This window comes from Neolamprologus brichardi, chromosome 17, assembly GCF_056152115.1.
Source record: "Neolamprologus brichardi isolate AB-2024 chromosome 17, ASM5615211v1, whole genome shotgun sequence".
Classification (NCBI taxonomy): domain Eukaryota; kingdom Metazoa; phylum Chordata; class Actinopteri; order Cichliformes; family Cichlidae; genus Neolamprologus; species Neolamprologus brichardi.
In genome coordinates this window covers 19,308,077-19,578,508 of record NC_142120.1, presented here as the reverse complement: position 1 = coordinate 19,578,508, position 270,432 = coordinate 19,308,077, and the positions used below count along the sequence as shown (strand labels likewise).

The following is a 270,432-nucleotide window of genomic DNA, read 5'->3' as shown; positions in this document are numbered from 1 at the left end:
TAACATTACAGCTAACAGTCTAAAGAACTCCCAAATTAGGGAATTATTTACTAATGTTTTTTTCCCTTATAGATCCAATCCAAATTCCATCTCACATCTGTTCTCCGGTGATCAAAAGAAAGAGGTAAATTAAGGTAAAGAGAACTTCCCATTCCTCCCAAAGCTAAGGAGGTCCACTACAAAATCCTTTCTGGTATTTACCCTTCCAAAGAATTTCTCAGACGTCGCTTTGCTATTGATAATAATTCTTGCTCTTTTTGTGATGGGGATATTGAATCAACAGAACATTTATTTTATGATTGTATATTCTGTAAAGCCCTGTGGAACAATGTGCACTACTGGCTCTTTCCAAAGATTCCAAACTTACTTGAATTTTCTAAAAATTATATTATCTTTGGTTCTCTAAGAAAAGAAAATAAGCTTGAAAATGTTCTAAATGTAATAATTATTATGGGGAAATTCTTCATTCACAAATGTTGTTTTCTGAAAACAAAGCCGTCCTTTTTTTACTTTTCACAAAGAACTCTGCCTCTTCCTCTCATCTGTTAAATTTATGGACAAAAAAAAAAGTTCTGATTCTGAATCATATGATTATTGAACTAGATCTGCTAGAAAACCCCTAAGGTATAACGTTTTTTTTTGTTTGTTTGTTTGTTTGTTTGCTTTGAATCTGTTTGGGGTTTGTTTTTATTTATTTGTTGGTTGTTGTTTGTACTTCCTGTTCATTATCTATCTTCTATATGTTGGAATTCAGCCTGTTCTGATACTATTTCATGTTGAGAAAATAGAATCTTTGTAGAGATTGCCATAATTGTTGTACATTTCTGTGCAAATGAAAAAAAAAACGGTTGGCAAAGAGAGGAAGTGACGTAAGATTTGCGGATGCGGGGTACCGATCGGGTTTCCGGTACGGATCGGGTAGTGACAGTAGCGTTAGCCTGTTATTGACCTTGTTGCGGATGGTTGTGTAGCCGATGAGTGTGGCAAATTGTTGCAGTAGCAATGTCTTCAGTTGGTGGGTGGAGGAGCGTCATTGGCGTGAGGCTGGATGGAGCATTTGAGGGAATCTTCACAGAGTTTGAAAGTAAAATGGAGCAGTGCGAGACAGAAGTGGAGCATCAGCGCAGACTGCTGGAAACCATCCGGAACCCCGAAATAAAGCTGCACAGAATAGGTGTGTAACACACAGCACGGCAGCAGGTGTGTTTCAGCAACATGTCACCTGGTTTAAGACAAGAAACGTTTCGTTTATGTCGGCATGTGGACACAGAGAGGGCTGACTGCAGAAAATTAAAAACACGTGTTTTTTGAATGGAGTTTGGTGTGAGTGCTGGAGTTAGGAAAACGTGAGCTTTTACAGGGGCTCATTCTTCTACTAGGAGTCAATAAAAAATTTTTTTAAAGAGAAATATAACTTTTATGAAATAAAACCACACAGCCAAAACGTCCAAAAGTTGATTCTGTTCATCTGGACGAACAACTTTAAAGCATAATATTAATATATTATAGTATAATGTTCTGTTCAACCCCCTCTCATTTACCTGAAAATTTTATGGTTTAAAATTGGGACAGTTTTATGGTGAGAGAGAACTTCAGGCTTTTATTTCGAAAAGTTGTTGACATATACATGTTCAAACATTTTCTCAGATTTCAGTGTGTGAGGGGGAAATTGTGGACCATCAGATTTTAAAAATTGGAGATGGGCAAAATTGAATGGCCCTTGTGCTTCCAGACTTCCGTTTAGCTTGAAATTGCATTTGTGCCCTGCCCAGCAACAAGTGACGAAAGAGGAGTTAAGAAAATTGTAAGTCAACAGGAAACACCTGGAAGATGTGAGGGTCGAAACAAACTACCATATATGGTAAAATGTTGATGAAAACGAGAACTTGTCTAACTGTTTTTAGCTTTATTAGATGATTGAGTTGCCTACCGTGAGGCTTTGGCCTTCCGTCAAACACAGACTGTGAGAACTAATCTTGTCAAGCCTATTTTGAATAATATAGGCTTACCCGCATTGCATTCTCTACAACGGTCATCATCGTTATGCTTAGTGTATTACTAAGAAGTGTTTTGCTTGTAATAGCATACGTGCTTGCACATTGACAGCTGTCACTAACTGTAACTGATGCATGTTATGTTATCTACTTACGCATGAAGGGGCGTGGACCCTGACCCTTTTTTAACCAGGAAGAACACCGTGTGTGGTTGAGAAGTCTACAATTTTTTGGCTAATTCCTGGAAAATCACTTGCTTAATGGAAATGTGTTAGGAAGAACAGAAAAAGTCTTAAGAAAGGAGAAGTGCAGCGCTCAGAGGATCAGATCGCACTTACACTAGACTCGTCAACAGTGTTCTTCAGTGTTGAAACTACAATGTCCGCAACATGGACTACAAAATGAGCATGTTTTCAAACAGAAACACAATATGACAAAAACATATAAACACGTGAATGTTAAAGAACATGGAACATGTGGCTCATAAAAGGCAGTAAATATATTTTTCTTTCCTTTCCACATTTTCAAAGTTGTTCTGTGACTGAAATATTCCCTTCATCCATCACTTAGCCAGTTCAGGGTGTCTGTGGTGGCATATGCTGGCAATACAGCTTCTATATTGTATTGCCAGCATAACTCTAAATGCTGCAGTGCAGCAGCAGATATTGCTAATGCAAACCTATAAAACTATAGCTTCCATCCACTTTGATTATTTTAATACAGCTCATTATCTGGATTTAGAGGTTATATAAATTTATGTGAAGGCGAGAAGAAGCAGGTGTTATTCTTTCAGTGGTGTCCAGTGTCTCCTCTGCTAAAGGAGGCAATAAAAGAAGCAGTGAAGCGCCTTTCCTTAATATTTAGAGAATGCAAACAGCTCTCATTATTAGCCAAGCAAGCTAAGCAAAACAAACTATTTGACAGCACCCCTGTTGTTAGCCTTGAGTAACACATTATCTTTACTTCACCTGAGGCTTTTCTCTAATATGTGCCTCCTCGTCTCCTCCGTCCCTCTGGCTGTGACCCGGAAGTTAATGGCAAGAAGTAATGTTGAAGGATTCCTCAAATCCTGAAATGTATCAGGAGGACAGAGGAGAAAAGAGACTGCTGGAGGAGCAATAAGCAAGGATGCACAGGTGCAACCTGCACAGGAGGAGGAGGACTCTTTGAACACCCTCACTGTGTCTATACCCCTCACACTGCACCATTTTAATTAAGGTGGCCCTAAATATAAAATTATATTATATCTTATTATATTACCCGTTGTTTCTCTTCTTTTATCCCCTCCTCACCACCTCCCGTGTTGGCATGTTTGTTAGAAGGAACTAAGATCTCTTCCACTGCCTCATAAGGGTTTGTAGATGGGTATAGTGTGATCCACAAGCACACAGTAAGATTTGCAAATGCGCACTCTAATCCACACACACATTTTGACAATGCCTAAAACTATTTTACAATGAATAACAATATTATATAAATAACAGTCTAACCTTTTAAGTTTATTGTGACAAATCGGATCATTTTGTCTTTCCAAACCTTCCTACAGAGAGTGTAAAACTACATGTAACATCCCCCTCGCTCACTTGCAAAACCTTAAGTACAGGTGCACCAGTGGATGCGCAAGGATCCACTGGTGCAAGCTGAGTTCAAGTCCTAGCGGAAAACTGGGACACCTGGGTTCTTCTCTATACCTGCATTTTTTGTGTGTTTGTTTGGGGAGGGGAGGGCAAATGTCTCTCCACACGTCACATCCCAACTAACGATCTGCTCACGTTTTGCCTCGTGTCCCTTTGTGCCTGTAGACCAACGCTGTATCTGTACAAAGAAGGAAGAGGAAATCTCTATCCAGGAGAAGAACGCCAGTCTGGATCCAGAGGATCAGAAACCTTCACTGATTAAAGAGGAGCTGGAGGAGCTGTGTATTAGTGAGGAAGGAGAGCAGCTTGTGCTAAAGCAGGAAAGTGATGCCTTCATGGTGACTCCTGTTTGTGAGGGCAGTGCCGAGCTTCTGTCCTGTTTTGTACCTGAGAGTCGAGAACAGGAAGGAGTCAAATGTGAAAACTCAGGAATGCCCTTAAAAACGGAGCCAAAACCAAAGAAGGTCTGTAACAACACAGATGAAAACACACAAGTCTGCAGGAATAGTTTACAAATAAAAGAACTGTGTGGTACTACTAATAATAATATAGATGGGAAGCTTTACTCCTGCAGCTCCTGCACGGAGACATTTGAACATGAATCAACGCTTAAAAATCACCTACAAATCCACGCAGACGATGAGCCGTATTCCTGCATGACATGTGGGAAGGTTTTCAACTACAGCGCTTCCTTCAAGCTCCACTTGAAAGTCCACACGGATGAGAGGCCATACTTCTGTGAGAAGTGCGGCAAAACGTTCAGAAGAAACGATAAGCTGCGGCTGCACATGAGAACGCACACGGGGGAAAAGCCGTACCTCTGCATCACCTGCGGAAAAAGGTTTAACGACCCGTCGGCGTTCAGGAGGCACACGGCCATACACACTGGCGAGAAGCGGCATTCTTGCAAAACCTGCGGCAAACGTTTTGCCCACAGCAACAGCTTCCTCTGCCACATGAGAACCCACACGGGTGAGAGGCCTTACCTCTGCACCACCTGCGGGAATAGATTTGTCAACGCCTCAAAGCTTAAAAGGCACACGAGGACACACACGGACGAGAAGCCTCACGTTTGTAACACCTGCGGGAAGAGGTTCATTCGCCTTTCCAGGTTGACGAGTCACACGAGGATTCACACGGGCGAGAAGCCGTACTCATGCCAAATATGCCAGAAGGACTTCGCTTACACCACTTCCTTGAAGGTCCACATGAGAGTTCACACAGGCGAGAAGCCATACGTTTGTGAGAAATGTGGGGAAAGTTTTAGTCAGGCGGGGAGCCTAACCTCCCACATGAGAGTCCACACAGGCGAGAAGCCGTACGTTTGTGAGAAATGTGGGGAAAGTTTCAGTCAGGTGGGGAGCCTAACCTCCCACATGAGAAGTCACGCAGGTGAAAAAAAGTCCTGAAACACCTGTGAGGAGAAAATATGAGAGAAAATGAGTTGATTAGGTTTAGGTTTAAAGAGGGTTGTGTAACTTTACTGTGCGTTATACTGTACATGATGAGCCTGCCATTAGATTCAAGTCTAATGTTGTGTTAATGTGGTGCGTCAGCGGTAATGCTCCAAGTGATCGAGTTGCACTGCGGGACGCAGCAGAGGACAACAAAAAAAATGGCTTCAAGGTCAGAAAATTGAAGCCTGCAGTCTTTTTAATGACCAGCAGGAGGCGAGTCCTCTGGGTTGTATGGAATTTATTGATTTATGATATCAATGAACGCTTTCCTGTTCGTTTCTGGACTCGAACGCTGGTTTTAGGTCATATTTCATAAAACAGATGAGGATTAATAGAGTATATGTACTGTCTGAAATCCTGGGCAGAAGCTACCCCACTTGTTTCAACACCAAGATGGTGAAAACCAGCTTGAGGCTTCGTGACATGATGTCATGGTGGATACATCCATCTTTTAGATGCAGTTTGTGGGGGCATCTTTTTATGATGAAATCCTTAAAATCTGAGAATTCACCAGCACTTCTGAAGCATTTCATCTCTAATTGTGATATATGTATGCGGGATTATGTGTTAGTCTCTCGTGTATATTAGAGGACTACAGATTTGTTATTAATAAATAATATAAGATGGGAAGGAGTGATGAAATGAGAGGCCAGCTGGCTTTTGTGGTTCATCTGAATCAGTTGAAATCTGAAAAATCGACCCTGCCAGTTTTTGTTTTTCTTCTATTTTTAAAGGATTTTTTTTTGTAAACAAAAAAAATAGTCTCAAAGAGTGTAAAAGACAATAAAAATTCTTTTCAATACAAATATCTTTTTTGTTTTCAATTATTCAAACATCACTTCCCAAATTACTGGATCAAATGATTATTGGACACCTACCTGTGACTGACATCAGATTACATACAATAATTAATAGGAGACGGCGTGCTTGGTAAATTTGTAATTGTTATATGAAGTAGTGTTTTGATTATTTTATGATCTTAACTTAATTGTTTCTGGTTTTCATTAATAGCTGGAGTTAACTAGCTAGCTTGCTATGGCGAGGTTCACCTGCCACTATTGATTAAACACAAACTTTTACTACCTTACAGTGCACATGATGGACATTCAGAGACAGATGTGACTGCTGTCTGAAGCCACTCTGTACAGCCAAGCCACCTGCAGCAACGGCTGCTGTGTCAGATTTTCATTGTCCCATCCCTCTTATCCATTTTTAAAGCTCCTTCTGACTTCATGGTCGTGGCAAGACAATGATTATTGGGACAGCTAGTAAAAACAATTTAAAAGTCAACTTCAACTTGACACTTTTGCTTATTAATTACACTTCCACACAAGGTATTGAGGTGATATTCAACTGAATCTCTTTTTATTCAAGCATTAAGGAAATGTACACAATTCATTGGAGATATTTAAGGGAAATAAACACTAGACTCATGTCTGGGATAATAATGCTGATTTCAAGCAAAAAAACTAAAAAGCCAATAAAAAACATACCTGAGGACAGAGGTGTGTACGGGTGAATACTGAGTGGAAGCAATACATGAAATGTACGTGATTGAGGAGCTGACCTAAAACAAAATCAATTGGTTGCATTAAATATACGCTCACCGGCCACTTTATTAGGTACACATGTTCAGCCACTTGTTGAAATAGATTTCTAATCAGCCAATCACATGACAGCACCTCAATGCATGACCTCCTGATCAAACAGCATCAGAATAAAGGAGGTGATTTAAGAGACTGTAAAAGCATCATTATTGTTGGTTCCAGACAGGATGGTCTGAGCATTTCAGAAACTGCTGATCTGCTTTTTATTATTATTTTATTCAAACCTTGAAGCAGATGGACTGCAGCAGCAGAAGACCACACCAGGTGCCACTCCTATCATCTAAGAACAGGAAGTGAGGCTAATTCCTTGGGTGAAGGTGGGTGGATTGTTCCCTGGCTCTTGCAGTCCACATGCTGAAGTATCTTTAACCAGGACTTTGAACCCCAAGTCGCCCTGACGGTTTCACCGGAGTGTGACTGTTAGTGGCCAACAAAGTGCGTGTGCATTGATAACAGTACTGTATAAACTTCGAGATTCCCCATCATATGAGCATGAACCAAATGTCTTCATGCTTAATCTATCCTATGAAGAATTACAGCAGTTCAATGAAGTGTCGACTCAGTGAAGTGTCCAGTGAATGTGTCTGCAACATACTCAAGTTATTTTCTTCACATTCTTCTTCTACTTAGAGTTTCAGATTATTTCGTTAATATGAAGGACAGAATCTGTGAGATGATAAAATATTTTATGAACACTTGGATATGTATTCACTAAATTGTGCCCGGGCTATAACTGTGCATATATTTGCCTGGCCTGGTCCTTGCCTGGCACTTATTTTCAGATGCAGCAACAGCCTCCCTCTCCTCCACCTTCCTTTTTCAGCAGGTGACTTGTCCACGGTGTAGACAAGCATGCAGATAATTGCCGACTCACTCCTGTTTACCTATAATATCAGTGCTCAAGCTGACAGTTCATCACAGGCCAAAACAGCCCTCTGGCCACCAGGACATGTCCTGGTGTTCCCCACAGGCCACCGATCCTTATACTTTCACTACACATCACTGGAGGATCAAGTCGAATCAAAGCCCCCCTCCACTTGTTGTTGTGCTGGAGAAATAAACATTCCTCTCTGCTTTTGTAATCCTTAAACCTGTTTTTATCCTCAAGAAAAAAACTGCTCAAAAACTGCTTACTGCCTGCCTGTGATTGCTTTACCGTCTGCTTTAACTGCCTGTTTGGTAAATCGTGGTCTGCTGAGCTATTAATGGTTTGTTGCTGTGCTCATATTCTCAGCTAATTTACCTGTGGATCCATTTGTGTTTCAACATTCGGGCATTTGCACTGCAGAGCTGTAGACGCACAAAAAATAAAGGCTGATAAATTTATTTCATGATAAAGTAAGAATAAAAGAAATGACGATGTTTGGAGACAATGAGGGGAAATGCTGGGCTTATAGACACACACCTTCTAACAGAGTGCCGATTTCCTGAATTAAAAATGTGCATTTCTTTGAAAGCACTTTCATCTCAAAATACCAGCAGTCAGCAGCTTAAGTCCACCCACATCAGTGTCAACCATCAAACACCGGTGTGGGTCCAACCCCGTGTCAGCTCCTGAAATCTTTCATTAAATAAATCGCCCATAATTTCAATGCTTCCGGCCTTTGCCAGATCAAAAGGCAGAGCGTGGATTTCATCGGGATAAATTATTCAGTGCATCCTGTGACAGGTGGAGCTGTGGGACAACAAAAAAAGGTACACACCTGTCATCCGTCTTGTTAAATATGAACAAATTGCCCTCTGTTTATGAACAGCGTATAGGACCTTGAGTCAGACTTGTGGGGATGTACCGCTTCCCTCGGCAGAATACTAAGCAAGGATTTTGGGTGTGTGAACATGGGCACAGTGGATTAGCATGGAAACAACACTGGCAACATCCACTAAAAACAATCCCTGCAGAGCAATTCAGAGTCATGAAGGGAAGCGTATCAGCAGCAACATACACAAACACACATGCACTGCACATACAGGCCCCAACAAAGGCTATATACAGGCCATCAGCCCCACCACACACACACACACACACACACACCAGTCTTGCTGGCAGTAATCAGAGTGCAGTGTGTTTTTCACAGCGGTGTAATTCATCAAAGTGACGGCTGCCAATGAGTCTCAGTCAGCCAGACAGCCACAGCTAATCAATCATCAATCTACCTGCTCTTTGTCTGCAGCCACCACTGCCATATTTCACGACACACACATACATTTATACACACAGTCTCCCTTTGTATGGTTGCCTTCTGCAGCTCCTTGTCCAGATCACTGTGTAGAGCAAGGCACTAACACGACCAGGGTTAGGAGTTTAATTCCCTCACTAAGCCGACTTGAGAGAGAAAGTAATTAAGCGCCCATCGTGTTTATTGAGGAAGACAGATGGGCGTTACATTAGTCTGATTTTATGAGCTCATATTTAATATCTTTAAAGGATTAGCCTCATGATGTTCTTCTTAGCTTATGTTAGCATAAAAATACAATTTGTCTGATTAACCTGTAAACAGACAGAGTGGGGCTGCAGGGGAACTCACAGGAAGTGAGTCTACAATGCAAGATTCAATAATCACACCACAGGAATTTCTGCTTAAAGGTGCTTACTAGAAATGTTTCCATAAGGTTGAGGTGTTTTGCCAAGAGTTTTTAGTAGAATAGAATATAATGGAAAAGAATAGAACTTTATTGTCTTTATACATGTACAGTAAAATTGTGGGTGCTATACACCAGCTGTGCCAGAATCAAATACAAATTGTAGACAGCAGGAATAAATAAGAAATATGGGAAATGTATGCAAAAATAAGAGAAAGACACACATTTAAGAACAAGTTCAAAGTGCTTGGAGAGCAAAGAAAAGACTTGGTCTATATAGAGTCTGTGTTAGAGTGAGTGGCCTGAGTGATGAGGGTTACTCGGGCCATGGATCAGATTGGTGAAGTAGGTGGGCAGGGGTGGGGTGTGGGGGCATAGTGTTTGTTAACAGTCCAAATGGCCCAGAAGGCAGTGATCAGGCAGGTGGTGGGTGAGGTGCAAGGGGTCATCCATCAGAGATGAGCCGAACACCGTGGTGTCATCAGCATACTTGACGATGATGCTGGTTGGGTGGGTTCGTGTGCAGTCATAGGTATACAGGGTGTAAAGTAAGGGACTGAGAATGCAGCCCTGCAGAGATCCGATGCTGAAGGACAGTGGGGTGGGAAAGGTGGAGGTCAGATCGGACTGATTGAGGCCGGTTTGTGAAGAAATCTCCAGGAGCAGGTGACAGTGCTGAACTGAAGGTTGTCCAGTTTGGTGTTGAGGATGTCTGGGATTACGGTGCTGAAAGCTGAGCTGAAGTCCACAAAGAGCATCCTCACATAGCTCCTGTTCTCCAGCTGGCTGAGCGCTCTGTGAAGGGTGATGGACCAATTTACTCTGTAGGGGGTGCAGGGGAGGGGTGGTATCAAACCAAGCAAAGACAGAGCCTGGATTTCACTAGTCAGCCAAGGTTTTCGGTTATGAAAAACCCAGATGGTTTTGGTTATCATCACACTTTCTACACAGCACTTAATGTAGAAAAGGACATACTGAGTGAAGGTCTCTGCTGTTCAAAGGACCCGTAAGGCTGACCACCTTGAAATTTAGAACTTTGTTGGAATTTTTCAACTGAATTCAATTCAGTTTTATTTATATGGCGCCAACAACAGTCGCCTCAAAGCGCGTTTACTTTGTAAGGTAAAGACTGTACAATAATACAAAGAAATTTTAAGATGATGTTGTGAACTTGTCGCTTACTGTGACTAAAAATGTAAAACTGTGTTTTTACTTGGGAAGCAACAAATTACAGATACTTTGTTTCTGTACTTAGGTAGAATTTTCTGTACTTTAATTAAATGCTTATTTTTCTAACTAGAGAAAAGAAAGCATGCTAACTTCACTCAGATGGAGAAAGATGTAAAAAAACAGGAGAGGAGGAGGAGAGGTTATATTTAATGATAAGGCCTGCTCAGTGGCATTTGATAAACTTCAGATTTAATGACATGTTATGTCGCCATTTTTTATCACATATTGGACCTTTATAGGATGCGTTTTGATAAATTATGTTGATTAAATTATAAATTATGAATTTTCATATTGTGAAATGCACAACAAACTAAGCTGTACTGACTTTGTGTTATTCAAATGTTGCGTACTGTTGCAGTACTGTGGTGATTTGCACTGTAAAGCTCTGTGTTGGACAGGTGCTCAGTGGCTGTGGTTTCATGGTCAGTATTTGGTTACATTAAGTGTAGCAAGTTAATTTGCATTTCAGCTGATGACACTCCACCTTTATACCAACTGTATGCAGTCTAGTCAAAACACAGTATACTGTTCCTTCTACTGATACCTCATGAAACATCCACTGACATCTTTGTTTAACTCAGTTTTTTAAAATCCACAAAGAGCAGCAGGTCAGCTGATCACAGCCTGAACTCAAAGAAAATTCCCTTCAGCTCACATTAGAGATTCTTTTCTCCATGGTGAGTCACTCCAACAGATCTTAGTGCTACTACATCTACTGAATCCCACTTTAACCCCAGACATAATAGAGTCAAGCTGAGTGCATTCATCAGAATTCAAATTTACATTCAAATAAGACTTGTTTTCTAATGCTAATATTATTTTATTGTCTTATTAATATAGCACAAGGTTCAGTTAGCTTTGCATAAAATATGATGCATGATGTTTTGAGTGTTTCATGGGGTCCCCCTGGATCATCCAGCTAATGCTTTCTTTGCATTAGCTGGGCTTGACAATAGCTAACACCCCAGTGTGAGATAACTGGTATCACAACGATGGTTATCAAATTTCTCTGGTAAGCCAGGCTCTCTGCTTCAGGCTCTGTGTGCACTCAAGTAAAACGGGCACAAAATGATCCTCATGAGTGCTGCAGACTCCATTCAGGGAGGCTATCAGATGATGATGATAAAGAACATACAGTGCATGTGGAAAACATCACTTGTTCCACATTTTGTCATGTTACAGAATTATTCCGAACTGGATTTAATTCATTTTTCACCTTTGAAATTCTTGCTTGGAATTCTAGTAAATTTATGAAAAAACACAAATATAATGTGTACATAATGGTGCGCTCCTGGATAAGTCAGAAGTCAGAATTTATGAGGTCCAGGTAACCTTAAACTCAGATTTCCCACTTGGAAGGCCCGACAACCCCGAGTTACCAAGATGGCGTCACTGAATATAAACGGAATTAAAACTGTAAGAGTTTTGTTCTGTACTGCTACTGTCGTGTGTTTGTGAGTCAGGTTTCAAGCGCAGGCTCCTTTGTTGTCTTGGCTGTCAGCTTTGGGTCATCGGCTTGTTGGAAGATAGACCTAGCTCCAGACCAAGATCCAGGAGACATCAAGGTTGACCCCCAAAAAGTCACAAAAGAGTTCATGTTCAATCAATTTGACACTGTTTGAAACATGAAAAGAGTACTTTTGAGTGTAAAAACTTGCAGTACCATTAATGTCCACTTGAGGCTGACTCCAAAAGTGAGTGAATCTCTAGACTCCTATGTTAAAATCTCAAAATTTACAGCATAAATAAACATGTTTGCAGCCTGATCCAAAAACCTGTTTTGGTTTCTATAGTTAATTTCCCCCTTCATAAAAACTGCAGTAGGGTTGAATTCTTAATATAGCTGAAGCTTTTAAAATGTAATTGGCTTTGAGGTTGGGCGTTAACAGGAGCGTGCCAATGAGTTCCGACTAAGCCAATCACACAGCTGGACCTTTTATCAGTGTTTGTGCTGTTGACGCATTTTGGATAATTTAATAACAAAGTCTTGAATGTGATTAATTGTACCGACACTGAACAAGATGTCTGCGCTTCAGAAAAGCTTTACAGGTGTTAATCGCCCCCAGAATTTCACCGAATCCTTAAACCATCCACTCAAGCCAGGTTACTGCAATCACTCCAATTAACCTCCTAAGACCCGAACTCTTTCATGGCATGCATTTTTAATTTCTCTTTGGTATTTGGGCTGATTGGGATATCTTTTCACCTGATGTAGAGGATATCAGGCCCTTGTAGAGCAAAGTTTAATACTGTGGTCTAGACAAGCCAAAATGTGATGTCCACATATGTGGACGCCAGGTCCTAGGATGTTAATTCTTCTACTACTACCACTATACACCTGTATACCCACTTAAATTTGTTGTATGATGTTAAATTCTCAGCTGAAATGTATGATTAGTGGGACTGCTCCTCTGAAACAGTTGGCAGCTTTGGAGGAATAAATTATGTGGTACAAGGCATTTAAAGTAGGGGGCAATTAATCTTACCCAGCGCATTGTCCAGGTTGTTAACAAGTCCTGTATTGATGTAAGTGAGATATGCCATTTGTACCTTAATGGACTTGAGGAATTGCTCAATTTGTTTCTTCCATAATTGAAGAGAAGATGAAACCAGTTCTGTATGATTCCCTCCGATCAATATTCACTTTCTACTCCTGTATCCTGTCAGAGAGGAACATAATTGGTGCGTCAGCGGATTTAGTTTGCAGAGGCTTTAACTAACCCTTCGTTCCATACATCTCACTCTGCTTATTTATTCTAATTTCAATTTCAAGGCAAATCTACTTTGAATACAGTTATTTTTAAATCTATTAGAGCAGTTACGGTTGAAAAATAAGACTGATTTTTTCTTCCTTCAGTAGCTGGTGTGCTGGATCATTGCCTCCCTCATTCTTTCTATGAAATACAAAACACTGTTATTCTGTCTCTTCAAAGGCTTCATTATGGAGACTACGAGAGAAAAGGTTTTTACACGGAGAGAAATGAAGTGTGGGGAGTGGGTGTGCTGCTGAAAAAAAATGGTTTCATTACACGGGGAGGGAGTGAATGAGGTTTTTAAATAACATCCTAAATGCACCTTGGTTCATTGTGCTGTCCCGCTCTCTCATGCTATTCAATTTACATCCCACTGCCTGATGTTATGCCTGTCCTTTTTTATTTCATGTCTCTGTGTGACACATGCTACAGTTAGATCGATGGGCTGATCTATGGGGACAATATTTGTCCTTAAAATTTAGTCAGCCTGTGTTATAATGGCCGGGTGTTTTTTTCTTGTGTTTTTTGTTCTTTTGTTTTATTTTCAAAAAAAACAATGTCTTCAAATTACAAAAGCATGATTATCTTTTGCTCCCAGTGTTGGAAGTGTTTTAAGGAGCACAGTGTGTTTCTTTTGAGAAACAAGTATGAAAATCTGATTTAATCAAGGGGTCGCAGTCAGTCCATGCTGGAAACAAGGCATTTACGGACCTCAATCAAACCATTATTTTATGCTTGTGTATTTCTTTCACTGGGAAACATGCTGATAAGAATGTCTGTGATCTGAAAGCAGCATGCGAAAAATGATATTAGCTTTTCTCTTCAACCAGTACAGACTCAAAAGTCTGCTAGCATGACTGTGGAAAATGTGTTTTGAGTGGAATGCTTCTTTGTTCACAATGTATTTGTGGAGTACCCGAGTCTCCAATAAGGGGCAAGTCAATGTAGAAGTGCCAAAAACTGCCATTTGCCAACAGATTCCGCCGTTAAAATACTTTAAAGACTCAAAAAGCATATTTAGAACCTGGTGCAGCAGATGGTTAGTTTTCACCTTAATGGGTTTTTTTGAGGTTTTTTTTTTTTAACTCATCTTGAAGGACAAGAGCCTCACCTCTGCTAAGAGGAGTCATTAAACTGGTTAATTTAACCATGTTAAGCCTTTATTTTATTTTTTTTTTCAATATATTTTTATTGATTTTATAATTGAGCAGTATACAACAATCACCTTCAAAAGAACACAACAGAAGGTGGACGGCAAGTCAACAAGGTGGTAATACAGCATACATACAGTGGGGCAAAAAAGTATTTAGTCAGCCACCGATTGTGCAAGTTCCCCCACTTAAAATGATGACAGAGGTCAGTAATTTGCACCAGAGGTACACTTCAACTGTGAGAGACAGAATGTGAAAAAAAAATCCATGAATTCACATGGTAGGATTTGTAAAGAATTTATTCGTAAATCAGGGTGGAAAATAAGTATTTGGTCACCTCAAACAAGGAAAATCCCTGGCTCTCACAGACCTGTAACGTCTTCTGTAAGAAGCTTTTCTGTCCCCCACTCGTTACCTGTATGAATGGCACCTGTTTGACCTCATCATCTGTATAAAAGACGCCTGTCCACAGCCTCAACCAGTCAGACTCCAAACTCCGCCATGGCCAAGACCAAAGAGCTTTCGAAGGACACCAGGAAAAGAATTGTAGACCTGCACCAGACTGGGAAGAGTGAATCTACAATAGGCAAGCAGCTTGGTGTGAAAAAATCATCTGTGGGAGCATGTGGTCAGATGAAACCAAAGTAGAACTTTTTGGTATAAACTCAACTCGTCGTGTTTGGAGGAAGAAGAATACTGAGTTGCATCCCAAGAACACCATACCTACTGTGAAGCATGGGGGTGGAAACATCATGCTATGGGGCTGTTTTTCTGCCAAGGGGACAGGACGACTGATCCGTGTTAAGGACAGAATGAATGGGGCCAAGTATCGTGAGATTTTGAGCCAAAACCTCCTTCCATCAGTGAGAACTTTGAAAATGAAACGAGGCTGGGTCTTCCAACATGACAATGATCCAAAACACACCGCCCGGGCAACAAAGGAGTGGCTCCATAAGAAGCATTTGAAAGTCCTGGAGTGGCCTAGCCAGTCTCCAGACCTCAACCCCATAGAAAATCTGTGGCGGGAGTTGAAAGTCCGTGTTGCTCGGCGACAGCCCCAAAACATCACTGCTCTTGAGAAGATCTGCATGGAGGAATGGGCCAAAATACCAGCTACTGTGTGTGCAAACCTGGTAAAGACCTATAGTAAACGTTTGACCTCTGTTATTGCCAACAAAGGTTATGTTACAAAGTATTGAATTGTATTTTTGTTATTGACCAAATACTTATTTTCCACCCTGATTTACGAATAAATTCTTTACAAATCCTACCATGTGAATTCATGGATTTTTTTTTTTTTTTTTTTTTTTTTTCACATTCTGTCTCTCACAGTTGAAGTGTACCTCTGGTGCAAATTACTGACCTGTCATCATTTTAAGTGGGGGAACTTGCACAATCGGTGGCTGACTAAATACTTTTTTGCCCCACTGTAAATGTTAAAACAGAGTACATTTCACTTAAGTTTATCCATCAGGCTAATGACTGGTTGCCAAATCTTATAAAACACTCTCTCTCCAGGTGGAGTACATTTCCAAATTCTCTCAACCACGTTTCGAAGACAGGAGGTTTATCAGACTTTCAACATAGAAGTATCAGCTTTCTAGCCACAATTGTAGTCATTGACACAACCTGCGTCTCTGTCTTGTCCCTTGCCCATCCCGGTTCAGCCACCCTGAACAATGCTGCAAAGGGGGTACATGGGACCTCCCTGCCAATGGCTTTCGTCAGAAAATCAAACAGATGATTCCAAAAAAGCTGTAGTTTTTGGCATTGAAAGAAAAGGTGAGATAAAGTTCCTCAATCACTTGAACACTTAAGGAGCAGTGGCAGGAAGAACAGGGGGTGGATGTTACTGATGATGTTTGGCAAGAGTGCATTAAAAATATATATTGTAGTTCTATAAATGCTAAACATAGTCTGATCCAATTTAAGGTTGTGTATAGGTTGCATTTTTCTCCCACTAAAGTGGAAAAAATACATAAGAATGTTTCAGCCTTCTGTGCTAAAAGTATCAGATGAAGGATTGTATAAAGGAAAAAGTCCTTCATCTGATAAGAAGAAAAAGAAAAAGAAAAAAAAAGAAGGGAAAATTCAGATAAATTAAAAACAGCCGTATAAACCCCTATATATGTGAGCTTTACTAGGCTCCCATACAGCAAATCAAAGAGTAAACAAAGACCCTGAGGGCTTATACTGTCCATATTGTAGGAAGTAATAACAGCAATAATACTGACCTAAGCTGTATGAGCCCACATCAACACGCCCATAAGAACAGTAAAAATAAGGCTTATGCAGAAAAAAAAACATATACCTGAGGAAGTAAACCGTTGTGTTAAAAAGACCTACTCATTTGTACCCACGGCCAGTTTTCTGGTCCAGGAATCTTTTGGCTGCCTCCGGTTTATCAAAAGTCTGTGTGACCCTGTCCAGCGTCACCCGTAATCGAGCTGGATGAATAAAGCCTTAGCGTAGATTGGCCGCCCTGCACCGTTTGCGGATTTCTTCAAACTTCTTGCGCCGTGCCAGCACCTCCGCGGTCAGATCCGGAAAGATGAAAACTTTCGCCCCGTCGTAGTGCAGCGGAGCTTTTTGTGCTGCCAGCCTCAGGATACGCTCGCGGGTTTGATAGTAGTGCAGCCTTACAATAAAAGGACGAGGCCGGTCCCCGTCAGCTGGCTTGGGGCCCAGGGCACGGTGTGCTCTATCCACCACGACCCTGCCCGTGAAGTTCTCACTCCCCAGAAGCTTAGGAATAAGCTCAGAAGCAAAGTCCAGTGGGTTTCCTTTCTCTGTCCCCTCCGCAACTCCAAGGATCCTGATATTCTGTCGTCTTGACCGCGACTCGAGGTCATCCAATTTTTTGTGATGTAAATCGCATCCTTTCTGGAGCGAGTCGCAGAGCGCCTCTAAAACGGTGTTCTGAGAAACCATTATACTCTAACAAAACGTCCTACCCGTATTATAATTTGACATTGACTTGCGACTACCCCTAACCCTACCCCTAACCATAACGCTAACCACGACCATAACCTTAAGAAGTATTCCGGATGGGTGAGAGAAAAATAAGTTAATTTGGCGTTGGTGTTGTGCGCATGCGCCGCGTCTGCGCAGAAACATTGGGTAGGATGTTTTTTCAGGTAGGATGGATTCCGGCAATCCTGTCGTCACGCCCATTTACAGCTTCCTCAGTATCATGTATCCTCCCAGTTACAGTAGAAAGAGTCATAGCGTTCATCGTGGTTGAAATAGCAGTTAATTTGCTATCAACCGAAGTCTCCAATCTAGCAATTGCACTCATTATGTCAGCTGACGTCGGGTTAGCTACTTGGGAAGTCACGGGGCTATTTGCACTTGGCTCCTCAGCTAGCGCGTGCTCGTTAGCCACACTCGCTGACTCACCTTCATCTTCTCCGATTTTCTCAGTCTTTTCACGGGCTTTTGAAGTTTTAGTTTTCGTCATTGTTATAAAATATATACAAATGTCAGGAATCAACAGAAAGGTGTCAAAAAACAGATGGATATGAGTAAAAAATTATAGGCTGGTGCAGAGCTCTTCCAAGAAACGTCTCTCACTGATGACGACTTAATGGCAAGTTCTTTTGTTGTTTTCAGTCTGACCCACCCTGCTCTCAGCAAGTCTGGTTTCAAAACTCAAAAAAGAAAAGAGAAGCCAACTGTAAAATCTCAGTTTGTGCCTCACAGTGAGGTGACATCTAGTTTTTATATCCGCTCTATGAGTCAAAAGAAACAATTTGGTCACCCTTCCCTTTTCACTGCAATGTTCTGCATTAAACATGTTTTTTTTTTCATAGCTCATAGAGCCTGTAGTACTTGTAGAGCTTATAGAAAATATATGTTAAAGGTTTAAGGTAAAAACTGCTCAGCCACATAAAAAGAAATGTCCTGGTTTACAAACTCCCCTGATTTTAATTCAGTTAAGCATCTACAAAACACACATAAGAATAAGAAAACTGTAGGAATAAAACAAAGAGAGAGGCCTGGATGCACTTGGTCGCATCCCTCTGTGCTTATGCATATGTCGAATGATGATTGGCTGAAAAGTTGGCTTCGGAAGGAAAATAAGCCACAGCTGAGTTCACCACAAAGAGGAAGAAGCTTAAAAAAAAATCAAAGATTTAAAAAAAGGGAAAAAAAAGTGTATAAGAGATGCACTCTTACACACTGAGGCTTCAGTGGAGAGATTAAACTGTTTTTGTTTCACTCGCCACAAAGCAGTCCTTTGTCTATTATGACTTCTGTCCGCTCCACAACAGGAACCAAGAACAGGACAAATATGAACAGGGTTATCCCACATTGTTGATTTTTTTGATGTATTTTTAAACTGATAGTATGCAAGGTTCTGAGTAGCACCTATAGTCTACCAATGTGCTAACACGCAGGACCTGAGAGACATAAGACTTACAGATGACCCCTTGGTGTAATTGGGGATATTCTTCTGGCATAGCAAACAACTTCTACTCCAGCCTGGATCCAAAGCATTTAAAAGCAGGAGCATTGAGCCTTTCATTTTTCCCTGCAAAAAAACTACTTCCCAGCATGTTAAGAAAATCTGCATTAGTTTGGACATGAGTGATCGTTTTCACACACGCTGAATATCTTTACATCAGTCTTTGAAATTCCTGTTGCAGTTTTCATCTCTGTTTTTGCAGTAATGTGTGTTGAATGTAGCCATAATACTGATGGTGCTGCTGCAAAGTCATTGTTTTCCCAGAAATGACTCCATTTACATGCAGCTTTGGTCTGGTTTGCCTCTGTAATGTAAACATTTCATTTAGATTATGAGAACTTTTATTGGCTGCGAAACAGAGCTAATGTTTATTGCAAATTTAAAACAGAGAATAAACAGAGGTTTAGATTGGCAGCTTTGACAGAGCACAATATTGTGTGTGTGTGTGTGTGTGTGTGTGTGTGTGTGTGTGTGTGTGTGTGCTGTCTCTCTCTTCACTGTCCTTCAGCAGTTCAACAATCTAATTTGCATACTCATAAATCATTCCCATCCGACATCTCTCTCGCTCTCGCACACACACATACACCTGTGGGCGTTGTAATAATGAGGTGTTTGAATACCTCTTTCAGCTCAAACAAAAATAGCCCACATGTCCATGGATGGGCTGAATTAATGGTTAATAAAATGTCGCACTGTGACGTCATGCAGCCCTGTTTGTTTTCTGTTTACTCCCAGTAGCCTGCATCAGTTTTCCTTAACCCTCACCTCGCTTGTTAGCTGAACTTTATTAAAGTTTCTGGCAGTTTAACTGTGACAGCAAACATGCGCTAACTTTAACGAGGGAGTCATTTTAACGTGTATCCTAAGGTTTCTCCAAACCAGGTTTGCCTTCAAAGCTGCTGTCGTTCCTCTTGGCTCGCTGGAAGTATTCCTCAGAGATTATGGTCAGTGTTGACATGACAGCATGATCCCAAACTTGCTCTACCGGATTGAGATCCGGTGACTGTGGAGGAAATTTGTGTACAGTAAACTCATTGTCATTTTCACCAAGCCAGTTTGATTGGAACTTTGTAACATGGACCGTTATCCTGCTTTGGTCATAAAGGGAAGGACATCTTACTCTGTACGCCACAGCTTCCTGAACTTAGCACTCAAGTCAGCTCACAGTAACTCTGGATTGCACTGTATTACAGCAAAATTCAACTTGAATGTGTTGTTGGATACTTTGGGAGTTTTGTTGCTTCGTTTTAAAATAAATGTCCATAAATTTGAATAATAGCCACCTGCCTAAAATAAATTTATCACGAAGCAGCAGCTGAGAGGTTCATGTAGCCGAAATACTCTAATTTAACCGTATTCTTCTGCAATTCTCAACTGCGGCAATTAAACCTATAATGATGTTTTTGGGGATATGGACTGTGCCTCACTTCAACTGAGTGCTCTCATCTAAAATAAATATAAAAGTTGTTGTTTAGATTGCAGAGATCTTGTGATCTTCTTTTCTCAAGAGGATTGTTAAAAGTCTTGCGGGGTTAACGTTTTTTGTGACCAATCACTGGAGTGTGATTAGATGCTTCAGGACTGATTTGAAATCAAAATAAAGTGCATGAAGTGTTTCCACTCAGCAGTCTCCAGCTGCCTTCGCAGTTCTGATTTCAGCACTTGAAATTTGTTCTCTGTTTTGTTGTTTGTTTGTGTTGTTTCAGCCCGCTTCCATTCAAACATAATGACAGTGACAAGCAGACAAACTGGCAGCTGGTAGAAATACACTATCCAAGGACAGCTGACCAGACACGTGGGTATCAGAGGTCATAGTTCACTGTCAGGTGTCTAACGCTGGGTTTGTGGGGGAGAGTAAAAAAGAAAATGTTGATGAGTCTTTGCTGTCTAAACCAAATGAGTAGTTGCCACTATTCATGACACACTTCATTAGAAATTGAATTACCAACTTGTGGGTGCATGCCCCTGCCAACCAGTCAAGGTACAGTTTGCACAATGAACACTCATATATGCAGTGAATGCTTGGAGGGAATTTATTAGTGCTCTTGTTTGAGTCAGTGAGTTGTGCTGTGTGGATGTCAGGATGTCCGAGTGGTCTAATGTGTTAGGCACTTTCTCAGTAAGGGGACATCTGGTCTATAAATGCAGGCGTGGGTTCAAATCCCACTCCTGACACATCTTTTCCCACACATTGCTCTCTTCTTGGCAGTGAATAGATCTGAAATCTACTTTCAACTGGACAGTTGGCCTCTTTAGATGACATCTGATTACAGAGTTGGAAGTAATTTATTAAGCCTCTGTGCAGTTATAGAGGCCTGGGTTCAAAGTCCAGTCCTGACAAGATTTGACTTTCATTTAACATGACTAGAAATCATTTCTGTAAATGAAATAGTGGTTAAATTAAAAGTTTCTCTGTCGAACATCACTGAAGCTTTTTTTTTTTTTTTTTACTGAAGGTCAGTTTATGGTCTCTCAGAATCCGTTAAGAGACTCACACTTAAACTTGCCTTCTTCCAACAGCCTTCAGGTTAAAAATTAACAGATTTCCAGACACTTTCTTTAACCAGCAGTTCTTCATTAACTCTTTATGCATGGTGGGAAAACTTTGAAGGAATTAAATTATTCAATTCTAAGGGTTCTGGATATAAAACATCAACTCCCTTAAGGCATTCACGAGATACTGCATTTGTGAACATTTGGTGGCAATTTCAGGCAGGGTTTAAAAAATGTGACAGAGTGAGGCTGTTAAACATCTGTGAAATGTCAAGAACTAATATGATCAGCCAAAGGAAGTGGGCCTATAGTCTGAAATCATATGAAACCACACGTTTGAAATACCTGCTTTATGTTTAAAACCTCCCTACTTCACAGAATGTGAAGTAACTGCTGCTATGACTCTATGTTCAAATCATCCGACCTACATTCAGCTGACCTACATTTGAGGCCTATGTTTTGAAAAGACGTTTTAACATCCTCACCTGTAAAATGCTGCCTTCTGTTTTTGAGAGTTTCTGTTAAAGTCTACAGAGGATAATTACAAAAAGTTCCTTTAATGCAACATAGCCTGAAATACTGGACTAAGGGCTAGATGAAGAACTAGACTTACCGCTCTGTGGCAGTATCCTTCAACCTAAAGCTCAAATTCTGGTGTATATACAGAACTTGAAAGGACTTTATTAGGTCAAAGAAAACATTTGTGGCAAAGCTGAATAAAATTACCCACAAGGTGTTCAAAAGTGAGCACTGCTCTCGACTGTCAGGATGGCTGAGTGGTTTAAGGTACCAAACTCAAGCATTGATTGTTTCCCAAGCCTGAGGGTCTTATGGTCTCCATATGGGGGTGTGGGTTCAAATCTTACTCTCGACAAAGCAGCTTTTTAAAGGAAGTGATTTTAATCCTGGAAAGCCTGAGAATTAACTTTTAACAGAACTAATTACCTGCTTTAAAGAAACATTGTATCAGGCACTAGCATTACCTCGAACAGGCAGTATGTTTAGTTGCAATTTACATTACCGTCAGTCCATACTTGTGGAAAATATATAGTGAAAACTACATGAATTAAACAGCTGGGTTCCTGATCTACTTTAGTTAAGTGATAACATATCAACTCTGTTTCCGATCTAAGCGCATACTGTGCTGATTGAGTCTGAGAGATGATAAGGCACTATGAGGTCTTTAACATATAACAAAGGCCTGATTATTTAAGATATTGAATGTGAGGTGAAGGGTTGTAAAGTGTGCAAGAGAATGAATAAATGTGGTCCTACATGTTTGCTTAACGTGCATGCTGAATCGCATAACCCTGGTAGAATTTGTGCTTTAGAGTTTGCTTGATTTTGCAGAAGCGTTTGGACCCAGAAATTAACAAGTAAATAGTCAAGTGATCAGATGTAAAATACATCTACAATCTCCAAGTTGTTCCTGACTTTAGTGTTGAAAAGTGGTCTTGAAGGAGATGTCACCTTCACAAGATTAGACATCTATCCCATTCTTTGTCTTTGGCACAGAGGCATAAAAACTTGGCCAGGCTGCTGGTGGTGCTTTGGAAAATACTCTGAAATTCTCCCAATACAGGCCATTGTTTGGATTGTCAATGCAATCCTCTTCTCCCACTCTTCACACACTGATAGCAACACCGCAGGAGAAATGCCAGCACAGGCATCCAGTGTCTGTAGTTTCAAATGCTGCACATCTCGTATCTTCACACCATAGACAATTGCCTTCAGATGACCCCAAAGATAAAAGTCTAAGGGGGTCAGATCAGGAGACCTTGGGGGCCATTCAACTGGCCCACGACGACCAAGCCACTTTCCAGGTAACTGTTCATCTAGGAATACTCGGACCTGGCACCCATAATGTGGTGGTGCACCATCTTGCTGGAAAAACTCTGGGAACGTGCCAGCTTCAGTGCACAAAGAGGGAAACACATCATCATGTAGCAATTTCAAATATCCAGTGGCCTTGAGGTTTCCATTGATGAAGAATGGACCCACTATCGTTGTACCCCATATACCACACCAAACCATCACTTTTGTTGTTCCAACAGTCTTGGAGGGATCCATCCAATGTGGGTTAGTGTCAGACCAATAGCGGTGGTTTTGTTTGCTAACTTCACCATTCACATAAAAGTTTGCCTCATCACTGAACAAAATCTTCTGCGTGAACTGAGGGTCCTGTTCCAATTTTTGTTTTGCCCATTTTGCAAATTCTGTGCGCCGATCTGGGCCATCCTCGCTGAGATGCTGCAGTAGCTGGAGTTTGTAAGGGTGCCATTTGTGAGTAGCTAATATCCGCCGAAGGGATGTTCGACTAATGCCACTCTCCAGTGACATGTGGCAAGTGCTACGCTGTGGGCTGAATGAAGCTAGGACAGCCACTGATGTTTTTTCATTAGTGACAGTTTTCTTGCGTCCACATTTTGGCAAATCCAACACTGAACCAGTTTCACAAAACTTAGCAAACAGTTTGCTAACTGTAGCATGGGAGATGGGTGGTCTCGTAGGGTGTCTTGCATTGAAATGACCCGGTTACTGCGTTCACCAGATATCAACACAATTTCGATCCACTCCTCATGTGTTAACCTCTTCGACATGTCGATGGCTGTGAACAAAGAGAAACTTGTAAATAAATCATGAAAGAATAAAGTTACGTTGAAACCAAGCACACCATTGCTTTTCTTGTGACATTACCAATATGTTTGATGTGTCACATGGCCCTCTTCCTATTGAAAAAACTAAAGTTGTATCCAAGATGGCCGACTTCTAAATGGCCACCATGGTCACCACCCATCTTGAGGAGTTTGCCCCCTCACATATACTAATGTGCCACAAACAGGACTTTAATATCACCAACCATTCCCATGTTATTACGGTGTATCCATATAAATGGCCCACCATGTATATTGTCAAATTGAATAAATATGTCCTGTGCAATCTTTAATGCTGTCTACATTAAAGGCCAAATGCCAGACTATATTTCCTACCATTATTTTACTCATGATTTATTTGCAGTGCAGAGATATACTTAGTGCTATCACTGACTGAAATACAGGGTTTTGCAGAGTTTTCTAATATGAAATGCTCTTGTCTGGTGACTGAGTGGATGAGTCGGAGCATGACCAGAGACAGCAAACAAGCCACAAGGAATAATGTGGCAGGCGGTGCGTATGATTGTGTTTATCTCTATGTGCTGACCCAAGTCTAAGTAAAGTGTATTGACAAGCTTTAGGGTGTCTGTGAAACACATGAAAGCATGTGTACGCAAGACTGTGTGTCCGTATTTACATGGGCTTTGTTTGAGGAGACAGTGTAAACACACACACAGAGCTTGGTTGTCATTCCAACACTACATTTAACAGCTCAGTTAGTCAACCAGTCAGCCCTGCAGCCCAGAAACACTGTTAGCGATGCGTATGATCAGATACTTCAAATGCCAAACTGATAATTGACCAGTCATCTCAATGGTTTGTCAGACAGCTAGTGATTTAGGCTGTTATTTATGTCAATGTCAGTGATTCCTGCTGAGGCATCAATCATAATTACATCTCAAATGATTCTGTAGGAGCGCTGCAAGAGCTCACTAAAGTTGTAATTCTTGAGTAATACCACAGATTATAAGAAAGAATGATAGCTTCCATAGATGCATTCTGATTCTGATAACTTTATTTATCCCCAAGGGGGCAGACAGTCTGTTAGGATGGACATACCCACTGTGAAGTTGCACGTTGGTTTTGAAGCCTCAATTTTGGCTCCCGCCTTGTTCATTTTTGGAGCCAGAAGTGACTGTTCAGAAGTGAGGACCCAAACGCAGGACTAGTAGACATGTTTAAGCAACAACAAAAAAACAAACCTTTATTGGCCAACTCAAAGTCTGTGACATATGCCCGAATACATAGGAGAAAATACAGCAAATACCTCATATAGGACGTCAGAGATGGATCTGGCCCTTCAGTGTCAAGTGCTTGGAGCTACAACTCTCTCCTGTAGTGAGTATCTGCAGCCATATGTAAATCATGGTGGAGGCTCTGTCGTGGTTTGGAACTGCACTAATGGAATTTTGAATGTAGAAAAATACCCGATTTTTTCATTCACCATGCAATACCATCTGGAAAAGATTTGTTTGGTAATGCTCCATTTTTCAGTACATCAGTGACCCCAAACACACTGCCAGTGCAATAAAATCATCCCCGGATAGACAAACACATCATGAAACACCATCAAACACTGTCAGTCCTGGACTGGCCTCCTCAGAGCCCTGTCCTTGAAGCAGTGGGGTGGTGGTGTCGGTGGTGATGGTGGTGGGTGACAGAAAAACTAACAGAAGAGCTCTGACTCTATCTTTGAGAATGCTGAAGAACTATTCCTGAAGATACTTAAAGAAATTACAGACAGCCAGCTCAGACAGTTCAGGATATGTTAAACTCTGGTTAAAGCGCTCATTCCAAATATTTCAAGCTTGTTAGAAATGCTCAAACTCTGTTTCTGCCTTATGTCCTAAATTTCCATGTATGTTTTCAGATGTAGTATGCAGTTTTGTTACACTACTGCTACACTGTTACACTGTTTATAAATATTTAGCTTGATGTCTTTCCAATTACATCATGCTGTTCATTTAAGAACTTACGGTCTAATTTATATTAAAAAAAACAACAAAACATGTTATGCCATAGAGGTTGGCTACCTAGTGATCAACAAGTCAGGGTCACATCATCAGCCCACATGTGACATCTGCACAAAGCCAGTATGGTGACAGTCAAAAAGTTAAACACAAAGCTTTGGAACTTCACAAACTAATAAGTGGCATTTTTGTCATTTTTATAGTTTTTTAAACCACGATAGTACCTGATATGTGTTCACTCTTAGAAAAACAAGATACGGTATCTAGCAAACAGACACAAGCTTTAAACTATAAGTTATAGCCCTAAACTATACGAGAACTCTACACCCATGACCCTTGACCTTTCCCACATACATACATTTTCACTGGCAGCTTATCACTGGCAGCTTATTCAACTCTACACAAAATAATTTCCACCACTCCAAGTTATCCTAAAGCACTGATGCCTACTGTAACATTCAGGAGACTTATGAAACAAAAGGTTAGGCCTCTGAATGGCCCAATGTCAAGGATTACTTCTTAGACAAATTCTCCAACAACAAAGCCTCCATTGTGGCCCACCAAGCTCTCAAATTAACAGCGGGAGCAACTGCACGCTTAACAGGGCTTGACAGGCAGCACCACCACACTCCCAGGCTTTGAAGCATCTGTAGAAAACAGGAAAAAGAAATCAAATCAGTGTCTCTGAGGAGGTTAATTAGATGATGATAAATATAAATTAACATGTTCATAATATGTTTAAAACTAAACTTTAATCTAAAGCACGGATAACATCCCCTTTGGGAGCTTCTGCTTGCTGCCTGTTGGCTTGTTTCTTGATTTCAATGAGTTTTCTGTGCTGTTCATTATTTCTCTTAAATCACGCTAAATTTATTTAAAGGAGGGGTTTTGGCTGTCTTTAATTCCCTTCTATTTGTTTTCTTTTTATCTATCTATTTATTTATTTGGGACTGAGTTTACTGCGAAGGCGGCAATTTGGTGACAATGAAGCACACCTTTTCCGGATGAGATTTTCAAAATAAAACCCTCCTTAGGGAGCTTGTTTTCTGGGTTAAAAGAATAAGTAGGTTCTTACCGTTTATTTTAAACTTGTATTTTCATTTAATTAACAGAAAATAATCTCTGTTGAAACACAAATCGTTGCTAAACATTAAGTAATTGCAAGGTGCCATTAATGTGCTAATTTGTACACTTTGTATACCTTCTGCACATTAACACATGCACTGAGCAGTTGCTGCAGGAAATGATGCATGCTGTTTAAATCATATACAAAGGCTCTCTGCTCCTTCTCTGCTGCTTTGTCTGAAGAAAGTTCAGTTAGACATGGAAAGGAAACAGTTGATGTTTTAAGTGTTTAGAGCTCAGAATTAGAATTTGAATAGCCTCAAATGCATGCAGAGATGTAGAAAAGACTCATAAGACTCATTCTTGTTTCTTTAGGGAGTTCTTCTTTCTTACTGTTGCCAAGTGATCAGCACAGGGGATCAGCACCATATAAAGCACCTGACTGTTCCCATATGGAAAAGATATATATAAACCTTATCAAGTTTGTATCTGTCTTGTGTGAAACTTGTATGAAAAGCATACAAGAGTGAAAACAGATATAAGATCCCTTGAAAAATTATATAAATGAAACTTGTATGTTTTGGATACTTCCTAAAGAAATACATGAAAGTAATGAGAAAGTGGCCACTTTTATGAGTAAATCATATAAACCTTATATGATTCACTATATGAAGCAAGCCAAATCTGATGCAAGTCTTTTATAAGTTTTTTCTATTTCTTTTCCATTTGGGTTGTAATGTAAAGCTGCTTCATAACTAAAATTTACAGTCTTACATGGAGCTTCAGCTTCCTGCTTTCAAATGTGCCGAGATATTTCCTCAAGCTTTCCAGAAATGTTACCATATTGGTCTTAAAACTTTTCTATTGTCTCCCTTGGTTTTCTTGTTTTCAGTGTTTTAGAATAAAGCCCTGCCTTTCCTTTGAGGCAAAAGAAGAAATTTGTTGTCTCCACTTACATGTCACTGTCATGGTAATGTTATTTATATGCACATGACTTTGCAGTGCTTACACACTCTAGACCAGGGGTGTCAAACTCAAATACACAGTGGGCCAAAATTCAAAACTGGAACAAGGTCACGGGCTAACATTAATATTTATTGAAAAAAAAATCTTCCTCCAGATTTAAGAATGAATCTCTTCTTATGGACTCAAACAAGTTTTGCTGAAAAACTGAATATGGAACAAGCAAAGCTTAATACTAAACAATATATATATTAGCTGTATGATACCAGTAGGCCAGCTCTAATAATAATTTGGTATGGCTTTTGGCCCGCGGGCCAGAGTTTGACACCTATGTTCTAGATGCTGTAATGTAGCACTGAAAGTAACCATAGGTCCTAATCAACCATCGCATGTCATTGCCTGCTCAGGTTGGATGATCTGCTATGTTGTTTCATAAACCCAGCAGCCTTTATTTATTATGTTTTTTCGGTCTTATCCCATTTTCTTTGGTTTACTTATAGGACTTATTCTTTCTATTGGTCCCTAAAGTCTTAACTGAATGTAGTCACTCTTATTTTTGTGCATTTGACTCATCTCCTATCTATCCTGAACAAGGAAATTCTTGCACATAAGATTTTTAGGGTTAAACCTTCTATAAGCTTTTATTTTGAAAGGAAGCTTGTGCATGCTTTTTGTGTTTGATGCTGCAAACCTGACGGAGCATATACGCCAACAGGCATCGGGGGTTAGTGTTAGGAGGAGGAGGAGAAAAAGCCTTCACCCTGATATTCCTCAGTTTTGTTGCATCTCGCGCCGTTTCCAGTGGAGCTCGTGGCAGTAGATCCTGCCGGATGTGTGCAGCTCGCGTCGGCTCTGGATACGGAAAGCACGCGCTCCTTCCTTTAAAAGCTGGAAGTATTCGCGTGTGAGCGGGCGCGCGTGTCTGAGTGCGTGTTGGCTTAGTCGTGAATCACACCTGAGCTGGGTGTGCAATTCCTGGGCGTGTAAAGCACATAGAAGGCAGCGTGTCCACTTGTTTGCCGTGGGAATGTTGTTAAACTAAACTTCCCCGCAGCGGCTCGGGCAGACGTGCGCTGCGCTCCGGTCCGGTCGGCACTCTTTTCCTCCCTCTTCCCAACACCAGGATGTAATTTGGGCAACTTTTTAAAGGACCGAGGACACGCAGGACTGGTTTTATCAGCTAACATTTGATTTAATTGGGGAATATTGTCGGCAGTCTGTAGCAGAGGGACGCCAGCGGCGGATCCAGAGGTACGTTGAGCGGCGTTTTGGCTGCCTGCTTGTTACTTTTTAACCGCACCTTTAATGAATACTTAACGCAGAAACAAAACTATTGTTCGTCCTCAAGCGCAGTCTCCCAAAGCCCTTCACAGCAGAAAAGCCTTTAAGGAGGATTTTAAAGATCTCCAGAGCACTCGTGATTCCTTATCAACGCGTGAATTCCCCTCGATGCCTTGTTTGGAGAACGCTACACCAAACTCCGCTTACAAAAGTTCAGGTTTAAAAACAAACATCGGTTATTAGCGATTTGAACGGTTACCATTGTAATTAAGTGGTGTTTTATACTTAGCATGGAAGGTAGTTGGTATTTGGCATTCAAGCCATATTCCAATCACTACGTTTTCTTTAGAAAAAAAACAACTTGTGGACTTGTGGACATGATTTCATCCGTGTAAATCAGCTGCCACTGAGGAACACTTTAAAACTTTAAGTTGCCAAAGTTTTAAAAGTGTCCAGCTGATACGGAGTCTCGGCTGTAATGATTGGCTGCAGGATGTAAGAGTCTTGGATATTGCTAATGGGTTAGAATACATTTAATTTAAAGGTTCCTAAACGAAGTCTGGCATATGGGAGACAGCGGAATGTGCTGGGACCCATCAATACTCAGAACATCTGGAGCCTCAGCCAGTGGGCTGATCCTGTTGAGTCGGTGACAATAATATATTCCAGACCGACTTCCTCCAGTGTCAACTCCACATATTGGAATTTACAACAGCTGTAGGAACCCATTATCTTTTATTGATTCTGCCCATTAATTCCATACCGATCTCAATGAGAGGGGCTTTTTTAAAAGACTCTGAGCTGTAACTCAACATCAGTTAGATATCCCTAACATTGTAGTTAATGTAATGTGGTTGAAGCAGATGTTTTTTGAAGGCATTATTGATCATAAGTGCCTAAACCATTACAACAGCAGCCAGATAATGGTTGTACTTAGTCAAATCTTTGGCTCCAAAGGTCATTAAAACACATTGGTCCCCATCTCATGCAAGGAACTATGAATCTTGGAAAGTGTGCTGCTGGCCATCTGCTTCAGAGAACTGCTGTACATGATGGGGAGGTAATTGCCCATGGTGTGAGTTAATGGATTAGAATAGCCTCCACACTGCACCTTGGGCTCTGGAGCCATAAAACTATTATAGCTGCAGCGACACAGCTCTGTTTAGATTCAGGTTGTTTGATGTTATTAGGACTAACAGGACACTCCAATCAGCCGAGCGTGCAGTTTCAAGGCTTCTTGAGCAGTTCATTGTCATGTTTGAGCTACTGCAGCCACTGGTGGGAAGTTTGAATGAGCGGGAGTCGATCAGATGTGTCCAGAAACTTTATAACTCGTACCTTTTTTTCCCCTTCTTTTTTTAACATGAAATTTGCAGCCAATTACCGGGTTGTGCTTACTGTGTCAGTATGAGTGATGGAAATGTCTCCTAACAGTCATTGCTGACACTTGTTCAAGCAATGTTCTCAATGAAATAGCATTTCCAATGTGTTCTTAAAGCAATCGATGGTTCAAAAGCACCGTGTTAGTCTGAATAAGCTCCTCAGTAAATCCCCTTTAAATGTTTTCCTAGAAGCCAAGCTATTTAATAGGCAGTTTTAACTCATCTGTACACAATGCTACGGACAGCACAACACAAACACTGTCTTCTGTTTAGTGAAGTGACTCGTCAGCTGAGCTTTACATTGAAAAAGCCTTAGATGCAGAAAGTGCAGGTAAAGGGAATTTCACTGGCTGCTCACTGGGTTGATTCAGCAGGACGGCTGACTTTCAGCTCGGTTACGTAGAAATGGAGAACTAAGAGAAAGGAAAATAAAAGGGCAATGCCTCCTTTTTTCACTTATTACTATGACATTTAACATTTTGGAAGGTCAGCATGTTAACTGTGTGTTTTTGGGTAACTTCTAGAGACATTTTGCATTTGGCGACAGAGCTTTTGGATCCTTGAGATTACCTTTCTCTTTTCTATTTGCTTAAATAGGCTTTACCCTGGTCTGAAGGCTGGGCCAAATCAGAACTGGCAGTAAGTAATATTCACTACTTGTACAGTTTAAAAAAACAAGACAAAACCCAGATGAAACAGGAAATGATGTGGGCTGAGCTGATAGTTTAAGTTGTTAAATTTGGCACCCTTTGCCTTTTGCTGGTTTAAAGAACAACACAATTTAAAGGAGTAGTTTAATGTGTTTGGGAAGTGCACTTATGCACCGTTTAGCCACATGCTTAGTTTGTAACTGTGATATTACTGCGCGGTTAGCTCAGAGTGGAAATGTGTGGGAGATGGCTACACTCTTGGTAAAAAAACAAAGTACACCCTCAGCCCTTGTATAGGAATTAATGAGGTAAATGGCAACCAGTTGCTGCTAATCATGATTAACTTAACATCAATTAGTCTCAGTTAGCATTTTAAATGTTGAAGTTCATGACAGTTAGAAAAAGACTGAACGAGTATGGCTTGTTTGGAAAGGATAAGGAACATGGCAGCACACCTTAGGTTTGCAAAATTGCATCTGAACCAACTACAAAATTTCTGGAACAAGGTTCTTCGGACAGATGAGACCACAGTGGCGATATTTGGACATAATGCACAACACCACATGCCAACTGTCAAGCATGGAGGTGGAGGGGTGATGATTTGGGTTCCCTGTAGTCACAGAGTCAACCATGTATTCCTCAGTATACAAAAGTATAGTGTGTACTAAGTATTCTGGAGTCAAATGTGAGGTCATCTGTCCAGAGCTAAAGCTTGGCCCAAACTGGGTCATGCAACAGGAAAATGATCCCCGAGCACAGCAATCAATCTAAAACGGTCCATCTGATTGAAATGCTGTGGATAATACTTCAGAGCTGTGTGTAACTGAATGCCTGCAAATCTCAATGAATTAAAGCAATTTTGTAAGATGGGATGAGCTACAATTCCCCGCAAAATAAAGCTATCGTGTTATTGTCAAATTAATCATGTGGTGTGTTTAGTTTTTCACAAGACAGTCTCTAGACTGTCTAAAATGAAACAAAATGTACCTCAAGCGCTCACTAATTCATAAACTGTTCATTTCAAATTATTTATTACATTGTAAATGTAATAAATAATTACATTAAATAGTGAATGATCTGTAACAAAAAAAGGGATATTGTCAAAGTTTCAAAGAGACAGCTATTCTAAAGGTGAGGAATCAAGTATAGCTAATTAACTGCTTTATACCATCCAGATTCATTTAACCTTGTTGTTTGGATTCAAACAAAAGAGTAAGGTTTCTACGCAATAAATTACGGTAGCAAGCTAGCTTGCTCGGGCAGTTTCCCAACTCCTCATTCAATTATTGGCTGATTTAACATCTAATGGAAAATGCCAGCGCTGCCTAAACAAGCTATGGAACAAAGGAAAAAGAGGAATTATCATTGATAACGGCTGGTATTTTTCCAGCGTGACAATATCTATTATGTAAGTTTGATGTCGTTAGCCATTTTCAGGCCCAAACACTTTTTCACTTAACAAACCAAACAAACACTGACGTGGTGCAGAAAAGTAAAGACTCCAAATTCTTTCAGTGACAGAAATGATTAATATGAATGTCCTATAAGATATTTAAATCAATACTCATGAAAAAGGGGATTTCTAAGGTTTAGAGGAGTTGGCAGTAAATATAGCTTGCTACTAGACATCTCAAAGTAATTTAAGAAAAAAATATAAAAATGTACCGCACTGCTTTAAGTTTGAATTTAAACTAGGTTGGAAAACTTTGAAGAAGTTGACAAGAGGATGTGTTACCTGGTTACTAAGTACAGGCTATGGCTATGGTTCGGCTACTAAAGATGAAGGATGGGAGTTAAACTGTTCTCCTGAAAAGCCCATGTTGTGGTCCGTGATGTTCAAAGAGACTCTGAAAACAAAAGCTCCACCAAAGCAATATCTGTGATGAACCCATCCACAGCAGTCACTGAAACCATGAACTGTAGTACATGCTCTGAGTTTTTAAAAACCTAAGGACATGCCGCGTATGAATGGTGCTAATAAAAAGCTGGCGATGCTGCGAATGGTGACTGAGTAGTTTTAAGGGGCTTCTTTTCAGTAAAGAGAGACAGAGTATTGCAGCGTGTTTTTGTTTTTTTTTTTTTTAAAAAAAAGACAAGAGGCTCATCTGCAGCAGCAGCAGCAGCAGCAGATGTTTGGGCCCAGAAACAGGATCGGTAGGTCTCCACTTAACAAGCAGATTGGCTATCCACTTTGAGATGTTACTGAGCCTGCATGCAGCGTCCTTCCAGCTCGGCTTCTTCTTTACTTTTTTTTTTTTTATATATCCTGAACCTGCTGTTGCTCTCACCTCTGCTAAGAGCTTGATTTTTTTTGTCTCTCATGTGTTTGTGTATTAAAAAGAGCAGCTCTGGCCCCACCCTGCACTGTGTAACCAACTGAACGGGTAGTGTGTTTTTATGTTGGTAAAGCTCTCATCCATCAGAAGCACAGTCAGTCTGAGGGCTTAGCTATACATTAGCGTCACCTTTGCACTTCCACCGCTTGACTGTAAGAAACCTGTTTAAGTGGAATGCAATTTGGTGGTTGAGTAACAGCACCACATTCAATACTCTGCTTAAACAGGAAGTTATGCTACTGCTTATATACAGTACACAATGATAGTAGGCTGTACTTGGATTTCTGTGCTAGATAGAAGCACAAGCAGATAGTGTTGGTGTGTTTAATTTCTACTTCTGCTTTCAAACCAAAACTAATGGTTATTAGCAAGCTGTGGTTTAAAAAAAAAAAAAAAAAAAATAGAAAAATCTGTTCTAAAAACATAAAAAATAATTATTTAATCCAGAGGAAGAATTTACAACAATACAGTGCTACAATGAAATACACAACTACTCTGTAAAAGTAATTATTATGTAAAATAATGCTTTTTGAAGCACTAAATTGTTAAGTCCCCAATTTCTTACGGTTTATGTGTGTGGTATGAAAAAGGAAAAAAAGGCAGTTTTGCAGGTGGTGTTGCAGCCTCATCATGCTATTAGCTCAGGGACTTTGCATGAATCCCAGGCTGTGTAGCATTTTGCACAAGCCTGTATAATTTAATTAGCAGTAGTGCATCGTACTCCATGGCTGTGACCGTGCCACTGTCTGCTAAGCTGTGATGCTGCTCTGCTGCATGTGCTGCACACAGTCCTGGGAGTATAGGGAATAATCATTGTTTGTGTTTGTGATGAATATTGGTCTGCCAGTTTGTTAATTAAGCTCTATGAAACGCCTTTAAATTGAACGCAAGTACTGTATATGAGCAATTCTAAGTAATTATTGAATACAGGACAATTTATTGCTTTTGAAAATGTGCATTGATTTATGTATCACCCATTAGTGTTCAACAGTGTGTAGCTTGGCCTCTTGTCTACTTTTAGTGGCCACCAAAAAGGTCAGTTTAATTACATCATGTACTGCTAGCTTAATCTTCAAGAACATATTCTTGTTGTAAATCTGTATAAGAAAAGATAATTGGTAAGTAAAGCTTTAAAATTAATAGTAAATCCTGTGCACCTCTGTAGACTCACCGCTGCAGGTATCACTGCTTGAAAGAGAGAGGTTGTTGTGGGCCTGCAGCAAGGTTTACAAGAAATCTGCCTAATGTGAACAACCAGCAGTTTAATCTGCATGCAAGCAGCTTTCATTCTTCTTAATGAGGTTGGTGGATGCGGCAGCTTAAAAGATAGTTTTGTTTTTTTTCATTTTTTTTTTTAAATCTTCAAAAAGGTGATTTATTGGTATTTTATTGTGAAAACACTGACTGAAGAAACAATGACTAATTAATAATTTCACACAGTTTGCTTCAGAGCTGAATTGATTGATGGAGACAAGCTGGTTAATCAATCCTTATATTGAACCCGGGATGTTTGTATAGATTTTTATTTATTTATTAATAAATGAATCAATAAATCTCCTGATTATTATAACTATACTGTCCAAGTACATGCTGATGTGATAATTTAAATGTAATTAATATGCAGTGAAAAGTTTCACTCTCTGTTTTTGGTGTTTAAGTATGTTAAAGTTTAGCTTTGCGAAGAGCGACTGTTACTACTAAAATACTTTTTAAATTCAGGCGAACATCCTGTTTCAGGTTTGCTTTGGGTTCTTACAGCTGTATGTGGAACAGACTGTTTCTGTAGTTGCAAAAAATGGCAGAGGCTGGTTTTAATCTGTATTTATAAGCTGTGAAATTGAACAAAATGTTGGAGATCAAACTGTCTCTAACAGATGGATGCAATGCTTCCTGTGCTGATTGTCTGCTGGGTGCTGCGCAGACGTTCTGCAGCGTGTGTTGAGTAATTCTGCGACTAGAAACTTCACTTTTTAAAAATCTCAGCAGCTTCATAGGAGAGCTCCTTGTAGTATTTGTTGGCTTCTTGTTCAACGTCTTTTTCATATTTGCGTAAAACCTTCTGAAAGCTTTCACGACATCTTCAGTTTTCATTTTTTTTTCTTTTTTAAATGCATTTTCTAGCCTGTCAGCCTGTCCGTGGTTGTTTTCAGCGCTGAGCAGCAGTAGCTGCTGTTGAAACACAAAAAAGTGTCTCCGCTCTCTTAAATTCAAAGCATGGACCAAAATTATGTTTCACAACTTGGCAGAGAGAGCAACGGAAGACTGAGACATGCTTTCTCTGTGCTGCAGTCATTTATCACAGGGAGAGAGTGGCAAAGGTCAGACAGCATTCACATACTTTTTAGGTGTGTGTGTGTGTGTGTGTGTGTGTGTGTGCGTGTGTGCGTGTGCGTGTGTGCGTGTGCGTGTGTGCGTGTGTGTGTGTACCCTTGGCAGAAGATATTGTTTTCCACTTCTTGATCAGTTGTTGTTGTTGTTGTTGTTGTTTAGCAGTTAATGGCTCCTAGATAAAGAAACATAGTTTATATAACAGCTTTCAGATGGCGAGATGAGTGCTGGGCACGGAGATGCTTTCAAAATATATTTGGAGAAATAAGCCAGGGCAGTATGGGCGCAAAGGCTGTACCAATATTTCACGCTGTTTTTATTCCATCATGTTGACATCTGCCTGTTACGATGTCATTGTGATGTCATAGGGTGTCATATTACAACAATAAATGTTTTTTGCAAAGCTCTCCTCACGCCCTTTCACATGATATGTTATTTGATATTGTTTCTTTAAAAAAAAAATTTTAACCTTTTTTTAAACTTTGACCTTGGGTGCTAACAATGGAGGTCACGGTCAAATTTGTAGCCAACCCAGGTGCCCATGAGCCCCAGAGCCTAGCAGATTGTTGCTGAGTTTGAATATTTGCCATAAAGATTTGTGGGGAATGTAAAGGTTTCACAATAACAGCATTACAAATGGGAATAAAGACAAAAAAGATGAAAAATCAGATAAAAAAATATAACCCAAAACATGGACAAACTAACACACCTCTCTCCCCCCCCCCCCCACTTCCGCTAACAGCAGGTCAAGTTGACATTCAGCCCTCCTCTGATTGGCTAGTCTAGGCTAAGCAAGTGTATGTGTGTGTGCATAACTTCACAGGAAGTAAACCTGTTGGATGACTCATGGTAATAGGTAATAGTTTCAACTTTGTTGTTCTTCTAGACTTTTCTTTGTTCACTTGTCTAGTATGTTGCTTTTGGCCTTTAATCACCTCACAACATCGTCCTTCCTGGTATGTCATGGGTTGAACTTGACTCATGCCATTCTATGAAATATTTTAAAAAGTTCCTTATTTTAAAACAATAAAAAGAAATGTAGCTGCAGATCTGTAACCAGTCCTGTTTCTGTGCAGTAATGTAGCCTTATGTCTCCAAGGTGTCTGCAGTGTTACTAAACACTTAGAAATGCTTGTGAGGTTTCAGACAGTGGAAGGTAATGCATTCAAAGCGCACGCTTTATTAGAGCAGTGAAAACTCAGAAGTGTTTTTCCCGTATTTATTTAGAGATGAACAGGAAGTGTTAGGGATTTAAAAACAATAAAATAAAAAAAGGAGGAGGAGGAAGGAGGAATGAGGGTCCAGGCTGTCAGCCAGTGGGTTGCTCAGCATTTAATTAGTTGCAGTTCTAGCAAGGATGTTTATTCCAATAATATTAACATGACAAAGGGTTTAGACTTGGAAAAAGGTGGAATATTTACTTGAGCTGAATAATTTTCAGTAGGCATAAAAATATACTAATAATATTCAGTTAGTCACTTTGTCTTCTGGAAAATGCTTTTTTTTCTCCACATATTTCTTCTGTCATTTAATAGTTATTATGAATCAAATGATTAGATAATCAATGAGCCAAATGCCACACATTGTATTGCCTCTAATGGCTACTTGAGGTGGCCTCCAAAAGTGAGTCTGTCCCCATAGCCTGCCATCTTTAAATGTCCAGCAGAAATAAACACGTTTGCAACCTGCTACAAAAAAAGTTTCGATCTCTTTAGCTAATTTAAGAGATGAGCGAGAGATGCACAGGCAATAAATCTTTTACAGCTCACACATTTAAACTCTAACATTTGGAGTTGTGAATGTTGACTATACATTATTGCCTGTATGCTGGGAGTTGAGCTGGGCCTGTCCTGTGTTTGTGGGATTCGGTGCCTTTTGAAGCATTTTTGATGCATTTATCTGATACGCCGCATGTATCTTGTTCATGAGGCTTGCTTGTGTCAGCTGATGAATAGAATTCCATCCAAATATGGCCTGTTTACACGAAACCAAGATAATGATGTTCATGTTGCTAAATTTGACGCTTGGGAACAGGAGGTCTCAAACTGGCGGGTGATGTCACAGTGACCATCTTTTGTTTTCAGTCTGTGCTTACTGGTGTAAAGTCTGTCTAGACTCAGTTTTTTCCGTGTTTCTGAGCCTCCACTCGGAGACTACACTTTATTTATAACGTATAGCTGTTTTCATGTGGAGCCTCTTAAAGCCATCATCCATGAGATTCCTCATCTTATTTCCAACCGCCTGCACCACCAGCACTATGCCGACACCTTTGATGTATGCTCATTGCTGCTCCGTTTGTCTCACACTTCCTTTACATTATAATGAGCGCGCTCAGTCATGCAGCCTGTTGGTAATAAACAACAGCAAACTGTAGCAGGCTTAAAGATAAAGAGCTGCGTGCTCTCTGTTCGTCTTTCCCTCTTTTCATCTCTGAATATTTTTTAGTCTTGTCAGTGTATTTAAGAAATCCTGCTTCCAGAAACATCAAAAAGTTGACTTTTTTTTTTTGCTCTGAGGAGGGTTTTCTATGAGGGATGCAGCCGTCTGTCGCTAGGTGTTCACAATAGAAAAAAGGTAGAGCCCCTCATCATAATTCAGCAGTTGTGAAACAGACATTTATTTATTATATTTATTTATGTGAATGTGAATTTATATCGTGCTTGGAGCATGTGCATCTCTGATAAAATAATGAGTCCATAAATGGATAACTTCCCGGTCTTCAGTTCCTTTCATGTCCTCTTATGGTTTTAGAAGCACTTTTAAGCAGACTCATTTTTGATTTCTGTAAACACCTCTACCAGGCAGGTGTGGGGGAAAGCAGGCCTAAATTGATTCGATCGCAGAAAACGATGCTAAATGATCAACTTTCTAACTGCGGAGCGGTTGTTCTGAGTGCATTTAAGCCCTGAAATGCTCTCGTGGAGGCTAAAACAAGCCTGCCTCTTGGATTGTGTGTCTGGAGCCACTGATTGAGGCTGGCGTGTACGCGGACGAGCTTTGCTGTGTTTTGTTTGTCCAGCTGTTAATGTGCCGGTCTCATTATGCCGCTGTTGTCAGGGAGCCTCCGAGTGGAGAGCGGTGATTTAAGAAGCCAGCCTGACTGATTACCGACCTGTGCTCTAGTCCTCTTGTTCTCTGTGGCCGTGCATGTGTAAGCGTTTACACATGCACGACTTGTACAGGTCAGCTTGTGCTGCAGTTTAAAGCCATTAGCAGTATAAGACTCATTTAAAAATAAATAAATAAAGCACCGCTTTGTGATGCCATTCTAGAAATGATAACCGCCACTAGCTGCCGTCTTTTGATTCCAGCGCGTGCAATGGCTGTTCAGCAAGGTTCATTGTTATTGGTTCGATGCTAGTGCGGTCTCTGAGTTCAGTTTGCAGCTCACTGAACTGTGCTCAAACATGCACTGTCAAAACTATCAGTATTAGTATCTGCAGTACTGTCCCTGTATTTACTTGGTACTGGATCGATACCAAAACTCGCAGTATTGCACAGCACTAGTATTTAGCCTGCTTAATCTTGATGCTTTTTGCGAGCCGGTTTGCTTATTGGCATTTGGTTTTCTTTATCTTGCTCTTCCATATCTTCTTTTAAAGTTTTGGTTTTCCATCATTGAAAATTCAACATTTTATTGATGACATTATGGGTTAGAAGCTGGAGACCACTGATGAGCTGGTCAGCTGTTTGATTTGAAATTATTCTTCCACGTCTTTGGTGTCAAAAAATAATACTGGTCTGCATTTCTGCAGATAATCAGACTGGACCGATATGGTTGCCTTTAGGTCATTTGCATTAACTTTCTTATGTACCACTATCATATTGTGCTGGTACTAACGGGTTAGCGGGTGCTGACTTCAGAACCACAGTAAGTGCTGACATCGTGTTTCTCAAGGTTCAGTTCACATTGAATGGCGTCTGCCTTTTAGAAGTGAAACATGACAGCTTCTCAAAAGAATACAAGAGAACTGAGCGTGTATTAATTGAATGTCTTGAACTGTACATGAACCCTTGCTGCCCCCCGTGCCAGCTCGTGCTACGAACGGGTGTGAACTGCAAAGTGGAGCTGCAGCAAACAATTACTGTGTCGCTCAATCATTTTGACAGTTCCTCCAGTGATAAATTCATTTGTGAGCTCAAGAGGAAACGTGTCAAACTAAGTTTCATCTGAAGCATTGTTGATCCTCAGCGGAAGACAAAAGTCTGTTTCTATGCTCGTCCTGCCAGGTGAGGAAAATAGATTTTATTGATGCTTGGCTTGACAAGTTTAAATTAGTGTTACATATGAGGATATATTTTTGTTGGTTTAGATGTCTGACAATTTTATGGTCATTAAAATTTTAACTCTACAAATGGCCCTGTAATAATCTGTGTGTTGAGTGGGTGAAGAGCTGTATACAGAAACAATGACAGAGTCTCTGTTGCGTTGAGTTGTATAGCACCAAATCCCAACAACAGTCGCTTCAAAGTGTTTTATAAAGTAAAAAAGAGATCCTACAATAACAGAGACAAACTCCAACAATTTGTTGATCCCCTGTGAATAAGCACTTGGCAACGGCGAGAAAGAAAAACTCCCTTTTAACAGGAAGAAAGGGAGGTGAGGGAAGGAAGATGGGACAAAGACACATTGTGGAAGAGAGGCAAAGAATAATAATAATAATAATTTATGATTAGATGCAGAGTGGTGTTCAAACAGGGTAGAAGAAACGCTCAGTGCACCAAGGGAATGCCCCAGCAGCCTAGACGTATTGCTGTGTAACCAAAGGAGGATTCAGCGTCACCAGATCCAGCCATAACTAAAGGCTTTATGAAAAAGGAAAGTTTTAAGTCTAAACTTAAAAGTAGAGAGGGTGACCTTATAATAATGAATGAACTCTTATGAGTAGTGAGTATATCTTTGTAGAAAGCTAGAAACGTGTGTTTTATTTCTATGTTCTGGTTATGATAGCATACATTCTCCTCGTTTTGTTCACTTAGAAGCCAAAAGATGTTCATCATCGATTGCTTTTGTTAGCTGAGTTTCTGCTCACCTATTCACAGGAAGTCTTATCAAAGCTTCCTTTTGCCCAGTGTTTATCTGAACTATCCCACTGTCTGACCATGTTACTGCTCTATAGCTATGCTTTAGTTGGACTGACAGTCGCCAGTAAAAGTATTTCAAAAGTCTGTGTTTGTGGACACTTAGTGATGATGAGACTTGATTTGTCTGAGTGTTTCTCAAGGAAATTTCAATACTGCAAAGCACGTACAGATTCCAGGCAATTTCTCGTGGAGAAGAAACCCAAATGGCACAAGGGGAGCTTTGTGTGTGACACACACATTTGGCAAATTGTTCCCGTTGTTTCTCCATTCTGTCCTCCACATCACAAAAACCCAGGAAGGGGGAGCCCCGAGAGAGCGAGGGAGGGAGATGGAGGGGGAAAATGGATCCAATCAAGTCAGATCGCATTGTCTCGTTGATTGAACAATTTGTAAGTCTGTTTTGTCAGCATCGTGCTTTTGCAGAACTCCCAGGAGTGCCGTGCACGAAGGCCGCTGCACCATCGGGCGCCATTTATTTCACCCCAGCTGCCCTTTAACTTCATCATCATGACTGCTTACACGTACACACATACTCTGTATCTCTCTCTCACACACGGCAGTTTATGATGATAGATATTTGCCTGCGGAATGAAGAGTGGGAAGCGTAGAGGGCCATTTAGCGACCTGGGTATTGCTGGCTGTCTATGTCTCTCTCTGTTAATTCAGGGTCACGTCAGTCAGCGTGCTCGGAGATGCGAGGCGTCACACTCAGAGCAGAGTAATGATTAAATGAATAAAGGGCTGCCGCCTGCTTGGTAAAGAATAGAAAACATGAAAAGACAAAAAAAAGGACTGAGGGAGGAGAGCTACAATGCCCCTCAGTCTAATGATTCCAGCCAGCATTTCTTTATCTCCATTTAATTTCATACAATGCCTTTAATTACTTGCTATTCTAGTTGCTAACGTCTATTGTGCGGGCCTATTACAGGAGGAGCAGGAGGTTCATTATACTAGAAAGATTGATGCACTTCAAAGTCTTTCTTTTTGGTGTTGAGTAGTTTTGCTTTTTTTCCTTCTTTCATGAGAAGTTGAACGAGATTTTTGATCTTCTGCGTTCAGTCTTGTGTCTTTAGCTCTTCTGTTTGGCAAAAGGTTTAAATTTTCAAACAGTGGAACATTAAAATTCAGTTCTTAACCCACCAAAACACACCTGTGTTTGTAACTCTTAGTAATTATAGTTTTGCTTGTAAAACAAGCCTCTATCCTCGGGCTAATATTCATGGAGGACACATGTGCCCGGCGACCACTTTATTGGGAGCACCTGCGCAGTCTAATGCAGTCCATTACAGCAGCTCCACCATAAAAATCTGCTTTTATAAAGCTTATTCTTGGGCCGCTTGACTGAGGCAGAAATCACATTTATTTTGGTCTTTGTAAACAATTTGAATCTTGGTTATTTAACACAATTATTTTTATTATTTTGGGGGGAGACGGGGTCATCCAGTAGTTGGCTGGGCCCTGATTGCCAGGCAGCCTGTAAGGTTCTTAGGTGATACTGAAAATGGTGACTTTTTCCTTTTCCTTTTTTTTTTTTTTTTTTGGCTTTGCATAGTGACTTAAAGAGAGACAGCTGTTGAACTGTGCACGCTGCACAGTGATCACTTAGATTAGGCAAACTGGACTTTGGAGTCAAATGTAAAAGTAAATCTTTAGAGCTTGCACAGCATCTGACGTCTGATTGCTTCATTTGCTGTATTTCTTGTTGTAGTTCTTGAATTTTTCCTCCATGGAGCTAAAAGCTTCCTTCTGACCATTGTGTGTCTGCACTTACACATCTGTTATAAATCTATAACTATTATTCAGTTTAGTCTGTTCCTATAGGGTTGCTTTGTCATTTAGTTTATATAGGGTTTCCGGGCCTTTACCTGGCATTATGGAGGAGGTTCAGCTGCTGCCAAGACTGCCTTTGCTGCCTTCAGATGTTGTGATGATCGCTGACCACTTTATTTACACCTGTTGAGAAGGTCTTCTTTACAGTAGGCTAACAAGTTGTCGCTTCAGCCTGTTTCTCCTCTGTGAGCGCCGCCTCCTCGCAGCTCGGCATCAGGCTGAACACATCCTGTGTAAACGCCGACGAAGCTGTGATGTTACTGGTGTGTTGCTCCTGCTTTTGCTTTTGCTTCTGCATCGAGACTGTGACGGTCATCCAACGCTGTTTCCATTCACGGCCTCTGCTTGATCCGATTATGAAGCAGCAGCGCTGTCTCCTCCTCTTCTTGCCCTTTCCTTGTCTCTCACTCGCTGCTCACCTCTGCCCCATTTCCTCCTCATTCACAAATCATTCGGAGACTTTAACACCATTAAGACTCAAATTAAGGCGCTTTAATGGAAACCAGCATGGGCATGTTCCGTTTTAATGCAGCACCCATGTTGAGCAACTGATTTTGATAGCGTATTGATGTTTGAACTACGTGGAGTTACTGGGTTTATTGTACAAATCCACCGAGAAGGTCTTATAAGGCCCAAAACGTGCTAAAAACTAATCTCCAAGGTTATCCGTATCAAAACAAGACCGGTGTCTATTTAGAAAAAAAATCTTTAGACCATGCTTCCCATTTAAAAGAGAATCAGATCTCTAAGCCACAGCAAAGTCCCTGCATCTAATGCAATCAGCTACCAAATTTAACAAAAACCTACAAGCCGCGGGCATCAGCCAGAGGACGGGAATTACCGCTGCTTACGTTGATGTTGCATCACTGCAGTGTGTCTGCTTTGTTTTGTCTCCAAAAGAAATGTAGATAAAAGGAGCATCCGGCATACAGGAAATAAGATAGGAGTTAATTTATCGATGACTGAGCCACATGTTCGTCCTCAGTTGAGATTCAGATAACCAGAACCTGATGAAATGGTAAGCAAAGATAATTTGGTGCCAAAACAAGTCTTTGATGAATTAATTGGATTCTGCTCTGCTTTTCCTTATTTTCTGTCATATGTTGTTATAATAATGGGCACTTAAATTAAACTTGACCAACATCCAAAGCAACGGACCGTGTACGAGAGATGAAGCGAGGGTTGGTGTGACAGAGGAGGACGCCAGGGGAGGGTGAGATGAAGGCAGATGATCCGCTGTGCCGACCCCTGAAGGGAGCAGCAGAAGAAAAAAGACATTAAACTTGACCAATGTTCCAAACAGCAAAGTAAGAATAATGTCTGCGAGCCAAAGCCCCATTTTCTAGATTTTAGATTTAGATGAAAAATAATGAAGATGTTTAAATATTTTCTTTTATTTTTTAGAAAAATAATAAATGAGAGTTAGTTGCAGGAATATCTGGCAGTAGTTTATGTCTGTGGTTTATGGTTGTTACTGCTGTCAGGTCAGGTCAGATCACATGGGACAGCATTTAGAGGGTGATTACGTGTGTGTATTTGTGTTGCCTTTGGGTTACAGTGCCTTTGTGTAACATGCTTTCAGGTTGAAGCTTGAAGGCTGAAGGTTGTGTTTGTTGTACAAAGAGTAGCAGGTATGTGTGTGTGTGTTGTCCTTGACTGCTTTCTGTTTGTTCAGATGGGTTAAGATGATAAAAGCAGAGCTCTGAAACTTTTTACAGTTCTCTTTACTCTCTCTTTACACCGGTTTACATCAGGTCTGTTACAGGTACACTGAGTTATTACCAAGTTAGGTCTGAGTTATTCTTTACCAGCGGTTTATGTGGGCATCCCTCAACTTGTTTCAGAGAAGCTGTGTCTCTGGCTGTAACCGTACTCCTGCAGTACAAACTAGATGTATGAGGTTACCGTAAAGTGAGCATTACGTGGCTGTTGCATTGCACTCTGGGAAATGTAGGATCCAGTTTTTTAGTTCAGTCCATGCCACTGATGTTTTTGTGAGTTCTCTAAAAGATTTAAATACTGTAATTTATCTATACATAAATTAAGTTTCTTTTCTATGAGGATTTTTAAATTTAGATTTTTGCTTGCTGATAGAATAAGTTACTACTTTTAAACATTTTCTGTGATGCAAAACAAAATATTTAAATTCCTTTTCTTGTCTCAACACTCTGAACTCTAGTCCCTGTATGATGTCACTGAGCGCGTCCTTAAACGCAGTCAGCACCCCAGTGCTGACTGGCAAGCCCCACCCATGTTTTATGCTAATGTCACCCAATCAGAAGGAAGTCTAAGGGTGGAGCTCAAATGGGCTAGACCAAATGCAAGATGACATGGAGTAAAGCATAAACTGACCTCAAGATTCTTCTTCCATTACTCATGCGCCACCTCTCCACCAAGCTTAATAAAAATGCCTAGGTACTTTTTTTTTTTTTTTTTTTTTTTTTTGACCAAAGAACAAATGATACCAGCAATTCAACCCACATCTTGTAGAAAGTAAAAAGAAATTCTCCTTATATGCATAAAAGTGATTAATCTATTCAACTGAGTTGTTAAAAGCAATTGCCATTTATCAAAATCCCAAGTAAATAGAGTTTGCATAAATCGGTCAAGACTGCCTCTCTGTGTGGCTTTAGTGTCAAATCTGCAGAGAGTAGAGCTTGTTCTGTCTGTGCACAGAAACGTGTGTGTATATAGGCAGGTATTTAAACAAATACTCTCAAAGGTGAAGCTTTTGTATTTTTCTTCATCTGCTGTGAAATTGAAGATGCTGCGCTGGGACCATTTCATAATCCAAACAACAAATTCGTCCAAGAAAAAGAATAAAATCAGTTAAAAATGGTTGATGAATAAAGCTCTACATAGATGTGTTTTAATCACTAATCCTGTTGGTATGTGTTGCACTTTCAGTTTTCATCACTCCACGGGGGATTTTTTTTAGTTGAGGCTGATGGTGTAATATGTGCTCTCTGGCTGTGGGACTTTACCATGTTTTACTTTAGTCTATCTCACTATCTAACTGAAACCATGTATCGGTGTTTAAATCTGTGACTCGTAATGAGAAACCCACAAACATCTGATGCCTGAGAATACAGCGCAGTTCTATTTTGTGTCAAATGTGCAAACATGTCTGAGAACTGTTCTTATAAATGCAAGTGAAGCAATTCAGGTCAACAGACTTCTGGTGCTCTGAGTATTTTAGAGGTGAGAGGGTCTTCCTGTGTGGGCTGTAATTAAAACCACGCGTCCTCTACTGAAAGCTGCTCCCACACAGGGAGTGTCGAGTTGAGTGTCAAGCAGTATGGAAGAAGGAAATGGCCCTGAAAGTAAGTGTGTGTGTGTGTGTGTGTGATAGGTAAGCGGTTGTAAAATTTGATAAGTTGACGTTACCTAAAGGTATCTTTGCGGATGAGTTACATTAACTTTCATACCAAAGTGTAAAAGAGCTCTACCTAGTCTGAAGTTTTCAGTGTGTTTAGCTTGAATGGTCAGTATGTGCCTGCAGCTGTTGGCAAGAGCAACACTGGCAAAGCTCAGATACTGAAATGTGGCGCTGACTGATTTTAGTGTGAATCGCTGCTTTTAAGTGCAGATGTAATTTGGTTGGAACTCTAAAAATCCCAAAATTGATACCCAGCCATACCTCATTGGTTGGTGAGGGGTTTGCTGGAGGTTGCTGGCTGTTAGGTCACACACAGAACGTGCTGCACTAAAAACGTCCCTATGATTGCCGGTTGCTCCGGCAGATTGCTGTAGTTTGCATGGAGACAAGTCTATGCAAATACTGCAAACTGGTTTTGAATGCTTTTTGTTGGTAATGACTGTCGTGTGGCAGGAAAAGTCTGACAACCACCGGCTTGAAGGGGATGGGTGGAGGAGCCAAAACAGTGTTTCAGACAGTGTGAAGTGAGAAGCTGCAAAAATTCCCGGTGTGAGATAAATAAGGATTATTTTGAAGTGGGGAAACTAACTGCACTGTTACACTCTGAAATCAAGCCAAATGGATCCACTTTAAGTCACTGTAGAATAAAGTGCTGTGGGATTGTGGTTGGAGAAAAGCGCTCAGAGTGGTCGATAAGAGCAGAAAAGGGGTTGTATAAAAGATGGAGCGTTTACTGTTTACAAAATAATGGACATTTGCCTATTTTGCTAAACACAGTGGACACATTTCCCTAAACTGTATTCTACTTTCTACTTGGCGCTCTTCTACAGACCTCAATTTGCATTTATGTACTATTGCTGCATGCAGTCAGCTCTGTTATCTCCTGTGTGGATGAATGATTCACCCTCACTTTACCTTTACCTAGTGCCCATAGAGTCCACAAACTCTTGGAAACAGTCAAAGTGAGGACGGAGCTGCATTTTCAGCTGAATGTGTGGCAGCATGCATGTTGATCTATCAGTGCGATCGCACCCCGAGCCCCTGTCTGCAGGCTCCTTTGACATCTCATTGATACTGCTGGCTGTTAGTTGAGGAGTGTGCGTGTGTGTGCGTGACAATCAGACATAAAACACGGTGTGAAAGACACAAGCGCTTACTCCTGCTTCAGGCCTGCATGGTGCCATGAGACTGTGGGTTAGGTGGGAGGCGGCCCACTCTCATGCGGTCTGAAGTGTTATGTTTTTTCACCTCTTCTAACACATGTGGAAAGGCAGGTGGTGGAGGTTGCACACACAGTTGTCTCCTGAATGCAGTGTGGCTGGAGCTGAAGGATGTGTGGATGTGTGTTCCCATGGCTGCAGTTTGACCTCTAGTCTCCACCAAAGGAAACCTCAAACCGCTGTCCTTTCCTCCACTATTTTGTCTTTTTCAACATCTGAGTGTCTAACTCCAGCACTTTCCCACACCCTCAGATTGCTTTGCTTTGACTTCATTTCGCTGCGTAAATCTTATCTTCATGTTTAGCTTCCAGCCTTCTGTGTGTGTGTTTTTTGCATGAATTAGTATGAAAAGCTGCGAGTCTCCTGCTTAGTAAGTGGAAGCACTATTTGTTGTCCTTATCATGCAATCACCATGCCACTGTTCATGCATTGATGGTAATCATGATGAACACACACACACTGCTGATTACAAATGAAGCATGCACATTTTAAATTGAATCAGCAAGTTCTTTATTGTTTTTGTTTTGTTTTTTTTCATTTTACTTTCACTGTTCATTTTTCTTCTGTCCTTTGGATTTGGCGACCTTTACTTGACTTTGTTAGGACTTTGTCAGGTAAAATTACGCCCGGTAGTGTGGAAAATAAAAATTATAGGCTTTTTTGTTTTTATTGCTGTTAACTTGTGGGTTGTTTTCTCATGTTTCCATCCTTCTCAGGTCCATGTGGTCACATAAACTACATGGAGTGAAAACCAAGTTAGTGAACTGACTGTAAGATTGGTGACCAAAAACCGCAGTTCCTCTAGTGCCCACTTGAGGCTGACTCTGAAAGCAAGTCAGTCCCCATACACTCCCATGTTAAAACGCTTTACTTTTCAGCAGAAATAAACCCAATTCCACACTAATGTGTTAATGCTAAGGCCATTTTTGTATCTATTGTGCAAATAGATTTTTCTGACTCTAATAACAAAGGTGGCGTCTGTAAACAAGAAGAGTGGGCACGCACTGGGCAGCATCCATCTTTTATATACAGTCTTTGCTTGAGTTCTGCCTATTTATTTAAATTGAGTTCAAACTTTTTTTGGCTAGCTGTTCCTCATCTGTTCCTCAAAAAAATGTCTGTATTCTAGTGAAATATCTCAACAACAGTTGGACTGATTAGCATGAGTTTTTGCACAGAACATTTATGGTTAGCAGAAGATGAGTCCTTGCTGACTTAGGTGCACCCTCTGTCTTTTTCTGAAGTGTTACATGGGGATCGCATTAAGATTGTGAATTATAACCGGCATGTTAGCATAGCAATACTGACATTCGCAGATTCACTTGCGTGGCTTTCAGCTGCTTTTTCCTTGAGCTGCGTTTCTCCTGCATTTCTTTATAACTTGATTTTTTTTTTCTTTAAATCTAGCCCTGAAGTACAGCCTGATTCTTCAAGTCTAACCAGGTTAAATCGATGTTAACAGGGTAACAGGACAGGCACTTTCTGAGCCAAATAAAGGTCAACAGCTCCTTCCCCCTAGAAGACTACAGTAATGTTTGTCGAATGATTCCCATTTAGCTGCAGGAGAGCTGGAAGTGGGGAGAAAACATACACACTAATCAGAGGCTGTCAGTACTTTCCAGTGGCTCTGACGCAGCGTTACCCTTGAATAAAGGTTTAATGCAGTTTAGTGGAGTTGCTGCAGCTGTAAGATGTGGCTTTGTGATTGTGTGTGTCTGTGTGGTCCTACGTTTAACCTGCTGGGTGAGCATCTGTTCAGCTCTCTTGAGTTTTCCTGGCTTTCTGGCCTCTTCTTAACCTTTCTCCTTTTCACTGTGGATCACCCACTTTGTTCAGACCAAACACTTCCAACACCCACCTTCCACATTTTGTTTGTCTGTCCTTTTCTCTGCCAGGTAGTCTGCTGCCGAGTTCATGACCTGTGTTGTGAATACAAAACGATTATGCAGCTGTGAGACTTCTCTCTGCTTTAAGCAAAAGGAGCCTGTTTACATCTGTCGCAGTGGTGGATACCTGAAAATCTGATTAGCCATGCTCCCCACTACCAGCTTCTAATCAAAGGCACCGGATTCATTTCCGAAACGGAGGCCAAAAGGCCTGAAAACCGGGACTGCTGTATAATTTTAAGACATGCTCTCTGCTGCCAAAGCCCCCTTTTCCAATATCCCGGTGCCTGTATGTGTTGGTTATTTAAAGTGAGCTCTTCCCAGTGTGGACAAAGCTCTGTGAAATTATGTGGGCTTTTTTTTTTTTTTTTTCTTTTTTTTTTTAAAGAATGAATCAAGTTCAGTATTATTATGAATTATCCAGTTTCTCCTGTATTTTCTTATGAAAACACAATTACTGCTAACTAGGTAATCCTACAGTTTCCTTTGATGTCATATTTTTCTCACATCCTATCACTGGATGCCAAGTAAACTCCATTAGTAGTTCGTTGGTGGTTCATTCAGCTCTCCAACATTATTGGATAAACTCATGGCTTAGTAAGACTACCCTCTCACCTTCATCCCCATCCTCTGACGACCACCAGGGCCGAGAAATGAAGCCACGTCAAGAATCAGCCTGAATCCGCCTCAGGCTGGCTCTAAAAGTAAGTCAGTCCCGTAGACTTGGATTGTTTAAAGTCTAACTACAGGTGGGATAATTGTGTTTACAGCCTGTTATAAAAATGCTTTGGCCCTCTGTCTCTTGGTGCCTTTTGGAGCATTTTAATGGGGTTACTGACAGATAATGGGACCTGTTGCATTTCCAAATATGTTAACTTCTGGCTACAAAACAATTTAGTGACTTCACTGTTGCTACATCCATCTTTTATATATAGTCTGTGTTATGTTGGCGCCTGCTGGGGGAGTTTGAGGTTGCATTGCTATGAAAAAGGCAAAAGAATACTGTTGTTATGTTTTTGAGTCCTAAAAATATTTCAGTGAAGACCAAAGCAGAGCTAAGTTACAGTGAATGTCTGACATCTGCCGCCTGTTGGCCAGGAGATCTGTTAATACCACTTTATTACACAAATTTGTGTTTTGACTTCATCTGATCAGAGAAATGTGAATATGTTTTCAGTTAGGAATCGGTGTTAAGGTAAAGCATCGTCTTTAACTTCAACTCTTTCCCTACATTGTTATGTAGGCTTGTCTGTTATCTAATGCTCTCATTATAAAGTTATTCTGGAGCTTCTTCCAAGCTTCTGGAGGGGGTGAGCTCAGAGCCTGATTACTTGCAGAAACCTTGTTCTCGGTTTCTGAGTCATGCTGAAGGCATCAGGGTCGCATAAAGTAAGTGTGTGTGTGTGTGTGTGTGTTTAATTTCCTGTGCTTTTGACCCTGCATGACTTGGCTGCGTGCCCTGCTCTTTTCCTTTTCGGTTCTTGGCATCAGTCTTACTTTCCTTTCCTTCTCTCCTTGGATTTATTTGCTTCCTGGAAACACTTGCATTAAAGCTCAAAAACTGTTTTTTTTTTTAAAAAGCCTCTTAAAAGTGTTTAAGTCAGAAATAAGTATATTAAAATACTTTTAAAAAACGCAAACAAAATTCTAAAATATATGTTCAATTTGCCAATATGTTTGTTAAACCATGAACAACATGGATGTAGCTTAAGAAGGGAAGCCATGGAAACACGTGTTCTTTCTAATGGCCAGCAGGGGAGACTCAGACGTCCAACCGTAGATATATGGTGTTAGTACGTAGTTGTAGTTACGTAGATATATAGATAGATAGATGTCCTGCTGAATTTGGATGTTACTATCTAACTTCACATCAACTGTCATTTATTATGAGCAGCAAAACAACTAAAACTGTGCACGATTAATAACAACTAAAGGCCATTTATTTGTTGTTTAGGTGTTTGTTATTCTATTAACAAGAAACTTAAAGTCCTTCATCGTTGTGTGAAAAAAGATCTTTTAGTTTGTTCCCTTGTAAGAGGAATTTTTGTGATTGGCTGGCCCTGACAAACTGTAAGCTTGAAGAGCTGGTGGGTTGTAGCAGTTAGGCGCATAACCTTTGCTTTGAGGGCAGACGGTCTCTGTTTTCGATTTGTCAAGACACACTTTTGAAGTTTGACTTTGAGTTTTAAGTTTGGCAAGTGTTTGCAGACAAGTTGGCGTCCTCCGTGCAACAAACTCTGGGCAATTTGGTGACGATCAAAGCTGTAGAGAGGAAGTCTTCATATGGAGGGAATGGCTTTTGACTCACAGAGATATATACTGCATATACTCTGAGCTCAATATTTAAAGCTTTTTAATATGAGCATACATTGTCGTAACAGAATAAATACAAGAGGAAATAAGGAGAAGCAGAACGGGTCAAATCCGAGTATTTTAGCAGCAGAAAAGTGCGACTAAAATAGAACTGGCTCTCAGGACAAAGCCCCATTTGTTGTGCACGTGTCTTTTTTGTTGTTGTTTTTCCATTTTTCATTTTGTCTCTTTTGTCCGTTTACATCTCTGTCTCGCACACAGCCATGGAAATAAAGGAGCTCTACCCATTTGCAGTCAGTCACATTGTTACGACTAAATGAAACCACATGTTAGATTTTTCTTCACTGAACACATGCACCACACTGAACACGACTGGCTCGGTCTGCATGTGAAACTCTCCAATAAATCTGCTTTCATGTGTAGAGCTCTGCAGATTGAGTTGGACAGTTTGTTTTATTTCTGGTTTTTTTTTGGGTTTTTTTTGGAGTGTTTTTGCACATTAGGTCATTTTAGCATCTCAGTGGTAATTAGTGTTGTTGGGGAAGGAGGCAGGAAGGTTGTGGGAAGGTCAGGACATTTGTCTCTCATCCATCTCTGTGTGCGTTTGTGTGTCTGTTTTCCTGTAATTGCTTCTTGTTTGTTACAGTGTTGCTGCCCCTTTGTATTAACCTCCATTTGAATGTCGTAAGCAGTAAATAGCCGCATGTCATGTGTGGGTTGAATAGTTGGTCGTGCATTTCATTTGGCAGTGTATCACCGAGTAAGATCTGAAACGGAGCATGTCTGCCTGGACAAACATCCGCTCCACATCTGTATCTGAAATTCCAGCAAACACACAAGGAACATGGAAGTGGCAGGAATCCAAAGATCTGAGGCAACACGTGACGGGAAACTTCAGCCACATCTATGGCTGGATATTACTCTGCTCCCTCCCATTTTTCTAAGAGCATCTCCGTTCATTACTGTGGCATTAAGATAAAATTTGGTTCTTAAAATAACCAGAATGATAAGTAAAACCTGATAAGGTGTAATACAAATGTTCACCTTTAAAGTAAAAGTGCTTCAAACGCTCCCACTTGTGCTGTGAAGGCACTTTTTCAAGTTTCACAACAGCTTAGCGAGTAGCTGGTGAGTGTTGACAAGCCGGGATCATACATGATAACCATGGACGTCCGCAGCAGTCTGCAGGAGATGGACGCGATCGTGAGGAGGATTTTCAGTGCACCACCGATATGCCCTCGCAACCAATTGTAGCTAATGACAGCATTCAACAAGTAGTGTGTTACAGGGGGTCACTGACCTGTAGCAGCCACTCACAACCCACAGAGTTGTTGTTTTATTTATTTTTATTTTTATTTATTTTTTTGAATAACCTTTCGATCATTAGTCTCCAGCTGGGTTTCAACACGTCTGTATCTGTAGGCCGGTATGAGGTCTCAATGATTCAGTTTTCAACATTCTTACTGACCTGGACTCTGAGGTAACAGACAAATCACTTAATTACTCTTGTTTTCTTATAGATAACCATTAAGTATCAGAAAACTCTTGTTGTCTGGTTTGTTTGTTTGTTTTTGTTTTTTAAAATTCAATATAATTTTTGTTTTACAGCAAGTAAAAAAACAAAACAAATAAGGTTTTCTGCGAATTAGCAGAAACTTATAGGACGACATTAGAGTAACGAGTTACCAGGATAACTTTGTGTAATTTTACAAATTTATTTCTTGGAGTGAAAGTCAAAGAAGCCATTCAGATGAATTCTCTTACAACAGCAGCATTTGCTTGTAATCACGAGTCTCACCGAATGTGGACAAATATCTCTGGATGTTCGTCAGTAACTGTGAACATTTTTGGAATTTACTTCGCACTAAAGAAAGAGAAACAGTTCAGGTATGCATGTTTTATTGGTTATTAGCTTTCTTAAGATCAAATTGGGCTGTGTGGGGCACACAGGCTGAAATGAGTGTGACACCCGTGATTTACAGTACGTCCTCTGTGCCATTTACCGACACTGCTGTTGATCCTGAAGCAGATTTACTGCGTATCAACTCTAAAGCAAGAAAATTCCTCTCATTTAGATGATATCGTCTGTATCATTCCCAGACACTTCCTTTCATTGTAAAACAGTCCTTTAAAATTTGATGAGTATTCTCATCATAAAATCTTGGAGCAGGAATTTCCATAAAATATCTGACATATTTCCAGTATTTGCACATTTCTTTATTTTTGTTTTATTTCTCTGGTGTTTCTGTCACACACTACAGTCACTGGTGCATTTTGGGTTAAATATGCATTTATTTTCTGCCACTCTGTAGCTTTACTAAACATAATATTGACTGGTATTGTTCTCCAGATTAACTTTATCTTGGATATTTGGCAGATTTCTCAGCCAGCTGATGGGTTTGGATAACTTTGAGGCACTTTGCAGTTTCTGATTCGAGAGCTGCTTTGGTTCAGAAATTTTGGAGCGGCTCCACCACATGTGATGGACTGGAGGGAGCAACTAGTTCCTTATTTATTTCAATTATTCAGTTGTGAAAACCGTTCATGATTAATCCTCTGCTGATTGGCATATTAGTTATAATCAGTGGATTGTTTCAGGTCTTCAGCTGATTGCAGATAAACCAGAAATGTGCACGCACGCGCGCACACACACACACACACACACACGTGCTGACCTTTTACGGCTGTAGTAAACACAATTAGCACAGAGTATATTTTTGCCAAAGCTAATTACAGATTTCTGCGTGCTCCTCTGGTTTGTTATCTGTGCAGTCTCCAGAAAAGCTGTTTTTATTGCTCTGTTTCAGTTGTTATTTCCTGTTGTGTGTTATTGTGATTCCTCACATCAGTTGGTATTTCCTGCAGGTCTGTTTGTCTGCCGCGAATGAGCCCACTCCTCCACCCTTTCCCCTCTTTCACTCTTGCTCCATCTCAACTTTCTGTTCTTTTTCTCCTCCTCCTCTTGTACTTCACCCCCCTCTGTTTCTGGCAATCTCAAATTTCGGTGTCTGTGTGTCTGTGTGTGTGTGTGTCTGTGTGTACTGTAGTAAAATCCTGCTCCAGTTATGAGGTGATTAGTCATATGGTATCACTTTATTTTGCCTGTAATGGAAAGTGCTCACTGCCAGCAACGCCCCTCTGTCAGCTCCCCACCTTGGTTCTCCTCCTCACTTTTCTCTGCGTTTATTCTCCGTCGTTCTCTTTATTTCATCCATTTGCTCTCATTTTATTCCCTTTCATCATCCCTTTAAATTCTTCTCATTCCTCGTTTAACCTCCCACCCGTTCTCCTCAGCACTTTTTCCTTTCCCCCCCTCTGTCATCTTCTATTTCCTCATCTCTCCAGCCTCTCTAATGCAGCCCACCCTCCTCTCTTCATAGTGGATGACGAACTAGGTCTACTCCACCCAGCTAATAAAGAAAGCATGCTTAGAACCAGAAAGGAAAGGAGCATTTCACCAAAAAATTTCAACCCCCCCCCAAAATCTGGCAGCATATATGCTGCATTTAATTAAGACTCCCATCAGTGACATTTTGAGTAATAGTTTACCAAAAAAAAATCCAAGTGGTTGTTGACTTTTGTTCCAGGTTGGCTGACTGTGTCCGCTCTGATAAATATTCTACATGCATCTTGCTCTTGAGCAAGCCTAATGTTGTGTCAATTAGAGAGGCGTTTGGTTGGGAAGAGCGATAAACACAGAGGGAGAGAGGCAGCGGGCGGCTGAGTGTTGACATTTTTCGGCTGCAGGTCTGATTGTGGAGGAATGCGAGGACGTCTCGGTCATGTCAGCACTGGATGACGGGTTTACGGGTCATTCACAGCAGAAACAGCCAGACTTACTAAAACACCGGCGCCATCCCAGCCTGCTCAGAGTAAACCAGCTAAAACAAAAAGCTTCACCTGCCTCCATGGGTGGCAGGTAAATGGTTTGTTTTGTTTAGTTTTTTTCCAGAGATGTTCTCAATATTCTTTATTAGCATAAATCACATATGTAAATCCAAAGTGTACAAGAGCTTAGAGAGCCTCTTTAAAAACACAAGACAAGCTCAACAGAATTACATCCAATATGATGAAAACTAAGCCGCTTCCTTCAAGTAAATATGATAAATGATGAACAATGTATGCAGCTCTTTTGTATTTAAATGAACATTTTAGCTGCATAAGTGGAACTGGAAAGGAAGATGAATATTTTTAGACTGTGTGGGATGTAAATGAGCGACTGAACTACTGTGGAAAAACCGCTGGGCGCTTATGAGCTGAACACACGCGTGTTGTTTGCTGTCAGAATAGAGATGAGATGTGAAATTTAGCATTTCCCACACAAAGTTTTTATGGCCACACGAGTACATTCAATAATTATTTCTTAAATCTATCTGAGAGATAAACACCAGCTGTGGTGGATGAACTGCTGGGCAATCGCGTACCTTTATTCTGAAAGTTCAGTTGCTGATAACCGGCTGGTCATGCCCTTCCTGCCTTGTGCATTTCTTGGAGGTTTTCTTGATGCCAAGGTTTCTAATTTGGCCTCGTTTCTGGTTCTGAACGACGGCGAAGTTGCAAAAGGCTCCATTGGGAGGCAGCTGAATGACATTGAGGCCTGCTGGAACGGTCATCCTGCCAGCATGAAGAAAAGGTGATGGAGAAAAAGATAAATGGAAAAATGACAAAGAAAGAAGGACCGTGGTCTTAAAAGTACACCGAGCATGTACTGGCGCAAGGAGGTGTGAGCTGATATGCCTTGGTGTATTTTTTATTTTTTTAATGTCTGGTTTTCAGAACTGAAGTCCTTTTGATTAATTGTCCAATCCCACCTTGAGTCCCTGCGTCTGTTCATTTTTCATTCTCTTCTTCTTTTTTTTTTTTTTTTTTTTTTTTTTTTTTTTAACCGTTACTCCCACAAGAAATCATAATTTTCTCAGTTTCTTGTTAAACCTTACGCTTAAATGACATTCACTGGTTTCATGTTGCAGTCTTGTGCTGGAAGATGTTCTGAAGACTGATTAAAAATGTGGAAAAAAGATTCTTGTGAATTGCTCAAACCCTGAGCTGCTGGTTCTGTGTGAAAGTTTGGAAAAGGTAACAAAATCCAAACAAGCACCCTCAGGAAAAAAATAAAGCGCGTTGTACCGCTCTCTCCACGCCCTTTCATATGACATAATACTCAATGTGGTTTCTTGAAATTTTTATTTTCAAGGTGAACTGTGACCTTGAGTGTTAACTATGAAGGTCAAGGCCTAGTCTATTATTCCGCTGTTTATTAGCTACAATTTTTTTGTGAATTGTCTTTAAAGTTTTTACAGATTTTTCATGTTTGGTGTGACCTCAACCTTGAACTGATTTTTTTTTTTTTTTTTTTTTTCTTTTCACTAAAATTAAATCCACTCGAACCATTATTGACATCTACCATCACACAACATTTTACAGTGCCATCTTGAAAACTGTAGACTCTTGCCTGTTAACAAACAGACGATTACATACTCGTTCCCTTCGCCAAGAGAACCATCAAATCTGTGCATCTGGAGAACAGTTACACCCCTAAAAACACACATGATGCCTGCCTCATAGTTGTATTTAGCAGATCTGATTAGCCACAACAATAAAACCAATTGCTTAAAATTTTGTAGATCATGCCGTCGAAACAGCTGTGACCTGTGGGCTCAAGGACAAAAGGACCTCTTAATGGCATCCTGTGGTTTCTGGCATCAGGATGTTTGGAGCGGGTCCATCCTGAGAATTGCTGTTTGAATAGAGAAGTAGGAGTTTTGAAGGCACGGTCAACACCTTGAGCTCTCTGTTGCTCCTCGAGGTGCTGCTGAGAGAGTTTGACAGGCTTGTGGTCCGACTTGGGAGGCCGCTGCCATTGGGGAGTGCTGCTACCAAGTTTAGTGGGCAGTGTGTGGAGTAAGGTCTACATAAATGCCAGGACTCGGTGTTTCCCAGCAATTTTATAGCTGATCTGGTCTATTACATTACTAACACTGAGGAAAAGCTGTCCTGTCCTGATACATGTTCTCAAACTGACTTCAGAGGAGGTGGAACCTGGGAAGCGTCGAGTTTTAGCTTAAAAATATCTCCATTACATATTCAGAAAATGAATTTGTATCCGAGGACATATAGCATAAAAAATGGGTTGAGTGATAAGTTACTCTAACAGCATATTGATGCATATGGTCCTCTCCCCTCCATCATCTGCTCCTCCTGTTAAATCAAAGTGTGGAGCAGCTGGAATCTCGCATTAATGCGGCAACAATATTTAGCTGAATTTGAAAGCTGATTGGCATAAAAATAATCAGAGGGAAGGAATTCAGGGTGGTGTGAATGGCTTGAGTTCAAGGTCGTGTCAATGTTACGGGGTTTGAAATGGAAATGTGTGAGTGATGTCGATGGGGAAATAGCATGTGTGTGACTCCACGGGAGGCAGATATGGCATACTAAAGCTGCATTTCATTAGTGTGTGTGAGTGAGTGTGAGGGATAGGGAGCTGCCAAACAGGAGGACATCAATGCCAGCAACTGATAAACACACAGATTTGCTTCAGGGTTATTTCTCAAGGACACAGACGTACACACCGCTGTCTGGGTGTGCTCGTGGGTGAATCTGTCTCATATCAGTGTGAGGTTTCCTGCATATTACCAAAACAAGCTCCACCTCTTAGGCAAATGTCTGTTTTCTATCCATTTCAGCTACAGAAACCTCCCAAACAAACGCCTCTGGGTTTAAATTAGATCACGGTTGAAGAATTAGGAGTAACGTAGCAGGATGAGTGAGGGTTTGAGCAGAACTGCATTAGATGCAGATGAAAACATATTTGTGATGGTATTCACGTTGGAAATTGTCATTTTGATATGTTTAAGTAGCCTTCTTGCCAAGACTTAAATGAATAAATGTGTGAAAGTTTGATCTCCCCCTTCAACTTTATTGCGTTATCGTGATGTGTGCTTGGCTTTCTTTCTACGCCCTCCAGGGAGGGTTGTCTGCTGGGGTGAGTGGCATAGCCTCAACATTGCATGACAATATTTAAAGAAATTTGCATTTAGTGCAATCACAGTGACATAGGCCAAGGAAAAAAAGTAGTCTAGGTGGCATTTTCATGGAACTTTTCAATAAAAGTATAGATTAACTGCTTACTTTAATCATTATTATTAAACTTAACTTAACCCTGTAACTCTTCAGGAGCTGCACAAATTCCCATCATACACTAAAATCTGTGATGTTGCACTAAATGGTGCTGACATGACTGGTTAGATTTGTGGGTGATTTATCTAGTTATTTAGTTGAGCTGTTTTCTATACTCGGGTGGAGTTAGTTTATTGGTGAAGCGCTAAAAATAAGACGTGCTGTTTTTTAGGCATTAAATATTGGTAGTAACCTGTGTCATGAATTAGCTAGGAGTTAGTAAATTAAATGCACAAGTATTCATCACCAGCACATCTACTCATCAGTTCCCCTAACCCCAACAATCAGACGATACCCCTTGTAACAGCAAGCACTTGGCAACAGTGGGAAGGAAAAACTTCCTTTTAATGGGAAGAAACCTCTTGCAGAGCCAGCTCAGTGAGGGACAGCCTTCTGCCGTGATCAGTTGGGGTTGATGGAGTTATATTTTTGCTTTAAGTGGTCAGCTGAGCTGGGAAAACTTTTCTCTGCATATTTTGCAAAACAGAAGTTTTGTTCTTTGGTGAACGTCCTCAAAGTAGCTTTTTAAAGTATTAAATTGTCATCACAGGCAGACACGCTGCTCTCTCTTTCTGGTCTTGTGTTGTTGCACAACCCAGAGAATGTCAACACAAGACGTTGCTATATCATTGACATCACAAAATGGCATCACGTCCTTTGATGGATGAGTTCCCTTTGAATCTGGAATATCAGAAGCTTTTCGTATTACAAGCTAGTTAGCATTCTGATTTTTGCATTACAATTGAAAGTGCACATAGCTGCATAGTTGTTATTTTGAATGGTGTTAATAAAAACAATTCTTATGATGATACTAAGAGTTTTCTGGAAATGACACAATTGTGTTAATCTTCTGTGCTCTACTTCTGAGCATGTTTCAGTTTTAAATTCTGTGTTTTGTACTTTTTTGGTGGAAAATGTTTTTTTTGGTAATGGATTAAAGTGGTTAAACTTCTCTAACAATGTATTTTCTGTGTGCTTCAACTGCAGAGATAAAACTATTGTTATCTGCCTCCAGAAGCCCATATGTGCTTGATTCTACTCTGATTTATCTTTCCAGACACAGACGCTGATAGATCTCCAGACGTTTCATGGATTTCCATCGAATATTTGATGTGCACTCAGCTGTTGTTAATGCCAAGCTTTGCAGCAAACAGATCAGAGCAGTCATGGAGGAAAGAGTTGTGTCAGGAGAAAGAAATGTTCAGGGTAGGGCGAAGGCATGACGAAAGTGAAACAGACAGGAGTGCGGAATCAGAGGAGGTTAGAGCGAGGAGTTTAAAAGTGGGATTCTTGATTGATAAAAGGCTTTCAAGGCCGACGCTGGCAGTTCTCCCATCATTTTCATGTCTTTACATTTTCACCATGTGTCAGGAGTTTTATCCTCTGCAGACCGCAAATGATTCTTCATCAGGATTTGGACCACAGTGGGACGTATGCAGGCTTTGCCCCACTTTTAATCCTTGGAAGGGACCTATTATGCCTATTAGTTTCAACTAATAGCTTTGTATGATCCACAGTTTTGAATAAACTCCATTCACCTTTTTCTCGGCCTTTTACATAGATGGTGTAAAAGATGGAAATGGCCACAATGATGTCACATGTTGGTGGAGCTGGAGCTGAGTGTTTTCACTGTCGCCATCTTGCTGTTTTGAAACAGGATGTGCTGAGTGAGGGGTGGAACCGGACTGTTTTTAAGAGTGATTTTAATATTTCTTGGAATGTTTGTAGCACCTGTGGAATATTTGCAGCCATTTACAAGGTAAATTCATCAGTATCTGTATATTTGGTCGACACAGTGGATTGGTCATTTTCCCATTTAGAAATACTAATAGGCTTTAGTTTCTTCTTATTTTTCACCTTTGTCTTGTTGCTGTTTGGGCAAACTTGCTCCTGCTTGCAGCTGTATGCATGTTTGAACCCCGAGTCACAGCGGTTGGTGGTGATACCTCCGACCCCAACCATCTGCTCTCAGAACATGCAAATTTTTCCAAATTTCCAAATGTATTCCCCAAAGTCTTGGCAGTAAGAGGGCAAAAAGGTCAATATATTTTTGACTGACACACATCAAAAACTATGTGCGTTTTTGCGTTTCTCTGAAAAACAGGGTTGGGGTTCATCATCTGAGACCTCACGGAGTTCAGTCTGTCCAGTGGTTGGCGGTGCAGAAGGCGGCAGTTGGATGTAAGGGATGTAAACAAGTATCAGCACGGCTATTAGAGCTAAAGCGCTGTGCGAATACCAACAAGTCTCAGAGCCAAATGGTGATATGATTGGTGTGTTTTACTTCAGTTCTGTAACCCATGTACATGGCGTTTCTCAGCGTGCCCCGTCTACCAGCAGACTGGATTTTCAATTTCACTGTTTAATTTCTTTTTCTCCCACTTTGGTCAGAGTTACATCAGTGTTGGAGATTAAACTTCTGCCAGTATGAGAAAGTCTGCTTTGATCTGAGCGATGTACATTTTTTTCATCAGAATGAGAACACAAGACTCTATGCCGACATCTGTGCGCCTGCCAGTTTGCCTGTTTCTTTGTTTTATTATTTTTGTTAGGAGCAGACAGGGCACTAAACTACAGTGCACCGACTAGGCAGACTCCAAGTGAAGGTTAAACAAAGTATAACAGGAGCAAATGCCTATCTGCTTGTTCATGTGCATTTCTACAAGGGGGCGTATTCCCAAGTGGTTGGCAACTTATTTTAGCAGGTTTTACGCAATCTGCAGTTGATTGTCTGCTAAAACTGTTCAGTCACTGCTAAACATCTAAACTTAGCACAGAAAGTTAAGAAATCTGTGTTTGGTAGATTATTTCTTTGTTGTGGGGAAATGCAGTTGTGGGTTGCGTCCATGAACAACTTGCCAAATCTTCGCTGCATATGGCAAACGGCTTATTCTGTAAACAACATAACCACACTGACTGGCTTGTGACAAATGCTGGTTGAAGAATGGGACCATCCCTCAGCAGTGTATGACCAAGGTGTTGACCAGCATGAGGAGGTGCCAGGCTGCAGGTTCTTCCACATCCTACCCAAGTCCCTGTCTGTTCAATGAATAAATAGTTTCTACAGACTTCAATCATCCAGTCCAATAAATAACAGAAGAAGCTGTTTGGCATTGGCAGAGAAGATTTGGCAAGTTTTATATTAGTGCAACCTACATGCTCAACTACAAAAAGGCATTTTTGGTGCCATTTAAGAGGAGATAAACTTTCCAACAGTATGAGATTTATAGTCAAGAAACATTGTTACCACAAAGAAATCAAAGAAACACAAACTTTCAGACTTTTTATCCTATGTTTAGTCCCACCCCTTCTCTGTCCTCTCCAGTGAGACTCATCCTTTGGTCGTATAAACTCAAACTTTACCGTTTTGGACTGCAGGTCTTGGTGTTAGAGATCTGAAGGACCGCTCTAATGAAATTATGGAGCATGTAGTGCTCTGCTGAGAAGAGACTGCTCTATTATTTACCTCTGAGTACTTTCCAGTTAAAATATTTGCAGAGGAGCACCTTAGACTGTACTGTAGCTTGTTATGTTGTGTATCATTCTGGTGCATGCCTCTGAGACAGTAGGGTTGCTTAACTTTAACTTCAGGTCAGAATAACTTTATTTCAGAGTAGAGCACTGGGAAGAATGTGTTGAAAATGCACAGCGAGTTCATTTTTCTTGTTTTTCAATGATGATTTTTGGATAACAAAAACAAGCCTGTGGCTGCTCGCCCATTATCGTACATTTAGAGTCTTTAGAGATGCTTTTCATGAGTCAGCATTAATTTGTTCTCATCTGTCACCTAAAAAAAGGAGCAAATTTACCAAACGAGGAAAAAGCGGAGACGAAAGCTTGTTCTGGGTCTTCACTTGGACTGCTGGCGTAATTCAGGGCAAGTTTAAGTGTGTACAAGCTTTCAAACACACGGGCGAATCAAAGTGCTTTTAATAATGCAGAGAAATGCATTAGAGCAGCATTTAAAAGCACATAATAAGCAACACAGCACTAACAAATAGCCCCGAGTTTAATAAAGCTAATGCAGAGAAGAGTAGTATTGACTAATCCACATGCGCAGCTTTTATATTAATCATATCAGCAGTAAATGACGCAGCCGCTGCCTGATTTGATAATTAGTTCTTGTGCAACAGAAGGACAGTACGAGCTGTGTGCACGAGTGCAGCTGTAGTTAAGAGGATGGCAGAAAAGAGCGTCTGTCGTGCAGATAAGAGAAGCTTCTGATGCTGGAGAAAAGCTGTCTGGCTGCTATTCAGCTCACTAAAACATGATTCAGCCACTGTGTGTGTGTGCGCAGTGATTGGTAGGTGTAGAGGCTCTGGTCTGTCACTCCCATTAAACACACTGTCCTCATTTTTTGCTCTTTAGTCACCTCAGCCTGCTCCCCATCTCTGCACTCTCCGCTGTCTCTTGCCTCTTCCTTCTCCTGCCTCCCTCGGCATCTCACTTTTTCTGCTTTTCTGTCTCCTCTTCCCAGCAATGCTCATCACTTGCTTGGTTGCTGCTGCTGAGGTTCGGACTCTGGCTTGCTGCGGCACACACACAGACACACACAGACACACATCCCAGATACAGCGCTCCGCTACACTGCTCAGGAAATTGGACCCTCAACAGACTGTGTATTGGAAATGAAATTCCTTTCAGAGACCTAGACACCAACACACACACACACACACACACACACACACACACACACACACACACACACACAGTTTTAAAGACATAGTTTGTCGCAGCTTGCTGGTTTTAACTATAGTCTTATCTACAGAACCACTATCAGTAGTTTAAGGATGGAGCTAATGGAGTCTTGTTTTCTCTTTATTTCTCTCTGTCTTTCTGTCTCTGTCTCTGTCTGTTGTCTTCCTGACAGTCAGTGTCTCATGCCCACGTGTGTCTCTGACAGATAAGCCATTGATGTTAATTACATGACGTGTAGCCTGTTGGAAAGACGTCGAGAGTCGGGCACAGAAAAGTAGAGCGTGGAAAGATTGTTACTGGATTTCCAGCATCAGTAAAAGTGCTGATGATTCTCAGAAACTAGAGTAGGTTCTGTGATGTATGCAAGTGATCCGTCTGAAGCAAAAAAGCCAGAGCAAGGAGTTGATACTGATTATTTGGTAAAGATGTGCCAGTTGGTGCATCATAGATGGTAATGATCATTATGTATTTGGCCGTTCACAATACTGTGTCACAGCTGCCCTAAGTCTTCATCAAGGTGCTGAAAACAGTCCTCAGAGATTTGATCCATGTTGACATGACGGCATCACACAGCTGCTGCAGATTTTTCGACTGCGCCTCTGTGATGTGAATCTCCCATTCCACCAAAATCCAAAGGTGCTTGTTGAACTGAGATTTTTGTCTGTGGAGGCCAAAGTCATCTGCATGTTAAAGGTAACTGTTTGAGATGATGTGAGCTTTGTGACATGGTGTGTTATCATCCACTTTTCCATTTTCCAATTTTGGGTAGTTGTGTTGTTTGGGTAGTTGTGTTGTGTGAATTGTAGCCTCAGTTTCCTGTTTTTAGCTGACACGAGTGGCACTTGGTGTGGTCTTCTGCTGCTGTCGCCCATCTGCTTCAAAGTTCAACCTATTGTGCATTCAGAGATGCTCTTCTGCATACTTGGGATGATTGGTTGTTCGAGTTACTGTTGCTTTCCAATCAGCTTCAAGAAGTCTGACACTTCTTCTCTGACCCCTGGCATCAGCAAAGCATTTTCATCCAGAGAACAGTAATTTCCTTTCTCTCCACACAACAGCCTGTGGTGTGAACCAGAGCCTGCTCCTTTACAGAAGAGAACAAGAGCTACTGTTTCTAGCTGTAGTCCACAACAGAATGGGACGATATTTTTGGAAAGCAGCTAAATGCTTTCCACGACCAGGTCAAAGGACAGCAGTGACCTGGCCATGACATGGTGTTCGTCGGGGATGGCTGTTAGCAGCAACTGAACTTTCACAATAAGAGCGAGGAGGTTGTTAATGGATGAAAAGGTAAAAAGAGAAGATCTAAAATGAATGAAGTAAACCTGGAGATCCAGGTAAAGGTTGTGTGTGGGGAACACTGTAAGGAAATAAAGTTTTTTTTCTTTTTTTCAAGGCCTGAACTGAACTCTTATCAGTTTCATTCAATCCTCTGAAAAAGTGAAAAAGCAGTTTGGAGGCATCTCATTTTTGTCCCTGTTCTCGCAGCTTGATGAAACTCGAGTCCAGGTGTTTTTAACCTGAAGTTTGTATTTTAAGTTAAATTGAGGATGTGGAGCTGTTTTTCCCACTTGGTGTGAACACATGAAATAATTCAGTTGAAAGCATTCATTTGGTGATTTGCAGGTAAAAAGATGTCTAGACGTCCTAAATATAGTCCAGACTGCAGGTCCACTGAAGTGCTGTTTAGCCTTCGGTTCCACTAAACCTGAAATCTTAAGCTGCAAATCACTGACTCACTGCTTATGACACAAACAACACGAAGGAAAAACACAGCAAAACAGCTGTTTGTTAGCAAAATAGAGTATTGAGAAGTGCCTTTTGTTGGACTGAAACTTGCATTAGATGATTGAATTATCCCATCTCTCATATTTTCCAGCTTGAAAAATTATCAGTTTAAAGTTTTAGATAAGATTGTTCGTGCTTTATGCATCACTCATATGTCTACCTGTTGTAGGACTCCCTCTAGACACCAGTTTCTCTCTGTACTGGCATTACAGAGACAAACTATGCGTCTCTCTGTCAGGCTGACAGATTGAGCGGCGATGAGAAGCCCTCCTGAGGTGGTCTGTGCTTCATGTGTGCAAATATGTTTGTGCATGCCGTGGCATTTTATCTGTGTTTCTCGTCTGGAATGTTTCACATCTGATGAGTTAAACTGAGAGCAGGAGGAAGCATTTGCCACTTCCAAGTGCAGATGAGTGTGCGTCAGCCATCCAGTAAGGATGGCTTTGTGTGTTTATTGGTGCAATTTCCCATCTTCACTAAGTAGCTTTCAGAAAATGATTTAAATCAAATTAAGTTTAAAGTGCTTTAAATGCTCTAATAAAAAGCAAAGATGGCAGAACAAATGTGCATCCCCTCTGCTTTTATAAACAGCCAATATCCTAACGGTTGTAGCTGCAGTTTAAAATCTGTCGTTACTTATAAACAGCCGGCTGATGGAGCAGCTTTGTTTTCATTATTTACGTTGTTATGTTGCTCTTAAAATTCATTCCCAGGTGATATTAAAAAATGCTTTGGTTCAGCGCCTTTGGAACTGTAATTTCCTCCGTAGCAAATTTGCCAATTTATCCTCTCAGCTGTTTGCAGCCCTGAACTGGAATCCCCATTAACCTTGAGGCTTAGTCATTTTGGCAAATTCCCATTAACCTCCAGAACGAGTTGTTTGGTGAATTCCTATTAACCTCCAGTATTAGTCGTTTATCAGACAACAAAGAAGTGTTCGTGGGAGCGCTGGAAACTCATTTCTGGCTCATTTGGACATGTGTCTTTTTTTTCTCTCTTTCTCGCTCTCCCACAGAGTGATCAGCGGAGCACAACACATGTAACAGGCAGGTTTGCGTTCTTTAAGGGCTGAACAGATGAAATAAAAATGGTGTAATCCAGAAAAGACGGCCTGGGCTCAAATCAGTTCCAGCTTCTGCCCACAGTCAGAAGTTTTCATTTACACTTCTAGTCTTTACAAACCCAGTAAAAAACCGGTCAGTAAAGAACGCACATCCTAGTGGTAGAGGACTCCGTGAATCCCAGAGGAATGCTAATTTTTCCATGTTTTATACCAAAACAAACATGGTTGTTTTGGTATAAATTGCTCTGTTTATATGCGGTGCAATCTGAGCTGAAAGGGCAAGGAAAAAGGAAGAGGTGAGTCTGAGTCTGCCGGTGATACTGTGTAGGCCATAGACTGTAGATCAGGGGTCTCCAACTCCAGGCCTTGAGGGCCGGTGTCCTGCAGGTTTTAGATGTGTCCTCGAACCAAAACAGCGGATTTAAATGGCTAAATTAGCTACTCAACATGTCCTGAAATTCTCCAGAGGCCTGGTAACGAACTAATCGTGTGATTCAGGTGTGTTGACCCAAGGTGAGATCTAAAACCTGCAGGGACACCGGCCCTCGTGGACTGAGATTGCCCACCCCTGGTGTAGGCCACAGACTGTAGATCAGGGGTCCCCAACTCCAGGCCTCGAGGGCCGGTGTCCTGCAGGTTTTAGATCATCTAAAAACTGCAGGACACCGGCCCTCGAGGCCTGGAGCTGGGGACTCCTGCTGTAGATAAAAGATGGAAACAACCACCATGTCTTAGCTTCTAATTTTTAACTATTATTGCATGTCAGTCTCAATAAGCACGTTCATCAAAGCATCATCAGGCAAGTTGTAATAAAAGTTTTAACAGAAGAACAAGTTTTTGCAGCAGGTTGTAAATATGTATGTTTCTGTTGTAAAGCTAGAAATTTTAACGTGGGAGTCTGTGGGGAGGTTGCCTCGAGTGGCCATTAGAGGAACTGCAGTTTGTGGCACATCTGCCTCAGCTTTTCCAAATTAGTAATTAACATCCGCCATATTCATATTTCATTATATTATGAGTGTGAATAATTGTCTGTGTTCACCCTGTGATAGACTGCAGAGCAGATCAGTGCACACCCCCCTCTCTTTTGCTCCATGTGAGCTAGTATAGTTTCTAGGACACTATATGGGCTCTAAATCTGATTTAGCATGTAATTGACAGCCCTAATAGTTTCTAATCCCGCTGAGAGCCTGTATGATAGGAGAGTGTCGATGATAGATGGAAGTGCAGTGATCGGTCACTCGTTTCACTTTTGCCCCAATAAGTAACAAGTGGCATTCGACTGGATACATTTAGCAATATCTCAGTAACTACTCCTCTCACTCTTTCTCTTGCATCACATTTACTTTCTTCATGTTGGCCTCAGTCCAGCTGAGTGCCATCATACAGCAGCTCATAGCTTATTGAATAAAGCAGAAGCTTCAGCCAGTAAGAGGAGATTAGGTTGCACTCGGTGTGTGTGCTTTCCCTCCCGTGTCTCCTGCTCAGTGGTGTGTATCCATCCTCTCGCGTTTTGGAGGACTAATCTAAGCATGTCCATGAATTCTTCTATAACGTGGACCGCATATCACATAAAGTACAAAATGAATGCTCGTTCCCAACAGAGTAGTCAGTGTTATATTTTCCTTTGTTATGTATCATGATTGCAAGAATATGCATTAAAATATTGAACTGAAGCAATGCTGTGAAGAAGTGTGGGTTAGACTGATACAGTCTTATAAAAAGTTATTCCTGCTAAAGGTAGCTCTACAAGCTCCTGAATCACAGGGTGAACTTTATAAACTGTCTACTCAGTATTCAGTACTCAGATAAATCTACCACACTTAGTTTTTTGCAAGACTTTGATTAAATCTAAATGAACAGTACATTTTCAAGGATATCAGAAGTGCTATATTCATTATTTGAAGTTTCAAATAGAGGCCACACACTTTGGATACACTGATCGAGGAATATGCAAGAACCACATCCGAGAGAAGGGTTTGTAGAGGGAAGATGGAAAATAGACGGCTGGCATTAAGGAGGAGCAAATATGATGTTCAGCAGTCGGAGCGATGCCAAACCAGAAGTGTATTAAGGGAGAAAAATGATTATTGGGAGAATGAAGGCAAATAGAAGAGAAGATGAAAATGTGAGGAGAAAATGTCAAGAAGTGTAAGTCGGTCTGAACCCATGGGTTCCCTGTAGTCAGCCTACGGTTGTGAAACTGAGTAAATATAAGTGAAGGAGGAGTGATGGGTTGAGATGCAGCCTGCAGCCTGGCAGTTTCTTAATGTTCTGTGTCATCTCGGTTAGTGCGATTTCCACAGTGATTTCCCCCGAATCCATTCGGCATTCAGGAGAGGACGCAGCACGATGGCACGGAAGATAAAAACAGCGGCTCCCAGCAGCAGCAGCAGGGTGCACACATTTGGACTCAGACTAGCATGCTTCCTCATGCCTCTAATCAGCCTGAAGCAAGTCTGATTATACTTGTGTACTCATACATAGACTCATACATACATAATTTTCACATGTTTGGACACTCTTTTGACTGGTACTGTTTTCAAATACTGATGGCTTTTTTTTTTAAAGTGATGTGATTGAGAAAGCGATGCCTTTGGTGCAGGGGTATTAAACTGCTGTGCTTCTGTTTTTCAGTGGAGTGGACTCGAAAATGTTTGCAGAAGGTTGATACATTTTGGACGGAGGGAAGTGGAGTAGAGTGTTGGTTTCTTAATTTGTGAGGTTACAGTAAAGACTCAAACTAAAAGTGCAACCATAAAATGATTTCTTAAACAGTAATACGATGATGCTTCCACACATTAAAAAATCTGGTAGCTGTAGCTCCAATGAGTTTGGTTAAATCTGCAGTAGTTAATATTCCAGAAAAGGCCTAAAATGAACCACGGTGAAGTTGCTTCACAAATTAAAAAAAAATAACTATTTGCTGGATTCAAATCCCACTCTCCAAAGTCCTCTTCTTAGCCAATTGCAGTTACTTCCCCCCCTCTTTATTCCACTTAATATAAAATTCAAGTGATCTTGTCTGGAAAGGTCTGTGATTGGTCGGTCTTCAGTCATGGCTTAGATTTCCTTAAACCTGCACAGAAAAAGCAGAATTGAATTCCTTTCCACAAAAACATGAACAAATGGACTAGTGTATGCATTGATTTTAAAGATCAGTGAAATATGTTTGTGCTGTGAGTGACATTGAACATAGTTATATATATATACCATAGTTATATTAGACTGATTAATGTTAGCAGCAGCCTTCTTTCCTTGCAGGTAAAGCCTGCACACCTGAGCAGTGGGGTCGAGTGGAATCATGTCATTGTGAAAAGTCCCTTTTTTCTAAGAATAGCTTACCCAGCTATCTGAATTCCTGAAGACGATCCCGATGAAGCTGTTAATGTCTCAGAAGCTCATCATCATTAGCTTCTTACACGTTGTTAACAGACATGCTGAAGTCAGCTGCAGGTCTTTTGGTGACTTTGAACTAGAATATCAAATATGGGACTCTCTTCATCTTTTTGTTGTATTTTGTGTTTGACCAGGTGGTTCCTCAGATTAGTTGTTGCCATGAACACCTTTGTATTTTGGACATTGAGTTTTGAAAAGTGTAACCACACCTGTAACCACACCCTGTTTGTGTGTTGCTTGTTCTTCAACACATTGCAGAAGTGACGTCACATGGTCTCGCTGTCTTTCTCTGACCCAGATGTGCTCTGGGACTGAAATTTGCCACTGACTGATTTGGTACTCGGTAGTCACACAGCTGACATACAGATGTTTGAAGTGGAAAAACAAAGAACTGCAGAAATTCGTGGTGCACGTGTCTTCCTCTTGCTTGTTTAAACATTCTCACCACAAAGAGGTGCAGTGTTAACTATTTTGGGATGGACACATTTGAACCAACAGCTGGCATTGTGCACAAATCAGATTAGCTGGTATTGGTATTCCCGTGATTGACGAGTGAGGCCAGGGAAATTTTAAACATCTGGATGGTTGCTCGGGCACATCCTTGCTCCTTAGAGGAGCAAAGCCACTGAACAAGTTAATGTCCTGCCATGAATTAAGACCTGCAGGAAACTTTAAATAACTGTCACAGGATATTATCACTATGTAAATGTGTCAGCTTTCATAAAAGCCACATCATAACTCGCAACGCACAACCCAGGAATGTGTGTGTGGATGGAAGCAGGCAGTAAAGTCCTTTAACAGTCACATCCTGTTCTTAGATGACTTACAGCTTGTGATCTCTAGAACCCATGAGAACAGGAGCTTAAGTGGGTTTGAAGCATCCTGACAGTGATTGATACCAGCAGGAAGCTCTGAATACAGACCACACTGCTGGTCCTTATCAGTGACACATCCGGCACATCCAAAGCAAGATGTCAGCTGTTTGCAGAGGGAAAGGAGACGTGGTCTGACTGCTAGTGGGGAGTCGGCGAAGAAGTTCTGTCAACAACCTTAAAACTCTTTCACGACAACACTAAACAGCTTTGTGAAATAATCTGCTGTTTGTGTTGGATCCAGATCCTTCTTTGATGTTTAAGAAATGAGCTGCAGGCGTGAGATTAAAACTAAAAACTGGACACCTCCAGTCACACGTGATTCATCGAATTAGTTCCGCAAACCTCGGGAGCATTCGGCGGTAAACTGCAGAGATGGAAGAACAGTTAGCATAATTGCTATTATGGTTGTTTTGCTACGCTGCATCTGTCTCTGTGCTCTTTTTCTGGTCTAATTGTTTTGAAACTGCCGAGTTAGAGGTCTCAAAAGAGCAGCAATATGATCGAAATATACACCGAGCAGCTAAATTACCAACAGAGGAACTTCAATTTCTGTCCTTTTTACTGAGGCTTTATTGGCAGTACGGGCTCTGCATCGCAGTCGTTTCCTCAACAGAAGTCATACGTTGATGGGAGGGGGTGAGTCACAAATATGGGCCTTTTGCTGAACTATAAGGACACTAAGAGGCGGGTTTGTCCCTGTACAGTTTTGAAAATCAGCTCAGATGGCACCTGCAGTTCATGAGCTGGACCACAGATCTAAAATACAACTCCCTGGACATAAATGAAGAGAAATAATAAGATTTGAATGAAGCAATTAAACCATCCGTCTGGATTCAGTTTGTTGGAGTGGTCTTTGATCGCATTCCTAAAAGGCCCAGATCTCTGCTGGTTCTAGTTCTAATGATGTGATTGAGGATAATATTACGTCTTGGGTGACTCGTATATCTAATGAACCTTTGCAGGAGTTCAGATCTCACTTAAAAGTTAACATCCAGGACTAATTCTTAATTCAAATTACATTATGAGTATTTTTATTTGAATTTTGCAATTTCACTTGTGGTCGGGGTGGGGAAAAAAAAACCTTGTAGCTTTCTCAGACTGTGCCCCCATAAAGTGAAGTCACTGTGAGCAAGTATATCATGCCAGTTTGTTTAGTGTTCGTGTTGTGTGCAAGTAGCCAATATTAAAGCTATTCCAGGATTAGCAATAAACTCTCACTCTTTATAGGTTAATAAAGCTACTTTGCAGCTAAACTCATGTTTATTAGTTTTATATTTATGCCAACTTCTCTCATTCGTTTCACTGGAATTGCAATTTTGGTGTAGCACGTTGGTCATTGCTTGGTTATTGCATTTGCGTGGAAGATGTCAACTCAACACTCAATGGAAACCATCACTGCTGCTGGATTGGACTTCAAGTGGACTTCAATGAATTATAACAGGGATAGCTTATCAGCCGGTGTATCTCCAGCTGTCTGTGTGTAGCTCAAGGACGACAACTGTAAGCCCATCTAGTCTCCAACAGCAGCAGGTAGTTCTGAAGAAAGGCAACCATTTAGAGGCTACAGAGTTGGATGATTTTGTTGCAGGAAGTGTTTGAGACCAAAGATGGAGCTAAAAGATGAATGAACCTTAGGTGCTGGTATATCTCACTGGGTATCACAAGCAACCCATGTTTCTTCAAGCTATGGCAGAGGCCACGGTTTGAATCTACCCACGCGTTTTCTTTCCTTTCTTGTCCTCACTGTCCTGTCAAAATCAAAAGCTGTAGTACATGTGAGAAAATGCTTTTAACGCATTTGCCGGTCCGAGACATGACTCCAAATTAATGCTAAAAACCTTTTAATATGCCGAGTTTGTGTTAACAGCTGTTGCTGCTCTAGAAGAAAAATAAAAGGAGCTTTTCTTTTCAGATCTGTTGCTTGGTGATGTTAAGACGCATTTTATGTACATTTGTAGGCTGCTTCCACTTTAGGCTTTTCACTTGTCTGGATTTAGATCCAATCAGCTGAACTAATAGAATACTAAGAATGTTTTTGAATTCTGAGAAGCAAGCACTGCTGCAGTGGTCTGACTAATATCCCGGATATATTTGTCCACTGGCTCCTGCTGTACACTGAACTCTTATCCATTTCCTGCCCTAAAACCAAAATGAATGTGCAAAGTGCAGCTCTTCTGCGACTAAAGGTGCCAAATAATTTATGACTTTCGGGAGTTTCTCTAAAGTCCAGTGGATCTTTTTTTTCCCCGTTCTTAGCTCAGCAACAGAAGGGCTTGAAATGGAAGCGTTGAAAGCCAAAAATCTTATCACAGAGACCGAGTAATGGTCGAGTCACTGGTATTGATCAACAACCCTATCAACTTCAGCAGATATATTGTGGTCATTTTTCTGCTATGGGCCCCAGTAGAAATCTTTGTTATTGACCTCCTAAAGTATAGATGACAGGCATTAATGAAATATGATGGGTCCCTGTCTCCATGTCTGTAAACTGCTCAGTCGTAAAATTAACATTTTGAACAAAGCACAGCTTGAGTAAGAGAAATTGAGCAACTTTTTTGAGCCAGACCTTTCAGTATTCCTGACTCGGTCCAAACACAGGCCTACAAAACCGCAAGAGTGATAATAAACCCTTTGTCATTATGCCACCCATTTCAACTACTTAAATTTTGTCCGGACAAATTAGGATTTACCAGATGAAAAGATGAAACAGTCCTCAAGATGACAGTAAAGAAGCTTGATTTAAGAGCTCACAGTTACATAAGTGGACAGGTAGCACTCAAAAGAGAGATTTACACATATTAATATTTATCCTGCGTTTCCCTCGCTTGAGCCAGATTTCATAATATGCTCCAGACCTCAGCAGCTTCCTCAGTACTCCCAATAGATCAAGTTTGATTATTTGAGATTAAGGTAAAAAATAACCTCAAGAGACAGATTGACAGCCCTGAGAGATGGATTAAATAGCCTGGATATGAGCATCTTCCATCTTCTAATGAGTTTCTGAACGGCCAGAGGAAAGAGGAGGTCGTGGCGATGGAGAGGATTTAATAAGACCACCCACAGAGAAACGGGAAGAGATGAAAAGCAGGCGGGCAGAACTTTGTTTCACCTTCTGAACCTCATTATGGAAATATGCTACATTTCTGATTGCTTGGCTGCATTTGTGTTTGTCCCTGTGTGTGTCTCCAGCTGATGACTGAGGCTGGAAAGAGATTAAGTCGAGAACAGTGCATGGCCGGGTACTGTGGTGTAGAGCTTCTGTAGCGTATGTTGAATGTCAGGATTTTATAGCTTGATGAAAACAAATAAGTCTTCCACAGAGAGAAGGTGCAGAGGACATCCTTGTTTACATTTTTTTTTCCAGTTATTTGTGGAAGTCGTTTAGTTTTTTTGGCTGAAGCTGTAGGTCTCTTGTCTCGCAGCTTATTATGATTCAGAGTTAAACTGGGATAGGGTTAGGGATAAAGAAAGGTTAAGGAAATTTGTGTTTGATCTTTAAGTCACTCCTGTAACCTTTAACCATAAAGAGAGTTTATGCAATGTTATGACCAGTAGCTGAGCTAAGGTGTGGACCTAACCACCATAAAGTTGCTGGGAACCCTTCACCACCAGTGTTGGTGTTGCACACACATACTTCTCGAACTGGAGATAAACCAGTAACTATTATTTTATTTGCTGGAGGTTCTTGCAAAACTATTTGTCAGGGGTGTATCATTTAACAGCATTTCATTTGTATATTATCTTGTTAATGTTTTAAAAAGATTAGCTTCCACAGCCGTTCCAATCTTCAGTTGTGGGTTATATAAACGAGAGCCTTCGCTGTCACTTCTACATGATAGTCATGCGTGGATAAGCAAATAATGGCCAAAAAGATGTACTCTAGGCTGGGGAGATTTGCCAAAAAGAAGAATAATTAGCATGATATTAGTTTCTGTGACCATCCCAGTGCAAGTCAGAGCCTGGCCAGCTCTGTAAAAGCAACAGTCGTAACTGCGTAGGTGGCCTGAAGAGTCAAGACTGGTTACAAGCCGGCTAACACAAGGAGGTGCATCCATCTTAGTAACAAGCAATGAATCAAAGAGTGCAGAACTATTGTTAATGTTCAACTATTTAACCATCTATCTATTTTCTTCCACTTATCCAATTGAGGGGTTTGTCGGGGTCATGAAGTCTGGAGCCCATCCCAGCTGGGTACATCCTGGACAGGTCGCCAGTCTGTCATACAGACATTCACCATCACATTCACACCTATGGTCAATGTGGGCTCACCAGTTAACCTAACCCCATGCATGTTTTTAGCCAGTGGAAAGACGCACGAGTACCTGGGAGAAAATGCACTCCACATAGAAAGACTGAATTCAAACCCCATAAAGCAAGCAGACATTCACCTCTGCAGCCAATATTAAATGCATTTGATATGCTCTGAATTTGCATTTCATATTAGTTAGTGAATGTGAGCATACTGAGGCTTTTTGAACTAGGGAATTATGTACTTGTTGACACAGTAACTTTAAACTTATTATAGTGCTAATGTGAACCACCAGTTTTTGTTTTATACCTCCATAGCATGGTAATACTTTGTCTCATCTAAGTCCAGACAGACAACAAATGGAAACAAATAGAAGTTTATGAATATTCATGTACAGAAACTTGTGAGGAAGCCAAATAATCAAGTTTGAATATTTTTGACATTGTGATTTTTAATCAGTGAAAATAATATAATTGTGCATTAATCTCCATTATATTATTCTTTAATCAGTTGTTTTTTTTTTTATGTGGGGGGAAAAGTCGTGACAGCAAATGTGCATTGCAGGTTCCCAGAGCTAAAGCAGACTCTTTGAATGTGTCGTTTAGTTGAACTAATATTAAAATCAAACACTTTTTCTAAATAAATTAAAGAGAGAAACATCAATTCAGATATTCGGCATTCTTCCTCATCATTTTAACTCTGACCTTGTGAAATAGCTTTATGGGTAAAGTGAAAGTTTGTTGGTAATAATATTTCTTACTTGTAAAGCACTGACAGAATGATAACGAGTCTTCAGGCAGAGGCTCCTGCTTTATCGCAGGCACTCATGCAACCTTTGACCTCTGCCTCAGTAGTTGGACACTTCATTGTTTGATCTTGAGGTCATGACCCTCGTGCGACCCTAACAGATCCCTGAAAGCTTTTCCCTGCCACAGCTTTGTCTTCTAGATAACGCTCAGACGTGTACCCTTGTATAGGCGAGTCGCTGTGCAAAGTCATGAATTCTGAAGTTGGACGTGCTGACAGATCTCTCCATGGTGTTCTCTGTCCACCAGAACAAAGCATGGAGTTAATTAATGCTTTGTTGCTCTTTTTTTATTGCTTTGAAAAAGAGCCTGTTATCACACTGACGTTGTCTGAGTGTGTCTGGTTGTTATAAAGCCGTTGCTAATGCTTGTTTAGTTGTTAAATGAGTAAAGTAAGGGGTTCGGAGTGTTCCATATATAAAAGGTGCCGGTGTTGGTGCACAGTTGGCTCCTCCTCGCTGCTGTTTTAGACGCAGCCACATTTAAATGGGTTTGAGGAGTAATCCTTAGTCTGACCAGCAGAGGTTGGTCTGTGGGCTGCATCTTCCAATCATTGGTGAATTTCTTGGGGCAACTCCTTCCATATCCACCCTTCCCAGTAACTTTGTGGTGCGGTGTGGGTACCAGTTCTTTGTTTTGTTTTGTTTTTTCTTTTCTTAGTGGAAGTTATTTTGAGTAAAGTGAACAGAGGTCCATGTGGCAGCAAACTTGTGCACCAAGGTTTAGGGATTTGTGCTTTCAATAGGAACAAGTAGACTTGCCTATCAAAGAGACAAAAATAGTCAGTTTGGTGTTTTTGAGGCATACGCCACATCGGTAACTTACATCAGAATCAGTATTTTTGAATTGTTAGTTGAATCCTAGAAAGACTGAACACAAGAACAATGTTTACACTGTTGACTGGACTCTGTGTATTTAAACAACCTGAAATAAGACGCTGTTTTGTGAGGTTAAACTGCTGGATCAAAACTGTCCCAAAATCTACTCGTCTGCTAGGAGGTCCAGCAGTTAAGGATGTCATCTATTTCAGGCTTATTTAAAGTTTCTATCTTTAGTCTATTGTTGTGGTGGAGTTGTTTGGAAGTTGAGGTTTGCTCGGTTGTTTCCCAACCTCATTTCTTCATGTTGGGTTTTGGTGTTCTCTGCATGTCTACTCCCAAAGCAGAGTCCTGCCCCTGTACATGGGAAAAGGGGAAAGCCGCTTTGGAGCTCTCTGAGGAATACTGGCGTGCTGTGGTGTGACATAGCAGGAGGTAATTAAGAACAGACTTACTGCAGCACAAGGACAAATGACCTCTGCAACTTCAGTGATTCTGTGCACTTTCCCATGCAAGCCTTCAATTTTTTTTAACAGGAAACTGCTCATGGCTGTACGGTGCTTTATCTTATCAGTACTAATGGAAATTCAGTGTGTGATTCTGTCTTGACCGTATTTTTCTAGGCCTTCTTCTCTTCACATTGTCCTGCAATTTGTAAACAAATACTTGGTTTAATGAAATGTTTTGTGGAAATTGAAAATAAGGCCAAGGATAAAATTGCTGCCAACATATTATGTCCCTCTGATCACGCATTCAAGTGTGTATTATATAAAAATTAGACTTTATTGTTCTCCAATTGCACCCATTGCGTTGATGAGTCCAACGTTATAACGGCCAATAAGATGACGACGAGACCCTAGAGCAATCAATCATAATGAGCCATAATTATTTAATATTTATATGAACCGATGGTGCAGCCAAAGGTTTTGAATATCAGTCTAGATATTATTGATCTGCTACAGGTTGATACTAAGTGTGAAAAGACAGACTAGTGTAGTTGAAAGTGTTTAAAATGATTTAATACCAGCTGATTTAGCTAAAGCTTTCAACAAAATGTAAGGAAATGGCTGCTTTTACTTTTGACTGTGTCCAAAAACATCTATGCTAGGGTCTGGCATAGATCAATTTTGCAGCAATGGCCTCATAGTTTCAAGGCACCTTGTTGAGTTTTTGTCTCCCATGCAAACTATGAGCGACTGCGGTGATCTGCTAGTGACTAAAGCTAGCAAGGAGTTTTTCAGGAGCATTTTATAACCCTGTGTGACCAGTTTCACCCAGAAACAGCCAGCAACCAATTGGCAACTGGTTGAAGCGTGTGCATATAGGTCTGTGAGATTTCAGAGCAATCTTCAGCAAGCTCTCGCCAACTATCGCGGAATACGCAATTTTTCTAGCAGCATGCACTGGTAAAATGCTGCCCCCTGATGGTTAGATTTTTTTTGAATGGCACATTTTTTTCTGCATTGTTTCCCAGTCCTGTCAAATATCTGCATGAGCCAGAGCTTCACTCCTCATTAGATCTCAGTGTTTGACAGGCCCTCTGCAAATTCTGGAAACAGCCCTCTGTGAATTAACTTTATGGGTGTAATACTCGAAAGCCAGCCAATAAAAACAGTAACGATACCGCAAATGTTTTCAGGCTGTCGTTAATACTAGCTCCCCATGCGTTTCTGGCTTTGCATATTTTAGTTATAACTTGAAACCATGTAAATTACCCTCAGGTTTGTATGCCACTGTGTTCTTAATGAATTTCTAAGCTATATTGGAAGATAATTTGTTAAGCTTCTTGGTTTTTGGATGCGAAAGTATGTCTAAAGTTTAAAAAGATCATTACCGAGTCTGGTCCAGATCTACCTCCGGTATGATTTTTTTATTTCCCATTGAGAGTATTTAAAATGCCATAAGGATGTAAAGAAACCAACACAGAGCTGGTGTTTGCATTTCTGTCTTTGCCACGTTACAGCGCCTAACCTCTGCTGACTCATTTCTGCCCTCTGCTCGCTCTGTGTCTTTGTTCACTGCCTTTTCTGTCCGAGGATTATGGGATTTGCTCATTTCTCAGTGGACTTGATGTTACATAACTCGGTCAGAAGCTTTAAATTTGCACCATACGCTGAAATGAATCGGCGTACTCCGACATCACTCTCCTGCTCGTTCCGGGATCAACATTTCTGCTTTCATGTCATGTATGAAAGAGAATCGTGTTTGCTTTTAGAAATCCTTCTCTTTTTTTTCCCCAGGCAATGTGACTGAGTCAATTTTAATGGCGCCCTTTTTTGTGTGTGTGTGTGTGTTGCATGAAAGACAAAAAAGCCTTTGTTTTCCAATTGGCATGCAGCTGTTTACCAGTGGCTACCACAGAGGAGGACAGTTCAGGGGCATGTTTTCATGCGTTCTTTAGCATCAAAGACGAGCAGTCCTTCCATGAGTTTACCATTGATCTGATGTGGATTGTTGGTGATCTCCTCTATGGAAAGTAACCACACAGAGCTTCTGTATTGATTTTGAAGCCCTTTGAGTTCTTTCTTTAAAGACTACGCCTGTGAAGAATTCACCCTTTACCTGTTCAGAAAGCAAAGAGCTCTATCTATCCCCTGTTGATTGTCTAACTCCTAAAACAACATCTGAATGTTTCTCCATTTGCCTCTAGTGCCTGTAGTGCTGTGAGGTAGAAAAAGGCTGATAAAGTTCAAAGGTCGAAGTAGAGGGCACGGTGGTGGTACGACTTTCAATCAGAAGCCCTGGGTTAGCTACTCCGTGTGGGAGTACTAAGCACTGTTTTTAGACTTATTTCAGGTGTTATTCTGGGTTTTCTTTCAGATTATTACTTTTATGGACAGCCCTTGTTTTTATTTGTTTTGCCAGTAAAGTTTCTAACTCCAGCACCTTTAACCAGAGGGTGGAATTTAATGTTGCACTGAAGGGATTAAGTGCTGTCACTTTTAATAGATGTTAAATATAAGCCCCAGAGAGAACAGCACAGTTGTGTTGGCCTATGTGCTCACACATTGGGTGAGGATGGGTGTTGACTTTCAATTTCACAGCCTATAACAGCAACAACGCACCAAATTATGGTTCTGCATCATTCACACGCTGCAGAGAATGATGTCACCTATTTGTATACTGGGTGGAGTAAGTGAACAGGTAAAAGTAATAAGGCTAAAATAAGGTCCAAACCAAACAAAGCATAGCGCTGGATTGAGTGGATTGGGGAGAGTGGCCAGGGTGATCTCAGTTGCAATCATTAGCTCAGCCCTTTAGGAACCTGCGAGGCAAGACAGAGGGCTAACCATACACCACAGCTGGCCAAAGCAGGATGGTTGTCACACGCCAAACCTACCTGGTTAGTTTTAGGAAATCACGATGATTTAGATTAAAATGGCAGCAAGAGTAACCTCATGTTAGAAAGCAAGGTTCTCCAAACTGAACTATTTACTTCACTAATGTAAGTGTTATTTTTAAAAATCAACCACTGTTATTGTCTTTCTGGTGAGATCAGACAAAGTTTGCCATCGTAACATTCAATGCAGCACTTTAATGATCTACCAAACATCAGTGATGTTCACTGATCTGACCATAATTGCAGTTCGAAGAAGCTTTTGTACAGAATGGCTCCTGTATCATGGTATACCTGCAGTGATGCGTTTTTAGAGTTAGATTCTTGTATTCGAGCCGTTACAGTGGAAGACTATGTAGCCAGTGTTTACGGGGCTGGAAAAGGCTCCTGCGAGTCCCTGAATTGTCCTGTAATTCTATCAGACTGACTTCGGAAAACTTGTAAATCCACCGTAAAACTTCAAGGTCGGAACAAAGCGCGTATTAATGTGTTGATAGGAGTCTGTAAACTCTGAGTGGGTGTCAAGGAGCAAATCTAATACTCAGGAAGTAAAATTCCGTTATCGGAGTTGCCGAGTTTTATTGATGACCTGATTCCATCCGTCCAATTGGAGTCCTCAGAAGAGCACAATGTGCATTCATGAGGCTGGATGTTTTTTTGCTTTTTTTTCCTTTCAGAGTTTGGTTTCAAGGCTGAACGATTATTTTTCTATCCTTGTTTTGTAGCTTGACCCCTGAGTGAATGTCTTCTGAATGGTAATTCAGAAGACTGTTGATCCATGCTGTGGAATTTAGAGCAGTGGTTTTCCAAACTGTGGCTGCTACATTACAATATGTCAGATATTCTTCATCATTATTTTACTAAGGTGTGTGTGTGTGTGTGTGTGTGTGTGTGTGTGTGTGTGTGTGTGTGTGTGTGTGTGTGTGTTGGTCACTGTAATTTGCAGTGAAAGACGCTGACATGCAATCCTGTAATGACAAAGTATCTGTGTGTTTTTCACAATATGCTAACATGATGTAAAAGCTCGTAATTAAGTTATTAAATTGTATTTCTGTAGCAGATTTAACACAAAGCTTTACACTAAAATAGAACAGAATACACAGATCCCTAGTTTACATTCAATAACACGATCACAGCTCCAGAAATCATCAGTTTCCAAATGATTTCTGAATTAGCTGAAAAAATACCAACAAAAGCAAACATTTTATCACTGTAATGGCAAATTCAGAGGACAAAACAAGATTAAGATATCAAGTATTAATACTTTATACAAAAGGGTTCAAATATGATCCACAGTTGATCTGTGGGAATCCTGAGTAAACCAGAGCCAGTCTCTGGACCTGTTGCCACTGGCTGCTGATAAACACATTACCAATATGGCCAAGCAAGCATGACCCTGCGAAACCTCTTCATCACTGGGAGGTGCTCTGGGCAGAAACACAACAATGGGACGCTTCTTTTAGTTATTAGTCATCTACATGATGCTCCTGAAATATCCCAAGTCTGGCTTGATGATTGTAATTTGCTTTGCTGCTTTAACCACTTACTTATTAAACTAATTTGACTCGCGTGTAACACAAATTTCAATTTCTCTTCATCACACAATGTTGACCTTGTATATAGGTAAGAAGACTTTCCAAATAAAAACACTCCAAGATAACAGGGAATGGATAGAGTGGATATACTGCTGTATTATTATATAAACTACTATTTTAACTGTGTGTGCTGGAAAGCTGCAAACAAACAGAACAATCAGGGTTGTTGTGGTTAGATGTTTTGTTTCTGCATCAGTGTGAGGCTGCAGAATCTGAATATACTGAGGGTGACGGGCAATCATTGATTGATCTTTTTCTGCTTTATTTGGTTTTATGAAATCAAATGTGTCCTCATAGCACAATGAACCAAGTGTGTCAATATCAGAATTGTGCAACAAATCAAAACAAAATGAAACAGAAACAGTATATCAGGTTTATTTGATTGATTATTAAAGTGAAAAATAAAATGAATCTTGATTCAAAAATAGTATGACAGTAAGAAGAAATCAAAAGCCACAGAACACTGATACATCTTTAGCCTGTGATGCTGTGTGTATCATATTTAATCCATTAGTTTTTGATTTTCTTTTTTCCTAAAAAAAAAATGAAATTGCACAAAAATGTTGGGTGGAGGAAAAACAATAGAAATGAACACATTAAGCAAATTTATAATTAATTTCCTTTAAAAATGTCAGAAGGTTCACTTCATTTTCCAAAAATAATATAATGTGGCAATGATTTCATAGTTCAGGCTTTACAGGGTTGAGATATATCTTAAAAGGGTCGATGGACCACGAGCATTTGATTCAGAGAGGAACGCTCTCCCAGCATCTTCCTCACCCATTAACTTTAAAAGCAGTTGTTCTGATCTCGTGTTAGAGCAGCTCTGAAATCTGAACCATTTGATTCGTGTTTCCTAATCTGGTCTGTGCTGTTTGAACTCTTAACTCGGTTTTAACGGATTTCCTCTTTCGGCTGCTTCACTTCTTCGTCACCACAGCGGCGTGAGTGTCAGTGTCTTTTACATGTCTTAAAACACTTCTCACTACCATCTCGTAAACCTTCTGGACTCCACCCTCTCCAGCCTGCTTGCGCTCTCCTCTTCACCTCTCTTGTCTGTTGCTTTGGATGGTTGACCCCGGGCATTTAAACTCATCCACCTTCACTGCTTCAGCCTCCTGCAGCTTGGCTGTTACACCCGCCTCCCTCTCATTCGCAGGCATGTATTCTGTCTCGTTTTCATTCCTTTCTTTTTTCCCTCTGCAACACCTTGAATCTCCGTTTGTGTGTGAAGCAGACTTTAAATAAAATTGCTTCGCTTTGCCAGAAACTACTTTCGATTTGAGCCTTTGAGTGTTAAACTAACAGCTGCAGTCAAAGATGCTGCTAATGGAAAACAAATCAGAGATATTTCATGTGTTTCTGTTCTGGTTATTAAAACAACTTAGAAAACGCATCCATTACATCTTGTTAAAGTGACTCTGTGAATCAGTTCCCGTGGAGAAACTAGGTTAGCATTAATAATCTCAAACCCAAATGAATGTAATCCATCAAACGGAGTCATAACAGCCCTGAATGACTAGAGTGTTTGGAAGTGATGCTGGATTTATTCCTACATTCATCTTTTTCTTCTGCCTCTCTGAGCATAAACTTTTGAGCGCCACACAAAATCAATAGCGCCTGCTGGAAAGTTCTCGACTCGGGTAATTACATTTGTTTACTGCCCGTGCACTCGCCTCCATCTTCATGTGAACATGAGACTTTATGTGTGATAAACCAATAAAGCTCAGCGTTGTTGCATGCTGTTACCCGACGTGGCCGTAGCACAAGTTTTACTGAGGCCCTCATGTTGTTTGGATGCAGGTGGTGAGAATGCAGGAAGAAGGCACAAGTACTGGTTTATAATTTTATGACTGGAGACATTGTAGTGATGGTGAGAAAGGACTTTTGGTTGAGTGATGATTGTGTAAAGCCTGAACACTGCCCTACCCTGCTGAGGCTGACAGAAACCAGCATTAGACACAGTTGCAGTCATAGGTATCAGGAGCCTTTTACCACCTGCCAAAAAATGCTAAGAGCCATAAAACAGTGGAGCAGGAAATGCATTTAGCCATAAAGCTACAGTCAGCTGAGACAAACCAGGGCTGCAATCTTATGAATCCACCCTGTGTGCCATGTTTCCTCTAAACTGTGGTTCAAAATCAAGTGTGATGCGTGACGACTGTTTCAGTTTCGTTATCAGACACAAGCTGAGAGTGAAACAAGTAAAACCAAAACACTGAGCTGAGGGAGGCTAAAACTCCCCTTGTACAGCTGAGGTAAGCTCAAGTGTTGGTGGTGATTGACATTAGGGTAGTGCAAGAAAATGGTAAATGGCCTGTATTTGTATAGCGCCTTACTTAGTCCCTAAGGACCCCAAAGCGCTTTACACTACATTCAGTCATCCACCCATTCACGCACACATTCACACACTGGTGATGGCAAGCTACATTGTAGCCACAGCTGCCCTGGAGCGCACTGACAGAGGCGAGGCTGCCGGACACTGGCGCCACCGGGCCCTCTGACCACCACCAGTGGGGTGAAGTGTCTTGCCCAAGGACACAACGATCGAGACTGCCTGAGCCGGGGCTCGCACTGGCAATCTTCCGATTACAAGACGAACTTCCAACTCTTGAGCCACGATCGTGTGACTGGACAAACTGTGTGTTTGTGTGTGTGAGTCTGTGAATTACAATCTGATGAGGCCAGCTTCCCTCCTGATGCTTTGTGTTTGTTCACGGAGGGGCCGGGGATGGAGCAAACAGGCCTACAATTATGGCCAACCTGCTGAGCGGCGGGGTGCTCGAGGACGCTAACAGTTCTCTATGAGAACCTGATGTTCTTCAGGCTTTGAAAAGCTTAAAACTTTCTCCTTTATTTAGGAAGTCAGATGAGTTCAACATATTTAAATCCAACTAAGGTAAAACTGATCCCCGTTACTTCTCCCACTGGGAAACTTACTGAGCTTGTTGGGAAACTTTCAGTTTTGGCTTGTTCTGCAGCATCTTTTGGAAACATTTGTGGCCCAGCCATGAACTTTTACTTATATTGTGAGGTGAAGACCCTACAATGATAAGAAAAAAAGGACACTTTTAACATACTTCCCCACCTCTAATAAACCTATTTCAGGCAAAAAAAAAAAAGTATTAAATATTGAATTATTATTAAATTATTATTATTATTATTAAATATTGCGTGTTTTTAATTCCTTAAGCAGTTTGATTTACTTGGATTGCACAGTTTTAACATAAAATTCGAGTAAATCCAAGGTTTTTTTTATATACTGTAACATAATCAAATAACGTCTGCAGGGCCCAAGGATTGTAAGTGTAAATGCAGTTGAATTACATCATGTTTTCATATCTCTTTAGGTGCATGTGAGATCTGGTTTAGTAAATGATTACAGTTTGAAACATTTCAGAGTCAGCCCAGAATTTCACAATCACCGCATCCCTTGCTGCCATTTGAGCTGTTGTTTATGGGAAACTAATTGGTTAGTTTAATTTAGGAGTTTCGTGTCCCTCGGAGCATTGCAGCAGAGATTCTGCTGATTGTAACACTGGGATGTAAAACCGACGGCCTCTGGCTGAGTCCACGCGGTCACAATATCCTTTCTCCTGATACGATCTGGTATCTACGTCGCATATCATCTGTTTGCTCCCTCCATTTTTCTCCATGTCCTCTGCTCTGAGCTATTCGAACCCTCACAGCACAGAAAGTGTTGCTGCAGTGTGTGACTGACCCTCCGCGTTATTCTGAAGACTTTAAAGGAGCCTCTACTGACTTTATTGGTCTTCATATGCTGTGTGTCAGCTCGGATTTTCCTGATGAAATCACATTTATGTGTGCTGGAAATCTGTTTGATTTTCAGCCTCATATTTGGCTTCAGTCTGTGGCAGGCTGGTTTTGTGAACCGAGCTGAGCTGCTGCACTCGGAGCTCTTCAAAGGCCTGCCATAAAACCTCCGGATCGTAATCGGATGCTGTTCAGACTTCACATTGTAATTATGTCTCAACAAATTCCTGTCTGCACACTCCTACAAAGGAACGATGTGTGTTGGTTTGTTTGGGCTTCTTTTTTTTATGGTGTACAGTTGATGCATACACTCTTTGACGAGTGGGGAGGGGGCCTTATAAGCTGCATGTTATATCACATTAACGTTGTGTTTGAGGCTGCTGATGTTTGTGTGCGATGCTGGTGTAATATTTGCGCAGATGTTTGTGTGTGAGTGTGCACCAGCAGCTTATCTTTTCCATGCTCTTCTCACCAAGTTTCTTTGGTCTCAATTGGATGTGAAAGGAAATCCCATGTCTGCAAGGCTTCCACTACAGGCACAGACCTGTGTGTGAGTGTGAGTGTGAAGCCTTTACCATGCCACAGTGGATTAACCACACAGTTTGAGCAGTAACAGTGAGGCTGTGAAGGATTCGGAGAGAAAACAGAGTGTGAGCCAATGAGAGGCAAAAAGGAAGTGAAAGGGAGGTTAAGGCTGATGGATAAATGGTGTTTTTTCAAAAACACCGCCACTTTTTACACTAATCTCTTATTTAAAAACACAAGAAGAGAACACACACACAAGTTGTGAGCTGCAATATGTGTTAAAGATAAGGTGTTCCCTTAAGAAACACAAACAGAGGCTTTTTAGGACTAATAATAACCACTTTTTGTTCCCTCTCTGACAGCAGTTGGTAATTTGTTGTTAGAGGAACATGCCACAGTAAATCTTAAAGGCACAAGTTACAAAACACCCGCAATGAAGGACTAAATATAAAATTGGCCAATAAGCTATGCTGGTATGAAGAGGGTCTCGCCCATTGTGGACCAAACCCGATATTCAGACTAACAGTGAAGAGGCGGATCGTGCTGCAGGGAATTCTATCAATGCTCTGCTTTGACAGATCGTAAAAACAACAGTCTGTCACTGTCAGAATATATTAAAAAAAGAAACACCACCACAGTGTCCCAGGTTAACATCTTTGCATAACTTGATCGTGTGGGCGATCGTGGCTCAAGAGTTGGGAGTTCGCCGTAATCGGAAGGTTGCCGGTTCGAGCCCCGGCTTGGACAGTCTCGGTCGTTGTGTCCTAGGGCGAGACACTTCACCCGTTGCCTACTGGTGGTGGTCAGAGGGCCCAGTGGCGCCAGTGTCCGGCAGCCTCGCCTCTGTCAGTGCGCCCCAGGGTGGCTGTGGCTACAATGTAGTTTGAATGTGTGTGTGAATGGGTGGATGACTAGATGTGTAAAGCGCTTTGGGGTCCTTAGGGGCTAGTAAAGCGCTATATAAATACAGGCCATTTACCATTTCCATGCGCAGTGGTCTGAAACACAGAGAGACAAAAGCCGGAACTCTTGGGGACTTTTTATGCTTGGAAACGGATTTAAAATGATTATAAGAATAGTGGCAATTAAGTTTCTGTAGTGGACTAAGCCAGTAATCGAAAATGGTTTCGGCTCTATATTGCTGGCTGTGGCTGTCACATTTCACAAAGAATTAAAGTGCAAGCTTTTGAGTCACCTTTGAAGGGCTGAGGTGTCAAACTTACAGCCCATCAGAGGCTCCAGTCTGGGCCGCCGGACGGCTTTACAAAGTGAGAAAATTGCAGTGAAGTCATTAATAATTAAAGTTTTTCAATAAAGTGCACTACTATTTTATAAAAAAGTAAAAGACTTTCCGTGTTTAGTTATAGAGTGTCCAGCATGTGAAGGCTTGTGCCTTTAAAGAGCCACTGTTGCATTATATTGTGGGTGTAATGTCAGAATGAGAAAATGTGGAAGAACTTAGATCTACTCTTTTATAACCTCTCTCAGCTGTACATTAAAGAGGTTGAGAAGAAGAAAAAGGTTGTACTTCTTGACACACGATGGTTTTATTGGTTCAGCCCACTCAAAATCAAATTGGACTGTAGGTGGAGTTTAAAACTAAATGAGCTGAGACACGCTCTCTATGGGTGATCAGTAATTAAAGCACTGAAAAGTACTTTAGATATAAGTAGTGGCTGTTTAATGCATTGCTTGCAGGCAGTCAAGCACAACTGCAGTTCCTCTCATGTCCACTCGAGGCTCTAAAAGCTTGTCAGTCCCAATAGGTTATGTTAAAATGTCCAACTTTACGTCCAATTTACGTCCTGATATGAAATATGGTTAGTTTCACCTGTCACGATGACTCTACAAGCAGTTGGTATTTTTATAACTGACTTGTTTAAGTGAGGCCTTAAGCTGTCTTTAATTGGGGATGTGGCTGCTGGCTACTGACTTGAGCCACTGTTCTGAGAAACCGTCCTACTTTGGCAAATCGTCCTACCCGTATTATAATTTGATGGTGACTTCTGACTAAACCTAACCCTAATCCTCACCATACCCATAACAAATATTTACAATGGGTTCAAAAATGAAGTAAATTAGGGTTTTGTGTTGTGCATATGCGCAGAAACAACAGGTTGGATGGTTTGTGAGGTAGGATAGATTTCCACAACACCACTGAATTCAACCTTTTAACCATTTTTAGGTTGTTTTTTTGCTCTTTTGAGCATTTTCAGTGTGATTGTTATGTTTCCCTTTGCAAACTGGGGTTCCACTGAGTGTGGCCTAAAGAACACCTGTGTCGCTTGTATAAAGGCAACTTGAGATGGGATGCACTTGAGAGCTTAAAAAAAAAAAGGAAAAAAAGATCATTTCAGCACCATCTAGATTTTTGGGTGATTGCAAAAGCTGTCTGGACTGGTCTGAAATTAACCCATCTAACTAGTTTAGCAGCAGCTGAGTCGGTTATGTGTGGATATGATGGTGTTCAGACATTAGTAAGTGTATTTTCATCATGTTTCATCATTAATTGCGCAGCATGATGCTGTTCTTACCTCAACCTGGCAGCCGCTCGCCTCCTTGCTGTTCAGCGAGGCAGCGCCTGCGTGTGAGTCATTGAAGGGGGAAGACAGCTCGGCTGCACAGCTTTGAGCTCGCTGTACCGCCCTGCTCTCATAGCTCGCATTTCTCGGATAAAAACCAGCTAGCAAAACTGATTTACAAGACTCCTCTCCACTTGGTGTGTGTGTGTGTGTGTGTGTGTGTGTGTGTGTGTGTGTGTGTGTGTGTGGATTTAGAAGACTTAAAGTATAATAAACTATCGTGACAATCTCTGCGAGGAAAAGCACATCAACCTGTAAATCACATCACAGCATTCAGCACTTGTTCTCCATCTGTCATGCAGCTGCAGCAGCAGTGTGTGTTTACAGTACACTCATGCAGGTTTCATTTTGCACATGTTGAACCTAAATCTCTTTGTCTTCCTCGTCCTCTTGTGGTTTTTTGTTCAGCTTGTTTTTTTTATGTTTTCTCTGCACTTTCTGCATCTCGTTGTGTGTACATGTTTACCTCACTCCTGTGTCTTGACACACTCATACTTATCTTCTCGCTTTTGCTGTCAGCACCAGTCATTTGATATGGTCTCAGTGTTATAGGGGAGGGAAATTCCAAGAAAGCAAGCGTTAACTCCCTTTATTGGATTTCCAGCCACCAGGGCCTTCCTTAATATCTATGCTATGAGTAACTTAACACCGAGCTGGAAAGTGTTCTTTACATTGGCACTGACTTTAAACCCAGAACCAGCAGTGATGTGAGTGTACATGGCAGAGGTTAAGTGTGCTTTCAACCACTACAGGACATTCAGCTTGACTTTTTTCTTTTGTTGACACATTTTCAAACACAAAATTTGTCCTATTTTATTTTTGTTTTTGTCTCCACAAGCTTTAGGGGGGAAATGGCTTCATCATTAAGTGCTAAAACCAGCCTCAGTGTCTACCTTTGGGAGCAAAGTTCCTCCTGAAACTATCAGTTAGAAATAGTTCTAGGTGTCAGCTGACAAAAATTAAAAACCATAACTACTATAATTAAATGTGGCCAGTCTCCTCTTCAGGGTCCCTTTCTTGTGCATGTTTGAACAGATTCGAACAGAACTGTTAGGTGGAGATCACTTGGTGACAGTCCTGTTCTTAGTCCTGTGTAGTTGGACAGAATTTCTTGGTGCAATCAAGGGGAGGAGGGTGTGGTGTTCAGTTTTTCATCATCTGCTTTTTGCAGATGATGTGGTTCTGTTGGCTTCATTGAGCCTTGCTTGCACTGTGACTGTCTGCAGCCAAATGTGAAGTGGTTAGGCTGTGAATGAGCTCCAAGTCTGAGGCCGTTGTTCTCAGTTGGAATCGGCTGGAGGGCCCACTCCAGGTCGCTGGTGAACTTTTGCCCATGTGGAGGAGTTTAAGTATCTTTTGGTGTTATTTATGAGTCAGGGGAGAATGGAGTGGGATTGGTGCAACATCTACAGTGATGTGGACGCTGTGCCAGTCTGTTGTGATGAAGAGAGCTCAGCTTAAAAGGAAAGGTGTGGATTTACTGGTCAATCTACCCTCCAACCTTCATTTATGGTCACAAGCTTTGGGTAGTAACTGGAAGAATAAGACTGCAGATGCAAGAGTGGAAAATTAAATGATGTCTTGATTAAGCCTTCTAGATATTAGGAGAAGTTGGGTTTTTCTGAGTCAGGCACTTGGAGTAGAACGGCTACCTCTCCCCATCAAAAGGAGAAAGTTTTAGAGCAACTTGAATGCCTCCTGGGTGCCTCCTGTATGTCTCCTAAAGTATGAGTTTTGGGGGAATCCTTCCAGGAGGAGGTCCCAGACAAGATCAAGGCCATGCTAAGGAGATTACCTCCCTGCTGGCTTGGGCACGCCTCAGTGCCCCTCAGTAGAGCCAGAGGAGGTGGCCTGGAAGAGGAAAGTCTGTGATTCTCTTCTTAGAGTGCTGTGTGAATAATGAGTGATGGATGGATGGCAGAAAGAAAGTGGACAGATTTCCCAGGGAGCCAAATCTTGCTATTAGGAAAGGAATGGCCAAAAAAACCCACCTTTAGTTGTCATAGTAAACTTATGTGTCTGTGGTCTCTGTGAGCATTGGAAAAAGCATTTGCATGCTCCTGATTCTATTCATGACCGGACCTTAGAGCTTTGGTCTTAAAAACTAAAAAATTCTCCCACTGAAAGTTGCTAACGACCACAAAACGACCTAGCTGTCATCACACGATCCTGTCGCTAAAAGCCAGGTCAGTTTGACACAGACTTGATGCTGAGGATTGCAGTGAGCAGAACTTACTGGGAGGATGTTGAAAAGTAACGGCTGTACTGAAAAAGGTGCATATGAAGAGGAGTTTTGAGAGGAGATGTGGTAAAATATGTTTTTATTTATTTTAATGGGCTGGTTTCTGGAACTTTTTTCATCACGCCTTGCATAATTGAGTTCAGATGGGGTTTGAGGAGGGAACTCTATCCAGTTTTCTTGATGTTCTCCATTGTCTATCTAACTTGATATTAAAGGCATATAAAGCAACACAACACCTTGAAATCTGTGCTGAAAATAGTGTGCAGACACCTCAAGCTGTTCTGTGGGGTTGGAAAGCCTGGGTATGATTTTTATAAGGTGCACCAAGAAAGTGGATGAGACAAGTGTTGCCTTAAATACAATAAAAACAGTAAAGAGGTAATCATGCTGTCAACCTGTCCTCTGTTACAGAGTGTTTAATAAAAGAAACTGTCAGTGTTACTGTCTCATTGTGACAGATTTTTTCTTTGATTCAGTTCTAAGTGGAAAAACTCAACTTCCACATATGTGTCTGTGTCTTTTCAGAAAATACATAGCGGTGTATATAAGACCGTCCCACTATGGAGAACAAGCAAGACACAGAAACATGAACACCCACTCCCTTTGAATAATAGACTGCTTAAGTCTCAAGGATACTGTGCTGCAGTACAGAAGGTTGTATTTACCCCGTGGTACATGCAAGATCGATTGACAGAATGTTGAAGGAATGCAAAATATCCAGTTGATTAAAAAGTGAAAGTGTTAAGATTCTTTTTCTGCTGACAAATAACTGAGCTCCTCGCCTCAACTGAAAGCTCTCTCCACATTTATAGAGAAACATAGCTGACCGTTGGTTTTACACCAGTTATGCTGCCTCTAACATTGTTGAGCACGACAGGTTCCATGGTGGGTCAGTGATGGTCTGGAGAAGCATAACATTTGAGGGCACAGACTTCTACACAGTTTACAACAACACTCTGACAGTGGGTCCAAGGATTTCACCCAGATACCTGATGGCTGTCAGACTGGTGCAGTGGGGCCTGGGTTCCTCCTAGTAGACGACAATGCCGTGACTCATGTGGTGAGATTATGCAAGTAGTTCCTGGAGGATGAAGGCAGTGATACCACTGACTGGCCCTAATGCTCACCTGAACAAAATCCAATAGAACACCTCATCGACGTTATGTTTTGATCCATCCAACGCTGCCAGGTTGCACCTCACACTGTCCAGGAGTTAAGTGATGGTCCTGATCCAAGCGGAGATCGCCCAGGACACCATCCGTTATTTCATTAGGAGTCTGTATGCAAGCATGTGGGGTCGTACAAACTACTATTACTGTTTTGAGTTGCTGCAGTGACGTTTTGGCAAAATGCTCTGCTCTTTGGTTTTCAGGGTGGTTTTGAATTCAGCCCTCTGTAGGTTGATGATTTTCATTTCGGTCAAACAATGTGGCATTCTTTCATTCCTAACATGTAACCAAGTCCATATCAGTGCAGATATCCAGCATTATTGTATTCCTAGTAAGATCTGATGTGTTTACTATCTACTCATAAATTGGTCAACAGTAGCTTCAGCTCTCATTGAGACTTGTGTCGGCTGTGGTGTCGCTTTTGGCTTTTGAGGGAATCTGCTATCTTGTTCTTTCTTCTTTTTCCTCAGTTCGTGGCCATAGATCAGGGCGGGGAAATAGGAGCTGTGACTTTTGACTTCTCCTTTCCCCTCTCATGAAGAAAACCCCAATATGCTTTTCTCTAGTCTGCAAAGAGTCACGAAACCAGAGGCACCACATCACCTGCAAAATGCTAAATGCAACCTTGAGACTACAGAGTCAGACGCACGTCGGCTTTGACTTGAAATTCGTTCCATAAAAAGTTATGAATCTGTAACAAAAAGAGCCCCCAGTGGAGTCCAGTATCCACCTGGAACTACTCTGACTTCTTGCTCACACTGCAGTTCAAATAAAAGCGATACAGGTAAACTGACGATAAGACAGAATTGGATTCAGGAACGCTTTGATTCAGCTTTCATTAAACCGCGTGTTTTTTTTTTTTCAAATTTGATCAAAGCAGCTTTTTATTTCATGCATGAAATGGGGAAAAGGTCCAGATCACCTCCAACATCAGAGTCCAGAGAGCATTAAATTTATCTCCTGTCATGCATTATGAATGGACTGAGGATCAAGCAATAGAAAATATTAACTGACAGCTTTCTTATCTTTTTAAGTCGCTTTTTTCTTTGTCATTTTCAACGAAATCTTGTATTTCCTTTCAAATAAAGTTTAATTTAGCTTCAGTTCTTTCCATTAAACAAATGTGATCACCAGCAGATATACTCCTAAAGAATCTGGCCTTTTTAGTCACCGTGCTCTGATGCAGAGGAGCAAAACGAAAAAGCAAAAGGAAAGAAAATTAATCAGTAACTATTTTCTCTTTTCCAGCTCATGCGGTGTCAGGATTTTGCTTATTTGTCTTTTATGAAACCTTAAATTTAAATATCTTTAGCCTGAGACTAATGGCCTGGTGGATTTTATAAGGTAGTAATTAGAAGATGAATCCATAATGAAAATAATCACTGGGTTGACCTCCAGTTAGAGTTAACAGAATCATTCGTTTATATTTCAGCGCTCCACGGAGAGAAGGAAATGTTTGTAGAAAGATAACCAAAGTTATTAAAGTTTAGATGGAGAATTTCCAGCTGCATCGCCTGAACTGAGACGCACGCAAGCCGATTTCAGAAGGCCTCAAAATTTTCAATGACGCCTCACAAGAAGGATTAATAAGCAACGTATTTAACGAGGAATTCAGTCGTTAAACTGCCATCTTTCAGCTAAACAATGCAGCAAATTTGAGCAGGCCCTCTGGGTTTTTTCCTCCAGAACAAACAGCCAAGTCGGGCGTGTGAATGTTTGAGGAAATAACTTATCGCTGGGCTGCAGGTCAAACAGAGGCTAATCATTTGACACTCGGCAGCTGGATGCATGTTTACCCAGCAGAGTTTGTATCGTGTGTATTTATAGGATCGGCACTAATCACCAGCAACAACTTCCCAGGGGTACACTCTGAGGAATATCAAAGCTAATACGAATTATCTTTTTTTATTTTTAAAAGAACTGAAAACAGACTTAACTGAAATCGTAGCCGTTAACCACTACTTTTTAAGACCTGTAGATATTAATAGATGTTACCATGTCTTTGACTTGTTGCTTTGATTCATTGAAGTCTTCACACGCATCCAAAATCTTCTTTCAGACGCCGCCTTAATCACAAGGAGTCGCCACACTGGGTAGCGCCGCATGTTTGATTTGGCAGATTGTTAAAAATGCTGATCATAAGCACGCTGCTCGCAGATGGACACCTGACAGGCACCTAAACTTCAGCGACACAGAGAAGCGTCACGTAATCCACTTCAAGGGAAGAGCCGATTATTTATTTCAGCATGTGCACACAAAACGTTTTACAGCATTTACAAATCATTCTCATCTCCAGGAATCAAACGGGCCGCAGTGTGGCTCGGTTGTTGGCGCTGCTGCCTCACAGCGAGAAGGAGCAAACCATATTTATTTATTTATGCGGTGCTTTTCCAAGACAAAGCACTTTACAAAACTGATCTAAGATGGTGCAAAATCTTTTCAAAAAGGGGACAGCGGATGAAAGAATATAAAAGAACAAAATGTACAAAATACAAAAATAACATTTACACTCATTGGAGGCAAAATACTACAGAACTAAGAGTGGAGTAAGTCCACAGACTCAGCAGACCTCAGAGGAGCAGGCGGAGCGCTCCACAGCTCAGGTCTGGCAACAGGTTTCCTTTCTGAACCTAGGTGAACCTCTTCTGTGTGCTGTTTGCTCCAGGGGCGCTGCTTATTTCTGCCCACGGCACACCTCACAGAACATATTCTAAATCTAAAGATTTTCATTTCATGGCTAAGTAGAGGTTTAAAAATCCTCTCTGATGCCTCACAGATGTGCCACAGGTGTCCACACTGGGAGGCTGGAGGAGGGGTAGCGTTTGAGGAATCACTGATTCATCGGGAGCTGCTTTAGGAGCTTCATGTCCTGCATAAAACCACTTGGTTAGATTCAGTGAAAGATTGCAGTTTCGGTTAAAATGTGCCGTTTTTATAACGCTTATGCTGCACACATTGTCAGAAACTCTGTGTTTATTGGCACTGACACCAAAAAGCTTGTGCAGAAGAGAACTTGAGAAAACTGAACTGTTTGTCCATAGAAGGAAAAAACAGGTTCATCTTTATAACTCATAACTCAAATCTTTGCTTTCTGAAGGACAGATTATCAGATGGAGTCTTTCCGTGGACTTTAGTGTGTAGAGTTTCAGTTGTCTCGTCCATATTTTTCAGACATTTGGCTTATATGAACAGCTCTCTGTTGCCTTTGAGCTTTTAAATTGAGCTAATGGTGCATTTAATGCATTTTCTATGAGATTCATGTTAAGCGTTTTTTAAAAGTTCCCTTTGTGTGAAGTGCGGTGGAAATTCCTGCATGTTAAGAGCCGGGATCGGGGCGCCGTGTCATGAATGGCATGAAATCACTTTAATCAGGGGTAACTGTGAAGTACTGAAGACTGCGTTAATCTGAGCTTGGTCACCCTGCCAGGCTGTGGAGTTAAGTGTTCTGACTCGTGGCTGATTGGTAGTGTAGGTGGTTGATTAGTTTGGTCCAGATCACATGGACTACTAAAGTCTGATTGAGCTGAGTCACAAAAAAGTTGGAGGCTGAGTGATTCCTGCATTAGGCGTAATTAGCATGTGTTTGTATATGAGCAGCGTTGGTGTGTGGGGGTGTCGTCTCCTCTGAAGTTTACTTCCTGGCTGCTTCTTTCTCCTGTTTTTCAGCTGTTTCTGAGCATAATTAACCTTCTATCAAATGACGGCGTAAACCTCATCGCTTCAATTTTGTTAATTTGTGTGTTTCAAGTCGAACTCCGTGGGAGAGTTAATTAGCAAGTTCAGATTTAAAGCTATGAGTGATTCGCCGGGCCGCGTTCACACAGCAGCAACGTTTTTGAATGTTCAAACCGTCGAACCCAAAAATATGCATTTATGTGTGAAGCTTTGATCAATAAGTTTACCAAGTATAACTAAAGGAAATAAACTCAACTCTTGTGTCTTTCGTAGGTTAGGAGAGAGAGGTTCTTCATGTGATCAGGGTTCAACAGGCTTCATCACTGAACAGGTAAGATTTGATCACCTCCACCCTAATCTTCCCTCTTTGCCTTCTAAGATCTCTAATCAGAGCTTCACTCAGGACATGCTTTCAGCTACCTGACAATGTTATTTCAATGACGACCTCAGTGGTAGACTTGTGATTGAAGAAAAATATTGATTTTTTTTTTGATGATTTGGTGGTCTGCCTGCTTGAGAACTCAACTGAACGCCACCTGTTTGTTCATTCTGAGGGTGCTAGCAGTCTTTCATCTGATTGCTTCATGTAGGTCCTCATATTTTCTATGATTTAAAACATCCGTATACCTCTGGGAGCACTGGGAGAAACATTTTAACATATTTTACTCTATTCAGAAGTGTTGGGATGCGAGCGTCAGTTTAATTCAAATTTTATTTAAACAGCTCGAGTTCACAGCAACAGTTGTTCCAAGGTGCTTAATTTTCTTAGATAAAGACCCTGCAATATTAGATGGGGAACCCCAACAATTAGGCATTCCCCTTTGAACATGCACTTAGTGACAGTGGAGAGGAAAAACTCCCTTCAAGCAGGAAGGGAGCTCCTGCAGAAATAGACTCAAGGAGGGGCAAACATCATGGAGAACAGGGATGTCAGTCAGGACAAAAAACAAACTACATGAAAGAGAAAACATGCACAGCGTCATGTAAATGCCACAAGGAGAAGTCCTCAGTGCATTGTGGGAAGTCCCACAGCAATCTGAGCCTAAAGCAGCATTAAACTGTAAACTTCCCTTCCAAGAACCTCCCTTCACTTCTGTTATACTTATCAGTACTTCTTATGTCCTGTTTTGGAAAGCAGTGGTAAAATCAGCTGCAGAAAGGGGTCACCATTTTAATATACAAATTCATTTTAAACCTAAGTTTAAAACTTTTATTTAAAGAAATCAAATTTTGGCTTTTGTAGCTTTTTAATACATCAGAGCAAACTATGACTCAGAACTGGTAAACGGATCAGTGATTGAGGGATTGTGAGACAGAAGATGAATCCCTGTGACTCTTATCTCCACCTGACCTTTTATGTGGTGCAAACAGCAGGTCAAACACTGGAGTTAACTCTGAATTAAGTTTCCTGTCAGCTGAACATTGATTTTGGCTGTTAGCTTTTTACACCGATGATAAAAACATGACTGACAGGTCAGAGCACAGTCATTGATCCGGCTGTAGTGGGCTTCACTGACACTGATGAAGACACAACAAGATCTGTTCAAGTTTTCATGGTTTGAGCGTCCTGTTGTCTGTTCATTGCTTGAAAAACTGCTTAAACACAATGCTGTGATACATTCACCAGTTTGCAAAGTGGTAAATAAAGATTATTCAGATTTCTTTCTTAGGTACATTTTAATGTTTACTTACTTCAGTAGCTTATAAGTCCAGAAGTTGTATAATGAGAATACATGCACTTTGAAAATCAAATAGCAATTATAGAAAATTATGTTTCTACTTTGCTTTTTATGTAATAATGCAACATATCTGTAAATTAATGACTGTAAGCTTTAAAGTAATGGTGTAGAGTATAAAATATAATATTTATTGGAGTAGAAGCAGAAAGTTGCATTACGTGTCAGTAAATGCATGAAGTTATGTTGCTGCTGGTCCTGTCCGTGCTCTCATCCAGTGTTGTTGGCCACTGCAAGACTGTACTCTAGTACAATGATGTTGGTAGGGGTGGCCAATTGGGGTCACACCTGTGGCCTGGAGTAGGTCTGCTTTGCATGGGATTGGAAAACACTGTTTTAAAAATGGCCACAGATCTTCTGCAGTTAGTTAGTGGTAAGAATGTAAAAATGCTGGTTCTGCTTTTCATCAGTCCAACAAGTTTTTACTCGTAGCTTTCTGTTGTATAATGAGTATTACACCCTCACGGGGTACAGTGTAAGAGAGCTGTGGTATTTTATTGATAAATTCCTCCACTCAGACAAAGACCTACTGCTTTTCTTTCTGTGGGCTATATCATATAAAATTCTCAAAGTCGCTTCATTAAAGTGAAGTTGCTGTGTCAACACATACCTTTTGCTTAAGTGCCTTCTTATTATTTAGCCTCATAATGGACACAGAAACATGCAGTATTTCTGCAACACACACGGGAGGCTGTCAGGGTGATGGAGAGAGCACAGGAAGGGGCGTCTGATAACGCGTCCAACACAGGAAGTAGTTCTGCAGTAATGAAACAGTTGTGGAGCTGTGCTGATGCTTATCATAAACACTCTTAACTACAACAAAAGATTGTCTGTTAGTATTTAACAGTGTGTATTGAACAGAGTCGAGATCATATCAGGTGGTAAATCCTTTGAAGTGGAACATTTCCACTCGGCTGTTTCACCTTAAATCAGAAGAGCTCCCGCTGATGCCCAGTTTGAACTGAAAATCAAAGCTTGGTGCTCTTTTTATTTTTTTTTTCTGCATCCATGTTATAATCTTCTTTCCTGTCTTTTGCTATTTTTGCAATTCTGCCACCTGAACATCAGTGGAATAGTGTGAGATTATTAGGGCTCACTCACAGGATCCAAATTTTTTGCAACTGGGGGGGGGGAGAATTGCTGTTTGCTAGAAGATTTGTATTAAGAGGCCCCAGCCTGGATTCAAATGCAGGACCTTAATGTGAGGCTTACAATTGTAACTGTGCCATGGTTAGTGCTGTTTGGAGGCGATCCATCTCTGAACAATCGGGATCCCACTCGGGACTGACAGCAGTCAGCCTCAGATTGAAGGTTTGTAGGCTGGTGTGGGACTTTAAACTGTAACTGGTGTGCACATGGGTCGATTTCTGTGGTTGAAAGCTCTGGAAAAAAAACATTAAATGGACTTTAAGTTGAGTTTGTCAAACAGTGCTTACATGTTTTTATATTTGTTGATCAGACTAACAAATAAGGTAATAAACACAGGGTCATGAGTGAGTGACTGACGATAATTGAGACCAAATAGTGATGAAAAGGGGGAACAGGAGCTGAGGTCCACCACAAAATGCAGAAAATATAGAAAACAGAAAGTGAATGATTGGCCTTATAAAAGAGGTCAACAGAGAACTAAACACATCAGGTAACTTGTGTGTTTTTGCAGTGGACTGGAAATGAAATGAACATGGGCAGATGGGTAACATAAAAGTGTGCATTGGGGTAATGTGGGCAATTTGAAACTGTGGCTTTCACAGATGAGCAAATAAAAATGCATCAATTAGCTGCACCTAACATAGATTTCCACAGATTTTTCCAATAATTAGAACTAAACATCAGACTCGTGACATCAAGTGATCACTTCTGAGTGTAAATACATAAAACTGTTAAAAAGTCACTGGTTGTTCGCCAATCCCTAAAGTTTTGAAGCTTTCATCATCCAGTTTTAGTAAAAATGTTGTAGTTGCCTTGTTTATTTCATTTTACAATCACCAATACTTACACATTTCAAAGTGTGCATTCAGCTAAAACATCAGAGTGTAAATGGTAGCGATCGACAGAAGCACAGCCCTATAGTTACAATTCAAAAGCAGTGCTGTTCATACTTAAAATTTATACACACAGGGAAGACCTCTGTTGACCCCAGGTAGTGCATTATCCATATTCTCTTTCTCTGATCCAGCCTGTGTTAGGAAGACACGCTTCTCCAGATCCAGTATTCAGCCACCCTCTCATCATCCCGGCCGTATATTCCCAGGAGCCTCCTGACCAAATGTGGAGGCTCAAATTTCAGACCACTGAGACGGGAACTCCAAGAACTTCTGTACATAGACAACGGTTGAGACGAACACTGTTTGTTGAAATGCACACGTGCAGTTTGTGGTGTTTTTAAATACACTTTAGATGCTGTTGAATGAAGTGTTGTAATTTTCTTGCTGGTTTTTGTAAATTGCGGTTTTTGGGTTGTATACAAAGCTAGTTCAAGGAATTGTTCAAGGGTTGCAATGGGCTCGCTGTAATGCTTGTGACTGCGACAAGTACCAAATGTTCAGCAGTGAAGCCTTCTAAACAAAGATGACCCAACAAACTCTCCAAAACAAAACCTTAACTTTAACTCTTCATTTATCCCAGAGGCTTTAAACCTACTGATCCCAAATCCTTCTCTCTGAAGGGCTATGGCTGAGTAGTCGTGTTTTCACCAAGAACGCAAGAAAATTTCAGGAGAATTGGATTGTTCTCAGGTCATTCGTGCTTCCATCTTGCACAAACATGTTCCTACTACCGGGAATACTCTTAGGTTACTCCTTTGCTTTAGGCAAGGGTGTTGCCTGGATGTAGAGCGCTCAGCTGGCCCGTCATACAGATATGATACAAGTTAAAGTTCTGACTGTGCATTATTGAGTAATGTCTGGAAGAGTCAGCAGTGCAGTAAGGCTGTTTAAAAAGAAGCCATTAAAACATAAAAATTCACTAAACACGTAAACTGCATCTTCATTTTCTGTAAAACACCAAAACATATGTCAGGTCATAAAGCTTATAAATGTAATTGTAAACAGCTTCTTTTTTTTAAATTTATGTGTGTTTATAATATCTGTGTTTATGTATTTATACTAGTTCACATGCTTTTTCCTGCACACGCACACCCACGCTCCTCTGGGAGCTGCACAGGAAAGCGCTGGTTTGTTTTGCAGGAGGAAGTTGTCTGCGTCTTCATTTCGGTGTGGGTGTTTGCGCGTCTCGGAGGGGAGCCACAGCTGCGAGGCCTGGCTCCATACTGTAAACTCGACTCGCGCTGGAGAGGACAGAGACTGTCATCGTTACTGTTAACAAGTCCAGCAGCTCCTTACTAGCTCCAGCAATATCTGCACTGAATTATTGCACATATAGTGCATGCATGGAAGAGCATCAGCTGCAGTTTCTTTCCAGATGCATTCACTCTGGAATGGATTTGATCAAACAGGATTTATGTCCGACACAAAAAGCAGCCACTCGGATACAGTACCAACATGCTCACGTATACCTTTTTGTATTGCACCGCTTCTCCTGTATTAAATCACAGAGCTTCCCTGATTGCACAGGCCTCTATTAACAAAAAGATTTCAGAGTTCCTTCTTCAAATTTGCCCTGCAGAAAAGGTTCTCTGGCAGTGAGAATGACTGTCAGGAGGAAGCAATTGTGCATACTGAACGCGTACATGTGAGCGCGGTGAAAAGGATGCAACAAGCAGTGGATGGATGAAAGAGATTTATTTCCTGGTTAGACACACAACATTAGGTGTGGCTTGGAATTCAAAGTGCAGTGTTTGACTTTAAGATTTAACGGAGAGAAAAAAAATAAGGTTTGCTATGGTAGACAGCTGCACTTAGTGGCGGGCTACAACTCCAGAGACTTTCTTGTTTGTTAGTTCACATTTTTATAAATGGACACAGTTAAATGTGCCAAATATATTAGCAGGTCCTTTAAGTGTTCCTATCATAGACAGTCAACACCTGATTGATTTGATGCTGAAGTAAACTCCATGATTTGGTAGCTTGCAGAACCAATTTCAATAGCAATATGGATACAGGTTCATTGAGGTTTGTGGGCATTTATTTATGCACATTCGCCTCCGCAGCATTTCAGTCGGGTCTGAACATTGACTGGAATTCTGTGTCGTTTGTTTTTCAGCCATTCTGTCAGAGATCTGGTGCCATTCTTGGGATCATCGTCCTACCCCATAAACGACTTTTAGTCCAGCTTTAGCTACAAGGTGGACCACATCATTTGACTCTAGAATAGTTTGGTGTACAGAAGAGTTCATGGTTCCCAGGCCCTGTGGCTGTAAAACAAGCCCAAATAAAAAGGACGTTGTTCCAGAAGTCTTGGTTGGTTGGTTCAGAAGCAACTTTGGAAAGCTAAGCCATACTGCCACGTTTTAAATTTATATATTTATTTTTTTAATTTAAATGTTTTAAATAAAACATGCTAACTGAGGCCTGTAGAGTCAGAGATGTAACTTGTGGGTTTTTGCCCTGTCTCACTTTGCAGTGAATTTGCTGTGAGTTCCAATCCAGGGAAGACTGTGATATTGTGTTAACACATTGCTGAACACTACAGACCAGCAAACTGTCAAAACGTCTGCTTTTATTGAGGTGGCCCCACTTTGTGGCAATCAGTTGATCATTTGATTAGTACCACCTGGCTGCTGCTGTCCTTAGGCTGTACATGGTTTTTCACACGACTATATAAAAGTTAAACGGTACAGTAATGCATTAATTTGTGCATTTACCATCACTATCTTTTATTCAAGAGAATAACATAAAAATAGATATTAGATGTCCTGTAAGGTTAACTAAAAACTGGTTCTGGAAGGTTTTTTTGTGGCATCTTTATTCCTGCTGTAAAGTTGGGAATCTTAACGTGGGAGTTTGTGGAAGCTGACTCGCTTTTGGAGTCAGCCTCATGTGGACGTCTGAGGAACTGCAATTTTTGGCACATCCGCATTGGTTTCTTTATCTCTCTAAGAAGATTTCTCTGCATTTATTGATAATAGATAAAGAACATACAACTGTTCATGGAGAAAATAAGCTATACTGGACAGAGCAAAATAAAAATCCACAAATCACCAGCTAAACCAACTTTCAGTTGTTCTTTTACACTTTATCTTCTTCATCTGCCTCCTCTCTCTCTTTCTCTCTCACTGTGCTACCCTTTCCACTCCCTCACGCCCCCCCTCTACATTTGCCATTACTGTTATTGGTAATAACATTGTAGAGTAGACTAGATTGGAACAGAGCTTTAATGTCCCCGAGGGGCAATTTGGCCTGCAGATGGTATTTTGTTACGAAAGATCCAACCAAAGTGAAATCCAGGGGACAGTATTTTCACACCCACTGCTAGAGACGGGTAATATTGTATTTTAGCTCAGAAAACGCCAATAGTTGATGGCATAAATTACCTCATATACCTGCTGGTGCCACCTACCTCTGCCCTGATGGACTCAATTTGGCTCTCTGTGTAAAGGTTGCTTGGATTTCGGTAAATGACCTGACATTTCTGCACGGCTTTTATACAAGAGAGAGGGAAAAGAAGGCTGATTCACAGTCACATTTTTCTTTGCAATTTGACTCTGTACTTGACAGGCCTGACTCGAGCCCCTCCTCATTATTGCTTAATATATGCTGGATATAGCTTTAATATTGTATCGTAATATGTATAATTTAAAGTTGTGCTGAATTTTGTATGAGGAGGCTGTATTTGAATTCAGGGATGGTGATGCTGGAGGTGACAGACGGAGTCTCACGGAAAGAATAAGTTCACCAATAATTAGTCACAACAAAGCGGGAAAATGAAACGGCTCATGAATGGATGCAGATATAAGCAGGAGTGGACAAAGACGTGTACGTTCGTCACTAATGAACCGACTTGATCGGACTCTGACAATCACGGGCTGATTATCGCGGCGTTCGCAAGGGCCAACTTATCCATGTGTGTTGCTGATGAAAACTTCGTCTCGCTGTAAATGTGCTGATGCACAATTTAAAAACTACTTTTAAAAAAAAGAAAGAAGTGATCTCTCTCACTCTCTTATCTTGCGTCCTTTATTATATCCCAGCATTCAGATGGGTACAGCGTGAGATGAGAGAATCAGTTTGTATTGAACATGGCTGAATGCAGTGCTGATGAAAGCTTATGCTGATAATAGCTTTTTCATTATGTCCTTAGCCAGGCTTGGCATTTCATTTTCTATTGCAGACAGAGAGAGAAGTTCAGATTTTCACCACCGCTGCTTTGGGTGTGTGCAGCGTCTCTGGGCCGGGGTTCGATCGTGTGTTTGGAATATTAGTTTTTATATTGCATTTCTGCTCGATTAAGCGCCACGCAGACAGGAATGTGGGGCACGAGGGGTTGTATTTACGCCTAAAAATAGACTTCTACGATTAATGGAAATCAAACTGAAGCAGCAGATGTTTGAGACTAAATGCCAGCCTGTAGCTCATGGAGCTTGGTAGATTTCATATAATTTATGCTGCTGTGATCAGTCATGATGTTCAGATATATTTCCCAGATAGGTGGTTATCAGTGCACCAACAGCTGGAAAGCTTAATTAAAAATCAGAAAAGTAAATAGTTGACTGTAGCCTGATACCGTTTGTATTTCTACCAGCAAGCTACTGTAGCTGGTTGTCTAACATTTCTCATCCATACGCAGTGAAGTGCCGTGGACCTGCCGGCCAAGTCTCGCTCCTGCATTTAAGAATTTGTCGGTGATTTATTTTCCTGTGTTTACGGGCATCAGCACAGGAAACAATTGGCATCAAGTATCAACCACACCACAGAAACTTGGTGACATTCAGCAACAAAGTATGGAGTAAAATAACCTGTGCTGGGTCCTGAGTTTTCCCAACTTTCAGCGAAGCAATTGAAGCGACTACCAGTGAGAGAAAAGACTGATATGAGAAGGTGGTAAATCGAATCAGTGATGTTGATAATGACAGAAGATCAGCTGCAAGGTGATATGATTTATATGAGGACGAGGAATTCCGTTTATTTATTTTTTTAATCCCACAAACCAAAGATGGAAGTTAAGACTGATCATGCTGCACAGGGAGAAAACAAAAAGGCCTTAACATAGCCAACAAAACATTAAATATTATGTTTAAGGTTTCAGTAACACAGATTCAGAGACTGCCCGGTCCCCAACTGACTTTATCTTAGAAAAAAAGAGTTTCTTTTCACTTTCTTTCTGGAGCTGCTGTTTCTGTAAACGAGCGGTGTAAAGTTTTATTTTCACAGGAGCGCTCTGTGCTCTAGTGCAGCGGCACCCAACCCCCGGGCCTCGGACCGTGAGTCGTTTGGTACCGGGCCGCGAGAGTGAGACTTGGGTGTGAAATGTACAGTTTTCAGGGTTTTTTATCGGTTTTCAGCGTTATTTTGTTATCGTTTTTATTGTTAACTTGGTTTTCCTGGGTCTTTTCATGTGTGTTATGAATAAATCTCATTTTTTTCGGTACCGGTACTAGTTTTATTTTGTTGTATTTATCTGCGACACCTTAAAGGCCGGTCCGTGAAAATATTGTCGGGCATAAACCGGTCCATGGCGCAAAAAAGGTTGGAGACCGCTGCTCTAGTGTGTCCGAAAATCTTAAGCTGTCGCATGGACATGGTTTCAATTTCGATATCAGCGAATGGTTTGAATGTCGATGTCAGCGAAGAACAAATCTGTGAGGATGGTGTCGATGGACGTGGATGTCAGTAGGGTTTTACCTCGTCTGTCACCTCGACATTTCTGGACACAAATGGTGACTGTGATTTATAAAGACCCGAAGCCTTGGAACCTGCTATTGATTGTGTTCCTTGAGGTCAAAGGACAAGGAAGCCTAGAGCTGTTTTCCAGTAGACTTACTTATAACCTTTTTTATTTGACTAGAGGAGTCTCCCCCTGCTGGCCATTAGAAAGAATGCAGATTTAAGGCATTTCTGCATTAACTTGGACCTCAAATCGAAGCTACATCCATCTTTTATATAAAGGCTTAATGTCCTCAATGCATTTTGCAAAGGTTGTTTCAACTCACTTTTTTTCTTTTGCTGAATTATTTCTGTCAGTCTCCCTGAAATAAAAGAAGACTCATGCAGTGCTAATGCTGAGCTCAAACACAGCCTTAGGCCTGAAATAGAGAAATCCGTCTCATTCATGAAGCAAATTAAACTTGTGACATCATATAATAGGAGTCAAATTCTTTCATCCTAAAGGACAAATTGTTTATTAGTTTTTGTTTTTATTTTATTTCAAAATGGTCCGTCTTCCTATCGAGTTTGTCATGGTATTCTTGGAATGTCATAAAAATATGACGTTGAAATATAGACACAAGGAAATTTGGAAAATAGTTTATACTTAAAATAGTTTAATAGTTTGACGTCATACTTGGAAATTTCAAATGTGTTCGGCACATTGAAAAATGACCATAATAAACTAGGAAAGAACATTTTTATCCACTGAAGTCACTAAAGCTGAAAGTAATGGACAGCAGTGGGAAAAGTCATAAATTTAAAGTCCACAGCATCTGCTCGGTTTCCACACCCTTCTGGTTGCTTCAGATTGGAAGTCGTGGGATTTTTGTTTACTCGGCAAACACCACATGCTTCTGATCTGCGCAGATACCCGTCGGGAGAGACTGATATTGTGTAAAAGTCCATTCCGCTGCCATCAAGCCTCCTCTCTGTGTCTCCCTTTATCCCTGAGGAATGTCAGTCACGTTGAGTAGAACCAGATGTGTTCACCCCCACCTTTCCAGCCATCCATCTCTTCAGTTTTTATCCACTTTGAAGATTTTTAAAGATTAATGTGAGAATACTGTGAATTTCTCACTTTTTTTTTTTGTTGTTGTTTTTGTTTTTTGTAATTTCTTTCAGCTACTTTATTTCACCACTAAAACAACGATAAGAATGTTCAGGAGCCCATCAGTTTCCCAATCACACTGATGTCCTAGTGTAGTTTTAAACTTGAGACTTTTTTTTTTTTAAAAAGTAGGAGGAAGTTTAGATTGTTTAAAAAAAACAAAACAAAAAAAACAAAGGTGTTTATTTATTTATTTATTTATTTTTTAATGCTGTCATTGGTCATAGCAGAAAGCTGAAAAAGTCAAGTCAGTTATCTCATGCAGTAAAATGACAGGCACTGGGTAAAATTTAGACCAAATATCAAAAAAGCATTGGATTTATCCATTTATTTATTGGGAAGTATGCAAGAACACCATCATAAATTATAAATAATATTAATAATAGAAAACTGCTCTTTATTAAACGTTCATTTGGATATGGTATGTGGTGTCATACCTAAGGAATGTCACACTGAAGCTGAGAATGTGTTGCGTTTTTATCACATTCCCGCTTTAATGTGTGAAACCATTCACCTGCTTTTAAGTACATTGTGTGCCTTGTACATGCGAAGGTGTAAATTAAATATCAGTCCACCTAATCACATAACAGCAGTTTCTGCAGGTGCTCAAATACTTTATGGGCTTGAAGCATCATCATTCTGTGTTAGCTTGAACTACATTTCATAGACCTGTAGAATCAGATATTTAACCTATAAGGAGTTCACTCACCTAGTTTTTACATGAAATTAATGTTTTTGAGAAGGTAAATGTGAGATGGTCAGGTGGGGGATATCTGATGAACAACTTCATACATGTGCTAACTAATTTGCTTATCCATTATTCATAACACCAACAACTGGTGCAGTTTATTTTAAAGACATAAGTGTAAGACATAAGTGAGTAACTTTCCTGCTTTTCACACTCCTGGGCACAATGCCAGTGTGCTGTCTGTACGGTTGCTAATGATCACAATAATTACATCAGTTTTGAAAAGAGATTTCTCTAAATTGTTGCCAGTCAGTTAAAATAAATTGATTTGGCCTCAAAACGTAGCAATTTTAAATTCGAATGCAACCTTGAAATGATGGGTTTAATGTTGTAAATGCCACTCTTGCTCATACTGGTTATTTAAGCGTCCTCTGTCACTATTTTAAACTAAAATTACAGATGTGAAACCTTTTGAGGTGTGAAAACATTGTTTAGATTCTGGTTTTCTATATTTACGGACCAGTCACAGGAAGTAAGATGATGTCTTAAGTAGTCAAATTGAAATATATCAACACTTGGTATGGCTTATTGCTGTTTCAGAGAGAATGAGATGATATGAGAGAGAAATGCACAAAGTGGTAATGAAAATAAACCCAGTAGTTTCTTTTCATTTGCTCAAACTGCACTAAGTGAAGATATCAGGTGCACTTTCTACCGACCAATCATAGGCAGATGCTTCTTATATAGGTGATGATGGGACATTGATCAGTCATGTGATCATGCAGTTACAAAAAAAGGTTAATTTTAATTATGTTTAGTGTAAAAAGTTATTTTAATTTTGAGGCATTCAAATCAAGCTGATCGATGATCTTCTGATACTTTAAACAAGGTCATTTTTGAGGCGTCCTTATATTTTTGCCTCCCATCATTGATCCATGAGACAAGATCCGTTACATAGTAATTTATAAGGACGCACCGTCAACTACAGCCTCCTACTATCATGCATAGACTGACCTTCAGCTGCCTGGACCGGCGCCCTCTGGGGGTTGTCTGCGCACGGATTTTAGCATCCAACCCAACATGGCGGCTCATTTCATAACTTTCTCTTATATTCCAGGAATAGTCCAGAGACAGTGGTGACTGTTCAAAGTTTCCTGCAGTGTGTGGTTATGCTGCTGATTTGCACAAAGTGGCCTAGCAGGCACTTTGTTGTCCTTCAAACACAACAGGATTCTAACAGAAGGTCTGCTCCCATGTTTTTCACTCTTTCAGAAAAAAAGATGTTATCTTGTTCTATGGAGACATGTGCATGTCATTTTACAGACTCTTAACTTGTATCTTTTAAATGTTTTGAAGTTAGACTTTAAGTGACGGAGTCACTGTGGTTATGTTCAGAAGCTCAGGTTTATAAATGTATGGAAGTAAATGAATGTGGAGGAGGTGGGTGTGCAGTCGGCCTTCTCGGGGGGAAATAAAAGAATATTGCCAACGTTTGTTGCAGGATAATGTTCCTTTGTAAATCTTTGGAAATAAGTTTCATTGAGAGATAAATTGAGGTGGGAGGAGGTGAGATATTCAGATGGAAAAAAAGAGAGTTGAAGAGAGGCAGAAAGATCCTTTTTTTTTTTTTTTACTGTTTGCACATATTGGTTTTTGGTTGGTGTATCTAAGATTTGTCTGACCTCTGTCTTTTTCTCATTTCCTGCTCTTTACCACTCTCCAAACATATCTCTGTAAACAAAGAAATTCCTCCACCAACATGGATCCGTTTAGCTTTCCACTTCATTTCGGAGCCGGGCTGTCTCAGCGGCCCTGATCACAGCGTACTGATAGAGCCAGATTCAACAGCTCCTGTCGGACTGTTAAACAAACTGCTGCGGCTCTGTTCAACTTGCCAACCTTTATCTCTTCCCTCCCTCGGTTCAGACTTTCTGCCTCCTCTTTTTCTTCTCTTTGAGCTTAAACATTTGTGGGGGTTGTAGTTTTTCCTATTTTTGTGACAAATTTCCTGCTTTACACAAAGCTGTTGCTTAATGTAAACCACTTTGTGATTATGTATTGGAATGTGTCAAATTGGCCTTCATCCTACACCCCAGTCTCACCACAAAGGATAGTGGTTGGTGTTTAAAGGGGGTTGAAACAGTCGTAGTAACGTAGGTGAGCTTTTGTGTTGCGACGTGTAAACATGTTTGGCCTATTCAGACATGTTGTCACCAACACAAGTTTTGATGACTAAAGAAGAACCAAACCATCCAGACGTGTTTTGATGCTTATCTGGGTTCCGGGAGCAGGAGCCTGCTTATAGAACCAAATGACTGGGTTTGCATCAGACGTTAGTGAGGATGATCTCTGTCTATGCAGCTCCCCTTGGAAAAACATGGGAACTATTCTAAATTAAGGGTCGTTTCTATCCAATATCCACGTCACATCTCTGCTCTTCCGCATATTCACATGTTCTACAAGCTAACGTGCCAAGAAACATGTGCACAAAACGTGAGCGTCACGTCCGTGAGAAGACGACGTAACACCAGACTGTAACATTAACGTTGATCGTGACCCAAGATGAAGAACTTTGTGATCCTGCTCTGGCCATTACATTGATAAAGACCACTGTGGTCCCGCTGTGTTATTGATGCAGAGAGGATTTGCGTGTTTTGGCTCCAAAGTGCATTATAGTAATAATGGAGAGGTCTGTGCATCAGTCCTGTTCAGAGGCCTCATTACATTTTTGAACTCTGAAAAAGAGCAGCACAGTTGCATAAAGACTCAGTACAGCACAGTTTGGATGAAGATTTCTCCCTGCATGCCTTTGGCCTCATAAACAATCTGAGTGTGTGTGTGTGTGTGTGTGTGTGTGTGTGTGTGTGTGTGTGTGTGTGTGTGTGTGTGTGTGTGTGTGTGTGTGTGTGTGTGTGTGTGTGTCATCTGATCTGGTCACACAGAGCAGAAGTGTCCTGCTCTGCTTTGCTTTCCTGCGGGATGAAGGGATGGAGAGATGGATGGAACGAGAGAGGTGGCGTGTTGTTTGGGAAGTGGGTCAAGAGGAAGTTGAGGGTGTGTTGTTTTTTTTTTTTTTTTAAAGTGTGTGCGCATGTGATGCTTTACAGCTGAGACCGGTTTGTTGGTCAGTAGGGGAATTTGCTGTTGTGTGTGTGTGTGTGTGTGTGTGTGTGTGTGTGTGTGTGTGTTTGTGTTGATGGTGCATAACTTAATTCCACCGGGAAGCCAAAGCAACAGCGTGCCTCTGCTTCCTGTCCTAATTGCTTAAAGTCCCACACAAATAAGCCTGCACACACACGCACACGCACACATACACATTTGGAAATCCCATGTTTAAAAAGGACTTATGCAGATGCTCTTAGCATTTGCATAGTTTTAACATTCATTATCCTTTTTGACAAAATAGCTAATTTATTTTTTTCACAGTGCTTGCACACACTTTTCCCCCTTTCTGTTTTGCCTCCCTGATTTCTGTGCATCCTCCTTAAGACGCTGCGGCTAATGTATTAGCACCTGCAGACATTAGCGTTGATTAGCGGGCATGTTTGTGTCCACCTGAAGATTATTCACACCAATTCATGAGCAGAATACGAAGCTATGAAGCTGCTGCACACTCCCCTTTCTTCCTCGGTTTGTCTTAGACTTTGTCCATCTGCTGCTGCCTGGTGACGGGCAGGTAGCGCACTCGGATTTTGCACGAGCTCGGCCGTTGGAAGCAGCTGCTGTGGTTTCTATTTAGGGGGAAGTGCAAAGTGTGTTTGGGGCAGCCTCTGTTTTGACTGTCTCTCTTGGCTCGCGCTGTGTATGTGTGTTTCTCTGGCACAGAGGTCAGAGCATGAGCAGAGTGGCATCCCTGCCTCCAATCTGGACCTGCTGGGTGACACTCCATCCTCCGTCTGCCTCATTTGTATTCCAGCAGAGCCAAAAATGGAAAGCAAATCAGGATTTATATTTCTGCCCCCTAATATAAATCATTGCAATGTGGTAATGCATTCAGTTCACATCACCATCACACTATATATGTAAAAAAAAAAAGTGCTGAAGAAAGATTTAAATCAAAATAAAATGCAGCCCAGGTCCGTTTAGCTTTTTCCTACCATTTGCTGACTGACAGCAGAGCCCGTTTTTGAATCCCGTTCAATAGAAGAAGCATAGTGCAAATGAAAGAGGCGCAGAGGAGGTCAGTGCAGGGTGAGCTGAAGAGAAGAATGCACAATAGCCTTCTGAAAATTTAATAAAACTCACGGAAATGTTTCAGATATTTTCAGATTCTTGTGTTTCTGTACCTGTCAGGGCTCCGATTAAGGAAAAAGAAAGTTTACCATTTTATCTCTGCACATAGTGCACGCACTGCAGGTCAAGGTATTCCTTTATTTTACTTAAAATGATCTCAGTATAGAAGAATACATGCCTTTTTCTTCCAATTATCATTTTCAGAGCTACTAATTTTGATTTACTATCTTGTCATTATGAGACAATGGGCTTGTGATTAACTGACCTTTTGCTAGTCATTATAAGAAAATTGTATTACAATATTTTTTTTAAAAGTATTTTAATTATAATGCATGCTTTTTGGATTGACTACCACAGTCTCTAACAGGGGTTGAACTTTAAACTTTCATATTATTTATAGTGTGTTTTAAATCATTTAAGTGTTCTGCAGTAGCCCGACTGACAAAGTGGATTCTATTTTAGGATTGCTATAGTCCAAAAAAAAGAGATTTCTGTCTGTAGTCATATATATTTGGCAGTGAGACTCCATCAGTAAATAAGTGGAGGAATGTGTGCTCACTCTTCTTTGCAATGTTGCTTCAGTTCACTGAGTTTTGCACTTATTCCTCCCTGCACAGCTCTCTTAAAATCCCACTTTTACTGGGCCACTGCAGCAGCTCGATTCTTCTCTTGTTCATTTATTCTGTCGTAGATGTGCTGCTGTGACTGGGATTATTGTCCTGTCACGTCACCCAGTTAGGGCCAAGCCTCGAGGATACTTTTGTATACAGAGGAAGGAGCTTTTGGTTGACTTGGTGACTCCAAGATGCCCAAATCATCACCCTTCCACCACCATGCTGGCAGCTGGTATGAGGTATTCATGCAGATATGATGTGGTGCTATGGTGGAGATGGGTAGCAAAGTGGTTTGCAGATGCACAATAGGTGTAAAGCAACCTAAATGTTGCTGAGCTGGCATTGGGATTAATGCTACGTCCACACTAGCCCGGATAAATTTGAAAACGTATACGTCTGAAAACGCTTCGCATCCACACTATCGTTTTCAGACGTTTTCACAGAGTTCTTCATCCACATTGAAATGGCTGAAAACAATTCGACCTGCCTCATTTCTGTCTGCCACTTTTAAAAGTTTCGGCTCTTTGAAACGTCGCGGCAAAATGTTGAGGAAAAGCACCGAGTTTTTTAAATGGACTAACAATGAGGTGGAGCGTGCTGCGAGTAACGCAAAAATACAAAGAATTAAAGAATTTGAAGAAAAGCTATCTGAGCGTGTAGAGACTGATACAAAACAACTGCTGTGTAATTCCCTCCGCTATCTTAGTTTAATTGGTCACATGACTGCATCACATAACTAAAATGTGTCATTGTTTTTGAAAAGGCTCCGGGTTCACTATCCACACTAGAACGCGAGCAAAAACGCCATCTCAGTGTGGACGGAAGGCCAAAACGGAGAGAAAAAGTTGCGTTTTCAAACAAAAACATACTAATGTGGACCTAAATGTACCAGGATTGTGACTGAGGTTGACTTCATGGTCGCCCTGAACTAACACAATGTTTAGAATACACTAAATCAACAAAGTCACACTTTAATGTTCTCCTGTCATTTGAAGAACTAAAAAATCAACAACTTTGTAACTTCGACATTCCTGAAACAATATCTACATTTACCTGCATTTATAAATGAGCCAAAATTTTATTAAAGAGCCAAAATTCACAGGCATAAACAAAAAGAAAAAGGTAAAAACAATCGTTTTGGGGTTTGTTTTTACCTTGAATGCATCACAGTAACTATTTAATCACTGTTTATCGTATAAGCCTGTCCACGTGAGTTTTAAAAATATGAGGATTCATAGAGCATTTCAATTTCAGCCCCTTGAATGGTTTTGGTCATAGGAAGTGTAGATTACCGTTTGGGAATAACATGAACATGGAAATGTGAGTCACTCTGTTGTGTCTGTTTCTTGGGGAAGAGGCTGTATCTGCTGTTGGAGTGCTGCGGGATTTATCATCATCCACACACACACGTGTCGAACAAAAGGCCTCCAAATAAAAACATTTTAAAAAAACAGAGAATTTGTCTGATTTGTAGCTAAACCTCAACTGCCGTCGTTCCTTCAAGATTTAATCCGTCGCTTTGGGTTATTCAGACGCCACGTTTCCTTATTCTCCACGTCATCTCGTGGCTCTGTGCGCTTTAGAAATAAAAAGCACTTTTTTGTGTGTGTGTGTGTTATACTTATCGTAATATGATAACTACTCTATAATTGTCAAGTGAGCGGTGTGGTCGGCTCCTAAAGCCCGGATGATGAATGTTTGTTGTCTTTACGGTTTTCAAGTCACTTCCTGCTGATGGAAGGAGACATTGTGTCGACTGATGCTTCGCCATCTGGATCTTTTAGATGCTGGATGTTTAAATGCTAGAACATATGGACACACACACAGATGCACACAGACACACACACGACTGGGCGCTGGGATCCAGAAGCATATGGTTCTTTGAGATAGTCGAGACAGACTGGGCTATTCTGTTGGATAGCACCGAGGGCCTCGACATTGTTAGAAGTGCTGCCAAACAAACTTCAACACACACACACACACCCACACACACACACACACACACACACACACACACACACACACACACAGTCTCGCCTCACTAGCTTCTTTTTCTGCTGGTTTCAGTGTGATGCGAACGGAGGCACGGACAACCTTAATTCTTGTTTCTGGAGCAGAGGCGAGCGGCGTCCTCATCGCAGTGTGAAATGAAAATGAAGATACCTGTGAATCATATTACTGCAGGCTCATTCAGCAACATTTAGACCTCAGCTGGGCTTTGTTCATTAAATGTTCGCAGCGTCTGTAGCTTTTTGTCTGCTCGGTTGTCTCATTATGAAGATTAGTCCCCAAATTGATTTTTCTTTTCTTTTTATCTTTTTGGTTTAAAAAGTCCTTTTGTTTTACCTGGTGTGCCTATAAGCATTAATGCTATCATTATGAGAGGGAAAACTGAGACCCTCTCTCTGTATTATCACAAATTAAAATGCCTTTAGTTTAATGTATGCCCCAGTGAAGGGCTCTGTTTAAGCTCGGGCACAGCTTCAGCTTTTTGTTATTAGTCCAGGCAGTAATATGTCTTTTCTCTAATAGATAGTATAATATTTCTGGCTCTTGCTGTGAATGAACTGGGTTTAATTAAAAATGCCATCACTGGCTTCGCTGTGATCTCCAGGCTCGTTGTGTAGCAGGCTCTGCAGCTCTCAGGACATATTTCATTTCTGTTTTTGTGCACGGAGCAGGCTGAGGCACCCAGACTTTGTATGGAAAATGTGACAATAACCAACAAATGAAGTCCAGCTAATTCATAGCTGGACATGAGGCTCGGTCTACAAAAATCATGAAGTATTTGATGATTTGTGGTGTTGCTGTGTTCTGATGGCACGTGTCTTTAGTACAGTTTGGTCCACAGTGTAGCAGCTGGAACAAGTAGACTCATAATCAGAGATTTAAGTGTTTATCACACTTATGGTCATGCACATAAGACTAGGGGCAGAGTCCAGAACACATGAACTAGTTATCATGCTCAAGAAACCAGTTTGAGATGATTTGAGATTTGAGCTTAGCCTGAACCGTTGATACAAGGCGGGATGGAGCAACGTTTTCATGGTATTCATACCAAATTGTGCCTCGGCTATTGAAACTTATCAGACCAGGCAATGTTTTCCAGTCTTCTGTCTTATTTTGGTGAGCCGGTGTGAACGATGGGTTGGTTTTCCTGTCCTTGGATGACTTGAGTGACACCCGGTGTGGTCTTCTGCTCCAAGGTACGATGTGTTGTGCAATCAGAGATGCTCTTCTGCGCGGCTTGGTTGTAATGAGTGGCTATTTGAGTCCCTGTCGCCTTCGTATCTGCTTAAAGCAGCCAAAGGGCGTTCTCCTCTAAACTCTGACATCGAGAAGACATTTTAACCCCGTGAACTGCCGCTCACTGGATATTTTCTCTTTTTTGGGCCATTCTCTGCAAAAACAAGAGATGGCTGTGTGGGAGAATCTGAGCAGATATTCACACCAGCCCATGTTGCATGGTTAGTCAGATAGCTACAAACTATGATGCCTGCATAGAGTCATTAATAACTCCACACGAGGGAGATGATCAGGGTAAATGGACAAAGTACTAAAAGAAAAAAAAAATAATGGGGAGGATTTGTAAGGAAAAGTCTGGATTGTTGCCCTTAAGCTCCTCAGACAGAATCGACAAAAGAAACACGATGCAGTCCCTGCAGTCCTCAGGTTTAATCAGGAACAAATATGTCACCTGGATTTGACCTGTAATCCTAGTGCAAGCCTCAGGCCAGTCATTCATTCCTTCAGTTTTCAGCAAATCCAAGCTGTGCTGTGAGATATCAGATGACTAATGGCCTCTGCTCTTTACCCAAACAGGTTTTTTATATATAACTCAAGTCATGTTTTTTGTGCTTCTTTCAGGAGACTGAGGTGATTGATGTCACCAGGGATCAACAGGCCTGAACATTGAATAAGTAAGAGCTACAACTGCTACTGGCTTTTATTTTGAAAGCCCTTCTCATTTATTGTGTTTGCAGTTTTTAGAAACTACTCCCGCTCTTTTATTCATTCCCATCCATTCCTATTTCTGCTCATTTCTCAAGCTCCCCTTCACCCCTCTTCCTCTGCTGGGGGTTTTCAGGAATGCCATTGGCTGTTTATTTTGGCAGATTCAGCTGCTCATGTGTTTGTGGCGTTGGTGGGAGGGGGCTAACGGGGTTAATTGAAGGCTTCGGGATGTTTTTAAGAAATGAATTCCTACTGAGACCCCGCTGCCCCTCAAACAAGCACTCTTCTCATATATCAGCCAATTACTGACACTCTACACACACCTTTCTCTGGCTCTGGTTATGCAGCTTTCTCCATCTATTTTCTGAGTTTCCCAGCCGTCCGGGATCTGAAAAGTGAAAAACATCAGAACATTAGTATTCTAATTCTCCACTAAATTCTGAGAGGTTAGGGCCTCAAGAAGTTGGTGAGTTTTAGGTGAAAGACTTTCCTTATGAGCGCCCTCAGGAGCTCAATCTTCTATCTTTAACCTTTTGAACAATCTGACTCAATAAAAGTTTTCCACTTTCTGAAAATCTCCTCATTTCCAGCTCTAAAACTCTGATTCCTCCTCTCTGGGTCTTGGGCATGAAGGATGAGGATTTGTTTAGATGTCGACCGGACAAGCTTGTTAGAGGTTTTTTGGGTTGATCGGAGCGGACCTCAGCCACAGCTGACATGAACCAATCTCAGCTCTACTTTTCATTCTGGGTGGCATCCAGCATAGTTCTTGACCGCTCCTCTCCAGTTTCAAATTGGACCCCAGAGGCCCCAAGAACATTCGTTTTTCCCCAGTTCAATTCAGTGTTATTTATACTGTGGCCAGTTCCAAACAGAAGGTGCTAACAAGACGATGGTGGCAACAAGTTTGTGTACTTAGGGTTTTGCATTTTGGCTCGATGATGGCTGTCTTATCCGTTTTTTAGATTTACTTGTAGAGCTGCCCAGAGTTAAATGTGAATAAACGGCTCATTCTGGAACAGAGATTGCTTTTGTTGGATCTTTTGTAGTGTATTCGTGCATTTTTGCTGTTTTTGTTTCCTTTTAAATGGAAAGTCCTGACTAGATTTTTGAAAAGAGGAAAATGTGGCTTCATTGGCCCTGAAAGGTAAAAGCCTTTTTGAAGCTGTGAGTACAGCCAATATCTCACACGGTATAAGAGAACCTGGCATCACCTAAAATTTATCAGACTAGGTCCTAAAGTGCTAAGCGAGATATCTGCAAATGAAAGTGCAGAATCTGTAGGTAAGAGGGACTTTTCAGTTTCCGTTTACACGAGTAATCATATTTGAGAGAAATAATTACTAACATGCAACTCCTTTGCATAGCATCTTGCTAGCGAGCCAAAAAACTGATTATTGTCCCCAGAGGATAAGCCAGCACAGCTTCGATGGCTTCCCAGAGAAGCTGTTTACTTTGAGATGTCTCCACTGTGTGGGAGATCATTTAACACGGGGCTTTAAATATTCTGAAAGCTTATTATGTTTGACATCTTTGGAAACTTTAAAGGATGGCTTTGTGGAGATTTAAAATTTCTGCCGTCAGATTCGGTAGCAAGGCGGTCGCGTTTAACAGCGCTGCTTTTTGTCCGAGAGTCAGCCGTGTTGGTCGTGTCGATGGGGTTCGGCTGCATGTGCAGCAGCTACAGGCCGCTCTATTTTAAGAGTGAGGTGTTTAGCATATTTTTACATCAGCACACTAACAGCCTTTCTCTCTTTATATAATTATGTCCTCTTGATGGCGGCTCATCTGGACCTGATTCGACTGATTGTTTCAGAGGCTTTTTGCACCCTGCGGAGAATGAGTGGACCGTATGCTGATAAAATACTGAATGCTTTTAAAATAGTTTGATGTAAGAGTTTAAATATATCAATTAGTGAAATCATTTATCAGCTCTCTCGGTCCAGATACGTTGCTGGGTTGGGCTTCAGAAACCCACGCTGGACATAAATGAAACGTCTCGGTGTGAACGGTTGATTTAAATGGTTGTCTGATCTGAATGACTGCTTTCTATGATCTGCTTCTGTTCGCTCGCAGTCTGCCAACTCATATTATAGCGTGTCTGAGTGTGTGTGTGTGTGTGTGAGTGTGTGTGTGAGTGTGTGTGTGTGTGTGTGTGTGTCTGCCTCTCCTCCGCTTCCCCTTCTGTCTTCCATCCATCACCGTTTTCCTCTTGCCTCCATGCTCTCAGTCTCTCATTCCCTCGGTGTTATCGACTGTGTTTTTTAAAGTAGTTCTTGTTCCCATAAACGGCTCCATTTTCTCAGCCGTCCACAGCGGCTTGTTCCTTGTCACACTCTGAGATCTTGAAGAAAAGCAAATACAAGGAACTATGTTTGGCTGACTTTTAAAAATATCAGCTTCTCATGGTCAAGTTATTATCTGATGTGACCCCAGTGAGCCGATCAGCCCTGCACTGTTTAGGTTTATTTATTTTACCCTTTGCTTTTGATCAAACTGCAGTTATTTGCAACCTCAGGTATGAATACAAAACCTGGTGCACTATTAATACGTTTCCGTACGAGTCACGATCCACCAGGGAAAAAAACAAAAAACTTTTATAGCATTTAAAGACGTGTTTATTCAGGTTTTTGGATTGGTAACCTGTTCCCTTATACTTCTTGTAATCTAGTAAGCACTGGAGCAATGAAAACAATAAAAATAAGCCAGCGGTTTTAGCCTTTGCGGTTTGTTGTCGTTCTTGTGAGTCTGTCCTCATTCTAAAAGTGTTAAAAATGAACATGTTCATAGAGTTTAGAAAATCATTCCCAGTCCTGCGGCCAGCTGTTATAACAGTGCAGACACTCATCTAGTAAAGAGGTACAAATGCTGATGCTACATGAAAAACAAAGGCTTTTTTTCACTTAAAATAAACTCTCCTGATCAGGTATGTAACTGTGCTTTACCTGAGATCAGACTTAACACTGCAAACGTTCATGGTTTCAAATTGTTGTTCTGTCTTCTAGTATTGCAGTAACACTTGTATTTCATAACTCGGGCAGTAAGAGTACAGACTGAAACTCCTTCCTGCGTTTCACTGAAGCTGCTACCAGGATTTATTAGGCTTAGTGTGAACGGCTCAATGTCGCAAATGATGGCACAGCACAGCAGACACATGAGTGCACAAGTAGAAATGCAAACAGTGACATTGCCGAGTACAGCAGGCATTCAAGGCGCTGTAAACTATCCAGTCAAGCAATGAATGTAAACAGAGGCAAACCAGGAGGGTTATGTGATAGTGACATATCAGCAGGATCGAGTTACAGCTATCGTTCATAGCTAACTGCGTTGGTCCTGTTGGTGTTTTAGCCGGTGGTGAAAGACATAGTTTACCTGAATGCTGCAGAGCATTTACTCATTTTGCTTGATGTGGTTAGCCGAGTGGAGCTGCTCAGACCTGTTTAAAGCATATTTAGTTCAGTTTTCTCTATCAGAAGAATGGATGCGTGTGGTTTAAAAAAATTAAATAAAAATGAATGTCCTTTGGTCATAAAATAGCCATATGATGTCAGATTATTACACCCAACAAGATTCTCAACATTTCTACTGAATTTCTAATTCTTCTATTTGGCTGAATCTGTTCTAACTTCAGTTTCCTGAGGGAAAAACAAAAGTTTGACCAATAAGCATAGACTTGGAAGTCTTGTTAGTAAGAGTTTACAGAGAGTTAAGGTTAAACTTTCGTTTATTTTAGGCCATTAAAACTTTGCGAGGTGTTGGCTCAGTGACTCTGTCTCAACTTTTAAAACATTTTTTTTTACAAATGCACCCAAACAGACACACTCTTGAGCAACAGTAAAACTCACAGCATCTTTTCCCATCAACCCCCTGCTGCAGTGTGTTTCCTGAGGCCGACTGCCACAGAAAAGACCCAGCAGATGGTTCGAACAGTGGGGTGCGAGACGAGGCGAGGACCCCGTTTTAGTTGAGGTCACTAGGGCCTTGGGGTGCGTCACAGAGGCCCCGTGTAGCAACAATAAAGCATCATGAAATGAAATCCACCTCGGCTGGAAGTTTGTTGGAAACAGAGATTATTTACAGCATAAAACACAATATAGTTATTATGTAAACACACATAAGACAGGTTCTTATACTAAGTGCATATGAATGGAAAAGTAAGGCAGTTAAATTGAAATGAGTCTGCAGTGGCAATTTAACAAAAATGTAAGTAAGAAGGAATTTTAACCAACTAAATGTGTCAACATTTCAAAAACTTTAAACAAAACCTGAATGGATCAAATATTTATCTTGTTGTTGCCATTTTCATTTCAGCTTTAAATCAAGTTATAATTACATGATTTTGCCAGTCAGCTGTCAGCTAGCTCTGCAACATGAGACTTGAGTCTTAAATAACTAATGATCTTCAAATATTTGTGTGGTTTTGTTTTGTTTTTTCTTTGACAAGAACACAGTTGCTAATAATGGAGTTGATTGTTTCTGACAAGTATTTTCATGAGCTTCAGTGAATGTTTTTTTTTAAAAATCTCAGAGCATCCCTGATAGCGCTGAACATTTGGACCTCATGTGCCACACTGGGTCTCAGTCACACCTTGTATGGGCCAGATGTCAGCTGTGTTGTGACATTTGGCCCATGAAAAATTTGGCAGCGCTGTAAGTGAGACCTCAGTGCCAAAAGTAGTCCAGATTAGACTCAGATGTGTCTGCTGTCTAGGATACTTGTGCCAAACCTCGGGACATTAGAAAATATCAATATTGTCAAGGAAGAAGAGAACCAAAATATAAACTTGTTGGTTTTACTTTTGCGTCTTAAATGTGGTCAATAAGAAGTATTTCTATCTCATATGATCAGTTCAGGGGTTTTTTTTCACAACAACATTTGACTCAAGGTGCTTAATACTCTAAGGTAAAGATGCTACACTAATATAAAGAAAACAGAGAAAGCCCCAACAAGCAGATGACCCCCTATGAGCAAGCACGTGGGCGACAGTGGGAAGGAAAAACTCCCTTTTAAACAGAAGAAACCTCCTGCAGAACCAGGCTCAGGGAGGGGACGCTGTCTGCCGGGGCGGTGTTGTAAGTACTGAGTGGCACTTTAATCCTAAAGTTATCATCAGTTTAGACAACAGAATTCAGAGCTCAGTTTTAATAAACTGACCTGGGATCTGATTTGATGGTGCACATGGTGTGGATGGTTTTCCACAGGGGAAAGAGTTGTGCATCATTTTGTTTGCTTTTTTCCCACATTATGACATTTAAAGTTAACCTGCTCTTAAATCAAAGCTGACATACCCGGTTACAGCCCCTCCCTGAGCTCAGGTCTGCTGGAGGTTTCTTCCTGGCAAACAGGAGTTTTTCCTTCCTGTTGTCACCAAGTTCTTGCTCATTGATGGTCTTTGCTCTTTATTATTGTGTTCTATTGTTGCCTTACCATATAAAGCATCCCGAGGCAGCTGTTTTTGTGATTTAGCACTATATAAAAGATATTGAATTGAATTTACCATGACAGCAACGGCAAAATATAATAAAGGCTTAGATAAATGTAATGCACCATTCAGACACAATTATAATAGCTTCAGAAGCTCTGTTGTCCAACCATGAGTCAAAGACAATAAATCCATCATCATATAACCCATACTAAAGGTCTTCAGTATCTGCAATTGTATTTACACATTTTCTTGTGCTAAATCGACTTCTTGTTGATTTATGCAAACAAACGAGCACAGGCACACTGATAATTGAAAATGTGGTTTAGACCTCATGGGGTTAATTGTCTTGTTTTGCTTATTTTAGATGAATGCCTTTCCTGCGATTAGCCGAATATAAAGGCCAGCCTTTGTTTTGCCAGTCGAATGCTTTCAGTGTGAAGCAGCAGCAGGAATTATTTGGCTAGCATTACAGCAGTGACTCAAGCCCCTTTTAGACGGGCACTCCTCTCTATTGAACTGACAGCACGTAGACTTGTCTGCTTCGTGTCTGAATGAGTCCAGTGATGCCGGTAATGACCATACACAATCAAGGAAATCATTATATAAAAACATTCTACTTCTCATTACCGGATCCATGCGAGAAAAAAAGCATCTCTTTATGTTTTTATTGAGTAAAACTGACCAATTATTCACCCATTGAGCAACACTGTTCATATCAGTGGCATCTTTAATAGACACATGATGAGTTCTTAGTAGATTAAGGCAAAAAAATCTTCCAATACTGACCTTCCTGATGCCACATCAAACACCTCAATGATTAATGTCCCCCGAGTGTCGCTGGGAACAACATTTTGTGTGTGTGTGCAACAAAACTGTGACTTGTGGAAATCAGAAAAAGCTTTCAGCGACTCTTCTCTTTTTCTCTCTGCTATTAATCATCTTCATCGCTTCATCACTTACTTCATCACGTCTTCTGCTGGAGTTTTAGATGTGATTCAGGCACAGTTTGTGTGTCTGACGACTGTTGTATTTGGGTTTAGTCCCAGAATTGTTGCTCTGCGTGAAATTTGAGGTGTGCGAGTTGGACCGGGCTCAGGGTTTTTGTTTTTTTGTTTTTGTTTTTGTTTTTACACGCACACACACTCACACACACACAGATGGCAAACATCACTCCACCTCTGCCAGCGCTCAGTGTGTGTCCGTCTTTTTCATTATTTCCCCTTAATCAGCTCATTAATTCAAAGCCTTAATGATATAGAGAGACTGGGGAGGATGTGAGGAAGGAACTAAGGAAACAAGGGAGGGAGAAAAGACTGATGTGGAGGAACACTGCAAGAACAGATGAGAGAGAAAGGAAAACTTGAGACTGATGGAAGAACGCCAAGATGGATGAAAGCTGCAAAAGAAAGGGCAGAAAAGAACAGGAATGGAAAAACAGGAGAAAAAAGTTGACTCGGGGAGAGTGAACGCTAAAGAGACTCAGAAGGCAAAGTTGATGACTTGGAGCAGACTTTTATCAGCTGCCAACTGGTGCTGTGGTGTGTTTATGTGTGTGTGGTGTGATTGAATAGTTTCAGGTTTGCTGCCAGTGTTTTAGCGTGTTCAGTGTCTGTGTGAGTCTCTCTCTGTGTGTGTGTGTGTGTGTGTGTGTGTGTGTGTGTGTTTGGAGGGTGTGGATGAATGGATGCCCATGTGTGGTTTTTGTGTTTTCTTTTCTGTGTAAGCCAGCAGAGTGTGGCTTTAGTCTCCTCAGCATGGTGGAAAGCTTTATACTCTTTCTTTTAGTCACTCCAAGTTTCTCTGGGATTAGACCAGAGAAGAAGAAAAGTTGCTCAGCCATTTGTTTCGGCAACACATTAACTGAAAAATAGTGTTTGTTGTACTGATTCTTTTCCACGTTTGACTTTACCCCCTCAAGTTCCTTTCCTGCTCCTCCTTATCTTTAAAGGCTTTGTTAGTTGAACATCTGTTTGTAGCTTTGTGTCATCCATGAGATACTTTGCTCTGCTGTAAAGTGTCCTACACTTGATTTGTGTTCATGGTGTTAAAGTCATGTCCTACATTATGGAAAGTTTCTGGTCTGTGACATTGTGTCCAGCAAAGAGATCTGTTACATTTCCCTGACAGATGGGGAGAAAAACCAGTTTCATGTTTTATAGTGCTGTACTGTGCTGTATTTTTACAGCGTAACAAATATTCTTGTTAAGTTGTAGCAAATTACTGGCCTACATATTCATCATGTAACAGATTTTCTATTAAATTACAACAAAGTGCTGTCCTATACATTTACAGTGTAAAGGAAATCCATGTTAAATTACAGAAAAGTATTAGTTTAACGTGTTACAGTTTAACAAATATCCTAGTTACCTTGCAGTAAAACTACATATTTACAATGTAACAAATTTCCATGTTAAATTACAGTAAAGTTCAGTTCAATGCATTTAATGTAATTACTGGAAGTACTGACCTGAGAATTTTGTTTTATTCTGAGGTTTTGATTGATGATGGCTCTACACATGTACAATATTACAAACTTTATTGTACACTAACTTATATGATATAAAATGTGCATGGATGTACATTTATATAGTAGATTTTTTTGTGTTGAATTACCATAAAGCAATGCTTTTTATACAGAGTTTGTAATAAATTACAGTACAGGAAACATTACTGTAAACCAAAACACTCCTGAGGTCAGTCAACAGAACAGAGTGGGCTAATTACAAGAGCAGCTCTAAGGAGCCTAAATGGCCAGCTTCAGGAACAGGCAGACAGTTAACAGAGTCGTTGTTAAAGGGATAGTAACTTTTATTTTTTCAAATGTTATTCATGGAAAGATATGCCAAAATAGAGAGCCTGTAAACGTGTATTAAATATTCTCTCTACTGTCCCCGAATGCAGTTTTCTTTAAGCATCTTTGAGTACTTTTCCATCAAGTTAATGAAGCAGAAAGAACAGAGATGCTTCCTCATCTCTGTGCATATTTATCACAAATGATTTCAGAGAACGTTGAAATACAAATGTCACCCCTTCCAGTTTGCCATAGGATGTTTCTATTTCTTCCCATAAAACAAAACATCTGAACTATCTGTTGGTTGAGCGAGCCACTGTTATCTGGCTCATATTTGACCCGTAGAGATCAATTAGTGTCGCACTTTTTATAATGAGAAACTAAAGAGGATGGTTAAGAACCCATTATTAGTTATTATCATTCCTCATGCGTCGTTTGACACTAATATAGGTACTAATATAGGCCAGTGTTGTGCAGAAGTGGAGCTTGTGCACTGCTGTTAGCATATAAATGTACTTTAGCAGTTGCTTATTTTCTTTTGTTTTATGTTGAGCGGTGCCCCTCGCCCGTGCCTGTGCACCCAGAGGTGTCAGTTTTTGGATGTCAATGAATATATTTATTGCCGACTTGTGCGCCGTCCACAGCAGAGCTTTGTTGTTACCCACCAAGTATCGACTTCCCGTTCTTTTGATTCCCGTTTGAATACAAAAAGTAGCTGAATCAGGGATACCTGCAGCTCATTTTTATTATACGTGGTCTTTGAAATGCTGGGGACAGAAGGAAGAAGTGAGAAGTAAAGAGACGAAGAGGAGGAGAGTGCAGGAAAGTACTGAAGCAGACTTTCTAAGCTGCCGGCTACATTTAAGCTTTTATGGACAACAGCAGGGACCCTCCCTGCCTCTGATGGCTTTAACAGCTTACCTCACTCTTCTCCACAGCCTCTTTCTCTATTATTCTCTTCATTTTCAACTGCCAAAGTGAAATCTGGCTCCGTTGCAACAGGTTCAGGTTTAATGTCTTTCACATAGGGAGTTCTGCGGAGCTTCACTGAGTCATCATTGTAAACAAGAAAAATCCTCTCCTGCTCACAGCGAAATACTCTTTTATTTATTTTTTTGAATAAAAAATAACAAACTAATATTTGTGCCTTTAGTCTTCATGGGATTGAATCATGGTGTATATTGCACTGTTGCACTGCCATCCATAGTGCAGCAGGAACTTTTAAACAACCTTAACCCCTTAAGCCCTCGGCTATTATTTTGAATTTCCGCCTGAAAAAACATACCCAGATTCAATCTGTAGAAGCTGCACAACCTTAAGGCCCGAATAAACAGCCTTGGGCTCTGTGGATAAGGGACATGTTCATTTTTTTTTAAATGCAGTAAGTCTGCATAACTCCATCACTTGCCATAAGTTAAATTAGAAAAATTCTATGAAAAAGTGTTTTTGCCATCCCCTAAACATAAATCTAAATTTATAACAATGATGCTGTTGAACCTTTTCAAAAACATTTCCAATCCACAACTCTGCCAGATTTGATTCAACCAAAATGAGGCACAGCATTGTTCCATCCATCATCTCCACATCCTGACAAGTAATCTAAATGTTAAATCCCTGTAATACTCGTGGCTGTCTGCATACAAAACACTAATCAGGCGGTATGTCACTTTTATCTCCAAATATACAGTAGCGTTTTTTTTCTCACAATAAACACACGAACACATTGTTTCATTTAAGTTTCACTGATTTCGATAAACTTCCTCGCTGTCAGCGTGGAAGGCAGAAAAACCTTGCAAACTCAATTTAGTTACCTACCGAATGTCCATTGTGAGTTTTAATCACTCTTATACTATCATCAAGGCTAATAGATGGGCTCTTTATCTGAAAGTAAGCACTGATCACTAGAAAGCTCCAGGAGGACCTCTTGCACTTCTCATCTTAGGGCATCAAATACATTTTGTCAATGTAAAAATTTGCTCAAGGACAATGTGTCTTTCTGTATTTGCACCTTAGCACACAGAGTGCAAGATTGGTAAGAGGCAATGGTGCTCTTTGAAGGAGCAGCAAAATCCACCTAAATAAATGAGTGGCAGTGGCATAAATCACAAGACTGTCATTTCACTTTGTTTGTATGCGCTACTGATATCTACTTGATACGGTTCCAGTCTCGCAAAGCTCCAACACTTTGAAAAATGATGCTTAAAGTTGGCCATATTTATGGGAATGATAATGATTTATAATCCCCATTTTTCTGTCCTGATAACATTCGGGTGACATTTTTTTCTGATTGTTTGTGAGATTTCCGTGTTTGTTCATATTTATAACCTTACTGAATATAAAAATTAGATTTTTATTAAATATTCTTTGTAGGCTACAAGGTGAGCTTATAACTGAGCATTATAATGAAAGCAATTTCAGTAGCTACATGTCTGATAAGGGCAGTGAGTTTAAGAATGTTCTGGGCACACGCTGTTAAACATTACTTGCATTCTTGTCCATCGTAAGCAAATATATCTGTCCTGGGAGGATAGAGGGGATTTTTTTTTTCAATGTGGCCTGTTTCCAAGGTTAAAATCTGAGCTGGTAAATGATGAATGAAAGGTCAGAGCTGTGTTTTATACAACAATATCCAATATTTGGTCCTTTCAGAGTCTTCAAGTCCATCGAGTCTATTTTTTGCACATCATCCGCAGCCTGTTTATCCGTGGTCATGTAGTTTGGAAGGTTTCCAAATATGGACCGCTCATCTCTCCTTCGTGGCGCCTTTGATGTTTGACTGACGGGTCATTAATTAGCTCATTAGACTTCAGAGATTGGATGACCTTTGTATATTGGACGGCGTAAGGAGACTTACAGGAGACACCCGCCATCTGGCTGGGTTTGGCTTTGTTTTTGCTGGCATAACGCTGCATGACAAAACATACTGAAGTCAGCCTCAGCAGACGTGATCACATGACATGACATGCAGACATTAAACAGCAGATATGTTCATGTGAAGACACTGCACGGTGACTCTTGGTGGTTTGTTAAGTGTGTGCTGCGAGGAGTTTAAAGCTTATACAGCACCGTCAAAATTAATGAATTACGATGTCACAGCAAACACCGAGAGCAGGGGTGCACACGTACAACTCGCACACTGTTGCACGTGCACACAGACCCGTGTAATGAAAGCGCATAGACAAATCAAGCAAAATGACATGAAAAAGATGATTACAAACACACACGTCTGTCTGTAAGCACTTCTCCCAGATTCCTTCCCAACTCCTGCAGGGTTTTTGCACATGTGTGTGTTCATGATTATATGTGTGTGTGTGTGTGTGTTTTCTTCTCATTCAGATATTCTTCGGAAGCATCTGCGAGGATTTAATGAAAGAATAAAATTATTCTCTCAAGATTATCTTCGCTTAGAGCTATATATCCGTGTGTGTGTGTGCATGTGCACATGTGAACATGTGAACAAGAGTGTTCTTCTCCCATTCGAATATTCAGACATTTCCAAAAGCTTCAGCAGGGATTGAGTAAGATAATGGAGCTACTTTCCTAGATATTCCCCCCTCGCTCCTATCCTACTATCTCCTTCTCTTCACCCCCGTATTGCTACAGGCTGCATTTTTAATCTCCTGGATCATTTTGATCTCCTGAATCACTCACTGTCATCATTTCGAATTAAACCATTTTGCTGCTCATCTGCTGTGTCTGCGTTCCTCTTCAGGGTTTTTTCTTTCCCCTCCACTCCATTTTCCAGCATTGTGCAACTGAAAACAGTTATTTTCCCACTGAAAGTGCTTTCGCCTGCCTTTTCCTTTGTGTTTAGTTCATCGGGCTGTTTGTAGACCCTGAAAAAGTCTTAAAATGGCTTTAACAACTGGCTCGAGACTGTTAAAGAGCTTTAACAAGGTTAAAGTAGAGTGTTTTTGGTCCTAAAGTCTGTTTTCCAATAATAAAGTGCATATGACAGTGGATCTGGCTTATTTTTGTGCTTTTGTGAAGTAGTCCCTGATTTCTTTTTCTAGTTTAGACCACATTAACAAGCAGTTAATAAAATTTGTAGTCCAGTTTCAGATGTTGGAATGTCTCCTTCAGCAATTCACAATGAGATACAGTGTGGCCTTTGAATACAGTCAGTTACACTATATAACAACACTCTGCAAATATAAGTAGGTCTACCTTGTGACAAATAATCAACAGAGCAATAATCAGCTGCTGATGAGTCTCTCATCCTGTCTTATTTCAACTTTATTGTGCTGGTGAGCTCTCAGCAGGGATGATCTTCATTCTGCTGTGCAGCCTCAGTAAGCCGAGTGCAGCAGAACAAATACTTCTGTTTAAAACTGCAGAGGTGGAGTCTGAACTACAAGAGACTCTCTGGAAAGGCAGCTGAATGATATCAAAGACTGCCACAACACCAGCTCGTCAGCCTCCTGAAAAGACGACATGAGGTGGGCAAAGACTGGGACGACGCAACTGAGCTTTCAAAATAAAAGCCAGGGGATGGTCTTCTGTTTAATCAATCAATTCATTGAAAAGGTAAAAATGCCAAAAGTAGTCACCCAGTCCACTTTGTCAGCCTTTGGTCACTCAGAGAATGGTTTGATAGAGGTTTCTTCCTGTTGAAAAGGGAGGTTTCCCTTCCCACTGTCGCCAAGCGCTTAATTATACAGGGAGTACAGAATTATTAGGCAAATGAGTATTTTGTCCACATCATCCTCTTCATGCATGTTGTCTTACTCCAAGCTGTATAGGCTCGAAAGCCTACTACCAATTAAGCATATTAGGTGATGTGCATCTCTGTAATGAGAAGGGGTGTGGTCTAATGACATCAACACCCTATATCAGGTGTGCATAATTATTAGGCAACTTCCTTTCCTTTGGCAAAATGGGTCAAAAGAAGGACTTGACAGGCTCAGAAAAGTCAAAAATAGTGAGATATCTTGCAGAGGGATGCAGCAGTCTCAAAATTGCAAAGCTTCTGAAGCGTGATCATCGAACAATCAAGCGTTTCATTCAAAATAACAGGGTCAACAGGGTCGCAAGAAGCGTGTGGAAAAACCAAGGCGCAAAATAACTGCCCATGAACTGAGAAAAGTCAAGCGTGCAGCTGCCAAGATGCCACTTGCCACTAGTTTGGCCATATTTCAGAGCTGCAACATCACTGGAGTGCCCAAAAGCACAAGGTGTGCAATACTCAGAGACATGGCCAAGGTAAGAAAGGCTGAAAGACGACCACCACTGAACAAGACACACAAGCTGAAACGTCAAGACTGGGCCAAGAAATATCTCAAGACTGATTTTTCTAAGGTTTTATGGACTGATGAAATGAGAGTGAGTCTTGATGGGCCAGATGGATGGGCCCGTGGCTGGATTGGTAAAGGGCAGAGAGCTCCAGTCCGACTCAGACGCCAGCAAGGTGGAGGTGGAGTACTGGTTTGGGCTGGTATCATCAAAGATGAGCTTGTGGGGCCTTTTTGGGTTGAGGATGGAGTCAAGCTCAATTCCCAGTCCTACTGCCAGTTTCTGGAAGACACCTTCTTCAAGCAGTGGTACAGGAAGAAGTCTGCATCCTTCAAGAAAAACATGATTTTCATGCAGGACAATGCTCCATCACACGCGTCCAAGTACTCCACAGCGTGGCTGGCAAGAAAGGGTATAAAAGAAGAAAAACTAATGACATGGCCTCCTTGTTCACCTGATCTGAACCCCATTGAGAACCTGTGGTCCATCATCAAATGTGAGATTTACAAGGAGGAAAAACAGTACACCTCTGTGAACAGTGTCTGGGAGGCTGTGGTTGCTGCTGCACGCAATGTTGATGGTGAACAGAACCCTGACAGAATCCATGGATGGCAGGCTTTTGAGGGTCCTTGCAAAGAAAGGTGGCTATATTGGTCGCTGATTTGTTTTTGTTTTGTTTTTGAATGTCAGAAATGTATATTTGTGAATGTGGAGATGTTATATTGGTTTCACTGGTAAAAATAAATAATTGAAATGGGTATATATTTGTTTTTTGTTAAGTTGCCTAATATTTATGCACAGTAATAGTCACCTGCACAGTAATAGTCACCTGCACACACAGATATCCCCCTAAAATAGCTAAAACTAAAAACAAACTAAAAACTACTTCCAAAAACATTCAGCTTTGATATTAATGAGTTTTTTGGGTTCATTGAGAACATGGTTGTTGTTCAATAATAAAATTATTCCTCAAAAATACAACTTGCCTAATAATTCTGCACTCCCTGTAGTGGGTTGTCTGGTTGTTAGTGTTTTCTCTGTATATAGTCTATACCTTACAATATAAACTGTTCTTATTTGGTGCTATCCATCAACCAATCTCCATCGGCTTATTGAACTGAAGCTGCCAAGAGGTGAGAGGCTGGTACACCCAGGACTACAATAACCAGCCACACTCACATTGACGCTTAAGTCTCTCCCGGGGACTCGTTTTTTCGGGCTGTGCCCACCCAGGCCCCATATTCAAGAAGGAATATTATTTATTTCCCACTGCTGCTGTGAAATAGTCAAGAATGAAAAAGTTCAGGGTGTAAAAGCTACTATACAAGTATGTAATTTGAAGTTGCTAATAATTTATTGTAATGTTTGCTTTACATTTTATTTTTCTACAGCCCTCTGTCTCTCTGAGCACGACTTTGTTTTACTACATTGAAGCCTTTTTTTCCATTTGCTGCCCTTTTTTTTTTTTTTTTTTTTTTTTTTTAAAAAGGGAAAAAAAACATTTATTCTCTCTCTCTCTCTCTCTCTTTTAAAAACAAGTAAGCTGCCAGAAGTGGGATTTGTTCTCCTTCAGCAGGAGAAAATATTTTGCTCAGTGTGAGATGTTGGTCTTAAAATCAGTTTGCTACCAGAGCTGTGATGCCTGGAGGTGACTGCTCGGCCGTGTAGAAAACACACCAGCAGCGCTCTGAACACAGGCAGCAGGCGGCGAAATCGGGGGAAAATGTGATGTAAATAGTTTTAGTCACCAGAGACGCTTTGCTGCCTTTAAATCTTGCCGTGATTGGATTTGGAAAGGGAGCGCTAACAGACTCTTATTATCAGCAACCCGAGTAGATGGCCGTGTGTGTGTGTCCTGAAGCCACCTGATAGCTAAGCTCTGATGGGTTTTTGTCTGTCGCCAAATACCCGTACACTTTCCCCTTGAAATAAATTGCAGAGTAAAGTAGGTGGACTTCATTCGCCGTCTCCTCGACGTCTTGCTGTTCAAAGTCTCTCGGGCTCCTCTGACGTAAACCAAACCTCATAGAGAAGAGAAGCCTTTGTTCTCATCGCAGCGCTTCTCTGTATCACAGCTCATCAGCAGGACCTCCATTAAAGATGAACAGTGTGTCACTGGTTGCATAAGAGGCCTGAACCTGTTTCAAAACTGAGTTTGCTTTGACAGTTGACAAGTTTGCAGCTCAACACGGAAACTTGAGTCTTTTATTATTTCTCCCGTGGCCACTGGTGGTCCTGAACCCTGAAATGTTTTGGTACCTGTCAGTAGTTCACCATCAAAAAACCACTGATCCTCTGATAAATGATGCATCTGACTGCTTTGCTGCTGTAATATAGTGAAAATCCCTCCACTTTCAGCAAACTTCCCTAAATTTCACTCCGTGCACATGAAATATGTTATTTAAGAGTCTAAATGTGAATAAAAGAGTTCTACTTCACATTAGGTCCTGAAAGTTACGTTTTCGATCTTCTACACCGCATTCCCTTACGTTTAAAACTAGCACTCGTTTGTCCAAAAATTTCAAAATGGCTCAATAGAGTGTTTAAAAATCTTTTATCCTATGAGCCCTCTGCTGGACCGCTCATAGTTTGGCCAACACTGATGTCACCAGGTCAAAAGAAGGATGGGAATTCGGTATGGATAAAAGACCGAACCTTCCATAGTTTAAACACACTTTTCCTCAAACTAAACGTCACCAAGCAGTTGATCTGTTACACTTCCTGCTGTTGTGACCATACACTTGTTTTTGTTTTCAACATTATCATGATTTCAAACACATGCCCTTCTTCTACCTCAAGTTTAGATTTGTGGATTTGTAACTTAAACTCCATGTCAGGAAGGTTTGATCAGTTTTAAAATGCATTTGCATTTACAATGGAAATGCAACTGTTTTAATCAATTTTCTATTATTTTGATCCGTCTACCCTAAAAGCTGTATACAGATGCTAATGTCATTCAGGAAACATACAGGAAGTGATGAAACTCTTAGAATGCTCATGAAAATACAGCTACAGTCTTTCATGAACCAAAAACTCAAGTCAAAGCAGAAATATCTTTAGCTTGCATTATTCCTAATGGCCAACAGGGGGCGACTCATCCTATTATTGTTATTATTAAGTAACTCCACTGGTACTGAAGTTCTGTTTTGTTGTGTTATCTAAGAATATCTTTCTTCACATTTGGGTGTATTAAAAGGCACAATAAAAATTTTGTAATTTCCTTGGAGAATTTTTAGCAGCCAAAATTAACACTGTGGTTTTTGCGATAGTGAATTGCAGATAGCTAGCCTAGCTGATAACACACCGTCATCCAGTGGTTTATAAACTATATGTCTATTTCAGATGGAGTACATAGAATTTATGAAAAGAAAATGGACAAAAATGAGTTTGTTGATGCTGTCATGCTTATGGTTATTTCGGTAAAACTGAACATGGAAACTGGGGCAGTAGGCAAGGAGGGTTTTTTTTCTGGCTTCTCAAGTGGGGAAGAGGAGATTGCTTATAATAAAGTGAAGACGACAAACTCAAGGCTCCATAACAGTAGTCCATGAACCAACAGGTAAAGTCACAGTACCTACACCCATCTTTTATATACAGTCTGTGGCCAAATTACTAAGAGTTATATCTGCTGAAATCAAAAATGTCAACCAGTCAGGACCAAACAGCTTCAGTAGGAAATAGACAGCACTTACCTCTACAGAACCATTTCCTGTTTATTACAATAATTTCAGGTTTGCCTTCTAAATAAATGGAAGCTAAACTAGCAATGATATTTTACAGATTACTCACGCTTTCTTTCCTCATCCTTTTCACTTCACTCTCATTCATTTCCCCCTCATCCTCTCCCTTCTCCCTTCAAACTCTCGCGCTCGTGCCTCTTCCCTTGCCCTCCGGACAGACCTGGATCATGGGGATTACAAGGGTTTTGTGTTTCAGCGGAGAGAAAGATGAGGAGGAAGAAAGGAGATAAAGAGGGCAGTTGAAAAAGGGGGTGGAGGGGAAGATGAGGAGAGGAAGGAGGGCGGGAGCATGTTTGTACAGGCGAGAGAGGAGGAATAAAAGGGAGAAAAGGGAGGGAGGAACTCCAGGGATTCTTGTTCCTCTTTCAACACTCTGGAGGTTTTTTTTTTTTACTTTTATCTTTTTTTTTCTTTATTCATTCTTTCACTCCACTCTGGGTTCAGTCTGTTTACACACACACACACACACACACACACACACACACACACACACACACACACACACACACACACACAGTACTGAAAGTACCTCATTACTGCAGTCAAGTGTGTTCTTGGACGTGCTATTCAGAATACAGATAGGAAATACAACACCAGACACACCCCTCACTGTGAAAGTCTCTCACAGGCAGACAAACACACATACAAGCACGCACAGGCACACAGAAAGACACAACCTCTCAGTCCTCCCAGGTGAATTAGCATTCCCTCTTTTCTTCACATTAAATTGTATTTGCATTGGCGGAGCCTCGGTGCAGTTTCTCTTTTCATAAACTATCAGTCTGAGGAAATTATGATGGAGGCCTGATCTGAATGCAAAGGAAGAACAAAAACAAAATGGAGTTGAAGCAGTAGATGAAAGTCGTGATTAGGTTTTGAAAAATGACGAGGGAGATGAAATGCAGGTCTTTAATTGAGGTATTGGGGGGATAATAATTAAGATAACTGTTGCGGGTAGACATTCAGCATTGTCCCCGTATAACAACAGCTGTCAGCGTGTGCATGTGTCGCTATTTTTGAAGATGTTATTGTTTAAACGCAGCCTCACCGAATATTTTTAGGCACTGGTGCTGCTTTGTGACCTCTCATGGATGTCTTTTGGCTACTAGAGGGCATTTGAATTCTCTCTTTTTCTTTTGACCAAACTTTTGCAAAACATGGATTTAACTTCTAAGTGTGAACGTTTAAGTGAAGGCCTTTTAGATGAATTCTTTTTAATGACCAGTAGGGGGCAACTATTCTAGAAGTCTATGGAAAAGGATCTTTCAGCTCTATAAATCTGCTGCCTCAGTAGACATGGTCTCAGTTGCATGTTGTTGAATCCAACATGATCATTTCGGCCCCCAATGAGGGTCAAAAAAGGACAGTGAAGCAGGTTTTACTGTAGGGCGTCTCTGTGATTGATATGTTGTTGATGAATGTGCAGTGTGACTGTGACTTAGTCATGTTGCACATGTCTGGAATATTACCATTCCAGATTTACAGTACTGTGCAAAAGTCTGCAGCCACCCCCAGATACCTTTATATTTTGCATTCAAACAGCCAGATTTTATTTAAATATCTTGAGTCTTGAGCAGTAGTTCTCCAGGCTTTCTAAAGGTCTTTCAAAACTCTTCCCTGGACATTGGCTGCTTTTTCACTTATTTTCAGTCCAGTTTTTTTTTTTTTTTTGTTTACACTATAAATACTAGCCTATGAATCAATCCATGCATGAAGAACGTCAAGGGATGAACTAGGGTTGTCTGCACACAAAAAATAACATTGTAAAGAAAATGTTTAAATAGTATCTTTTGTTGAATATGTGAAAATTGGCAAAGCTGAAAGCTTAATTCCCAAAGAGCTATTAGCAAAAATCTTCAGGACCAGCGTGCAGTGTGTCTGTAAAAAATTTGAGGAAACTGGACAGGTTGAGGACAAAAAAAGAAGTGGTATGTTTAAAATAGTATTTGGAAGTCATGCCCTTAAGAAATAGAAAAAAAAATCCAGCAAAGACCTGACACAGGACCTGAGAGATGCATCGGGATGTTTGGATGATCCATGTAATGTTTAAACGCTGACATAAACTGTCTTCCGTACCTAATGCATGCATTTGAATTTGTCTCCTGAAATGCAATGGCATACGTTATACTGTTGCAAAAATAACCTTTGCATGACTGAATGGCTCGCAGTGATGAGGCAGTAATGATCAGTGCGTGTCTAAAATGTCAGTTTTCTGAGTGTCATTGTTTGATGAGTGCTTAATGAGCTTATAAGAGGTTGATTCTGAATGAAACTGGAGTCGGAGCTAAAAATCACGAGAATTTTCTTTCAGACTCTGTGTGTCTGTCCTGGAAAGGTCGAGCATGTTGTAAAGCTTTTTCCATCATGAAAGAGCATTTTTGGCCCTTTGAGAGTGGCTCTGTGTGGGTACCTGAGCCCCACCTCCTCTGTGCGAGGGTTTGTGTGTCCGTGCGAGAGTCAAAAGCTGCCCTGCTGTTCATCATGGCAAATGCTGCTGTTCTTCAGCCCTAAATATCTTGTTAAGCTCTCAATGGAGCATAGTTATCAGCAGGCCCACTTAGTATTTACTGCCACTGCAGAGAAATAAATCTTGGATATGCACAATTTTTTTTTTTGTTTTTCTCCCACTTATCAGGCCTGCTAACGTCAACACAGCCAGGAGCTATGTCTAAGAGGCACAGTCTGGGTTCACAGTTAGCCACTACTCTGCTATTTATACTCGAGTGGAAACAGTTTGCCCTCAGGACCAGAAAGACTTTGTGCCAGAAAACTTCATTGTCAGATTTCAGTCTACCAGCTGTGGTGGTGATGCTGCCTGGATCTTGTGATTCTATCCTTAGATTTGACACAAAGCTTGACGGCAAGGAGCCATAATGACTCAATGATGTTGCCAAATAAATATGAAACACTTCATTCCTGCGAGCAGTGAAAAACTTGTCTCCAAAACTAACAGTGCTTAATCACAGACAGCGGGAACAGTTTTCTAAATATTCACTTTTAGTCTGGAAACCGCATTTATTTGCTTCTCGGACTGATCGGGTTGTGTAGATGAGGTTTTTATAACTAATCTTTATTATGGATTTAGCCTTTCGCTGTCTGGGGTGGATTAATAAGTCGTGTCCATCTAATCCTGTTTGATTTAGTCTGCCTGGCACGGTGGCATTTAAATATGCACAGAGCTGATGAGGAGAGGGTGGATGTGTGCAGGATTTTTTAGCTCAATATTTTTCCACTCTTTACCCCCAGTTAACCAAGTGTACCTAACAAAGTGGCTGCTGGGAAAATTCATGTCCAAAAACAAAGACATATTTTAAAAAGCAATAAACAAACTATAGTTTTTGTCTAGTATTTGGTTTTTTTGTGATATGTGACAGTTTCACATGTGCACTTGTTAGCATGAAATGGTCCTCCATAAAAATGTCCACCCATTTTCAGCTCTTCATTGGATACAGTAATGATGCGCGAAGCAGGATTGAAGGTAGCATCACTGCGGCGCTACAAAGGAGGGAGGAGATTGGGGTGGATGGATGGGTCTTGGAACGTGATTGCATGCACCGGACAAAAACTTAATTTTATTTGTTAAAAGGCTGACATGAAAACTTGATCGAAACATTGCACTGATTAGTGTTGTGACATCACTGTAAGAAGGTCAGGTGCAAACTTTCTGATTGGCTGAGGCCTTTCTGTTTGGTGTTGGTATGAAATGTTTGAAGATACGATGATATGAGTGCTAGATTAAAAGGAGACATGCCCCCATTTCTATGAATCATCATGTGGTGACAAGGCCACAGAGGGTTTACTGGAAACCCACAGCTTAACTAATAACCACAAAAAAATTTAAAGTGCGTTTTAATACAGTGAAGTCAAAGTTCTTCAGCTAAAGCTGTTTTTTCTGCTTTCGCTAAATGCTGTCGCCTCTTTTTATTTCAATAAGTGTGCCAGAGTCAGTTTGGTTTTCTGAGGAATCTAAGCCACTGAGATGTTTTGGTGTTTCAATAAAAGATAAATATACTGTATATTAATGTGTAAGAGTCAATTTTTAAAACAAAGTGTTTTGTTAATTAAAATGTTTTCCTTTTTTTTTTTTTTTTTTAATTCTGACCTTATCCTGCTAATTATAACGTCTGCTTTATTTCCTTTCACTGGCTTAAAATGGCTTGTTTTTTGCCATGTTTCTTTCACAGTTGGTGACGGAGTTAAAAAGACTTTATTTTCCTGCTTTTAAACACTAAACGTGCACCTCGGGACCAACACGAGCGCAGCATGCTATTAAATATTTGCAGCGAGAGAGAGAGAGAGAGAGAGAGAAAGCTCTGAGTGAATGGAGGAATGAAAGCCAAGAATGGAGGAAAGAGTTTTTGGCTTTCATTCAACTTCACTAACACTGAACCCGACTGTGTTTGTGTGTCACTGAGGCAGAGGCAGCCTGCCATGCCTCAGTGTGTTAATTATGTAAATTGGTCATTAGGAGCCCTTATGGGGGCCAGGAAACTGCCCAAACACACACACACATGTGCGCGCGCACACACACGCTCATCGGCTGTTAAGTGGGGAAACTGGAGGGAAATAAGGGCATTGGAAAAAGAAAAACTTTCCCTTGAACGTTATCAGAAAAGTGACAGAGTGGAAGTATTCCTGCGGAGGCCTGAAAATCTGGCAATTGTAAGAGGGGGGGGGCACATGCTGCCTTCTCACTTGAATTGATATCAGTAGAAACAGTATTTTGGTGTAAAAATCGGGCTTTTGTGCAAAGGAGAGAATCGCCGGGTGCCATTTTCACCACGCTGTCTCGGCTGTTTGATGAAATGTAGAGCATATTCACGTCACATGTTGCCAGTAATAAATGGCCCTTCTCCATATTTGGAAGTGAGCGCTCCGAGGTGGAGAGGGAACGCTGGAGCGTCTGTGGTGCCAGGATGATACTTGACATTGCTGAAGAACAGACGTTACATTTGGCTATTTTTAACAGAAGAGTGTGAGTGTGTGTGGACCTATGCTTCCTCAGTTGTTTCAGTAATTGCACACATGACTGGTCTCTTATAGTAGATATTAAAATATATATTCAATGACTTTACATTGTGCTGTTTTTGCACTTTTAGTAAGTTAAATTAATATAAAATAAAATAATTGTTATTGTAGAGGTTTCTTGAAACAGCATTGACGACTTAGCCGTAAAGCAAAAGTACAGAAAGCTTTCAAAATATGAACAAAAACAGTGAAATTGTCTTGCGAAATTACCCCTTAAACAACCTTAAATACATACAAAGACTAAAATGCTATGAAAGGAAAATTTTAAGTTGCAAAAAAAAAAAAAAAATCAAATACAAAGAGCAAATTAACCAGCATTGACAAACAAATGCAAACTGACCAAAACTAAAAGAGAGTAAAAGATAGTGGAAATATGACACACACATGCTCAAAATCTCACAGAAAAATCTAAAGCACCCAAAAACAAACGCATGCAGACATAAAATTACCAAAAGAAAAACCTAAAATATCAGCCAAACAATATTAAAGCAACAATATAAACAGATTTAACAAACAGAAATATCTGAAAAATAACAAAAACAACCAGAAACAAAATGACAAAAAAGAGAACAAAAAATCACATAATCCACGTAAACCTCCAAAAGATGACAAAGACAAAAAACAAACTCGTAGACACAGAAATCCAAAACGACCAAAACAAGATTCAAAGCAAACACAAAGAGAGACAAAGTTACCAAAAAGAAACCAGAAACATCTGCAAAGAGATGAAAACTGACCAAAAAGAGAAAGAAAGCAGTGAAAATGTCACACAGTGCTCAAAACAAACCCTAACAACGTGCAAAACGGTGGCAGGGAGAGAAAACAATCTCAAACACAAAATAAACTCTACACACAAAAATTCAGAGTAGCCAAAATGAGAAGGTAAGCAAACACGCAGAGGGCAGGAAAAAAACTGAAATAATTTACAAAATAAAGTAAAAATCAAACACAGACACGAAAAAACCAGAAATATGCACAAAGACAAGAAAGCTGATCAGAAACAGACATGAAAGGATTAAAACTATCTGAACTTTTATCACAATAACCTCCACAAAACTGGAAAAGAATCCAAGGAGAAGAAAAAACATTTATGGACAAACACAATTGAATTTAAACATTTAAATCTTTTGCACACAAAAAATAAGAAATAGGAAAAGAGAAAAAAAGAAATTACAGAGGAAATATAAATGGAGAAAAAGAACAGCAGAGGAGTCGCCCCATGCTGACACTTGAAAGTATCTTTTATATAAACTCAGTCTTCATAACACATCTTTGACATTGTCAGAGTTTTACTGCACTTACTGAGCAGCTGTTTACAGCTCTGCAGGTAAATATGGAGTTTCTTTAGGGGAAATGGGACTGGCGAGCTTATTGCTGAGGTCCTGCTCGCTGTGGGTGGTTACCGCTGACACTTTGAAGTGCTGGGGCAGGAACCTGAACCCAAACTTGCCAACACAGCGACCCTGATTGGGAGAAAGAATAAAAGCAGAGAGCCAATAGTTGTTTTAAGAGGACTTTAAGAAAAGCTTCCTTGGTTTATTTTTATTTTTTTTGGACACATTACTTCAATAAGGAGGAGCTGTGAAGTAATTAGCCCCTTGCTGATTCCAGTGCTAAAACCTTGTGTTGATGAATGCATCTGTCTGTGATCACGCCGCACTCCCGCTCTGTCTGCAGTCACCTTGCCAGCATGATGCCCGGATATAAAACTGAAGCTTTCTTATGAGCGCCATTTGTCTGGCTTTGTCAGACCAAACAAGCTCTCTGATCACACCAAATTGTGCTTAAGGATATTTTGATGGGCTTTTCTAAATCTTTTCTGGCATCTAATGGGGCATTAATTGCAAATATAATTGGGACATTAGAAGTTTATTCTTGTCAGTGGAAGCCTGAAAGGAGTTTGGCTCCATGCAGCATCAGCTCAGTGAGATTCAGAGCAGGTTTATGTCTCTACAGGGAGGAGATGAAAACTCGCGATTATTCTCAGGTGAATTTTTCTCTCTCAAAGCCAACTCAGGGAGGCTTACAGGGGCTGTAAATCACTCTCTCTTATTATATTTATCCCAAGTGAATCACCTCGCTCAGCAGCTTTCACTCTGTCCCGCGCCCCCATGTGGATGATTTTTTTTCCTTCCATGCCTTGTAATGGCCTGTTTGAACTCCCATCTTTAGTTCTCTAATATCTGACAGATAAAGCACTGTGACAAACCAATCTTTGGAGGGTTTACTGTCTACCTTCTCTTGACATTTGTTCACCAATCAGTCTTTTATTTTTTTTCCTGTCCATCATGGTCTCTTTCTACATGTCAGTATTTATTCCTTCCCATTTCTCCTTCAATCTGTCTCCTTCTCTTCGGCTGTCAGATGACTTAAATGATAAGAAATGGCAGCCGTATCAGAAGAAAAGATCGTGCCTGTGTGTGCACGCGTGGCTTCAAGTCTGCACATTCGAGTGTGCGGTTGGCAGGGCTGTCGGCTCTGGCTGTCATTGTGTCATCGTCATTTTCATCCCCATAGCGCTCCGTCACATGCGTGCACACTCTGAACTGACGGACAGCGAGGAAGAAATGAAGACAGAGAGACAAAACAGTCACAACAGAGACATTCTTGATGTCAGATATTTCAAACAGCAGTTTAGTGAAGAGCCAAGGTCCCCGCTGGGTCCTAGACAGGCTCTGTAAAGCGAGCTGTGACCTCACATTGTTTCCACATATGAAAAGCTCTCAAACTCAACTAAACAAACTTAACTACATCACAGGAACAGCCGGCTCCCCTCTGCCCATAACCTCAATTGAGTTCATAACCTCAATCTCTCTGCCATCCAAAAGAAAAATTAATACCAACTTCTTTTTTTTAGTTACGTTGCAGTTCAGCGGTGCAGAGACCCAAGTTGCATATTTTGATGCGAGGGGGAGGTGGGGGGAGATTATCTTTCTTTTCTTATTTTAAATTCAAAAAGCTCACCCATCAACTCAAATCAATTGAGTGAGATGAATCCCCACAGAGCAAGTTTAATGGAAGTCAGAGAAAGGAAAGATCTAATCTGCATTGCAGCATAACAAGAATATTTCTACGCTATTATCAATGAAACCAGATATTCTTGTCATCAAGGAAAAATAATAAATAGCTTGGCTCTGAGTGCATATTTGTTTTTGTTTTTTCTGATTATCTCATTTGAAGCACATCGTGCTTTGAATTTCCACAAATCAGCTTTTAGTTGAGTCAATGTGGCAGCGCTCTGCTTGTTGACACCATCTGTTGCGGCTTTATTTTTTTCACATTGACATATTGAGCTCGAATTTTTTTCCCCTGACCCAATCTCCTCGTTGCAATTCTAACGTCCATCTGAATTGAAAAGAAACGTCCTTCAGTCATTAACCCAACGAATAAAAGCTACCGCGAGCAGCACGGACCTTTTCTCTGGCTTTTGTGTTTGCATCGAATGGCAGTTAACTCTCTGCACATCCGTCAGACATGAAGAGCTTTCGAGCTGTTTTTCTGGCCACCTGATGCATTTAATTCCACTCTTAGCCATAGTTGGTCACTGTCACCATGGGGGCGGGGGCGCTGCCTGTTTGGTGAACATTTGTGTCCGATGTTTGGTGCTGAGGGCGGCATCAATCAACCGCTGCTTCTCTAAATCTTGTTTTGAGAAGTGCTTAATCGTCAGCTAGGCCTAAAATGCATCTTTCTCAACTGTTTGGCAAGTGGTTGCTTACAGTGATTAGGTGAAACTGATCGCTAGCAGATTGCAGCGATTGCCCATACTTTGCATGGAAGTATGGGCAACAAGTAAAGTGTCCGCAAACACTCGCTATTTTGCTGAGCAGAAGTGAAACTGTGAAAAGTGCAACGCCAACTGCAGACCGTTCACCTACAAAATAAAAGTTGTGCCTTTTTAAAATGCTTTCTTGCATCAATGAGGTAAATTTTTAACTTACTGGATCGCTGAGTAGCGCCCCAGTGTTTGCAGACAACTCTCTGTCCCCCATGCAACCAGTAGCTTTCTGTTAGCAAGCAAAGCAATCATAAAAAGGTCACTGCAGCAGCCTGTGTTTGCACGTGCTGATCAAAGCATTAAAGCAATGTGAGCTGGGGAGTTTTGAACGGTTTAATTCACAACTCGTTGTTATTAAGGAGCGTGTTGGCCATAGAGCCCAGCTTGTTTGGGTTTTTTTGTAACAGGTTGCAATAATATTTATTTATTCTGCTATAAAGTTGGTCAATTTTAAAAAGGGAGCCAGCCTCCAGTGGCCATTTGAGGAACTGCAGCTCAGCTTTGAATGTCCTATATTTTGAAGTAATTTTTGTTAAATTTGTCTCTAGAGTAGCTTAACAATGTGCAGATAAACTTTAGGTGAGATCAAAATGCTCTTTGTGATTGTTCATTGCGTTTTACATCTCCGCTTGTATCTGATTTTAGGCTTGTGATGTGCCAGAGAGACGCAGAAAAATAAAATCCTCCAAACAAGTGTTTGGATCAAAGAGGTTCAAAGTGCTTCTCTAATAAAAGGTAAAATGGCACCAACGCAAACAGGACAAAATATGTGTTAAAAGGGGCTTCTGAGGAAGAACAATGTGACATTAACTTGAATTTAATTTGCTCGATTTTTATTTATCGATCCAGTCTCATCAAGGTCAACACGATTCCTTTATTGAAATTTTGAGATCAAAACATACCCATAAAATCGACACAGGCAGCAGTTACATAAGCCGGTTTTTGAATTAAAGTGATAAAAACAGGGTTTCCACATTAGCTATTCCTGCCTCTGGCTCTGTAACCGGTTTACTGTTAATCAGAAAAAATGGCTATGTTTGTTACACAGAACAATATGTGTCACCTGCATCTCCTGTAATGATCTGTAATCTCCTGGAAACCCCCATGGGAATACTGCTATTACACAACATGTGTGCTCATCCAAAAAGAGTAAAAAAAAAAAAAGTAATTAAAACAAGAGCTTTACATGATAAATATTCATCTGTTGAATGTCTTTCAGAAAGGCATTTATTTATTCTTGCACAGCCTTTAATCTGATTAGCTGTTGATTTCATACAATTGCAGCTGCAGATGGTACAAAAATATGTTAATTCACTTCTTCTGCAGCACGCAGGAACATGTATTTATGAATGGTGTGGAAAAATAGGATCTGGTGTTTTGGATTGCGTTTACAGATGTAATTCAGTCTTTTAGATGTCATAATAGCAGATCTTCTGGTTAGGTCTGCAGGACTCGACCACTTCAGGAGAAGTGTGATTCATGTATTGAGGCTGTGGTATGCACATTAAAAACACTTTATTGTCGCGCCAGGCCTATAAAAGTAGTGTTGTTATGGGCAGTGTGAGTCACATTCTGTCTTCCTGAGGTTAGGAAATCTTCAAGGAGGTCAAAACTCCAGAACAAAGTAGGAAGTTTTTGGCAGTTGCCACTGTCGGAGTCTTCAACCTTGTCTCGGTGTTAACAAGGAGGAAATTTGATCTTTATTAACGTGGATGTAGTGATGAAAATGGATAAAAATTTCATGCACTCACCAAAATGCCATTGGAGTTACTGATGCACATGTAGAAAGCTGCACAAAAAATGGCGAGATGCTCTTCTACATACCTTAGCCATAATCAGTGGTTAATTGAATTGCTGGTCATTATTAAAATTGCAACACAATGTATATTTTCTCTTTTTCTGAGCATTCTCTGTAAACCATAGAGATGGTTTGTGGGAAAATCCCAGCAGATCAGCAATTTTTGAAATATTCAGACCAGCTGTCACTACGCCAACAACCATGCTGTGTTCAAGGACACTTAAATCGCCATTCTTCTCCATTCTGGTGCTTGGTGTGAACTTTGGCAGGTCATCTTGACAGTGTCTACATCCCTGAATAAGTTCCTGCTGCCATATTTGTGTTAATTAGCAGTTGAACAGGCATACCTAACAAAGTGGCTGGTGAGTGTAGATGAAATATTATATACAAAAACAGCCTCCAGCAGATGAGGGGCAACTCAGAGATAGTCTAACTAATTTGTAGCTAAAGGTACAAATCTTTGCCAAACCTCAGTCTCGCACTGATCAATAAAGAATTAGCTTTTTAAAGTGGTCCTTGATGATGTGAAATGGCTTTTCAGACACGTTAACACGGCCAGTGTGGTAATTTGTTTTCCTCTTACTGTAAGAGGATTTGTGAACTGTGATCCAGCACTTGTGGTAGGAGGGGGGAAACATCACTGAGCATGCTCAATTTTGGTTTGGATGTTAGAAGAAAGTGTCGTAGACTGAGATTAGAATGGAGTAATTTGGTGGTGTCCCGGTTCTTACTGGAAATGCTTTCATGGAAGTTTATAAAAACAGAAAAATGCTCTTCTTGAAGTTGTACACTGCTGATAATATTTGCAGGCCTGCTTTAAAAACAATGAGCATTACCAAAGCAGACAAATATGAATGTATAATTTGCATATTAAAGCCTCTAGGCAGGGTATATAATGGCTGAAGAGTTGAAAAATAGTGTATATGAGTCCAGAACAGTTTGTGGCGTAACATAAGGAGTGGTTGTCTCTTGTCCTGATCCTTTCCTGATACTAACACAGAAAAACAATCTCCTCCACCTTCTTCTCCTCCTCCTCCTTATCTTTCCATCTGACTTGTCTATCACCTTCTTATCACCCATCCCTATCACCACGCCTCGCTATGTTTCATACTGAGCAGGGAAAGGATGAGGGAGGGGAAGGAGCGGTTGGAATGAGATTCAGAAAGCGAGTGGGAAAGATGGTGAGCGATAGTGAAAAGGGGCGAGATGGAAAGAAAGGGCAAGGACAGGTACGAGACGAGCCGAAATTAAACCCAGAGTGAATACGTATGATAGTTCGACCGGGTGGAAAGGAGAGAAAACGGTGAAAAGAATGGGAGTATATTAGACGGAAAGATAAGGTTGCAGGCCGAGAAAGGGTAAGTAGAGGGTGAAGAAGAGAAAGGTGATGGAAAGTAAATTAAATCAGAACACCTTTGGGATGTGAGATGAAACCGATGCACAGAGCTGGTTTTATACTTTTATTAAAAATCTCACGTGCTGCCCACCTCTGATACGACGAATGATCCAGTTTGATTGATTGGAAAGTTATTGTAGAATTGTTCTGTGGTGCACTGCTTGTCTGCGCTTATTTGATTTTGTCAGTATGGTGCAGGTCCACCTCGGCGCTTTCATATGAGATGGCACTTCACTACAAATGGCCGAATCCCTTTTTTTTTTTTTTTTTTTTTTTCTCTCGGTCAGTCGCAAATGGATTTCTGGCCATTTTTGTAGTGAGTAAACGGTATATATAGCTCTTAAAATAAAAGTAGGCCTCATGAAGTCATAAATTTCACGTGGACCAACATCAGCTCTTTGGATTAGGCTGATGGTTGGTTTCTTCTGTGCTGCACTGAGGAGCTGCCAAATTATCTAAAATTTGAAAATTCAAGTTTTTGCTCTTGTAGATCACAAGTCAAGTCAAGTTTCCTGGGGATCTTTATCATAAGCACGCCACCTTCTGTACTGACCTGCAGGTGATGAAGACGATGTGCAAAGCAGAAAGCTGTAGGCATGTTGGTGCCATTTAAAGTCTTTTCACAGACCTCCGGAGGAGTAATGGCTGGAATTTGGTTCTGGAGGCAGTCCTTCTTTTTCTATTGGTGAGCCTTAAAGATAAGATTGCAGCCTCTGGTTTGATAAAATGTTTTGACTTTGTTTGGGGTGGGTGGCCTACGTTTGGAAAATGCACTCTAAAGGTGACGCCAGTAATCATGGGGAAGGTGCATGTTTGTGATAAAAGGCATTATTAGATAGTAGGTGGTCAGATTTGATCTAAATAGCTTCTGAAATGGGCTGTTAGAAAACAGAGGGGATCTGGGCTGTAAGATGAATGTAGAGAAATCTAATTGGTGCATAAAATGTGTCAGATATGGTTTAAAAAAAGTGAAAGGTCTTCACTGGCTTTGTAAAGACGGTCATAAATCCCAATGCTTTATAGGCTCTAGAGCTCTGTTTAGGTGCGTCTTTTATTTTTGTAGCACCAAACAAATTGTATTATATGGATGCGGGGTTATTCTAGAGATAAGCTGAGGATGGATAAAAAGATGGATGGACAGCTCTTCGGATGGGTGGAGAGACAGGTGGCTCAATGGATGGATCTAAGGTAGGGCTGTGCGATATGACCAAAATCTCATATCCCCATATTAAGACTTCTATCGTCCGATAACAATATAAATCACAAAAATGTAACACTTTCTGTAAATTCTGTGACTCTTGGGCAGCTCGACTTGCGTGAAGTGTTTCCAGCTGGTCGTCGCGTACCTGGAGTCGAGTGTTTTAACTGATGCATGAAACAATACATTTTTAGACATAAGTTGTAACGGCCGCCGTTTTCTTTGTGAGTATTTATTACACGGCGTGCTGTGGGGAAAAGCCTGCTCTAACGTTTGAGTCTAAGGTTTATTTTTTTAGCACCTGACGGCTCTTTTTTGTTTCTCATCCGTAAATAATCTGCATACTCTTTCACGTGATTCAGTTTATTTTGAAAAGTCTCAACAGGATCTTGAGCTTTATTGTGAAAGGTTTATGTGGAACAAGCGAACACGCGGTGATTTTACCCTCGTTGTTGCTAACGACAACGCATAAAAACAAACGCTTGTCTGTCCGTAGTGTGGTTATATTAAATATAAGAGAAAGAGAGAACTTAAAGAAATTAATATAGCCACTACAGTGACCATCAAAACGATGAAAAAATATTGCCGTAAACGGTTTATTTTGCAACACCACAAAACAAACGATAGCGTAAAATGAAATGATAGATGTTTTTATATCGTCATCCGATATATATCGTTATATCGAACAGCCCTAATCTAAGGCTAGATGGATCTAATGTGGGATCAATGCATCGGTGGATCTAAGTTTATTTCATATTACTTCAGAATTAGCCCCAATGGCTATTACTGTTACAGTTTTGTTTTCACCTAGGCATTTGGTCTTTATGTCTGTATATGGCTCACATGGCCTCTTCCTTAGAGATAGGGTTAGAAGTTCAGCCATCCGGGAGGGGCTCAGAGTAGAGCCGCTGCTCCTCCACATCGAAAGGAGCCAGCTGAGGTGGTTTGGGCATCTGACATAGATGCCTCCTGGGCGCCTCCTGGGTGAGGTGTTCCGGGCATGTCCCACCGGGAGGAGGCCCCGGGGCAGACCCAGGACATGCTGGAGAGATTATATCTCTCGGCTGGCCTGTGAAAGCCTTGGTGTTCCCCCGGATAAGCTGGAGGAGGTGGCTGGGGAGAGGGAGGTCTGGGCTTCTCTGCTTAGGCATCTGCCCCCGCGACCCGGCCCTGGATAAAGCGGAAGAAGATGGATGGATGGCAAATTATTTTCCTGGATGAACCTCAAAGGTTGCTTTGGGTGCTCAGGAACCTGCATGTGTTTACGTCTGAGTGTAAACAGATTTTGTCAAAGCCATAAAGCTGAGACTGTTAATTTTAGTCACAACAATTTAAAGGTGTGTCAAACATAGCTGGTCAAACATGGGTGTGTAAAGGTGAGTAAGGGCTCCTAAGATGCCGTCTTATGTTACATCCTGGTTATTCTATATGATGTAATATTTATGGAGACGGCAAGCTCTAAAAAGGTTTTAATAAGGATGAACTGTTAAGTTTGCTGACTCTGAATTGGACACCCGTCACTTCCTGGGATGTTGTGATTGCCTGGGACCCTCACCTGCAACATCCTACATCACTACTTTGTAATGTTGAAGGTACTGAGAAAAAGTAAATAGATCTGACTTAGCAAGGCTTTAACAGGAGTTATGAGACTGCTACACGTGTGAAAGGAGTTAAAGGAAAGTCAGAATTGTGGCAAATGAGAGAAAGACGGAGAAAGAGTGGAGTAACCTTTTCCTCCAGCTACTTCAATAATTGGATTTTGACTTTGTGCTCCATGTGCATGCGTGTGTGTGTGAGGCAACTCCAGTTTCACCTCTCAAGACGATGGATCAGATAGAGGCCGGAGAAAATGACCAATTCTTCTCTCGTTCTCCCAATGGGCTAGTCAACACTCACACTGTTACACAGTTGAAAAGTTCATAGCAATCTCTCACGCACCTATATAGTCGATAGGCACAGTGTTATTTATAGCCTTAGTGTTTTTACAATTACAAAGCGGCTACGTGATATGGATTTTATAAATTTACGATTCTGTTTGGTCTGTGAAGGAAAATGAATCAGCTTTGTTCGATAAACTCTCTGCCATTGGATTTTGTTTTCTGGGAGTGGTTTTTTTTTTTTTTTGTGCTTTACATTTTCAGTGTTCGGTGCTGTTTCGTGGATACACTTTCTTTAAAGTTTCTAAGTCATTAAAAGTGCCTAATGTCTTTCACTGAAAGATGGGATCAAATGAGAGATTTATACTAATGGAGAAGTTTAAAAAATAACCACAGTACCCACTTTTTTCTTTCGTACTGTTGACTACGGCTTCAGTTAATCATTCAAGTTTGTCAGAAAATGGTGAAAATTTCTCTTAAAAGTTCCATCTTTAAATGTGCTTGTTGTCTGATTGCCAGGCTGCTTCATAAATGTACTTGGTTTACAAAGATAAATGAGAAAGAAGGCATATCTGAGAGGCTTGAAGCACGAATGATGATGACAAAAATGACTGATGGCCCGCTCCTCTTAATTGTTTTCCTGTGTTGCTTTTTGGGATTTGTTGAGCTTTACTTCACAGAATGATGTATATTCAGTTAAGTGGTTCACACTTGACTATTTTTAAATAAACCAATGCAAGACTTTTAGTTTGAAGCAGAGTTTAGAAGCAAGATAAATATATGAACGATTTCCTTGAAGGTTTACAGATGAAGAGAAAATATGTTTAGAGAAGGATTTTGGTTTTGTTTTAAATGTCTGCTTTAATAAGATCAGATCACCTGCATTTGAATAGTCCATAGAATAAACACTCAGTTAAGAATGTGAAATGATAATGTTTATTATTTAAAAACTGTGGGACATGTGGGAGAAACTGACCATGGGAAAAAATGCAGTGTTTGAGTAATCCATCCATTTACTCCAACCTCCCCCCACTTGGACTTTATCCTCTCATGTTTGGATGTTTTCCTTTGCTTCATTCATTGGACTTTATTGTTTCATGGGCTTGAAGATAAGAAGATGTAGGCCCCACCGTTGTACTTCAGTCCTCTAAAGCTCAAATGTTTAAATGAGGTTAGATGGATAAAGCAGCTTAATATAGTCTTGTTGAAGTCTAAAGCTCAGTCCCTCTAAAGCTGTTACCTTTTGGCTTTCCTATGTGAAGGCAATCACATGCTGTCCTCGATGTCATTCTTCTGCCTTTCCATTGAGTCTGTTGTCCTGGGGGTGACCATAACCCTGTTCTGCTCTGTCACTGTGTCAAAGCGTGTGTTACACCCACCATTGTTGTCAAAAACAAAACTGACATTACATCCACTGACACAAATTCCCACCGATTTTGTATAAAATAACGATGAAGACATAAGACAGTTTCTGTGATATCACAGAAATTTATATCAGTGCAGAAACTTAGAGATTTCCAGATTATACTGAACAAGATGCTAGAACATCTTGAAGATATTTGCTTCCCGTTTCTACTTTTGTCTTACTCACAAATCTCTTCCTCTTGATTCCAATAAGAAAGTTATGAGGGCTTCTTTTTATGTCTGCCTTCAGATAATATATGCACAGATGACCCTGTGATCACCTGGTTTCAAATAAATCAGTGGCATGAATTGCATTTCTCAAATTTTTAAAAAGCTCAGCACTTATTACACTATCAGTGTTTCATTTTTGTCTTCACAAGTAAGAACAGGTAGCACTCTAGATCAGTCTCTGCAACATCAAAGAGCCAATCTGACATTTAGTTTTAGAGAAATGTCTAAGGATTGTCTGAATCTGTGAGACTGTTGGAGGGAAACCTGGGCTTACTCTATCAGAGATAAAGGCACTGACTGAAGCAAGTAGAGACAAGAAAAAAATAAAAGTTAACCAACAGATAACGCTGAATTTGGAAGGACTGCAGCCTTGGTCCACTGAAGTGGAAAAGGAAAAAAAATCCTGGTTTGTTATCAGGAAAGTTCAGAATGGAAATGGTGTGATAGGAGTGAAAATGGCAGATGGTAGAGAAGAAGAAAAAGGCGAGGGGACAGTGGACAGAAGGGCAAACAAGCAGGGATAAGAATACATTTGTTTGCTGATATTAGCCTTTATTAAGACTCCAGGAAACTAATTTGTGCACAAAATCACTTCCACCCCTCTCCATATTGTGTCTTTCATTGTCTGATGCTAATTAGCAGAGTATCTCAAAACTTTAATGAAGTCTGGTGGCTCTGGGCCAAAGAAAGTAGTGATTCATTTCTGGTGCAGATCCCAGATTGTTTTGAAAGTAGGACATTTTGAGCATGTTTGACTATTCTTTTATAAACTACTCCTCTTACTTCAGCTTTAGTAACACACACGTTTTAGATGATAAAAACACAAACTTCTGAGTAATGTTGTAGTCTCGGTGAAGACGTGCACTCAGGGGCCTTTTTAATCTTTAGCTGTTTCATTTTTGGAAAGCTGTTGTAATCTGTTCACTGCTGCAAAAACATCATTAGCAACAAAAGAGTTTGTCAGGTTAAATGTGTATCCTGTTATCTTTGTCGAGTCTTCTTCACCTGCTCAATTCATTCTGAGCTGGTGTTTTAATTACTGTATGTGCTTCACTGAAGCTGAAATAAACCAGAAAATTCCAGTAATTAGTCATTGTTGCACAAGGAGGCCAGAAAAATTTTCACCTTTGCAACTCTAAAAAGCTTTTTTTCTAATCTAATGAATACATTTGAGTCATCTCATTTAGTGAATCCTTACTTTGACTAGGTTGGAAGTTTTTGTTCACATGGTTTATTTAATATTTAATATAAATAGTTAAATGGCAGCATTGTAAGATCACTGACATAAAATTGACAAAGGCATGGTAGATGTAATTGTTCTAGGCTTTTGGCTTAATAATTCAACATTCTGAGAGCTTTTGAACAGCCGGGGGGGGGGGGAATGAGAAGGAAACTGAGTCACAAGTCTGACTGAGCCACAGCAGCTGCTCTGTGAGGCGTAGAAGTGCTTTTAGGTAAATGCTAATGGACAGATGATTTAAAGCTTTGGTTGTACTGGCTCAGTGACTGGTAACCAATCATCCTGCAACAAGCGGTTACTAAGAAAATATGTATATTCACTTACCTTTCGTTATACTCATCACACTTTAACAATTACTTAGTGACTAGTAGGTAAGTGTTTGGAGAGGGCATTTTCCACACAAACTATGGGTGACTGAGGCAATCTGCTCAGTCACCCATAGTGAACACAGGTTCACAGGGTTGAAACCAGAGACCACTGATGACTAGGGATGGGTATCGTTCAGGTTTTATCTGATACCGGTGCCAAACCGGTGCTTAAACGGTGCTCGAACCGGTGCTCGAACTGGTGCTCGAACTGGTGCTTAAAGAATGGAGAACACAAAAACCATGTTTAGCTGTTCTTTTTTGTAAAAAAAAAAAAAAAAAAAAGAAAAGAAAAAAAAAGATAACAATGTTAGCCTTTTCTACAGCTGTAGGGCATATATGGTATCACTCTTGACTGGAAGCAGTGCTTAAGCAATGGAAAAACACAAACTTTGTCCAAAAACCTCTCATGTTTAGCTGTTTTCCACTTTTTCTTTGGTCATTTTAGCTTTTTTGGCCAGGGTGAAGGGAGTATCTGCCATCAAACAAGAAGACAGCTGCATGGAGCTACAACGGTGTTTGCTAATTCACCTTACGTGCATTAATTTAATAACGTGGTTAGCCTACTCAACGTAAATTACATACGAACAACATTAAGCTACTCACGCAGAGAAGAACGGCTGCTGCCACCATCATCATCCGCCATCATTTCTGCTACACTGGCAGGGCTACGGGCCAGGACTCTCCTCTTCGGCTTCTTGGGGGATGTTGCTAACTCCGGGTCCGATAACAGGCACCACACCCGCAGTAGATTCAATTCAATTCAATTCAATTTTATTTATATAGCGCCAAATCACAACAAAAGTCGCCTCAAGGCGCTTCATAGATACAGAGAAAAACCCAACAATCATATGACCCCCTATGAGCAAGCACTGTGGCGACAGTGGGAAGGAAAAACTCCCTTTTAACAGGAAGAAACCTCTGGCAGAACTGGGCTCAGGGAGGGGTGGCCATCTGCTGCGACCGGTTGGGGTGAGAGAAGCAAAACAGGATAAAGACATGCTGTGGAAGAGAGACAGACATTAATAACGTGCATGATTCAATGCAGAGAGGTCTGTTAATACATAGTGAGTGAGAAAGGTGACTAGAAAGGAAAAACTCAATGCATCATGGGGATCCCCGGCAGCCTACGTCTATTGCAGCATAACTAAGGGAGGATTCAGGGTCACCTGGTCCAGCAAAAACTTTCCTTTTTGCTATATGCTTTAGCAAAACGGAAAGTTTTAAGCCTAATCTTAAAAGTAGAGATAGTGTCTGTCTCCCGAATCCAAACTGGAAGCTGGTTCCACAGAAGAGGGGCCTGAAAACTGAAGGCTCTCCCTCCCATTCTACTTTTAAATACTCTAGGAACAACAAGTAGGCCTGCAGTGCAAGAGCAAAGTGCTCTAATAGGGTGATATGGTACTACAAGGTCATTAAGATAAGATGGGGCCTGATTATTTACGACCTTGTATGTGAGGAGCAGGATTTTGAATTCAATTCTGGATTTAACAGGAAGCCAATGAAGAGAAGCCAAAACAGGAGAAATATGCTCTCTCTTTCTAGTCCCTGTCAGGACTCTTGCTGCAGCATTTTGGATTAACTAAAGGCTTTTCAGTGAGTTTTTTGGACATCCTGATAATAATGAATTGCAGTAGTCCAGCCTGGAAGTAATAAATGCATGAACTAGTTTTTCAGCGTCACTCTGAGACAGGATATTTCTCATTTCAGAGATGTTGCGCAAATGGAAGAAAGCAGTCTTACATATTTGTTACATATGTGCGTTGAAGGACATGTCCTGGTCAAAAATGACTCCAAGGTTCCTCACAGCGTTACTGGAGGCCAAGGTAATGCCATCCAGAGTAAGAATCTGGTTAGATACCATATTTCTAAGATTTTCAGGGCCGAGTACAATAACCTCAGTTTTATCTGAATTAAGAAGCAGAAAGTTAGTGGCCATCCAGGTCTTTATGTCTTTAAGACATTCCTGCAGTTTAACTAATCGGTGTGTGTTATCTGGCTTCATGGATAGATAGAGCTGCGTGTCATCTGCATAGCAGTGAAAATTTATACTGTCTTCTAATGATGCTGCCTAGGGGAAGCATGTAAAGTGTAAACAGAATGGGTCCTAGCACTGAACCATGTTGCTCGGTGTAAGGTCTCGCAGCAAGCTATCAAATACGGTGCATTTCTCGACTTTTAAAAAAAAATCACTATGCGTCGCCAGGTGTTTCATCAGATTCGAGGTGTTACCTCCTTTGCACAGTATCACCTTAAAGCACTTGTTGCAGGCTGCTGAGTTTGCATCTTTTGCTGTGAAGTACAGCCAGACTTTTGACCGCTTCGCCTTGGGCATTTTTAATCTGTAGCTCTGCTCTAAAAGAACGTACATACCTGGGCCCACCTACTATCCTTGGAAAGGTAAAATATGATTGGCTAGAATCCAAAGTGTATGACATCTTAGGAAAAAAGCACCGAAATGTGCGCTGCTTTTCGGTCTGGTTACTACCGTTTATGTCAGAACCAGATACCGGTACCCATCCTTACTGATGACCTTCATCAACAATGGGCAAAACTGTGGGCAATGTAGGCCGGTTCCAGAGTTGAACTTTTCTCAACTTTAAGGCAAGCAATGGTTGATTGGTATAAGACAGGTTGGTAAATATAGTAGACCGTTACCTTAGGCAGCTGTACCCTGGATTGTCCTCTAGTGACCAACTGATGCAAATCAATGCAGAAAGAGCAAATCTCTTCCTTCAAGCATAAAAATCTAGGAAGTCATCTTTTGAAACGAGAAACGGTGAAAACAGCGGCTGACTATCCCCTATTTAGATCAGTCAACCATAGGAGATTTATAGGTTAGTGAACAGTCTGTGTATCTGGCTTTGTAGCAAGTATATTGTTAGATAATTCTTGCTTCTTTTGAAAGGGAAATTTATTCATGAAACACACTATTACTTAGAAATAGTACTTAGATGGATCAGTCGCATGCTATCTAGTCCCCTACCCAAGGCACGTAGCCTCAGCCTTTTGCCAGCAGCTTCTCAAATGATAGTTCAGGTACTTCTTTTGATATTTTCATCCTGCTTCTCTCTCTAGAGTCCATCTGCTTTTCTATATACATTCTAAAAGAAGGCATGATTTCTTTGGCTGTGTTGTTTGTGCCGAAACCTTAATTTTTCCAATGTTGTTGCAGTCCAGATAGCTTGGTGCACACAATAAGTTCAAGTGTCCATTTGTTTGTGGTGCTAAATGGTCTTTGTATCACCAACATTACTACAGATCATGCAAAGCAAAGTGGTGGATTACTCAACTAACAAACTCACATTGAAATTGTGAGAGACCATCTGGCAGAAACTGAGGATATATGTAGTATTTACACTCTGAATGAAAATCTATTCAGTTGAAAGTAGCATCTGGTTTCCTCTGCCTCTGAAGATTGTAATTTCCAGTGCCTACATTTCACTGTGGAGTCAGTTTTCCATAACAACTAGGCTGCAGAGAACTTTGTGAAATAACTCTGATGTTCTTTTTCTTAAGAAAAAAAAAGATTTAAACATCTGGGATTTCAGTCCAAAACCATCTCAGGTGCAAAAGAAGACTTTGAATATCAACGAGCTTGGTTTTCAGACTGTGCTGAACTGCTGCAGCGATCAGGATAAAGAGAGAAATGAGAAAGCCGTTCTTACTAGAGTGTGTTCCTGGATTAGATATAATGTAATAGTCCATATTGTAGATAATACTTGGATAACAAAGTGCAGTAATGATATAGTATATGAAATCCTCAGCAGGAAACTAATATCCAGCTGTTATCGCCTGCCAAGTTGTGGAGGAGAAATGAAGGAGAAACTTTATATTAAAAGACCCTGTGGCGCTTTGTGTCTCTCCCACTTCATATTCCAACTGAAATTGTCTCAATAAGGCAACTTTGACTTCTGCTTATTAAAGAGATGTTTCCTTCTTTCTTTTTTTGTCGTGGGAACTCACAAAATGTAAAACTTCAAAATTATAAAATAAACTCAAAACTTAAACAAATCTAAGTAATCAAGCAGTTTAGTCATGCTGTGTGTTTATCTCACACACGCATCACTGCAGCTGATATTCAAACAAAACCAATGATAATAATCACCCACCTGCGGCTCTTCCACCTCTCACTTTTTAAAGTTTGCTTCGTGATTCCAGTAACACAGAGCAGAAGATTACAGTGAAAAAGCTCCAAAAATAATTTAGATTATAACTCCCAAACACCAAATGGCAGAAGGATAATGTTGGTGAATATTCCACAGTCACAGGGGTGACCATGTGCAATGGGTCTGCGATGGTGTTGCCCTCGAAATGGCAACTTTGAAGACTGGGACCAGGTCTTTGAAGTGACTTTGGACTGCCAACACAGTGATAAAGTGGCAGTGAGACATAGTCAGTCTGCTACCAGTTTAAGATTGCAGGTAATTGCCAGCTTGACCCCATTCAATCTGTTTGCAATAATAAAACAATTAACTGTGATAAATTGGTGAAAATCGCAAATCTGTTGCTGTCTCCAAATCCAGAAATTTGCTTTGGACATTCAGAGTCCAGCCAGAGCCTCGTAGATTAGAACTAGAAATGGAGAAAATCCGTATTGATGTAATTGCTGCAGGACGGTGCTGCAACTGTAAAAAATGATACAGGTGCTCAGCAACCTTCCTTTTATATAGGAATATACGCACTGCTGATGTTTCCTAGTCATAAGGACGTTGCTGTCCGACTTTTACTTTCATGTGACTGAGCCATTGTTGAGCATATTGATATGTGGATTTAGCAGCTAGAAGATAGTGGAGACCAAACACGAGCTAAAGAAAAGTATTGAAAAAGTGCCCAGATAAATTAGGGAATTGCATTTTATGTTTTTAATGTTGTAAAATATGTATTTTGAACAAAAATGTTTACTTTTAGGATCCTAACAAAGTGTTTTAGTTGTTTAAACTTAAACAAACTGTTGGTAAATATGAAAGAGATTTCAACTCCCATCCACCGCTCAGAGGCAGCTCTTCTCACATTTGCACTTTTTTACTCATTTATATTGTTAGCTGGTGATATTTAGGAACCAAAGCTGCTTGATTAGATTCAGAAAAATATCATGGTTTGAGTTTCACAATATGAAACCTTCACATTGAACAGCTTAACCTGTATGTGTTTTTTAAATTTGTGTTCAGTATTGCAAAACGGTGATTCCCATACCGAAAACAGTCACATGACCGCGATCTCAAGTTGGAGAAACAACCCTGAAAGTCTTAGAAATTTGCAAAAACACAGTAAATAATTGATTAAGCATAACATATATAGCTAAATTATGCAAATTCAATTATTTTGACTCCATTTAATTGATATTCTGGTATTAGGTTGGAGCCATTTATTGTGGTTCGAATAGAATGACCTACTGTAGATAAATTATAGATGACAAATCAGGTGAAGTAATTGCAGCATTAACTTGCTGATTAAACACTGAGCAATGAATAATCGCATCAACACTACAGCGCAGTAAAAGCACTACCCAACTCTGGAAGTCTGTCCAGTCGGAGAGCAACATGTGCAGGGGGCAATTTTAAAGTGTCCAAATGACATAGTGTGCAACACAACATCAGTGCTGAAGGACAATTTAATTTGATCTATCCCAGCTGCTCTGATAAATCAGCTGTATCCCGCCAAACTGTTCGGTCTTAACACTTCAGCGCTTTCCTCCTACAAAGTAGCAAACCTTGGTTTTTGTTTTTTTGTTTTGCTTTTTTCTGTGAAACACTTACATGGATCAGATGATAGGAACACAATCGGGACGATCCGTTTTTATCCATTTCTTGTTTCTGCTAAGTTGCACATAAAATGAAAGATAATAAATACACAGAGGAGGACAAGAGGGACACGAGCCCGATTTAAATTTAGAAAGCATGGAGACCATCTTTGCTTGTTGGTTTTTTCCACCCACAGGATGGCCACACTGACTTTTTAAAAAATATATATTCTTGTGTAACCTCTGAGGCTCTGCAGTACCAAAGAAAATCCCACATGGTTTCATATTTTATTCATTCTTCATCGAGCGTGTTTTTCTGTCTGCCTCCTACACAGCGGTCACTGTGCTGTTTTCACTCTCTTCCCACTTACTTGTCATCTCCCCTATCTTTTCTTGCACTTTTCATGATGGGGACCCCCCCACCCCCCGTCTCTGGAGCAGAGGTCTTCAAAGAAAACTCTGCACTGACCCTCTCCTCCTATGCTCTCCGTTTGCTCCCAGCTGGTCTTCCTCTCCCCTCTTCACTCACCAATAAATGAAAGGTCTTCATTGACCTCACTCTCTTCCTTTTCTCCCTTTTCTAGGCTTCTGAGAAATGTGAAAACTATCTGACATCTCCCTGGGACATCGTGTGTGTGTGTCTGTGGTTGTGTATGTACACAAAGGAATAGATGAATCAATTGAGAGACTCTTTTTTTTTTTTTTTTAAGTAAAATAGTTTGAGAGAAAAATAACTGATTGCATTTCACAAACAGAAAAACATCCAGAGACAGTGTTGTACTGGGGGGCTTTAACTAAGCAAGCACAAGGATAAAGAAGGCTCCACCGGGATGCAATTAACAATCACTTGTATATCATATTAATTGACTCAAATGGAGGATTTTTCTTTGTTTTGTGGGAACAGCGACATGCTCGGAATGCTTAATTTGTTTTAGTTGGAGTCCAAAACTAGAATATATTTAATGTAAAATTGTGTAAAACAGAGAGAGACAGAAATTATTTGTATCTAAGAAGGTGGCATCCACAAGTGTGAATAAAAATGACTCAGCTAATTGTAATTCTGAGGCAAACATGAAAGCCTGCACTAAATTTCCTGGTAATCCATCTGGTAGTTCTAGCCTTTCAGTAATGTTTCTCTTAGCGGGCTTATGAAAAAGTTCTTGTTTAGCTTGAAAACCAAGACTCGGTGTGAATGGATCTAAAAGAATGGCTTCCTGGAAAAGCAGAAAAACACATGCGTGTGGTTGTTTGCTGCAGAGCTTTTAACATTACACTCTTGAATCCTGATTTGTTGCAGCAACACAAAAGCTGCTTTTTCTTTGGAGTTGTAAGTAAAATTTTAACATTTATTTTTTTATTCCATGCCTCTAAGCTCTTTCCAGCCATCCCACCCACACACTCGTACTCCAGTGGATGTATCGGTGGGGATTTGGGGTTTAGTATCTGACCAAAAATAGTTTAACAACCACACAGGAGGACCTGGGAGTCTAACTAGCAGCCTTCTACAGTCACAATGTCCCAGAGTCAGGATGTCAGTAATGGGACATGATTCAGAGGATCTTTCATGGCTCAGCTTGTTCTGAAACATGTCACCATAGGTGTAGATTTAAGGGAGTACTGAAGCTACTTCAAATGCTAGGAACTCATTTGAAAGAAGCAGGGGTATTTATTAGATCCCAGTCACACTGACCTGTAAAGACTGGTTGGCAACTCCTTGACCATCACTGGTTGCTAGGGAAAAATGTACATTCCTGGACTGATTACCTTAGGTAAGGCAGTCTCTAGGTGGAAACAGAGACCTCTGAAGGCAACATGGGACATCTCCATTCGGTAATGAAAACTTTCAATTTTCATTACTGCTTGTTGAGTAATCTGAATGTTTGCTGATAAGTTGGTGTCTTCCACAGAAAGAACAGTCACTTCTGGGAGGTTTTTAGAGCAGAGCCCTTCTTTTGTGACCCTGTTTCACCCGTCAGCCTCCAGCAACCACTCACATAGCAGCTGATGTTGGTGGGTGTAGTTGTTGGAGGTTGCTGTGCAGTCCGTAGACCTGTGTAACTGAGGCCTGAGGAAGACTTTTCTAAGTGAGGCAACAACGCCTCTGACAGAGTTTTTGTTTTCTTCCAGAAAATATACTTACTTATGAATTACGAGTTCTTTTGTGATCATGCACACATGCTGTGAGTGTGTGTGTGTGTGTGTGTGTGTGTGTGTGTGTGTGTGTGTGTGTGCGCGTGTGTGTTTGTCATCATGGCACCGCTAGCATCATGTGCATGCAGGACATTTAATAGCTATTCAGGAGTTTTTCTTCCAGGTCTTCTTCAAAAAGAGAAGAGACTTCAATGGATCTGAGTTGTTATCAGTCAAAAACATCACAGTTTGAAACATAATAGATTGTGAACTCAAAATGAAAAGCTCAGGTGTGTGAAAATGAAAACTGAATAGCAGAAATGAACTCCTTGGTGGTCAAAGAGGCTTCCCCTCTGTAGGTCTCTGCTGGGATAAAGCAATAAAAATGGACACTAACGTCCACAGTGACATTTGAATAAGAAAACAGACGTCACGGTGATAAACATGTGGTGGAAAGATGGAGCTGTGACCATCGCCAAAACCCACAACTGCTACTTTGATATGAACGGAAAGGAATTTTGTTTGGTGAGAATAAAATTAGATGGATTAAAGGATTTGTTTGTGTCTGAATAATTTAAGTTTTTATTCAGTCACGAATTGAGATATTTTGCCGCACATAACCAAGAATTCCTCAGCTGTTTACCAGTAAAACAACCTCTGTTGTATGTAAAAAGAGAGTTTTTCTTCATCAGTGTGAGTGCTTGTGAGGGTTGAGGCGCTCTCTGCCGTCTGTTGCTTCATGTAATTCCAGACTGACTCCATAATGTTGATCGGGGCTCTGTGGGGGCCGTCCATCTGTTTCAGGACTCCTTGTTCTTCTCGAGGTTGAAGATCATCCTTTAAAAGTCAGACTCGGATGTTCAGGCTTGCTGTTCAACTTGCTATTCAGGCTCCGAACAGGAAGCTTCCTCCATTCAGTGGTGTCAAAAAAACAAACAGAAAAAATCTGTGGGAGAATCTGAGTTGGGTCAGTGGAGAGCAAAGCTGAAATCATCCAATGTCAGTTTGTCTTTGCATTTTGGGTGGGCTGAACCACACGGCAAAATATATTAATTGCAAGATAATCCCATTCTCCATAGAGACCAAACCCTTCTTTTTACCAAGCTGTAAAGTTGAACAGTGTAACAATCGTCTATGGGTGGGCACTGATTCAGTTTTGGAGCCACCTTCAAGTGGCCATGAATGAAACTGCAGTTTTCGGCTTAATTTTGTAGCTCCTGGTGTTGCTGCTCAGTGTCAAGTACAGTTTAAATTAACTGGTGCAGAAGAAATGCAATGATTTTTGCAGTCTCCTGAGTAGGAGTTCTTCCTGTCTGGAAAGTCTCTGAATTTTTTTTTTACCTAGCAACAGGACCAAAGACCCCTCAGAAACACTAACCTAACTAATTTACTCAGTGACAAATCCTTTGAGGTTTTATTTTATTTATGTATTTGTCATCTCCTGATTCTCAGTGTGTTGCAGGAACTGCTTCTATGGTCACAAATGAGATTTTAAGCTGGACGTTAATTCATCAACAGCAGTGTGAGTTAGCACTGTTTATATTGTATGTCAACCATTCATGGAGAGTTTTCCTGTCTAGGCCCCTGTGCTTCCTCCAGCTTAGATTTTTAGTGTTATCGCACGCACACACACACACAGACACACACACACACACACAGACAGACAGACACAGCCAGAGAGTGGGTATAATAGCTCTGGCCAAGCATAACAGGACAGTGCAGAGCCAGGTCCTAGTCATAACATCCCTACTGTACATGCTGTTCTGTCAGCTGTGTGTGTGTGCAGATAATGCACCATAACCTCATCTCACCTCTAACACACTTAGACACCTCTCTTCCTTTTCTGAACTATAATTCTGACTCCCATCCTCACCTTGTCGTCTTATCTGCCCTTTTATATGCTCACTCTCTTTCTCTCTTTTTCTCTCTCTCTCACTCACACACACACACACAGCCTCTCTCGTTCCCACACTGTGCAGAGGTGTAAGCAGCACCTCATATTGTAACAAGAGATTAGAGCTGCTCAGCTAAAAATCACAATCTGCCCCGTCAGATAGCACAGCCTGGGTGAAACACACACACACACACACACACACACTATAATACAGAAAAGTGCTACCTGCAGCCCCTGTGATGAGCCTCTCCATAATTGTTGTCTTCTCTCATATTATCAAAGTCCTCAGCAGCTCTTCCGTGATTACCAGCACAGCTTCACCTGAAGGAGGCGTAATGATACCCTGCGCTAACCTCCCTGCGCTGACCTCGGTCCCCCCTCAGCCAGGCTCAGTGCATGATGAAATCATTATGTTCTTCAGCTCGTACTGCTTATCTTTCAGAGTTGATCTTATTCGACGGTTCCTTCTTCTACTTAAAAAAAAAAATTAGCTTAAAAATTAAAAATTATGATTTTATATTGTTTAAATGTAGCAGCTGAGGTGCAGTTGGTTATCTGCTGAGGGTTGAGGATTAAATGAAGCTGATTTCCCAGCCCGCTCTCATCCCTCGGGTGTCAATTAGTGCCGTTTTTGTTGAAGCCACTGGCGTGGCTCATTTACACACAAGGTGTCCTCCTGCTTCTGTGCACCTGGTGATGGCATTAGTGAGCAGGACCTGCCGCTTCGATTTGTCGAAGAGCAGCTGTGACGACGTTTTCACCCGAAACCTGATCTCTGCCTCAAGATCAATAAAGTAAATATTAAAAAACCTAATAAACCAACGTGCTTTTTTGTACTTAACATGAATACTTTTAAGGACCTAAACTACAAGACATTTTTGTGATTAGAAATATCACAGCACATATAAAGACAGAGTGGACTTATAGACGATCCCACTCAGTCACATGAAGTTTAAAAACAGCTTCATGCAGCACAAGTCATTCGACTTCTTCCCGTAAACATTAGAAGTAAGTCACTAATTTTTCTCCGAAACACAAAGTAAGAGGGCGCGCAGTTTTCCCTGGATGCTTTTGCGTTTGTCAGTGTTTGCGTGCATTTGCAGACGAGGAATGTTCTGGGTGTTCTGCAGTGCTGTAATTGTTTCCTCGTAGCTGTTTATATAGGGCACACATTGAGTATTAACGCACACATCCTCAGGGCTGAGAGAGAGAGAGAGAGATGTAAACTGAAGGTCTCTCTGTCACTGTCGAGGCGCTGCCTGTCACCGGCTGATACTGTAACAAGTGCTGCTGCTGCTTTACGCACAAAAACACACACAGTAATACGTACGCTCTGTTACACAACGCAGGCTGCATTAACAGAAGCTTATGGTAGCTTGTTCTTTTTCATTTAAAACACACACACTCTTTCTCTGCTGTTCCATCTACAAACATGGGGCACATTTGTTTAAGAAGAAGAAGAAAAATCCCTTTACGCTCTCACATCGAGGTGCTCATAGTCTGGCTGAGGAGCATTTAACTGCTAATAGCCTCTAAATTCAAACTGCATACTATTATTGTGGATTTCCCTGCTAACACCCTCTTATAATGAACTGGGTCACACACACTTCTCGCGTGTGTGTGCGTGGATACACCTGTCCATGGGCTCATGCTTGCTTGAACTCACTGTACAGGTGTGTGTGTCAGAGAGAGAGAAAGAGAGAGTGTGTAACTTTTAATACCCTCTAATCCTCTCAAATTTCCCAGCTCTAAACCTGGGTCACACGTTTTCTCTAGTGCCTGTGTGTGTGTGTTTGCCTGCACCTGCGCCTCCTATTGCTCAGCTATCTCCCCATTGACCCCAATAGTTTTGACTCGTCCTATTATGTTGAAATCAAAGCCTAGCTGGTTTTCCTCAGTACAAAGGCATGCTTGTGCATTTCTGCTTTTGTGTGTTTGTTATCGTACCTCGGATTATTTTTGCTGCTGTAACTGTTGAAACTGCTATCATTTCCACTGTGACTGCACCAGTGAGCCGAGTGAAGCTCTGCTGTGGAAATTAGGTTTGATAAGACGAGAGAGAGAAAAAAGTTGACGTTTTGTTGTCTGTACTAAGGAGCTAAGTCATGCTCTAGACTATGTATAAAAGATGAATGTAGACGCACCTCTGAGAAGTAAAGCCAGTGAGACATAACAAAATCTCTTAAACTTGTAATCCTTCTAGTGGCCAGCAGGGGGCAGATCTGCTTGTGGGAGTGCTAAATACTGCTGTTCCTCTGATGGCCACCAGAGGCTGGCTCCAAAGTTAAGTCAATCCCCATAGAGTCAAATGTTAAAATAACCAAATTTCCCATTTCTTTAACAAAAGCTGAAAGTGTCGTTAAAGCTAGAGGCCTATTCCAGTTACTCAAACAGACATTTGTTTGTGCTTTTGGTGCCTTTTGGTGTATTTTTTTATGACTGCTCACTCTGCCGTTAATTCTCCTAACGGTTTGTCCCGGACGTCTGTGCTCAAGTTTTGGTTCCTGAAATTGTTCGAGTTAGTTTGATGAAATGAAATATTTGTGTTGCACCTTTTACAGTTTATGGATGCGGTATTTAGCCCTGCGATAGACTGACGACCTGTCGCCCTATGACAGCTGGGATAGGCTCCAGCGCCACCCTGAAAAGGATAAGGAAGCGAATGGATGGATGCAACATTTCTATGGAAGCATGCTAGCCTTAGCTGATAACTTTAGTTCACTGTGGCTACATTCATCCTTTAAATCTCAAAGAGGGCGGCTGCTTGTACAATGTGTAAGAAAATGGTCCTCCTGCTTCATTCACTAGCTTCAAGCATTGGAACAGCATAGTGTACTTTCAGTAATTTATGGCCCCATTTAGATTAAACTAGATAATAAAGCAATGTAGACTACATTGTGACTGGCATGTCATTATACTGTATGAGCGCGCAGTGTCCACAGACCTAGCATATATCTCATTAATGTAGCTATTGTATCTCTGCGGGTACTTTCCATCTTTGTTAAAGAGATTCTGGAATACTGTTGAAAGCCCTGAGCTTGCTGCAGCTTGATTTTAAACATTTGTTTTCCAGTCTGAATATAATTACACACAAACGCTAGCAACCAGAAACACACATCCTCACAGCTTTAGGGATTTCAGACCTCCTCAATGGCATATGCTGTAGATTCGCACACACACCAGTTTGTTTTGATTTTGATCTGACTTGTCGCAAAGCATTTTGAAGCTGTTAATTTTTCTTTGTTGATGCTTCCCCCTCCCCTATATTTAATACTGCATGTAGTCTTAACATCCACAAGACAAACTACATTTAAAATATCTCAGTTTCTTCCACTGATTTACCTGATTTCCATTTGAGATGTCTGGGCTTTTTTGCCAGTATTGTCCTCCTACTGCTTTCTATTGATTAATCAGCGTTTCCATGGTTCCTTTACGTGGGTTCAGGCAGTTCAAACTGATTAAAAACCTACAAAAACTCAAACTGCAGTACTCAAATGAAAATAACTAATCTGAAGTTTAAGATTATATTAAAGTGTGCGAACGGAAGTCACTGTGTTGTATTGTGATCTTAGAGCTGCTGATATTAAAACAAATAAACCTGAATGTTGCTCATAGCTACAATCCGAGATTCCCAGTGGAATCTGCAATGATATCAAGAGTCATTTGATTCCACATTAAAATCAAAACAGTTCCTCAGTGGGTCTTCTGAGAGAGAGGACTCAGAGGTGTTTAATGAGAGCTGGGTCTCCTTCAGTCAAACTCTCTCAAGCTCTTGTTAGGAGGTATAAAGGCCAACTTTCTAGGCTAGGTATCATTAGGGCTTATGTTCTGACATGTCCCAGAATGCACCCTTCACTACTTTAACACGGCAACTTAGCGGCAGCGTGATCTTCCTCTTTCACTGACTCTTCATTTCTTCCCCTTTAATCTCCCAGCAGCTCATAAGCGCACCTTGATATGCAAGCTGCGCTTTACCTCTTTGTTGTCGTCCCCGAATATCCACTGTCTTCTTGCACAAACACACACGGCTTACTCTCTCTGTGTGTGTGTGTGTGTGTGTGTGTGTGTGTGTGTGTGTGTGTGTGTGTGTGTGTGTGTGTGTGTGTGTGTTGGCCTCGAGGTAGACGCTTCAGTTTATTATGTACAGTTTGTAAAATGAAACACTGGAGGGTTCATGAGCTTCCATAGATTATCTGTTTATCATCTCTAGCCCTGATTCTCTTCATCGCAGCTTGAGATCAGGCACATGGACGCTGTTGTCTCCAGTTAAATTAATCATTTGTTGGCTCACTTGAATAACTCAGCATGAGGTAAATGACCATATTTTATTTATGGGGGGAAGATAAAGTGTAAAGCCTAGTAAGCCCATCTAGAGGCTAAGCTGATAATAACACCTAAAAGACTGCATCGCCTACTTGGCCATACCTGTAATGTGATTTAAAATGTCCTAACATTTATCCTGTTAATGGTGTAAAGAAGACCGCTCTATAGAAGGAGCCGTGGATTCTAAATAAGTTGCATTTTTTTTGTTTCCATGTAAAATATCCTTCAGATATTCAAAAACGAGCAGATGTTTGTGACAAACCCGCAGAGACCTCTCTATGCTCAGCTCAATGGTGTGTTTGAGCATTTCCAATTGATGTTGTGGTTTTATAACAATATAGTGCTTTGGTTGTCCATTAGTATCTCCCATTTATGACCAAGTAGCAAACAGAATCAGCAACTAACTGTTGAATATTGCAACGAGCTTAGCGGTGAAAGAGTCGATGCGAAGAGACGATGGTTTGTATATAAAAGGTGGGCGTAGCCAGCATGATGTCATCTACTAGTTTGTGATTGATCCCACTTCACCTTTATCTTTTCACCATTCTAATTTACCAGTATTAGACTAAAATACATGTTTAGATTATCCAGTGCAGCGAAGTTGTCCGGTAGAACTGGTACGTTTGGTTATTATTTGGTTAGTGAGGTGAATCCATAATCTTTAGACTCAAACCTGAAGCGCAGATTTCTGTTAGTAAAGTTAACCACACTCCCAGTTAGGCTTCAGTCATACAAGTCTGGTTAGCAAAAAAATAGCAACCACCAGTCGCTATAGAAAAATGTGCTTGCTGGCTGTCGCTAGCGTGACATTGGCCACAAGAGGTCAGCCTCCATTCCCAGGTTACATTGCACTTTTCACAGTTTCAGTGCTTCTTCGAGAGTAGTTGGCTTGTGTTTGCAGACAAGTTGATATCTTCTATCCATACTACAAGCGACCAGGGCAACTTGCTAGCAGCCAAAGCAGTTGCATGGTTTCTGCATAAATCTTTTATAACCATTTTTGGCTAACGACAGCAACCACCCACCCAACCAGTTGCAGAATACACATTTTTACATAGCAGAGGTTGGTGTTACTCCAGTCTTACAATTCAAATTCACACCCAACCAGTTAGCAGATGTCTGCTCCTCCCTGAGCCTGATTCTGGGTGCTTGGTCATAAGGGGTTGCTTTGGAGTTTTGGAATTTCCTCTGTATAATTGTAGGGTCTTTATCTTAGATTATAACGTGTTTTAAGGAGACTGCTGTTGTTATTAGTTGCTGTATAAATCAAATTGAATTAAACTGAATTTAAATTTCTGGTGGAGGAAAGGACAGCAAGGTCACTAAAATAATTATGAGTCCATGTCTGGTAGCCACAAGCAGCAGCAGCACTATTATAATCTGGTAGTTGTTATTTTTTTGCCTCAGGTTTGAAAAAACACCAATGTCAGGTTTTGTTCTCTCTTACTTTAAACTAGAAATCTCCTGTGCTGTTTCATATTCTACACCCTTTGGTTTGACAGAATATAGTGTGGCAGGCCAGTCGCAGTGCCGTTTCACACCGTGCCCTGTGTTTTATGTCTTGATAAGGCAGTTTGTACGGGTGGAAAGCCTCGCAGTATAAACGTAGAATGGTCTTCTGGCTCACTCATTCTCGTCCTCGCTGCCGCGAAGCTCCGCAGCCTTTCAGTCGGACACGCTCAGACACGACCAGCTGTGCACTGAGTGGACTGAACATCAGGCACATCTGCGTCACACTGAGTTACATTTCCTGCGCCATAATTCATGTCTTGGCTGTTTTTGTTGTGTATGCTGTCTATATAGCGCTTCCTTCGCCATTTGCTCTTCATAATTAAAAAGTGCATTGAATGGGAGAAGCTGGAGTGATACTCCACCAATCTTTTGGGTTTAGTATAACCTTTAAAGACGTCTATTTATGGTTTAGGGCTTGTTAATCAACAGCAAATAGCAGCTGTGGTCAGGTTTAAATTTAATCAGGCTTTCATAACAAGAACATTTCTTTAACATATCCCTGAGGGGGGTTTTTTCTGAGGGGGAGTGGTAGGGGGATTGTATGTATCGTGCAGTATATTCCTTCACCCCGCTGTCATTTTCATCCTTCCCCCTATCCCCAAAAAACAGACAGACTCTGCTGTACAGCCACAACTCACTGAGAGCACCCTGTAAGCCAGACTGAGCTGAAAACAAATCTGCATGTGATGTATTTTCTTGTTTCTCTGCCTGACGTCTCAGTCAGTTTGTGTAGGTGTTGGATATGGATTACAGCCTAAAATAGATATGAACAGTCACCCAGGAAAAAAAACATGTGATCAGCAGTTTGCAATTGAGCATAAAGGCTGCAGTGTGCTCGGAAAGAGCCTTTGAAAGACTCACAGTTGCAAGCTACTGTACACATAGAATAGGTCCCATTGAGTGGAGCTGATGCAGCTTTGTTACTGAAACAAAGAATTATAAAAATACAGGCATGACCCAGCTGTGCTATTTCATTTAGTGAGAAATGAAAGTATTTATTACAAATGTATTTTTTCTAGTATAATAAAACTATGCCCTCTTATGAAAAGAACAGCCAATTCTGCTCCAACACCGTGACCACATACAGCCTACAGCCCACCAAACAAATACTTATTAAATCATCAAATGTAGTTGAAAGATCTGACAGCACACCAGCACTTTAAGACTTGTAAAAGGGGCTTCCTGTGGGGAAATTAAAGAACACTGGAAGGACACTAGAAGTCATGTGCTGTATCAGCCAAACCCATTAAAAAATGTGTATATTTTTCCAACATTTTTTTCCGTTGCATGAATGTTAATGTTTTCCTTTTTTCTTCGCGCTCCATTTCTTCATAAAGTTTCATATGATCATTTAAAATTAGATGCCTTAATTATATTAGGCTGCAAATCCACTTTTTTATGATAAACAATCTGGAATTCAACCTCTGTTACACATTTGAACGTGTATTACAGTTTTTTCTGTAACACATGTCCTCCACCTGGTCACGTTTTGCACACTAATAACAGCAGTTTAAATAGTGTTTAATTTCAAGGCTTGGATGTGCTTTTTTAAGTGGCATGCCAAAAGCAAAACGCAAAAAAGGCATTGTGATAATAAATAAAATTGTGAAAGCAAAATGGCATGGTATCATGATGAACCATATCATGACACCAGGCCCATCCCACATCAATTATCAGACCCAAAACCTGGAACAGGAAACTTGGTGAAAGTTGCAGTTTGGCACTTAAACATGATCATATTCTTCTCAGGAGCTGGTGGACATAAAACAGAGATACAAGAGAGCAAATGTTGCCCTTGAATTGATCGGGTAGAGACAATCCTCTGTGTCCGCTTACATGCTACACTGACATTGGTGGTTGGAGGTCACGGCACGGCCATAATTATTATTGCAACTGTGTGCAATGAACTCGGTATCTTGTTGATGACTGCTCTGAAGTCTGTGATTGGGGGTCAGTTAAGTAATTATATGTGTTGTAATAATCCAGTGATTAACTGATTAACCAGTGAAAAATGTAAATCTGTTGTTGTCTACATACGCAGGAATTCACATAAACTACCTGCATTGAGCGTGGTTGCAGCAGGACAGCGACTTAACTCCAAAATTACAGATGTTTGGTAAACTTAATGTTACACAGAAGTATAATGAAAATGCAGTTTTTTCTCTAGTCCCATTCGCTATTAAAAACAACTTTTTTGTAAAAAAAAAAAAAAAAAGCTGTTGAAACTTCATGCAAATTAACTACAATACAGGTTAAAGCTGTGTTAAAAGAACTGCGTGGGAGAAACAGTAGACATTTCCTCCTACTGTTTAAATTGTGCTCATTGTGGAGTCTTTTAAAAAGAGTAATGAAGGTACAAGAGGACTTGGTGAAAGCCTAGACTGATGGGAATGAACATGTCCTTTATTCTTATAATTTTTGCCTTTTTTATCTTTTTGTTCTGACACTCACCTACACATTCAAGTCCAAAAGAAAAAATGAGGACATTTTTGACTGCTCCATTTCTCCATTCTCAATATTTAAGGAGGTCTGGAACTGAGTTCCATGTAGTATTAAATGGTCTTAAGAAGTCTTGTGTTACTCACATCTGCAGATGGCGTGACATTTACGAGACATGTCCAGAAACACACACAGAGACACACTGACTCCAGGGGGTCTCTGAGTGCTGCAGTGATAACAGAGCGAGCTTGGGCGCTGTGCATAAGGCGGCTGGTTGTCCAACAGGTTGAAATCCTTAGAAATTCAGAGCAACCATTGTTACGTCTGGATTTCAGTGTGTGTGTGTGTGTGTGTGTGTGTGTGTGTGTGTGTGTGTGTGTGTGTGGCTGGCTTCCAGCAGCTCTCAACCTGGGAGGGAGAGTTATCTGTGTTTTAATCAGCACAGAACAGAGGGAGAAGGAGGGAAAGCTCTTCCTCTTTCTCTTTCTCTGGGTCTGTAATAAGGCTCCTTGCTCTAAATCCTTTAATCTGAGTAGGAATGAGGGCTATATCTCTGTCTTCTGGCTGCTCAGAACAATCTCTCCTTCTCTCTCTCTGTCTGCCTTTCACTCGCACACATATTTTCACCAAACCACTGCTGAAACAGAGCCTGCCTTGTTAATGGAGAGCCGGCAGAGCTGCCTCTCCTCACTCTCACCCTTTCTTTTTGTTTATGTACATGTAGGTGAGTAAAGGTTAGCAGGAGCTGAGGAGCAGGAGTACAAAAGAGTATTTAAGAAAACCTCTAAAAGTTCTTTTAAGAAGTCGAGATAGTGCTTGGACAGGGTTCACACGCATGAGCAGAAACGCATTCGAACCTCATCTGAGGCTTTGGCAGAGCTCCGTGTGTGCAGTCACTACTAATTATTATTTTTTTATACGACTTTGGAGAGACAAGCCATTTTTAATAAAGTGCTTTTGCGCCCAGTTTTCGCTCGATTTCTCCCTCTTTCGCTCTCCACGGACGAGACAGACGTTTAATTTTCAGCATGTGGGGAGAAGCAGTAAATCTGTGGGATTTGGTCCAGACATAATGACTCGACAGCAGGAGCTGCAGTCACGGAGGCTGCCCACCTCTGTGTTCAGCTGTACAGATACACTGTGTGACCATACATTAAAATCAACAACCTATCCTTTTCCATTTTTCCTCTCAAGTTAAACCTGTGGGTTTATTAGTATTCGATCTGATGAAAAAGCTCCTGACCCCTTGCACCTTTTTTTCTACCTGTTTTATTAATGTCTCCATCCTCCATAAATAAGCTGCTGTTGAGCCATGCTGCTGATTAGTCTGATTACAAGGTGATTTATAATCCAATTCTCCAAATACCTCCTGGTTTTCTTTATATCAAGGGGTTTTAATTTCCATTCAGGAAGTTGGACTATTAAATAAATCTTTTCATCACATGGCAATTATCAGCTTGTTGTTTAAATTAGCTCATAATGTGGTCACTCTGAGCAATGAGCACAGACCTGAGCAATGCTGCATTTATTTATTTATTTTTCTCCTTTACCCATCCAGAACTCTTTAAACCTACACCCGTCATTAAGTCATGTTTGTGAATTCAGGTAGCTGCATTTGCAGCATGAGTGCAGGCGAAGAGAATAATGAATGACAATTAGCCAAATCTTCATTACTGGTAGTACCAATTTTGGAATTATTCTCCCCTCATTTAGTGCAGTAAAAACACTTAATGTCTGATTACCTTTCAAGAAATATGACCACATAAAAGTCGCCTTTATATTATATAATGTGGGCTATCAAGATTGGAGCAGATCTCCACTGAGGAGGAGGTTGGGGTGGATGGATGGCTTTTTTATATACTGTTCCAATCTCTGTTTTAAACATGGCCAAAGCTTTGTTGTATGTGCAAGTTATTACTTTGAACTACAAGCTCAGGCCTCAGACGGTTTCATCTGCCCTTGGATGTGAATGTTGTCAAAGAAAGGGCTCATTTCAGGCACACTGTGAGCACTGACGTCTGATCCAACTGCCATTCAAACCTACTTACAAGTGGCAGCCAGTCAGAAGGTTTTTGTCCTTTACCTTCTTCTTCTTCCTTTTAAAAGGGAGTTTTTCTTTCCTACTGTTGACAACTGCTTGCTCATATAGGGGGTTGTCTGACTGTTGTGCTTTTCTCCATTATTGGAGGGTCTTTACCTAACAATATCAGGTGCCTCGAGGGAACTGTTGTGATTTGGTGCTATATAAATAAAATTTGACTGAGGCACAGAATAAAGTAAAGGATTTTGTTTTTCAAACTGTGTATCATAGGGTTTTACTCTTGTCGACTCTAATGTAATCAATCGGCAGTAGAAATTTGAGTTTATAATTCTCTGAGTCAGTGAGACAGTATCGACAACCAGCCTCTCAGTCAAAGCGGCCTGGCCCTCATTTTAACCTGAACAAAATCCAGATGATGAGCCATTTAAACAAAATCATATCCTTTGTAGTTACTATGTCGGGCTAAACTAGCTTTAGAGACACAAATGGATTTTTGTTTTGTTTTCAATTATAGATTTTCTAGCACGTCTGTCACCAAATGTAGAGTAATCTTCTATTGCAAGTTGTTTGATTTAGTCACTGGTCTTCTTGTGGAAAAAGAAAAAAGCAACTGCATATATCAGATATTTAAGATCTTCAGCAGGGAAATCAGAAAATAAAACGCATAGTTGTTTGGTCTTTGTAGAGGATTTGTTGACAAAGAGAGAACCTGAATAAAGAATGGTGCTGGCTCATCCTTCAGGTTGGATGACAGTATTTGTATTTAAACAAAAGCTGGGAGTTATGTCAGTGGGGATTCATGTCATTTCAGCTAAAACCACAGTGACAGAGCACCTGGCAGGTTTTTGATCCAAGGCCGATTTCTTTTCTTCATGTTAACTGTACCTTTAAAGCAACATCATCACGCTCTGGAGTCTACAGAGAACTTCAATCATTACATCTTAAGGACTTAGAAATGAGTTGCTGAGAGCTGTCTGGGTGCTCTGACAGTTATTCCCATGTGAGCCGAATGCAACTTTACACCAAACAGGATGAGGTGCACTGAATAAGTCCTCTGCGCTGTACGACACGAACATCCTTTAATTGCTTTGACAGAAACTCTGGCAGGACAAAGCAGTGTGTTGATTTTTAAAGTCGCTGGAAGCGCCGCTTAGGGATAATTAAAGCAGGAGATGTGCCCGTTGGTATGCAGAGAAAACGCACACAAGGACACACGTGGTCTCATCAGTGTGTGTCATTGTCAGGTTAATGGGAGTGTACTGGGATAGAAAGTGGTTGTTAATCGCTCACTCCAATGCAGAGGACACAGCCACTAAATTACATTTGCATAACACAGAATTAAATCTGTACGTGCGTTTACTGCCATGAAATGGGATCACATTTTTTTTCTCTCACTTCTGTCTATAGCAAACAGCTTTCAATGCATTGATGTGAAGTCATATTTATTTAAGGAGATTGATTTCCTTCCTTCCATGCAGTCCAAGGAGTTCTCTTCATTTTTTGAGAGTGCTGTGAAAATAAATTTGACTTGAAACTTTCTGTACATTGGTAACGCATCTGGGAGAATGTTTCTTTGCTTTTATTTTTCATTAAACTCGTGTTTTCCTGGTAAATGTCACTGAGGTGCATTCAAATGCACGTGATTTGTTCAAGAGTTACCAAGAAAGGCTGAAATTAAAACGCCAAAAGTAGATTTGGATAACAAGCAACTTCTCTTCCTGCTCCCCCTTATTTTCCTTTTAAGGAAATCTGTGGAAATCTGGCTCTGACTCCTCAAACTGGTGCAATTTAACCACGTCTAACTGACCCAGCTTTTGATCATCATTACTGTTGATTAACATGTCACCAGCTTCAACCCAGAAACCCGACAGCAGCTCCACGAGTCCAAAGGTCCCAAGGCTGAAGATGGTCCTTCAGATTGGTAGCATGATCAACAGCATGCTTTTTGGGGGGTTTTAGACGTTCACAAGTTTGTGCGGTGGTTGTACTGCAACTTCTGTACCATATTAGTAAAGACAGTAACGTCAGATATGTTTGAAAAGATCTAACTTGTATATTTGTTGATGCAATGCAAAATAAATTGGACTCTCTGAACCAAAAGTTGGACTTTTTGAAGTGGCCAGCTAGCATAGCTAGCTTAATTTAGCTTAAGTAAGAATACGTCAGCTTCAAATGGTTCCCTAAATCTGTTCAATTATTATTTAAAGTTACACTGTGTATGTCGGTGTTAAATGTCAGTGGATTGCAGACTGCATTTAGTTGAGTCCTGTTTTCTTATCCTTCACAATTTAAATGAATAAACCTTGCTAGGCTGGCCGCTGTAAGACAAACAGCTCTGGCTGCCATTTATCTATAGTGAGTGTAGGCTGTCATTCTGCTGTTTCCAGCTGGAGTTGACATCTATTTACTCTGGAGGAGTCTGTGGAACTTTGTGAAAGGAGTCTGATATAGGTCGATGAGTTGGTGAAATTCACTTTTCTACGATGACTGCTATAGTGAGGTGAGTTGTTGAGAATATCCTGACGTTTTCTGTCCATTAGTGCTGTTGTTAGCTGCTATTAGCTGCTGTTAGCGTTAATGACATATTAGATCCTTGAAGTGGATCTAATATGGTTGGCCTCGGACACTCAGTGAATAAACTGTTGTATGATATAACGATATAATCAAACCTTTTATTAGTGGGAAAGGGGGAAGTTTAGGACACTCTATCCTAACATTTTTGGCATAATGTTAGCTTATAACCAGCTGCTGTCATTTAGTTGGCTTCTCATCTCTCCAGAGACAAGACGGTGTCATGTGTAGTCTGGTGACGGTAAGTAATTGCAACAGTCTTGGGAATAAGTAAGCATGTCTGTGCACGTTTTTGTTTGTTTGAGCCCTGATTTCGCTTCGAGAAAGGAGACTTGAGCTGAGGAAGACGAATGATATTTTGTTAAGATGCCATTTCTGTATATGGAGGTTGTGGCGTTGTTTATGATCGCAGCATCTCCAGCCATGACCGTTTTGGTCAGCAGAAGGTCACGCACGCACGCACGCACGTTCTTGCACATGCATACAGGTGTTTACACATACACACACATAGTGCCTTGTCTTTGTAACCAAGGTGGGTTTTACGGCGGTGCTTTTGCTGTGATGTGTATTGTATGAACTGTTTTTCCCAATAAAAGGCAGCGAGCGGAGGCCGGAGTCGGGGTCATTTTGTGGTAGGATTCGAAGTGCGTTCCTGAGATACTGACGAGGCCTCCCTTGCGCAAGTAAATCGATCGACCGCTGTTGCTTTGTTTTTCCTTCATGATAATAAGTCTCTAAACTAGAGGGGCATGTGGAAACACAGGCCCAACAATTGTCCAATATGAACAAGGTATTGGCTGGAAGGAAAAGCTCCCTTTTAACAGAACCAAACTTGGGAAGGGTCGGCCTTTTTCTGTAATGAGCTGGAAGCTGAGGGGAGAGAGAAGAGAAAAGCTTAGACTACAAACTAGACTACAAACTAGAAACAGAGCTGAACTACAAGAGATTCTAGACAATAATATGATAGACGAAAAATCGTTACAGTGCATTGACTGCACTTCTTCCTGTTGTCATATTTGTCATTTAAGCAATAAGATATTTCAGTATGTGTCAGTACTGAGTGGTTTTCTTTGCAGTGAACCAGTTAATAGAGGCGTGCTCATTCGTGAGGCTCGCCTTCCTGTATCTGACTGCCTATCATTTTTGTGGCCTCACAGTCGGTCGTCTGTGTCTTTTATCACTCCTCTGACAGTCTGTCTTTTGTCTCTGCCCCGACACTGTTTGTTTCTGCTGTCTCTGTCACTGCCCTGCTGAGACGTTACCAAGTGGTACTACACAGACAAGAGTGTGTGTAGCTGTAACGCACTCAGCCTGCTTAATAACTGCTGACCCCTCCGACCTTCCATCATAAGACTAATCCTCCTCTCAAAGGTCACGTCATTAGAGGGTGTTATCCTGTCATGCTATAATGTCCACTTTAAGATTAATATAGAACACGGGCAGTAGTTTAATATGCATCCTCGAAGCTTTAATTAACTCATTTTGTTGCTGAGCAGATTATTTTCCCAGTGTCCTTTTTCTTATTCCCCACCAATTGTATCCTTCGGTCAGTTCATTGCTCACAATGTCTTGGAGGTTACTCTTTTGGAATGATTATTTAACAGTTTTGCCTCTTCAAATGCTTTTAAAAACATTTCGAACATGTCTTTGTGCATCCCATAGATAAGCAGCACTTACCTTAGCACCAGAGTTAACATATTGTTCAGTTTGCAGGAAACGTGTGCAACATTGCATGCTTATTTAGTTTTGTTGATACATTTCATCAAACTGTCAAAGATTAAAAAGTTAGACATGAAAATGCTAAAGCTAGATTTTACTAGTTGACTTTTATTAATTTTAGATAAGCTTTAGTCAGCTTTAGTAACCTTTCCTTGCTATTTTGTGGACATATGGAGGTTGCTGTTGTCGAGGGGTTTTATTGAGTGTTTATGGACAAGAACCTAGCAATTCCACTTGTATCTCATGTTTAACAGCAAAGCTGCAATTTGAATGTCTTATAAGACACATGCAAAGAGTTTTTAACCTCCTTCCCTCAAAAGTGTTCTGTTTTGGGGGTTTTTTCTTGCAATAAAAAAGGGCAAAGAATGTCTGCAGACACAAGAGTCTGGAACAAAGTAATGCCTTTTAGATTTTCAAAGTTTTGGTTTAAAAAAATGTACTTCACGCCCTTTTAACTTTGATTTTGGTCTGCATCAAGTGGAAACCTTCAAGGCTGAAAAATTATGCGAAAATGAAAGTGCTACAAACTGCACTTCCCCTTATTGCCTCTTGAGGGTGGCTCCAAAAGAGAATCCATCCTCATAGACTCTGTGCAGCCTGCTACAAAAAAACGCTTTTGGTCTGTAGGGATAGTTTTCACTTTATAAGAGCTGCACATGGGCTGAATATTTGATGGTGTGCAGACACAAATTTTATTTGTCACATACACAGTCATACACAGTACGATATGCACTGAAATGCTTAGACAACTGCTCGTGACCTAAAGAAAAAAAGACTATGAATAGGATAGGAAATAAATATGAAAATTAAAATGAAGGGTAAATTTAACTAGGAAGGAATAAAATAAAATATAAAAATTAAAGTTGAAAATAAAATAACTGTACAACAAAATACACAATACACAAATACACAATATAGAAATATATAAGAATATATGAAGAAATATAGAACAATAACAGCAGCTGTACAAGTACTAAATGGAAATGAAGAAATATAATGTCCAGGGTTGTGCAATCCACATGTAAGTGTCTTGTGCAGTGCAAATATGCTTAAAGTGATTTATTTAAGTGACTTTAAAGTGATTCGATTAGATGACCACGCAGTGTAGTTGTGCAGTGGCCACTAGTGTAAACAAATGGCCAGAATGTCCAGTGTGTGTGTAAGAACCATATGTGTGGGTCAGTACTATGTGGTGGTGTGATTGAGAGACCGTATCGCCTGCGGGAAGAAGCTCCTCCTCAGTCTCTCTGTGTTGGTCTTCAGGGAGCGGAATCGCTTTCCTGACCTCAACAGAGAGAACAGTCTGTTATTGGGAGGGCTGAGGTCCTTCACGATCTTCCTGGCCTTGGTCCAGCACCGCCTGCTGTAGATTGAGTGCAGGTCTATCATGGTTGAAGCTTTTCTACCTACGTTTCTTACCGGGCACTAGGGCTGGGCGATATGGTCTAAAATTATTATTGCGATATAATTTGAAGCATGTGCGGTAACGATATATATCACGATATATTCTTTTCTTCTGTGTAACGTATTTTCCACACTAAAAATCCTTTAATTTTCTAAAAAATCCAGAGTGTGCCTTATGTATGAATTCTGGTTGTGCTTACTGACCTCGAACCGATTTCTGCGTGCAGAAATCTGTTAAAAAATGTTTTAGTACAACTTTGGTAAGACGCACTGCTTGATGGATTGTCAGAGCATTATGGCTGCCGTAGTGAAAAGCTTCGCGAAGTAATCTGGGTCCAAAACTCCGTCCCCTTCAGGTCCCAAAGTCCAACGAACACTAAGAGTTAAAAACGGTCTAAATTCTTTCATCTTTAATGGACTATGTGCACGTTAGCATATGCTACTTCCGGTGCGGAAACTCCTGTGGGGACGTTTGTTTCCGGTATCCTATTCGCGCCCTGTTTACGGTCCAAAACAAGTTAAGCAAATAAATAAATAAAGCGGCGATTCACATTTCTATAGATGTCTCGGGCATTTACCCAATATATCTGTAAATGATGTTCATCGACTTGTCGATATTTTCCCCCCACGCCTCAGGGGAAAAGAGAAAATGGATTCAAACGTTATATTTCTCAGCTGTCCGTCGTTTATCGCGGGTGTTATGTTCTAAAAATAACCAGCAATATGTGAAATCAAGTAGCCAATTTTATTTTTTGACGGTGCAAAACGTTTCGTGTACATCGTGGACATACAGCACTGCACTTCAGAGTCACACTGCTAGCGATAGATGCAGCGATTCTGTACTGTACAGGAGAGACGGAGGAGATCGTCTGCAGCGATCAGGACGCAGGACGTAAATAAGCATGCAAACTTGCACTAAAAATCTGCGAAACAGCGAGGTGAAAGGTGAACCGCGTTATAGCGAGGGACCGCTGTAATTTTGAAGGTAAGTCACAACATACCCTTCGTAAATACTAATGTATAGAAACCGTTACCAGCAATCATTAATTTTTTGTGTGGCTTTTTTTCACGGTTTGTTAACATGCTGTGTAGGTGTGTACTTGACTAGCTGATATCGACATAACGGGGAAAACACCTGGTTTGACTATTGTTCACCTGTAGTTTGAATGCTGAACATTTGCCTGTTTAAATCATAAGACCAGTCACTATACAGAGATGTGCTTCTGAATGTGGACGATGTGTCTTCTGCTGCAGTTCTGCTTGTGTTTAGTGATGTAAACAACCGATCGATCTAAACTCTTTAAACGTCAAAATTGATCATTAGATTTTTATGACACAACAGTGGTGAGTGTTCCCACCTTCTGCTCTTTGTAACTTAACGCGATCGTTCCGTTTTCGAGTTTTGGACATCAATTTTGGAGTATATCTTCGCAGTAGCGATTGACCGCAAAGTAAAGCTACCGGAAATGTACAACCCCACATCCGGTCTCAAACCAGGAAGTTAGCATTTTCTCGTGCACAGGGTCCATTAAATCATCAGCGTTGCTGCTTTATCGGGTGTAACAATTACATTTTACATCCATGAAAACAGAATTTATTAAATTTAACGGAGTTAGAAGTTAACAGGAAGTTAGCTCGCTAGTTTACACCTAAACATTTCATACCATGTTCTGACTGAGAGATTTTTGAAACTAATTAAAACGTACAGCTCTGCTACCACTTCCAACATAAATGAAGACAGAAAACTAAACAGCAGTGGCGTTTGCAGGGTTACTGAAGTTGGACTACCTGGTATATAATGTTGTGCTACGTGATTGCTAGCGACACAGCTATGTTAGCATAACATTAGCACAGTGAAGCTGGAGGATGAACGCCAACTTTTTCTCCACTTGATAAAAGTTAACGTGAGGGATTCTGGTGGTCAGGGACAAATGCAATCGCATAGCAGGATGCTATACACGGGGCAAACTTCAGTCAGGAGAACAACTGAGATTGTTCATCCACAATACGAGGTTAGTTATTAATATACTGCAACAACATGGGAATAGAACAGCTGCGAGAGAATTCAACATTAATGAATCAATGTTACGGAAGTGGAGGAAGCGCAGTTTTTGGCTTTCCCCATATTTCAAAAGTGCTTCATCTCTTTGCTATGACTGTCGCCCGGCATAATTTGCAGATGATAATGGTTTTAGCCGCTGCGATGCTTTCGACCAAAACAGGCGCAGCTTGATGACATCGTCAACATGCGCTATCGCTATAGAGTGATATAGTCAAAATCTCTATCGTTGGCCAAATTTATATCGTTTCTATCGTATATCGTTTCTATCGCCCACCCCTACCGGGCACTAGTTAGCAGATATTTGTGTCTTTGTATCACCTGTACAGTTTATAAATGGAGCTTGCTAACATTAGGTGATGACTCAGCACTCCATCCTTTTGAAGGTTAGCTGGAAGTGAGCTCTCGCTTCAGCGTTTGTTTATATTTACTGCACATTTTATGTTGTGTCTATAAGTTTCCCTCGGGTATAGTCACATATTTTCTTTTTCAAACCCATCTTTCTGGGATGACTCGGACGTCTAGGCAGCATATGTGGTGCTAATACAGCAATACTCTCCATTGCTTTCAGTACACCTGGCGCCTCCTCAAGAGCCTCTTCAAAAGCAACTCTGATACCTCTGCATCCTCTCGGTCTCTGTTTTTATCTCTGCAGTGTAAATTGTATGATGTAGCTTTGGACTCTGGGAATAGTAAAGGAGATTGTGTGTGTGTGTGTGAGTGTGTGTGAGTGTGTTGGTGATAGATGAGGTATAGCGACTGTGTGTGTTCTATCCTCTTCGGTCTTTTAGTTTTATGCTTACTTTGTCTCAGCCATGCTCTCCTTCAGGCTTCTTCATTACCACCAATAAGAACTCCATTTCCCCCGGGCTCCGCCAATCATAGCACTCATATCCCCTCTAGGCCCGGCCAATCAGCTCCAATGTTCCTGCGGCCCGATGTCATGAATGGCTAATGTCGCCTGGCAGTGGGCATGAATGTAAATGAGACCACATTGGGGTGTTTTGAAATCGGAGAAGATTCCTCTCATAAACAAGAAAACGACTCTGCTGGTACCATAACTTTCCAGCACACTAATGTGAAAGTCAGATGGAAAAAAATAAGGTGTCATTTGATACTGCAGATATCCGCCAAGTTGGGGGTTAAGAGCCTCAAGAGTCTAAATGTCAGCCCCACACCTGAGGAGCATATACACTGAAGGATGGATCTGGGTACAGTAGCAGGGATCCACTAATGCAGGTAGAAAAGGTGATAAATTGCTGCTTTTCTGGAATCACCTAATGTATATTAACAAGAGGAAATAGTGACTGGGTATCATGATATGTGCAAAATACATACACTGAATAACAGTGCTAATTTTCAGCTATTTTACAGCTGACTTGATAAACAGTTTTGGGAATCTGAGATCCTTCTGTTCCTGGAGAAAGGTGCAGCATATTTGAAAAGGTCTCCATCGCAACTGGGCTCTGACTCGGAGATCCAACATCTGTAAAATATTACAAGAGCTCAGCCAATGTTGGTTTGGATTTCTGCACATTTATACGGGACTTAAAGATGGATAACTTCATCTAAAATGAGTTATTTTTACATTCTCTGGAAATTCCTGGCATTTTCAGTGATATTCCATCAACACAACCCATCAGGATCAGTTACCTGGCCATAGTTTGAACCTCTTAGCTTATGAAAACAGTTATATAATTCTTCTGGAGAGAGTTTGATCATTTTCAGACAGTGAAGCCCATTTTTGACCTTGTCAAAATGTCTATGGTTTATTGCCCCAAGCAATCATTGTACTTACTTTACAGTATTTAGCTCCAAACTAGCTAGCGATGACTTCATGGACTGTTTCTCTGTGGGTTTTTCTCAACCTGTAGCTAAACTTAACACTTGTTTCTTATCTTCACCTTAGCTCCCGGGCAAGTCAGATTCATTAGGCCAAGCAGCAAATTTAAATGTTTTCAGTTTCAGCCCTCTCAATCATACCAGCTTGGTTTGTGGGCAGTCAGGGCAACTCTAGAACTGGCTTGTCTGAACATAACTTAAGACTTGGGATGACTCCAAAATAATGCAGAACCCTGTAATATACACAGATGGTATAGTTTAAAAGATGCCCCCCCTCCCCCCCCCCCCCCCCCCTCCCCTCCCAGCAACCCTGTGATTTAGTTTTAGTTGGTTTCCTACAGGGTCGGAAGATCAAATTCTTTAACAATTTCTGAACTAAAGTCTTTAAGGAGCCACAAAACACATTTAAGCCTAATAAAGAAGGTGGCGCAGCCAGCAATAAGCTATTTATAATTTTTTTGGTGACTTTGACAATTTAATTTCTAAATTCTTGTGTATGATTTGTAAAAAAAAAATAAAATAAAAATGGGACAATTAAGTGTCCTAGCTCATAAACGGGTCTTTCAGAAAGTTATTACATACCTAAGCACAACTGGTCCTTTACTGAAAATAACTCTAGTCATCTAGGATTCTTGTCAAAGCCACAGAGAGCCACTAGAGGCAGGAAAAAGGGGCCATGTTTTGGCTCATCAGCCACAGGTTTGCAGCCTTTTTTCTTGGCTTTTATTTTAGCAGTGCTGGTGGCTTGGGTGCTTCAGATTATTTTGCCAGATTTACTAAAAAATGAGCCTTCTTTCAGCTGCTTTGTCATCTTGCATTGAATACAATTAGCTCTGGTTAAATTGCCTTTACACTGTTTAATAGAACTTTTGCAGCATTGCAACATTTCAGAGAAAAACCTAAAACAAAACCTAAGACTGGACGATCGGGTGTCTCTCCAAGAATGTTATACAATGTTCTTGGATCACAAACTTAATGGAAACCAGACTGTCACATATTAAATGTTTTTTGAGGTGAAATGTTAGCCAGGCACAAACCACATGTGGACAGACAGGCAGGTTAAAGTACAAACACTCAGTGAGAAAGACAAACCGACTGACAGAGCCATAGATGGCGTTTCAGACCAGGTTAATCCCTCGGGATCTCGTGTGTCAGAACACCGGTTTTGTTTGAACTTGTTCCCGCGGGTAAAGATGTAAAGACAGAGAGCGGGAGAGCGAAACAATGTGAATTATAAAGAGCGGCTAGAAAGAGAAAAGCTTAGAGAGGTTAGACAGAAGGAGAAAATCAGTCAGGCTTTATTCCCCTGGCTGGAGCTTCGGCAGACATTCCTGGATTTAGTTTCACTCCAAACTTTTTAGCAGAGGGGTCAGTGCTCAAGACTTTTACAAAGTATGCACCCAGGATTTTAATGAGTCACATACTGCTGTTCGCTTGCCTATTAGTGTGTATGTGTGTGTCCTGGTCTTCGATTTTTATCACTGCATTTGCATTTAATCCCATTGTTGGTAATTCCAGTTTTCAGTCTAATGCAGTGCTGGTACTACAACAGAGGCAGTTGTAATACTAAATTTAAGCAGACCTTTTACTGAATACATTAATTCCTGAATTCTGTTAACCCAGATATGTCAAACCTATAATCTGACTCCCAACAGATGGATACAGGCGTGCTACAGATGAAAATAAATGAGTGGAGGAACATGAGGGCTGATGCTTTTGCACAGGTGCACTGCATAAAACAATCAGCCAGTTAGCATCCTTCTCACAAGGGCTGCATCTAACAATGGTTTTCATCCTCAATTAACTGGGTGATTATTTTCTCAGTTAATCATTGTCTATAAGACATTAAAAGAATGGCTTTAAATGCTTGAAGTTACCGAGACCCAAGGTGCTGTTTTCAGGTTATTTTACAGTGGTGATTAGACAGAAGGGGGAAGTTGGTGAAACCAGATTTGATATGAAATATTACTGCTGGGGTCAGTATTACTTATCTAAACAATGGACCTAATCACTGTATGTCCCCTGATTGTGATGAGCCCACACAAGTTTATTGCCAAATGTGTAATTTTAGTGTCTTTTAGCTCATTTTGCAGTTTCTTTGCCTGCAACCTAAATGTGTCATCGCTCTAATCAGGATCATTTTTGGCTACCATGTGCATACAGTGGAATATTTAGCATCTAAAGAGCCAGATATTTTCCTCAGCAGTTGGTCAAGACCACAAATTGAGTTTTAAGACGGCCCATGTTGTAATATTTGTCTTTTTAGCATGTTTCTGTTGCCTTGGAGACCAGATTCACTGGATGTCATATACAGAAACATTTAAAGTAATAAGCTGAATGTCAAGGACAACAAAGATGATCACCCATCCGCCTCTGTCCGTCCCACAGGGCCAGGAATGAGATAAAGTCGAGTCTGTTAGGGGTGCGTTTCATCTGTAACACATGCTGTGGATGATATCAGATAATTGGCAACATGTAAGCTAATTTATATGATGCCATCGAGTTATTTCTTCAGGTAATATTTTCACTGTGAGTTAAGTGAGTTGTCTGTTTCCGCACTCTAAGCCCTCTGTGTCTCAAATCTCCTGTGGTCACTACATACAGAGGTACTTCCTCACCCTCAGACTGGTTGGCGAGTGGTTGCTGGCTGTCGCTGAGTGAAATCAGTTTTAACAAGGGTGCGACCCCATTAACCTCCTCCTTGCCAATTGCTGTGGCTGCTAGCAGACTTCTGTGGTCACGCATAGTTTGTATGAATGTCACCGAGTGGTAGTAAAACTAAAAACTGCTCATTTGTCTACCAGTTTTTGTCTCGTTTACACAATTTTGGGCGTCCTGAATCATTCAGTAGGAATGAGGAAGCAGTGAGCATCCTTTTCAGTGTTCAGCTTTGTCAGTTCAACAGTAACCATGCTTTAAAACATCTTTAAAAATAGGCTGTCAACGCTGATCTTTATGAATATGTGTTTTTATTGTGGTCCGCTTTAAATGCAAAGAGAAGCTTTTCACCCAAGACAACTACACGTCTAAAAGTCAAGCTGGTTCTCACAAGAACAAGAGCAGATGCACAGAAACACACACACCCAGTTTATTCCTGAGCTGACACCAGTCAGGGTTAAAGAACCAGAGCAGGAGGATGAAAGAGAGGAAATACTGCAGAGAGAAAAGAAAGGGGCAAGATGGCTGGCAGAGCACAGAGTCGGCTCCTGAGTGGAGCCAGAGATGATTTTTTTTTCTCCTTTGATGTGGCAGATGCACACATCCATAACAGGCCTTCTGAGCGAGAGGAGAAGGTGAATATACCTGTCGTCTTTATCCCTTCTTACAGAGCTGGGCACCTTGGAGATGTGAAATTTAATGAGAGAGGCGGCCACATGACAGCGACACAGAGGCAGCGTTAACGTGGGAGCAAAGGGTGGTAAAAACGCAGAGGAGTAGGTGTTGACCCGCACCCTCATTTGGCAGTTTAACCACATTCGCTAACAAGCACATTTTAAAGGCTCAAAGCAGAAGTAGGAGGGATAAGAAGCTTGTTTATAGTTCACTGTAGAATTTAACCTTTTGACTATTGTAGAGCTGAAAGAGTTGCATAATAATCAGCCCTTAAGTTTGCATCTCTTTAAATGTGTGAAAACTGAGAATAATTATGTCCAGCCAAATTAAATCTGCCAGTCAGGCGGCAGTGCAAACTTTTCATTTTAACAAACAACCTTTATAAAGCTCAGCCAAACTTTGGCCTTCTTTTTCTGAGCTTTTTTTCTTCTACTCCTTATGTTTGTTTTGGTACAAGAACAACAGGAGACTTTGGGTTTTCATGCATCCAGGGTACAGGACTCTGGTTTTGGGTCCATTTTATTTGGTTTTATTTTGAATACTTCCACGTGCCTGTTTTCTTACATTTCCCTGACTTTGGCTAATGACAGGTATTTTCAGTATCAGTTATTTGATTATTAAGAGGCAGTAAATTACTAAGGTTACTGTGGGTATTCAGAATCTGCATAGAAGATAGCGACTTGTCTGCAGACGCTTGCCAACTTCTGGCTACTATAGTTACTATATGTCATTTTAACGTTTAATGGCCCTTAGTGGCCATCTGAAGAAGTGCATGTGGTCTGAGGGTGTCAACATCTTGTGGTGGAGGAACTAGCGTTACCCTGGAAACACAGAAAAACTGAGTATTTTAAGCCAAATCTTTACTTTTCTTAACACTATCCCTTTTTTTTTAGCACCTGAACCAGAGCAAGTGAGAGTAAATGCCTGTGCCACCCCCACCTCCCTCTTCAAACCCAGATATGATGATTTAGTTTGAGGACTTGTTGAAATATTCACATTTTCCCAAAAAAAGTGTTTCAAACCTTTGGTAAGCACTGTTCTCGAGTAGCTCTGTGTGTGTGTATGTGTGTGTGTTCCCAGCGTTTTCTCCTCTCTAGCACTTCTCTAAACTCTGCACTGCAGCCATTAGACTACCTGACTCTTGATATCTGAGGACGGGTAATTTGGGAGAGCAGGTGGGTAGCGAGATAAGTCTTTTCACGCTAATAAATCCCTTTGCAGTGAACCGACCTGAAGTGAATTCAATTAGCAGGGAGCAGAAACACAGGGGATGCACCAGTCAATTGAACACCAATCAGAACTATCTGATTCCTGCTGTAAAAGCAGCAGTTGGCCAGTAAAATACCAGATAATGAAAGCAAAAAATAAATAACCATGATGCGACACTAAGCGTTTTGATTTATGTGAGCGGGGAGGCAGAGATGAGGCCTCGTTAATTAGAAAGATTTTCGTGAGGTGCCCGCTAACATTCAGAAGGAAGAAAGTGATGAAAATGATTTCAGCTGATGTGAAGCAGTTGTGGAGAACCTGAAAGTTGCACCTCTGGACATCTGCACAGGGTTAGAGCAGAAAGACGTTACAGTGAGTGTGGTGTTGCTGAAAACTAGAGCCTTGTTTTACAGCCACAGGCCACAGCTATAATTAAACACACCCATCTAGACTAATGGAAGGAGAATCTCAGTGTGTCAGACAACTAATTGCTACACTCAGTCTCTCTTTCTCTCACACACACACACACACACACACACACACTTCTTTTGTCTTTGCTAATCTAATCTGGCTCAGCAACTCTCACTTGGAGTTCGTTACCTCCACCTTCTCCTCCTCCTCCCCCAGCTCCCCCACCCCTCTCCTCTTCCTCCAGTAAAGGATGTTCTGGGTTTAATGAGAAGCTCCTCATTATTTCTTTGCGTCTCTCTTTGCTCTCAGCGTTCATTCTTTTCTCCTTGAGTTTGTGCTGCTGTTGGTGCTGCTCTGCAATGTCAGAGTGCCGTTAAAGACTCTGCTTTGTTTAGAGGACAAGCACTATTCCCAGTGTCTCCACGGTTCCAAGTTCACTGGGTTCGTTGTCAGCAATGTTTGTTGGAGAAAGACAGTTGAACAGGGCTTTTATGAAGCGGTCTTAAATAATATTTAATATCACAAAAATGAAAAATCTTGATATATTTTTGTTCAGATAAACATTGTTCAAAGATATTCCATAAATAAATGGAAAAGTGTTACTCAAAGTGGAGTTAAATAACCTGCCAATTCACTGGTTGTCAGTCGGCTGACTATCGGCTCAATTCAGTTCCAGTCCTAACACTGAGATCAAGGTCCTGTGTTTGAATCCATCGGCCATGTAGAGCCTGCATGTTTCCCCCACCCCTGTGCACGCATGAGCTCCCTGGGCACCGCGACCATCACCACAGTCCAAAGACATGCATGCTAGTTTAAGCCGTGATTATAACTTGGCTCTCCATATAAAAACATGAAACTATAATAAAAAATCAGTGTGCAGGTAAAATCTGGGTTAAAAAAAAACCCTGCTTTTGCCTGGTGTAAACATTGCACACAGTTGATAATAATGGAGATGGAGAAGCAGCAGTCAGGAGGAGTGATGGAGTGAGTGGGGGGCAGTGCTAATTACCCTATTCAGAGTCTGACGGCTTGTGGGTAGAAGCTGTTTGTGAGGGTTTTTTGTGCTTGATTTCAGACTTGTGTAGTGCTTACCTGAGGGCAGAAGTGTGAAAAGGTTTCTCTTTGTTTGCTGCCAGGCTGTCTTGTTATCACTCATCAGTCCTTCCAGGCATTTCGTTGTGTCCTCGACACATTTTCGAGTGTTTTTTGGATTTTGCCATTTGCCTGCTTCTTGCCTTCACCTTTCTGTGTTTGACCCCAGCATTGATTAAAGATTTTATTTTGGACTTTTAACCCTGCCGCTATTTGTCCAGCACTTTTGGCCGACCTGTGACATTTTAGTGAGAGCGTTAAAAGCCAGGTCAAAAGAATCATCTATGAGGTGTTTGTTGATCAGAGTGTTGTGATTTAAGTATAAAAATATATAACTTGTTGTTGGACCTTGTAAAACTTGGCTGCCAATAATTCGTTTATGAATGTAAGCTAAAAAAAATCAGGAAAAATGACCATTTGAAATAAATGTTTTCTGTCTCCTGTTTTTGTCCCAGACACGATGGAGCGGTGGTGGGCGTGGTGTTTTGCCCTAGTCTTCGTGGCAGCTCTTTGCTACAGGCCCTCCCATGGTGAGAATGCAGTGTTCTCATCCGAAACTTTGATAAACAACGTGGTGGCTGATCCCCACACGGGCCGTCTGTACGTCGGCGCCGTTAACGCAATATACCAGCTGAACTCTGACCTTCACCTCGAGTTCCAAGCCAAAACGGGCCCGAAGAAGGACAACCGGCAGTGCACGCCGCCCGTCAACGACGCCTGCGAGGAGGCCGTGGAAACCAACAACCACAACAAGCTGCTGCTGGTGCACGGGACCAAAGACGTGCTGGTGGTGTGCGGCAGCCTCTTCAGAGGCATCTGCTCGCTGCGCAACCTGAGCAAGGTAGACCACCAGCTGTACTTCAGCGACAACAAAGGGGAGAAGTCATACGTGGCGAGCGCCGAGGAGGGCGTCTCTGTGGTGGGAGTGATGTCGTATTTCACAGAGGAGAAAGACAACTTGACAGTGTTTCTGGTGAGGATGGAAAAACACACATTCGCGCACACAAATGGAAAGTTCAAATTATTTCCTGCGGTAAATAAAAAATAATAATTCAGATGATCTTCACCATCTGTGATACTGTGTGAACAAACACAATAAAACTGCAATTTGTAGAGAAATTAAATTGCAGCCATATGGGAAATGAGCTCTCTTGTCAGTTATCTTTTAAGTGTTTTTTGTTTTATTCATACAGCGTCGGAGAATTGGCCTTTAAAAGATGGTTTATGATGTTATGTCTTCCACTGAGTTTTCCCTTCTATTCCAAACATGCATATAGACGCTTTTAATGGTTCTTCTAATCAAATCAAATATATTTTTCCCCTCTCGACGGCTCTGTTTGCTGGAGTGAGAGGAGAACGGGTTGTATTTCTCAGCAGAAGGATGCACTTTAAATGCATTTGCCATTATATTCTCATCCTATAAAGATGAATGTGTGGTTGATGTGCACATCCAGTGGACACAAACAAAGAAGTGCATTCAAATACTCTCCAGACCTATATTCACTCTTGATGAATATAGGTCTGGTATTCACTTTCTTTGGCTTCTTGTTGCTCCATCCTACTCACGAGCCAGCTGCTTGATCCATTGTTAAGGTAAATCTACTGTTAAGTGCAGGTTCTCAGAGTCACAAAGAGCAAACTGTAAGTAAAAATGCAAATAAATCAACTGCTTAATGTTTCCTGCGCCTTTTTTTTTTTTTCTTCACTGCATGAATTTATGGGCCATGCCACACCAGCATGAAGATGGTTAAAGCGAGGAGCCACGCCGATGCCTTTCTTTGATTTATGAATGTAGCATTTTTTTGTGGAATGTGAAAAAAATACATATTTTTTGAAACTGGGCTTATTTTTCTTAAGACATTTCAGGCTCTTCACCATCTGTTCTGTAAATGGATGGTTCATTATATGTTCCAGGCATAAATCTGCTACTGGGGGTTTGATACATTAAGAAAAACTAATTTTAAAAAATGAGTGGTGGGGGCTGCCATGTTGGAATTTCTTAAATTCAGCAAAGTAGTGAAGTGAGATGTTTTCATACTGGCCTAGAGACTGGTTGACAACCTCCAGCTGCTAGGGAAAAATGTGTTTTCCAAAGGTTGCTGCCTGCCACTGGGTGAAATTGGTCATAAAGAGTTATACTTAGGATTGCTTTGGTTGTTAGCAGATTGCTGTGGTTGTGTGTGATTTGCATGGAAGATGCCACCATGTCTGCAAACACTCGCCATTTACTCTCTGAGCTGTAGTGAAGCTTAAAATGCAAACCAGAAAGGGACAATGTGTCAAGGTAAAAGTTGTCTTACAGCAACAGTAACACAGTTCATAACGGTTAACTTTTACTTCACAGGGGATTCTGGTGTGCATTGAATTTTTCACTGTTTTACTACTGCTTGGTGAGTAGCTGGCGAGGTTTGCAGTCCAGTCTTCCATGCCAACTTACAGTTTTCGAACAGGACCCTGTTTATGACCAATTTTCTTGCTAGCAACCTTCAGCAACCTCTCGACTGAAAGGTCAAGACTGTTGGTTTTTGGTGGTGACTGGTCTCTAAGCCTGCATGAATGGGGCTTTTGATATCAGTTTCACCTCCAGCAACTGGTTGGGATTACTCATTTTTACTTAGCTACCAGTGGTTGCTAGGCAGTTGCCAACTGGTCTCAAGACCTATGCAACGAAACCCTAAATGAATCTGTCACCTCTTTTATCTCAGGTTGCCAAAGGGTACGGCAGCCACGACAGCACCAAGCTGATCTCCACGCGAATCCTCCAGGACCATCGCGATTGGGTGGTCTTTGACAGCATCATTGAGGCCTCTGCAGTCCAGGCGAATCCCTTCGTCCTGTTGTACCTGCACGACTTCCGCTTTGCCTTCAAAGACCGCGGCTTTGTGTACTTCCTGTTCTCCCGTACGCTCGGGGTGCAGGACACCAAGAACTTCACCTTCATCTCCAGGATGTGCGAGAACGATCACTTTTATTACTCCTACACTGAGCTACAGCTGAACTGTAGCGCTGCCAACAAGTACAACAAAGTTCAGGTAATGATTGTGCACTTTGCAGACAGAAATAAGCTGCCAGCAATTCAGTATAACTCTCAGCAGTGACTTGGAAAAAATAAATTTAACATGCTCTTGCACTGGAAGTAGATTCCATTTATGCAGTGTTCACTTTCTCTGTATCGCAGATAAACACATATTTTTAGACAAAGCACCAAACATTCAGCATTTTTATCTTTTCCTCCTCTCCCAGGCTGCTTATGTAGCAACTCCGGGGAAAGCTTTGGCTCAGAGTATGACCAGCTCTAGCCAGTACGGAACAGTTTCAGCCTCTGACAAGGTGCTCTTTGTCACCTTTACTTCTGATGAAGACCCATCCACTTCAGCCATGTGTGAGTGTCAGCTTGGGACTAATGTTGAATAAACTTTATAAAGTTTCTTTCCAGCAGATCTTTGCAAAGTGAGACAGCACCTGAACAATACAAGCATAGCTCTGGATTTTTATTTACTATATCAGATGATCTTTATCGACTAAAATGTTTAAAGATCAAACTGGATTCTTGGCTTGAAACCTCAACTGTAAGCTTTTAAAGTACTCTGACAATAACAGCTGGGCAAATTTGATTCTGTAATATAACCGATGGCTTTTACTCGATTGAATCAGAGGAATGTTTCGTGTTTAAGCCACTCAACGCCGACTTATGAGTCATTCATGCATAAAAGAGATACCAAATTCAAGGGATAAACCAGTGTTGTGTCTACGCATAACAGACAACTCTGCAAAGAAAAGATTTTAAGTTGGAAAAAATACTAAAGATGTAACAGTTTGATAGACATAAAGTAGTAGTTTCCCACCAACAAGCTGGTTCACATGGAGACAAAGAGGCCCTGGTATGGATTGGAGCTGCATGTCTTCCATCTTGAAGGCATCTCACTGGCACGAGGTTCATTTTTAAATTTCAAGAAAGTTTTCCTAAGAGTTCAGGCTGTGCTGATGAATAAATATATTAAAATTAAACAAACAGTGACTTTCAAGCTCCTTAGTATTGTTTAAATGTTTTGCCATATATGCTTTACTTGTAGGTTTGCATGTTTCAATAAATCACTGCACCCGTTTCCATTTTTTTATTTTAAAAAGAAATGGGGGATAGCTCAAGACTTTTGGACAGTAATGTAGGACAGCAAAGGACAAATGTGTTACCACTAAAACAACCTATACTATGCAAGTATAGTTTAACAAACTCCTGTCTTAAAAACAGGAAATTTTGTACAGCTATGTACCGTTGTTGGTTAAACACTGTAAAAAATCAATGCCTGTTTAAGGGAAAAAAACAGCAAATGATATTTTTATAGTGAATTTTTTTTCTTTGTCAAGCATGAAAACTGTGGGTTTTATCTTTGACATCACAGACGTGTGATGTGGTTTCCAGCATTTGTGCGGCCAACAGGTTAAGATTAAAGTTTAGCTAGCAAAAGAATTCCACGACCAAGACTTGTGTAGCCATTAATCACATCTGATATTAATCTTCCGGTGTGCGTAAAAATGTTAAATACAGCAGCATTTTGCCAAAGTGTATTTAATCACTGTTAAAGCAGGAGTTCAGATAGATGGAAGAATCTCCTTTGCTAGCATTAGCCTATCCCAGAATACAGTTATACAGTGATACTGGGCACTTTGATAAATGACTCCTTTTTGAAGTGGGATTAAAAATCAAGCATTTTGGTCTGAGAAAAGAAACCATAAGTGTCCTCTTCTATCACAACTTGTGAATATTAATAATGAGGTTATTGTCGACATGATGTGTTTGTTCCTGTTTGTAGGCATGTACCCTCTGAAGGCAATTAATGATAAGCTGGTACAGATAATAGGAGCCTGTTACAGCAACAGCGGCATCATTGACCATAAACCTGCTGTTTATTCACCTTATTCCTCCAAATCTGTCGAGCTGTGCCTCAGCAACAATCAGGTGAGAACATCGGTCTGTGTCAAAAATAAAGCATGGCTACAGCAGTAGATGAAAGGTTATAAAGTAATATATTTCCGCTCCATTAGAATGACATGGCTCACAGGTACAAGTGTGGAGCAGAGTTCCTGCCCTCCCCACTGGCTAGTAAGGCTGAGTTCGCCCTAACAGCCGAGCCCTCGTTGACCCATAAGGCTCACTTGACCGCCGTCGCTGTGGCAGAGGAAATGGGACACGCTGTGGCATTTGTGGGCACCGCCACTGGAGAGGTAACAAATGTTTTTCACTATCCTGTCACTTCTAGATTATTCGTTCCCTCCTCGCCTTTATTTATTCTTTTTTACGTTGTCTTTTCTTTCTTTGGTTCGGGTACATAAAACCAGTGAGTGCTATATTTTCAAAAACAGCATTCTGTTTTTATTCCCTGAATGCTGGAAAATGATGTCTGACTGTAACTCTGACATTATTATGTTAAAGTTGCCATCAACTCATCCATTTTTGCCACTTTTCTGGGTTTTAGGAAAACAGTCTAAGCAGCGATGCCCAGAACCTTTGCACAGTTAAGAGACTTCTTCTCCCCAGAATGCCCTTGGTCCACCCCAGGCTCTCAGTTAGACGTGCACAAACCACCCCACCCTTCAGGCATTCTCATCTGGCACCTTACAGTGTTGGGGAGCAGCAGATGTACTTTCTGTGCTTTGAGTCTCATACCAAATCCCAAGAGTGCTTCCCCCTGCCTCTGAGACTTAGGCCAGACACCATTTGGGCTAAGCTCATTTTGACTGCTTGGGTCCACAGTGTTACGCTTTTGATCACCACCCACAGCTCATGGCAATAGGTAAGGGTAGGAATATAGGTAGGCCATTAAATCAACAGTTTTACCTTCATGCTGGTGGATAGCTGGATAGAGAGTAGCAAGTTAAATGGATCCAACATCTTTTTCTCTGCTGCTTATCCTGATCCGGGTCAGGGGGCAGCGGTCTAAGCAGAGAGAAACACTTCATCTGGAAGGGATGAAGGAGTCATCCTTATCAGATACCAGAACCATCTTAACTGACTCCTTTCAATGCAGAGGTTGAGCAGCTCTGCTCTAAACACCACCTGAACCTCTCACAGACATAATGAGTCCCTTATTATATCTGTAAGGGCGAGCCCAGACGCCCTCCAGAGGAAGCTGCTTCGACTGCTTGTATCCTCGATCCTGTTCATCCAGTCACAGCCCAGAGTTGGCAGCCATAGCTCGACCTTTCAGTCAACAGTTTTACCTTCATGCTCAGGTCCCTCTTCATCACTGTAGACTCACAGGGCAATCCATCTTCCCTCGCTTGAGGCTTGAGACGACACTCTGTGATATTATTTCGAAAAAGTGGATTGGGTGTGGGTTTTGGATGTGTTAATGCACTTTCTGTGTTTCTGCAGGTGCTGAAGGTGCATTTGTCAGCCCATCCTGAGGTGTACGGGCGAGCTGCTGGCAAAGTCTCTGGAGACAAGGTCAACAAGAACCTGCTGTTCGATTCGAGCCTCGAACACCTGTACATCACCACCGAGAAAAAGGTCAGATTCACTCACTCCGACGTGGGGCTGATTGATTATTCATTTTTACTAAATCCATTTCTCTCTCCTTTCATTCATCCAACGCCTCTGTGTCACCTCAAACCGAAGGTCAGGGACTCTGTCGTGTGCTTACTTCTGCTTTTTTCCATTTCATCCATCAGGCCGGAGACTTAATGAGTCTTTCATTTATTCTGTCTGTCTCATTTGATCATTTATTCATCCGTTCGAATAACACCAATACATCCGTCTACATTACCACACAGAAGTCAGCCATTGATTTATTCACTCATTCCCTTTCTCCACGGCTCCCTTTGTTTTCCACTCGGCTTTTTCTCTTCATCTGTCTTTCTTTCCTTTGTCCTTTCATCTTTCGGTCGCCATCACTCTCCGCGAAGTGAAAAAGATGTTATTGATTTAGAAATGAATTAATTAGAAAGCACTTCGAGAGGGCAATTTACTTTGATCAAGTCAAGTGACGATACCCGAGCTTGTTCCATCTGCTCATTTAAATTTATTAGGCCGCCCTCTTCATGTCAGAGAGGAAAATTATTTCCACCGCTGGTTGGAAAAAGTTCTCCACTGAAATACCGTCAATGCAAGCTTTTCAATTACAAGAAAATACTGCTCAGTAAAGGAAAATCGAAAATACTAATAGGCGGTCTGCGTAAAAGATTATTTATGCTCCATGTCAAATGATCCAGATCTGTTAGAACCATAAAACATCAGTCACGTGAATCACTTGAGTGTAAGCCATTAAACCAATCACTGAAAGTGAAGCTGTAAGAGTAAAAATGCAATCAGTCAGAAGACCTACATCCTAATTTACTAAACAGAAACAATCATAAAGGCTGATCATCAGGTGTCCTCTGGACTCTGGTGTAGGACCTGTGCCTGCTTTTCAAGCTCACGTCCCATTGTGACTCCATTAGCATTACAGCGATCGGTGGGGAATTAAATATTGACTGTGCTCTTCAGTAATTTAATTGATCGAGCCTGATGACATTTAGCCATCAGAAAATGAAAGGACGTGTGTAATACTCATGGACATCCAGTGGGACAAAGCCAGAGAAGAACTTTACACTCCTGCTGAGAGTCATGAGTGAGCCAGACATGAAATTACAGACGTTAAACAAATATTGAAGGTATCCAGAGTGATATAGACTTCGGGAGTATATCATTTTCTCAAATGTCACAAATAAATGCCATAAACCTGCTTGTAAATCACTGTAAAAGGATACTTCACGATACTTTACTTTTGCTGCTGGTGGTATTGAATTTAACTTTAAGCTGTTACATTGTCACAGTATTAATCTGTTCTAATAATATGTAAAAGTATTAATTCCATAATTCAGTTTTGTATTGTTTTATGATATGTTATTACATCCCGAGTCCTGCCTCTAAAAATGGGTGGAACATTTGTGGACTGGTTAGCACCGTCGCCTCATGGCAAGACGTTTCTGGGTTCAAATCCACGTGCTGGTCTTTCTTTGTGGACTCTTTTATTACTATTACTCTTCCTCCTCCTCCTCCTTTTTCATTTGTCTCAATCTCACCAGATCCATTAACTGGACTGGTCTTAATTTGAAGATTTATTCAGTATCAGATATCATAAAGTGGAGTGATTATTGTCATTTCAAATTCTTTATTCACTTTATTTCTTCCAGATAAAGCTTTGTTAATCTTATGCTGAACCTAGCTGTGCCCCCATAGTTCATGCTCTTTCTCAAATGGGCCATTTTTGCTCCTCGACCTCAAAGCCATAGTCTTTCTGATTGGCTGCCTCTTGTGAGCAGAAGTTATGAGCAATAGGTGAGTGCTCAAAGTCAGATTTAAGTGCATTATAAGACCATATTAGGAATATCCACTCTCAATAACAACAACAAGAGCCGAGAATAGACAGAAAGTATCTGAATCAAGCTTGAAAATTTGGCTCACTTGCACATACACATAACTGCTAAAAGGCGACCCAAACGTATTTATCACCAGAAGAGCACGGAGCATTTCTCATATCAGATTTCTTTTTACCGTCATTTGAAAATATCTTTCCCTGGTTGATAGTTGTTTTTTTTATTTGTTTAGTTTTTATCAGATTTCTCCTCTTCCCTCATCTCCTGTATGTTGTTTAATAGAACGGAACTTTCACAATAAAAGCCTGTCACATGTGTGCAGATCACCAAGGTTCCAGTCCAAGCCTGCCAGCAGGAGACGAGCTGCCACTCCTGCATCGGTTTGAAGGACCCGTACTGTGGCTGGTGTGTCCTGGAGGGAAAGTGAGTCGCACATGAGCAGCTTGTAGACCAGCTACCACCACCCCACCCCCCACCCCCCAGGAAAAAAAAAGAAAAAAAAAAAACGAGTGTAGAAAACAAACAAACAAGCAGACTTGTTATGGTGCCTTAAGGTTTGAAGAACCTTTTTTCTAAAACAAAGGCTGTGTCTGTTTGTTTGTGCACATTTATGATGTAAAACTAACTGTATGACTCAGGAAACACCAACTTAATATTACCACCTTATAAAGCCAAGCTCATATTCATTTTTTTCACTTGTTCTTTCTTTAACATCTGCTCGGTTCACAGGTGCACCAGGAAGCAGGACTGCGGTAGGTCATCAGAGCTGAACACCTGGCTGTGGTCACCAGATGGAAAGTGTGTGCAGATCCAGGGTTTCAACCCGCCGAACCTCAGCTGCAAGAAGACAGACCAGGTATGAGGGAGCTATACAAGAGCATGCATATTGCTGTGAATCTTTTCCTCTGTGTGCTGGAACCCCCCTGAGCTAAGATCAGTTCTTGCTGAGCTCTGCTTAATTTAAACCACTCAAAGCTGAAACTCTGGCAGAGGTGGAGGGCTCTTTGTCTGTTCTGTCAGCAGCATTTCAAACTTCTTTCTAACCTCTGGTACATGGATCTTCAGGGCCCCTCAGGGGAGCTACAGAGAGATAAAGACATTTTTTGATCCACAGCAACATTATAATTTACAATTCCTCTATGCGAGCCAGATGTATATTGCATCGTTGTTTGTGCTGACAGCTCCTTTGAAAACAGCTCTGTAGTTTTCAGGCTGATGAAACTCAGAAAGTGAAAAATGTGCTTCTTGGAAATGTTGCATCACACCCAGAAACTGCTGATGGCGTCTAGTTTCGGAAAATCATGTTGGAGCAACACCAACAGCGACACAGATTGATCTATGATAAGATCAGCCAACACAGTTTGTTGCGGTTAACCATCCTAAAAACATTTCCATGTTACCGTAATAAGCTGTGGATTTTTTTTTTTCTTGTTGTAACTTGCTGTCAATTAATTCTGTCCGCTAATCTTCCAGCCTCATGTTCGCTCATGGCAAATATTCAAGTTTATGGTTACAAAAAGGTTCACATAGCAGGAGTGGCTGATTTGTACCCTCAATTTAAAAATTCCGATTTTGAGCACATAAAAACAAATGTGATATAGTGAGTCAGTTGCAGTTTATTTGATATTAAACGTCTGGAACTAGTTTTACTAATAAAGTAAACTGGGTTTTGCTTGCGGAGGCTAGGTGATTGCTTTGGCCACTAGCAGACTGTCACAGTTGCCCGTAGTTTCCATGGTAGATGCCTACTTACTTTCTGGTTTTCGTTGCACTTTCTCAGATTTCATTCTGTACTCTTATTTGATCATTTGATACTGACAGACACTCTGAAAGACAGTGCTCAATTAGCAAGTGTTTGCAGACAAGTTGGTGTCATCCATGCAAACTACAGGTGACTGTGGTAGTCTGCTAGCAGTCAAGCACAAGGGGATTTTTGGTGCAGCACCCTCTTTGCAACCAACTTCACCTAGCAACAGCCAGCGACTTCCAAAAACCACTTGGCAATCCATTGGGAATATACATTTTTCCCTAGCAACCAAAGGCAGCCAAGGGGACTGAGGCCTTAGCTGGCATTGTCCTTACCATCAGTGAGGATACATATCGTCTTCTTATGGATTCTATCATCAGATCCCAATTTCACAGTCTTTTGTCAGTATGGTTAAAGTGTTCAACAGCAATCATAAAGTATACCATCTTTAGTTTTCCTCCCACATAATAGGAATATAGCACCAGTATCACATTTTGTTTTGTTTTTTGTTTTTTTTTATCAGTAAACAGCAGGTCAACAAAAAAAATATTGACTTTGAAAGTCACATTTATCTGAATACTCTAATACAGCAAACTTATAACATTAATAGTGTTATGTTGAATAAATTATTAACTCATAGAGCGGTTAATGTTAGTCTCAACTGACCCAGGCTTCCACACAGTGGTAAAAATGTTGTGGCTGTTTAACCTGTTAATGCATAAAGTTAGGTAATAATTGCTTTTGTAAGTAATGCTCAGCTGTAATTGCAGGGGATCAGCTGCTATTAGCAGCTTTCATTAGAGGAGATAAACACACAGTTCCAGTCTGGTCCTTAGCCACTGCAAGCATGTATTGTTTCAGTAGTGCATCGTTAGAGGATGTATGCAAGGATGTCTATATACGTGCATTTAAAAACACTTTACTGTGTGTACCCGCTACAGCATAATGGTAGACATGGATTTACTGCAGGCACAGAAAGTGTCCTCAAAGCAAACTTCACATGGAAGTAGTAGTACTATAAAAACAAATAGGAGGGTTTTTACTCTCAGACTGATACTTTTGCTCGTATTTTAGATTTTAAAGATAAAAATTAGTTTCAAACAGGAGACGCCAACATCTAAACCCTTTAATAACATGGTACGAACTCGTAGCTCCTACATGGCGTTTTTAAAAAGTCCTAAAACTTAAAAGTTTCTGTCTTTGAGTAGGTGTTGTCATTATGTACCAGCCGCCTTAATAAAACTTTATCTTGTACTTTCAAGGAGGCAAAAATGATCCTGGCCAACAGCATTAAAGTAACACTGAGCAGCTAATTTATGTAACGCTATAAAATTCAAAATCGAAATGCTATAGCAGCAATTTTATGGAGTACACCAAACACCAGCAGAGAATGCTGCGCTTCGTCAATACATCTTAACATGACGGCTTCACTCTCTGAATTAATGAGGGATTGATCAAAGAGCTGATGTGCCCGAAAGACGCGTCGTCCTTCAACGCGTGCAGCACCACGCTGTCCACCGACGTCGTCCCCACATCATGATATTTCTACTCCAAACCTCAGGTGTTATCCAGCAGATGCAGCCGGCTTGCATAAAATCTAGTTCATTATGCATTCTTAGGGACTAAAATTCAGCTCTAAGAGTTTCAGCAGTCGCAAGTTTGAATGACATGAAACGACTGAAGTTGCTGTGTGGGTAAAAATGTTTTGTATGTAGATTATAACATTGGTGATTGTTTATTTTGGCACCATAGTCCTCACTGTTCTCATCAGATGTGATGAGACGACAAAACAACATTAAGGCTGCGTGACAATGCAATCAGGTGAGGCTATGATAAACGCTATGCAAATACGAGTAGGTGGTAGTCGTAAATACAGAAACTTTCAAACCAGTTTTTAAATTTGTCTATTTGTTTGTTTGAGGCAAAGTTACAAGTTAATCAAGATAAGTCCAAAGTATAAAAGCAGATGTTGTCATTCAGGGCACCGGGAGAGTTAAAAGTCTTCAAGTCAAACATTAAATGTACCAAGTTTTTTTCTTTTTAAGCTGTTTGATCTTTTTTATATTATTTATACTCTGCAGTCCTATGAAAAGCTAAGGACCCTCCATGAGTAGCGGTAGCGTAATAGAGCTACCTTTAACAGCAATAACTTGAAGCAGTGGTTTTCTGTGTGACTTTACGAGTTTATCACATCATAGTGGAGGAATTTTGGCCCACTCCCCCTTTCAGCATTGCTTTAGTTCATTAAGATTTGTGGGCATTTGTTATTTGCAGCTTTCTTAACATCAGCATCACCGTGCTGACAGCTGGTATGAGGCATTTGTGCTAATATGTTTCGTTTTCTCCCAGCATTGTGATGTCCATTATGGCCAAACTTTTCCACATTTTGAGAGAAGCCACTTTCTTCTGACAAGCCTTCCAAACAAGCCATACTTGTTGAGTCTTTTTCTAATTTTAACTAATGATCTGTAATGTTTAACATCTGAGGCCTGTAGAGTCTGAGAGGGAGCTAAGAAAACGACAAAACCTACAAAAGATTCGCAGCACCCAATGGTGCTTATCCTCATAATTTCTGTGAAAGCAGTAAGGGTGTACTTTTCTCACAAGTCCTTGAAACTTTCTTTATAACAGGGGTACAAACAGAACAAATCTTCAAGCTATAGTAACAAACTGAAGAAATACAGGACACAAGCAATTTAACTGAGGAAGTTGTGTAGCTAAAAAGTAACCCCTCCCAAATTGAGTTAAACAAAAGTTAAACCCAGTCTTGTCAGCGCCTAATTAATACGAGCGCCACACTTCAAACTATGTTTATATTCATCTGATTTCCTTTGTTGAATATGTTTTGGGGGGGGGAGTAATTGCTGCCCTGATTGTGTTCATTGGCAACATTTGCTCCAATCAAGGATGTGCGAGATCTTTATACTGCAAACAAATCACAGGAAGAAGGTTAGACTAGGGAGTGAAACACATCACTGTAAGCTCCTGTTTCGTGTGTCTTAAGGCTTACTTAAATGCCCCTTCTGACTTAGATGCTATAAGAAGGTTGGGGTTTTAATTAAGTATTACAGTTAAGGCCTTTGTAGAAATAGTCAATTTTGGGATTATCAAACCAGCAAAGGTGATTATGGAGCAAGAAGATGATGGCGCAATAACAGTTTTAGCTTCCTAAACATGTGTTTCTACTCGAAGCTGTTATCTTTTTCTGTTTTTCAGGTCTGTAATTTTTTTCATTAAGTATTAAGTCTTTGGAGAGTTAGGTCTGCAGTCAAGTTCAAGTCACGTCTGCAGCCCTGCCTGTATCTGATTTTAATTAATTATGTGCTTCAGATAGCGCTGCTGTAATCTTGTAAAGTCGCACATACAATCAGAAACTCTGATCTGCAAATTGAAAAGGTGTCAAACGTTGCTCTTTGCTTCAGTATTTTAATTTGAACGCCAAAATCCTTTTGAGGTGACGTGAGTTTCTGGTGGAAAGGAGTTGAGCTCATATTCCTCTGATCAGAAGACTCTGTATGTTAAACCCCGGCAAACAATCTTCTGAGACCAGACAGATAAATCTGTTGCATCTTAATTGGGAAATTTGGTGCTATCGCCTCCGTTGCAGCCCCTAGTTTGTGATTTGAACCTGATAAGACAATTGGATTTTAGCTTTAAAAGAAGGAAAAACTTTCTTCTCGAGGTTTTACATACTTAAAAAGAAGAAAGTGTCCCAGGTGACTTCGTCCAGGGGCTTCTCTGGTCCGATAGTTTCGCTAAGATCAAAAAGTTTGAAATTAAAACTTCAGCAGCAAAATTTAAATCGGTTGAGGTCAGCACAGAGTAATGAGGAGCTGATGTTTGAACAGTGCCAATGAATAGCAATTATCACCGCAACTCTCACACACAAAAACTCACATGTATATGCACAGAGAGTCAGACACGTCACGGTCTCTTATTCTCTTCCACACTGAGAAAGAGAAGACAAAAAGTATACCCAAACATTGTTGCAGTCACATACCCGCTAAGCTAATTACGCTGTACTAAATGAAATTATTATTGAAATATTCATTAGAAAAAATATTTAATTAAGAGGATGGGAGTGCATAGTAAGGACAAGACTGCACAGTATTAGAGAGAGAAACCCAACGATCCGTTTGAGCAAGCACTTGACAACAGTGGGGAGGAAGAACTCCCTTTTAACAGGAAGAAACTTCCAGCACAACCCGAATCTCGTGGTTAGGTGTCTGTTGAGATGGACTTAGGCTAATCAGATGGGCACAAACACAAATTCAGCTGAATGGCAGAGTTTCTGCTGGTGTTACTGGGATGTAACAAACACCTCACAGCTGTATGGGACCAGTAAGGTGCAGCTCCAGAGACCTGCCAAGGGTGCATACAAAAGCATACAGGGCCCAATCTACAGCAGAGAGTAGTAAATGGGTAATTATGGAATATAAATGGTAACATGGTTAACACACACATGACTTACAGGTGAAAGTTTCCCTCTTTGAAACCTGGACTTTAGGGGTCACAAGCTGGTGTTCTCTTAGAACAGGTACCAAACCTGGATAAATGGGAGGGCTGCATCTGGTGTAAAATTTGTGCCAAATCAAATCCTGTGTGGCAACACTTTGGTAAATAAAGGAAGAGCTGAAAGTGCCTTTAGTGGTATATAAAAGCATGGATAAATGAAAGGGTGAAGTCCATGATACCCTGAGGCTATAGCAGCATCCCAAAGAGGTTGAAAAGCACTGTTTGAAGCCACGAGTTTATGCCACCTGAACACAAACTGGCAGTAGATGGATGTTTATGAAGACTGACATGAGAGTGAGAGTGACGTGCTCCGTCTAGCTGGGATAATATGATAACATCAGCTCTTTACAGTTTGACAGGGAAAACGATTTGAAATACAACTCTGGGCTTAACAGGAAGACAATGAAGAGAAGCTAATATGGGAGAAATAGGCTCTCTCTTTTCCTGTTTGCAGTCCTGCTGCAGTGTTTTGGATACACTGAAGGCTTTTCATGGAGCTTTAAGAACAACCTGATAGTAAGGAATTACAAGCTTAGAATGTGTCTTGATGCATTCTCAATCATCCAGGTAAGGAAATCCCCAAAAAGTTGATTCTGTTCATCTGGATGTAGCAATTTCTGTGGGAAAAACATTTAGTCACTAATCCAAGAGACTTCATCAATGTCAGTCTCTCTCAGACCATATTAATGCTGGAGGTCATCCAGAATGAGTCCCTGTTATAAGTTTCTGAGGATTTCATGACCAAATATAGACAAACCTGGATTTCAAAGTATGAAATTACAGTTCAAGGTCTTTAAGTCTTTGAGACACTATAAGAGAGAGGTGTGGCACTTAAAGAATCCTGAGTTGAACTCTTCCATGGAGTTGAGTATCCAGCCAAGTGTAATTAATGGCCCTGACCAGGTCCTGGTCGCAAGGGCAGCAGCGGTCTCCTCCACCACTTCATTGGTGGAGGCTATACCGAAATTTTAAAGCAAGCAAAGAGACTTCATCCCTTCAGAGTCTCCTTCCTGGCTCTGCCCTGGTTGGAGTTCCTTTCCTTTGGATGAAGCTCATTTCAGCCTCTTGCATCTACCATCTTACTCTTTCAGTAGCTACCCGTAGCTCATAGCCTTAGGTGGGATTAGGAACGCAGATCCAGAAGTAATCAGCGACTGCAGACGCTGCCCTCCTGTGGGCTCACCAGGCGCAGCAGGAGCTGTAGGGCTCTGGTGCTTTGCAGATCAGAGGGGCAGCCCCGGGTGGTCTCCGGGTTACCAAACTGTTGCTGTGTTGTGCATGTTTTTCTTAGTTGTTGAGCAGCAGTGCATCTCTGAACTGGATTATCTATACCATCATATTAATCTTTCTGCTCAATGTGTTCAATGTCAATTAGCCAAACTAACAAAAATAAATATTACGACTGGGTTTGTTTGTTGTTGTTTTTTTAATAAAACAGGTGAATGTCCAGGTGTAATAAAAATATGACAACAATATTACAATGTCATGTATAACTTTATAAAAATGCATTGCCACTATTTCCTAGAGGAGAAATTTAAAAAGATATAAGACTTAGGTCTTAGTGTTAGTTCTGCAAGCACTGCTGTTAATAATACAGTGAATTCATCAGGTCAGTCCTCTGCATGATGATGCCTGAAACTGCCTCAAACCTTTGCACAGTGCATGCATACTGCGGCTCCTATCTTAATTACTCTGTCACACCCTGTCTTATTCTGTAATTCATACTCGTACACAGAAAGCACACTCCCTTTTCTCTGTCTACCAGTGGCTCACACCTCTCGTGTTTCTTTATCTCCCCGCAGCCAGTTGAGGTGTGAGGTGAAATATAATTACTTCTCTGCTTTCATTTTCCTTCTCGGGTTCATCTCTAACTCTCCTCTCTCTTTCTCCCTTATTGTGCCTCATAACTCCTTTAATTTGTGCACTCTGTCTCCAGGTGGACATCAGCATACCTGCTCTCCCCGCACTGAGGCCATCTGATGACTTGCAGTGCGTTTTTGGTTCTTTCTTTACTGGAGCCGTGAAACATGGCGGGCAGGTTACTTGTTCGCTGCCCGACCCTGTGGAAATCCCACCCACTCCTGACCAGCAGGGTATGTGAACAGATGAAGGATGCACAGATAGTTTGTTTTCAGCATATGGACTTTGGATTGGATTAGATTGGAGTGGACTGTCACTCAATTACACATCATAAAAACACATAAGCATAAACTAGAATCCACAATCATGTTAATATCTTAAAAGAACCCGTTGAGAATGTGGAAAAGCTAAGGTATTACCTTGGTTAGAAAGTGGCATGTGTAAAGTGAACAGACACTGATATCTCCTAATTAGTGCTAAGTTTGAGTCATTGCATCATTTACTCAAGCTATCCAAAGCTGGATCATGATCCAGGTCCACAAACATGGAACATGCTCTCCAACTCCTCCTGTTATTTAATTAGATTTGGGAATATTCATTCATATTTTGAGCTGGACTGTTATCTTTATTCTCCGGTTTGATGTATTTTTCTTATTGTTTTTCTTCTTTTTTTTATTTGGCTCGTCTTAAATCCTAATAGCACACTGTGTATCTCCTTTTCTATTACCTACTGTTTGTTTACATCTCATACTCATGCATTTTAATGACTTTGAACTGCCTTGTTGATGAAAGGTGCTGTGTAAATGTATTTGGCTTCCTCTCAGCGAGACTGGAGCTACCTCAACCTAACTATTTTAAAATCCTATTGTATTTTTACTCAGGTGTGCAATAAGTTCTGTCTGTTTTCATATTAAAAAAGAGGGTAACTGTGTAACTGTCATCAGCTGTGTGCTCCAGGAGCAAGAAAGTGAGCTGTGTTTTAAAAAACCTTTAAATATAAAATGTAGGTGTTGCAGTTTGCCCTTTTAAATGACATTGCCTCCTAACATTGACCCTTATTTTGTGCCACCTATTAATGGTAACCTGGTTAAGGTTATTAGGTGTTAGATTAGATTAGATTAGATTAGATTAGATAAAACTTTATTAATCCCTCGGGTGGGTTCCTCTGGGAAATTTGTTTTCCAAAAAGCACAGCACCGACAGAAGTTACAGAGTTAAGAATATTATATATATATATATATATATATACACACACACATATATAAATACAAAGACATATATAGATAAAATATACAAAGGGGATAAATAGAATAAATAGGAATAAAAATAAAAATAAAAATACAAGTGAATTGCACATTTCAAGTATGGAGTCTATGTAGTATAACAGAAATAAATGGAGAAATAATTAACAGAAAAAAAGTATATTAACAGTAAAGTCAATGTTTTTACATTTTGTATCAAAATACAACAAATTGGTGAATGCAGTGCTAGTGTAATTTTTTTTTATTGCACACTCTTGAAATGTGAAGAATATAAAGATATAAATATTAGCATATGCTACTCTCACGTGTGTATAATAAAATAACGTCTGATATATAAACTGATAAACACTTTGTTTCAGAGTTGATAGGAGCTGGAATTTTATTACTGTTGACCAAAGTTAGCCATGTCCTGCCTCCTCCCTCCTTTAGCTTTGCGGTCTTGATGCTAAGCTAAGTTAGCCGGCTGTTAGTGGTTGCATCATGGAAACTTACTTTGTTTGACTCTCGGTAACTTGCTCCTTTAACAGTTAATAGGAAAAACAACACCAACAAAAACTTGATTTTAATGTGTGTGTGTGTGTGTGTGTGTGTTTGTGTGTGTATAGACTTTGTGTCAGTTCCCATGAGGATTGTGGCGAATTCAATCGAGGTGACGTCAGGAAAGTATGACTTCTACAACTGTGCTGCCACCGTCAGGAAGAACCAAAATACACCGTAAGATGGATAATGTAACCTTCCCTCCCCCATATATACATGCGTGTATACCGAAAAAGTATACACGCATGTATATATGCGTGTATCACACATCCGCTTTACATACATAAAGCGGACGTGTGATGGCACGCACTTCTCGTTGTGTTTTCAGGTGTATAGCGTGTGTGACCAGTAAGTGGGGCTGTCAGTGGGACGCTCAGACTCACAGTTGCAGTGACGACGACCATAATGTGAATGGAGATTACATAATCAAACCCCAACAGGTAATAAAATAATAATCTGCAGCTTTTTTTTTTGCCTTTTAGAACTGCTTTAATTCTTCGAGCACAGATTCATCAAGGAGCTAGAAACACTCCTCAGAGAGAGTTTGAGGTGATCTGAGTTTTGTGACATGGTACATGGAAGCAGCCTTTAGTAGATGGTGTGCACATGTCCGTCCATCTGAAGGGACAGACAGGGTAGGTTGTGGTGTTTAGATGATGCTTAGTTGGTAATAAAGGGGCCCAAAGTGTACCAAGCAAATACTATCACACCACCTGCAGCCTGAACAGTTAATACAAGCCAGGATGGAGCAGTGCTCTCGTGTTACCCTGCTGTCTGAATTGAGATCGATAAGACCAGGCAACGTTTTCCCAGACTTCTGTTGTACAATTTTGGTGAGCATGTGCAAACTGTAGCCTCAGTTTCTTGTTCTTAGCTAACAGATTGGAAAGCAGCGTGGTCTTCTGCAGCTGCAGGCCATCTTCTTCATGGTTCAATGTGTTGTGCATTCAGAGATGCTCTTCTGCATACCTTGGTTGTAACAAGTGGTCAGTTGAGCACTTTTGCCTTTCCTATCAGCATGAGGCAGTCTGGCCATTCTCCTCAACATAGACTTTTCCTCTTAAAGAGGAAAAGCCGCTCACTGGATATTTTCTCTTTTTTGGATCATTCTCTGTAAACTCCAGAGGTGGTTGTGTGGGGAAAATCCCAGCAGGTGTACTCAGTTTTACCACTATAATTAGCTGATAGGATATTTGCTCTAACGTGCATATGAAGTCTACCTAGTAATGTGGACGAAAGAGTATGGAGTGGCTGAAGCTCATCATTAAAATCAAATATTAACAAGGAAATTGAATGTTTTCTCTGTTTATATTGATGAGTTATTAAGTGTCTGAAGTGTTTCACAGTGAGCTGTGACGATTCGATTCGAGGATGGATAATTCACGGCGTTGCCTGAAGTGTTTTGTTTCCCCATGAGTACTTACGTTGTATTTGAAGGTGTGAACTGTGCTGTTAGCTGTTGAGCTTAATATTTCTGCTCCTGCTTCTCTTTCTGTGGTGTAGTCTGACAGTTGTCCTCAGTTTGAGTCTCCGGAGCCGGCGTTGATCCCTGTGGGCTACCAGATCCCCATCAGCTTCCAGGGTAGAAACCTGGACAGCTACATGGTGAGATCAGTCAGAGCTGCTGACTTACTGCTTCATAAACATCCAAATATTGTCGTCAACATCATCTGTGTGATCATTTCTCTCAATTGTGTGTGTGTGTCTCTTCAGGACCGGACATTTTTGATCGGGACTGAGCTGATGAAGCACAGCGAGCAGGAGGTGACAAAGGAGGAGGAGACATCAAAGTTCAGATTCAGAGGATATAAGGTCAGTATAACGAGGAGGAAGAGGGGACAACCTTGTTAAAATTTGGGATAAAGATTAAATACTTTGAGCCCAAACAAGACAAATATTCTGGTTCCAGTGCAGATTTTCATACTTAAAGCGGACCTGTTAACTCATGTTCATGTTAAACAAGACCGAGGTTTTCAGTTCAGTTCAATTCAGTTTTATTTAAATAGTGCCATATTACAGCACTCATCTCCTCTGAGTGCTTTATATTGTAAGATGAAGACCCTTAGCATATCTTAGCACATATAATAATAATAATGAGAAATCCCCAACAACCGGACGACCCCCTGAGCGCAAGCATTTGGTGATAGTGGGAAGGAGAAACTCCCTTTCAACAGGAGGATGCCTCCAGTAGAACCAGGCTCAGGGAATGGCAGTCATCGTGACAAGTTGGGGGTCATAATGAGGTCAGTGTATGTGCAAGTAATCTCTGTGATCCAATCACAGACTTCAGACCGCTGCATCCAATGTGGTCATCTCAGAAACACAGCTGTGAATGTAAGCACACAAAGTCATCTAATTAGAATAAATGTGACGTTATAGGTTGTCAGAGTTTTCATCAGGGTTTCTTAATCACTGAAACTACCAGTTGAAGGCAAATTGAAGGTTTCTGACATGTCACCTCTTATCCCGAAGACTTCTTTAGTTCTAAAAGGTTACCAGATGTTGAACCCCTAGTCAGGCTGTCACCTCAGAGGAGGTCCTGAGACCCATTGACTCATCCTGTCCTCATTTGACTCTGAGCATCTGAATCTCAAGGGGTGTCAAGGTGGCTGATAGTTGGTGTAATAGGCCATTACGGTTCTCTGATGGTCAGTCCACGTCAACGTAGATGGCCTCTTTTACTCATGAAGACTGCTCTTGGGTGGAAAGTGAAACATCTGAAAGAAGACTTGGATGAACATGCACAGACACTGATCTGTGTTTAAGCCGTAATACGAGCTGGTTTCATTCTCTGAACACTAAGGACAGGTGCCTCAGGGCTTCCTTTATTTACCTCCTTTAGCAGAGGATACACTGAAGGATCCTCCCTGAAAGAAAAGGAGAAGATTCAAAGGAACGCTCCATCAGGAGGTCAGCATGACTGAACAGAGATCATCACTGCTAACATGCAGATATGCTAAGATTAGTTAATCATACAGCAGTGCTACTTTTTGAGTGGAGTGAATGTTGCAGTGTAACTCGGCTTGCACTGACGCTGTCCTCGTTTTGGCGTGCTGTATTTCCAGCTTTCAGGATTATCTTTAATTAAATTTGACTTCAGAAATGCCGAAAGCTTTAATAAAGGAAGAGTTAAAGTGGATCAAGAGAACATGTTGAGCGGAGAGCAGGGTGAACAGCATTTCTTAATGCAGCCATGTCATTTCACCCTCATGACTGCAAAGCTCTGTTCTGTTTTTAACCTTAGTTGACATAGTGATATTTTCCACCCGCTTGTCTGTATTTATAATATTTACAGCACAAAACATTACGGCAGCAACACTCAGCATCATTTCCTGAAGAAATGTGACTAGAAAAACACAGAAGGTCGGAAACAAGGTGCATTTTTTAGAAATATGAATCACATAAATTCACGTAGGTAGAGTCCATGAATAAAAATGTAGAACTGGAAATAATCCTGGGTGCAGACATTTGACAGGACCTCTGTCAGGCTGTGCTGAATTCTTCAGATCTGCTAGTTTTTTAGGCCTGCCACTGTCCTACACTTGTCCACTCTCCTCAGATGTTTTTTTTTAAGGACACACACCAGGCTGAGAAATTTTCGCCTAATAGTTTTGACAGGCTGCATGAGTTGGGTGAATTTTTAATGCTTGAGTGATTGACAGGTCACTGCAAAGAAGCTTAACGAACCAAAATATTCCTCTGAAAATGGTCAAGTACAAGGACCGCATTAATAATGGGTAAAAAAAGCAGCCAATGTCTAAATGACCCTTAGAAAGCATGGGGAACTATTGGACCACTTCAAAACATTCCAAGAAAGGTCTGACTTCTTACAAGTCGAAGGTCGCAGGTTAAGACTTTTGCACAGTGCTGTACATAATCCAAATACTTAGTAAAGTCTCTACTATGAAACCACTGAAAGCCTTTAAAAAGGGCACGGGAATAAAAGCTAAGAAGGAGTGCTGAACAGGAAAGAATCAGCTGACAAGATAAAAACAGAACGCAGTCTCTGAATGTGAACAGTAATGCTGCCATTTTTTTGTGTTTTTGCTAACGTACACAAATTAAAACCCACTTAAAAAAACCCACTCTGATTCTTGTGCTGCGTCCATTAGCAGCCTCCAGAAAGAATGAAATCTCTCTCCGCTTCTCGGCTTTCTGTTTATGTTTTCAAGCTCGCCGTCGCTGCCGAAAGCTATAGAAAAATCAGGGAGAGCATCATTAATGATAATTAGACAATTAGTGCATCGTTAGCGGTTAATTTGTGAGTAAATGAACATGATTGGGAGTCAGAAAGTGTTTCGAGCGCAGCTCTAAGTTGAGTTCATTGCTTCTGAAATCTTGTGCTTGTGTTTAGTTTTATGTGTTTCGTCAGCTGTTTTCAGTTTTGTTGAGCACACACTGATTGTGCTGTCAAACTGATGTGTGCAATGGCGCCCCCTTATGGACTATAGAGATGGATAATTATTTTCCCTGATTCACTGAACCGCAGGTGTGTGTGTGTTTGTTTCAGTGACGTTTTGCTCACATCCCTCTCGTACACCCCCCAGTTTTTCCTCTTTTCTGCCTCCATTGATCCTTGCCTCACGCTGAGTCCAAGTCTGCCAATATGCAGTTAAAGAGTGTGTGTGTCTGTGTGGGGGTGTGCTTTCATGTTTGTGTGTGTCACTGCAGGTTTTCCTCTCATTATCTCTGGTATTTGTCTCTACATGATACTTTTTTTTCTCTTCTTTTAGTTTTTTCCCCACTTTTTTTTTTTCACATATCCTGAAGAAAACCTGTCTTGATTTATGGCTACAGTGGTGTGTGTGTGTGGGTGGGTGTGTGTGTGTGTGTGTGTGCGCGCGCGTTTTTGCGTTTGCTTTTGCTTTTTTCATTGTGTGTGCTGACCTTCACAGTTGGATAGAGGCGAGGTAATTTAGTGTGGAGTTCCAAAATAGGGAGGAAGGTTTTGTTGTTTTGTGTTAATGCAGACCTGAGGGGAAGTGTGTGTGTGTCTAATTGCGTTACTCGTGTTGTGGGGACATGCATTTAAAAAAAAAAAAAGGAGAGCATAAGGGGGATTCACATCAGCACACACCTTGTAAAGGTGTCGGGCTCCGGTCACTCATGCTGTAGTCTTTCATTTAATCTCTGTTCCCTGAGTTTAACATGTAGGCAGCATCGTCTTCCTGGTGTTATAAGTAACCTGATCAAACCGCATTGAGGACAAACTTTGGGAACAATTGCCTGACAGTTTGTCATTTAAGGACTTGTAGGCGTCACGTAAATATAAAACTTCTGTACTAAAGTGTTCTGCATGGTAGAGGAAATGGAAGCTCCAGAAGATGATGCAATGGACATAACATTGGATAACAGTGTCACAATGCTTTTTGCATAATGTCAGTGGGGAATTTAGATAAGTGGTGAAGGAAGCACTTATTGTGCAATACAAAAGTGGTCCTTTGTATGTGAGTTTTTCATTTTAAATGTCAGCAAAATGTCTTTAAAATGTCTCTTAAATCAGACGCTTGCCAGTTAGTGCTGTATTTCCTATGTTATTAAAGCAGATGTGGAATCAGACTATATCAGAGATGGATGTAGCTGCCAGGCCTGAAAAATGAAACAACTGGACAGTATCTTGAGCCTGCATTCTTTCTAACAGCCAGCAGGAAGCGACTGCTCTGCTCTTTGGTTGTACGGCAGTGTGAGAGAAAAGAACTGAATATCTGGACCCCAATAAACATCATGTGTCATTGTGTTTATTTCATAAATTATTAGCCATATATTTTGAATAAAACAGGAAACAGGGCACAGTGCTGTGCAGAAGTCTTGGGCACCCGCCATTTCTTTATATTGTTATTTCAAGAAGCCAGTTTTTCTTGATTTTTTATTTTTTTTTAAGTTGTCTCAAGCATTAGTTTTCCAGGCTTTTTGAGGGGTGTTGGCTGCTTTTTCACTCATTTTTAGTCCAGTAATTGTACCTGCTGCTAGTAACAATCATTTCTTCCTATTTCTTTAGTTGAATTTATGAAAAATGCCAAAGATAACAGTTTGTTAGATATATAATTATATTTCTGCACCAACTTCCCAAAGAACTGCTGAAGCAGAAGCTTTCTACATCAGATGAATCGCATCTGAAATACATGTTTAGAAACTGGTGAAAAAAAATCATGCAGTCCCGACAGGGCCTGAGAGAAACATCTGGACCTTCAGATGATCCATATACTGTTCATTGAAGCCTCATCAGAATGGTCTCAGTGGAAGAGCGGTTGTAGATGTGAAACAAGGAGAAAAGGCTGAGGTATGCCAGATCACACACACAAAAAAAAAAATCAACAGAAATTTTATATTTTTTGTTAGAGGGTCAGGAGAGAGGCACAACAGTGAGCTTCTCTTCAGTAAAACACAGTGGAGGTTCTGTTGTGGTTTGGGGCTTTATTTTAGGCAGTGGTGTTGGGGATCTTGTCAAAATTGATGGTATTATGAACACAGAAAAGCACCATCAGATTTTAATCCACCATCTGGAAAACATCTGAGTGGCAACAGCTTAGTTTTTCAACATACCGATGATCCCAAACACACTGCTGATGCAGAGAAAGCTTACCTGGGTAGCGAACATACAGTGGAACACAGTTGTGGCTTGGCCTCAACATTATTGAAGCAGTGTGTGTGAGATCATCCTGATAAAAAACAGAACAAAAGGCAGAAACAACCAAAGAAGAGCTTTGAATGTCCTTCAGGAAGCCTGTTGAACTATTCCTGAAGACTATTTAAAAAAAAAATTGCAGAAAGCTCCCTGACAGAGTTCAGACTGTGCTGCAGAATAAAGGTGGTCACACCAAATACTGACTATTAAACTTGTTAGAATTGTTTAAACTCTGTTTTATTTGCATGTTTAAATAAATCACTCCACCCGTGTCCCATTTTTCTAGCAACATGTAAAGAAATGAAGGGTGGCTCGGGACTTCTGCACAGTGCTGTACTGTATATTTTAGGGTTTGGCTAGCTTGTAATTGACAAGCTGCAAATGTATGAGCCAGGTTCAAAATCAAAGAGGGTAACAACCAAAACGCAGAACTATTGGCTTCAAAACTCTCCACAAACCAAATGTAGAATGTCGCCGTGGTATCAAAGTCCATCCTTTATATATTCAGTCCATGAGGTAGTTGTACTAGGTTAAAGCTGCAGTATATGTCCTTCCAAGACACAACCACCACAACGCCACTGGGACTTTAGATTCTCTTAATATAAGTCATTAATTTTTTTTAGTTAAAACTATGATTACGGTTTGGATAAGATGGGCAGTGGTTTTGGTCTCCAGAAACATATTTTTTAGTTAATGAAATGTTCTCTGAAGTGATGGAAACATGGCCGTGTGTCTGTGTGTGCAGTTTGAATACGACGAGCAGCAGGAGGTGAACGTATCCTTCCACATCAAGGACAGAGACACTGAGAGGAAGATTGACAGCACCCTGACAGGTTGGTATTTCACCAACACAGACACTTCACAATCGCACATAAATCAGGATAAAGTGTGAAAGTGCAGTTATCACGCTGTTTTTAGTGTCACCTTCGCTCATTTCAAATTCACTTCCAGCTGCATTATGATAATTAGCCTCACCCTCTCTTCTCCATCTTCTTCTTCATCTTGCTCTCCTCTTCTTTCCGCCGTCTCCCCAACAGTCGTACTGTATAGCTGCTCAGTGGGAAGAGAGGACTGCAGCCTGTGTAAACATGCCGACTCCAAGTACCAGTGTGTTTGGTGCGCCGCCTCACACAGCTGCGTTTACCGGGAACTCTGCCGTTCACCACAGCCAGCGCAGTGCCCCAACCCAGAAATCACTGATGTGAGTCATAAAAACACAAAACCATGACCTCTGACATGTCGGTAGGAAACACTGTTGGAACTTCTTTATGGACAGGATTGGTTCTATGTTTGGGAGCCTAAAGGGTTTGAATGAGTGAAATGTATGTGCGGTAACCTTTACCCTCTGTAAGACTATGGCAGTGAGATTCATCTATCCTTCCATCCATTTTCGTCTGTTTATCCGATGTGGAAGCAGGTTGCAGCAGGATAAACAGGATCCTTTACTTCAGATGTTTTCACCTCACCCAGCTTCTTTTTATGTGAAAGGCCTGCAACCATACTCTGAGGTTCCTCCAGATATCTGAACTCTCTAAAAGTCCAGACACCCAACAGATGAAGCTAGTTTCTACCATTTGTATCCGCAATTTCCCTCTTCTGGTCCACTTCTCGCTAAACCTCTTTTGCTTTGGGCACCAACTCTCCCCCAACTCAGCAATCGTGTCGTTCACACAAAACTCTGAAACATGATTCTCAAACAGATCTTCCTCACATTGACGTCCTGTTCATATGTAAAAAAAGGATAACCCAACTGGACTCCAATAACCAAAAAATACATAAATGAATAAAACACACGGCCTGGATAGAACATCTTCAAGACCATGTGGACTAATTAACAGCCAGGCATTTTTTCCCTACTGCTTTTATTTTACTTTCCATTTAATGTGGCCCCATTTTCTGATTAACTTTCTTAGTTTATGATCATTAATGGGCTCCTTGGGCTTTCCCATGATCTTAAGGTGGATGAGTACTTAGGGGGATGATGGATGGATGATTTCTTGTTGTCTGTGCCAATGTTTTTTGGGGCAAAGCACTACATTTTTCTGTTCATCATTCAGCAAAATCACAGGTAAAAAGTGAGTAAAAGATCTGCACAAAGAATGTCTTATTCTTCAGTTTCACACAAATATAACAACCACAAAGACTTGAACAAAAACTGCAGCATGTTCCATTTATAATCTGCACTGAACCAGAGAGTGACCTCACAGCATTTCAGAGATTAAACCGCAGAGTTGTGATGTGGCTATGTCATTTAATAGAAGCAGAAATCCAGGAGAAGATCTGTGAGTAGCACCTTTAATAGAGCCAGTATTGCATTTTCCCTTCTAATCGTAACAGAAGACGAGAAAACCTACTGACATAAATCACACCGTCGTTCATGTGAAGTTGTCCTTTGTAGAAAAGAGTGCAGTGGGAAAACTGCAACCAGCTCTGAAATGTGCTGCGGCTGCAGAAAAAAAAAACATACATAGAAAGCAATCATATGGAGGACAGAGGACAAGAATGATTTTACATGGATCTGTTTGATTTTTTGTCACTTTGCACAACCTGATTTGCTCACCAACATATTTTTGTGAGTGCTCTTTCTTGGTCAGCATCCAGGTTTTTGGTGCAAAGCCTAAAAGTTTCTCACTTTTAACCTGATGGCCATCATCATCATCTTTAAAGAAACTGAGTGTTACGTTATCATCTAACCCTGGCTCGCCTAGTTAGCTGGATCCACAGACTATATTTGGGCATTGAATAAATTTGAATAAATTGAGGTCATTCAAGTTAGCCACACTATTAATAATACACATTTTTATCTTTACTGCAGTTTAAATGGGTGAGATGCATTAAAGTCACACTAAAGCAGCACAACCAGAATTAGGAAGTTGCCACCTCGTTGCCTTTGAAATAGTTACTTCAAAGATGGGGATCGGATCTGCGGCCACTCAGATTCAGCTCAAAGCAGCTTTGCCACATCAAGATGGCGATAAAACAGCAATCAGACAGTCGGTCTGCTCTCAGTTTGCTGTTGAATGGGGCCAATCTGGCAATCACATGCAGTCCGTTTGGGTTAATACACCCATTAACTGTGATAAATTGGCCAAAACTTCAAATCTGTTTGCAGCTACATACATAGAAACTCTGCTACTACTTACATTAAGTACCAGTTTAACTGGAAAATAGGCGCTTGGTAGGATTGCTTTTACTTAGGAGGAATAACCAATACCTAGTTGGCATCCAGCTGAGTCGACTCCCTTTTTGCAAAAGGTTGATTGCCAGCACATTGCAATCAATCTGCGTGGTTTAGAAATTAGCAATTCTTTGCAACCTTTCACCAATCTGTCTGAGAGAGATGGCAGTCGGTCATCTTCCTAAACCACAGGTGTCTAACCCGAAGCCTCAAGGGCCGGTGTCCTGCAGGTTTTAGATATCAACCTGGGTCAACACCCCTGAATCAAGTGATTAGTTCATTGCCAGGCCTCTGGAGAACTTCAGGACATGTTGCAGAGGTAATTTAGTCATTTAAATGAGCTGTGTTGGATCAAGGACACATCTAAAACCTGCAGGACACCGTCCCTTTAGGTCTGGAGTTGGACACCCCCGTCCTAATTTATTAAACTGAATTTTGTTTGGGTGTCATTTTGTTCAGTATTAAACACATTTTGTTCTTCGGGATTTTTTTCTTTTAGTTGTACATCAAAGAAAACAAAGCAAGAATCCACAAACCCTCACCTACATCCATGTGGACGGTCTTGGAAATCCACATCTTTCCACAAATTCATCTCTTCTCTTTTTGTCACTGAGCTAATTTTTTTCCTTCCCATATTGTATTCGCTGTTTGTCTCCTCCTTGGCTGCAATGCTTCAGTATGTTTCCTATTTTCTCTGGAACATCAGTCATTTGTTTCAGGCCGGTCTTGATTTCCTCTGGGCTGCAGCTGATTATGCCAGAAGAAGTTAGTTATTTCCGCAGCAGACTTTGCTGAGGATAACAGGAGGTGAATATATACAAGATGAATTTGATCTTATACGTCGTGCAGTCACGTCAAATTGAAGATGAGATGGCCCAAATTGAAGCAGATATGCGGAGCCTTTATTTCAGAAGATGTGTTTTCACAGGCTGTACTTCAACATCTTTATGAATATTTATACATTAATGTCATAACATTGGAAGCAGAAATATTTACAGTTTGTTTTTTTATCTTTCTTTATATTTTTTCCCATTTTCAGATTTTTCCCTTTACTTCATTAAGTCGTAGTACAGAGAGAAAACCCCAAAAAGCACAGAATTATAAAAATATTTTCTTTATTATTAAATCTGAAATAGTTGAAAAAAATATTCTTTTTAAATATTACAAAGCATCTAGTGCATTTAATGGAATATTTGTTTTAGAAAATGGACGTATTCATTGGTCGGTAGGTCACTTATCATTAAAATAAAAGCAGCACGGCGCTGTTTTCACCTTTACACTGTGCTCCACTCTAATTAGCATTCAAGTTCACCTGAAGCATCCCTGAAGCCTTCATTTGTTGGACACTTTGGCCAAGCAGAAACTGGTGTGCTGTGAGTGGCGCATGCAGGCGTGCCATCATTCTGTGATTTGGGGAATGCTTTGGATCTTCATTATCACTCGGTAGTGTTTGCTTAATTGTAGGAAGCCAAAATTGTTAATATTCGATTGTTGTGCAGTATTCTGTAAGGACGTTTCAAACCTGTTTCTACCCACAGCTTGTGTGACTGATTGACAGAAAAATTAACTCTGGTATTATTGCAGGTTTTGGAATTTAAGCTCTCCTGCTATTTTCTGTGATATCAAACAGTCTTTTCTTTCCTTCTCCAGATCAGCCCTCGGTACGGCCCTCTGAATGGCCGGATCTCAGTGACCATCAAAGGCTCCAACATGGGAATAAAGAAGGAAGACATCAAAAAGATCACAGTGGCCGGAGTGGACTGCATTCACCAGGAGGACAGATACTCTGTCTCGACCAGGTAATCTAACAGGAGCGATGGCCTCATTAACATGCAGATAGAAGCACACCTGTTGCTTTTACACATTAAGCTGAAGCTCTTTCACATGCACCTGTGGCAGTGTGCTGACATGAATTATTAGCTAAAGATAAAAATCTATAAAAAGGTGGAAGCTTAGTATTTCTGCACGTCATTTGGGTTTTTTTGGTTGATTGTACCAGGCACTGCCCCGCAGGTGAAGGCTTTGATCTATTAGCCTGACCCAAAACTTGATTACTTACATACTTGCAAGTAATCTCCATATGTAATATACAATTAAGGGGTTGATTCAAGAGGGGACACTCAGTTATTTGAATTCTGGGCCTCCATCTGTTTTCTGAACTGCGGCCTCTGTTGTTCTCTATCGGCAGCGTGGTGTGTGAGATCGGCCCGGCGAAGCGAAACCCACCGCAGGACCTCCCGTTTGAAAGGACCAACAGCGGACCAGTGGAGATAACAGTTGAAGGAGAACGATCTGGGACATCTCAGGTCTATTTTACCTACCGGGTACGTCAAGACCTTCCTCTAACACACAGTCAGGAAACGCATGAAAGTACCAGGTGCTCATCAGCACTTTCAAAATAAGAGTGTGGGGTTTGTCTACTAGTAAGGTAATTATGGGTAATCGTGGGTATGGATAAAAAGAAATAAGTCAGCAGATAGACGCCTGACCTTGCTTGTATTATTCACACGCCAGCAGACTAAAGCGAAAGATGTTTCTGTAGCTTGTTTCAGGCTTTTCCATCCACTTATAATTTAAGACAGTGACGATTAACGAAGGTCAGTAATAAACCGATAAATCCCCCTGAAAACACCAGAGGCTCCTTTACATACAGCTCAGGCTTCATAGCATAATGAGCATCAGAACCCACATATGTTAACAGCTAACATGTTTCTTATCTGTACACTAGTTTGCTATTAGAAATGCTGTAGAAATGTCTCCTGATCTTCTGTCTTAAAGCATCTTAGTTCAACTTCAGGAAGCTTTAAAAAACTGTTCAGTCTGGTGTAGTTAAACCTGCAGACACTGCGTGCAAACCTTCTCAATGTCTCTGAGGCAACACCGAACATTGTTTGACACAAGTGCTTCAAACCCCGGAGATCAAATCCCAGAAACATTAAAAGGTTTCTAACAAAGTAAAAGCATGCGGCCCTTCTCTGGTGCGATGCAGGGAAACCGTCTCCCTAAAGAAGCAGCAGTGCGTGAAAATACTCCTCGCATACAAATTCACCACCGCCGCACCAAACTCCATTCAGTTTCCAGTCATCTCCCCACCCTCGCATAGCACAAGAGGAGAAACAAACATGATCAAAATAAATGTGCTTCACCTGCTGTTCTGTTTTGTTTCTTGAACTCTGCTCAGTTGCTTAATTTGAATATCACTGTTCACATTCATATTTCTTGTTTGTTTCTATTGAACTGACAAAAAGCTAATTAAAGCAAACTGCTGAGACCAAAATGACTAATTTAGTTCATCAGCAGTGTGTCACTGCGTTTAAATGCTGCAACTCAGCTCAGGGTTGAAACATCAGATTACTGCATTGCTGATTTGTCTCAGTGTCTACGCAGAAATATGAAACTAATAAACATGCTGGCCACGATGTTGGGTTTTTCATGAACAAGAACACATCGTGTTTCAAAAATATTCAAAATCCAAATGTTTTCACTCCTTTTAGCTTCTCAAATGTGATGCATTTTGGAGTGTTAGAGGTGAAATTGGATAACATTATGATTACAAGGAGCATTTTGAGTATTTTACAGACATTTTTTTGAACAGGTAGGTCGATTAATGAAAAGTCACAAATCACAAAAAACACACATGTTACCCTCAGAAAAAAACACAAAAACTGCCGAAATACGTGTTGCTGCATCATGAAAACAAAGAATACTTCCACATCTTTAAACTGTGGCTGTATTTATATACCTGCACTCTGGGGTAGCTTTGCATGATTCACAGTTCAGAATAATCCGGATTTATAGTTTAGTCGGCACTGGTGCTGCCTCTCAGTCCTGCATGGGTCAAGCTGTTTTAACTTTCTTTGCTGCTCATAAACAGAAAGTCCAAACTACAGGCAGAGCTTTCATAATGCCCACAAGATATCCACTGGCCAATGATTCATCAAGATGAAGAAGAAAGAAAACATACTTTATACAGTACTTAATACTATCTACTCACCTTTTAAAAACATAGAGATGACAATAAAATGTTCTTTAGAAAATAAAAAATAAATAAGTAAATAATACTATAAAAACGTAACTAAAGGTTTGAACTGTCACTTGAGAATATACCATTCCAAAAACAAAAGGAAATGAATTGTTGAAGTTCGCAAAGCAGTTGAAGTTCACATGTGCCAGGAATTGGAGTGAAAAGTATCATCAAGAATGTCAAAAAGCCACACAGTACAATACCAGCCTGGCAGAGGAAGGAAATTAAAGATTACAAAGACTCTAGTAAGAGATGTGTCCAAAAACCCCAACACAACTGCCACCTGACTGACACCCATTACACACAACTTAGCCAAGTCAGGAATTGTAGTATATAAAAGTAAAAACTCAAACTCTCCACGGAAATGGACTGTGAGGTCGCAGACCAAGATTAATACTGCAGAAGAAGATGTCCTTAATCCAGACTGAAAGTGAAAATTATTCACACTGGAAGCTAAACTAGACTAAACTGGAGCTCTTTGATCACAGAGATGGTGCTTATGTTTGGAGGAAGAAGGCTACAATCTAAAGATCAGCGTTTCTACAGTGAAACACGGTGGTGGGAGTATTGTGCTGTGAAAAATGAGATCCACATATGAGGATATTCTTTTAAGTTTTGATAGAATAGTAGCAGTATAATGTCCTCGTAAGTGGATATCAGGCCCTTGTAGAGCAAAATTCAGTATATTGTGGTCCAAATAACCCAAAATGTGATGTCCACATATGTGGATGCCAGGTCCTAGGAGGTTAAAGAAAACCTCAAGCTGCCAGCAGCTAAACTGGGACCTAAAACATGCATCACCCCTGGTGAAGAAGTACCTCCAGAAGACCACAGTGAACATTACTCACCAGCCTGCATAAAGCCACAACTTGAATCCTGTTAAAAACCTGTGTGGTGAACAGAAGACCAAGGCTCATACTGGAAGGTCTTTAAATCTGGAGGCCCTCGTGAAGCGCTTTAAAAAAAAAAAAAGCAGTAATTTTCGTTGGGGGCAAATACTTCTGTCCCCAGTGGTTTTTAAGTATGAAAATTCAGTCTTTGTGTCTGAGTTTTGTTTTTATTTTTTTTTTGGCACCAGGTGCTTTCCAGTGTCCATTTGGAGTTTTCATGTTCAGCTTTCATTGTGGTGTAAAGTGACCATCACGGGGGATTTATTCATAACACACATGAACCTGTGCTTTTTAAAAAAATTACAAACAGGCGGCCTACTCTTCAGTTACATTAGAGTAAACGCCTTCAGATGACTATAAAGACAATTAAATGTTCCTGAATGGTTGGAGCTGTTCAGCCTAAGCTTTAAAGTTTCTGTGTGTCACGAAAACAGACTAATAAGCTCATCTGGGTTATAATTGATGTACAAATGACTAATTACTGCAGCTGACAAATGCTGACCTTTGATGTGAATGAGCCTGATGCTGCCTCATTTTAATTCCACATCGATTTGTTCAGATTTCGATCTGCTGCAACTCCCCAGTGAGTGTCTCTGGGTTGGAGTTTGTTTCCTTTTAATGCGAAGAACTGTCTGCATTCCCTTTGTCTCTCACACCGAATATACTTCAGTTGCTGCTGCCTCCTGCACTGCTGTTTTCTCTGTGTGTTCAACTTCCAACCAGGCAGAGTTGTTATGAGTTTGTCTGTCGTTGGGGATATTTATTTTTGTGCTTGCAGCGCTGTCTGCCAGAACAACGAGAACAAATCTGCAACAGCAACGAGTCAAATGCTTAAGTGCGTCTCAGCAGCTGCACATGGGCTACGCTCATTTAAAGGATATCATAGTTCTTCTTTGCTTTAGATTCATGTTTATACTTTTTTATTTATATAAGATTCTTCTTGCATCTAAAGAAAGATGACTTAACTTGATAATTTTGAAGGCTCTTTGTGCTGGGGTCTAAACTAATGATGGCACGATACCACTTTTTTATGTCCGATACCGATACCGATATCATAAATTTGGATATCTGCCGATACCGATATGAATCCGATATAGTGTGTTTTTAATCAATAAAACGTTTTTTTTAATATCTTGCTGCATTTTGTAAAAGTTTATACTCAAGTTTAAATAAATAACAACACTAAAGCTATTCTGTTACACCTGTATGTAAAAAATACAACAAAATATGTCATAGTTCAGCAAAACTGATCAATCTAATAAACGTAAACCTGCTCCATCCTCCCTATTCTGGTATTTTAAAGAGTACTTAGCAGAAATATCAAGCAACCTAACTAATAGGGTTGCAAACTCCCAGCAAAAAAAAAAATGGGGAACCACCCTCCAGCTCATGATGCTTAATCGATGTAATCAAATTTAATTTGATGCAGGGGGAAAAATGCACAGAAAGAAATTATTTTTCAAGAATAATTAAATAGATTCAACATCTTTCTTCAACAGAATTGCAGAATTCACCGATGGTACCTTCCCAAAGGAAAAAGTAGTATAGCTTACTAGGGTATATTAGACTTAACAGTTACTATATACAGTAATGGACTTCTATATATTTTACATCAGATTAAAACTTTGGGTGTAAGAGTCAGATAATTATTTATTAAAAGCTAGATATTTTAAATGAGAACAAGAAAGAAAAGTATGTCTTTGTGCCCCCTTTTCCCTGTTCATGCCTTATCGGCCCCCCTGGCTAAACTTTGCTAGATCCGCCCCTGCACAGTTACCAGCTGTCAGCTACGTAGAAAACGATCCTGGTCTAGAAAGTAATATTAAATAAATTCTAACAACAGCTTATCAAGCTTAATAGTGCTGCTGTTGTTCAGCCGCTGGTTTCCTCTTTCTGGTGAGAAGTGGGCCAAAAACTAAGAAGAGAGATGGACTCTCGACAGAAAAGCCGATCAGCTGATCATTAAGCAGTTTCACGATTGAAGTAGCAGCAGGAGAGAGAGAGAGAGAGAGGCAGTCGCTCCATATATCTGTTGTTAAGCTTAAGGTGGGAATGCTTTACAAACATTCAGAGATGAACTTACACACTTGCTTTACTTCTCTCTGGGAAAACTTCCTCAGAGATGAAATGCTGGTTTGCTAGCAAGGCTACAAATACACACAGCGGCTCTATCACGTGAGGCATACTGCTGCTACTGCTAAGGTTATGAGCCGAGTTACGCCGTGTAGCAAGCTTTGTGAGGTGCTTTTTTGATATTTAATGGATCGGATTACATTTTTTATTTCTCGCAGATATCCGATCCAGTAATTTGGGTCAGTATCGGACCGATACCGATACGTAATATCGGATCGGTCCATCTCTAGTCTAAACCAGGCATAATATTTGCTCTTGGTTTGGTTGTCCTGTCAGGACTGTACAGAACCTTCCAGTATAACAGAAACCCCTCCAGCTGACCTGCACAGCACAGAAGTAGAAAACGTGCCTGACGGTGAAGCTCTGCCGTGACACGATTTTTATTTTCTTTCTTTGTAGTTGTTGTTCTTAGTTGTTCTGCTGCCTAAATACCACAGGGTCGAGTTATTGAGCTGCATAAAATTTAAGATCTGTTTGAGTTCGAGATCAAAGCGTCTGTACCTGCAGGACAGCAGCTGGAACATAATGAAGTCTACACAGTTTTCTCTTCACTTCTCATTTTTATTCTTCTCTCTCTCTGCTGCTCGGTTTGACAGATCTGGGAGCTTTTGTTTTTATCATCATAATTATTATTATTATTATTTTACTCTCCAGAAGCTTTAAAAAAGTGTTTGCAGTTTGAAAACTTGATTTAAGAGTTAAATACAAACATCGGTCCTTCTGAAATTCTCCCAGAGGTATGGAGACATACTCAAAGGAGTCAACCTGTAAAGGAGACTCTCTTCCTTTATGTTAGTACCATTATAGATTATTTATATAAAATAGCCACAGCCTCATAACCCTTTAGTTTGGATTTTATGATTTCTGTCACTGGAAAATATTGTCTTGGTGAGACGGAAGTGACGGTATAGTTGCAGCATTAAAGTGATAATACTTAATGAATCATTAGTTTTAAGTACTTTAAGTATATTGTTGCTCAAGCTTTTGCACTGTAACTTAAGTAGGTTCATAACTTTTAATGAAGGATATTTTTTCACTGTTTCACTTATTTGATACAAATTGATGCCGTGTCACATGATGCATCTTTATTCAGGCACAGGGCTGCATGTGAACCTAAAATAGTAAAATTTTCTACTCTAGTTATAATCATATAAGATGATTTTGTAGAAGGCCAGCCTCGCCTTATTCCTGCTCACACTTCTTGACTTATTTGCTTCCTTGTGAATGTGTGTGTTATGTGTCCATTTCCAGGAAGTTTGTTACACCTGCTGATTTTAACTACTACAGCAGTTCTGCTGTCATGTAGCGCCATCATCAGACTAAAATTGAAATTAGTCGAATATGATGCTCTAATCCAGAAGTCTCAAACTGAAATGAGCTGTGGGCCACTGCTGGCAGCATCATCTCAATGGAGTGCTGCTTTAGTGATCGGAAGGTTGCCGGTTCGAGCCCGGGCTTGGACAGTCTCGGTCGTTGTGTCCTTGGGCAAGACACTTCACCCGTTGCCTACTGGTGGTGGTCAGAGGGCCCGGTGGCGCCAGTGTCTGGCAGCCTCGCCTCTGTCAGTGCGCCCCAGGGCAGCTGTGGCTACAATGTAGCTTGCCATCACCAGTGTGTGAATGTGTGTGTGAATGGGTGGATGACTGGATGTGTAAAGCACTTTAGGTTCCTTAGGGACTAGTAAAGCGCTATACAAATACAGGCCATTTACCATTTTAGTGTTTTGTTTGTTTTTTAAACTTTCAAATATTGCAAAACAAGACAAAACTGAAAACGTGAGTGCAATTTTTTTTTCTCACTGTTAACTAACTAAAGCTTTTCATTGAACTACCAAATAAACAAATTGGTCCTCTCTTTCTGGTCAGACACGTGGCAACACTTCTGTTTTGTTCGTATTTAACAAAATAAAAATGCAGACATAAGTGTACACGTTAGTTTTTGACTGCTAGTGAAAATTGTTTTCTTTACAAATAACTCACTGAACTACACTCACTGAACTACCACAGCCAAACCCTCAACATGTTTGTACTCTCTGCTTATATTGTCTTCATAATAAATAAATTTTTGCTTTTTAAAGAACTTATTTTAACATTGCACTCAACAACAAATAAATCCTCCCCAACAAAAAAGTTACTTCAAGGGCCAAATTGTATTATATTTCTTCACGTCAATATACGGACTGCAAGTAGGGGTGATGTGAGCTACATGTGGCCCCCAGGCAGCGAGTTTGAGACCCATGCTCTAAATCAAACATAAGTTTGAAGAGTAATTTTGTAAAATTTATTTTGAAAAATAAAATGATGTAGTTTTTTGCAACATATTTCCACAAAAAGTAAGTGTAAAATTAAAACTTAAAATTGATTTAAAAATCCCCCACAAATTACTTGAATCATGCTTAACTTGAAGAATACGTATAAAGATTTGGCAAATTGCCCAGTTTTTAAGGTTTTTATCACATAAATTCAGTAATTACAGTAACACAGGTACGTGGTTTCGCTATAATAAAGCAGTTCTGACTGCAGCCGATCACTCTGTTGGTTTCATAATGTTAACAAGCTAAAGTGTGGTTTTGTACATGGTGTACCTGAACCTGCTGCTTTGCTCTTACAGCCAGGTGGTGCAGCATATGTTTATGGTGCCGGCTTTTAAGTAGCAGCCATCTGGAGTAGCCTCCTATAGACTTAGCCTGTTGAGAGGTTTTTATAAACGCAGCGCTCTTATCAACAGATGTAAATTGTCCTCTAACTGTTTGATCCTTCAGTAAAACCTGCAGTTGGTAAACAAATGGGCTGATTTTGTTGTTCATTAATAGAAAAATGAGATCCACTTGTTTGCTTTTATTACAGTTGAATTAAAACATGATTACTCTAATGTGCTTAACGTTTTTAATCAAAGCAAAAAATGATGAAATAAAATGCAAACACAGCGGACGTCCGTGCTTGTGTTCCAGCTGTAGAATTTATTAACATTTATTACATATACACTCTTATGCAGCAGTCCCCAACCTTTTTTGCGCCACGGACCGGTTTATCCCCGACAATATTTTCACGGACTGGCCTTTAAGGTGTCGTGGATAAATACAACAAAAAAAAATAGTATCGGTACCGAAAAAAAGATTTATTCATAACACACATGAAAAGACCCAGGAAAACCGAGTTAATGATAAAAATGATGACAAAATAACGCTGAAAACCAATAGAAATCCTGAAAACCATACATTTCACACCCAAGCCTCAACTCTCGCAGCCCGGTACCAAACGACTCACGGACCGGCACCGGGGGTTGGGGACTGCTGCTCTTATGTGATCCATCCTAAAGTCAGTATTTTTGTCATTATATCAAGTAGAAAAGAAGGCAAATAATTTTCTTACCTATTCAGTCAAACGTGATCTGAACTTTTTTTTTCAAACTGCTGAAGTAAATGTACAAAATGTAGAAACGTAAAAAGACACAAATATGATTAAATTAATATATTAAATGTATATATATAGTGTATATATAGTAGCCTCTGTAATAGAAAGTGTCCACATATTGTATGAAAATTGCAGCATATTCCCATTAAAGTTACTGAGTTTGGTCATTTCCCCCCTGTTTTCTGTGCAGGACCCCGAACCGAGAACAGTCACGCCAGAGAGGGGTCCAGCAGCTGGAGGGACGGTGATCACGATCGGAGGCAAAGACCTGGACACGGCGACTAAAGAGGACGTTGCTGTGACAGTGGGAGGAGTTCCCTGTGAAGTGTAAGTGGCACCTGGTAAAGGAAAATGCAAATGGTACCAGAAACAAAAAAAATAAAGAGAATAGATGGACCTGAAACTCATTTATATTCATAAATATTTTCTTTTGGTTCTTCAAAATTAGTAAATACAACATAGAAAATGAGTCAGTCGCACAGAGTTCATGAACTTTTTCCATCCATTTAGTGATCGTATTGCTTTTCTTGTTTCTCGAGTCAGCCTATGTTCTTACTCTTCCTTCCTCCTCTTCAGCCTTTCATTCGGCACAGAGATTACCTGTAAGACCGGCAGGTATCGTGGGCAGAAGGTCCCATCGGACCGCTTAACAGTGACTGTGAAATACGGGACAAACACCACCAAAGACATCCACGGAGCCTATCAGTACTCGGAAAACCCCAAGATCACGGAATATAACCCCAAAGCCAGCTTCATATGGTGAGTGTGGACACATCACACGCACATTTTTGCTTGTTTGTGTGAGTAACAGCCCTCAAAAGGACGCCTGACACAGATGTAGATGATGAATTCAAGAAATTTGTAAACTTGTAAATTGTAAATTTGCTCTGTGTATCTTTAAAGGTCATCACCTTGTGCGTTGCTTGACCGCTGCTGCTTTGAAATCAGTCTCTCAAAATAAAATTTGGGTTTTTGAGTTTGGAATGGAAGTTGTATGAGACGCGTATTCAAATTACAGACACATGTAAGTGGTTATATCTGGGATTCCAGAGATGGATCTAAAACTACAAGCAGCACTGGAAGTGACCCAGAGCAGCAGATTGGCGCAGTCACCTATAGTTTTCATGGAGCACGCCATGTTGCAAATACTCGCTAACTACTAACCAATCGGTAGTGCAACTTGAAAAAGAGCAATACAAACAGGAGGAGGATGGAAACTGTTCACCTTCAAAGTAGAAAGTTATGGCTTACCACCGTAATCAACACATTTAAAAGGCACCATTTTTACTTTGAAGGTGAATTGTCTTTATTTCCAGTTAGCCTCAAGAGGTTTTTGGTTTAACAATACCTCTGTGACCAGTTTCACCTAGCAACATTAACTGCAGGGAGTTTTCCAGCTGGTCGCCAACTGCTCTCTAAGCCTTTTGAGCATCAGTCTACAGCCTTACTTGAATAAAAAGTCTGTAATGGTAAAAAGAAAACAACAAAGCCAGAAACATAAAGTACTCCATGTGAGGCATTTTTGTGTTGAGGTTAAAGGATGTAATAAACCTGTCTCACTTACATTTAAATTTGCTGTTATTAAGCATTTGAGAAAATAAAGAGATGGAGTGAAGCTAAAACCTCCCCCAGATGTAAATCCAAGTCCTTAAAATTATTTATAAGCTTATTCTTTATCATTTTTGTGTAGCGGTGGTCGAAAGATTGTGGTGTCTGGAAACGGGTTTGATCTCATCCAGAGAGCCATGATGAAAGTCCAGCCCTCCCCTGACGAGTTTTCACACAATTCACCGCCTGAAGAGGTAAGAGCTGGTGTCATCACACTAGGAAAAAGCAGTGGTTGGAGACAGCCTTGCAACCTAAATGAACTTGCAGTCTTGTTGCCTTTGAAATGGTTGCTTTGAAGACAGGGATCAGGTCTGTGGCCACTCACTGTCAGTTACTGTCAGTTACTGTCACTGAGGCATCAAAGTGGCAATAAAATCGCTAGAAAGCAGTCAGTTTGCAATTAAATGGGGTAGAATTGGCAGCAGCATGCAGATAATTTCTCATTAACTACTTACATCCAGACAGCCAATACCTCAAAAATTTGAAACAGAAATTCAGAAATCCTCCACAAATAGTTACATTTATGACAAATGACAAAGGCACTCAGCAAACCCTGCTTTCATATAGGAATATAGCTTCATACAATCAGTATTATAGTTGAGTAAAGAGCCATTTTCTGCAAAGAGACTTGTTGCAAACGAGCTGTGCTCATTGGCACAAACCGACTCATTTAATTGCAATATGTTTGCAGTTGGTTTATAAATTACACTGCAATTATTAAGAAACCTTTGCAAAAATGTCTGTGATTCCTGCAGATGTTTGGAGACGAGTTGCCTGAATGTGTAACTGATTTATATCTACTACAGTGGAATTATGTGTGATGTATTATTAATCTCTCATAAGTAATAATATACCTAATAAGCACCTAGCAAAGTGCTAAATGGTATCTGATTATTCTGCTTCTTGTGTTTGTTTTGTTTTTTGTCAACATGATGAAGTGTATCAGTGTACCAACACAAGCATAACAATACAGTAGCATAAGCACTTAATAGTGAAATAAAGGAGTGTCAAATCAAAGAATAAGAATTTGCAAAGATCGATTCAACTTCATTTCCCACAAGAAAAGATAAATGATCAATTACCCTTAATTCATCTTTTCTTTAAATTTCCGTAAAGATTAACGCTGTAGTTGTGTGTTCTTTAGAAAATTGTATTTGCTTTCATTTAAAAATGTCATATTGAATGGGTGGAAATACATGTGTCATTGTATTTGTGTGAATCTGGAACATTGTACGTTAGTGGACATCAGCAAAACTGCTCATTTAGATCCGTAGTGTCTGGGTAAATTTTGACTCAACAGGGGCATACGTAGAGTGTGTCTTTATTATAACTAGTAAGGCATTACAATATGTGGCCCGTTTTACTGACAGCACAGTGTTCTACAATTTAAATGAACAAATAATTGCTAAAAATAGCCAAGTGTTCGTCTTATATTTTGATCTTTGTGAGAGACGGTAAGACCACGTTTCTTTAGAATTGCTTGGGGCAAAATGTGCAGTCAGTGTGACTGTGAGGATGTTTTTAATAAATGCAGAGTGTCAGCTTGATGTACGTCAGTCTGCAGCCTCATCTGCCGCTTGTTCTCGCCGAGCCAAAAGCCTGAGACTGAGGGAACAGAGCAACACTGCTATTTCACTGCTGAATAGCTTTGAGTGACAGAGACTCTTAGGAAAGATTCACTGCAGGGGAGAGGAGGTGAAGTCGTTTTATTGTCACTTCATCAAAAGCTGCTGTCTGAACCGGGAAGAAAGAGAGGGAGACTCAGTGGGGAGGCAGAGAGGGGGGAGAAAAAGGAGTATGGGAAAGAGACAGAGGAGGAGGAAATATGAAGAAAAAGTTAAACCTGCGTTGTGATTCACTGCCATCAAACTGTCTGCAGGTTAAAATAGAAAAAGCTGAATTTAATCTGACAATAATAGATTTTTTTTGTCCACTTGAGGGCAGCAGAAAAGAGTCGGTTTTGTGTATTTGAATATGTAGATTTTATTCGACATTCTGCTGTCAATCTGACACCATTTCAATAATGAATTTTGGCAAGCTAGACTTCATATTTAATGAAGAATAAAAACTCTTTTTGGGTTCCTTTTTTTGTCCATGTATGGTAGTCATCTCTTGACACTTTAAACTCCAAGCTAAAGACTTGTAATGAATAGAAATCCAACAATCCAACAAAAGCACAGAGCTCAGAGAGGGCAGCCTCCTTTTCTCTTTTTTAAGCTCTGTTTTTGGTCTCCACCACACTCGGTGTTCACCAGCTACTGAAAACAAACTAAATAATTAAATACGTTATATATTGAACACCTGCCATTACTCGCTGGGACAATTGGAGGTTGAAACAACGTATATACCTGACTGTGATTGTTTGGTTGTACAGCCAGGAATGATCTGACAGCCCTGTTATCTACTAGGTATCTCCTTGTATCCTTGGAGCTCCTCTTTTGGTCTCCACTGCCTTCTCAGGGAACTTTTGGCTTTAGAGAAGCTAAATGCTCCACAGTAAAAACATCACTATAAAGTCTTTTTTTTAAATCAGCTGACAGATGTGTTTTTGTTTTTGAAGCAACCAAAGCTGGGGAAAGTTTTAGGTCTGGTGTAGAAGATTTTTACAGAAAGCCGATCTTTTCTTTGAGCTTTACACACGCCTGGCTCATTCTTCAGCTTTCTCACTCTGAATAATTTCACTCTTTTTCTTTTATTTGTCTAGTTTGTGCAGGAGGCTCTGAGCAAGAACGACACAGTCCTCCAGTTTTACTCCCCGATAGTGAACTCCAGCTACGAAACCCTCTCTCAGTCTCTCAGGATTTACCTCCAGCTGGACAACGTGATCGAGGAGCTGAAGAGCTTCAACTATCACCCCAACCCCACCTTCAACGAGCTCGCCAGGAACGTCATCACAGAGACCGGCATTATCATCGTGACTGTGAGCACTGATTGCTAGAGATGTTCTTAAAATCCCCTCTTTGACTATTTTTCTGTAAATGGAGCTCACTCTCATTTTCTCACTTTTGCCAGGGTTGGGGTTTCTCCAAGGCGATGACAGCCAAAGAGGCCCAGGCGTTTGTTGGAGATGCCTCGTGTCACGTAAACATACTGCAGGTAAACACTGTCTGTTTGAGGAAAGTTTATAATGGCTTTATAATAAGTTTACACTGTAAACATGGAGCTGATGTTCACATTTTATGAAATGTGGGGATATGAGGCGGTCGTGTTATCCATGTCTAACACTGCGTGGCTGTTGGTTAAACTGAGAGTACGAGTACGAGTCTGCCACGTCTGTCTTCCCACAGACATACAGGCTTCTAAAAATGCAGCATTAGGACACACTCAACGCTTGATCTCTCCTTTGGAAACAATTCAGTGAAGGCGCCGTCTCTTGATGAGTAGACTGCAAAGATGTTACAATGACAAAAACAAAACATCTTCCAAAGCTTTAGTTCTGATGCACCATGTGAAAATACAGCTAAAACATATTTCCTCCTGGTTTATCTGCTTTTGTTGTATGAGCAAAACAAACACCGCAATTTCCTTTTAGTTAATGCAGCGTGTTGTGTCACATTCCAGCTCCTTATATTTTTGGACTCTACTTGGATTTTAGTTTTTGCATCATACAGATTAAAGAGAAAAACTCCTCACTCATCTAAAAATCCTCACTCATCTAAAACAAGCCGTTTTAGCCTGTTTTTCTTTAAGACCTGCCATCCCTCCCTCTTGCCCCTCTGCTTGCTTCCAAAAACAGAAATCAATATTTCTAAGAATGTTTTGATCTGATTGGTTGACATTTGGGCCACTCTGTTATAAATATCTATTTGGGTACTGAGCAAAAACCTCTTTATGTTGCTTCCAAGGAGCCAGAACTTCTTGTTATTTTAAAATGGTCCTGGTTTTCTCGTTCTCCACACTTTCTGAAGATCTTTCACCTTTTTTTGTTTTTTGGGCGGAGCATCGGCTGCTTTTTTACTCACTTTCAATCCAGCTCTTGTACCTGCCCATTTTCAGACAAATGCTTGTTGGTCACAGCACCTTAACTCTGACCTGTGAACCACTCAAGCATAAAAAGGCATCTAACTCGTGGGATGAACCAATGTTGTTAGCAAAGAATCAAATTGTTACTAGCAGGTTGTTGCAAAATACATAATTTGTTCCCATTTCTTCAGTTAAATCACTAAAAAATTTGACACCATTCGACAGACATAAAATATTCTTCCACTAACTAGGTGATTCCCAAAGAACTATTGGCTGGAAACCTGCCATATTTCAAGATGTTGTCAAGTGTATCTTGATATATTTGACAAAAGAAGAGATAGTGAGCCTTAAAAAAACCCCATCTACAGCATGTGATCCACATCTGAAAGTTGTGTCCTTAAGAAACAGGGAAAAAAATTACCTGAGAGAAACATCTTGACCTTCAGATGATCCATCTGCTGTTTACTGAAGCCTCATCAGAAATGTTCTCAGTGGAAGGGCAGCTGTCAAGAAGCCGTTCTTAAGAAAACGTACCATTCTTCAGTATGAGAATGATCTCAAACACACTGTTAATGCAGTAAAAGCAAACCAGAGCACAGACCACAGCGTCATTGAAGCAGTGTGGGATCATCTTGAGAGGGAATAGAACAAACGGCGGAACCATCAAAGAAGAGCTTTGAATGTCAAGAAGCCTGGAGAACTATTCCTAAAGACTACTTCATAAACTTCAGTCGGTTTTAGAAAACTCAAGCCGTGTTGAAGAATAAAGATCGTCATTACCAAATGGAATTTCAGGCTCACTACAGTTGAATTTTGGCCTTGTATTTGTTTGCTAAGAAATGAAGGATGACTCAAGACTTTTGCATTAGTACAGAAGATAAGTGAAACTAATAGGTCCCCTTTAATTTTTATGAAAGTGTTTCTTCTTGTAGTTGAGAACAGAAGCAGCATACAGGCAGTTAATTGACTGCAGTGGGCGTAAAACGATTAAACCAACAGAAATTATTGTGCTAATTGCAGCTGTTGCTACCTCCCTTTCTGTTCCCTTCTCTTGCACTTTAAATTGATAAAGTGAATGAAACGTGCTGGTTTATAGATTTTGTTTTTTAAATACCAAGATCAATCTGAGGGGCTGCAAAATTATCAGGTAAGGAAAAAAGAGGGGAAATATGTTCCAAACAAACTGTTTTGTTATTGTGACTCCAAAACACTGTGAACATTTATCAGAATCTGTGTATTATATTTAGTGATGCACCACTAAACATGTGCTTAGTGCACCTGTGTGACTCTTCATTCTCTCCTGTGGGCCCGGTACAGGATGATAAGCTGATACTGGAGGCGCCTTCATCCCAGCCCAGAGCCAGATCTAAACGTCAGCGCAGAGACACAGTCAACGACCTGCTGGAGCTGGTGGTGAGCATGTGACCTTTTTAACACTTTGGCAGCCAGGAAAGATGCTACTCAAGGACATAGGGAAAGTTCAGAGCTTCTTACGCTAGTCTTTCAGATCCTGTAAAAGAACAGCACTGTTGCTTCACAGCAAACCCACACCGGGCTCTTTGGTGTGATGTTACCACGCGGGTTCTCTTCATATCAAATAACATGCTGTGTTAACCCTGCTGATCTTGGCACAGGCCGTGCTTACAAAAGAGATTTTTTTTATCTCAAGCTTTTCACTTACCTTCCATGTTAACACTCAGCAATGAAAGAATATGGTTTGTGTTAAGCCTTCAGTAGGACAAGAATACATCAGAGTTTAAGAAGCAGATCCACTGAGTCTCATATGGAAGGAAATGTTTACAACAATGAAGATATAAAACAGAGAGGGGAGAGCTTTCAGGTTCAGCAGCAGATACAGGACCAAGTTTGTCTGTCTCCAGGTGAAATTTGGCCACGGCGAGTGGGTTGTGGGTTCGGTCTACTACTCAAGAAAAGACGACATTCCTCTGGCTATAATCATCCCGGCGGTGATCATACCGATGCTGCTGTTCATCGCCGTGTCAGTCTACTGCTACAGGTTAGAAGAATATGAAGTCAAACAGACAAATTGTTGCGTGTGCCAATAAACACGCTCCCTTTTGCTTTTTGGGTCTGTAAACCAACAGGAGGAAGAGTCAGCAGGCAGAACGGGAATACGAGAAGGTGAAGCACCAGCTGGAGAATCTGGAGGAGAGTGTCCGAGATCGCTGCAAGAAAGAGTTCACAGGTACTGAGCCTCACCTGAAAGCTGTGAAGTCACAGGTCTGGTGTGTGTGGCGAGAGCGATCATTGAAGCCGTGTACATGTCTGTTATGAATTATTGTTTGGTTTTGATGGAAGTGTCTCTGCAAGTATCCAGCATTTTCAGAACTGTACAAGTCTGTTCTTATCTCTGGAAGAAGTGATGGCGGTGGAGCTTTAACAGGTTTAAAAGAAGCAATGGACATTGTAAAAGCATTAACATTAAAAGAAGACATTCATCAATTAACTTACAGTATTGACACCCGACTCTCTTAAAGACTGAACCCGGCTGTAAACTCTGTGTACTTCCATGTACAAAGCTGAATTTTGTCTGCATCTCGTCACCCGTTGGGTTCACAGATTAGAGCCCATCACCACTTTGGCACTCTGTGAACCTCTGCCAACGGAGGTCAGCAGATCGTGCAGCGCTTTGGCTCAAACATCAGAATCTTTCCCTTCAGGCCTTTGGTGGAGCTTTTTTGGCTTCATCTGGAACTCTGTTTAGATCAGCAGGCCCTGAAAGCAGGAATATTCAGTCAGGTGTCCATATTTATAAAGATGGAGACAAATAAACACACTTTAATTAATGGACTGGTTCAAGAAAATCATAAAAATGTGAGTGCTCTGATGAAGCTTTGAAGCCCATGGGTGGCTCAGTCTTCTACCAGTACGTACAGAGGCAAGGCGTTTCTCCAGTGTGAATACGCCGATAAACTTTTCCCATTCTTGGTACAGCACTGTGGTGTTGGTGGATAAGGATAATTCAGTTACCAATGGAAGTTTAGCAGCTCTGAACTGGTAAACCCTACATACCGTATCTGCTGCCATTTGAGTTTGTTAACTTCTAAATATCTGCACTTTGAACATCTACTGTGGTTAGGTAAAAATTGTGGAAACTATAAAGAAGTTTGGCTATTCCATTTGTTTATGTTACGCTTCTTCATTACAGTTACAGCTTGTTTTTTCTTGTTTATATGTGAGAGCTGCTTAATTGGCTCATGCTGATTAATGGGAGTCTTCACATTGGTTTACCATCAGAGATGTGAGAGACGCACTAATGATTTTCATGGTGACAAAAGGTGAAATAACAAAGCGAAAAAACAAACATAAAGCACTCAGGGTAACTTTTACCTACTATGATAGCGAGGATAAACAGCTCCTGAGGAAATCTTCCTATAATTTTCCTGAATTTTCCTACACATGATACCACTTACAAGTTCTCTCCTATGACTATAACCTCTAACTTATTGATCTCTTCCAGTCTTTCAAAGCCTTTCCTTTAGCTGGAAAAGTGAGTACAATCTGACTAAAGTCGTCTGCAGCTGAGAATAATCAGGATTGTTTTTGTCCTTAAGCTCTGGCCTTATTTATCAGGCAGAGATTTTCTAATGATCTAAGAATCCAGCAGTAAGAAGAGCCAATTAAGTCATGGACCCAAGTATGTTTCTACTCCATCCAATTAAATCCGCTCATTCTAAATTCCAAATAACAAGCAGTCATAAAACTTAACAGTAGTTTCCCCATAAATGTAAGCCCCTGTTCTTTTGATAGTTTTAAAAGCCCTGTTGTGTCTCTGAGCCAAAGATTTTCACGGCCATGTCCTCCACAGCAAGTTTAAGACCACTTTATACACATTTTAAATGGCAGCCACCTCGATTTGTGTAGTCTGAGGATGTCGCTTCCTTGAAGTTATAATTGGAACTGCTGGAAAAATGCATTGGAATTTGTGTAACGTGCTTTGAGTGTCCAATAAGACCAAACCCACACACTGTAACACCAATCCATTTACCATTCGGTTTGCATTTGATGCACCAACGCTGGAAATCAAGGTCTCTCTACATGAGTGCCATTGCATCTTGAGGTTCAAATAAAATGAAATTAGGATTTCATTCTAATGAAGTGAATGCTCTGCATATTTACAAGATATGAAAGCATGGAGACATGGGCCTACATTACCAAAGTTCTCTGAACGCCTCATGAAAAGTTTTTGAAAATGTAAATCAAATAAATTTTAAATAAAGAGAAAAAATTCAAGATACACTGGTCCCTTCTTAAACAGTCAAGTGTGTGGACTTCACTAGAGTAGCTTAGCATGATCCTCAGTTCAAAATAATGCTTCTTTATCTCGTCCTGACCCTCAGTGAAGCCTTCAGTTTATTGTTTGTGGTGGCTCCTTTCTATTTAAGCCAGCTTTCATCTGACCTGCGATGTCAGCAATATCAACTCTTATTGACATCATACAGAGCCAAGAGTAGAAAAGCTGCCTGGAACTCTGTAACTAGAGCAGTACATAAACAGATTATTGGAAATGTGTGATCTAAACATTATTGTCGCAGTATATATGAATATATACATACAGCAGAAGAAGAAATTAAGAAAAGAATATTCCTTCTGCTTTAATCCATTATTTCCTGCGCTACTTCTTGTTTTAACATGTTTTCACACATTTTCTGATGGTTTTCCTTTTTGTCTCTATCAGATCTCATGATTGAAATGGAAGACCACACCAGTGAACTGAGCGAAGGTCGCATCCCCTTCCTGGACTACAAAACCTACACCAACCGAAATTTCTTCCTGCCCTCCAAGGATGGCGCCAATGACCCCATGATCACGGGAAAACTACAAATCCCAGAAGCCCGCAGGGCCACTGTGGCTCAGGCGCTCAACCAGTTCTCCAACCTGCTGAACAGCAAAACGTTTCTCATAAATGTGAGTTTGAAGATTTGAAGTGGATTTTCCTCTTTCTCTTATTCTTCTTCCAGCTCAGTTTTTTTTAATTTTCCTGCTTATTTTTCTGTCTTTGTATCTATTTCTATTCATGTATTTATTATCATTAAATTTACTGTCATATGTGTAGTTTATCCACACGCTGGAGAGACGTCCAGACTTTAATGCCCGGTCTCGGGGTTATTTCGCCTCTCTGTTGACGGTGGCGCTGCACGGCAAACTGGAGTATTACACGGACATCATGAGAACGCTGCTGCTGGAGCTGATGGACGAGCATGTGCAGAACAAAAACCCCAAACTCATGCTCAGGAGGTGAAGACAGGACAGAGACTCAGTGGTTTATTCTATAAATGTCGTAGTGATGGAAAAGTGATCTAATGTTTCCCTCTGTATGTGTATCTAGGTCAGAGACAGTGGTGGAGAGGATGCTTTGTAATTGGATGTCCATCTGCCTCTATCAGTTCCTCAGGGTAACACTGATTTTCTTTTTCACTTACTCCGTGTCACACATTCCTTTCCTTCGATTTGTTTTTATGTCCTTGTCTCTTCGATCTGTTTTTCTTTCCTGCTTTTTTTCTGCCTCTCCTCTTTGTTCCTCAGTTATAATTGACTCTAAGAAACTTTCCTTCCTACTGAAAGCAGATCTTAAACCTGTATTTTGTGCTCGGTGTGTGTTTTGTTTTGACCAATTTGGGATTTTTGCTGTTTACTCTGACAGCAGCTGCAGATACGCTGTGCATTAGTTTCTATAATTTAACATACTCATAATAAACACAGTTCATGCTTCAGCTCCAGAGAAAGTTTACACCACGGACATGCTTTATGTTTTCATAGAGACCAGCAGTTGTGCTGTGAATGTATTTATGACCCAAACTAAAAAGTTGAACATATCCAGAGAGTTCAAATTCAAACAGCAGGACACTAAATCTGAACAACAGGAAACCCACAAGACAAAAAAAGAATAACAAACTGCCTCTCACTTTTCACAAAGAAAACAAAATGTGAAAATTCACATAAAGAAAAAAATCTGTTCAGCAGTTCAAAAAGCAGAAAAAACCTGCAACTAACAACTAAAATAAAGAAACGTCTGTTGTGACTGACACCCTGACAGATCCAAAGATTCCACATAATACAAAAGGGTCTGCAGTCCTTTTTCAAAACTCTTTTGTTTGTCTTTCATTCTGTATGTAATGGGGGGGGGTTTTGTTTTGTTTTTCTTTTTTTTTTTTGGAGGGAGGGGGCAGTTTGGCATAATTTGTCAGAGAAAACTGACAAATTATAAAATATAAGTACTTTAATAATTTCAATAGTGGGAAAACAACCTTCTTTGTCTCCTTTTTATATTTAATAAACCTTAAATTCTACTATTATGGTGAACACAGTTAATAAAAATACAGTATAAATTGATATTTAACTTTAGTAAACAGTTATACTTGTTATTAATAAATATACATAGATATATTTTCTTAACCAGCTATCCAACTCAGGGTTGTTGGGAACGCTGGAGCTTTTACCAGCTGTCAGTGGGTGGTCAATTCCCCAGTCTGTCATAGGGCTAGCACAGAGAAACACAAACAGTCAATATTGAATCAGTAATTAAAGGCCCATACAGTTGTGATCAGAAGTTTACAGCTACTCCTCATGGGCATGAGTGGTGATTTTGGACTTTGTGGAGTGTACCAACCCAGAGCGTGATGCTACACCACCATCCTTGACAGTTGGAACAGTGTTCAAACATACATCTCATCATTGTGGCGAAACCTAAAACTTTTCTCAAAGACATTTAGATCATCCGTGTGTGCAGCTACAAAATTTCAGTCGACCTTGAAGGTGTCGATTTCAGGGCAGCTCAGATTTTTCTCTCAGCACACGGTAATGTAAAACTCTTTTCCTGTGGGCAGTGACACTGTTGTCCAGCAGGGTTATTTCTCAGCATCCTAACCAGTTTCGTATCATCCGAGAGTGGCGGTTTGGATCTTCTTTGAGACCTTGGCAAAGTAGTGACACATCTATGTAACTTGTACTTCCGGAAAGTTGTTTTTAACTGATCATCTTGGAATCTGCAGTTATTAAGACACGGCTCCAAGAAATTTTCAGAATTTGTGTAAATCTGTCAATTGTCTTTCTCTCATGTTCACTGGATTCATTGGACTTTTCCATTGTTCTTAGTATACATCAATCAAAAAACATTTTAAACACAAATTGAATGGTCATGTTAGGGTCAGTGGACTGCTGGGTTTTTACTACTAGAAATCTTTGGTAATCCATAGTAAATAGCGCAGATGAGAGTTATGGCTTATTTATAAAAGAACGATACTAGATTTTTATGAGACCTTAACTCTTTTTTTAAGACGTTGATGTTTTTGTTTCAGGACACGGCAGGAGAGCCTCTGTACAAACTGTTCAAGGCCTTGAAGCACCAGATTGAGAAGGGTCCCGTGGATGCCAAGATGAAGAAGGCCAAATACACGCTGAACGACACAGGACTGCTGGGAGATGACGTCGAGTACTCTGTGCTGGTCAGTATGAACAAAAGCACCGCAGTGTGCAGTCTTCCTTCACACGTTCACATGTTTTATTGGTGAACTCCTGAGCAAAATAGCTTTTAAATAGTATGAAATATAAAGTAACTTTGTTTGCAGATACAAATGATAGAAAATTGGCTTCCTCCAAGGTGTCTGGGCTCTTCTTTAGAGATAAGGGTGAGGAACACCATGTTTTGGGAAGGGCTCTGAATCAAGCAGCTGAACCTCCACATCAAAGGGAGTCAGTTTAATAGGTTTAAGCACCTGACAAGGATGCTTCATGGGTGCCTACCATGCGAGGGTAGGTTAAGTTGGAGAGATTATGTATCTCAGCGGTTTGATAGCAGCAGCAGCCAGGGAGAGGGAGGTGTGTCAGGTGTCCATCAGAGTAGACCCCCAGCTCCAGAATGAGTCATGCTTTGGGTCGTTGGTTGCATAATGAAAACAAGCCTTCACTGTGGCTCCACTTTTACCTTCTTGCATCTTCCCGGTGTGTTTGTGCTGTCAGACTTTGCAGGTGTTGGTGCATGGGGAGGGACCAGATGTGACTCCAGTGAAGGTGTTGAACTGTGACACAATCTCCCAGGTGAGAATCTTCTTCTATTTTCAGAGTTTAATTTTTTTTTGGTCGTTGTCGTCAGGACTGTTTGATCTCCGGCTGAGTTTAAAAACGAAGAGAAGCTTTGCCGTATCTTTCCCTGCCACCCTGCACTTTGTCCTTAAAACTGATCGAATGTCTAGAATAGTTTGAGGTAGTTGCAAAACTTCTGTCTGTCGATATTCTGCAGCTAATAAATGTGAATGAGATATCATTGTCTGTGTTTTGAGTTGACATTATAGCAGGTGAATTTGTAATTTTGTGCTCTGCAGGTGAAAGAGAAGATCATCGATCAGGTGTACAGAAATCTGCCGTATTCTCAGAGACCAAAGGTGGAGAGTGTTGCACTGGGTAAGAAACAAAAACAATCATTAAGCAGCTGGAAAAAATACAGATTATTGATTATTACACCTAGCGTTCAGCATCTTAAACTCCTGGGTTACAACAATATTTGTGGTGGTGGGGGTGGAGTATATAAAGAATATTTGACCTTTAGATAGACCTTAAAACTATAATGTCACCTAAATAAGTCCTGTTTTCCTCACGTGTGTCCTTTCCTGAACTGCACACCTGGAACAGCTGTCAGTCTACAGATCAGATTACTATGAGTGAATCCAGTAATCACTAAACTAGAACCTGTTTTACAAGGTGAAGTAGACTAAAACATAACAAAAAGTGACATGATCATGCCACAATGTTAAGAAACTGATGGGTAAGTCTATCCACGGCGCCATTATCCACAAATGAAGAAAAGTCCCGGGAGTGACTGGCCGACCAAAATTACTCCAAGAGCTCATCCATGACTCATCCAAGAAGTCACAAATGAACCCAGAACAACATCTAAAGCAGCGGTCCCCAACCCCCGGGCCTCGGACTGGTACCGGTCCGTGAGTTGTTTGGTACCGGGCCGCGAGAGTTGAGGCTAGGTGTGAAATGTATGGTTTTCAGGTGTGTTATGAATAAATCTTTTTTTCGGTACCGGTACTAGTTTTATTTTGTTTTATTTATCCGTGATACCTTAAGGCCGGTCCGTGAAAATAATGTCGGGCATAAACCGGTCCGTGGCGCAAAAAAGGTTGGGGACCGCTGATCTAAAGAACTGCAGGCCTCTCAGTTAAGGTCAGAGTTCAAGATTCAACAATAAAAAAGAAACTGTGCAAAATGGCAACAATGGGAGAGTCCTGAAGGAGAATCTCTGGCCATCAGTTTGTGGCCTGCTGAGCTATGATCTGAAACATAACAGCAAGAGCATCTCTGAATGGTTAAAAAATAAATGAAATTTAAAGGGTCTAATCTAATCTATGTTAGAGTTCTGATGTGGCCAAGTCAAAGTCCAGCAGGCCGTTCATGCTGGAAAACCCTCAAATGTGGCAGAAATAAAAGAATTCTGTAAAGAATGTGAAAGACTCATCGCCAGTTAATGATTCACATTTGTATTTCACTGACAGTTTAAGTACTGCAAGGAGAAAACAGGTCATCCTTTACATCAGATTAGCCTCACACAGATGCAGGTTTTGAAAAAAAAGTGTTTCTTTCCCTTTAATAGTCCCTCCCTCCAGATACCACACATCCAAATGTTTTAACTTGATTGTAAAGATTAAGCATGAAGCTGCAGTGATGTTTAAACAGGTCTGTCAGGCCACTAAAAGACTACAAGGCTTCTATAAGGGAAGTGAGACGTGCCGTGAATAAGGATTAGCTGGATTTCAGGGTTGACCTTAAATACCCCGTAGCATCCTGAGACACAGAATTTCATTAATCCCAAAGAGAATTCCCACTGCAGCTGAATCACATATAACAGCCATTCTAGTGTGTGCCGTGTAAACTTTCAAACAGTTATTGCTGGGTATGAAAGTACAGGAATAATTCACCACTTCAAACAGGAAGTTTTAAGATAGAAAGCTCTTATAATATTCAGCAGCATGTGTCCTTTCTACGGCTACATTTCCATCCACTGCAGCAGAGTTTTTATCAGGCAAACAGCTGGAATCTCACAAGATTCAAAACAGAATCCATTTTCTTCTCCCCGGACCTCAGTAGGTTGTAATGCTGCTGCTATAGAAGTGTGATGACAGACTGATGATAATCATTTGATCTCCTGCTAAGTGCTTTTCTGAATGTGAGTACCTGCCAGAGTTTTTCATCCACAAACTTTGGAGATGGCAAAAATCGCCTAACTACATTTTAACTATTGCTGACTGGTGACAGGCCGACCCAATCTAGCACCAGCTAGATTGGGTCGGCCTGATGGGTGCTGCATTGGATGGGTGCTGCATTCTGCTTTTATTGATTGTTTTGCTGGCAGGTAATTGATGATGCTGTGGGCTTTTCAAAAGGTCATTTGGGAGCTAAATGGGTCGGTTGTGGACTCTGTTGTTTATTGCTTGTTTGCTGCTGACAGGCAACCTGAATATGTTTACAAAAATGTCTGAATTAAGATTGTACCAACTCAGCAGGTCTTTGATTTCATTAGTACTTAGTACATTAGTGTTTGGGCCTTCTACTTTCTGTTGATTAAAGTTTTGGGTGTTTTTGTTGTTGTTTTTTTAATTTTTTGCTGTTAACGAGCGATTACAAGTAATTCTGGTGATTGGCGGTTAAGTGTGGCTCAACCTCACCCATCCAGGTTGCCAACATGTTGCAAACTATCTGAATCGGTCTATGAGCACAACTCGTCAGGGACAAGTCTCTTTGCAAAAGGGAACTGGACTGGTTGCCTGTGTTATTTTGTAGTTGGATTCTTCGTCACCGTGACTATTTGTAGAATAATTTGACTCTGAACGTTTTAGTTAAACGTGCCAGTTTATCACAATAAATAACTCTATTATCACAAATGGACTGCATGTAATTGCCGATTTGAGTGCATTCATTCACAAACCCATTGCAGACTGTTAGCAGACTGCCTCAGTCTTGATACCACTTTATCGCCATCTTGGTGCGCCAACGTTGCTTTGAAGACGACAACTGATTGTGAGAGCAAAGCCATTTTCAAAGTGACCATTTCCAAGGTAACAAGTAGGGCTGCACGATTAATCGTTAGAAAATCACGATCTCAATTCATACTTATGTGCGATCTCATTTCCAAATGACAATGATTTTAAAAAAAAACGCATTTTGATCCGGGACGTAATCTGCATGAAAACAAGCGCTCACTCTTCCTGCTCAACAAATGACAAGGGTGGAGCCTTATACCACATGATACAGAAGCTGGCTGCTAAAATTGGCAGGGAAAAAACAACGGAGTGCACGTCAGGGATGACGAGAAAGTGACTGGAGAAAATCCGTCCCGGTCAACCACCCAAACATCAATAACGGGAACCTTATACAGCGCTTCCCTATACCCGTCGAACTCCCGCAGGCACAAAGAAATTACGGAGGCTATTACTTATTACCTGACCAAAGATATGGCTCCCATCAACACTGTGCAAAACGAGGGATTTAGGAAAATGATCAACACCCTTGACAAACGCTACACAGTGCCGTCCCGCAACTATTTTTCTATTGTTGCACTACCTGCTCTACACACGCAGTGTCAAGCAACGGTGGAGACGGAATTTCAAGCAGTACAACATTTTGCGGCAACGACAAAATGTGAGACATTTGTTGTTTTTATGTTTATTTGTTGTTTTTATGTTCAGTCTCAACTGTTACGAAGTTGATGTGCAGTTAATAAGTGCAATAAATATTTATATTGGAAAAGAAAATCGTGAGAGAATCGTGATCTCAATTCTAAGCAAAAAAATCGTGATTCTCATTTTATGCAAAATCGTGCAGCCCTAGTAACAAGATAAACTGGCATCAGTCTGCCTCTTTCTCTGTGGAGTATTTAGTCTTATGTTGCTAATATGGGAATCTATCACGGCCAGGCTGCCCTGTGGTCACTTTGGTTTGTCGATCTGTCTGACTGATGGATCATCCAATCAAGATTTTTATGGGTATAACTTCCTTTTTCTTAGCTGTGTGTAAGAAACCATCTGAACCGTCTGCAAGGTGTAGATTTAAGCCCAGGTACTTTGGACCTATCTCATCCCGTATCAGAAATATCCAATACTGGGCAACCTATTGAACACAATAAGTGTTGAGAGGAGTGATGGTAGGAGCATATCCCACTGTACCTACAATGATTCACACACATGGATCAGGTTGGCACACCATCACTTTTATGCTAAATTACATGTTAATTTCCTTCTCCTTGTCCCTGCAGAGTGGCGTCCCGGCTCCACGGGTCAGATCCTTTCTGACCTCGACCTCACATCCCAGAAGGAAGGACGCTGGAAGAGACTCAACACACTGGCTCATTACAACGTGAGTTCCACCTGCTGCACATGCCTATTTCTGCCCTGTGTCGTTTCCCCTTTTCCTTCATCCTGCTGAGTGTCTTATTACCAAACACTTCCTGTCATTTCCTGATGGTTAAACTGCTGTTTGTTAAAGATGAGGTCAATTGCAAGCAAGCACAGCGATGCCACACCTCCCACCGCTGCTGCTGTGATCCTGTACAAACAAGGTTAAATGCATCTCCGTCGACTGAAACTGTCCTACATGCAGTGGAGCGGTTTAAAAAGTCCAACATCACTCAAGAATTACTTGTTTGTCTCATGAGGCCGTCAAATAAGAGAAAACTGTCCTAAAAATCCCTGAACTGAAGTCTTTACTCATCAGGATGAAGATTTACACTCATCACATGCACTGAGGTCATGAATGCTTTGGTAATACTGGGTAAAAGTGTTAATGTGGCGTCATTTAAAATAATTTTTTTATATTATTAGATGAATAATATTATTAGTGTGTTACTGCCCATCCAATGCAGGACGCCTGAGCAGATGAGACTCGCAGAAAAAGGATCTTCTCCTAAATCAGTTTAGACGTTAACCTTTTATCATGTTTTATCCATCTGTTTCTTAAGCGCTTATCCGGTGGGGCTGGAGCCCAACTAAGCTTTCACTGGGTGAGTCAGGTTACATCGTGGATAGGTCGCCAGGGCTAACTCAGAGAAACACACAACCATTCACACTCACATTCAGCACAGTGTAGTATCACCAGTTACTTTAATACACATTTGGACTGTGGAAGGAGAGAACATGCAATCAATTAACTTTTCCTCATCTATCCTAAATTTATCATATTTTATTTACCTTTGTTGTTTCCTGCTTGGACTTGTCTGTTTTTATTTTGGTCAAAATGTTTTTGCACAGCAATTTTAATGTAGATTAGTGCCGTTCAGCACCAGTGCAGTTATTGATTATGAAACTAAAGTCACGTGAAAAACGAAGTACACCCTCACCTCTTCCATAGGAATGTTGGGGTCCTGAGCAAGTCGGTGTTCCCTCTGCGCTCTCTGGGTGTTTTTAATCATGTCTGTTTCTCTGTGTTGAGCTGAGCTCTTTACTTCTGCACCAAAATCACCAAAAGTGGAAGCGTAGATAAATGGCGAGCCTCTCGAGACTCGTGCTGCACGAAGACCAGCAGGAATTAAAACGCCATTCCAGTCCACTCTCCCTTCTGACATTTAAGGAAAATTTGTTTATTGAGAATGCTGCAGTGAGACAGAAAATCATCACTTCCTTCAATTTTCTAACCAATTTCCTGTCTTACAGGTTCGAGACAACGCCACGTTGGTGCTGTCCAGAGTTTTGCACACACAGTCTTTCCACCAGCACCAAGACAGCCATGAAGAGAGTACGTCCACACACACACACACACACACACACTTTTTCTGCAACTTTTAAATGCACATGAGTGAAAAAAACACATCAACTTCATGCAGTCCTGTCTCACCTGCAGAAAACGCCTTGCTGGAAGACGATAACACTTTCCACCTGGTGAGACAGCCAGATGAAATTGACGAGGTGAAGTCGAAGCGAGGCAGCATGAAGGACAAAGCGATGACCAAAGCAATCACAGAGATCTACCTGACCAGGCTTCTGTCTGTTAAGGTACAGCTGTGCAGTTTCACTGCAGATGTTTCCGTCATGTCTGCGAGTTTCTGCTGCTGAAGCTCGCAGACATGACGAAGTTCTCATATTTCTTCATTTGTGGGTTTTTTCTGCTTGTATTTGTTATTAGCAGATGCAATTCTGTTGATTGCACTGTCAGGACACTCTTATTTTAATTTTTAGATGTTTTTAATCTGAAGGGTCCTTTTTTCTATATTAAATAGATACATTTAAAACATTGTGTGTCTTTGTGTTACAGGGCACTTTGCAGCAGTTTGTGGACAATTTCTTCCGCAGCGTGCTGTGCTCGAGTTCCGTCGTCCCTCCGGCCGTCAAATACTTCTTCGATTTCTTGGACGAGCAGGCGCAGAGACACGACAATGTAGACGAGGAGACGCTGCACATCTGGAAGACCAACAGGTACAAAGACTCACCAAAAACACCAAGTATGCTATCCGGGTAAACTAAAACTCATCTGTGAAACAGCTCTGTGCAAAAGGGAACTCGACTCAACTGGTTGCCAGCTGATTGTATTCTGGTGTTATTCCTATATAAGGTTGCAGAGGAGTGTTATTGCATCTTCGCTGACTGGTATTTGCGTTTACTGCCATTTTGATGCTTTGAAGACGATAACTTAGAGGTCGCAGACCTGGTTCCCAACTTCAGTGCACAGAGGGACCATCATTTGGTCTTGCTGCAGTCTCCGACCTCTGTTTTCCCTCATCTGACGGTAACATAAGAAAGGTTAACATTTAGAGAGGTGTTTGTTTGTTTGTTTGTTTGTTTGTGTGTCAACTTGGCCCACTTGATCAGATTTTGAGTCTGACACCGCTGTTTTGGGTCTAGGATGATATCATTTACTGTGAGATTTAAATGCTGGCGACAAGAAACGTCTGAATGAGTGATCTGTGGGCCTGAAACTGTTCTAACGGCTTCATGTGGATCATGCTGTCAGTAAAGGCCTCAGAAGATGAGCTGATTCAGCTCATCTTTAAAGCTGCTGTGAATCCCAGCGTGAGATACAACCTGCAAAGAAAACCAGCTAAGAGAAATAATTATCTTGCTTCACTGCTCTCTGTGTGTGTGTCTGTGTGTGAGATACTTCATCAGCCAAAGGAGGGAGTAATTATGTCCTCGTCACTTCTAAACCGGGCCGTGGACCACATAAAAGCCTGATTTAATTGACAGGCTGTTATCAGGGCGGATAAACGATGACGGAGCAGAGACAACGGAGAAGGATAGAGAAACTGAGAGAGATGGGGAGATTGCTGTTTTTTTTCTTCCTCTCTTTTTTTTTAAGTCCAAACTTCTCTGTTTTCAAACTGGCCTTGAGCTAAGCCTGTCAATCATCAGAGGCACACATACACACACATCTGAACAAGTTGGTAAATGAAATATTTATCAGTTCTGGTGAATTATTGATGGGGGTTATGGTCTGGGGAGGCAGTGAGGGTGGGGGGATGAAAGGAGAGAAGGAGGAGTAAAGGGAAATGGAGCGTCGGCTACATCCTGAAGTCTGAAACTGAGCATCTACTACAGTAAGCATTAGGGATGGGTACCAGTATCGCACCGGTTCTGACATAAACGGTAGTAACCAGACCGAAAAGCAGTGCACATTTCGGTGCTTTTTTTCCCCTGACATGTCACACACTTTGAATTCTAGCCAATCATTTTACCTTTGCAAGCGTAGTAGGCGGGCCCAGGTACGTACGTTCTTTTAGAGCAGAGCTACAGATTAAAAATGCCCAAGGCGAAGCGGTCAAAAGTATGGCTGTACTTCACAGCAAAAGATGCAAACTCAGCAGCCTGCAACAAGTGCTTTAAGCTGATACTGTGCAAAGGAGGTAACACCTCGAATCTGATGAAACATCTGGCGACGTATGGCATTTTGTTAAAAGCCGAGGAATGCACCGTATTTGATAGCTTGCTGCGAGACCTCACACCGTGCATATCTACTGCGGGTGTGGTGCCTGTTATCGGACCCGGAGTTTGAGACATCCCCCAAGAACCCGAGGAGTACAGTCCAGGCCCCTAGCCCTGCCAGTGTAGCAGAAATGATGACGGATGATGATGGCAGCAGCAGCCGTTCTTCTCTGCGTGAGTAGCTTAATGCTGTTCGTGTGTAATTCACGTTGAGTAGGCTAACCACGTTATTAAATTAATGCATGTAAGGTGAATTAGCAAACACTGTTGTAGTTACATGCGGCTGTCTTCTTGTTTGATGGCAGATACTCCCTTCACCCTGGTCAAAAAGGCTAAAATGACCGAAGAAAAAGAGGGAAACAGCTAAACATGAGAGGTTTTTGGACAAAGTTTGTGTTCCCCATTCTTTAAGCACCGGCTCGAGCACCGTTTAAGCACCGGCACCGTTTCAAAAGTACCGGTTTGGTACTGGTATCAGATAAAACCTAAACGATACCCATCCCTAGTAAGCATTGCTCCACCTGCCGAGCTTTCGGATCCATCGCTTCACATTTTCAGCTCGTACTCAAACTTTATTTTTTGGTTTATCACAAAAACAAAATTCTTGTTTTTTGGTCAGCTATTGCTGAATGGACTTACAAAGTGATCCGGAAAGAGCTGGAAAGAACCATGACCCAACAAAAATGAGATGCAAATTGGTCTCGAAAAGAAGAAAAATATTAATGTGGCAAAAACCACAAAAATGGAACCAAATGCTGACTTTAAAGATAAAGAACGGCCACAAAAAGATGCAAAATGACTAAAATTAAACACAAAAGTTTGAAGATAAACACAGAGAGAAACTAACGTATTAAATGAAACATGAATTGGTTCCAGAGATCCAAAACGATGTAAAGTAAAATTACCTTCATGAAATCCAAAATAACCAAAGTAAAACACATACTAACCACAAACACATCCAGAATGACTCAAGAAAACAGAGGACCAAAGGACCACAAAGAGACACAAAAATACCCAAATAAGACTTGTATCATCTACGAACTGGTCAAAACCAACTTAAAGACAAATAAACTGACCACAAAATTCTTAAAAAGAGACACAAAATGGCAATAGACATCCAAAACTAAAGACGAACAAAATTACAGTACTGACATCCAAAACGACCGAAATGAAACATGATTGCCACGAACAGATCAACACCAAATAAAAAAAATATTCCAGAGTCGTGACTTTAAGCAGCAGATGTCTTTGTGTGTCCTCAGCCTGCCTATGCGGTTCTGGGTGAACATCCTGAGGAACCCTCACTTCATCTTCGACGTCCACGTGACGGAGGTGGTGGACGCTTCGCTGCACGTCATCGCACAGACCTTCATGGACGCCTGCACCAAGACGGAGCACAAGCTGAGCCGAGTGAGCATCAATCCGTTCAAAGAGCGCCATGTTTGTAACCCTGTGAATGTCACTGAGAGAGAAGCGATCTGGGCCATTTTTCGATTACAACCACAACTACCCGCTGCAATTTCTGTGATTTCAGCAATTTCCTGCTATTTTAAACCAAATATGTGATCCATTTATTTATCAGCTCAGTGAATTTCTGTTTTGGACACAAGAGAAGAACCTCAGAGCCCCAGAGAGTCAGATGATGTCCACTTTTTGCCGTCATTTAAAATGTGTTAAAGTAGATATTTGGTTATGCACCCTGACAGCTCGGTGGATTTCTGTGATTGCTGAAGCAACCAGAGATTCTTTCAGGCAATTTATGGTTGTCAAATCAACAACAGAGAGGACGCTGAAGTGAAAGTCACACTACAGGCTGTCAGCTCTCTGCCGCCCTCCTGTGGACGTTTTTCTTGTAATCGCAGTAAAGACTGTTTAGACTTTTAAAGCCACTTTCTGTTTTAACTAGCTTTCTTCTGATTGGCTGCCCCTCGTTAACATAAGATTTGAACTGTGGGTGGGCGGGACTTCTGTGTTTACAGCCAGAGGTGGCATTTTAAGTGCAGCGTAGTTTTTGATTGGTATTTACAAAAACCTGCTTTCTGTGCACACTGACATTGTGACAAGAACGTTTTGAGAGGTAGAGGGAAATCTTCTGTTATTTGAGTGTTTTTCTTGAACTGACAGCTACATTTTCACACTTTTTGATGACGAGGAGGCAGATTTACCTTCTTTTTTTTTTGTTGTGTTCATACAAACATGCTCATCTATTTTCTCTCTCTCTGGCTGCAGGAGTCTCCCAGCAACAAGCTACTCTATGCAAAAGAGATTTCCACGTACAAGAAGATGGTCGACGAGTAAGTTTAAACCTCTAAATATCTTCAGAGAGGAAACGTGTGTATATGAAATGGTGTTTTGGCTGAACAGCAGAGTGAAATTTAAAAAATGGCAGCGTGTTTGAATGTATTCTGTGAAAATGTGAGCTCTCAAAGGTCTTTTCATGCATCACTAACCATTTCTTTTGTACTGATGCTCTTGTCGGTGTGGTTTGACAGATGTTTGCTTCAGTCCTCTTGTATTTTCTAATATTTGGTGAAATCACAGCTGCTGAGCTTGGAGGCTGTTTGAAAAGTGGACTAACACTTGAACCCCGTAAAACATCCTGAAGGTGATGTTTTACGGGGTTCAATTACCCTCAACGGTTAATCTGGACAGCCGCCTGATGATCCACTGCGTGATTCTTCCTGAATGAACTCACAGAAACCACCTGATAGTTTGTTTTGACTGTGTCTCTTTCCACAGTTACTACAGGGGCATCAGGCAGATGGTTCCAGTCAGTGACCAGGACATGAACACGCACCTCGCTGAGGTGTCCAGGGTATGAACCAACCTCTGTTTGTGCTTTGTTGCATGTTTCATCCCTCTGCAGTGCATGTGCAAGTAGTTACTACTTATAGTAACTAACTAACAGGTGAAGATTATACAAGATTATACAGTATACCTTGACAGTCCTGGGTTGAATCTTCTATTTGCCTTCGATCTGCATTAATTCTTCGTGGCACAGATTTGACAAGGTGCTGCAAACAGTCCTCAGAGATACTCATCTACATTGACACAATGGCATCGCACAGCCGCCGCAGATTTGTCGGCTGCTTCAGCTTCCTGTTCTTTACCGAGAGGAGCGGCACCACCCAGTGTAGTCTTCTGCTGCTGTAGCCCATCTGCTTTAAGAATTAACATGTTCACCATTAAGAGATGCTTTTCTGCACACTGTGGTTGTAACGAGTGGTTGTTTGAGTCACTGTTGTCTTCCTATCAGCTGGAAGGCTTCTGGTGATTCTCCTCTGACCTCAACGGGCATTTTTGTCTAAGAGAACTGCCGCTTCCTGGACATTTTCTCTTTTTCTGACTATTTTTCTGTGAACTCTAGAGATGATTGTGTGACAAAATCCTATCAGATCATTAATTTCTGAAATATTCAGACTCTTCTGGCTATGTTCAAAGTCACTTCAATCACCTTCCTCATTCTGATAAGCAGCTTGAACTTCAGCAGGTCATCTTGACCACATCCACATCCCTACAGGCTCTGAGATACTCCCATGTGATTGGCTGATTTAGATACTTGCCTTAATGAGCAGTTGAACAGGTGTACCTAATGAAGTGGCTTTCGGTGTAGAGCATCAGTATGGAATATAAAATGCAGCAAGTCAATTTTAACTAGTTGCTAAACTACACTAAAGAACACGGGTTGAATCCTGAGCAGCTCCATCCAGTTAAGACTTAGATATTTGGATCCATTTATTTTTATTTGAATTAACCTCTGAGTATCAAAAGTGTGCAAAGCTTCAAAAATGTTTCTTAAGACTTGAAAGTAGATGCAGCACCTGTCTGAACTGTGCTCATACTCTCTCCTTTGTAGCAACACACAGACAAGCTGAACACCCAGGTGGCCTTAAATCAACTGTACCAGTTCGCCAGCAAGTACTACGATGTGGTGAGAGCTGCTGTTTTCAATTTATCTACCTTTGTGCTGTTGTGTGTGCTGAATCCATGAGCTACAAGGGGGAAGAGAGCTGTTATCATTGTTATTTAAGCTTAAAATAAGTTGCACAGAAATCCAGATTATTATTTCACTGGACTGATATCGACAATTTTCATAATAAACTTTTCCAGTGTTGGTAAAACTTCAGTGAGTGATCAAGATGCATTAAGTTTAATAAGCCTAAAAAGCAACAGATTTTTCTCTCACATTTGCCAAATATTGTTTTTTTCTGTTCGATTACCTTTGAGCAGAGGCTTTAAGCAAAGGCTTTGCTTTTCCATACACAACATAAAAAAGATTCCATCTTAATTAAACACAATGATTCACCTAATGGGAGATATTAACTTGTACTTTTGATTAGATTTGATCCAACTTGCACCAACTTACTTTTTTTTCCCAACCAGTAACTTAAAGAATGATTGTGGGAACGACAATCATGATGATGCATTTTCAAGTTGATTTAAGAGAGAGTGCCATAGAGTGCTTTCAATTTTAAGTTTAGGTGTAAACCAGTAAATATATTTGCCTCTAATATAGCGTTGCATTTTTTTTTAATGCTGGGATAAAACAGCCACTAGATGGCGGCACAAGAATGATTTTCCGTCTGGTTATAGTTACTCAGAGGATTTTTTTGTATCAACTATAAAACCTTTTACACATATTGACGTAAATATGCTTCAGTTTTAATTTTTTTTTCTTTCAGATAATCCAGTCGCTGGACGAGGACCCAGCAGCCCAGAACAAACAGCTCACCCTTCGCCTTCAACAGGTCGCTGCCGCCCTAGAGAATAAGGTCACCGACCTTTGACGCCAGACCTCGAGGAGGGTTCGGGGGGAGGAGCTTATGGATGCTAAAATACAGGATTTTGTTTTCAACACAAGGACTCAAAGGATGGCGAGCTCACGGACTCTACTGAATGTTTAATCATGTAATGACTGAAGTAATTGGCAGGGGTGAGGCGATTGGTCGGTGGATCCAAAGGAAGGACTAAAGGGGGAGGAGTTATGGGACGTCTGGAGGGGTGAGGAAAGTGTTAACGTACACCCGGGGTGGTGGAAACTAAAGTGTTGATATCTACTACACCTACATGGCGTACTTCTGCTTGGCATCTCAAAAAAAATTGCGAGGAGAGATGCAAAATGGCGCGATGTAATTACAGATGAAAGTTGTGTGAAATCAGAGTTATTTTTTTAATTGTAGCTGGGATGTACGTTGGTGTACTCCTCGGACCTTGTTGTTTCTGTATTTGGCTTCAATGTGCCACAAATTTTAATTTCATCATGTAAGGACTGAAGGAAAAACGTGCCGCACAAGAAATGAAGGCTTCAGATTTTGGGATTTTTTTTGAAGAATGAGTATGGAAATGAGGCATTCCCAAATATGTCCTTTTTGGTACTCTGCTCTTTTTCGGAAGCGCAGCTGCTCTGGGCACCTTTTCTGACCACTTTCTGAAGTCTGGAAACTGTGGATGTGGGGTGAATTTCATCCTAAAGTATACAAGATTAAGTTTGAATAAAATGGGGAAACCTCTACGGTACACACCACTGACCAATCAGGGGTCTCAATGGAGGAACAAAGGACAGTGAATTCGGGGTACGAGGAGTTATATAAACCCAGAAAGCAGCAGGTTTTTTCCCCTTGTATCGTGGCCAAATGTAGTTTTTTCTCTACAGTTAGCAGCAGTATGTGTTTCTATGCTGATGATACTGTGCTTGTGACTCACAGCTGAATAATTTCATTTAGTTTGTTTAGGTTTGTTTGTTTGTGTGCAGGCTTTAGGCAGAGGCTTTGCATATCCAACATGAAATGTTTCTTTTTAATGGACTGACATGGTACCATTTAGTTTTATTCTTTTGCAAACTGTCTGTGAGGGTGTGTGTAAAAGTGGGGTTTTTTTATTTGTTTTTTGTTTGTTTGTTTTTAGCTATGCGGCTTTTTTTATTTACTGCAACAACAAAAAAAAATAATCAAAAAGAATCACAACAGCCTAATCATGTGAACAGCCAAAATTGTTATGTTTGTGCGTGATTTTTGCTTTTATAATCTGTACAGTTTCGCTTCTTTTGCCGTACCCCTTGCAAAAATAACTGCTTTTGTTTTCCATTTTTCTGTTCAAGTCCACATGCAGGTCTGCTTACTTTCATGTTTTCTGAAGACAGGGTATCACAGGATCTTTGAAAAAGGCTTCAAATTTAAGGTGGTAAAGTGTTAAAATGAAATAAATCTGCTTGTTATGGCCTCTATTTTTTGGATTATGCATCAATATTGTTATCAGAGTTAAAGGATGAGTAAAGGATAATGCATGGAATCAGTTCAATGAGACCCAGCAGCACATGGATTTTAAAAATCTAAGTGCCTCTGAACAGTCTGTCACCTTCATCCTTGTTGTATGGAAGATTTAAAAAGCATACAAACCCAAGAAACACTTTAAAAAAAAATGTGTTTAATAAATGTAAGCACTATCAGTTATCTCTTAAACAAATAAACTAAACTTGAAAACTTCAGGTCCACAAACCTCTGCCTGATATGTTTTGCTTTAAATGTTTTATCAGTGCAATGCAATGGCTTATTCGTAAATATGAAAGTTGGATCAACTGTGCCATTTTTTTCCACGTCTTGGGACAAAAAATAGGAAACGTTTAAAATAATCATTAAAGATGAAGCTGGAAAAAATCCATAACATGTAATTTAAGATAAGAAAAGTGATATGCAAAAATCTAAATAGACCTGACCACATCAACACCTTTCAGCATACTTTATTACTGGTTGCTGTATCTTTTCAGCCGCCAGTCAAACACACACCAACAACAACAGGCCGTTCATCTGTTTTAAACCGGCGAGGCGTGATTGTGGATGCCGCTCTTGTGCATCTGCCTCCCCCGCGGCTGCGCTGCAGACCACGCCCCCCCCCCCCCCCCCCCCCCCACACACACACACACACACACACACACAGTAAGACAGTAAAAACAACTAAAAGAACAACAACTAAGGCTGGTAAAACAAAAAATGTTACTGAGAACTGAGAACCTACACAGATACACTACACTTTGTTCAGAATAAAGATTAATATGAAATTCCTGTCAAATAATGATGTATAAAAAATTAATCAATATTAAGAACTTTTTCAGTTTTACATGGACCTGATAACCCTCAGGACCCTACAGGACACTCCCACGAGTGCTGTCGAATGCTTTTTCAAAGTCCACAAACACATAGGCTGTGTCCCAATTTAGGGTCTGCACGCTTGAAGTACGCGCACTACGCGTACTACGTACGGCGCGTACTATAAGTACCAGAAGTGCGGAAGTGAGAGGCTTGTGAAATGGGACGGTCTAGCCCTTCGTTGAGCTGTTCAGGTTGCCTAGCAACCATGATACTAACCGCGCGAAACGTTACATACAGCATTGTTTGACAGAAATGAAGGAGAAAAATGTTTTGTCATGACATCACTTTGATTAGTTGAGTATCTGAGGCTGAGGCCACGGGACTGTAAAACATGATTGTTGGGCTTCATTTCTGTACTGAACAGTCATTTCAAGATTAGTTAGTAAATAACAATTAGCTAATGTTGTTCATGAGACTAAAATCATCTCACTGTGGTAATGTAAATATAATATGGCCAATATTATATTATTGTCAGATTATTATGATATATATATATATATATATATATATACTTTAAAACCAAGTTAACGCTGTAAGTACAAACATCACTAATGTCACACAACTTTGCCAACATGTGGCCAACAGCAATGTTTTAATGTTCTTCATTATTAAACATTCGCACATAATTAAGTGACGTCATGTTCAGTACTTACTTTTGACAGTTCACTCTTGGCCGCTCCCTTCTGCCGTATTTTGCGGCAAAATTATCCACACCCACCGCCGCGCTATGAATTGTGGGATATATGGGACCACGAAGCGTGCACCGGACCACGCTTGATATTTGGGGAAATCGACGGCGCCTTTGGAGTATGCATTTGAAGTACACTTCGAATTGGGATAGCCGTCGTCGCGTGGCGGTGACGTAATCGCACTTGAAATGCGTACTTCAAGCGTGCAGACCCTGAATTGGGACACAGCAATAGACCTGTTGGGCAAACTCCTACATCCCGCATGTCAAGTAATTTGAGACATGCATGTAAAAGTGCGTGAAGTTGGCCTGAACAAACTAAGAAATGTCCTGTTGGAAAGTCACATGACCTGATTTGCATCTTCTCATTGGTGGTGCTGTGGACATGTGGACTTTTTCTGCCAAAGTGGGGTGTCGATTTTTGCCAACACACTGTGTTCAGTGTAGGTTTGAAAGGACAACTACACAATAGTAGCTTCATAGCATTCTGGTGCTTAGAGGCTTTTGCATCTAAAGTATTCAAAAATAATTAACAATAACAAAAACATTTAATTTAATGCTAAAATAAACATGTGATCAGATATTAAAATCTGTGCCAGCTCAAACATGGATCCATCCACTATGGTGACCGCTTGGGAAATGATGGAGCAGCCCACCTTCAGTCAAAAACAAAACACTTTGGAGTGTTTTTTGTCTAAGCATTTTAAATCTTCCATATTCTCTGACCTTCATGCTCTACTTTGAGTCTGCAAAGTTGTACAATCCCAGTAGTGCAGGAATATACATGCTAACAACTCCGTAAAAGATTCAGTATTTTCAAAAATAGTTTGCAGGGCAGTGAGGAAACGTGTCAGCTGTGAAATAAGAGGAACAAAAACGGCATATTCCCATTCACTGTTTGTTCATATGTTTGCGTAAATCAAAAAAGTGCTGTTACACCACAGAAGTTTAAATGAACTCATTTTTTCTTTTGCTGCACATTATTCATTGCCAACACAAAATCATGATACATTTGCATTATTCTTTTCTTCCTGAACTCAGACGATGATCTTGAGATGAGAGCTCGACTTATTATCAAAGATTTAATGTGCAGTTTGTAAGTTGTGTGGTCGTCTTTCAGGTGATGTTTATTTCTTGTGTTTTAAGCCTCGCAAACTGCAACTTTAATCTGTGGAGCAATACAACCAGTGCAGTAATTTCTGCCTCCTGCCCATTCTGGGACCTTACAGCAGCTTAAAAAACTGGCATATGAAAGACAAGCCAACTGGATGTGCCGCAGAGCTGGCTTGGGTTTATGGCTTTTCTGAACTAACCCTGTGCTCAATTTACATTTATATGATAAGACCTCATTATAATCGGGATTCACTGTCTCCTATCTTTCACCAACTCTTGCTTGTTTCTGCCTTCTTTTTGCCACCAGTGAGTGCCTTAAAGACTGGAAGAGAAAGTAAAAGCCAAAAAGAAAAGGTGTCTAGAAGGATGTTCATGTTTATAGCGGGTTTAATAACCGCAAGATCACAGTGGGGGGTGGGGGGAACAAAAGCTCTAATAAATAAGAGTTTTTAAAGTTTGCACACAACACAAATTTAATGCTACGGTCACTCTAGAGTGCTCAGAGACCGCAGTGCCACCAAAATTATTTAAACTGTGTGCAATGAACTTGCAATCACGTTGCATTTGAAATGGCTGCTTGGAGGAGTGTCTCTGACAGCAAAATAATAAATAAAAAATATATTCAATCATCGGCCAACCACCACTTTTTTTCCTAGTTGCAAGGTTGCTGTTCAATTTTCTGTCCTCCAGTGTGCCTGAGCCACAAATCATCAAACTATGGCAACCATATTGCTCTTCATCTCCCAAAGGTCTGGCAATTTTTAAAAGGAAAAGCAGAAGAAAAAAATATACTGTTGAATTTTTCTTTATCAACACATTTTTAAACTTTCCTCTGCCACAAATGTGCAGGGGCGAAGGTTGGTTCACCCAACATTTAGTTCCATGAAGACTACATATGTTAACATATATTCATTCAACCTGAGTTAAATGTCACCCACAGTAAACTGCTGTTCTTTGGGCCATGCAGTTCTTCTGGTCTGTGCAGAAGTTTGATGTGAATGTGTGATGTTTGTGGTTTAATGAAGTGGCTTTCAGGGTAAAGGTGCAGAAAATGTTGGAATGCACAGGGATGTGAAGTCAGTTTATTCGTCTGTTATTTGAGGTTTAGTGTTTTGTGTTTGAAATGATGTACAACTAAAGTGTATTTGAAAAATTTACGTTTTACGAAGAACACGTGAACAGTTTTGAGAGTTTCTAGATGTTAAAGAAAACCGCCCACTGGTACTGATGCTTTTGCCGACAGCCTTTTCTTTGTACATCAGCGCTGCCATTGTTTGTCCTTGTACCATTGTTGTTGGAAACAGTTGGTTTGGAAGAACTGGACCAAGTTTAAAACCATTGAAATGGACAGTAACAGCACTACCAGTAACCACAACTGGTCTGGACTGGACTGAAGCCCAAATCGGTGACTCTTCTTAGGAAGTGGAGAAGTGGGCAGAAAAATCCAGATCTAGGCAGTCCAAATATCCAATAAAAGATTTATACATAAGGAAAGTTGTTGTTGTGTTTCATTTTGTCATAGTGTGCCATCACACGAACAATCAACATACAATCTTTGACTTTAAAAGTGTTTTAGTGTTTCACATACCTAGAAGATGTTGTTTGGACCTTCTGTTAACACCCTCTGATCCTTCATGAAAAATTGGTTAAATGCCTCTTGGAATGCCTTTGAGATCTTCCAAGTTGAGGACATCACTAATACACATTTTGTTCAACACTCATTCCACTGTGTTACACTAATTATGGCAACTAGACCAACCTGTTTGTTACTTTCCTGTTAAATACCGTATCGTTTTGTATACTTTTAAAATTTTAAATAACCTGGCGCCCAGTTACCTAACAGAACTTGTCGACGTGTATAGCCCCAAGAGAGCACTCAGATCCTCTAACCAACTGCTCTTAGTGCAACACAGGCCCTGACAAAAGACTGGAGGGGACTTTTGCAATTGCCGCACCCAAACTCTGGAATAATCTTCCTATCGATGTCCGCATGTCAGATTCCATTCAATAGTTTAAATCACGCTTAAAAACTCACCTGTTCCATCTAGCTTTTGAAGCAAATTAGTTTCCACCTGGTCTGCAGTTGTGCTATGTAACTGTAACTATAACTGTTGCCTTTGTTGTAATCTGCTTTGCTACCTTGTGTGAAGCACTTTGATGGACACTATCCTTTTTAAATGTGCCATAGAAATAAAATATTGATTGATTGAAATCTTGAACTGTAAGTCAGCACTTCAAGTTGATGGGGTTAAAGTTCACTTAGCTGGTTGAACTGAGATAAAGGTTACACTGACTGTGTATGACATGCTCAGTGTATGGAGAAACTGTGACCATATGGATCATGTGACCTGTCTGTAGGTCAGGGTTTTTTTCCATCTGGTAAAACAACAGTTTGACAGACAAAACGAAGCAGGCCTCCATTGAAGAACAGAGATTCCACAATTCCAGTTAACTGGATGGCGAGCCAACCAAAGATCGTCGTTATTACGATCGTCCAGGCATCTTTGGAGCCAGAGCTTCGTTCCCATTTCACGGTGGGACAGATACCTGCGAGACTTCAGCCTTCCTTTTCCACTCTCAAGTGTGGTAGGACAGACAAAAACAGACCGGCCACAGCGATCCATCGATTAACATTCATTTTTTACTCTCAGATCTAAAGCTCAGAGATGCCTTTATTTTAGTTTTGTTGTTTTGTAGTCTGATTTGTTGTATGAAGCACATGTACTTTTGTGCACTGTGGTGTGTTCTTCATCACTGACGTTTATAACGTGGGTGTCTGCCATTCCTAGATCCTACTGTCAGCAATCAATTGCACCAAAAATGCCACATGTAGAAAAAGTGATTTAAAAAATTAAAACTGGTATACAAATTGATATTTAATTTCTTTTTTGGATGTTGTCAGAAGGTTAAATAAACAATTTTTGAAAGTTGACTTTCCTATGAAGTCTTTCATAATTCAGGCTTTACAGGGTTAAAAATGTATTGAAAAGCATTCAATTCTTAACATTCAGACTTTGAGACCAAGGTGGACATGAGTTTTGCAGTAAAAGCTTCAGATCAACAGATCTTCAGATCTAACAAGCTTACTTGGAGGTGTAAGCGACTAAGGCTTGGGTGGCGAGTTTCAGGAAAGCCCTTCTCCCTACAGGTACACAAGTCCAAAGGTCATTGGCTGGTTTTGAACACATTACGCCAGCCGAAGTGGCACAGAGCAGGTTAGTGAGGGATGGGACACAAAACCATTGTGGTGAAAGAATTCATGAGGGCAACCTGAGCAGGAGGGCTCCACCCACAGGCAGAACTGAGGAGCCCACAACTCCACCTGAAAACTCAAAAGGGCTCTTAAAACTCCCTCTAGCATCCTGAGTCCTACTTAATCACAAATATGAGTCTGTGTGAGTTGTAGCTTCAGCTTCCTGTTAGCTAACAGTGACACCTGGTGTGCTCTTGTGCTGCTGTAGTCTGTCAGCTTCGAGGTTCAACGCGTTGTGCATTCAGAGATGTGACGAGCTTGAAGCAGTCGGGCCGCTCTGACCTCAACAAGGTCAAACTCTCAGATCTAAAGCCCGCTGGATATTTTCTTTCCATTCTCTGCAAACACACGAGTCCTACTTAAGTTTTGAAATCTGAAGTTTTGTGAACAACTATATATTTTTTTTCTGTTTTCTGAATATAAACCAGCATTTGTGAGAGACAGCTGCAATGATGTTCATTCATATTGAGAGACAAAAGAGCTTCAGAGGATTAATCAGCTTTTGTCCTCATTTATTCAGGCATCACAGGAAGGCCTGTCTGCGTGTTTCTCAACAGAAATCTGTGTTTAACTGACAAACACACACCTCCAACAGCCTGAAGCGAAGACACGGCGAGCTTTACTCAGAGGAGCCTCCTGTTTGCAATTCACAGGAATTGGAAGCACATCTGCCATCAAACTCCTTACAGACACTGGGCTCTGCCACGTTCATACTCCCTGCACAGATGTAGAAATTATTAGTGAATATGGGTTTTTAGATTTAGAGCAATCAGGAATTTAAGAAAACCATGCTTTCCTACACTCAACACATGATAACCTGGTGGGACTCTTGAAGAAAAAAAAAAAAAAGGAAAGCACAAGCTTGCGCTTAACCTACTCCCATTGTTTTCCCACAGAGCTCCCAGCTGATGTGTTCAGCAGCCACCTGTGCAGCCTGAGTATTTGTCCTTTTTCCTTTATTCCTGTTTCTCTGCTTTGACCTTTTTTTGTGTGTTAGCGAAGAAATCTCAGCAGCAAATCTCACTTTTTGGGGCTCTTGCTCTGAACAGATCAGCCACTGATGAAAGAAGTGACATCACTGCCCCTCTGTGTTCATAGCTGAGAACTGCACTGCAACGCCATGAATTCTAAACGTCTAGATTCAGCTTTTCCACAACAAACACAAATTCATGGAGACAAATAAATCACTTATCCTGGATCATGCTCAGCACAAGGTATAGTGTCGCTTTGGTATGAGTTCAACTTCACTCATCCATCAGACTATGTGTGCACATGTACACAGGTCCATAAGTAATTTGGTTTGATTAATTAAGATGTGCAGTGCAGAATTTCAGCTTTAAGTGTTTAAGAATTACAGACTTTTATACATAATCCTCTAAATGTCTGCAGGTCCTGAACAGTAAAGTTGAAAGTCTGCACTTCAAAAATAAAACACAGAGTAAAAAGAGTGCAAAGAAACATTTATCAGTACTTGTTCCTCATCTATCCTCCTGTCAGATCAGCTGCTGTTGTGCCTCCTCAGTTCACTGTAGTCCCCGTGAGATTAACGCTCCTATTTCAAGAACGTTGGTGAAAAACAAACATGGTTTACTTTTCTCATTATTAATGATTACAGATGATGCACATGCTTCTCATAGGAAATATGTTTTCTGCTCATTTTGTTGCTAAATGGTTCCTCCAGCCAGCACCAAAACAACAATCTTCCCCTAAATGTGGAACAACCATAAAATTCAATTCAATTCAATTCAATTCAATTTTATTTATATAGCACCAAATCACAACAAATGTCGCCTCAAGGCGCTTCATAGATACAGAGAAAAGCCCAACAATCATATGACCCCCTATGAGCAAGCACTTTGGCGACAGTGGGAAGGAAAAACTCCCTTTTAACAGGAAGAAACCTCCGGCAGAACCAGGCTCAGGGAGGGGCGGCCATCTGCTGCGACCGGTTGGGGTGAGAGAAGGAAGACAGGATAAAAGACATGCTGTGGAAGAGAGACAGAGATTAATAACAGATACGATTCAATACAGAGAGGTCTGTTAACACATAGTGAGTGAGAAAGGTGACTGGAAAGGAAAAACTCAATGCATAATGGGAATCCCCCGGCAGCCTACATCTATTGCAGCATAACTAAGGGAGGATTCAGGGTCACCTGGTCCAGCCCTAACTATATGCTTTAGCAAAAAGGAAAGTTTTAAGCCTAATCTTAAAAGTAGAGATAGTGTCTGTCTCCCGAATCCAAACTGGAAGCTGGTTCCACAGAAGAGGGGCCTGAAAACTGAAGGCTCTCCCTCCCATTCTACTTTTAAATACTCTAGGAACAACAAGTAGGCCTGCAGAGTGGGAGCGAAGTGCTCTAATAGGGTAATATGGTACTACAAGGTCATTAAGATAAGATGGGGCCTGATTATTTAAGACCTTGTATGTGAGGAGCAGGATTTTGAATTCAATTCTGGATTTAACAGGAAGCCAATGAAGGGAAGCCAAAACAGGAGAAATATGCTCTCTCTTTCTAGTCCCTGTCAGTACTCTTGCTGCAGCATTTTGGATTAACTGAAGGCTTTTCAGTGAGTTTTTTGGACATCCTGATAATAATGAATTGCAGTAGTCCAGCCTGGAAGTAATAAATGCATGAACTAGTTTTTCAGCGTCACTCTGAGACAGGATATTTCTAATTTTAGAGATGTTGCGCAAATGGAAGAACGCAGTCTTACATATTTGTTTAATATGTGCGTTGAAGGACATATCCTGGTCAAAAATGACTCCAAGGTTCCTCACAGTGTTACTGGAGGCCAAGGTAATGCCATCCAGAGTAAGAATCTGGTTAGATACCATATTTCTAAGCTTTTCAGCGCCGAGTACAATGTCCTCAGTTTTATCTGAGTTAAGAAGCAGAAAGTTAGTGGCCATCCAAGTCTTTATGTCTTTAAGACATTCCTGCAGTTTAACTAATTGGTGTGTGTTATCTGGCTTCATGGACAGATAGAGCTGGGTGTCATCTGCATAGCAGTGAAAATGTATGCGTTGTCTTCTAATGATGCTGCCTAGGGGAAGCATGTATAATGTAAACAGAATTGGTCCTAGCACTGAACCCTGTGGAACTCCATAATTAACCTCAGTGTGTGAAGAGGACTCTCCATTTACATGCACAAATTGGAGTCTATTAGATAGATATGATACAAACCACTGCAGTGCAATACCTGTAATACCTACAGCATGTTCTAATCGCTCTAATAGGATATTATGGTCAACAGTATCGAATGCTGCACTAAGGTCAAGAAGGACAAGCACAGAGATGAGTCCACTGTCAGAGGCCATAAGAAGATCATTTGTAACCTTCACTAAAGCTGTTTCTGTGCTGTGATGAACTCTGAAACCTGACTGAAACTCTTCAAATAAACCATTCCTCTGCAGATGATCTGTTAGCTGTTTGACAACTACTCTTTCAAGGATTTTTGATATGAAAGGAAGGTTGGAGATTGGCCTATAATTAGCTAAGACTGCTGGGTCTAGAGATGGCTTTTTGAGTAAAGGTTTAACTGCAGCCACCTTGAAGGCCTGTGGTACATAGCCGATTATTAGAGATAGGTTGATCATATATAAGATCGAAGAATTAATCAATGGCAGGACTTCTTTGAGCAGTTTTGTAGGAATGGGGTCTAAAAGACACGTTGATGGTTTGGAGGAAGTAATTATTGAAGTTAACTCAGAAAGATTAATTGGAGAAAAAGAGTCTAACTTAACATCAATGGTACTAAGAGTAGCTGTAGATAATATTACATCTGTGGGATGATTATTGGTAATTTTTTCTCTAATGATAAAAATTTTATTTGTGAAGAAGTTCATGAAGTCATCACTAGTTAACGTTAAAGGGATGGTTGGCTCAAAAGAGCTCTGACTTTTTGTCAGCCTGGCTACAGTGCTGAAGAGAAACCTGGGGTTGTTCTTATTTTCTTCAATCAGTGATGAGTAGTAAGCTGTTCTGGCTTTGCGGAGGGCTTTCTTATAAAGCAACAAACTATTTCTCCAGGCTAAATGATGATCCTCTAAATGTGTGACACGCCATTTCCTCTCCAGATTACGAGTCATCTGCTTTAGGGTACGTGTTTGAGAATTATACCACGGGGTCAGGTACTTCTGATTAGAGACCTTAGTTTTCACTGGAGCTACAGTATCCAGAGTCGTACGTAGTGAGGAGGTGAAATTATTAACAAGATAATCGACCTCTGTTGGGGTAGCGTTCAGATAGCTGCTCTGCTCTGTGTTGGTACAGGGCATTGACGATGATAACAGTGGCTGGATTATATTCTTAAACTTAGTTACAGCGCTTTCAGAAAGACATCTACTTTGATAAAGTCCACTCTCCACTCCTGCGTAATCAATTATTGTAAATGTAAATGTTATCAAGAAATGATCAGACAGGAGAGGGTTTTCAGGAAACACTGTTAAATGTTCAGTTTCTATGCCATATGTTAAAACAAGATCTAGAGTGTGATTAAAGTGGTGGGTGGGTTCTGTTACATTTTGAGAGAAACCAACTGAGTCTAACAACAGATTAAATGCCATGTTGAGGCTGTCATTTTTAGCATCAACATGGATGTTAAAATCACCCACAATAATTATTTTATCTGAGCTCAGAACTAAATTAGATATAAAGTCTGAGAAATCAGACAGAAACTCTGTGTAAGGCCCAGGTGGACGATAGATGATAACAAGTAAGACTGGTTTCTGAGTTTCACAGCTGGGGTGGACAATGCTAAGCATCAGGCTTTCAAATGAATTAACAGTCTGTCTTGGTCTTTCATTAATTAATAGACTGGTGTGAAAAATTGCTGCCACACCGCCCCCTCGACCTGTGCTTCGAGATTTCTGGTAGTTAGAATGACTCGGGGGTGTTGATTCATTTAAACTAACATAATCATCCTGCTGCAACCAGGTTTCTGTAAGGCAGAGTAAATCAATTTGTTGATCAATTATTAAGTCATGTACTAACAGAGACTTGGAGGAGAGAGACCTAATATTTAATAATCCACATTTCACTGTTTTACTCTTTGATTCAGATGTGGATACTGTATTGTTCTTTCTTTGTAAATGCTTAAGTTGTTTGTTGCTGGTTTTTAGTTTGTTTTTTGTCTTTTTGGAAGCAGACACAGTCTCTATGGAGATGGGTTTTTGGGGGGGTAGCAGGAGGAGAGAAGCTGCAGAGAGGCGTGTAAGACTGCAACTCTGCTTCCTGGTCCCAACTCTGGATAGTCATGTTTTGAGGGGTTTAATAAATTTGTCGATATTTCTAGAAATGAGAGCTGTTCAAAGTTCATTAATGCTGCAGCCATTAGTGGACTGAGTGGATTTTGCACTGCAGGTTTCTGCTACCATCAGTTACTTGTATTTCATAAGTCTTTAAACCAAAACATCCCAACTAGTAGTTTCCATTGTCTCATTTGGATAAACAGCTTGTGTAAGAATGACTGTAAAACCTTTCTGTGGAATGTGGGAGCGTCAGGAGGAGCAGCGAGCAAAGCTGGACAGCATGGAAGCATTTTGGACTCAAACTGACTCAGTTTAAAGAATCAGACAGTCGGAAATGAACTGACGTTTGTCCATCACCTTTTATTGTGCCAACTTTTTGTTGTTAAGTGGTGTTTGTGTTAGTTTCTGTTGTTTTTGTTCAAGTTGTGCATTAAAATTAAAACTCTCATATGGATTTATTTAAAAAATTAAAATCAAAGTGGTTAGAATGAAAACCTTGTTCACAAAATCAATGTGAGGCCCCTGTGGAGGAGATAAACTGTCCAATCTGTGATCAGTGTGCAAAACGCGTATTTTCGTGGTAGAGCCCACACAGGCGCTGTAGCAGGATACACGCTGTACAAAAACACAACTTTTCTCAGCGCGATAGAGTAACAGGTGATACGCAGCCGGTAGTGTCACCGGGAGCCGTTTACCTGCTGGATGAGGAGCGGACGGACTGTCGGCGTCCTGTCGCTCAGCTGCTGGAGTTACCAGGGTGACAGTGACGTCACAAAGCCAGCTGCCTGCAGAAGTCGTCGACACAGAGAGCGGAGCAAGACCGTTATCAGAGTCCAGCTTCGCTAATCATTCTTGTTTTTTCAAGGTTTCATTGCTGCTGTGGAGCTGTGAGTGCAAATCATTTTTCACTCAGGAAGAACAAGTTACAATCCAAAAAAGGGAAAAATGAACACCATAAATGTTAGTCGTGCTGACTCTATGCAATGTCATTAAATCTGCAGTTCTCAGTTAATTTATCTGTGGCCCGGTCATGGGGAATGAGACAGGACACAGGAAATACTATTTTGTGGGCTTTTTTATTCTCCGACTGTACTCGGAGGAGCACAGTTTTAATTCTGTAGTTTTGAGTGAAACGGCAAAATTTAACTATTCCACTGGCTCAGCCTAAAACTGCCTTTCAGGGTCTGAGACAAAAGTAACTAGAAAAATTTGCATTTCCTGCGAAAATGCAGTGTGGATGCTTTAAAGCTGAAGCTGTCTGCAAAAACTAGCTGAAAAAGCTGAAAAGTTGCAGAAATTGTAAAAACTTTGCAGAAGCAAAGGAACTTTGCTAAAAAGTAATAACTTAGCAGAACTGCAATATCTTAGAGGAAACATAATACTTGGCAGAAATACAATAGCATAGCAGAACTTGGCAGAAATATTGTAACTTACCAGAAACATGATAACTTCTCAAATATACAAGAATTTAGGAGAAATAGTATAAGATAAGAGAAAGAATATATTTAGCCAAAAATACTTAAACATTACAGAAATACTATGATTTAGAAAAATAGTACAACATAGCAGAAATACTGTGATTTACCAGAGACACTGTGATGAACTATGAATATTGTAATTTTAAATTAATACTATGTTTTAGCACAAATACTATAATTTGACAGAAATACTATCATTTGGCAGAAATACTATGTTTCAGCACAAATACTCTGGTTTAGCACAAATATTATAACATAGCAGAAAAACAATTATATAGCAGAAATGCTATATTTAGAAAGAAAAATATAATATAGTAGAAATAGTATGATTTAGCAGAAATACTGTAATCTGCACATATACTATAACATGATAGGAATTCCTCCACTTAGTAGTAATACTATAACATAACACAAATGTTATGATTTGGCACAAAAAACATGATTTTGCAAAAATACTATGATTTAGTAGAAATACTATGATTGAGCAGAAGTACTAAGATGTAGTAAAAGTACTTTGATTCAACAGAAATACAATTATGGAGTAGTAATACTTTAAAATGGGAGAAATATTGATATACACACGCACATACACAGAGCCTAAAGGGAACAGTATTTGTGCCATGGAGTGTTAACAAGAATGTGAGGTCCATATTAGAAAAGCTGGTAAAATGATAAAAGTTTGCAGAATTGTAATAAATGATGAATATGAATTACTGGCCTGTGATAGTGTATTAATTTGTAGGGAAAAAAACATGTTGACCAAGGTGGGATTGAACCCACGACTTTTGGGTTCCAGAACCATGTCATTACCAACTGCACTACTGGGAAAGAGCATGAGAGCCTGGAAAACAGGGTGATGAGCAGTCAGAATAAGATTGCGGTGCGAGTCGAAAAACGCCGTCATTTGGAGTTACAAAACGTCGTGTAACTCAAAAACTAGTTGGACTAGAAGCATAATTCTTATACTGGGTGAATCAGTGGACTTTGGTGTACTTTGACTGCGATTTTCATTGCTCTTTGTACAACCGTCGCTGAGATATGACGAGAGAAGAAACGGCAGACCTCAGATATGATTGGCTGGCTGGGAAGCCGTGCAGGCCCCATTATGGAAATTTGAATGCCTGAGCCCTCAGATATGATTGGCTGGCTGGGAAGTCGTGCAGGCTCTGATTTGTAAATTTGAATGTCTCAGTCCTCACAGAGGATTGGCTACCTGGGGACCTGGCAGTAATATATAGAAATACTATGTTTTAGCACAAATACCATAAAAAGCAGAAATATTATAACTTAGCAGAAGTACTATATTAAGCACAAATACTATATTAAGCACAAATACTATAAAAAGGAGAAATACTATAAAAAGCAGAAATATTATAAAAAAGCAGAAATACTATAAAAAGCAGAAATATTATAAAAAACAGAAATATTATAAAAAGCAGAAATACTATATGAAGCACAAATCATATCAAAAGCAGAAATACTATATTAAGCACAAATCCTATAAAAAGCAGAAATACTATATTAAGCACAAATCCTATTAAAAGCAGAAATACTATATTAAGCTCAAATACTATAAAAAGCAGAAATACTATAAAAAAGCAGAAATACTATAATTTAGCAGAAATACTATAATTTAGCAGAAATACTATGATTGAGCAGAAGTACTAAGATGTAGTAAAAGTACTTTGATTTAACAGAAATACAATTATGGAGGAGTAATACTTTAAAATGGGAGAAATATTGATACACACACACATACACAGAGACTAAAGGGAACAGCATTTGTGCCATGGAGTGTTAACAAGAATCTGAGGTCCATATTAGAAAAGCTGGTAAAATGATAAAAGTTTGCAGAATTGTAATAAATGATGAATATGAATTACTGGTCTGTGATAGTGTATTAATTTGTAGGGGAAAAAAACATGTTGACCAAGGTGGAATCGAACCAACGATCTTTGGCTTGAAGACCCATGTCACTACCAACTGCGCCACTGGGAAAGAGAGCGGGCGCCTGGAAAACAGGGTGATGAGCAGTCAGAATTAGATCGCGGTGAGAGGCAAAAAACGCAGTTTTTTGAGTTACAAAACGTCGTTTAACTCAAAAACTAGGTGGACTAGAAGCATAAATCTTGTACTGGTTGAATCAGCGGACTTTGGTGTACTTTGACTGCGATTTTCATTGCTCTTTGTACAACCGTGGCTGAGATATGACGAGAGAAGAAACGGAAGACCTCAGATATGATTGGCTGGCTGGGAAGCCATGCAGGCTCTGATTTGTAAATTAGAATGAGTCAGTCCTCACAGAGGATTGGCTGCCTGGGGACCTGGCAGTAATATGTAGAAATAGTATGATTAAGCATAAATACTACATTTAGTAGAAATACTATGTTTTAGCAGAAATACTATAAAAAGCAGAAATACTATAATTTAGCAGAAATACTATATTAAGCAGAAATACTATAAAAAGTAGAAATACTATAATTTAGCAGAAATACTATAAAAAGCAGAAATAGTATATTAAGCACAAATACTATATTAAGCACAAATCCTATAAAAAGCAGAAATACTATAATTTAGCAGAAATACTATATTAAGCAGAAATACTATAAAAAGCAGAAATACTATAATTTAGCAGAAATACTATAATTTAGCAGAAATACTATGATTTAGCAGAAATACTATAATAAGCAGAAATAGTATAAAAAGCAGAAATACTATAATTTAGCAGAAATACTATATTAAGCACAAATACTATAATTTAGCAGAAATACTATAATTTAGCAGAAATACTATAATTAAGCAGAAATACTATATTAAGCAGAAATACTATAAAAAGCAGAAATACTATAATTAAGCAGAAATACTATATTAAGCAGAAATACTATAATTTAGCAGAAATCCTATATTAAGCAGACATACTATATTAAGCACAAATACTATAAAAAGCAGAAATACTATAATTTCGCAGAAATACTATAATTTAGCAGAAATACTATATTAAGCAGAAATACTATAATTTAGCAGAAATATTATAAAAAGCAGAAATACTATAATTAAGCAGAAATACTATATTAAGCAGAAATAATATAAAAAGCAGAAATACACACACACACACACAGAGGGAGAGAGAAGCAAGTTTTTAGGTCAGTCAAGCAGCCTGGGAGCTGCTGAATTTGAATCCACCAATCAGAGAGGCTGTGTACTTTTTCCCGCCAAAACAGGTGCAGCCGTTTTTACACAGGCAGCAGAGAGACAGGATTTTTGCAGTCTATTTCTCATAGTGAGGACTACCCTGCAAAAAATGGCCATAATTTCCTAACCGTAAGGGCTAGAACGGTCATTCTTACACCGTTTTGTTCAGAAGAGATGGGGGAATCTTCAAGTGTTGACAATTTATCATTAAAATATGAATTATTAAAGATATTTGACTTGTAATGAACCATAACTGAGTAGAGGTGAAGCGAAAACTACCTTGACTTCCCCTCAAACAACGCTTTCTAACTCTAAATCTATTTGGAGTATCGATATCATTCTTTCACCGTAAGAGACAGCAGGCCTTGGTGAAAAACCATGGAAATTTTCAGGTCTTTGTGGAAATCTATCAAAAAGATATGACGAGAGAAATAAGTGGTTCATTTCCAGAGTTTAAAAGCTGAAGAAATCTGAGCGAATGACGAATTTCCTACCCTCAAACAAACGTAATTCATGGCCAAATGGTAATAGGTGAGAAAAAAATTCTTGAATTGTGAGCGTCAGGAGTGTCTGAAGATATATTGGCACAAGCCTCATGTCTTAACGTCGCTTCGTTAAGGAGATATGACGATTCGAATATGCCTCTCATTACAGAAATCAAGCGGTGATTTTGAACAAACTCTCCATTGACTTTCTATGGAGAGTTTTCCGACTTTGTGTTGGTCTGAGGAGATTTGCCAAAATTCTATAAATTCCACAACAATGATAGTGACATTTTCTGAAAGCCAGCAAAAATACCTACGTTTTGATGTATAATTTGTGGAAGTTGAGTGAAAATTGAGCAAGTAGCAAGAAGTTGTTCGGACATGAAGAGAAGACTGCGAAACTTAAAGTGGCTCACTTAGAACCAACAGCATAGCAACCATAACAACCCATGTATTTTGTGAAAAATCACAAAGATGAAACTATAAACTTGAAGAGGGATAAGATGAAAATGGTAACAGATATGAAAAAGTTGAATCATACATGAATAGCGCAATAAATTGTGAACATTTTAAAGTTTGAATGGTTGTTCTAGGTGAAAGTATGAGGAAGTAGTTAAGTTTCAAAAAGAAGCAAGTTTTGGCAGAATTTTGGAAGTTTTCCATTCATTTCAATGGGACAAATTAAAGGAAAAAAGCTTAATATTTTAAAAAGTATAATAGCAAAAAATAGCAAAAGTCATAGCGATCATTAGCAGAAATAGCAGAATAGTTTAAAATTTGAATGGTGAAAATCGGCTGAAAATTGTGGAAGTAGTTAAGTGCCAAAAAACGGGAAAAAAAGTGGCAACTAGAATAATAATAATAAAGAATAAAGAGAAACAGGAAAACAATAGTGTGGATGCCTTAAAGCATCCACACAATAAAGAATAAAGAGAAACAGGATCTCAATAGTGTGGATGCCTTAAAGCATCCACACAACTATCATA

The 270,432-nt window shown here is 40.6% G+C and overlaps 2 protein-coding genes across 2 annotated transcripts; both read left to right on the top strand.

Moving 5' to 3' along the window:
- Window positions 1-906: 906 nt before the first annotated feature.
- On the top strand, window positions 907-5,845 carry LOC102796602 (uncharacterized). The gene is made up of 2 exons (XM_035908422.2): window positions 907-1,174; window positions 3,797-5,845. Exons 1-2 carry the CDS (start codon window positions 1,003-1,005, stop codon window positions 5,038-5,040), a joined length of 1,416 nt encoding a protein of 471 aa, XP_035764315.2. The 5' UTR covers window positions 907-1,002; the 3' UTR covers window positions 5,041-5,845.
- A 22,895-nt stretch (window positions 5,846-28,740) lies between these two features.
- On the top strand, window positions 28,741-253,064 carry plxnb2a.1 (plexin b2a, tandem duplicate 1). The gene is made up of 43 exons (XM_006780946.3): window positions 28,741-29,273; window positions 95,754-95,811; window positions 115,490-115,542; window positions 187,258-187,775; window positions 189,508-189,834; window positions 190,046-190,184; window positions 191,614-191,759; window positions 191,846-192,025; window positions 193,176-193,310; window positions 195,480-195,580; window positions 195,887-196,013; window positions 203,356-203,512; window positions 205,147-205,255; window positions 205,407-205,518; window positions 206,582-206,683; window positions 206,792-206,890; window positions 212,449-212,536; window positions 212,741-212,904; window positions 216,532-216,680; window positions 217,070-217,205; window positions 225,532-225,668; window positions 225,918-226,100; window positions 227,032-227,143; window positions 229,654-229,869; window positions 229,962-230,045; window positions 232,230-232,325; window positions 232,793-232,929; window positions 233,018-233,118; window positions 235,612-235,841; window positions 235,990-236,171; window positions 236,263-236,329; window positions 238,232-238,378; window positions 238,893-238,970; window positions 239,255-239,333; window positions 243,187-243,287; window positions 244,580-244,661; window positions 244,767-244,918; window positions 245,178-245,338; window positions 248,104-248,251; window positions 249,071-249,135; window positions 249,581-249,656; window positions 250,698-250,772; window positions 251,524-253,064. The coding sequence occupies exons 4-43, from the start codon at window positions 187,263-187,265 to the stop codon at window positions 251,626-251,628; spliced, it is 5,598 nt and encodes a 1,865-aa protein (XP_006781009.1). The 5' UTR covers window positions 28,741-29,273; window positions 95,754-95,811; window positions 115,490-115,542; window positions 187,258-187,262; the 3' UTR covers window positions 251,629-253,064.
- Window positions 253,065-270,432: the final 17,368 nt, after the last annotated feature.

Excerpts from the sequence above, each read along its gene's own strand:
- LOC102796602 (XM_035908422.2), top strand. The coding sequence starts at position 1,003 with ATGTCTTCAGTTGGTGGGTGGAGGAGCGTCATTGGCGTGAGGCTGGAT. Across the intron at positions 1,175-3,796 it reads AATAAAGCTGCACAGAATAG|ACCAACGCTGTATCTGTACA; the intron begins GTGTGTAACACA and ends TTGTGCCTGTAG.
- plxnb2a.1 (XM_006780946.3), top strand. The coding sequence starts at position 187,263 with ATGGAGCGGTGGTGGGCGTGGTGTTTTGCCCTAGTCTTCGTGGCAGCT. Across the intron at positions 217,206-225,531 it reads AGGTCTATTTTACCTACCGG|GACCCCGAACCGAGAACAGT; the intron begins GTACGTCAAGAC and ends TTTTCTGTGCAG. Across the intron at positions 227,144-229,653 it reads ACAATTCACCGCCTGAAGAG|TTTGTGCAGGAGGCTCTGAG; the intron begins GTAAGAGCTGGT and ends TTATTTGTCTAG.